General features: G+C 38.2%; 1 protein-coding gene, 3 non-coding genes and 2 pseudogenes across 9 annotated transcripts; 3 read left to right on the plus strand and 3 right to left on the minus strand.

Moving 5' to 3' along the window:
- Positions 1-23,580: 23,580 nt before the first annotated feature.
- Reps2 (RALBP1 associated Eps domain containing 2) lies at positions 23,581-231,941 on the plus strand. Of its 6 annotated transcripts, none has more exons than XM_047535932.1 (18): positions 23,581-23,943; positions 80,724-80,847; positions 101,500-101,648; positions 104,113-104,239; positions 109,462-109,559; positions 133,179-133,317; positions 136,146-136,209; positions 138,294-138,436; positions 143,649-143,743; positions 149,563-149,632; positions 151,188-151,241; positions 155,928-155,973; positions 159,201-159,337; positions 182,639-182,700; positions 203,166-203,249; positions 204,378-204,523; positions 217,126-217,231; positions 226,674-231,941. In XM_047535932.1, exons 1-18 carry the CDS (start codon positions 23,710-23,712, stop codon positions 226,740-226,742), a joined length of 1,947 nt encoding a protein of 648 aa, XP_047391888.1. In that variant the 5' UTR covers positions 23,581-23,709; the 3' UTR covers positions 226,743-231,941. The 6 variants fall into 6 exon arrangements, with proteins under 6 accessions (XP_047391888.1, XP_047391889.1, XP_047391890.1 ...); XM_047535933.1 differs by having other exon boundaries at positions 104,116-104,239; XM_047535937.1 differs by lacking the exon at positions 23,581-23,943 and adding an exon at positions 49,753-49,875.
- Trnaa-agc (transfer RNA alanine (anticodon AGC)) lies at positions 59,214-59,286 on the plus strand. Its single transcript has one exon. It is a non-coding gene; the product is annotated as a tRNA-Ala (tRNA).
- Trnaa-cgc (transfer RNA alanine (anticodon CGC)) lies at positions 67,502-67,575 on the minus strand. The gene has a single exon. It is a non-coding gene; the product is annotated as a tRNA-Ala (tRNA).
- Positions 168,419-169,324, plus strand: LOC124971925 (40S ribosomal protein S2-like; annotated as a pseudogene).
- Trnat-agu (transfer RNA threonine (anticodon AGU)) lies at positions 228,871-228,942 on the minus strand. The gene has a single exon. It is a non-coding gene; the product is annotated as a tRNA-Thr (tRNA).
- Positions 231,942-267,178: 35,237 nt separating the features above from the next.
- On the minus strand, positions 267,179-267,924 carry LOC124972508 (60S ribosomal protein L7-like; annotated as a pseudogene).
- Between the last annotated feature and the right edge of the window lie 20,434 nt (positions 267,925-288,358).

Genomic DNA, 288,358 nt, shown 5'->3' on the forward strand with positions numbered 1-288,358 from the left:
AGGGTAATGTTGTTTGATTCATTCTGTTATTTTTTCCCTTCCCCCCACCCCTCCCACCCCTCTTTTCCCTCTATACAGTCCTTCCTTCCTCCATTCTTGCCCCCCTCCCTAACCCTAACTCTAACCCTAACATTAACCCCTCCCACCTGCATTATGTGTCATCATCCACTTATTAGCGATATCATTCATCCTTTGGTTTTTTGAGATTGGCTTATCTCACTTAGCATGATATTCTCCAATTTCATCCATTTGCCTACAAATGCCATAATTTTATCATTCTTTATGGCTGAGTAATATTCCATTGTGTATATATATATATATATATATATATATATATATATATCACAGTTTTTTTATCCATTCATCAATTGAAGGGCATCTAGGTTGGTTCCACAATCTGGCTATTGTGAATTGAGCAGCTATGAACATTGATGTGGCTGTATCGCTGTAGTATGCTGATTTTAAGTCCTTTGGGTATAGGCCAAGGAGTGGGATAGCTGGGTCAAATGGTGGTTCCATTCCAAGTTTTCTAAGGAATCTCCACACTGCTTTCCAGAGTGGCTGCACTAATTTGCAGCCCCACCAGCAATGTATGAGTGTACCTTTCTCCCCACATCCTCGCCAACACCTGTTGTTGCTTGTATTCTTGATAATCGCCATTCTAATTGGGGTGAGATGGAATCTTAGGGTGGTTTTGATTTGCATTTCTCTTATTAGTAGAGATGTTGAACATTTTTCCATATGTTTGTTGATTGCTTGTAGATCTTCTTCTGTGAAGTGTCTATTCATTTCCTTAGCCCATTTGTCGATTGGATTATTTGCATTCTTGGTGTAGAGTTTTTTGATTTCTTTACAGATTCTGGAGATTAGTGCTCTATCTGAAGTATGATTGGCAAAGATTTTCTCCCACTCTGTAGACTCTTTCTTCGCTTTGCTGATAGTTTCCTTTGCTGAGAGAAAGTTTTTTAGTTTGAATCTATCCCAGTTATTGATTCTTGCTTTTATTTCTTGTGCTATGGGAGTCCTGTTGAGGAAGTCTGGTCCTAAGCTGACATGTTGAAGATATGGACCTACTTTTTCTTCTATAATCTGCAGGGTCTCTGGTCTGATTCTGAGGTCTTTAATCCATTTTGAGTTTAGTTTCGTGCATGGTGAGAGATATGGGTTTAGTTTCATTCTGTTGCATATGGATTTCCAATTCTCCCAGCACCATTTGTTGAAGAGGCTATCTTTTCTCCATTGCATATTTTTGGCCCCTTTGTCTAGTATGAGAAAATTGTATTTATTTGGGTTTGTGTCCGTGTCCTCTATTCTGTACCATTGATCCACCTTTCTATTTTGGTACTAATACCATGCCGTTTTTGTTACTATTGCTTTGTAGTAGAGTTGAAGATCTGGTATTGCGATACCCACTGCTTCACTCTTTCTGCTAAGGATTGCTTTAGCTATTCCGGGTTTCTTATTCTTCCAGATGAATTTCATAATTGCTTGCTCTATTTCTGTAAGGTACATCATTGGGATTTTAATTAGAATTGCATTGAATCTGTATAGCACTTTAGGTAGTATGGCCATTTTGACAATATTAATTCTGCCTATCCAAGAACATGGGAGATCTTTCCATCTTCTAAGGTTTTCTTTAATTTCTTTCTTTAGTGTTCTGTAGTTCTCATTGTAGAGGTCTTTCACCTCTTTTGTGAGATTGATTCCCAAGTATTTTATTTTTTTCGAAGCTATTGTGAATGGGGTAGTTTTCCTAATTATTCTTTCCAAAGATTCATCACTTACGTATAAAAATGCATTATATTTATGAGCACTGATCTTGTAACCTGCTACTTTACTGAATTCACTTATGAGTTCTAAAAGTTTTCTGGTGGAATTTCCTGGTTCCTTTAAGTATATAATCATGTCATCAGCAAATAGGAATAGTTTGAGTTCTTCTTTTCCTATTCGTATCCCTTTAATTTCTTTGGTCTGTCTAATTGCTCTGGCTAGAGTTTCAAGGACGATATTGAATAGAAGTGGTGAAAGAGGGCATCCCTGCCTTGTTCCAGTTTTTAGGGGGAATGCTTTCAGTTTTTCTCCATTTAGAATGATATTAGCCATGGGCTTAGCGTAGATGGCCTTTACAATGTTAAGGAATGTTCCCACTATTCCTATTTTTTCTAGTGTTTTGAGCATGAAGGGGTGCTGTATTTTATCAAATGCTTTTTCCTCATCTATTGAAATAATCATGTGATTCTTGACTTTAAGTCTATTGATATGGTGAATGACATTTATTGATTTCCTGATGTTGAACCAACCTTGCATCCCTGGGATGAAACCCACTTGATCACGGTGCACTTTCTTTTTAATATGTTTTGGTATATGATTTGCTAAAATTTTGTTGAGAATTTTTGCGTCGATGTTCATTAAGGATATTGGTCTGAAATTTTCTTTCCTCGATGTGTCTCTGTCTGGTTTAGGTATCAGGGTAATATTGGCTTCATAGAACGAGTTTGGGAGAGTTCCCTCCTCTTCTATTTTCTGGAATACTTTGAGAAGTATTGGAATGAGCTCTTCTTTAAAGGTTTTGTAGAACTCGGCTGAGAACCCATCTGGTCCCGGACTTTTCTTTGTTGGTTGGCTTTTGATGACTTCTTCTATTTCATTACTTGAAATTGGTCTGTTTAAATTGTGTATGTCCTCCTCGTTCAGTTTAGGCAATTCATATGTCTCTAGAGACCTGTTGATGTCTTCGAAATTTTCTATTTTGTTGGAGTATAGATTTTCAAAATAGCTTCTAATTATGTTTTGTATTTCAGTCGTGTCTGTTGTGATATTTCCTTGTTCCTTCCGAATTTTAGTGATTTGGGTTTTCTCTCGTCTTCTCTTTGTTAGTGTGGCTAAAGGTTTATCAATTTTGTTTATTTTTTCGAAGAACCAACTATTTATTTTGTCAATTTTTTGTATTGTTTCTTTTGTTTCAATTTCATTGATTTCAGCTCTGAGTTTAACTATTTCCTGTCTTCTACTACTTTTGGTGTTGGTCTGTTCTTCTTTTTCTAGGGCTTTGAGCTGTATGTTAGGTTGTTTATTTGTTGAGTTTTACTTCTTTTATTGAATGCACTCCATGAAATAAATTTTCCTCTAAGTACTGCTTTCATAGTGTCCCAGAGAATTTGATATAATGTTTCTTTGTTCTCATTTACCTCTAAGAATTTTTTAATTTCCTTCCTAATATCTTCTGTTATCCATTCATCATATAATAGCATATTGTTTAATCTCCAGGTGTTGGAGTAGTTTCTGTTTTTTGCTCTCTCATTTATTTCTAACTTCAATCCATTATGATCTGATAGAATACAAGGTAGTGTCTCTATCTTGTATTTGCTAACATTAGCTTTGTGGCATAATATATGGTCTATTTTAGAGAAGGATCCATGTGCTGCTGAGAAGAAAGTGTATTCGCTCTTGGTTGGATGGTATATTCTATAAATGTCTGTTAAGTCTAAATTATTGATTGTGTTATTGAGATCTATGTTTTCCTTGTTCAATTTTTGTTTGGAAGATCTGTCCAGTGGTGAGAGAGGCGTGTTAAAATCACCTAGTATTATTGTGTTATGGTCTATTTGGTTTCTAAAATTGAGAAGGATTTGTTTAACATACATGGATGAGCCACTGTTTGGGGCATAGATGTTTATGATTGTTATATCTTGCTGATTTATGCTTCCCTTAAGCAGTATGAAATGTCCTTCTTTATCCCTTCTTACTAACTTTGGCTTGAAGTCCACATTATCTGAAATGAGGATGGATACTCCAGCTTTTTTGCTGAGTCCATGTGTATGGTATGTTTTTCCCCATCCTTTCACCTTTAATCTATGGGTATCTTTCTCTATGAGGTGAGTCTCTTGCAGGCAACATATTGTTGGATCTTTCTTTTTAATCCAATTTGCCTGTCTATGTCTTTTGATTGATGAATTCAGGCCATTAACATTCAGGGTCATTATTGAGATATGATTTGTATTTCCGGTCATTTGGTTCATGTTTAAAATTTTATTTATTTATTTATGGTTCCTCCTTCATTTGACAATTGCTTTATGATAATTCCTCCCTTTGCTGATTTGCTTCTTTGTTTTTCATCTCTTCCTCATGGAATATTTTGCTGAGAATGTTCTGTAATGCTGGCTTTCTTTTTGTAAATTCTTTTAGCTTTTGTTTATCATGGAATGATTTTATTTCATTGTCAAATTAGAAGGTAAGTTTTGCTGGGTATAAGATTCTTGGTTGGCATCCATTTTCTTTCAGAGCTTGAAAAATGTTGTTCCAGGCCCTTCTAGCTTTTAGGGTCTGGATTGAAAAATCTGCTGATATCCGTATTGGTTTTCCCCTGAATGTAATTTGGTTCTTTTCTCTCACAGCCTTTAAAATTCTGTCTTTATTTTGTATGTTAGGTATTTTCATTATAATGTGCCTTGGTGTGGGTCTGTTGTAATTTTGTGTATTTGGAGTCCTATAAGTCTCTTGAACTTGCTTTTCCATTTCATTCTTCAGATTTGGGAAATTTTCTGATATTATTTAATTGAATAGATTGTTCATTCCTTTGGTTTGTTTCTCTAAGCCTTCCTCAATCCCAATAATTCTCAAATTTGGCCTTTTCATGATATCCCATAGTTCTTGGAGATTCTGTTCATGATTTCTTACCATCTTCTCTGTTTGTTCAACTTTGTTTTCAAGGTTGAATATTTTGTCTTCAATATCTGAGGTTCTCTCTTCCAGGTGTTCTATCTTATTGGTTATGCTTTCTACGGAGTTCTTAATTTGGTTTATTGTTTCCTTCATTTCAAGGATTTCTGTTTGTTTTTTTCCAATATCTCTAACTCTTTATTGAAATGATCTTTTGCTTCCTGTATTTGCTCTTTTAACTGTCCATTGGTGAATCATTCAATGCCTGCATTTGCTCTTTCATCTCATCATTCAATGCCTGTATTTGCTCTTTCATCTCATCGTTTGCTTCCTTGATCATTTTAATTATGTACATTCTGAACTCCATTTCTGTCATTTCTTCTGCCATGCTGTCATTGGATTTTATTAATGTAACATCTAGATTTGTTTGGGGCATTTTCTTCCCTTGTTTTCTCATATTGTTCAGGAATCAGTGGGTCATTAAGATATTGCAGATTTCCTCTATTGACTTATAATGTCCCTGAAGATTTGTAGTATATCCCCTCTTAACCTTCAGTAGCCTGAAGTCTTGGAGGAAGTTGATAATGTGGTGCTCCACAAAGAAGTTGCCTCTCTAGGGTTGGTGGCCTTCAGGTGGGGTATATTCCCTGGTAGTGGGCAGAGGTGCCTCCACTTGTTGACCAATGGTCATCCAAAGGGGAACTGAGCTGCGGGCTGAGGCAAGGCCTGTTTGGGCCTGTGTCTCTGGTTTTACCGTCCTTGTGGGAAAACCTCGCCCGGCAGGGAAGAATCACCTGGTGGGGAGGTCTCGCTGGTCAGTTCCCCTCCTAAAGGTTCCCCTCAATCCCTAACTACTGCCTGGGCTGGGCTGCCTTCCTCTGCAACGTTCCCAGGGGCCCGGACCTACCTCCTGGGCCTGGGAGCCTCACCCTTTGCAGACGAGTCTCCTTAGGCTGCCTCTCCTCAGAGAATCTGACCACAGTCCTGGAACCTTCGCTCTGCCCCTAAGCGTGTCTCTGTGTGGCTCTTCCACCAAGAAGCCTCCTAGGTCCTGGGACCCTGCTCTGCACCTAATCATCTGGCTATGCAGCCCCTCCTCTGAGCAGCCACCTGAAGCCCCATACAGTCGCTCCGAGTCCCAGCGACCCGCTGCACACCTCTTCCTCTGGGCAGCTGCCTGGTGTTCTGGTGCGGTCGCTAGGAGTCCAAGCAACTCACTGTGCGCCTCCTCCTCCTGCCAACTGCCCGTAGCCCTGGGCAGTCACTCTGAGTTCAAGTGACCCGCTGTGCTCCTCCTCCTCCGGGCGGCCCCCCAGGTGTTCAGGAGCGGTTGCTTTGAGTCCAAACAATTCACCACACAGCTCCTCCTCTGGGCAGCTGCCCGGAGCTCTGGTGCAGTCACTCTGAGTCCAAGTGACCCGCCGTGCTCCTCCTCCTCTTCCGGGGAGCCTCCCGGTGTTCAGGAGCAGTTGCTCTGAGTCCAAACAGCTTGCTGCGCAGCTCCTCCTCTGGGCAGCCGCCCGTAACCCTGGTGCAGTCACTCCGAGTCAAAGCGACCCGCTGAGCTCCTCCTCCTCCTCTGGGCAGCACCCCCCGGTGTTCAGGAGCAGTCGCTCTGAGTCCAAACAACTCACCGTGGGCCTCCTCCTCTGGCAACCACCTGTAGCTCTGGTGCAGTTCCTCCAAGTCCAAGCGATCCGCTGCGCTCCTCCTCCTCCTCCGGTCAAGCCCCCCCCCCCGTGTTCAGGAGCGGTTTCTCTGAGTCCAAACAGCTTGCCGTGCAGCTCCTCAGGCAGCCGCCCGGAGCCCCAGTGGTTGCTCCGAGTCCAAGCGCTGTGCTGAGCGGCCTCCTCTACGATGCTCCCAGTTTTCCGAGTTCACTGCTCCAGTGGGGGGAGGGGTGTCTTGTTGGGCAACTCTACTTCACAAAGTTCCCTGCGTTCCGGGGCTACCGCCCCATCTGGGACGCCTCCCCAACAGGAGAGACTCACCCGGCAGCTTTGAGTTGGTCCCAAGTCTCTCAATATCTCCTCTTTTGAATCCTGAGTCCTGTAGGAACATGAAATGCAGCCACCCTCTAGTCCGCCATCTTGAAACCGCCTGCCATCTTGAAACCCCCTGTATTTCTTATTCTGTGAAGTGTCTGCCCATTTCCTTAGCCCATTTATTGATTGGGTTCTTTGTAATTTGGGTGTGAAGTTTTTTAAGTTCTTTATAAATTTTGGAGATGAGTGCTCTGTCTGAAGTGTATGTGGAAAAGATTTTCTCCCATTCTGTAGGCTCTCTTTTCACACTATTGATAGATTCCTTTGCTGAGGAAAAGTCTTTTAGTTTGAATCTATCCCATTTATAGATTCTTGCTTTTATTTCTTGTGCTATGGGGGTCTTGTTAAGGAAGTTTGGTCCTAAGTCAATGTGATGGAGATTCAGACCTACTTTTTCTTCTATTTGGTGGAGGGTCTCAGGTCTAATTTCTAGATTCTTGATCCATTTTGAGTTGAGTTTTTGCAGGGTGTGAAATAGGGGTTAATTTCATTTTGCTGCATATGGATTTCCAGTTTTGCCAGCACCATTTGTTGAAGAGGCTATCTTTTCTCCATTGTATATTTTTGGCACCTTTGTCTAGTATGAGGTAACTGTATTTATGTGGGATTGTCTCTGTGTCCTCTATTCTGTACCATTGGTCTACTTGTCTATTTTGGTACCATTACCATGCCATTTTTGTTACTGTTGCTCTGTAGTATAGTTGAAGGTCTGATATTGTGATACCTCCTGCTTCACACTTCCTGCTAGGGATTGTTTTGGCTATTCTGGGTCTCTTATTCTTCCAAATGAATTTCATGATAGCTTACTCTATTTCTATGAGCACTAATCTCCAGAATTTATAAAGAAATCAAAAAACTTTATACCAAAAGTACAAATAACCCAATCAATAAATGGGCTAAGGAACCAAGGAGACACTTCACAGAAGATATACAAGCGACCAACAGATATATGAAAAAATGTTCAACATCTCTAGTAATTAGAGAAATGTAAATCAAAACTACCCTAAGATTTCATCTCACCCCAGTTAGAATGGCTATCATCAAGAATACAAGTAATGATAAAATGTTGGAGAGGATGTGGGGAAAAAGGTACACTCATACATTGCTGGTGGGATTGCAAATTGGTGCAGCCACTCTGGAAAGTAGTATGGAGATTCCTCAAAAAACTTGGAATGGGACCATCCTTTAGCCCAACTATCCCACTCCTTAGTTTATACCCAAAGGAATTAAAGTCAGCATACTACAGTGATGCAACCACATCAATGTTTATAGCAGCTCAATTCACAATCGCTAGAGTATGGAACTAACCAAGATGCCCTTCAATAGATGAATGGATAAAGAAACTGTGGTATATGTACACAATGGAATTTTTTTTTTCCATTTTTAAATTTTAATTTTAGGTGCCCTCAATTTTGATACAGACAAAACATGACATCAGACAGCATGACATACAAATAACACAAAATCAAAGGCCTTGTAACTTTATAGGTGAATCTCCATTGCAATGTAACAGATGTTCAAAAACTCTAGTTGAATAAAAAAATAGAAATGATCAAAAAAGTCATGAGCTCAAAAAAAATGTAGAGGGAATTTCAAGATGGCAGACAAGAGGGTGTCTGCATTTCATGTTGCTTCAGGACTCAGTATACAAAAAAGGAGATATTGAGAGGCTTGGGACCAACTCAAAGCCGCCGGGTGAGTCTCTCCCGTTGGGGAGGCATCCCGGATGGGGCGGTAGCCCCGGAACGCAGGGAAATTTGTGAAGTAGAGTTGTCCAGCGAGACGCCCCTCCCCCCGCTAGAGTAGTGATCTCTGACAACTGGGAGCATCTTAGAGGAGGTCGATCAGCACAGTGCTTGGACTCGGAGCAACCACTGGGGCTCCGGGCGGCTGCCCAGAGGAGGAGCTGCACGGCGAGCTGTTTGAACTCAGAGCAACTGCTCCTGAACACCGGGGGGCTGCCTGTAGGTGGAGGAGGAGCGCGGCAGTTCACCTGGACTCAGAATGACTGCACCAGGGCTACGGGCGGCTCCCCAGAGGAGGAGCTGTGCGGTGAGCTGTTTGAACTCAGAGTGACCACTCCTGAACACCAGAGGGCTGCCTGGAGGAGGAGGAGGAGGAGTGCGGTGGGTCACTTGGACTCGGAGTGACAGCACCAGAGCTCCGGCGGCTGCCCAGAGGAGGAGGGGAGCGGTGAGTTGTTTGGACTCAGAGCGACTGCTCCTGAACACAGGGGTCTGCCTGGAGGAGGAGCGTGGTGGGTTGCTTGGTCTCGGAGCAGCTGCACCAGAGCACCGGTGGCTGCCCGGGGGGGGAGGCATGCGGCGGATCGTTGGGACTTGGAGCGACTGTATGGGGCTCCAGCTGGCAGCTCAGAGGAGGGGCCGCATAGCCAGGTGATTAGGTGCAGAGCAGGGTCCTAGGACCTAGGTGGCTTTTTGGTGGAAGAGCCACACAGAGACACACTTAGGGGTGGAGCAAAGGTTCCAGGACTGCGGGCAGTTACTCTGAGGAGAGGCAGCCTAAGGAGACTCGTCTGCGAAGGGTGAGGCTCCCAGGCCCAGGAGTCAGGTCCGGACCCCCACAGTCCAATTGGCCTGTTGGCAACTTCATCTTCCTCACACGGGGCACCAGTTGTTGCTCCTTGTCGGGCAACAAGGTCCCATGTACCTCCTCAGGGAAGCCAGAGGAGAATATGGGGCTGAGCAGGATGATGAGTGTCGGCGGCAAAGGAAACACACCAGAGCCGGGAGGTCTGTCAGAGCACGAGGCACAGCAGCAATCTCCCACAATGGAATTTTATTCAGCCATAAAGAAGAATAAAATTATGGCATTTGCAGATAAATGGATGGAGTTTGAGAATATCATGCTAAGTGAAATAGGCCAATCCGTGAAAACAAAGGCTGAATGTTTTCTCTGATAAGTGGGTGCTGGTACATAAGGTGGGGCTAAGGGAAGAATGGAGGAAAGTTGGATTGTGTAGAGGGAAATGAGGGTTGGGAAGGTGGCGGGGGGAAGGAAAGAAAATGGAATGAGACAAATATCATTACCCTATGTATGTAATAATGTATGATTACATGAATGATATGACTCTATGTAATGTACAGCCAGAGAAATGAAAAGTTGTACCCCATTTTTGTGCAATGAATCAAAAAAAATTTTTTTAAAAATGAACAACATCCTTTAATATCACGGAATACTCAGTCTATATTCACGTTTCCCTCATGTGATACACTTTGTTTTAATTTTTTTTTTGTTATGGAATCTTTAGACATACACAAAAGAGAACAATACATAAAGAGAACATGAAGTGAACATCCATGTAAGATAGGGATTTAGGATAAAGAGACATACTCAATCTTAAAGGAAACACCCACAGCCATTGAAATATAGAAAGTATAGTTGTAAATTTTGAGCAATACCCCCTTGGCCCATGCCCTTGTAAAATAAGGGAAATACTCAAGTGCAGGGAAAATTGGCCCAAAATTGTGCAGCTCCATCCTGGATTCACCTTCAGTCCGGCTCCTGAAACAGTCGTTCTATAAATATTGGACCCCCAGCCCATGTCAGCGCGGCTTCTCACTCCAGACAGCCTGCATTCTCCCTTAAATGTGCATCTACCTTCCTAAATACACCTCTGTCTATGCCGTTGTGTGGCTCATGCAAAAATTCTTTTCAATCATGTATGCCAAGAATCCTGCTGGTCCAGGGTTGAGTTCCCCCTCTCCTCTGGGAACTCCTTGGATCCTTCTCCTGAGACATCTCTTCTCCCATGACACACATACCTATTACCCTCCTTCAATAATTATCAACTCAAACTCATTGATCCATCTATAACCCAGGTGCTCCTCTCCTATACTCCTTATAGATCCCCACCCCCTTTTCTGGCTGTATTGGGGGTTGAACCTAGGTCCTAAAGCACTGAGTTTCACTCTAGCCCTTTTAATTTTTATTCTGTGATGGTCTCCCTATATTACTAGATTTGGTCTTGAACTTGAGATCTTCTTGACAGCCTATCCAGTACCAGATTAAAGACATGTACCACTGTGCCTGCCTAATGCCATTTATGTTTTCCTTTTTTTTCTTTTGGTACTGGGGATGGACCCCAGAAGTGCTCCACCACTGAGCAACATCCTCGGCCCTGTTTTTTTTTGGTCCCAGAGATTGAACTGAGGGGTGCTTAACCCCTGAACCACATCCATCCCCAGTCCTTTTTTGTATTTTATTTAGAGACAGGGTCCCCTGAGTTGCTTAGGGCCTTGCCAAATAGCTGAGGCTCGCTTTGATCTTGTGATACTCCTGCCTCAACCTCCTGAGCTGCTGGGATTACAGGCCACTGCACCCAGCAGATTTTTTTCCCTTTCAATTACATCATTTATTTTTATTTTAAAAATAACAGCCAGGCATGGAGGATTGCAAAATGGAGATCAACCTCAGTGATTTAGCAAGGCCTTAAGGACTTAGGGAGTCCCTGTTTTAAAATAAAACATAAGGGCTGCAGTTGTGCTCAGTGGTAGAGCGCTTGTCTAGCACATGTGGGGCGCTGGGTTCCATCATCAGTACCACATTAAAAAAATTTAAAAATAGAGGTATTATGTGCATGTACAACTAAAAAAATAAAAACAAAACAAAAAAGGGCTGGGGATGTGGCTCAGTGGTTAAGATACCCTGGGTTCAATTCCAGGTACAAAGAAAAAAATTGTGGTAACAGCAGGCATGGTTGCGGAAGCCTGTTATCCAGCAGCTCCCGAGGCTGAGGCAGGAGGATTGCAATTTTTAGCAAGCCCCGTAGCCCCTAAGCAGTTTAGTTAGACCTTGTTTGAAAAAAAAAAGGGGGCTGGAGATGTGGCTCAGTGGTTAAGCACCCCTGGGTTCAGTCTCAAGTACCCACCACCAAATTTTTTTGTTAATATTGGCATAGCATAAAATTCACCTTTTCCACTAGTTCATATAGCATTTATTAATCCACAATCTTGTGCAAACATCATTGATGGCAGCACATTTTCAGCATCCCGAAAAGAAACTTCATACTCATTGCCAAGTCATTAGTCCCTGTAGTTCCCCATCCTTCCCAGACCTACTAAATACCAACCTGCTTTCTATGAATCTGCCTATTCTAGATATTTCATAATGAAGACCCCTTAAAAATTTGAAGCAAATCTGAAACATCATGTAACAGTGAGTCCACCTCATGCTTTAAATATAGCCTTTGGGGCTCTGCCACTGAGACTTATTTTAAAAGGTACATGCTTTTTTTACCCTCATCTTTCTCCTCTTCCCTAACAGGATTAGGGAGGTAAGATGATTTTTCTTCCCCACCACAGGAAGGAGATGTGGCTGGAAGATTTAGGAATTGACTAACTCCCAAATTAGTAAGTGAATTTCAATACATCATCAGGTTGTACCTAGGACCCCTCCCCCACCCATAATCAGGGCACACCTGAAATGTAGCATTTGCATCTTCTGTAAGACATCCTGGGCTGGGGAGATAGCTCAGCTGGTAGAGTGCTTGCCTTGTAAAGCACAAGGCCCTGAGTTCGATCCCCAGTACCACACACACAAACACACAAATCCTCTTTTCTCTGTGATCTTAAAACTTTTTTTGTATATATTTTCCCTTTCCATCTCCTTTTCCCTGCTTGCAATTTGTTGAAGAAATCAAGTTGTCTTGTAGAGAATCCCGCTGTCTGGCTTTGACTGCTTCTCTGTAGTGATGTCCAACACATTCCTTTCCTATATTTTCTTCACTTTAATAGTTCTGGCTAGTGCCATTGAGCACCTGAGATGTGACTGGTCTAAATAGAGATGTGTTCTAAGCATAAAATACATACCAGATTTCAAAGACTTAGTATGAAGAAAGGTATACCATCTCATTAATAATTTTTATATTGAGTATGTTGATATAATAGGATTTGGGATATGTTAGTAAAGTAAATAAGTAGTAAAATTGTTTTCTCATTTCTTTTTATTTGCTTATTTATTTATTTATTTTGGTCCTGGGGATGCTTAACCACTGAGCCACATCTCCAGTCTTTTTTAAAAAAATTGTCTTTTTTGGGTGCTGAGGATCGAACCCAGGGCCTTGTGCTTATAAGCCAAGCACTCTACCGACTGAGCTATCTCCCCAGCCCCTTTAAAACATATTTTGTTTAGGGACAGGGTCTCCCTAAGTTGTTTAAGGTCTTGCTAAGTTGCTGAGGCTGGCTTTGAACTTGTGATCCTCCTACTCTGCTTCCTGAACACTGGGATTATAGGTGTGCACCAAACTACCCAGTTCTAATTGCTTTTAATTTAGCTACTAGATGGTTTCAAATTACATATGTAACTTGTAGTTTAGTTCTATTGGATAGTGCCAATATGGAGACTTGATGACATTCAGGCTTGCTCTTTTTTTTTTTGGCAATTGCACTTCACAGGTAGTGTTGGCGATGTCTGGCCAGAAGCATATAAGGAGTGGATTGCTTTGTGACGTTAGTAGCAATTGATGATTAATGTTTTAATCTAATTATTCATTAAGTCTTGCAAAATGGCAATATTTAAATTCTGTCTTTTCTTCTGTATTTATTTGCTACAACACTTCTATGAAGAGAGGCTCTCCTCATATGCCTTATCTATATTTGGTTCCCTGTGATTCAGATACATAGAGAAGGCAAGATCAATGTTTGATCTTTTCCCTTCATTTACCAGTTTTCAAAATTGGCAGTTGGTTCACAGGCCCTTGATAGACTTAAAAAATATTTAATAGTACTTATTTTTATATACACTTCAGAAAGATTTACAAAGCTAACATAGGAATGAAAACAAATGTTTGTAAGCTAATTGAATACTATCTGCTCCTAATCTGTGATAAATGATAATACTGTAATAAATGAGTTGTTTGTAGACTTCAAGAATTCAAGGTCATGAAAGTCAAGAAATAACAATAAAGTGATAAAGTACTCTATATTAAAAGAGACTAAGAGCTATGACAAATGTAATACATGATCCTGTATTTAATTCCTATTGAGGAATTTTTTTCATTTTTGACATTATTGGAACAATTTGTAAAAATTGTATAAAGCTTATATATTAATGATAGTTATTTTTCTGATTTTGATAGTCGTATGGTAGTTGTACAAGAGAAGATCCTTTTGTTTAGGAAATATATACTCCAGGAGTAAAGGGATACTATGTAATTTATTCTCTCTCTCTTTCTCTTTTTTTTTCCTGTGGTGCTAGTGATTGAACCCAGGGCCTCTTGCATACCAGGGAAGTGCTTTATTACTGAGCTACATTCCCAACCCCTGTAACTTATGTTCAAATGACTCAGAAATATACATGAAGAAAGAGCCAGAGGCTGAGAAACAGAGAATATGAGAAAGCATATGTGGCAACATTTGGGAATTCTGGGTTAAATATATTCAGGAATTCTTTATAATATTTTTGTAATTTTTTGGTTAAATTTTAAATTACTGCACAAAGTTAATAAAATAAAATAATGGGGATGGGGCATTTGCTTGGCACACATGAACCCTGGAGTTTGATTTCCAGCACTGCAAAAAAAAAAAAAAAAAAAAACACAAGAATTAAAAAAAAATCCTGCTCTCATTATGAAGTTATAAATAGATTGGCATCAATTTGAACTGGAAAACCATATTAGAAAGCACTTTGCAAAACTGAGAGGGATTCTGTAAAGAAGAATAAGTTAGGAACCAGTCATGTGAAGTCATGTGGTAGTTTAAAATGTGTCCATAAATTCCTTGACATTCCTTTCAAGAGACAGAGTTCAATTCCCTTCCCTTGAGTGTGAGTTGTACTTAGTTAATTTTAAAAAATAAAATATAGCAGAAGTGAGTTCTGAGGCTATGTCAGAAAAGACAGTATGCTTGCAGAAACACTGTCTCTTGGATCATTAGCTCTGGGTTCAGAAGCCAGCTACCATGTCATGAAGCTACTCAGGCAGTACTGTGGAGGGGCCCACATAAAAAGGAACTGCCAATAGCCATGTCAGTAAGCCATCTTGGAAATGGCTCCTCCAGCCCCAGTCAGGTCTTTAGATATGATAGCCTTAATCAACAGCTTGACTAAAGCATCGTAAGAGACACTGAGCCAGAATCACCCAGTTAAATCACTTGGATTCCTGACCTGCAGAAACTGTGAGATAATGAGTTTGTTGTTTAAGCTGCTATTATGCATGCAGCACTGGATCCCTAACGCAATTCCATATCTTGAGCACCTTGAAGTCAGGCTGCTAGGACAGCTGCCTAAATGTAAAACTGATCTTTTCCACCAAATTCTGATATAACCTGTAAATGAGAGTAGATGTATAGAGGAAAATTTCCAAGACCTAACCAAATCTACATTGTTATTTTGGAAACTATTACTCAGGAGATTATGGTACTTGCTCAGAAGTCATCAAGAGGCAGATAAACCAAAATTTAAGTTTTCAGTGACTGGCTGGAATTCCTAGAGAAGATAATAAAATAAATGGGTAAAAATGCAAAATAAGATATGAAGTTGAGTGAAATCATGTCTTGAAAAGTTTTTAGGTTTCAACTAGAAGGGGATTTCATGGTATAGGAAAACAGATACCTCTTCTGAGAGGAAATCATGGAAATCACTCTTTCTAGTACTTTCTATTCGGTTTCCTCCTTTGATTTAAGTCAACCGTCATTTATGGAGCATCAGATGAGGCTGAGACAGGAGGATCATGAGTTCAAAGCCAGCCTCAGCAAAAGCGAGGTGCTAAGCAACTCAGTGAGACCCTGTCTCTAAATAAAATACAAAATAGGGCTGGGGATGTGGCTCAGTGGTTGAGTGCCCCTGAGTTCAATCCACAGTACCCAACCCCCCAAAAAAAAGGAAAAAAAAGATATGCTACTTGCCCTTAAACACTACTTGGAAATATCTTTGACCTGAGAAAGGGTGTTTTGGTTTCATTGTCCTTATTTGGTTCCTTTATTTCTATTGATCTGTATTTAAGAAACAGATTTCTCATTTAAAATTCTTCTCCAGAGAGAACTTATGCACTGGGAAGAGGAATGTCATGTGAACAATAGTTATGGTTCACAGAGCAGGCGTCACTATTGATGTACATCAGTTAGCTGATATTGTGATTTATGTACCTGCACTCTTCTGTGGGTTGTGACACATCCAAAGAAGTGACAAATGCATTTCTGGCCTTGCAAGACTGAGAAACAAATCCTAGATGACCCAGCAAGTATATCAACTTGGTCAAAGAAGAAGGTAGGAAACAAAAATCAAGAACGGGGCCATAATCTATATTCACCATAAAAGGATTCTGTTTGCAGTGCTGGGGTAACAGTCTGTTTATTGAGTATAAGATTATCTAGACTTTACAGAGAGCACTTAAATATTTACAGATTGGTTTGGGCTACACACGCTTTTTTCCTGTGAGATGGGGTCATAGTACTCTCTGATGTAAACTCTTGGCTCTGTGGAGCAGAAAATGAGATGGGTTTTCTTTTGTTTGTTTTATGGGGAACCAGAGGATTGAACCCAGGGCCTGTGCTTGTGAGGCAAGCACTCTACCAGCTGAGCTATATCCCCAGCCCTATGAGATGGGGATTTCTGTGTGAGTGCTTAATAGGAGAGAGCTCTCAGAAAAAGGGGCAGGAAGGAAGCTGGATGGGACTGGAGAAAAGAACTAAGCAAAAGAAGTGGTCTCAACTGGAGATCTGCCTCAGTCTGATCCCAGTAGAGCATGATTGATACCATAGAGTCGGTCCCAGTTTAAAGCAAAGGGCTGACCTCTGAGCCCTTCATGGTAGTCATCACCTGTAGGTTCTTCCTGGGGAGATGGTTGTGGAGGTGTAACCTGGAAGCAGCTCCAGTTTGTCTGAGGTCAAGTATCCAAAGACAGGACCAGCTATGAGGCATTAGCATGCAACACTCAGTGAAGGGTGCATATCCTGATGAAGGGAAATCTTGCCAGTGAACTAACGGTGCCTACTATAAGTCTAAAATTTCCATTTTTTTTAGTATGGGGGATTGAACCCAGGGCAGCTTAACCACTGATCCACATCCCTGGCCCTTTTTTATTTGGAGATAGTCTTTCTAAGTTGCTTGGGGCCTCGATAAGTTGCTGGAATTATAGGCGTGTGCCACTCTGCCTGGCTAGGTCTGAAATTTTCTCATGGTAATTAGGGCAGAATCTGGTTGGAAAGTCTCCAAACTCATTTCTTCTTCTTGGGTATGCAGTTTGACTATATTTTCCAGCCTCCCATGCAGTTCACTATAGTCATATGACTTGTTTCTACCCAATGGAAAGTAGGGAAAATTGATTTGTGCCTTCTTAGGGTCTGGTTCATAAGTTATCCTGTGCAAAGTCTTCCACATCCTATCTTTCCTGCTCTACTGAGTTCATTCTTGCTTTCTGTTTCCAAAGGCTAGATGCAGAGGATCTAGTGAAGGACCCTGAGGTCCTAGGAGATGGAGGTACCAATAATGAATGACCCTGAAAAAATTCAAAGAGAAACACTTCTTCCCCAACCCCTTGTTGGACTATGACATGGACAAGAAAGAGTTATCGTGTTAATCCGCTGAGATTTTGGGGTTGTTTGCTATAGCAGTTAGCTTACCTGACTTATTCCATGAATGTCCTATTTTTCAGCTACGGGAACAGTTCCAGAAAACTCGATTTTCAGAATTCTGTCAATTTAATCTATCATAATCCTTGTTTGACTCTGCAATGACTGAAGTGCTGAATCATGGAGGTAAGAATTTTTCATATTTCTTTAAAAGATAGAAAAAATGATCTAAAACTAAAGCTCTGATGGTACATATGAGTATTACAGGTACTTGAAAAAAAAAGCACATTGAAACTGTATGGTTAGGATAATTATTATCCAAAATCCTGTAAAGGGAAATAAATCAGGAAGCACTTTCCAAGATTAGACAGCTTGCTATTGTTAACAAGCAAAGAGAACTGTTGGCTTCAGTTTGTCCGACATAACTAGGGGGCTTTACCAGAGCAAAGAAATGTTTTAGCACTTCTGCTCATTCATTCTTAGGGCCACCAAAGGCTTAATTCCACGGAGAGAGGTGAACTCTCTGATTCATAAGAGGGAAGCAGGACCACTGGGAACAACTGTTTGTTGCTTGAGAACAGCCACCTTTTCAATTTGCCAGGCTTTTGCTTCAGAGAATGGAGTTAGCATAGGAAGAAAAAGGGTACAAGGTCACACACATGCACACAGAGAGGTGGGTGTGCAGGATATAATTTCCTTGAAAGCTCTGAACTGGTTTTATTGGTATCTTTGTTCATTTTGTGTTGCTGTAGTATAACAAAATGCCTAAGGCTGGGAACTTTATACAGAAAAGAGAGGGTCCAGAATGTAGCTCAGTGGTGGAGTGATTGACTAGCCTGGATGAGAACTGGTTTTGATCACCAGCATCATAAAAACACAAAAGAAAACAGAAAAGAGATTTATTTAGCTTATAGTTTTGGAAGCTGAAAGTCCAAGACTGGGTGGACCCATCTGTTTGGCCTCTGGTGAGGGTTTTCTGGATACATCACAGACACAGGTCATGTGACAAGGCAGGACGCAAGAGAGGGGAGGGGCCAGGCCAGGAGTTGAACCCAGGGGTACACCACTGAGTCACAAACCCAGTCCTTTCCAATTTCTATTTTGAGACAGGGTCTCACTAAGTTGCATAGTTCCTGGCTAAGTTGTTTTTTTAATTTTTTTTAAATTTTAAATTCATTTTTATTATAAACAAATGGGATACATCTTGTTTCTCAGTTTGTACATGAAGTAGAGTCATACCATTTGTGTAATCATACATTCACATAGGGTAATGATATTTGATACATTCTGTTATTTTTTTCTCCCCCCCACCCCTCCCACCCCTCTTATCCCTCTATACAGTCCCTCCTTCCTCCATTCTTGCCCCCTTCCCCCCCCTATATGTGTCATCATCCACTTACCAGTGAGATCATTCGTCCTTTGGTTTTTTGAGATTGCCTTATCTCACTTAGCATGATATTCTCCAACTGCATCCATTTGCCTGAAAATGGCATAATTTTATTATTCATTATGACTGAGTAATATTCCATGGTATATATATACCACAGTTTCTTTATCCATTCATCAATTGAGGGTCATCTAGGTTGGTTCCACAATCTGGATATTGTGAATTGTGGCTAAGTTGTTGAGGCTAGCCATGAACTTGGGATCCTCCTGTCTCAGTCTCTACAAGTCACTAGGAGTACAGGTGTGAGACATTGCGCTTGGCCAGACTTGCTTTTTTTTTTTATAACAACTTGGTTTTGTGGGAATGAGTCAATTCCTGCAAGATAAATCCACTCTGGGACACTAGCATTAATCCATTCATGAGGGTGGAGCCTCCATGACCTAATTATATTCTAGTAGACTTCACCTATTAAAAGGTTTTACCACCCCAATACTGCCACACCAGGAACAAGACTTCTGCCACATTAGCATTTGAGGGAGAAACCATATCCAAATCATAACAACAGGAGATAGAAACTTATGATTTCATTGTCATTAGTAGTTTATAGGGCATATGGGAGTTCAAGAATTTCAACCCATCTTTTTCTCCGTGAGTTTAGAACTAATTGGAAGAGGTCCATGTGGACCACATCAACTCCATTGTTTCTTGAGTTGGGTTGGAGATGAAGTCTGGGTTTTTGGCCGTAATTAGGCTGCTTTTTTCTTTCCCTACCCACTGCCTCCCCATGTCAGAGACATTCTACAAAACAGAACCTTACCAGGCAAGCTGCAAGGAACATCATGCATGTGTGAACAGCCAGGGGCCCCAAATTATGTGTGCTTTCTATGTGGAATCAGGGGTAGAGCGAGAGGAATTTGAGTTGTTCCCTTTGAGGGCAGCAGAACTCAAGGGTGGTGGTAGGAAGGGAGAGAGAGAGAGAAAAAGAGAGAGTGTGCCATGAAAGATTAGTTTCTTCTCTTTTCCATCACTTCTTCCTTAGAAGTGAGAGGAGCTGAGAGAAGTGCCAATGTTACTAATGTTGCTTCATCAGTTAAAATAAAGAGGAAGCTTATCACGAAAAAATGTAGCAGCAAAAAAATGTAGCAGCCCGGCATGGTGGTGCATGCCTGTAGTCCCAGTGACTCAGGAGGCTGAGGCAGGAGGATCCTGAGTTCAAAACCAGCCTCAGCAATTTAGCAAAGCCCCAAGTAACTCAGCAAGACCCTGTCTCTAAATAAAATATGAAAAAGGGCTGGATTTGTGGCTCAGTGGTTAAGCACCACTGAATTCAATCCCTGGTACCAAAAAAAGAGAAGAAAAAATTGTAGCCATGGGATTTCCTCTCACACTGTCAAATATCTACCTTTCTCTCTTTTTTTTTTTCTTGACACTGGGGATTGAACCCAGGTGTGCTTTACCACTGAGCTGCATCCCCAGTCACCCCCCCCCCCTTTTTATTTTGAGACAGGGTCTTTTTGAGTTTTTAGGGCCTTGTTAATTTGCCGAGGCTGGTCTGGAAGTTCTAATGCTTCTGTCTCAGCCTCCTGAATGGCTGGAATACAGGCATGCGTCACCACACCCAACTACAATGACTACCTTTCTTCATTACTAGCAAAAAAAAAAAAACAAAAAAAAAGTTGAAACAGGTGATTACTCAGTATTTGTATGGGTCAGTCCCTTAATTTTCATCAACACTTGAGATATAATCTGTAGTGTTTTAATATCACTCTCAAAAATTCTGAAGTCCAGGCTGGGTGTGGTGGTGAACGACTGTAATCCCAGCATCTTGGGAGGCTGAGGCAGGAGGATTGCAAGTTCAAAGTCAACCTCAGCAATTTAGGGAGGGCCCAATTAACTCGGGGAGACCCTGTCTCTAAATAAAATATAAAAAGGGGCTGGGGATATGGCTCAGTGGTTAAATGCCCCTGGATTCAATCCCCAGTATCAAAACAAACAAGGAAACAAAAAAATCTGAAGCCTAGCCAGACATAGTGACTCACTCCTGTAATCCCAGTGGTTCTGGAGGCTGAGGCAGGAGGACCACAAGTTCCATATTTCCCTTAACAACTTAGTGAGACCCTAAGCAACTTATGAGACCCTAAGCAACTTACAAGCCTCTGTCTCAAAATAAAAAATAAAAAGGGCTGGGGATGTGACTCAGCGGTCAAGTACCCCTGGGATGAATCCCCAGTATGGAAAAAAACAAAAGCTTCTGTCGACTGTTCCTTAAAATATCTGCTTGTCTGGTCATGATGGAGCCCAAACAAGTGTGTAAACGCAGAACTGCAAAAAGTATACAAAAATTCTCTTCTAAAAAGTTCTTGTTTACTGTCAGCCTGAAAGGCTATGAGTGTTTCTAGTTTCTACATTCTTATCTGTGTTGATTTTCAAGTCTGATAATTATTTCTTCTATTTAGAAAACTGTTTTAGAAATGAAGAATAGTACTTGGCATTCCTTAGATATTAGAACATTTTTTTTTGTACAGGGGATTGAACCCAGGGGTGCAAAACCACTGGGCCACATCCCCAGTCCCTTTTATTTTTTTGTTTTGAGACAGAGTCTCACTAAGTTGCTTAGGACCTTGCCAAATTGCTGAGGCTAGCTTTGAATTTGGTATCCTTTTGCCTCAGCCTCCAAAGTCTCTGGGATTACAGGCATGCACCACTATACCTGGCCCTTGGTTTTCATTTTAATTGAGCATAATACTAAAATAGATTTGATGTCTTGTTTTCTGCTTTTATTAAAATACAACTATTTGGGGTGGAAGTTTTTTTAAATCTCTTTTTTCTTCTAAATATTTTTAGTTGTAGATGGACACAATAGACAATAGTTTATTTATTTTATTCTTTGTAGATTATTGAGTTTTTTTTTTTTTTTTCGGTGCTGGGGATTGAACCCAGGGCCTTGAGCTTGCAAGGCAAGCACTCTACTGACTGAGCTATCTCCCCAGCCCCTAATTTATTTTTTATTTAAAAAAAAGGTTTTTGGTACCAGGGATTGAACCTAGCCCGATTATTGAGTTTTTTAATGTGATGCTGGGAAAAAAAACCAGTGCCTCATGCGTGCTAGGCAGTGCTCTACCACTGAGCCACAACCCCAGCTCTTATATATCTCTTTATTAAACAAACATTATAGCATGTATTTTACATTAATACTTAACCCTGGACTGATTTTTTTTAATCCTTTGGGTTAGTGTTTATCACCAAGCTTGATGCATTTATTTGCGCAACTCTTCCCAGTAAAATGGCATTTAAAAGGATAACTTTTGGAAAAGAGATGTAAATAGGCCCACCTGATGCTTGAATTTCCAGTTTTGTAGAGGGCAGATGTTTTTCTTCTAATAGCTTCTTTATTGGACTTTGTCTTTTTAAAATTTTTCCATATTTTTAATTGGTGCATTATAGTAATAACTGGGATTTTTTACATATTCGTACATGCACAATGTAATTCAGCCAATAGCATTCCCCAGTATCCCCCCCCCCATCTCTTTTCTCATGAGGTTCCTCCACCTTTCTTTTCTCTTTTCCCCTCTAGTTTTCGCACGGGAAAGAAAATATATGACCCTAGTGGCTAAGGCAATAGCCATGTGGGAGAAAGTCCTTTTGAAAAATATAGTGTGCATTCTTTAGAATAAGGATGTGGGGATAGAGGAGGCACATGACCTGTGTAATGATTTGGGTTCTAGTGTTGACTTTTGGTGTGAACTTGGGTAAGTTTTGTAGTTAAAAAAAATTTTTTTTGAGGGCTGCATTTGTTGGTGCAGGCCTATAATCCCAAAGACAGAGATTATGAGGCTGAGGCAGGAGGATTAAAAATTCAAAGACAGCTTCAGCAATTTAATGAGGACCTAAGCAATTTAGTGAGACCCTGTCTTAAAGATAAAAGATGAAAAGGGCTGGGGATATGGCTCAGTGGCAAGTGCCCCTGGGTTCAATCCCCCATACCAAAAAAAAGAAAAAAAAAAATAAAATTGAGAGGGGTGTCTTGCTTGTCTAGATTGGACTCCAACACTACTCCTGGGCTCAAGTGATCCTACTGCTTCAGCCTCCCAAGTAGTTGGGACTATAGGTGAATGGCACAATGCTTCTGCTTTTTTTTTTTTTTTTTTTTTTTTTTAACATGCCCGTTTTCTTAATAAAAGAAATGCTTTTGGATGGTGAGGACTGAAGTCTGTATTTTCGGGCCTTAGCAGATAAATTTGCTCTATAGTAGATATTCAAGGAGTGCTGGATGAATGAAGGTGAGCACAATATAGTTTCCTCATCCGCAAAACCTGGGATTGGACTAAAGGATTTGCAGAAAGTGCCTTTTTCCTCCCATTACTCTACTATTTAAGAGTAACTGATGGTATTTCCTGTTAAGGCTCAATTTCAGGATTGAGCCACTTCGGAGAATGTGCCCTAACCCCATAGCCATCCTGAACGTTCTGGAGAGTTTCTGGGACCCAATTCATATGAACACCTTTGTCCTCCAACTTTTCAGGCAGTACTCTTATGGAAGAAGGGAAACCTAACGTCTCATGATTCCTCCCTTTTCTGGGAAGGGTACTTCGATGCATGAGCACCACACCTGTTCCAGCCTTTTGTGGAGAAAACACCATAGTTTTTCCCCCCTCCATGAAAAAGTCCTGTACTTCAGTGCTAGGTGCGCCCTTCCCACCCAGGGCACAGCGCCAAAGATGCCCCTCTGGGGAAGGGTGCGCTACAAGCAGCTTGGGAACCTAAACTCCCAGCCAGGCTTCGCCTGCAGAGCAGGTGACCGCAGCGGGAGGGCTGTGCACAGAGTTAGTTACCTGGCGTGGGGCGGGGCCTGGGTGTGATCCCAGGATGTGATTGGTCGGCGCCGCGCCTGTCTCCATGTGCCGCGCAGCGGAGGCACAACATTCAAGCCCGGGGGCGGGGCCGGCGCACGCCGGGAGGAAGCGGCCGCGCGGCAGCTGCGGGGCGTGGGGGCGGCGGCGGCCGAGGCCGAGGCGGCGGCGGTGGTGGTGGCAGTGGCAGCACCACCTCAGTTGGTGACAGTGCTCCGCCAGGTCCCCTTGAAGGCCCCATGGAGACGGCGGCAGGCGGAGGCTGCGGCTCTGGGCCGCCGCTGCTGCTGAGCGAGGGCGAGCAGCAGTGTTACTCCGAGCTTTTCGCCCGGTGCGCGGGCGCTGCGAGTGGGGGCGCGGGTCCCGGGCCCCCTGAGGCCGCCAGGGTCTCCCTCGGCGCGGCCACTGCGGCCGCTGGTCCAGTGGCCGACCTGTTTCGGGCATCGCAGCTCCCTGCCGAAACGCTGCACCAGGTAGGTCCCTGCGCCCCCTTTCTTTGCGGGTCTGTGGAATAGTGTCTGTGGGACGTTTTGCGTGACACGGTTGTCACCAGGGATCCGAGTCCTCGGCCAGGTGTCAGAGAGGGGACTCTAGCTGAGGATGGTGGCAACGCCCTTGTCCTCGGGGGGACACTAGCCTCCTCCATAGCTTAGCTGGGCCAATGCTGGGTCTGCTCCCGATCTTCTCTTGAGAACGTCTGACACTCCCTCCCCTCCCCCGGTCATTCTGGGGTTCTCCTGCCGCCCAAGCCCAAAGTTTGTCCTGTCCTGGAAGTGATGTTTGTTTTGGCTGGTGTCTGGTTTAACCTCTGTTCCCCGCTTCTGCCCCTCCCTCTCCCGAGTGGCCGCTCAGGGTGCCTTGCTGGGATTTGAACTTGAAGGGTGTGTTTTCTGTATGGCTCCCGGCCCAGGACTGCATGTTTTTCTCTTTCTATTGTGATACATATGTATATCTACTACATATGTATTTGTCCACCAGTGTATTTCTGAGTATTAGTATTAAATTGGAAAGGCTTAGTGACAAATTGCAGAGCAAGGGCTTAGGGTTGCAAGAGGACATGGTCAAGTCACAGCCAAGTTCCTCATTTGGGGCTAGAAGTGGATCACAGAAGTCCACCATGGTACACAGCTGTAGTTTCCCATCTTATCGTCATGTAGACTTGAAATAGAATTTGAAAGGAAGAGGTATCATAGATGTCTCCTTTTTGACTGCTCTATACCTGGAAAATGATGCCCTCATCCTCAGCAGGTGCTGTTTTTGATTTGTGCTTTCCTCTCACCTTGGGGAAAGACTACCTGATAAGCCCTTTGTCTGTCATTAAATATCACCAGCACTAAATGTTGGTAAGATGGTTATTGTTAAACCCCAAATAAGATATGAAGCTTGTCTTAGAAAGCAATCGTGTGAAACTGACTAACACCAATTGGATATTTAGAGTGGCTAGTGATACTGTAAAATCTAGTTCCAAAGGAATATTGAAGGTTTTATGGTTCACTTCTGGTATCATTGTGTTGTAGGGTTTTTTTTTTTTTTTGCCATTTAAGACTGTGTTTTATACTGCTGGAGCATGCATATAACCATATGTTTATGAGCATAACTTTAGCCACTCTAATCTTTCATCTTTTCAAGTTTTGGATTTCTGAAAATATAATTAGCATTCATAGAACTTAGCAGGGATTTGTCCCTATAGAAGTCCTTGATATGTAGACGGTTTCTGCCACGTCTGTTGAGCAGTTGAGTTAGACCAGGTAAAGAGAAAGTCCGTGTCTTAAATACAAACCATGACTATTACATGAGGCCCTCGGAATAGTCCAAGCATAATACATTATTAAAACAACAAAGCATAATACATTTATTAAAATGACAGGTGATACAACAGGATTATTTTGTTGTCAGTAACGTACTAAGTATGACAAGAGGAGATCTGAATATTAATTCTGAATATGTTAGTTGAGGCTTCCTCAGAAATTGGGAGGTGCTTTCCTTGTGTTATAATCCATGCTTCCTTGAGGTATATATGATTTTAAACAAAACCCCAGGGCACAGTGCCTTTGCATGAGTGAAATTATATTCTGTGGATGAAAACTGCTTGCAAAAGACTGCTTTAGATGCTGGTAAAAGGGAATGTTGCTAGAAGATTGCTTGGTGTAAATCTCAGACCTTTAATCTCCCTGATTCAGCCCAGCAATTAATTCAAAAACCAAACCAAACCAAACATCCTTCCCTTGAGACTAACAGAATTACATTAACCCAGTGTTCTTGGTACTGGTGAAATGAACATTAGGGGGCTGGGGTTGTGGCTCAGTGGTAGGACACTTGCCTAGCATGTGTAAGGCCCTGGGTTCTGTCCTCAGCACCACATAAAAATAAATTAAAAAATTAAATGAAGGTCCATTGACAACTAAAAAAAATAAATAAATAAAATAAAATGAACATTAAAGGCATCCTGAACAGGGAAAGGTAATCCTTACAGAGTGAAACAAAGTCAGCAACTGGAAGCCACCTCATTTTACACATCACTTTGGCAATGGTGGTAGTGGTGTGTGTGTATATTTGGTCCACCTTAATTTGCATCACCACATCAGTGTATTAGCCATTCTTTTAAACCCCCCTTCCCTGTTAAACAGGAACCTGTAAGTTTAGATTTAAGTGGCCCAACAGGTATAACTGCTCAAATCATGGAGGCACTAATCAGCCCTGGTAGTTTCTATGGTTACAGCCAGATTTTTTTTCCTCTTAAAGTATACAATTAAGATGACCTTGATGTACCAGAAAGGGAGAGAATGTCACCCTTTTACCAAGAGTAAATATTCTACAAAAATACCTAATTTTGCTGGGCATGGTGGTGCATGCCTGTAATCCCAGGGACTTGGGAGTCTGAAGCAGGAGGATTGAAAGTTTGAGGCCAGCCTCAGCAACTTAGTGAAACCTGTCTCAAAATAAAAAAATAAAAAGGGCTGGGATGTAGCTCAGTGATAAAGTGCCCCTGGGTTCAATCCCTGGGAACACCGCCCCCCCCACCCCAATTTTATCTCCTTGGAGTAAAAATAGTTCAGTACACCTGTACTTTGTTATAGAAGTTAGTCTACAAAGTTATCTTACAGTTTTTTCTCCTGTTTATATATAAATATAAACACATATATACTTACAAGTTATAAATACATATTTATATGTGCCTATATGTGTATATATATGTATATATAATATGTGTAGATATGTGTATATATATGTATATATTTATATATATATATATTAATATATACTGTGGTTTGGTAAATGTGTTAACCTTGATCCCAAGATGATACTATTGTGATGTTGTGATACCTTTAGGAGGTGGGACCTAGTGGGGCCTAGTGGGAGGTCCTTAGACCATTGGGGGCATCCTTGAAGGGGACTGTGGGATCCTGGCCTTTTTTTCCCCTTTTGCTTTCTGGCCATGAGGTGAGCAGTTTGGTCTGTTATGTGATCCTCACCATTGCCATCCAGCACCCTCAACAGAGCCCAAAGCAATGGGGCCAATAGATTATCATCCAGAACTATGAACCAAAACAAGCCCTTTCTCGTTATAAATTAATTATCTTTATAAATTAATATCTTGGGTATTCCATTATAGTGATTGAAAGCTAACACAGGATATATGTCTGTGTGTGTGTACATGTGTATATAATGTGTGTGTATATATAACTATATACACACATACCTACATGTAAGCATGTATATAGTGGTTCTGGAATAATTGCTCAGGGCCTTACCCCTGCTAGGTAAGTTCTTACCACTGAGCTACACGGTTAGCCCATACAACATATTTTTCCTTAGACTTTTTTTCAGAGCAATTTTAGGTTCACAGGAACATTGAGAACAGAATACAGAGAGTTTCCATATACCTTTTGCCCTACACATATATAGCCTCCCCACTATGAACATTACGCACCAGGGTGGTATATTTGTTACTTTTGATGAACTTACATTGACATTATTATTATTGCTCGAGTCATAGTTTACATTAGGTAACTCTTGATATTGTATATTCTATGGGTTTGCATACATGTACAATATATCCACCATTACAGTAACAATTGCAGATATATCGTAGTGCCTAAAAATCCTCTGTAGTCCACTGATGCATCCCTTCCTCCCAACTAACCCTTGGAAACCACTGATCTTTTCACTGTCTCTTGTTTTGTCTTTTCCAGAATATTATATATTTGGCTTTGTAAAGTAAATAGCCTTTTTCAGATTGGTTTCATTCACTTAGTAATATGCATTTAAGATTCCCCCATGTCTTTTCATGGTTTGATGGCTCATTCTTTTTAGCACTGAATAATAGTCCATTGTCTAGATGTACCAGTTTATTTAGTCATGTACCTGGTGAAAGGGCTCTTGGTTGCTTCTAAGTTTTGGCAGTTGTGGATAGAATGGTTATGAACTTTTCTGTGTAACTTTTTGTGTGGACAAAAGTTTTTAACTCATTTGGGTAAATAGCAAGGAGCATGATTGCTAGATCATACAATAAGAATATGTTTGATTATATAAGGAACTGTCAGTCTTTCAAAAGTGACTGTACCATTTTCCATTCCCACTAACAGTGAAAGAGTTCCTGATATTCTACCTCCTGTATTTAGTATTGTCAATGTTTTAGAATTTGGTCATTGTAATATATAAATATTAATCATATTAATATTACTATACTATGTTTATAGTAATATTTCATTTTTAAATTTGTCATTCCCTAATGACATTATCATTTTAGTAATTATTGCCATCTTCAGTTATGTTTGAATGCATCACAATAGCCTAATTAAAAAAATTTTTTTTTGGTCTCTTTATAAAGTGTGCTGATTTATTTTGTTTTATTTATTTTAGTACCAGGGAATGAACCCAGAGGTGTTTAAACACTGAGCCACATCCCCAGTCCTTTTTATTTTATTTTAAAATTTCAATACACTGTCTAAGTTGCTGAGACTGGATTTGAACTTGCTATCCTCCTACCCCAGCCTTTGGAGCCTCTGGGATTACAGGCATGTGCCACCACACCTGACCTGATTTATTTTAAAATCAGAATTCTGGAAGTAGGTGGAAAGTAGAATGAAATCACTTTGTGTATATATATATATACACATAAAAATTATTTTTTTAGTGTTGGTGGATATAATACCTTTATTTTATTTCATTTTTATGTGGTGCTGAGGATCAAACCCAGGGCCTCACCTTGCTAGGTGAGCACTCTACCACTGAGACCCAAATGAAAACACTTTTAAAGTAGAAAAAGAGTATATGAATGTCTAAGAATGGGCAAATGGTTCTTTTTTTAGTATTTTAAGACAGAGGGCTACAAATATTGGTGGTTGTTTACTGTATTGTGAAGTATTTCTTTTTTTCCCTTTTTTGGTACTCTGGATTGAACCCAGGGACGCTTATCCAGGAAGCTGCATCCCCAGACCCCCTACCCCCTTTTAATATATATTTTTTTTAGTTGTAGACAGACACAATACCTTTATTTTATTTTTTTATTTGGTTTTGAGAATTGAACCCAGCACCTCACATGTGCTAGGCAAGTGCTCTACCACTGAGGTACAACCCCAGCCTTCCAACCCTTTTTAATTTTGTTTTGAGACAAGCTCCCATAGGTTGCTTAGAGGCTCAACAAGGTGCTAAGGCTGCCCTTGAATTGTGATCCTCTTGCCTCAACCTCCTGAACTGCTGGGATTACAGTCATGTACCACTTTTGCTCAGCTGTGAAGTATTTCTTTGGCTTTTAAAAGTGGGCATTTTACTAGAAGGCATAGGGTGTGGTGGGAATCAGGTTCCTGGTTGATACACATTTAGTTAAGTTTCTGTTGAGTGACAGGCACTGTCCTGGGTGCTGATGTTACAACCCTGAATCAAAGAAACTCCTATCCTCATGGCGTTTACATTCCAATGCAAATGTTTTTGTACTTAAGAGTTTTTATTTGGGTAGGAAAAGATTGGACGCATGACATATAAAAATAAAATATCTTACTCAAAGTCAAAAATTTTAAATTTGACATAGTGAATTAACAAACTATATAGAAAGCTGGTGCACAGTGATACATGCCTATCATCCCAGCGACTCAGGAGGCTGAGGCACAATTTCGAGTTCCAAACCAGCCTCAGCATCTTAGTGAGACCCTAAGCAACTCAGTGAGACCCTGACTCCAAATTAAAATATAAGAAGGAACTGGGATTGTTGCTTAGTGCTTAAGTGTCCCTGGGTTTAATCCCCAGTACCCACCCTCAAACAAAAATAAACAAACAAACAAACAAAATATATAGAATGCTTTATAAGGTCTGTTTTTTTTTTTAGTGTTGGGAATTGGACCCAGGGCTTCATGCATACTGGCAAGCACTCTATCACTGAGCTATATCCACAGTCCATACATGTGTATTTTATAGGATGGTGTCTTAGTCTCTGGAATGCTATGCAGATTTCAAGTCACCATCATAATTGTTTTTCAAGTTTATGATTGATAATTCTTGGACATTAAGAAGAAGAGTTATAAACACTTTATTCTGTATGATCAGGGGAAATCATTGAATGGGGAAAACCTTTTGGTAATGTCTGTCTAGGCAACTTTGATAGAGGTAAAGAAATAAAACAAAGGTGGGAGATGTAGGGGATATTTAAAAATCACAACACACAGCCTTACCTTCGGGAAGAGGTCTTTTAAGTTTTCTTCTAAATCTTTGAAGCAATTATTTAACCATTAAGGAAACTATAGGTAAAAGACAAAATGCTTGTAAACTTTTTCTGGTTACTAATTTATTAGCCAGATCTATGTTTAAAAATGTAAATGAAGCAGTTTTGTATTTTTCCATTTTCAGATCATATCATTTTGTAACATGTATTTAGGGAGATAGAAGCCAGCATACTAAATGATAACTAGGAATATATGCTATTTGAGATAGACAGTGTTCTTTTCTCAAAGAGAAGAAATGCCAGCAGATATAAGAAGTACCAGAGAGGAGCCATTATTTGGTTGAAAGGGGGATGTTTGTATAATAGTTCTAATTGGATGTTCTTTTTTTAAATTTATTTTTATTTAAAAAAAAAGGTTTTTGGTACCAGGGATTGAACCCAAGTGTACTTAACCACTGAGTTACATCCCTAGCCCTTTTATTTTTATATATTTATTTTAAAAAAAATTAAAAATATCTTTATTTCATTAATTTATTTATATGTGGTGCTGAGGATCGAACCCAGTGTCCTACATGTGCCAGGTAAGTCATCACTGAGCTACAACCCCAGCTCTTATTTTTGATTTTGAAACAGGGCTTCACTAAGTTGCTGAACAGGGTTTCACTAAGTAGCTGAGGCTGGCTTTGAACTTGCAATCCTCCTGCCTCAGCTTCTAGAGCTGTGGGATTACAGGTGTTCCCCACCAGGCCCCTCTAATTGACTGTTTTTTTTTTTTTGAGGTGCTGGGGATAGAACCCGGTACCTCATGCATGCTAGGCAAGTATTCTACCACTGAACCACATCCCCAGCCCCATAATTTCCTGATCTATAATAAAATTTCAGGTGTGCAAAACTGGGGAGTCATCCAGCAAATAACTGTACTCACACTCAGTGCAAGAAGTATGACAGTCCAAACTACAATGAAAGCTTCCTGTGTCTCCTCTGGTCCCATTCCCCTTCTTCCCTACCCCAGAGAATACTATTGTCCTGAATTTGGTGTGCATAATTTTGGAAAATTTTCTACTTCTATCTCTTTCTCTATCTAGTTGTGTGTGTGTGTGTGTGTGTGTGTGTGTGTGTGTGTGTGCATATACATATATACAAATAACTAAAAGAATTCTGCATATCTTTTCAAATTAAAACAAGGAGTATTGCATTTGTGTAACCTGCAACTCATTTTTCCTCTCATTCTTATGCTTTTGGAATTCATCTTTGTTGACACATGTACCTTCAGTTCATTTATATTTTCTTTTAAAAAATCTTTATTATCTGTTCTTACAATGAGTCATCATTATGCTGATGTGCAGATCTTTATGCCAAAGGAAAGTAGGTGGCTTCCTGATTTGTATGGAATGTCACATGAGTAGGGACTGTTCAAAACACATGTATGAACTTTAAAATACCTTCAGAGATAGCAGAATGTACACTGATATTCTTTTTTCTTTTGTGGTGCTGAGGGTTGAATTTAGGGACTCATACATGCTAGGCATGTACTGTACTACTAAGCTATATCCATAGCCCTTTAAATTTTTTTTTTGAGATAAGGTCTTTTTGAGTTGCCCAGGATGGCCTCAAATGTGAGATTCTCCTGAGTACCTGGGATTATGGGAATGCACCCCAGCACCTAGCCCACACTGATATTCTTCTTTTTTTTTTTTGGTACTGGGGATTGAACTCAGGAGTGCTCTAACCCTGAGCTACATCTCCAACCCATTGTTTATTTTTGTAAATTTTGAGATAGAATTTCACTAAGTTACTGATGCTGACCTTAAACTCTCTCTCCTGCCTCAGTCTCCTCTGTTGCTGGGATTACAGGTGTGTGCCACCATGCCAGGTACACTAATGCTCCTTTTTTTTGTAAAAATTTTTAAGATATAATAGACATTTATTTATTCATTTATTAATATGTGATGTTGAGAATTGAACCCAGTGCCTCACACATGCTAGGCAAGTGCTCTACCACTGAGCCACAACCCCAACCCACTTTATTTTGTTGTTGTTGTTGTTTGGTACTGGACAGTGAACTGAGGGGTGCTTAACCATGAAGTCACACTACCAGTCATTTTTTAAATTTTTTTATTTTGAAACAGGGTCTCACACCATGTTGCTTAGGGTCTCACTAAGTTGCTGAGGCTGGCTTTGAACTTGCAATCCTCCCGCCCTCAGGTTCCCAAGTTGCTGGGATTACAGCACAGCTCACACTGATACTCTTGAGGCTGGTAGAGGATCTTTGTACAAAATAGTTGGACTTTCACAGACTCTTTTTTCTCATTGTTTGTTTTATTTTTTGATACTGAAGATTGAACCCAGAGGTGCTTTGCCACTGAACCACATCCCCAGCCCTTTTTGTTTTTATTTTGAGACAGGATCTCATTAAGTTGCTTAGGACCTTGCTAATCTCATCTTTTTTAAATGGAAGGTCTCAGACAAATGAGTAGGTAGAATAATGCATTAGATCCCACTGTACTTGCCACCCCAGCCTCAACAATTTTAGGGAATGGCCAATTCCATTTTTAATGTACATTCCTACCTCTGATCCCTTCCCCTTCTATTATATTGAAGCAGTCCTTAGGCACATAATTCATAGGGATTGTCTTTAAGGAAGGAATCTGGAGTGGGCAGAAGGAGGTGAGAATGTGCTGCAGTGGTTTAAGATGGGCAAAAAAAGTTACCTGTGACTTATAGTCCACTGGTTAAGACTGATGATAGTTCAACATGATCAAGCCCTTGTGAGTTATGGGATAAATGGTGCTTGAGAGAACTGATTTAGAATAGTTTGGGAAACCAATATGGAGATTGAGAAAGTAACCAACTGAAGATTAGGCATATAAGATGACTTTGAACATTGTCCTAATTTCACATTCTTAAGTAGGGACTGTCCTATTTTAAGGCATAGGAAATTTGGTTTTGATGAAATCTGGGCTCCTTCCTAATTTTAACTTTTCAAAGATAGTTTGGTTCATTTCTAGATTTTTTCCAGCTTTTTATTTGTTTCCTTGTCACCGCCCACGACAACAATTGTGCAGGTATTTATCGGAGGGCCTGGAAATAACTATTTTTCCTATATTCACTAATTTATAGAGGAAGAGAGACTTTGAGAGAAAGATAGGCTTGCTTAGAGGAAGAGAACTTTGCTTATCAGGAAGAGAGACTTTGCTTAGAGGAAGAGAAACTTTGCTTAGAAAGTTTTAGAGAAAGAGAGGCTTCTACGCTTATCAGAGATCTATTTCTTCTTAGTTCTGCTGCTTCTTTTAAAGGTGCGTCCTGCATCCTGTGAACGAAGGGTGCGTCTATCTGAGGTGCTTCTTAGTGATGCGTCCCGTGTATTGCGATCTGCCTATCTGTGATCTAGAGGTGTGTTCTCAATTCTCCGCTCTGCTATCTGCCTTCCACTGCTGCCCCTACTCACTGCTTCTATCTGCTTGCCGCTTCTTCTTCTTCCTTTCTGCTAATGGCTTCTCCGCTTCTTTCTGCTAGCTGCTACTCTTACTCTCCCACCCCTGCCCACTGCCCGCTTATATTCCCTCCAGGAGGCGGAGGGTGGGGCCATGCCAGTTGCGATCAGTTGAGAAGCCAGCTGCCTCATCACGGCAAGGGTTAAAATGAGCAGGCCCAAGCAGGCATGCTGGGGAGCACCTGTGCACGTGTTGTACGCGTGGACTAACTGAATACGACCAGTGATAAATCACCTGAGTGTGCTTATGTCAATTAACCTCCCCACTGCTGATGTGATCAGGTGCCATTCTGGCTGGCACAGCCCCCAACATTTCCTAAAGGCAAAGATCTTATATTGCCTATTCAGGGTATTCTATTCTTCATGTACATCTATTAGTGGGCAGCCAATCAGCCTGGGTTGCTCAGGACTGATGGTTTTCCTGGAGTATGGACCTTTCAGTTTTCATACAGTCTCTGGCAAACTGGGATGGTTGGTCACCTCTATTGGCTACTGCAATATTTATCTATTGCTGTATGACAATTACCACAAATTTAGCAGCTTAATACAGCCCACATTACTGTCTTCCTCTTTCAGTGGGTTGAGAATGTGGACAGGATTTAGCTGGGTCCTGTTTAGGGTTTCATAAGTATATAGTCAAGGTGTCAGCAGGATTGAATTCCTTTCTGGAGTTTAGTGGCCTCTTCTAACTTCATGTAGTTGTTGGTAGAATGCACTTGCTTGTGATTTTAAAAATAAATTTTGGTGATGCTAGGGATTGATCCTAGGGCCATGTTAGTGCTAGGCAAATGCTCTGCCACTGGGCTATCTCCCATTCTGCTTGTGATTTTAGAATTGAGGTCCTAAGTTCTCAAGGCCACTGTCAGTTTCCTGCCTCTTGGCCTTCTCTGTAGGCAGTTCACATGTTTCTTCAGGGCCAGCAGGAGAGTGTCTTATTTAGTCACCTAAGACAAGTGACTTCTCATCACTTTTGCTATATTCTATTGCTTAGAAGCAAGACATGTGTTCTGTCTTTACTCAAGGGGAGTATATCAAAGCAGTCACACTGAGAAGTGAGTATTGGGGAGAATCCTTGGGTTCTTTCTACCATACCTGCTTTTCTGTTTTTATCTGAAGCAGAAACTTATTCTGATTAATTTTTTGAGGCCATAAAATATAATATATATATATTTAAATGCACATATATTGCTCCATTTCTGATTTTAATTTCTTTATCTTTTAAAGAAACATTTTTATGCATAATTCATTTTCCTATCCCAAATAGAACTGGCAAGTATATGTATTCTTAGGTATTTTCGGTTTTAGTCTTTTTTTTTTTTTTTTTTTTTTTTTAGTACTGGGGATTGAACCTAGGGATGCCTTACTGATGAGCTGCTTCTCCAGCCCTTTTTATTTTATGATAGAGTCTCACTAAGGTGCTTAGGGTGTTGCTAAGTTGCTGAGGCTGGTTTTGAACTTGCAATCCTCTTGCCTTAGCCTCCTTAGTTGATGGATTAGAGGTGTGCACCACCACACTTGGCTCAATTTTAGTCTTTAGGCAATTTGTTTTTCCTCTTAATTGGAAGGAGGCAGGATAAAAAGTAGGAAAAGCAGATGTTCTTGCCCTGTGTCACCACTCTGCCCAGAATACTTCCAAGCAGCCATAATCTGGGTCTTTTTCCTGAGTTTAGATGGCAGGAAAAAAAATCTTTGTTTTTGTTACCACCATCCCAATTTAAATTGAACATTTCATTTTATTATTCTTGAAGGCAACACACCACAATAGCATCGGCAATTTTCTTTGACTTTATCACTTATAGAAATAGGAATTTTTTTTTGTACCAGGGATTGAATCGCTTAACCACCGAGCCACATCCCCAGGGCCTCCTGAGTTGATTAGGGCCTCTCTAAGTTGCTGAGGCTGGCCTCGAACTTGTAATCCTTCTGCTACAGCCTCTCAAGTTGCTGGGACTATGGGTGTGTGTCTCAACACCCAACTTATTTGAAAGGTTTTATTGCATTTAAAAACATTATTGTCATAAGAGGTCCATACATCAGTCTGCCAAGGGGCCACAGCACGAAACAATTAAGTCCTGCTGTGAAGATCTGTGAGGTGTCAGGACCAGAAGTATGTTTTTAATGTTTTATTGTTGTAAATGGACACAATACCTTTATATTTTTTATTTATTTATGTGGTGCAGAGGATTGAACCCAGGGCCTCACATGTGCTAGGCAAGTGCTCTACCACTGAACCACAACCCCAGCCCAAAATATTTGTTTTTCATAGATCATTGTTTTCAAAGTCAAAAGGCAAGCCTGGGGTCAAAATTCTGTAAGTCTGCTGTGGTCCCTCCTTTTTCCAGTCCATCCTGCAGGAAGCCCAGAGCAAATGGATACTCAGCTGCTTCCTCAAATACACCCCCCTAAAGGTCCTTACAGTCTGACTCTGAGCTCTGCTCTTGACCTTTTTTATCTGGCTCTGTCAGCTAGGCTTCACTGTTAAGGGTGAAGGACAAAAGAGGAAGGACAAGCTTTGTTTTGGGATAGTCCCTTTGGAGCAAATGTCAGCTACTTATTTGGCCTATTTAATGTACTCTGTTATCTCTCATTCAGAGACTTTGATTCAAAGGTAGAATTGTAATTCAGGACCAGGAAGGGCTATAGCAGTAGGCTAGTGTGAAATGTTTGCTTTGACTTAATTATTTGTAGCACTTTGCCATTATTTTTCAAAAAATAACTTGGTTCAGTCTCCTGAGGGCAAAGTGTTTCACCTGTGTTAACTTCCTGAGTAATTGAAGTAAATCCTATAAATGCCAGCAATTAAGAACTGTTTTTTTAAAGACTGTCTTTCTGAAGTATTTAATGTTTGCCCCTGATTTTTTTCCAAATACTATATCTAATCCAATAATCTCTTTGTCTCTCCCTTAGCTCAGGATCAGCCTTGTGAAAAAACAGATAATACATCAGCAGGTTTTTTTTTTGCCCCTGGAGGTGTTGGTTTGCTCTGGCTGGGGTTTTTAAAAAGTTTTTTTTTTTTCCCTTTTAGGATCTCTTTGAAATTATTTAAAAGGTTTTAATTCATCTTCTTTGCATACTTTCTGATACCTTTGTAGTCTAGTATGAGAGATGGCAGTGGGAATAAAGCATGTAAAATTTAGCATGTGGATGTTTTAGTTTCTTTGAAATTCTTCTTTGTTCAAGATCAAGGTTTTTTTTTTTTTTTTTTTTTTTTTTTTTTTTTTTTTTTTTTTTTTTTTTTTACCTTCAGTACTACTAACACTTTGGGCAACATAATTCTTTGTTGTTTGTGTGTAGGGGGCTGTCTGTGTAGTGTAGGTTGTCTGGCAGCATCCTTTGTATCTACCCACTAGATGCCAGCAGCTGTCCCTTTCCCAGTTGTGACAACAACAACAAAAAAATGTTTCCAGACATTGTCAAACATCCCCTGGAGGCAAAATTTACTCTAGTTCTACATATATGGTGTAACAATCATGGTAGAACCTAACATTTGTTTACTTTGACCATGTTCTTGGCTTTTGTCCTATAACTTATAAAATGTTCATCTTGTTTTATTCCAGAACCAAACCATGACATAGCTATTATCATCCTTATTTTGAAGTAAACAAAACAGGCACAGAGGTTCAGTTACTTGCCTAAGGTCACATAGGTAAATGACTTTGGCAATATTTTTAATAATATATTTAGGTTGAAATTCAGTCTTTTACTGAGAACACAGACTAAAAAAGGATTTTAAAGGGCAGGGAGTTTTTTTGGTGATGTCTTAGTGGAGAGTATATTATATTCACAGCAATTCTGTGTAAAGGTTGGATTTCTTGCTGAAAGGTGTGATGACATGGGTGTGTCTCAGTAAAATGACATGGATCATTTTTAAGGAGCTTCTTTGTCATGAAGCAGAATGTGATACAGACTAGGGTCAAGGATGACTAATCAAACTTTGAAACCAAGGAAGACACTGGAAATTAGAGTAAGCTGGGTGCAGTGGCACATGCCTGTAATACCTGTAATCCCAGCAACTCAGGAGACTGAGGCATGAGGATAACAAGTTCAGAGCCAGCCTCAGCAACTTATGAAGGCCCTAAGCAACTCATGGAGACCCTGTCTAAATAAAAGTATTAAAAAGGGCTGGGGATGTGGCTCAGTGGTTAAGCGCCCCAGAGTTCAATCCCTGGTACCAAACAAACAAACCAAAAAATAGGGCAAGGCTGTGAATCATTCAGGGTCTCACAAGCAATAGCATGTTCAAAGTATTTTAGTGACAACAGAAACAGGGGAGGCATGAAGGGACTAGCAGTAGCAGGAAGTCATTACTGTCCCTAGACCCAAAAGAACAAGGGGAGGGAATGGAACTTGTTGCTGTAACTGGGAGAGGTGAGTTTCTCTGTAGGAACAATAGTCTAGAAGAATATAACCTTTGCCAGAACTGTGGCTAGGGACTGGGGAGGGAATGGAGTAACTTATTGCTATCTCTGACCCTGTGATTTGCTGCAGCACTTCCCATTGTCGTAGCCCAAGTAAAACTCAGAGGCAAGGGAGCCTAGACAGTGAAGCTTGAAGAAGTTAGCCTCCTGGGCTGAGTGATTGAAGAAGGGCTGAGAGTGGTTCTGGAGGACACATGAAAGAAAAGTCGGCATAGACTATAAGCAGGAATGAAAAACGCTGTCCTGGATCCTTGGCACAATGGGGAATGACTACTGATGGGAGCAGGAGAAGACCTTTTGTGCCAAGCAGGACTTAGAAGTATAGACAGAAGAGAAGGCTGAATAGGAGCAACTGGTTCATGGGAGGTTCTTTTTCCACATTCTTCAGGGAGGTCTTGAGGAATGTGGAGGTGTGTGTGTGTATGTGTGTGTGTGTGTGTGTGTGTGTGTGTGTTGTCCCTCTTGACCAGAGTGGGGCCTTTCCATGGGTTGGAGTGTTTGTCCTTGTTCATATCACTGGGAAACATATAACAATAGAATGACTTTGTTTTGGAAATTCTTCTGGGGGTGGCTGCATAGGAAGGGAAAGGTTGCCCTGGGATCAGAGATCTGATTCAGAGATGGAGAAAGAGTATTATAATGTTTGGTATGACCAAACATGAGTTTGGCTTTTTTCCTCACCTGAAAGACAGGGTTCCTATAGGAATTCTTCCTCACATAAAAATAGTTCCCAAAAAAGAAATGCCTAGGACCAGATGGCTTCATGACTGAATACTACCAAACATTCAACGAACAATTAGTACTAATCCTTTTTAAGCTCTTCCAAAAAAATAGAAGTAGAAGTAGCTTTCAAGTTCATCTTATGAGGTCAGTATCACCCTGATACCAAAGTCAGATGAAGGTACGACAAGAAAAGAAAACTACAAGTCATTATCTCTTATGAACATTTGTTACGGTTTTGTTATGAGGTGTTCCTCAAAATCCTGTGTTAATCGAAGAGGTGGAATGACTAGATTATGACAGCTGTAACCCAAACAGTGGATTAATATAATAAAGGCCAGGTACTGTGGCAAATGCCTGTAATCCCAGTGACTTGGGAGGCTGAGGCAGGATGATTGCGGGTTCAAAGCTAGTCTTAGCAACTTAGTGAGGCGGTAAGCAACCTTGTGAGACCCTGTCTCAAAATAAAATAAAAATAAAAGGGTTTGGGGGGTTGGGAGTTGGGGATGAAGCTCAGTGGTTAAGCGCCACTGGCTTCAATTCCTGGTACAAAAAAAAAAAAAAAGGGAAAGGACTACTGTACTGGGTAGTAACTGTAGGCACGTGGGATGTGGCCGGAGGTAGTAGGTCACAGAGGCCATACCTTTGGGGTTTACTTTTAGCCCCTGGCCCCACCCCGCTTTTCTCTCTTTCTCTCTGTCTGCTTCCTGACAACCACAAGGTGAACAGCTTTTCTTTGCCACACCCTTTTGCCTTGATGTTCTACCTCACCTCAGGCCCAAAGTGATGGAGTTAGCGTACCATGAATTGAACCTCTGCAACAGGGAACTCATACTTTTCTTCCTCTAAGTTGTTCTGGTCAAGTATTTTGTTCAACAGTGAAAACTCTATTAATACAGCATTCATGCAACAATCTTCAATAAATTTTTTTCGTTTGTGTGTGGTTTTTTTTGGGGGGACGGGTATCAGGGACTGAACTCAGGGGCACTTAACCACCAGGCCACATCCCCAGCCATTTTTTGTATTTTATTTAGACACGGTCTCACTGAATTGCTTAGGACTCACTGAGTTGCTTAGGGCCTTGCTAAGTTGCTGAGGCTGACTTTGAACTCCTGATCCTCCTGCCTCAGCTTCCCAATCTGCTGGGATTACAGGTGTGCACCACTGTGCCCAGCCTTTTCAATAAAATACTTGCAAGCCAAATTCAAGAACACATCAAAATGATCATACAGAGCTGGGTGCAGTGGTGCACACCTATAATCCCAGTGGATTGGGAGACCGAGGCAGTAGGATCACGAGTTCAAAGCCAGTCTCAGCAATTTAGTGAGGCCCTGAGCAACTGCTTAGTGAGACCTGTCTCTAACTAAAATATAAAAAGAACTGGGGATGTGACTCAGTAGTTAAGTACCTCTAGGTTCAATGTCAGGTGCCCCTCAAAAAAAAATCACACATCATTACCAAGTGTCCCTAGGATGTAGGATCGGTTTAATAGACACAGAACAATCAATGTGATACACTCTATTTTAATAGAATGAAAGATAAAAACCACATGGTAACTCAAAATACACATGATAGAGTAAAAGCATTTGACAATGTTCAACATCCTTTCATGATAAAATTATCAACAAAATAAGTAAAGAAAGAAATTTCTTCAATATAATAGCAATCATCTATGTAAAGCCCACAGTTAATGTAATCAATGGGGAAGAAAACTTAAAACTTTTATGATCTAGTACAAGGCAGGAATGCTCACTCTCAGCACTTCTATTTAACATGGTGCTGGAAGTACTATCAAGAACAATCAGGCGAAAAAATAAAATGCATCAAAATTAGAAAGGAAGAAGTACAGTTATTCCAGTTTGCAGATGATATGATCCTATAAGTCGAAAACACTAAAACTTCCAAAAAATTTGTTAAAATTATGAATCTCTTAAGTTGCAGGATACAAAATTAACATAAAAATCAGTCATATTTCTTTTTTTGTGTGTGGTGCTGGGGATTGAACCCAGGACCTTGTGCATGCGAGGCAAGTATTCTACCAGCTGACCTATATCCCCAACCCCCCAAATCAGTCATATTTCTTTACACCAGTAATGATTTATCTTAAAAATAAACCAAGAATACAATCCCACTTACGATAGCATGAAAAGAATAAAATATGGCTGGGAGTGGTGGCACATGCCTGTAATCCCAGTGGCTCTGATGGCTGAGGTAGGATGATTGCATGGTCAAATCCACTTCAGCAAAAGTGAGGCACTAAGCAACTGAGACCCTGTTTTTAAATAAAATGCAAAATATTTGACTGGGGCTGGAGATGTGGCTCAGTGGTTGAGTGCCCCCGAGTTCAATGCCCAGTACCCCCCCCACACACACACTGAAAAAAGAATAAATCCGTAGGATTAAATTTAGACAAGGAGAGCTGGGGATATAACTCAGTCGGTAGAGTGCTTGCCTCACAAGCATGAGGCCCTGGGTTCAATCCCCAGCGCTGCAAAAGAAAAAAAAAAAAACATAAATAAATTTAGACAAGGAACTGAAGATCTGTATTCTGAAAACTATGAAACATTGATGAAAGAATTTGAAGAGAGAAGACAGATGCAGTAGTATGCTCTTGCAGTCCTAGCTACACTGGAGGATGAGGAGGATCACAAGTTCGAGGTCAGCATTGGCAATTCAGTAAGATCCAGTTTCAAAATAAATAAAAAAGGACTTCAGATGTAACTTAGTGATAGACTGCCTTTAGTTTCAATACCCAGTACCATAAAAACTCCAAACAAACAAACAACAAACAAAAACACTGAAGAATACATGGAAAGATATTCTTTTTGTGGATTGAAAGAATTATTGTTGAAATGTCTGTATGATCCAATGTGATCTACAGAGTCAATACAATATCAAAATTGCAATGACAGTTTTCACAGAAACAGCAAAAACAATTCTAAAATTCATGATATCAAAAAAGACTCAGAATAGCTGAAGCATCACACTTCCAGATTTCAAATTATACTACAAAGAAATAATAATCAAAAGGGTATGGTATTAGCATAAAAAACACATCTAAGCCACTGAAAAAGAATAGAGAGTCTAGAAATGAACCCAACTAATTTATTGGGGGTAGGGTACTGAGGATTGAACTCAGGGACACTCAACCACTGAGCCACATCCCTAGCCCTATTTTGTATTTTACTTAGAGACAGGGTCTCACTGAGTTGCTTAGCGATCCTCCTGCCATAGCCTCCCTAGCCCCTGGGATTACAGGCATGTGCAACTGTGCCCCGTCCAAGGCCACAAAAGAGACACAAGGGGAAAAGAATAGTTTTTTTCAATAAATGATATTGGGAGAACTGGATATTACATGCAAAAGAACGAAACTGTAACCTTATCTAATACCATATAAAAATTCAAAATGCATTTTTTACCATGTACAAAAATACCTGAAAGTGGATAAAACCCCTGAATGTAAGACTTGAAACTGAAACTCCTAGAAGGGAGAAAGGCTACTTGATATTGACTTTGACAGGGATTCTTTTGGATAATATAACAAAAGTGCTGTCAACAAAAGCAAAAATAAATAAGCAGGACTCATAAACCTGAAGAAACTTCTGCACAGCAAAAGAAACTATGAAATTAATAGGAAACCTATGGAATGGGAGAAAATATTTATGAACCAAATATGATAAGGCATTAATAGAAGAAATATAAGGAATTCATCCAAGTCAATATTAAGAAAACAAATAAACCAATTAATTGAAAAAGAACCTGAATACACATCTTTCCAGAGATCACATACAAATGACAAACAGATGTATGAAAAGGTTGCAACATCACTAATCATCAGAGAAATTGCAAATCATAACCATTATGAGATACCACCTCACACCATTTAGGAATACCATTCTCAAAAAGATAGACAAATACTGACAAGAGTGTGGAGAAAAGGAAACCTTGGTAGTATATTGTTGCTGGGAAAGTAGATTAGTATAGTCATTGTGGAAAACAATAGGGAGGTTCTTCCAAAAATAAAAAAATGTAACTACCATATGATGTGGAGAAATCTCTCTTCTTCTAGGTATGTACCCAAAGGAAATGAAATCAATATATCTAAGAGATAATCTTCATTGCAGAACTTTCATGGTAGCCAAGATACAGAAATGTGTCAAAGATGAGTGGATAAAGAAAATGTAGGGTGTATGTATACACCCACATATACATACTCATATATACATACAGCAGATATTATTCAGTCTTAAAAATAGATACTGCCATTTCGTAACAACATGGATGAACCTGAAAGACATTATGCTAATTGTAGTAAGCCAGACACCGAAATACAAATATGATCTCATTTACATGGGAAATCTGGGGAAAGAAGTTGAGTGTATAGACACAGAGAATGGAACCATGGTTACCAGAGGCAGGGAGGGGAAGGAAATAGGGGAAATGTAGGTCAGAGACAGGAATATGCAGTTATGTCAGATAAATAAGAGGTCTAGTATATAGCAGGATAATATTAAAAATTTGTCAAGAGAATAGATTTTAACTGCTTTTACCTCCCCACTCTCATGATAACATGGAAGATGATGAATATGTCAAATTGCTTTCCTCTAGTTATAAGTTCAGTGTAGATATATATGTCAGAATATCATCTTGTATGGCTTAAATTTATATAATAAAATAGCTATTGGTGTATTTGCATATACTGAGGGTTTCTTTGTATTTTACTCAAACCCACTAAGGAGCTATTATTGAGCTACCTAAGGCCTTAAAAAACTTAGAATCCTCCTCATATACTTTAAAGGCAAATGCAAAGAAATAGCTTTGTTCCTTTTTGCATTCTTCTTGGATTAACATATCTTCTGGAAAACTTGTTGCCATGGCAATGGGATATTATCTATCTCTGTAGTGTACTGCATAAAATAGCCCTTTGTGTTCAAGAATGATGTTAGTGACAGGTGGCTGGGTGAATGTATAGCAGGCTGCTTTGTCAGGAGCAGTTTCCCAACATTCCATTGTTTAAAGTTGTGAAATCAAAATGAGCATTGTTTTTTTCTCTCTCAAAATGTTATTTTATCTAGAAAAAGCAGTACTGGTGCTCTGTTTAATTATGAATTACAAGCAGTTCTTGCAGGTCATGTCAATACAATGATTGAATCCATCTCTCATGGTAATAAGTAAAAGGCTTCACTCCTGTTTCTGTTGGTGCTACAGGGTGTGGGGCACCAGGTTGACATAGGGGGCCAATGGGGGTAATTTCTCACTCCTGAACACATGGTTCTACCTTATATGCCTTGTGCTTATAAACCAAGAAGTAGAGAGCAGTCAGGTTGAATAGATGAACTCTGAGGTGTTGATCAAATAACACCTTCTTGTAGGTTTTTAAATGGAACAGTTCCTTGGTAAAGGTCAGATCTGCCTGCTGGTTGCAGAATGTAGCCAAGGACAGTTTCTGACCCTAAACTTAATTTTTCCTTTGGAATATCATTTGGACAATTTCTTAGAGCAGTAACTCTCAAGCTTTGTGTCATACTCTCATCTTTCTTCTAGAAATTTATATGTAAATAATAGCTTCCTGTATTTAAATAAAATTTATTATAGTTTTGAGAATTTTAAGAGAGAAATACCATGGCTTGGAATATTAAACGTAAAAACACTAGCTCTAATTCTGATATGCATTGTATTACTGCAGGAATGGAATCATTGCCTTTGCCTTGTCTGTTGGAGTCAGTATGAATTTTTTGTTGCTGATAATATTAGAAAAAAATTTATGAGTTGCTTTATGTGTATCCAGTACTACTCTTAGAACTTTTTGTGTATTAACTCATAAAATATTTCTATAAATGTTCCTCAATGTTTTTGTCACTATTTCCCAGAGTTGGCATACTGATTAGTAGACCTTGCAGTTTCTGGTAATTTTGTGCTGTGTAGGACTTGGTTGGTCCTTTTTGCTTACCGGTATGTTGAAATGTTTGTTATACTGAATGCATTCTTCTAATCAAGGATTGGCAAAAAATAGCCTGTGGGTCAAATTCATACGGTCAACTATGTTTTGTATACTTTATGAACTAAGAATGGTTTTTACATTTTTAAATGATTGGAAAACACTAAAAGGAAGAATAATTTGTGACACATGGAAATTGTATGAAATTTAAATTTCAGTTTCTATACACAAAACTTTATTAAAATACAACCACACTCATTTGTTTACATATTGTTTATGGCTGCTTTTATACTACAAGAAGAGTTGAATAGTTGTAACAAACTGTCTAGCCTCTAGAACGTGAAGTGTTTAGTGAAAAAGGCTGCTGCCCCTACTCTATAACCTACATCTCGAATGGGAGATTGTGCCGAATAATAAAACAGATCACATAAACATTCATATGTGTATGACTTCTCTTTTGGTATGCATTTTATTTTCCTTTGTCCTACTAAGTGTGTTTATTTCACAAGCTAGATTTCATGCACTGTGGCCTATCTCATATATACTTGATTTTAGCTCTTTTTCTATACCCATACTATTTTTTGTCTAACAAAAATATTCATGGCCCTCTCCCAGGTGAGGGAGTGAAATGAATTTTATCATTTTACTAGTTACCATGTTTTCTTTGCTAGGTCAGTAATTATAATCCCCCAGCTGTTTATTTCTAACCATATCGCTTTCTACTTTTGGGCTTTCAGCCAGCATATAAACATTGACAGTTTAATAATCTGAACCAAACCACCTGGACTGATTGTGCTATTTTAATTTAATAAATCCTGCATATGATTAAGATGACATGCTATCCATTCCCCAAGTTGGATTTAATATACTTAACACAATCAAGGTTGAAGCATTCATGCAATTATTTTTGAAAATATAATTTCTCTTTTGTCTCTTGTTTTCTGACTTTTAAAATAATGCCTTGAGATATAATTCACATACCACACAACTCACCCATTTTAAGTGTACATACAATTCAGTGGTCTAGTATATTTCATAGTTTTATGACTCACCACTATTGAATTCCAGAATATTATCATCACCCCACAAAAATGTCCCCATACTTGCTAGCAGTTATCCCCAACCCTACCATTCCTAGGCAACCAGGAATTCTACTTCCTATCTTTGTAGATTTACCTATTGTGGGCATTTCATAGAAATGAAATCTTATGTGGTCATTTGTGGCTGATTTCACTTAGCATAATATTTACTTTTTTTTTCTACCAGGGATTAAACCACCCAGGGATGCTTAACCACTGAGCCTCATCCCCAGACCATTAATTATTTTTATTGGTACCAGGGATTGAACCACTGAACCACATCCCCAGCCCTTTTTTATTTTGAGACAGGGTCTTGCTAAGTTCCTGACATTGGCTCCGAACTTGAGATCCTCCTGCCTCAGGCCCCTGAGTAGCTGGAGTTATGGGTGTGCGCCATTACATCCAGCACTATATATGTCTGTATTTATATATTGCTATATACTCAACATTTTGACATTAGGTTGCCATATATCATGCTCTTTTATGCCATAACAGTTTAAAGTTAATACTTAATATTTTTACCTATTTGTCTAATTCTAATGTATATACAGTTTCAGAGTCCCTAACCCATAACTGTGTGAGAAACTATATTATAGCATTTACATACAATTTTTTTGTCTTAAGCTTTATAATATCTAGTCAAGATAAAGTTTTCCAGTTGTCCATTGATGCATTTGAAAACTGTACATAAACATACACTGCTATTCAAATTGAGAAAATGTAATATCAATAGAATAATTTAGCATGCAGTCTGTATGCCAGTTTCATCAGTCATCCCCCAAATGTTCTTTGCTGGAATATTTTTTCTCCTGATAAAGAATCAAATCCAGGATCACATTGAATTTATTGTCATGACTCTTTTGTCTCCCTTGATCTGGAGTAGTTCTTATAAGCTTTTTTTTTTTGTCTTTTCATCACATTGACATTTTAAACAATGACATTTCATGACACTATTTCATACACTGTATCAAATTTAGATTTAGTTGATACCTCTTCTTGTTTAGATTATGTATTTTTTGGTCTGGAGTACTGTATCAATGACATTCTTCTAATGTAATGCATCAGGAGGCATATGATGTTATTTGCTTTACATTGGCGATTGTAATTTTGATCGTTTGGTTAAAGTATCATTTGTCTGAAGTAATTTTAGATATGACATATCAGAATAATCAATATTGTGAAACTTCATACAGAAGTGTCTAGATTGAAAAATCATGATTGAAAGGGTTTCTAAAACTGTTCAGATTGAATGTACCTAACAAGAAACCCAAACTGTTTTAACTTTTCTTTTGAGTCATTTTCTATCATTGAAATGTGAATGTATGATTTAACCATTTTTGACTTTCATTTCTTCATGCAAGTATTTATCTTAAAATTTGTATGGTTTTGGGCTGGGTTTGTAGCTCAGTGATAGAGCACTCACCTACTGCATGTGAGGCACTGGGTTCAATCCTCAGCACCATATAAAAATAAATAAATAAAATTAAAAGTATTTTAATACTTTTATTAAAAAGTATTAAAGTTGTGTCCACCTACAACTAAAAAGTATTTAAAAATTTTTATGGTTATAAAATACATAAAATCAACCATTTTAACCCCTTTAAAGTGTGCAGTTCAGTGGCATTAAGTACATTCACAATGTTATGCAACCTTCACTGACATCTGTTTCCCGGATTTTTCTTATCATCCCATACAGAAATGGTACCCTCCAAGCAACTGCATTTCTACTTTTTTTTGCCCAGCCCCTGGTAATCTTATTTTATATGCTACCACAATATTGTAGAATAAACACCAGTTTTCTGTATTATCTGGTCTGTGACTTGACTTTGGCTCACATATCAGAAGTATGATAAAAAAAATTATTTGCCATTGAATAATAAGGCAATTTCTGGATTTTGGCATGAGTTACAATATACTTCAATTTCTGGTAAGGAAAACAGTTTTATTCTGGAAGTTAACAGAAATAATCATTACTTTGATAATGATCTCTGGGTATTTTGGAGAAGATAAATACCAAGAGGTCAAATTATTCCTCTGGGGTGGCAGACGAAAGTTTAAGTTGCCTCTTATGTCTGCCTGTTGGATATAGCCACTCACATTAGCTGTGCTTTTGTACATGGCTCAATAGATATAGATACAGATCAACTGGAATAAATTTTAGCAGTGTTAGAGGCCCATGGCTCATAAAGCACTTTCATGCTGTAGTCTATATATTCTTATTTTCTGGTCTGTAAAGTGAGAGTAAAATTAAATTCTCTCCAAAGGGTGCTTTGGGATAGGATTGTATAATACTTTGCAGAGTAGAAAGCACTCCTTATTTTTAGTGACATTCTTTAGTGTTCTTCAAGGACTTACAACTGTGTTAGGATTATTTATCAGAACTAATTTTTTAAAAAAACATTTTTAGTTATAGACGGACATAACACCTTTATTTATTTCATGTGGTCCTGGGGATCGAACCCAGTGCCTCACCGTGCTAGGCAAATGCTCTACCACTGAGCTACAGCCCCAACCCCCAGAACTAATTTTAATAGCACCATAATCTATAGATAGTGTGGCCTTATGCCCTGGTTTGGTTGGAGCTGAAGAAATAACTATAGTTTAAAAAATACTCAATAAAATCACCCAGGTGACCCACTTAGTCCTTTGCTGTGTGGTGTTGGGTGACTCACTTCCTTGACAAAATTGACAAGTCCCCTGGACTGTTAGCAGATCCCTGGTTTTAGGTGGGCTCTAAAAGAGAGACAGATAGACAGACATACCAGGAGTAGCCTGTGAGTCTCTTGCTCTTGAAAATAGCACACAGATAGATTGCATGCCCATAACAGCTTGTATGATTTCTCTGGTGTTCATGAACCTGAGAAGGATTCCTTGAGGCAGGAGGCTTTTTACCTGAAGATTCAGCAGGTCTGTTAGTTTCTTACTCCAGGCTTCCTGCTCTTGGAGATCTTAACTTCAGTGAGTGCCATTAGTGCCTATAATGCCTTAATGGTTCCTATTAGGATGGCCAGAAGTAAGACTCTCCATTTCTCATTGAAACTCACTTCTGCCTGATGATTAAGGACATGTGACTTTGAGGTCCTGAGACAGATGGAAGGAACTTTCTAGTCTTATCTGAAGAATACTCATGCTATCTTACTGTTATTTCTTTGGTGTCAAAGGGCATTCAAAATTTGATGGTTGTCTGTTTTATTTCTGCCTAAAAGCTTATCCCAGAGCTCAGTGGTTTACAATAACCATTCCCACGGTTTTGTTGGTGAGGGGTTGGGGAAAGTCTGGACTAGGTTGTTCATTTCTGCTCTACATGGTGTTGGTTGGGCAGATGGGGCCGGAGGTTCCACTTTCAGGGTGGTTTCTTCACTCTTATTGATGGCTCCTCAGTGCATGTGACCAGTTTCTCTCATGTGGTATATCATTCTTCAGTCTTTCCATATGGCTTAGGCTGCCTGCATCGTGGTGGTCCCTGGGTAGTTGCCCTTTTTTATAGGGCAGTGATGAAATGAAAGTTTCTATTTCAAATTCAGTTCAACATTGGCAACAAATGTAATATTGGGATTGTGATATTTATCATTTTCTTTTGTTGTAATTATGATCCACTTAGGATAAAAACCTGAAGGAAAGAAGGAACACTTCATTTTCTTTGCTGTTTGTGTGGGTGATGGGTTGTCCAAATAGCAGGAGGTTCAACTTTTGGCTTGTTTTGGATTACTGAGCACCATCCTGAAATCATTTCCTAATGTTCTTTTGGCCATCTGGAGTGAGCACAGAAGACCTTTTACTCAATAAAAGTAAGCTAATAATAATAACACGCTGAAACATCTTGATAATAATATATTTGTACAGCTTTTCAAATCCTAGGTTATTGAAATTCTGTCAGCTTTGGCTGGTTTCCATGCTCCTTCTGTGCCCTTGTGTTTTCTTTTTCTTTTTTTTTCCTTGAGCCACTCCTGCTGACTTCAAAAGGATGCTCTGAGCTCTGACAGGAGGATCGGCATTGCTGCGAAGCTGAAGTGGTGAGGCTAAGGTTGGATTCAATTACAGTAATCCTCATAAGTTCTTGGTAGAAGAGGGGCATGCCAGCCTAACCTCCATTTTACAGGTAAGGAAGGACAGGTATAAAAAGATAAAATGTCTTTTTTAAAGGTCAGCATCTGATTCTCTACCTTCCTCCCCTGGTAAGGATTGATAACACAAAACAGATGTTCCTTGGATAAGAGAGCTGGATCTTTTATGATCCTGTATTTATTTTGTAGCACTGGATCTTTAAAATAGGAGAAGTAATGTTGATTCTATCTAGAAAGTGTGAGGCATTTAAACATGAGGCAAAATTATGAGGAAAGGTTAGAGGCCAAGTAGCTCCCAGCTTCTAATACCTTATCTTATATGGTGTAAGTTAATAAATAATTAGTTTTTAATGCAATGAAAGTCAAATTTGGCATGCTGTTCATATTAGACAAAATGCTAAATTAATCAAGTGTTGTAAATGTATCCTAGGTCAGGGATTTCAGTGCCTAAAACAATTCTCTAGAATTATTTTGAATGTTCAGATTAGAGGTTTTCTGACATACCATATACTGTATTACCTCACGCTGTGAGATTCTTTATAGGGTCAAATATGTGGGAGGATTTAAATGAATTCTCTTAAATACTTCATGGGATAAGATGATCCAATGGGAACTGAATGTTTTCAATTAGGACGTTTCCATGGATACCATTAAACATGCCAAAATTTGTAGCCACAAGAGATTTTTTTCTTGCTTCAATATTGATTAAGAAATCTGAGAACAATCTCAAGAAGTGTAAGATGCAGGTGGAGGATAATCATTCTGTGGGTAGTATAAATTTGCTTTCCTCTCCCATGGTTAAAGGCTAGTCCAGAAAAATTCTAGGAAGTCAGCCAAGTCTATCAGCAGGATTTATGTCAAAAAAAAAAGTCCAGAAGGAAAGTGCATAGGGGTATTTCTTTTATCCCAGGTTTGTTTATTTATTAACATTTATTTAATATTTATTATTTATGTTAATTAACTTACATTTGTTTCTTATGTTATGGTTTCAGGCAATCACAGCATGGAAAAAAAGAACCATTCTTTTGTATCTGTCATTATGAGGAAAACATACTAAATAGTATTTGTAGACATCTTCGAATTGGTATCCCTCTGGAATGATTTACCTCAAATAGTACTCATTTTCTTTTTTAGTACAGGGTTCTTTACCAGGGTTCTCAGATCTCTAAGGATCTCTGGAATAGAATTCAAGGACTCTTAATCTCAGATAGAGAAAAAGTACACCTTCACTTTGATATTTAGCAGTTTTTTCTATTAATAAATGCAATGACATACAGTACTGTTATCCCTACCTGTGACTTTGTCTTCAGTAAATCACAGATATTTCATATTGTATCACAGCTGTTGCAGATATCTTGAAATATCATTTATGCTAATCACTACTTCAAAATTTTGGTAGTGTTAGTTACTGATAGTTCTTGATTTTTAATACCATAAATATATATATACATATTACTGTATCACAAATTAGCATTTTAATATTTTAATAGCTTTGAGAAAATGGCTTCCCTTGTTATCCTCTTTTATTTTGTACTTAAAAATAATATTCCTAAAAGGCATCCAGAAGGCTTTACATACTACCAAAGGGTCCCTGCAAAAAAAAAAAATTAACAACTCTTTCTCGAATGGAGTGCAGATTATAAGAGGTATCATAGGTTAATTTTGTGACTACAGTTTAGGAAACCAGTTTCCTACTTAAGTGCTTTTCACAGAAAATCTTTACAAATAACCCTGAAGGACTGGGAATGTGGCTCAGTGATAGAGCGCTTACCTATCATGTGAAAGGCCCCAGTTTCAATCCCCAGCATCCACAAAGCAAAAACAAAACAAAAGAAAAAAACCTGAAGATTGCAAGGGAATGCTTTCCTGCTGGCTTATGTACGGGGCCCTACAAAGAACTTTGCAGTTTCTTTTGACTTTTGTATAAGAATTTGATTTCAGGTGGAATGTTAAGGAATTTAAGAAGAAATGACATTTGAGCGTTGTGATGGGCTGCATTCATGTAGAACATTGTTAAATCCATGGGAAGGGAGAAAAGTCCCATTTGTTTTCTTATGAATTGTGGTAGAGATCAGTAATACTCTCAGAGAAGTTTCCCCAGACATTGTGACATGACCTCCTCCTTTTCCCATGCCATAATACTCTGTAGAGCAGATGTGGGGATTTGGCTGTCTCCTGGGAATTGGAACTCTGACACTTTCTTGTGGAGCTGTTCTCTGGCTTATCCGGTGGGAACTGACCTGAGATTTAGCAGTGAAACTGGGTCAGTCATGGCTGGGACCCAGAATGTGGAGGAAAATAGGCAAAATGATTGCAGGGTGGTTTAAATGAAACATCCTATCTGGCTTTCCCCCAGCATATTATTTTGGAAAATGTGGTAAGGAATTTGCTATGATGTGAGAGCATCGTTTTCATCTGTTATTTGATTGTGGGTAGTCTCTTTAATCACTAAAGTAGTTTTAGTAACCTTTTAATTTTCTCTAACAGAATGCTGAAAGAATACACAAAAGGAGAGGTAGTTGGTATTTGGTTCTGTGATAGGCATTATCTTGCAAAACTGCCAAACACTTTTTGTGAATCTTCAAATTCATTTTCACCTCCTTACCACGTTTGTGAATGTGGGTTGTCCACCGTCTTTTGTTTCCAATTACATTTTCTCCTTTTTCCCCTGTGGGAAAAGCAGTTCTTCAAAATATGATCAAGCACTGTACCCTGACATTATTGATTATCTTTATCTGTAGGCAAAAATTGCATTGCACATTTACTTTACAGTGATCTGGAAAAAAAAGGTATGACAACCTTTACAAAGGTAAACAAACACTTTATGTCTGTTCTGACAACTTTTTTTGGTAATAATGTTATTTAGCACAGAAGTCATGTACCATATAAGTTACCCTATTTAAAGTGTATAATTTGGTGGTTTTTCAGTATAATTTATAGAACTGTGTTGTTAATATTAGAACATTGTTGTAGTTTACATTTTCATCACCACTAACAAATAACTTCCAAATCCTTAAGTAGTTACTCCCCAATTTGCCCATCAGTTCCTTAACCTTAAGTCCTCTGCAGTTACTAATATACTTTCTGTGTCTAGGGATTTGATGATTCTGGCAATTTCATACAAATAGAATAGTGTAGTATGTGGTCTGTTGTTTCTCCCACTTAGCTTGCTAGGCAAGTGATCTGCCATAGCACATCCCAAGCCCTCCACTTTTTTTTTTTTTTTTTTGTATTGGTGATGGAACCCAGGGACACTTAACCACTGAGCCACATCCTCAGCCCTTTTTTATATTTATTTTGAAGGTGGGGTCTTGCTAAATTGCTGAGACTGGCTTTGAACTCATGATTCTCCTGCCTCAGTCTCCCGAGGCACTGGGATTACAGGTGTGCACCTGCCCCGATCCTTTTTGTTTTTTTAATTTTTTTTTGGACAGGGTCTTGCTAACTTGCCTAGACTGGCCTTGAACTTGTGATCCTCTGGGCTCAGCCTCCCAAGTAGCTGGGATTACAGATGTGAATGACCACACCTGGCTTTTACATATGTTAAATAGTTATTATTATATTATTATTATTATTATTATTATTGGATATTACAGATTGAACCCAGGGACACTTTACCACTGAGTTACATCCCCAGTGCTTCTTTAAAAATTTTATTTTTTATGTGTTATTTTTAGATATACATGACAGTAGGGTGTATTTTGACATATTATACATAGATGGAGTGCAACCCATTCCAATTTTGATCCCATTCCTGTGGCTGTACATGATGAGATGGGGTCTCACTAATTTGCTAGGGCCTTGCTAAGTCACTGAGGCTGACTTTGAACTTTTGATCCTCCTGCCTCAGGCTCCTGAGCTGCTGGGATTACAGATGTGCACCACTATGCCTGGCTGAGCCATCCATATTATAACATTTATCCATACTTCATTCCTTTTTATGGCCAAATAATAGTCCACTTTTTGGATATGCCACATTTTGTGTATTCCCCTGTTGATGGACATTTAGGTTGTTTCTACCTTCAACTGTTATGAATAATGTTGCTGTGAACATTCATGTACATGGTTTTATGTGGACATGTTTTTCTACTTTCTTGAGTATATGCCTGGAAGTCAGAGAGCTGAGATATAATTTGAATTAAATGTGGCAGAACCCCTCAAGCATTTTTAGAAACTATTTACTTCTGTAGAACACAGTTTGCAACCAGTGTTAAAGTGCAGAGTATTCTTTTTGTTTGTTGGGGAGTTATGGTTTGAATCTTGGTTTTATTGGCAGTGGTGTGAGTTTTATTAGTCACCTGTTCACAGATGTTCACATCTTTCTTTGTATTTAACATATTAGTTCCTCTAGAGGTTTTAGGAATTGATAGACTGTATTGTTGCTTAAAAAATTTCACTGTGTTTCTTGATATTAACTTTGGCCATGGATTTGCTTGTGCTAGTGGCCATAAGAGGAAGTGATGCATGCCTTCTTCTAAGCAAAAGCTTTAAGAGCTAACAAGTGGTTTGCCTTGTCTCTTTTCCTTCTATTATGATGGGTGATGTTCCAAGTACACACAGCTCCATCAACCTGGATACAGAATGAAAATGCTGTTAGGCAGAACCCCAATAGATTTTGTAGTATAAACAAGGAAAAAGTCATTTTAAGGCCTTAAAATTTGGTGACTATTTGATACATTAGTATGGTAGCCCTCAAGCAGAGATAATGTAGCACTCCAGCCCTGAGACATCTGCAGTGTCTGGAGAGGTTTTTTGATGATCCCAATTGGGGAGGGATTGTTGGTATCTGGTGGGTACAGTGTTCAGGACAGCCCTTACAACACTGAATTGTCTGGCCCCAGATGTCAGTAGTGTTAAGGCTAAGGAAACCCTACAGCTGGGCGCAATGGTGCATACCTGCAATCCTAGTGGCTCAGAAGGTTGAGGCAGGAGGATCACGAGTTCAAAGCCAGTCTCAGCAAAAGCGAGGTGCTAAGCAACTCAGTGAGACCCTGTCTCTAAATAAAACACAAAATAGGGCTGGGGATGTGACTCAGTGGTTGAGTGCCCCTGAGTTCAATCCGTGGTACCAGAAAAAAAAAGGAAACCCTGTGAAATAGTATAACTTTGTTTATCCTTATTAATGTAGGGGTGTTGAGAAGATTAAATGGAATAAATTATATAAAAACCTTAGCATAGAGGATGGCATTTTATTTTATAACCATTTGGCTGAGCCTGGCAGTAGTTGTGAGGTCTTTCCTTGCATCCATGGGAAACAAGGTCTTTTTGAACTTCCGTAGGATTCAACATTCAGTTTAATTGTAGTTGTGTTTATAAATCAAGGGTCATTTTTTAAAAAATTTGGCACCAAGCTCTTTTTATATATTTTGATTTTAAATAAGTATTATATATTGCCTTTACTCCATGTACAAACAGAGAAACAACATGTATCCCATTTGTTTACAATAAAAAAATAAGTATTATATGAAGTTGATACTCCTATACCATCTTGTTTTTGATAATGAAATTGAGGCTAAAATTAAGTAATTTGACCAAGATCATCAGTTTGTGGGAAGTGGGCCTCAAATTTGAAGTATATCTGTTTGCTTCCAGAATACTTTTCTTGCCATGTGTCTTACTACCTCTCTGGCATTAGTTTCAACATAAGAAGTAAAAGCAATTCCAGATTTATAGCATTTATATGTTGTATTAGTTAACTGTTGCTGTGTAACAGGTTACTCAAAGTTTAGTACTTTTCAAATAACAAATAGTTATTTTCTCACATAGTTTCTGAGAACCAGGGGTACAGGAGAAGACTCAGGTTCACCCTTGAGTTGCTATCAAGTTGTCATTCAGACTATAGCAATCTGAAGGTCTGATTTCAGCCAGGAGCATTTACTTCCATGATGGTGTGCTCATATGGTTGTGGACAAGAGGCTTTAAGTTGCTCTCGTGGGCCTCTCTTTAGGACTGCTTGAGTGCCTACATAACATGGAAGCTGGCCTCCCTCAGAGATCCAAGAGAGACAGCAAGGCAGAAACCACAATATTTCTTATGATGTAATCTCAAAAGGTCATATCTTATCACTTCTGCCTTATACTGTTGATCACACAGACAACACTGATACAATGGGAACAAGACGATACAAGGATGTCATGAATATTATAAGGTCCAGATCATTGGGGATATTTAAAGAAAATTTTTTTTAGTTGTAGATGGACAACTTTATTTATTTATTTATTTATTTATTTTTATGTGGTGCCAAGGATTGAACCCAGGACCTCACTTGTGCTAGGCAAGCGCTCTGCCACTGTGCCACAGCCTGAGCCCCATTGAGGGTAATTTTAGAGACTGGTTATCATATGTGTAGGATCCTCACTTCACATAGTTGCAAAATTATAAATTATACTTGCTTTTCATATTACAAAATTCTAAACACTTATTTCATACTTTAAAATTTTCAAATCACTTAACAATGGGAATGAAATATAAATTTACTTTTCTAAATATTGTGCAAAATAAAATATTTTGTAACATAAAAATAATATAAAATCCATAATATAAATACTTCATTTAGGGTAGTAAATATTTTAAAAATTTCAATTGACATATAATTGTGCATTTATCAGATGTGTGTGATATTTCAGTACATTTATACAGATTAGTTTAATTGGCATAACCATCACCTCAAATATTTATCATTTCCTAATTTTTAGCTAGGAATATTCAAAATACTCTCTGTAGCTATTTTGAAATAATTCTTGTAATTCTAGTTATCTTTCTGTGCTACAAAGCATTAGAAGTTATTCATCCTATCTGTGCTCCTCTACCTGCTAGTCATTCTGTCTGCTTTGAAGTATTTTTTTGGCAGTGCTAAAGATTAAACCCAGGACCTCATGCATTCTAGGCAGGTAAACTACCACCAATTTTTTGGGGGGACGTGGGGGTACTGGGAATTTAACCCAAGGACAATTTACCACTGAACTATGTTTAAACACTTAATTAATTTTATTTTGAGACAGGGTTTTGGTGAGTTTCTGAGACTGGCCTCAAACTTGTGATCCCCCTGACTCAGACTCCTGAGTCTCTGGGATTACAGGCGTGTGCCAGTGTGCCTCAGTGATTTGGTTTTTAAGATGGACTAGCCTTCTTTTTTTCCTGGACAGTCTTCCTGTATCAAACACTGAATTCTTAAATTTTCCTAAGTCCCTTCAATTTTCTTTATTTTTATTGCTCATTTGATATTTGAATGCCAGCCAAAGCATAAGGTATTTAAGGACTGGGTAGTCTCCATGGACACTTCTTGTAGGAGCCCTTCCTTTTTTTTTTTTTTGGGGGGGGGACATTATAATTTTACATGATTGCAAGCTTCATTTCAACAATTTCCTAAATCCATGTAACATAGTTTTTGCTCTATTTCAATTCCAGTACTACCTCTTTCTCTTCCCTCCTCCCTCCTGATCTCCTTCCTCTGCTCTGTTGATCTTCTTTATTATTGATTAATCAAATTATTTATTTATTTATTTTTGGTAGTGGGGATTGAACCCAGGGCGCTCAACCACTGAGTCACATCTTCAGCCCTTTTTATTTTTATTTCGAGACAGAGTCTCACTGTTGCTCAGGGTCTTGCTAAGTTGCTGAGGCTGACTTTTGATCCTCCTGCCTCAGCCTCCCAAGCTGCTGGGTTTACAGGCACCTGCCACAGCCCCCGGCATTAAATTGTTTTTAAAATTGGTAATGTTACTTAAATATAAAAGTGGAATTCATTGTAACATTCATACATGCACATAGCATAATTCTGTTAGTTTCATTCTGCAGTTCTTCCTCTTTCCTGTCCTTCCTTCTATACCCTTCATCTTGTTCTTCCATTCCAGTGTCTTTTTGATTTTCATGAAATCCCTCCCTGTTTTGAATTGTTTATTTCTCTGTAGTTTCTGTGTGAGAGAAAACATTTGATTCTCGACTTTCTGAGTCTCAGTTCACCTAGCATGATGTTCCCCAGTTACATTCACTTACCAGTAAATGACAATTTCATTCTTCTCTATAACTGGGTGTAGATAGCTCCATTGTATAAATATATACCATATTTTATTTATCCATTCATCTGTTGAGGGACACTAAGTTGGTTCCATAATACGGCTATTGTGAATTGTGCTGCTATAAACATGGGGTATGTGTGTATCACTTTAGTATGCTGATTTTACTCCTCTTGGATAAATACCAAAGGGTGGGGTAGCTTGATCAAATGGTGGGTCCTTTCCTAGTTTTTTCTTTTTTCCTTCCTAGTCTTTTGAGGAATCTTCATACTGCTTTCCAGAGTAGTTGTACTAATTTACTTTCCCATTGACAATGCCTGAGTGTACCTCCCCCCACATCCTCATCAGCATTTATTGTTATTTATATTTATTTATATTCTTGTTATTTATATTTATTTATATTCTTGATGATTGCCAGTCTAACTGGAGTGAGATAAAATCTCAGTGTAGTTTTGATTTGCATTTCCCTGATGGCTAAGGATGTTGATCATTTTGTTGATGTTGATCATTTTTGTTGGATATTGCATTTCTACTTTTGACAAATGTCTCCTTAGTTCATTTGCCCATTTATTGATTGGGTTATTATTATTTTTTGGTATTACATTTTTTGAATTCTTTAGATATTGTAGATATTAATCTCCTGTTGGAGGAGTTGCTCATAAAGATTTCCCATCATCCTGTAGGCTCTCTCTTCATGCTCTTATTTCCTTTGCTGTGCAGAAGCTTTTAACTTGATGGCATCCTACTTACTGATTCTTGGCTTTATTTCTTGAACTTTAAATGTTCTAAAGGAAGTTGGTGCCTGTACCAGTATGTTGGAGTGGTCACCCTATGTTTTCTTCTAGTAGTTTCATATTTCTGATTCAATTCCTAGGTCTTTGAATGACTTTGAGTTGACTGTTGTGCAGGGTAAGTGATAGGGATCAAACTTCATTCTTCTACATATGGATATCTACTTTTCTTAGCACTATTTGTTAAAAGGCTATCTTAATTGTATGTTTTTGGTCAGATGATTGTATTTATATGGATGTGTCTCTGTGTATTCTATTATATTCCATTGATCTTCATGTTTGTTTTTATGCCAATACCATGTTTTCTTTTTAATAGCTCTGTACTATAGTTTGAGATCAGGTGTTGTGATACCTCTAGCCTTGTCCTTCATGCTTAGTTTTGCTCTGAGTATTTGGGTCTTTTATTCTTCCATATGAATTTTAGGACTTTTTTTTTCTAGTTCTGTGAAGAATGTCATTGGTACTTTGATGGGCACTGTATTGAATCTTTGCTTGTCACTTTTGGTAGTATGACCATTTTGACAATTTTAATTTTGCCTATTCAAGAACATGGGAGGTTTGGGGACTGGGGATATAGCTCAGTTGGTAGAGTGCTGGCCTAGCATGCACAAGGCCCTGGGTTCAATCCCCAGCACCCCCGCCCCCCAAGAAAAAGAGCTTGGGAGATCTTTTCATCTTCTAAGGTCTTCTTCAACGTTTAATAGTTTTCACTGTAAAGGTCTTTCACCTCCTGAATTATATTTCCCAAGTGGTTTTGTTTTGAAGTTACTATGAACAGAATAGTTTTCCTGATTTCTTTCTCTGCAGATTCATTGGAGTATATTGTATATTGATCTTGTATCCTACTACTTTGACTTTGTTTATCAGCTCAACAATTCTCTTGTGGAGTTCTTTGGGTCCTTAAGATAAAGGATCATATCGTTAGCAAACATGATTTGACTTCCTGATTGTGTCCCTTTAATTTCCTTCTCTTACCTGATTGCTCTGGCTAGAGTTTTAAGAACTATATTGAATAGGAGTAGTGAGAGTGGATATCCTTTTCTTGTTCCTGATTTTAGAAGAAATTCTTCCAGTTTTTTTTCCTTTCAGTGTGATTTTGGCTTTGTGTTTGTAATATATAACCTTTATAATGTTAAGGTAAGTTTTTTCTATACCTAGTTTCTTCAGGGTTTTTTAACATTAATGGGTGTTAAATTTTTCTGTATCTATTGAGATGGTCATATAATTCTTGTCCTTAATTCTATTTATGTGGTGAATTACATTCATTGATTTTCATATGTTGAATCAACATTGTATCACTGGAATGATACACATTTGGACATAGTGTACAATATTATTAAGCTCTTTCTGAATGTGGATTGCTGATATTAAGAATTTTTGCATATGTGTTCATCAAGGATATTGGCCTGTAGTTTTCTTTCCTTGGTGTGTATCTGGTGTTGGTATCAGGGTGATACTGGTTTTATAGAATGAAGTTGGGAGTGTTCCTTCCTTTTGATTTCATGGAATAATTTGAGGAATATTGGCACTTGTTCATCTTTAAAGGTGTGATAGAACTTGGCTGAGACTCTGGTTCTGGGCTTTTATTTTTGGAAGGCTTTTAATTGTTGCTTCAATCTCATTGCTTGATATTGCTCTAAAGAAGTTTTCTATGTCCTCTTGGTTCAATTTGGGTAGGTCTTATGTGTCTAGAAATTCATCAATATCTTGTATATTTTCCAGTTTATTACAGTGTAAAGTTTCAAAATTCGTTCCTAATGATCCTCTGAATTTTAGAAGTGTCTCCTTTTTCATCTCTAGTTTTATTGATTTGGGTCTTCTCTGTCTTTTGGTTAGTTTTACTAAGGGTTTCTTTTCAAAGAACCCACTGTGTTGTAGATCCTTTGTACTTCTATTTTCAATTTCATTAATTTCAGCTGTGATCTTTAGTATTTCCTATCTTCTGATTTTGGAATTAATTTGTTCTTGCATTTGTAGGGCTTTGATGGATAACATTAGATTATTTATTTGGGATCTTTCTGTTTTTACTTTTGTAACTCAGTGCTACAAATGTTCCTCTTAGAACTGCCTTGATACTGTCCCAGTGATTTTGATGTCCTGTCTCTGTTCTCACTTGTTTTTTCAGAATTTTTGATTTCTTTTCATTCAAAAGTATATCATTCAATCTTTCCATGTTAAATGGTTTATTTTTTTTTTATCTTGTTAGGGATTTTAATTTTGGGGGAGGTACCAGGGATTGAACTTAGGGGCACTCGACCACTGAGTCACATCCCAGCCCTATTTTGTATTTTATTTAGAGACAGGGTCTCACTAAGTTGCTTAACACCTTACTTTTTGCTGAGCCTGGCTTTGAACTCATGATCCTCCATAAGTTTATTCCTTTATGATCTGACAGGATGTAAGGAATTATCTTTATTTTTTGTATTTGCTAATACTTGCTTTGTGTCCTAAAATGTGGTCTGTTTTAGAGAAGGTTTCATGTATAGCTGAAAAGAACATGATTTCAGTGATGATGGGAAATATTCTATAGATGTCTGTTAGGCCCATTTGATTAATAGTTCTGAGGCGTCTTTACTTAGTTTATGCCTGGAAGACCTCTCTTGGTGAGAGAGTTGTGTTGAAGTCACCTAGTATTGTATTGTGTTCTTTATATTGAGTAGGGTTTGTTTTAGGTACATGGATGCACTGACATTTGTGGCACACATATTTACAATCATTTTAACTTTTTGTTGGATGAATCCCTTAGCCATATAAAGTGATCAGCTTTGTCTCTTTTTATTCATTTTGACTTCCAAGTGTATTCTGTCAAATATGAGAGTAATCTTCTCCTGTTTGCTTTCAGTCTTCATTTGCATGGTATATATTTTTCCAGCCTTTTACTTTTAGCCTGTGAATGGTAGATGTCTTTGCCTCTGAGTCTTTATAGACAACAAATGATTGGCTCTTTTTTTTTTTTTAATACCAGGGATTTAAACCAAGGGCACTTAACCACTGAGCCACATCCCCAGTCCTTTATATTTTTATTTTGAGACGGGATTTAACTAAGTGGCCAAGTCTCTCCTTAAACTTGTTATTCTCCTATGTGCCCTCCCAAGCTGGGATTACAGGTCTGTGCCACCATGCCGGTCTTTTTTTTTTTTTTTTTTTCTTTTAATTCCCTCTGCTAATCTATGTCTTTTGGTCGAATAGCTTAGGTTATTTATGTTCAGTGTTATTATATAGAGATGATTTTATTCCCTGCCATTTTGATTATTTCTAATACTTAATTCAGACTTGATTCTCCTTTTATTCATCTTCTTCTAGTGAGATTTCAACCATATGTGGACTCTCACTTTATTTTTCATTCTGTTATTTATACTATTTCATTAAGTATGTTTTTGTAGTGTTGGTTCATGGTTATGAACTCATTTAGTTTCTTTTAGCATGGTTAAGTTTTTATTTCATCTTTAATTCTGAGGGATAACTTTACTGATTGTAGCAATTTTGGTTGACACCTGTTATCTTTTCCACATTTGGTAAATATTATTCAAGCCATCCTGGTTTTTAGAATCCAGGCTTAGAGATAATAGAAAGCCTAGTTTGTTTACCTCTAAAATGTGACCTGCCTTTTTTCTCTTGCAGCTTTTAATATTTTATCCTTGTTCGGTATATTAAACATTTTAATTATAATGTGCCTCAGAGAGGATTTTTTTTCTTTTGGGTATTAGGGACTTAACCCAATGATGCTTTACCCCTGAGTTACATAGTTACATCCCCAGTCCTTTTTTTTTTTTCTTTTGAGACAGGGTCTTAGTAAGTTGCTTAGGGCCTCACTAAGTTGCTGAGGCTGGTCTCAAACTTGTGATCTTTCTACTTCAGCTGCTCAAGTTGGGGACTACAGGTGTGCGCCACCAATACCCTATGTGAATTTCTATCTTGGATTGCACCCAGAGACACAGTACTACATCCTCTTCCCCACCCCCTTTTTGAGACTTGGTCTCACTAAGCTTTTAAGACTGGTCTTGAACTTGCAATTTTCTTGCCTCAGCCTATTGAGTAGCTGGGATTACAGGTGTGTGCTCAGGTAGCCTTTCCTTTTTTACATTAAGTTCTGCTGAGAGGTAGCTCCTTGCCGTTAATGTGTGGTGTCATCAGTTTGGCTTTTGGGAAGGGGCTTTGCCTAAACGAATCAGAACTAAGTTTTTTTCTAGCTATCTTGGAGGTTAGGTTAAGTTTTCCTGAAACTTGATAATGTTAACTGGTTCTCTTCTTAAAGAAGTTCAACTACGCTTTTGTTCATTACACTTGGTTTTGTACTTTGAGGCATAAAAGGGCCCTGATGGACTACTGAAGTATATGGATTTACTGTGTGTAATCGTGCAACCATGAAATCAAAAATGTTTCCACCTCAGGAATCAACCTATCACTTTTAACCACATTTGATTGCATTGGCTTAGAGCTTTTTCCTCTCTTCAAGTATTTTCCTTTTTCTTTCCAAAGTGTTTAGTTAGATGTGACCAATTCTACACGGAGGCTGACTCACTCACATTCTTGATTCCTGTTGTCCCAGTGTCATGCTTCATTTATACAGTGATAGTTTTTCTTTACTTTATCTGTTGACTTGATGCCATGTGCATCATATTTTTTCTTTGACATAGGAAAGATTGAAAAGAAATCCATGATTTGAAGAAAACTTGTAAAAGTTAAAAACTTTGTCAAAGGGGGCTGGGGTTGTGGCTCAGTGGTAGAGCAATTGCCTAGCATGTGCGAGGCACTGAGTTCGATTCTCAGCACCGCATATAAGCAAATAAATAAAAATAAATAAAGGTCCATCGACAACTAAAAATATTAAAAAAAAAAACACTTTGTCAAAGAGGCAGCTTTAATTTTCACTGTAGCCAGAATAAGTAAACCCTGATGGGAAGACTTGCTTTCTCATGTCACACTGCCCAGTGTAGGTGCCCAGAGCAATCAAGGTCAAGCTGGTCACTAGTACTGCTTTTGCTCTTACGTATAGAAGGGTACAGTTTTTTCTTACCAAAATTAATAGATGTTATAATAAAAACAAGGCAGTCACACAGTTGTCTATATGGATGGTGGAAAGGGGGGGTTGTTCCCTGTATTTGAATGTTAGGAAGCTGGATTTTTTTGTAATTCTAAGTTATTATTTATTTTAAGAATTTTTTTGTCATTATAAATGAATGATCAGTGCTATTTTCTGATCCTGAGGATTCGTGGACAGTCTTTTATTTTTCCTCTCTCTCTCTCTGGTGTTGGGGATTGAACTCAGGTCCTTATAGCTGCTAGGGAAGTGCTCTACCACTGAGCTGTATCCCCAACCATTTCTTTTTGAAATGGTCCAGAATGAGAATAAAAATTATTATTAAAATCAGTTTGAAAGACTGATATGCTATGTTCTATCAAGGAATCTTAATGCAATTTATATGTTGTGTTTTTACCTTAGGGAATAGCATTCTTAAGAGCTGACTTTTATTTTGAACTTTCTAATGTATGTCAGCTTATGTCAGCTCATGAGCGTATTTTCTTCTGTGCATCATGTTATATTGGGACTTGGATGGAATGTAAATCTTTTATTGGCCTAAATCTGAGTCTAATCCTCTCCATGGTTTTGGTAGAAAATCAATTTCCTCTGCTCTGTCAAGATTTTTCAGGTCAGTGCTCTTTGGAAGTTTTCCAATTCTCTTAGATTAAAATAGATTTTTTTCTGTACTACATACTGGTATCAGTTAGTAGGACACTGGAATCTAGAGACTGAGATAATAGAAGTTGATGAGATGTGTATATGCATGCTTTTATATCAGTCAACTTGTAGCACATTGCATCTTTGAGGAGTAGATGACTGTCCTCGCTTTCAAAGGTATCGTTTCAGGAAGAAGTGTTAGTGATACATGAAGGTGAGACTGTGCACTCAACTTTAATTAGTTCTGCTTGATGACCTGCTCACTGACTCACTAAAGTTACCTCCTCATTAGAGATGAATGGAAAGCAGAAACTACTTGTGTCCCACTCAGTCCATTTCACTAGTATGGGCCATTGGAACTTTCTTAGTTTTAGTATTGAATGTTGCACATCCCAGGACCCCCCTCAGTTTCAGGAAAATCAGGATTATTAGTCACCCTAGCAGTGAAAGCAAGGAGATGGATCGTTTGGAACTGGCATTTACCTTTGTAGATTTTTTTTTCTTTTTAGATATTTTAAGGAGGGTTTTAATGTAGACATGTGGCTCCTTGCTGCCCAGTGATGCTAGTAGGTTAATGATTCTACTTTGATTTAACTGAAAAAAATATAATGGAAAGAGAAGAGATAGATGTTTTTCTGTCTTTTGAACCTAAAGGATACAATTAGGGGATGTTTTGGTTAAAATTATTTTAATTAATTAAATTAATTACTTTTTTGCAATACTGGGGATGGAACTCAGGGATGCTCTATCACTGAGCTACATCCCCAGTGATGTTTATTTTTTAATTTTGAGTCAGGTTCTAACTATGTTGATCTGACTGGCTTTGAACTTGGCAATCTTCCTGCCTCAACCTCCCAAGTCACTGGCATTATGGGAGTGTGCCACTGTGCCCAGAAAAAAGGTTATTACATTAATGTTATTTTTATCTTTCTCCTGAATGATGCAAGGACCTTAACTCCACTTATCCTTGCTCCCAATTTCTGGTATTTTTACCATATGTTTTAGTACTATATATTAAACTTCACAAGACATTATTATTTATGCAGGTGTTGTTATTTAGGTCAGAGGTCAGCAAACATTTTTATTAAGGCCAGATGGTAAATATATTAGTCTCTGTAGGCCATATTGTCTCTGTCACAGCTGCTCAGGTTTGCTGCTCTGGTACCAAAGTGGCTGTAGACAATATGTATATTATTATGTTTGCCTGTATTTATTTATACAAACAGGCAGTAGCCCAGATTTGGTCTTTAGGCCAAGTCCCAATTTAGATTTGTTGACATAGTTATTATTTTATTGTCCTTTCATCCTTTTTTTACATCCTTGAGTTTCTATCTGGAATAATTTTGGTTTTGGTACTGGGGACTGAACCTGGGATTTGCACATGCTGAGTACATGTTCTATCACTGATTTATACTCTTAGCCCCTGGGATCATTTTTAAGGCAAGGATGTTTGCTCCCATCATTGTTTTTCAACACTGTTCTGGTAATTCTAGCCAGTGTAATAAGGCAAGAAAAAGAAATAAAAGGCACACAGATCAGAAGGGGATCCCCCCTCAAAAATACAAACTATCCCTATTTACAGATGGCACAATTATCTATACAGAAAATCCCAAGGAATCTACAAAATAATCCTGGAACTAATAAGTGAAATCAGCAAGGTCTAAGGATAAGAGAAAAATGTTCAGAAATGAATTGTATTTTTATATATAAGCCATGAACACATGGACACTGAAATAAAAAAATATAATACCTGGGTCAGAGTGTGGCTTGGAGTAGAGTGCTTGCCTTGTATGCACAAGGTCATCGATTCAGTCCCTATCACTAAGAAAAAAATGTGTGTGTGTGTGTGTGTGTGTGTGTGTGTGGTATGTGTATTCATATAACACAGGGAGGGAATGCCATTCACAGTCACTCAAAACTACTTGATTGTAAATCTAACCAACAATGCACAGAATTGTACACTGAAACACACATAATGCTGATGAAAGAAATCAAAGAAGCTCTAAATAGTTGGAGAGACCATAATATGTTCATGGATCAGAGGACAGTAAACATGTTAATTCCATGAAAATCAATATATGTTTAATGTAATTCCTATAAAAATTTTAGCAGGATTATTTTTGTAGATGTAGATAATATTTAAAATTTTATATGGAATGGCAAATGAACTATAATAGCTAAAATATTTTTTTAAATTAGGGAATTGAACCAAAGGGTGCTTAACTACTCAGCCACATCCTCTGTCCTTTTCACTTTTTATTTTGAGATAGGGTCTTGCTAAGTTGGTTAGGGCCTGGCTAAGTTGCTGAAGTTGGCTTTGAATTTGCAATTTTCCTGCCTTAGCCTCTGATCTGGTAGGATTATAGGTGTTGTGATCACTGTGCCTGGCTAAAATAATTTCGATAAGAATAAAACAGGAAGAATAAATCTGCCTGATTTTATGACTTACAATATAACTATAGTAGTCAAGACCATGTGATATTGGTGGAGGAATAGAAACATAGATCAATGGAATAGGTCAGTGAACTTAGACCCACAGAAATATGATCAAATGAAATCTCAATCTCTCTCTTCTCTCTCTTCTCTCTCTCTTCTCTCTCCTCTCTCTCTCTCTCTCTTTCTCTGTGGAGGTGAAGTGTTGCTTTATTGTCCAGGTCTTTAACTCCTGGGCTCAAGTGATTCTCCTGTCCTCACCTTCCTGAATGGCTGGAAACACAGGCACATACCACCATGTTGGACTTTTTTAAAATTTATTTTTTATTAGCACATTAATCCCAAATATTAATGAGGTTCAGTGATATTTTCGTGCATGCATGTGGCATGCATTATCAAATCCAACCACCCTCCCTCCAGTCTTTCCAGTCTCTAGCCATCAGTATTGTACTTTCATGCTGACTTCTTTTTGGGGGATTACTGGGGATTGAACCCAGGGTGTTTAACCACTGAACTACATTTCTAGCCCTTTTTATGTTTTATTAGAGACAGAGTCTTGCTGAATTGCTATGTGCCTTACTGAATTGCTGATACTGGCTTTAAACTCTCAGTCCTCCTGCCTCAGCCTCCTGAGCTGCTGGGATCACAAGCATGCGCCACTGCACCCAGCCATTTGTATTTCATTTTTTTGAGCAGTATCTATTCAGATCATTTGCTCATTTTTAAATTGGATTACTTTTTTTTGTGGTGCTGGGAATTGAACCCAGGGCCTTGTGCATGCGAGGCAAGCACTCTACCAACTGAGCTACAACCCCAGTCCCTACTTGTTTGTTTTTTAAACCTTCTTTGAGTTCCTTATGTATTCTGGATATTAGTCCTCTGTCAGATGAATAGTTGACAATATTTTCTCTCATTTTTTAAGATGTCTATTCCTGTTATTCACAGTGAAATAGAGAACAGAGTGAAGCTTTGATGTTTTTGACAAAAATTCTAAAGCAGTTAAACAGAAAAGGAAAGATAGGCTTTTCAACAAATGGTGCTAGAAAAATTGACCATCAATAGGCAAAAACAAATTCCTTGACCTAAACCTCATACCTTATACCAAAGACAGCTAAAAATGGATCACAAACTTAAATGCAAAAGTATAAAACTTATAAAAATACAAGAAATTCTTCAGGACCAAGAATTCTTAGATCTGACACTGAGGATGCAATCCATAATAGAAAGATTGATGAATTGGACCCTCATGAAAATTAAGAACTTTACTTGAGAAAGACCTCATAAAAGGATATAAAGACAAATTCCAGAGTGTGAGGAAATATTTGCAAATGACATGTCTTGATGTGCAATGATGTGGTGTGGAATTATTATGTTCAGCATCATTAGCCATTAGGCAAATGAGAAAACCACAGTGAGATATCACTTCATAACCTATCAGAATGACTAAAATGGTAAACAGGTGACATCATCAAATGCTGGCAGGAATGTAGAGAAACTGGATCATTGTACCTTGCTGAAGGTAATACAAAATGATACAGCCTCACTGTGCTTGACTTTTTCCTCAAGTACTTCTAATTTGGGATGCTCTTCACTCTTTGTCCTTTGAGTGTCTCTTGCCTCTGTTTTTTGTTAGGCATAAAATTAATTTCTTCATTTCAGTTCCAAGGTCTTTTCCAAGCATAGTTAATTTTTATGATCTCATTTTTGTAGTGGGTTTTTCACCAAAGGCAGGGTGTCTGTTTTTCCTGAGTGATTTTTCTCTTTGCCTCTGTGATTGAGAATTCTAGTTGCCCCCTGACTTTTATTACCTTCTTCTCCTTTGCAATAAAAACTCCAGTTTTGAGCTTGGCAAATGGTTGTCCAGAGTAAAGGTTGCACTGCCCAGATTTCACTATAGCTAGGTGTGGCTTTGTGGTAAGTATGATCCTTCCGTTTTGATTGAACCACAAAAGAAATGGAGCTATCAATTAGCTTAATAAACACATAGTGAATAGGCAAAATAAAATACTTGTTATATAGCTGTATGTTCTGCATTGAATTGTGTCTTCCCAAAAAGTTATGTTGATATCCTAACCCTTAGTACTGCAGAACATGACCTTATTTGGAAATAGGGTCTTGGAGATAAATCAAATCAAGATGAATCATTGCAGTAAGGTGGGACTGTAATCCAATATGATTAGTTTTGTTATAAGAAGACAGCCATGTGACGACACAGTCACACATGAAAGCCATTTGAAGACAAAGGTTAGAGTGATGATTTACAAGTCAAGGAACTTCTGAGACTATTAAGAAACTTAGGGTGAGGCATGGAACTGATTCTACCTCAGAGCCCCCAGAAGGAACCAAACCTGCTGACACCTTGAGATTGGATTTCAAGCCTCCAGAACTATAAGACAATAATATATGTCATTGTTTTAAGTCACTTTGTGGCTTTTTGTTACAGCAACCATAGGAAACCAATACACTTTTGTTTGCAGAATTCTTTTGGGAAGTTATATTCTGAATGTTTCTGTTCTCCTCAAATTCTTATGTTGAAGCCTAATCTCCAAAGTAATAGTATTAAGAGGGGGACCTTCAGGAGTCTATTAGTTCATGTGGGTAGGGCTGTCATCCATCTATGTCATAGATAACCTTCACCAGACTCTGAATCTGCTGGCACCTTGATCTTGGACTTCTCAGTCTGCAGAACTGTAAGAAATAAATTTCTATTGTGTATGAGTTACCCATGTAAGGTATTTTGTAGCAGCCCAATGGACTAAGACATGGGGTATTTTAAAAAATGTTTTGAACATTCAGAGACTTCTTAATTGTGAGTCTTGAGATGTTTGGACTGTGCCTTTTTTACTGGAAAAATCTCACTGTACCAAACATAGACATTCATCATTGCTCCAAAGCTAGCTTCCTTATATTTTTATTGCTGACTTGATCTTCTTGAATGCCAGCCAAAGTATAAGGTGAATGGAAGATGCAAGAACTGGGTGGTTTCCATGGAAACTTCTTGCAGAATCCTTTCCTTTCTCTTTTTAACAGTTGTCAGGGAAACATGTAGTTTCAATTGGTGGGGTCTGCCAATTTGAGTGGCTCTTGGAAAGGGGGGATTTAGTTAAACCTTTTCAAGATCTGAATAAACAAATTCAGAGCAGAGATTTAAAAGATTCCTTTAAAGTTATGTCAGGTTTTTCTGTAATTTAGGGCCATTAACCCGTTTTCTGTGTGAAGTGATCAAACTATCCATTTGTTCATATGCAGCAACTGTCCTTTGAGCTTTGAGGGAGGAAAAATTGAGCTTCAGAAACAGAGAACCAAAACCAGAGAGCTGATGTTCACATGCCATATGATTCTAGCCAGTGCTCTTTAGCATGCCCTACAGTATGAGAGATCCAAGGGACCTGACCTGTACAAACTGTTTACAGGCTGCTAAGTTTGCTGGCTCATCACTGTGTTATTGCTTCTAGTTAGCTGTTGTTGAATCAGTCACTGGAGTTGGTGGCTGTATATGGAAGTGGTGGTAAGAGCACAGATTCTAGGTATGAGCAGTCCTAATAAATGAGAATTCCCTAGGGTTCTATTGTACAGCTTCCCCATTGTGCTCTTTATCAAGCAGTCAGACATGGTAGATTGCAAAATGCCTACAATACTTTGCAACTCTTCCCATTAGAGGTGGAACTTGTTTCCCCTTCCCTAGGATCTTGTTTGGCCTTGTGATTTGGTTTAACCATAGAATATAGAAGTGACCTTGTGCAGGTTTTTAGCCTAGGTATGAGGAAGCATTTCAGTTTCTTACTGCTTTGGGAACTCTGCCAACATGTAAAAAATCCTAGATTGGGCTGGAGGAAGATACCATGTGGTGGAAAGTAGAGGCAACCTAAAGCCAACTGTAGAAGCAAAGTGAGTCCAGTGGCACCTGACCCAGATCATTATAGTTGCTTAGCTGAACTCAGCCCAATTGCTGAGTCCCAGAATTTTGAACCGAAAAATGTTGCTTTAAGGCATTTGGGTTTTGGGATGGGTTGTATGCAGTAGATAATGATATAGCCAAGTTTGGAAGCTCTGGAATGATGAAGGCTCACCTTTAATCTGCCCCCTGTAACATCCATGATTCTTAGTAACATAGCTCCATTAGCATCAGAAATTGCTTGTGGCTATTTAATCAGAAAAGGAGTTCTCTTTTTCTCCTGGAAAGCCTAGAGGAGAATTGAAAAATCCACAATTAGAAGGCAGCACTGCCAGATCATGCCACAGAATTGATCCAATGATGATGGTGATACTCTAACTATCTGAATATTATATGTCTCCCCTATACATCATTGCCTGCATTAGACGTTGAGTGTGGAGCTGCCCCTGGAACTGAGTATTGCTCCTTTTTTATGAGAAAACAACCATCTGCTATTCTTGTTGTTTTGCAGCACTTGATATTCATTAAAATGCCATGTGTCTGGCCAATCTTATGTCCTGTGTCCATACTCTGTTCCAGAAAAAACAGGAAAGTGAGTATCTGACAGTTTTGAGCTTATTTAGCTGAAAGCAGGAGGAGAATTTCATAAATACTGGCAAAGGATTCTGATACTTGGAAGCCAAAGGAGAAATGGGAAGTTTCATGTGTTTCTCTTCAATACTCTGGTCAGCTCAATTGGTTATCACACCAGTATGATGAAGCAAGCTTTGTGGTTTGTTCTCCAGTTTTTTTAAAAAAAATTTAGATGTTGATCGACCTTTATTTTATTCATTTATTTATATGCAGTGCTGAGAATCAAACCCAGTGCCTCACACATGCTAGGCAAGTGCTCTACCATTGAGCCACAACCCCAGCCTCTGTTCTCCAATTCTATTGAAAGAAAATGCTCAGTTCAGAGCTATACTCCTTGCACCTGCTCCCTCTCACAGGAGTGCTCTCATGATCATTTGGAAAGCCAAGAAATACCGAGCCTACCATGCACATATCTCTGGCTGCCAAAGTATAAAGAGTGTGTCTTTCACTTGGTAGATTCAAAGAGGCTTTGCCATAGTGTGCCACTTAAAGAACTGAATGAATGATATCTTAGTGCCTAAAAATTTAGCAAATTGCACAGTGAGTTTGGTTCATGTGACATTTCTAATATAAATTGTTGGGTAATAAGGTCTTCAAATTCAGATGATTTCTTATTTTTTAGAATCTAACTTCTCTATACTCTGAAGTTCCTACTTGCAAACCATTCATGTTGGATTAGATACTAGAAATAATACTCATGAAGGGAAAGTCACATTGTCTACTTGGTGCATAGTAGTGTTTGCTAAATGTTGATTATCTTTCACAAAATTCTTAGATATATACCCCAGTGAGATTATAAACCATTTGAGGACAGGGATTGTTCTTTCTGTGTCAAATATTTCTTAGTTTTGGAATCTCTAGGCATGGATTATGAGAGTGAACTGCACTTGGAATAGAACATCTTGGAAGCAATTAGGACCTGCATCTAAGCTCACCCATTGTGGTGGGTCATCAGTTTAGTGGAATGGGTGGATTGTATCATCTGGCAATGGAAAGTCTATCCAGGCAGATGAAATAGTATCTACAGATGATTCAGATAGGTGCAGAAGACTCACCAGGGCCCTAGGGATGTCCCTTCTGGCAAGCACAGCTAAGTGGTATGAGACCTAAGATCAGATTTTTAGGATTTGGTTATCAGGGAATTGTCAGCAACTAACACACAACAAGACAGATGAGAGCAAGATCAAGTCTAAAATGAAGAATTCTTAGAGAGGAAAGAGGATGACATGAATATTGAGACCCAGAAAGGGGACTCGGTCATGGAAAGAGGTCATTAGGTCAATATTATATGGCCATTAGGTCACAGTAGTAATAATATCAGTATTGTCTTGGTGCTTGGTTCTGTTTGGTTGGGCCAGAGCCTCTATAATGCATCTGGATTTGCCATAGTGATGCAGAAGTCCTGAGTGTGCTGGGTGTCATGGGACCTTGTTGTGAGGAGAACACTCAGGAACAGGAGGAAGGGGCCCTTCTCCAGCTTTATTGCCCTGGAGCAGCTTGCTTCAAATGGCATCAGGCTCCTGAACTGGGAGGCTGTTAGAATGACAGGGAAGTGAGAGATGGGGTTGTTATTTTAACAATTAGATAGGGTCCTTACTGAGAACTTGACAAATCAAATTAATGAATCAGATTGCTTATCCCACCCAAAATGGGTGTTTCTGGTATGAGTTTAGCTCTATGCTAGAGGCTTCAAATCTCTAGATTTGGGGTCAAGTGTGAAGAACTCCAGTGTGATCTAAGACTGAACTTCTATCCATTAGTCATTCCCTTAGCATGTTGAAGATGTTTGTGTAACACTGATGCTCCACTTACTTGAAATGTACAGGTTTACTCTATTCAATTTACTAAGGCACAAGTTTCTTTTAAAAGAGAAATTGTGTATGTGTGCCCATATGTGTGTGAGTGCTATAAAATATTCTAGATAAATATAGAATGGATTTAAATCACATCCTCATAAATTCCAAATAACCTGAGCCTATAATTTTACTTTGGAAAAGCTCTGAAAAATGTCAATAAATGAACTCTCTGCAAAGCTAATCTTTTGGCTGGTGAGATAAGTTTGAGTTGCCAGAACTAGTAAAAGCTTATATAATTCTGGAATGCATTTGTGTTTACCTGAGATTTCTCTGCCTCCAGCTGTACAAAAAATTCTATGACACACAGAGCCTCAAACCCGGGCCAGAAATCTGAGCTGTAATTGCATTTTAATTTGGTTCTAGAGTCAAGACTGCTTGTGTATATGTATGTGTTCCCTTCATCTCATTAAGTCCTGGCATGTATGTCAGTGCCTGGCACACAGTCTGTTCTCAGTAAATGTTAATTTTTATTGTGGAGTCTGCTATTCTTCTAAACTGATGGGAGGATGCTTCCTTTGTGCCTCAGTGGTTCACCCCCATCACATCTTCCCCTCTGTTCAACCTTGAGTTATCAGATCCTCATTTCTTCCTACGCAGATGCCAACCCTAAGGAACTCCTGACCCTGTGGCCATGTATGCCTGTATGTGTGCAGCCAGCTGGGCAGTTTGGAAAGTTGTGGCATTGGTTTGCCAAAGAAGGGCTAGTTTACAAAAATGTGAAAGACCATTGTCATCAAATTCCATCATTACCTATAATCTTCCTCGTTCCAAAAAACAATCTAGGTGCATAATAAAATCTGTAGAATCACTTGGTCAAACCTATTTATACAAATCCACTGTGCAAGAACCTGTATGCCCATTTCTGATTAATTTTACACTGTTTATCCCAGACTTTCTGCCAGCTCCCTAAAGGCAGAGGAGACACTGCACCGTGGAAGTCATGGGCATGACCAAAACAGCTAACCCTAGTAGAGAGTTTCTTTTTCAGAATTTTTTTCTTATCATTAAGAGTCATACTAGTCAGGGTGTGGTGGCACATGCCTGTGACACCAGTGACTCAGGAGGTTTGAGGCAGGAGGTTTGCAAGTTCAAAGCCACCCTGAGCAACTTAGTGAAACCCTGTCTCATAATAAAAAAAGGGCTGGGATATGGCTCGTGGCTAAGCACCCCTGGGTTTCAATTCCTAGTAAATAGCCCCCCAAAAGAACCACACTAATTTATATTTGATTCTTTTACTATATCTCTGTTTTAATATAAAACAAACTCCTACCAAGACTAAGTCAATTCAGTGTTCTGGGAGAATGGTTGCATTCCCCTTTGACCTACCTGGAATCAGGTGATTACAAAACGATTTACCTGATATTCTATTTCTAGTTATCCTGTGATCAGGCCAATGTCTCTGATCCTTTAGACTTTAACAGAGTATTTGGTTGAATAATTCACTATCTAACAGCACAAGATACCATACATAGGAGTTCTCTTTAAGCCATCAAGGGTTAAATCACAATAGGTATATCTTATTTACTCGGTGAGCCTTCCTTGTCAGAATCAACGGCAGAGGTGCTGTGAGGAATTCAAGATGTTTTAAACAATGCAGGACTTGCCCTCAAGAGACTTATGCTCTTCTAGGGGGGATATATTTGGTGTGTTGAGAACCACAATACAAAGTAGAAATGGTAAGTGACAGAGGGAGAGGTTGAAACCATAGTTTTAGATTTCACCCTTGAAATTCTTTTTCAGAGAGTATTTGGATCTCCTAAAAGCTGTGTATTCTGTCTAGTTTGCTTCATTCCAGTAGATGAGAAGGGAGACCAAAGGAGATCAAATGCTTTTTCCCACAGTCACCCAGCTAGACAGTGCTACCTTTGACAAAGATAATAGAGCAGAAAGAGCCCTATGTTCGTGAGTTAATCTAGGCTCAGTGAGTTGGGACCCTTGAAGTTTTGTCCAGTGGGGAACTTATTCTTAAATTGTACTTAGAGTAGATGAAATGGGAATGATTCTAGTGTACATTTATAACATTTCTTGCTGACATGATGTTAGAGTGTCTCTCTTACTCTTTACAACTTTTCTAAATTTATTTTAATAGATACTACATTTATATGATTCAAAATTCAAAGGTGTAAAATGATATGCAGTAAACTCTTTCCTCTTTCCTCCCCATGTGTCCTAGCCTCTCAGTTTTCTTCCCTGGAGGCAGCTGGAAGCCAATTTTGTTAGCTTCAACTTCCAGAATAGCTTATGAAAGTATCAATAAATGCATCTGTATTCAGCCTTCCTTTGAAAGAAATGTGTGGATATATCTGATTAATGGAGCTTAGGTGACATGTTTGCCTATTAGCTGCTAGGGAATGTGGGAATTTGATTCTCTGCTTTTAAGCCAGAAAGTGGGATTAGAATAAGCAATTTTTTGTCAAATAGAGAAGACTTTTTCAAAAAAAGATGGGCAGTCACAGATATGACAGATGTCCACAAAAGCTCCCTAGAATTCTGTGTGGATCAACCACAGTTGATTAATATCTTAGAAGTGAACTTTCAGCTGTTTTCTGATCTGTGTCTTAGATGATGCTACATTGAATGACCTTATACTTATGTCATTTTGCTTATGTAACATGGAATATTAATTTCAAATGGTCAAACTTGACTGTGAGTACCAATGCAGTATTTATGTGCCTCTCATGGTGTTTACTTCTCTCTATATCATAGTAACATCTGTGTGGTATTTTTGCCAGAAATGTTGAGTTGAATGTAATCATAAGAAAACAGATAATCCCAAATGTGGGACATTCTGAGGACAGCTGGCCTGGACTCTTGAAAGGATTTAATGTCATTAAGGACCAAGGGGGATTGTGCCAGATTAGGGGGAGACTAGAAACATAAGATAAAAAAATGCAGATCATGAACATTGATTAGATACTGGTTCAGGAAAAGAAAATCCAACCAATAGGCCATTTTGAGGATAATTGAGGAAATTGAGTGTGGATCACGTGTTCTATAATAACAATTGTGTTAACTTTGATTTCCTTGGGTGTGGTGATGCTGGTATGGTGGTGTGGGAGAATATCTCTGTTCCTAGGAGGTAAACAATAAAGTACTTAGGGGTGGTGGGCCATGAGGTATATCTGTAACCTACTTTTCAGATAGTTTGTTGAAGTGGGAGGGAAAGAGGGCGTGGATGTCTGTAGAATAGGTTGTTTTGGTCCATGCTGCTCATTCCCTAGCATACACAGTACTTTTGATGGTGAGTGGCCAATATATTTTTAAATTAATAAGTATTTAAGGTATTGATATAATCCTTTTGTCAGAAAATACAACTAAGTACTGTATGTATGCCCTCATTTTAGTGTGGTTTGGCTTAGGCATATATCACAGTACCTTATATTAGGCAGTAGGATACAGGGATTTGTGTTTTGTTTAGTGGTTCACCCAAGTCCCTCTGGACTACCAGTCTGTTGAATATTAGAAAGTATAAATGAGAGGGAAAGGAAAAGCCAGCCTATCATTAACCTGCCTCCTCATTGTTTCCTGAGAGGCTGAGGTACAACTTATAAGCATGTTCTTCAGAATATCTTCAGGATTTCTGTTGTTGAGTGTGCCCACTTGGGAGCTGACACCCTCTGGGGGTACCTGAGTCAAAGAGGCACCTCTCTGGAGTGCTTAGTGGCTGGGACACCACTGAGGGATTCTCCTGAGCTCTGAGGCTTATGGCCAGGATGAAGGAGTGTGGAGGCTTTGACCTTAACCTGGTACCCTCCTCCCTGAGCAGAAAGGGAACAGGGAAGTTAAAATTCTCTTACATTCCTGCCAGAACTCTTGGGTATATGGTGTGAGATGACTAAAGTCAATTTAGCAGTCACTTGTAAAAGTAATTACCAAATGAGAGAAAGAACTATTCTGCTGCTGCAGGCTGTGAAAACTAATTAATTCAGCATTCATTGAGCAACTGAGTATATAGCAGGTATTATAAGTACATATCCCTGGGAATACAAATGACAAAAACATAACTTCGCCTGTGTGACCACTTGGGATGGGGGAAGGTGTTGGGTACAGTCGAAACAGTTACCACAATACCGATTTAAGTGTATATAATGCTTGTAATGTGATAGTTGGTAAAACGTGACTTGAGAATGCAGAAAACATGCCATATGGAATTGCCTAAGGTTCAGAGGTAAGGTTGGTCTTGGGGTGACTTGAAGAATGAGCCTGGCAGGCAAGAAAGCAGGGAGACATTTGGCTTCCATGCAGAGGCTCAGCAGATGCCTATAGGCCCAAATGGATTTGGTGTTGAGAGACGGGTTGGAATCTGGTGTGGTTACAGCCTTAATTTGCTTCAGGGTGAGGGTTGTTGGCAGGGTAGTTTGGGCCAGACAGGAGGGACTCAAAAGCCACTCTGGAGTCTGAATTTTGCAGGAAGGGAATGAGGAGCCCTGGAAGCCCTTTGGAGTTGGAAGGTGTCCGGATTTTAAGAGACTAAGGAGGGAGTGTGGAGGCTGGTATGTGAGGGTGCACCTTCTAGGGAAGAACAAGGAGCATGGAAGCACAGCAAAGAATCTGGACTTTGCCAAGTGCAGCCCAGAGAGACCAGAAAATAGGGGTGCACTTGAAGAATTTTTCCAGCCCCTACTTCTAAGAGTTTTTAAATTTTAAAATCTAAGGAGGCCTTAAAAATACTTGAAAGAGAGAAACTTATTCAAACCTTTGAATAGTTCAGAAAATTTTATTATATTTCAGCTAGGAAAGAGTATTATTTCAGGGCAAAACTGGAACGTGCATGGACTGGTTATTCAGCACAGGTCACTTAATCTTACAGAATTAGGTAGGAGGGAAGCTATTTTAGTGGCCTTCAACCTCCTTCCAGAACTTTGTCCAGGTTCCACCCATATGGTTGGTGAATTTTTCTGATTTGTGTCCAGCATCCCAGCAGTTTAGTGTGCATCTGTAAGCTGTAAGGAAGTTGATTTCATCCATTACCTTTTTTTCCATTTCTTTGCCTTCCACCTGAAAAAACAAACCCTAGTCCATAGATCCTTATTCTGTTTTAGAAATTTGTACAACATGTAATCTCAGATGAATCCAGCTGAAAGTGTAACAGGTTTGGAGTTTAAACTAAAAAGTAAGCATAGAATCTTTTCATTTTTTCTTTGAGTAAATCTCAGCAACTTGGATTGTTTGAAGAAGAAATTCTGTAGAATACCTCCTGCTCATGGAGTATCTGGAATATATCACCACCTTTTTCCTTCATATGTCATCAAAACATTTCTACCCATAACTTAGAACTTTTCCATAGAGAATTTAAACTTAAAATACTTCGAATCTTGATGAACAAAAAAAAAATCTTATAAAATTAAACTGTTTTTTTGGATTAAGAAGTCCCAGACTATGAGACTCCATATGTAAGTTCCAAAGACTTATAATTATTTTCTCTTCCTTGAGAACTGAATATTTCAGAAAGTTCTTGGCATGCCTCTTAGATTTTTTATGTATAAAGAACAGGAAGAGTGACCTATGGGCTTACCTCACTTCAATGTGTATATTCTACTTTGTATACAAAGCAGTGATTCTAATGCTGTATGGGACCAAAGGACAGATTCCAAGGTAAACAAGGTGGTTTACTAATGTCAGATTAGAGCATGAGTCTTAAACTACCATAATAAATGTTTTACTAGTATTTTTAGTTACCTGTAGTAAAGAGATTCCAATTCAGTGTAGTAGCTATGGTAAAGGAATAACTGAAGGTTAACTTAATACTAAATTACCTTTAGAAATGTAGTTAAGTTTTTCACATACCAAGGATTGCAATTTCTTCTTTTTTGGTACCAGGGATTGAACCCAGGGGCGATTTACCACTGAGCCACATCCCCAGTCCTTATTTTATATTTTATATAGAGTCAAGGTCTCACTGAGTTGCTTAGGGCCTTGCTTAGTTGCTGAGGCTGGCTTCCAATTTATGATCCTCCTGCCTCAGCCTTTTGAGCCCTGGATTATGGGTATGTGTCACTGCTTCCCAGCAGATTACAATTCTTTATATTAGGAATTATTCTGAAAGACAACTGTCTTGATACTAGAACTACATGTACGCTGTTGGCATTTTTTTCCACATACAGGCTAGTCTTAACCATAAGATATACTACAAATCTCAGTTACATTTATTTTTGAGGAGTAAGGTTTCATCACTTGATTGAGAATTATTGACAATATTTTAGGTGTCCATACTTGTATTAGGCGATGAATGAGGACTTTCCCTCTGTCCTTGATGAGAAAACTTTTTGGAGATGGGAGTATTAGGGAATTGAACCCAGGACCTCACACATGCCCTACCACTGAGGTACATCCCTAGCCCTTTTTTAAATTTTTTTTTTTTAAATTTGATACAGGGTCTGGCTAAGTTACCCAGGCTGACTTCAACTTGCAACCCTCCAGCTTCATCCTCCCAAGTAGCTGCGATTATAGGCATGCACCACTGAGCCTGACTGGACAAGATATTGTAATGGGAGATGGACATTAATGGATAATAAAATGTGATAAGTGCTGAGATAGACACTACAAAAATGTGATATGGAGAACGAACACCCCCAAACCTATCACCTGACTTCAACAGTTATTAATTCTTGGTTATGCTTGTTTCACCCATGTGTCTACTTCCCTCTTCATGCTGAAGCACGTCTAAGACAATGTCATGTGGTGGACATTTATAACATTTGAATGGTGTGCTCTCAGAATACATTGGGAAATAAATTATACCCAGGACATTGGGAAGAACTTTAGAGAAAAAGTCTATTCAGGTGTTTATTCTATTTGAGCTCCATTCAGGTGTGGGGAAGGATGGGATGGGAATCACCAATTATTGCAGCATCTTAAAAATGTGTGTGTAGTACTTTTTTTTTTTTTTTTTTTTTTTTTTAGTACTAGTGATTTAGCCCAGGATTGCTTTACCACTGAGCTACATCCCCAGCCCTTTTCATTCTTTTATTTTAAGACAGGGTTTCACTAAGTTGCACAGACTGGCCTTCAGCTTGCCATCTTTCTGCCTCAGCCTTCCGAGTACCTGGAGTTACAGAGTGCACCCCCATGCCCCGCTGTTTAGTACTTTTTATTCCTCTGAAACAAGCACCCAGGATATAATTGCAATGATTAGGAAATAATTTCTCCTGGGAACTTTGTGATAATAATTTACTTTTAATTTTGATAAACTAGGAGAATCCACAAGTAGTGGTAATAACTAATCTGTTCTCTTTTCACCCCAGTGACTTTCTAGACTTTGTACATTAGAATCCACCCCCTGAAAAAGTCACTGTTCTTTGTAAGAAGAGTAACAGCCATCCTTTGTCACCTTTATTTTTATCTTTGAAAGAGGAGGAATAATCAGTTCCGAAACATCATGAGTAAGTAGAACTTAGTGATCTGAATTTAAAACCTCCCTGTAAACCGGAGGAGAAGGAAACCAACTGGCGTGGACATGTAGGTTCCAAGGGACTTTTGATTAGCTACACTGTGAAATTCTTCAAGTTTCATCATATATCTTGTCTCATATTCCTGTTATAAAATGAGGTTTTCAGCATTATTTTTCTTATCTGTTTCAGATCACAGAACTGTGTGGTGCAAAGCGGGTTGGTTATTTTGGTCCCACACAGTTTTATGTCGCCCTGAAATTAATTGCTGCAGCGCAGTCTGGCCTGCCTGTGCGGATAGAAAGTATTAAATGTGGTGAGTATCTCACATTTTATATTTTTTATTGTCTGTGACAGGTTTCTTGTTTATGAGGACAGTTTTTAGTGGGGTTAAGGCCTATTCTATAGGCTTTGTGGAATTTCTCCTCACTTCCTCCAACTTCTCTGTAAAATAAAATAAGAAAACTTAGCAGGTGGCTTAGTTCCTTTCTTTTTTAAATGGACAAAAAATTCAGAGAGTGACCTGAGATTAGTTCCATTTAACTGACTTGCAGTTAAAACAGATTTGTTATTTAGGATGAGACTGGGGCAGGACTTCTAGAGCCTGTGGCAAAATAATAATGTTCAGTTAATTTTCCACTTGAGGTACCTATAATGTCACTTAAGGTTCTCTTAGGGATTAGGGGTGGAGTAACGGGGAGAGTTGAGTGCAACTGTTCCTTTTTTCTCTCTTCCATTCCTTTTAGTCACATCAGATATGCTCATCCTTTACTTTCCAGTTCCGGAAGCACTTTACTAAAATTTTGGCAGAATGAATCTATCAGAGTTCTGATTTATTTTTCTCTTATCTTTCCATCCCTGTTCCCAGCCCAGTAATATGCTTGAGTTCTCTCCATAGCTCAAACAAAAGCAAAGCCCCCAACTATTAGCAGTATTTCTACTACCTTAGTAGAGTTTTAAAAAATCCATATGAAGAAGGTGATTATCAGAGGAATGCACTGAAGTTTTTGATAATTCATTCTGATACAAATTACTTTCATATATCCACGCAATTATGCAGGAACTTTTCTTCTTTTCTCCATTTTGAGATAAAGATTACTCAGCTGCTCACTCCTGTCCTTTGAGGGTTGTGGTAGACATCTAAGTGGGTTAAATATTTATGATTAGTCCTTAGAGACTCTGTGGACAATCCAAATATCTGAGAAGATTGCCATCACTGGCTGTGGGAGACAAAGCCCTTTGCACTAACCATCAGGGGGCTGCAATCATCCTGTTAATCTTTTTCAAGGGCTTAGGGTGCCAGGCACTGTCATATTTAATCCTCAGAGCATCTCACTAAATTAGGTGCAGTGCTTATTAGGTTTATGTTGCTTGGGATAAACTGCAGTAACACATGCCACCACAATCTCAGTGCCTTAACTAGACAAAAGTTCTTGTCCCACTTTGCAATGAGTCAGGGTGACCCTCCAGATCAGCTGCCCTCCATGTGGTGGCTCTGTGATCCTGTCTGCTTTACCTTATGGCATCTCCATCACAATACCTGTTCCCACAATTGCTACAACAAGGCAAGAGTTTCTCACCCTAACTGTTAAATTATTTTGGCCTGAATGTAACTCATATTATTATTGGTGCTCACAGCACATTGGCCAGAACTTTTCATGTGATTCTGTGTCACTGCAGAGCAAACTGGGGAAACACAATTCTCTCAGGTGCCTGTGAGGAGAGGAGAACTGGTTATGACGGAACACTAGGTCTCTACTGGGGTTCTTTTATTGCCCCAATCTTAGAGATTTGGAAATTGAAGTTTAGGGAGATTGAGCAACTTGTCTGCATACACCCAGGGTTAGTATATTTAGAATCAGGAGCTCTGCCTCGGTCCCTGTGCCGCACTGATATGCAAAATAGCTTCTTCTCCATTCCTCTTTCCTTTTAGTAAGGTACTAATTATAACCTGTAACCTTGGAATATTTTCCAAATGGGGGAAAATAATTGGACACAAAAGGCATGCCTTGGTTTTACAGAATTTGGTCCTTTGACATAGGTTTTATGATGTAGCATCATTTTATCAGCTGGTTTGGTGTCCATTTCTATAAGGCATTCTGCCACAAGACCACTGCTATGAGACTGCATTGACTACAAGACTGCATTGTGCATTGACTGCTGCAAGACCACTGCTACAAAGCAGTCATTGGCTTTGATAGTTCAGTTATATCATATTGAATTTGGACTTGTCATCATTTTTATACCATTGTAAATGGGTATTAAACTTTGTTGTAGTGTTGTCCAACTTTACCTCCCTGAAAAGTTAGAGCTAATTTGTTGTATACTAGAATAAACTTATAGTCCAGGCATGATGACGCATGCCTGTAATCCCAATGGCTTCAGAGGCTGAGGCAGGAGGATCAAGAGTTCAAAGCCAACCTCAGTCACTCAGTGAGACCCTGACTCTCGTTGAAATACAAAAAAGGGCTGAGGGTGTGGCTCAGTGGTTAAGTGTCTCTGAGTTCAATCCCCAGTACTGAAAAACAAAACAAAACAAAACAATAAATAAACTTGTGACACATTTGTTGTCTATTTTAAATTAGACCTAAATCCTTTACCTGATTCGTGCCCAGATCTATAGCTTAGTTTTCTAGGGGCTGTGAGAAGGATTGTCAAAGTTACCGTTTGTCTAAAGGATTAACACCTTCTCGCAAAAAATAAGGTTTTCTTATTTGTATTTTATAAACATTGATGTAGCCTTTTTTCTTTTTTTGTACTGGGAATTGAACCCAGTGGCATTTAATCATGGAACCACAACCCCAGCCCTTTAAAAATTTTTTTGTTTTGAAACAGGGTCTTGCTAAGTTACTCAGAGTCTCATTAAGTTGCTGAAGCTGGCTTTGAACTTGCAATATTCCTGCTTCAGCCTCCCAAGCTGCTGGGATTACAGGCATTTGCCACCATGCCCAGCTTGATGCTGTCTTTTACCTCTGGGCATTTAAGTATATTCAGAGTTAATTCTGAATTATCTTCCTTCATTTGAAGGTTTATTAAATAAAAGTTATTTGTAGTTAGCATATTTTGATTAAGAATAAGGCAAGATTGGACCAAACTTTGAGCTACCATTTAGAATTTTCTAGTTTGTTGCTTGCATCTTATTAGCTTAATGTTTGGTGACATAAACCTTGAAGGCCTCTGTGAGGACCTAAGCTGGAAGTCTGTGGTAGCCCTGTCATGTGCAGTCACACCCATCAAGTTGTGAATGCATTCCCTTATTTTGTGAATGGCACGCATATTTGTGTATGTATGTGATAACCTCTATCCCTTAGTTTTCCCCATTTTGGCAAATGACACCACCATCTCTAGATGTTCATGCCAGAGACCCAGAAGTCATCATGGATTCCTCCTTTTTTTCTCACTCCCAATGTAGTCATCAGTAATGCTGGCAGTATGGCTCTAGTGTCACTGCTATTGCCTCCATCTCTTTTGTCTCCACTAGACCAGGTCTCCTCCTACCATTTACCTGGATAACACAGGTCATTGTCATTGTTTTTTTAGCCTCCTCTCTTCTCTTCTCGTATCTCATTTACCACTTGAGAAGAGTGATCTTTCCAAATAGATGTATAAAATTTCATATTCTTCCTTCAAACTCTCCAGCAACTTGCTTATTGTGTGTAGTACAGAATTCAAAGTCCTGGCACTGATCTGTAAGGCTCTTCATACAATCTAGTCCCTGTTTACTGTTTCATTTTCATGTTGGAGCTCTCCCCGTCACTTGCATTTTGTTCCTTAGTCTCATGGCCTTCGAGCCATTTCTGGGCAGTCTCTTCTGCTGCAGGACATATTCCCATGCTATGTTGAAGTCTTATATTCCTAGGGGTCTCTTTTTCCCTTCTGAGTCTCATGGCTGGCTTGTTCTCATCCTTCAGGATTCAGAAACTGCTCCCACCATCCTGCCTAAAGTAGGTTTTGTCAGATTAATTTATTAATTATGGGAGTAGCATATGATAAAGCTGGTTTTAGAAAGTGTAGAGAGTCAGAGGTATTTATAGTCATAGAAGGAAAGGATGCTGGAATAGGATTGCTATATTACATATAAAACTGATTAATGCTCTACAGGGCAATAAAAAGTTGTATTTGGCTATTGTACTCTTTTCTCAGATGAAATTCATTTGCATTGCTATTAAATAGGAGTTACTTGTTAGCTAACAGTTTTCTACAATTTAATATCTACCCTTTCAGAATTACAAAATGCATCATCACGGATAAATAGTAGCTGGGTGCAGTGGTGCATAACTGTAGTCCCAGCAACTCAGGAGGCTGAGGCAGGAGGATCGTGAGTTTAAAGCCAGCCTTACAACTTAGTGAGGCTATAAGTCTTAGTGAGATCCTGTCTCTAAATAAAACATAAAAAAAAGGGCTGGGGATGTGGCTTAGTGGTTAAGCACCTCTGCATTAAAAAAAAAAAAAGTAAATAGTAAGTTGTAACAGAAGTCCATAAGCCTAGGGAGTTGGGTCTTTCTTGGATGGACCTGTTAGATAATTCTTTGCAGGGGTCCCCTTCCTACATTGTTTTCCTCTCAGGATCTGTTTCCTTATAGCATTTATCAGAGTTCCTAAATTACAGGTTTAACTAATATTTTGGTCTGTCTTCCTCACTGACCTATAAACTTGACAAAGGTGAAGGGAAGAGAATCTAATAGTGTCTGCATTGTGGGGCATTGTAGGTATTAATTGCATATTGGTTGAATGAATGGATGAATGAATGAAGAACTTAATACTTATGCATGGGAAGGTATCTTGTCTTCTGTCACTTTTTAAAATTGTAGTTATTAACATGTTAATGGTATAAATTAGTATGTTTCACTGCCATGTTTATGTACATGCATATATAGTGCCTTGATCATGTCCATCTTCCCATTTACCCTACCTTGCCTTTGACTCCCTCTCCTTTCCCTCTGCCCCCAGATCCCTCCCCTTTTCTTCTTTCAAGTCATCTTTTAAAAAGTTTATTTTAAGTTTTCATGTATTAGAGAAAATATGACTGGAGATGTAGCTCAGTGGGATAATGCTTTCCTAGCATGCAGTGATGCTCTGGGTTTGATCCCGAGCACCAGAAAAAAAAGGAAACAAACTTGAGAGAAAACATGTGATACTTACTTTTTGTGTCTGACTAACTCTGGGCTTATTTACTTCATACTTAACATGATATCCTCCAGTTCCATTCATTTTTTCCCCAAAAGACCTGATTTATTTATTTTTTTTATGGCTGAGTAATACTCCATTTTAACACACCTTATTTTCTTTATTCATTCCTCTGTTGTTGGACAACTGTGCAGATTCCATATCTTAGCTATTGTGAATGGTGCGACAGTAAAGAGGTGTATTCAGGTATCTCTTTGGTATGCTGATGTCGTTTCCTTTGAATGACCCAGAAGTGGGACATTTGGATCATATGTTCTGTTCTTAGTTTTTTTTTTTTTTTTTGCGAACCTCCATATAGTTTTCCATAGTGACTGTATTACTTTATATCACACCAACACTATATGAGGTTTCCTTTTTCTCTACATCCTGGCTAGCATTTTTAATTTTTAATTTTTTATAATGACCATTTTGACTAGGGTGAGGTGGAATCTCAATGTATTTGGTTTGTGTTTCCCTGATGGCTAAAGATATTGGCCATATATCTATTGGCCATTTGTATTTCTTCTTTTAAGATGCTTCTGTTCAGATCACTTGCTCATTGTTTGATTGGATTGTTCTTTTGCTAGCTATTTGTGTTCTTTATATATTCTGGTTATTAATCATTGATCAGACAAATCCCCGGCAAAATATTTTTTCCCATTTTGTAGGCTGCCTTTTCACTCCAGTGATTGTTTTCTTTGCTGTGCTGAAGCTTTTCTATTTTGATGCAATTCCATTTATTAGTTCTCACTTTCATTTCTTGAACTGTTGGAGTCCTATGCAGGAAATTGTTGCCTATGTCAGTATCTCCAGTGCTTCCCTTACATTTTCTTCTAGTACTTTTAATGCTGTCACTAAGGTCTTTGATTGACTTTGAGTGGTTTTTTGTTCAGCGTGAGAGATAGTTGTGCAATTTCAGTCTTCTGTATGTGATGACCAATTTCCCCAGCACTTTTTGTTTAGGAAGACTGTCTTTTTTCCAATGTATGTTTTTGGCACCTTTGTCAAGAATCTATTGTCTGTAGATATGTTGGCTTATTTCTGGGTATTCTATGCTGTTTTGATCTACATCTGTTTTTATGGAAATACCATGCTGTTTTTGCTACTGTGGCTCTGTAGTACATTTTGAAATCAGTTATTGTGATTATCTTCAGCATTACTCTTTTTGCTCAGCATTGCTTTGGTTATTCAGGATTGTCTCTGCTTCCATATGAAGTATAGGATTGTTTTTTTTAAGTTCTTGAAGAATCTTTGCCATTGGTACACTGAGTAGGATTGCATTGAATCTATACGTTGCTTTGGTAATATAACCATTTTAACATTCATTCTCCCAATCTAAAAACATGAGAGGTCTTTCCATTTTTTAGTGTCACATTCAGTTTCTTCAGTGTTTTGTAATTTTCACTGTAGAGTTCTTTCACCTCTAGTTAGGCTTATTCCTAGGTTTTTTTGAGGCTATTGTGAATGGGATTACTTTCCTGATTCTTTTTCAGTGAATTCATTATATATAGAAAATCAACTGATTTTTGTATGTCAATTTTCTATCCTGTTATGTTGCTGAATTTGTCAGTTCTAGGAGTCTTTTGGTGGAGTCTTTAGGGTTTCTTAAGTATAGAATCAGGGATAATTTCACTTCTTCCTTTTTTGTTTTTATCTATCTCTTACTTCTTTCTCTTTCCTAATTGCTCTGGCCAAAATTCCTAGTACTATATTGAAAAAGAATGATGAGAGTGGATACCCTTCTTTTTATCCTGATCTTAGAGGAAAAGATTTCAGTTTTCCCCAGTTCAGTATGAGGTTGGCTATGAGTTTATCACATATAACTCTTATTATGTTAAAGTATGATCCTTTTATACCTAATTTATTCAGGACTTTTATCATGAAGGAATTTTACCAAATGCTTTTTCTGGGTCAGGACTCCATGACCTCAAATTAAAAAAAAAAAAGAAAGAAAAGGGATGGGGATGTGGTTAAGTGCCCCTGGATTCCATTCCTGGCCACCAAAAAAGCAAAACAAAACAAAACAAAAACAAAAACAAAAAATAGTTTTTTTCTACATCTGTTGAGCTGATCATGTGATTTTTGTCCTTAATTCTATTTGTGTAATGTATTGTTTGTTGATTTTCATGTATTGAACCATCCTTGTATTCCTGTAATGAAATCAACTTCATTGTGGTGTATGATATCTTTAATGTGTTATTGAATTCAATTTACTCCTTTTTTTTGGTACCAGGGATTGAACTCAGGGGCACTCAACCATTGAGCCACATCCCCAGCCCTATTTTGTATTTTATTTAGAGACAGGGTCTCACTGAGTTGCTCAGCACCTTGCTTTTGCTGAGGCTGGCTTTGAACTTGGGATCCTCCTGCCTCAACCTCTCCAGCTGCTGGGATTATAGGCCCGGCTGCCCATTTTTTAAAAAGAATTTGCATCTATGCTCATCAAGGAAATTGATCTACAGTTTTTTGGTTTTTTTTTTTTTTTTTTGTGTGTGTGTGTGTGTATGTGCGCGTGCACGCGCGCGGGTGCGTGCACTCCAGTGTATATCCTTATCAGGTTTTGGCATCAGGGTAGTGCTGGCTACATAAAATGAGTTTGGAATAGTTCCTTCTCTTTTCTATTTTTGTTATAGGTTGAGGGCCATTTCTTTTAGTTTTTTGAAAGTCTGGTGAAGTTCAACCATAAATTCATTCAGACCTGGGCTTTTCATTATTGTGAGACTTTTTGATTAAAGTACTGCTCCAATCTCATTACATCCTGCTGTTCTATTTTGGTTTTTAGATACACTGTTCATTCAGTTTGGGTAGGTTTTATGTACCCAGAAATTTGTTCATTTCCTCTAGATTTTCCAATGTATTGGCATATAGTTTTCCAAATATTCCTAAATAATCCTTCCAACTTTAGTGGTATCTGTTGTATTGTATCCCTTTTTAATTCTTAATTTATTGGGTCTTTTCTCTCTCTTGGTTAGTAGCTAAAAAGTTGTCAATTTTGTTTATCTTTTCAAAGAACTAACTGTTTCGTTTGTCTTTTGTGTTGTTTTATTATTATTTATTATTTTTATTAATTTATTATTTTTATTATTTTATTTTTATTTATTTATTATTTATTTATCTTTCATTATTTATTATTTTTATCAGAGGCACTTTACCACTGAACCACATCCCCAGGAGTTTTTTATATTTTATTTATTTATTTATCTATCTATCTATCTACCTATTTATTTATTTATTTATTTCATACCAGGGATTGAACCCAGGGGTGAGTAACCACTGAGTTACATCCTCAACCTTTTTTATTTTTATGTATTCATCTATTTTCCTATTTATTTATTTGGTACCAGGGTTTGAACCCAGGGACACTTTACCACCATATCCCCAGTCCTTTTTATCGTTTTTTATTTAGAAACAGGGTCTTGCTGAGTTGCTTAGGGCCTTGCTAAATTGCTGAGGCTGGCTTTGAACTTGTGGTCCTCCTGCCTTAGACTCCCCAGCTGCTAGGATTATGGGGAGCAGCACCACCATGCCTGGCTTACCTTTTGTTTTGAGACAGGGCCTCAGTAAGTTTCCGAGGCTGGTCTAGAACTTGCAGTTCTCCTTCGCCTCACAAGTTCTGGGATGACAGGTGTGCACCATCACACCCAGCTGTGTTATTTTTTAGTCCCTATTTCACTTATTTCTGCTCTGATTTTTATTGTTTCTTCCTTCTACTGATTTTGGGTTTGTTTGTTTTTGTTTTCTAAGACCGTTAGATCATCATTATGCTGTTTGCAGGTGCCTTCTCTCCCTCTTAATGTAGACACTCATTGTTGTAAACTTTCCTCTTACTATTGCTTTTTCTGAATCACACAGGTTTTTTGGGTACCAGAGATTGAACTCAGGGGCAAGTCCAACCACTGAGTCACATCCTCAGCCCTATTTTGTATTTATTTAGAGACAGGGTCTCACTGAGTTGCTTAGTGCCTCGCTTTTGCTGAGGCTGGCTTTGAACTCACAATCCTCCTGCTTCAACCTCCTGAGCCACTGGGATTAGAGGTGTGTACCACCATGCTGAGCTTTGATTCTAGGAGTTTTTAATGCCTCCTTCTCCCTGGCCAATTTCTTCAGTGACCCACTGTTCAAATGTGAGTTGTTCAATTTCGATGCATATGTATAGTTTGTTTTGTTGTTTGTTAGTTTCATTCCATTATGATCTGATGAAATGTAAGAAACTATTTCAATTTTTCAACATTAACTCGTACATTATGGCCTAATATATAATCTCTTGGAAAAGGTTCCATGTGCTAATGAAAATAATTTGCATTATGCATCTGTTGGATGGAATATTCTATCAATGTCTGTTAAGTCCGTTTGATCTATAAGTGTTGTTTAAACTCTGATGTTTCTTTGTTGATTTTCTGTTTTGTCTGTATGATCTGTCCATTGGTGATAGTCGGGTACTGAAGTCACCCACTATTATTGTATCGAAGCCTATTTCTTCCTTTGGGTCTAGTACTGTTTGCTTTGTAATGTTGGGTGGTCTGATCTGCATGCATTTGTATTTATAATCACTATCTTCTTGGTAAATTGTTCCCTTGGTTAATATGTAATGACCTTCTTTGGCTACTCTAATTTTGGCTTAACATCTGTTTTTTTTTTTTAGTTGTCGATGGACCTTTATTTTATTTATTTATATGTGGTACTGAGAATCGAACCTCATACATGCCAGGCAAGCACTCTACCACTGAGCCACAACCCCAGTCCTCAACATCAGATATAAGTACAGCTACTTTTTGCCTTTGCAGTTCATTTGCTTGGAATATAATTTCCCTCCCTCCACTTTTATTCTGTTTATGTCTTTGCAAGTGTGGAGAGTTTATGGTGGTCACATATCATTGGGTCTTTTTTTTTTTTTTAATCTGCTTAACCAGCCTGTGTCTTTTAATTGGAGAATTAAGACCATTTACATTCAGGGTTATTATAAAAAGATACGTAGTTGTGCATATCATTTTGTTGATTTTTAAAGTTGTTTCGAATATTCTATATTTATTTCTTCCTGTCTTATTTATCTTTGACATTTTTTTTTGGGTGCTGGGGATTGAACCCAGGGCCTTGTGCTTACAAGGCAAGCACTCTACCGACTGAGCTATCTCCCCAGCCCCTATCTTTGACATTTGATATTTGATTCTTTCCTGATTTTCTTTTGTGTCTACTCTTCTAGTGAGATTTTTTCCTTCCCATGCTGTTGTGATTGTATTAATCTTTCTTTATGTTCTCAGTGTAGAAGTTCCATAAGTTTCTTCTGTAATGCTGGTCTATTGGTTATGAATTCCTTTAGTTTGTCCTTTTCTTGGAAGTTCGTTATTTCTTCTTTGATTCTGAAGGATAACCACGTCGAGTATAGTAATCTTGGTTAAAAGTAATTTTCTTTCAGGACATAAGGTACATCTTTTCATGCCCTCCTGGCCTTTTAGAGTTCCTACTGAGAAATCTGCTGTTATTCTGATGGAGTTTGCCTTTAAATGTGACTTGGTGCTTCTCTCTTGTAGGTTTTAATATTTGTTGTTCTGTACTTTTGGTGATTTAACCATAATATGTCATCAAGAGGTTCTTTTCTGGTTGTGTCGACTTGGCTTTCTAAATTCTTCCTGTACCTGGATATCCATGTCTTTCCCAAGATCTCGGAATTTTTGTGCTGTTATTACTCTGAATGTTTTCTATGCCCTCAGCATGTAGCTGAGGTATTCCAATTATTTGAACATTTGATCTTTTAATGGTATACCAGAGCAAAGCCTGGGCTTCACCACCCTCCTCTCCTTTCCTTTGTGGTGCTTGTTAGATGGCTAGTGGGAGTCATTTAGAATACCTCTTAGCTGTCTTGCTTGCTGGAACAAGCTACAGTGGAATGAAGAACTCTCCAGATAAAGATTCCCTCTGGGACTATTTGGATTGCACACTCAGAGTAGGGAATATGCCAGTGTCACAGCATGGTAAGAAGCTAGTGCAGTATGTGGAACTTCCTACAGATTCTCTGTGGAGGTTTTTGTGCTGTGTATTTGGAGGGCAGGTCAGTGATCACACTAACTCTGCAGTATGACACCTGTAGCCCCTGAGGGAGGAGAGAGATCATGGATTCTCAAGGATCAGTGCTGGGGGTATGGTGATTGGTTCTGTGTCATCCACTTCCCATGATTCTGGTGTTCCTAGTCCTGCCTCCTGCATGCAGTCACATACAAGTGCTCACTCTGCTAGACCCTGATAACTGGCTTGTCAAACTACTGATTTCAGAGGAAAGTGACTTTGTTCCCCTAAGCACTGAAATCCTGTCTTCCACTGCCTAGAACTCTCAGTGAATTTGTTTCAGAATCTTTTCCCAGGCCAAACTGACTCTCACACCTACTATCCACTGAGCCAGAGTAGTGACATTGTCATGGCATTCCAAAGAAAGAGAGATGCCTGGGCTTTGACTCCAAAAGCAGTAAACTCAGACAATAGGACCCTTCTCAAGATGGCTCCCAGTTACAGTTCAATGACGATATGCTGGGAATTGCAGAGAACTCCATAGCTAGTTCCCCATGCAAATCCCATGTCCCTTGACTGTGTATGCTGTATTTCTGCAGGTGTTGAATCCTGTGCCACTGGTCCTTACCGGGACTCTCCCTCTTTTACCTCTGCTCCTGCCACAGGGGAACTCCTGCTCCTTCTGCTATGCTTCCATGTTTTTTTTTTTTTTTTTTTTTGCGGTACTGGGGATCGAACTCAGGGCCTTGTGCTTGCGAGGCAAGCACTCTACCAGCTGAGCTATCTCCCCAGCCCACTCTGCTTCCATGTTATGGGTAGTGGGGCTTTTTACCCTCTGTTCCACTATTTAAAGTCTCTTGGTTTCCTCAAGTTTCCGACTTTGGCTATTGAACTCCAGCATTTTCCCACGGTCACTCATCTAAGTAAGCAGGTACATTCCAGTTATTTTAATTCTGTCTCATGCAGAAGTAGGGGAGGGCTGGGTGCTTCTAATCCACCATCTTGGGAAAATCTCATTTGTCACTCTTTAAGCTAGAGCAGTTGAAATTTTGTAGGGGATATTGCAGAAGTCCTTCCAGTGCTTGTCATATTTCTCAGGTCCTGGTTCCCAACATTGTCTGCCCTTGAGAATCACCTAGAAAGCATTAAATGCAAAATAAAAATACAGGTCCCTGGGTTCACATCCAGATCTTCTCATTAAATGAGCCTGGAATCCAGCCTGAGAGTACTTTTAAGATCTATTCAGGTGATTCTTATATGGAGCCAAGGTTGAGAATGACTTCTCATGTCAGTCATTTTCAAGAATTTTTCCTAAATTAAAGTATATATGATTACACTGGCATTCAGGGTGCATCACTTATTTTTTAATTTTTACTAAAAATTTTTTTTAGTTGTAGATGGACACGATACATTTATTTTATTTATTTATTTTTATGTGGTGCTGAAGATCTAACCCAGTGCCTCACACACGCTAAGCAAGTGCTCTGCCACTGAGCCACAACCCCAGCTCTCATGGTGCACCATTTAACAGGGCACATTCTCTTAGGGTTGTGTACCTGCTGATTCTACGTTTACATGACCCTGAGAGCAAATGTCCCCTCATATGTTGGCAATGACTAGCCTCATCCTAGTTGGAGCTGAGGTTAAACAGATGGTTAAATAGGTTACTTGGCGGGTGGAAGGAAGGTGGGTGAAAATTGAAGACCAGAAAGAATTTCTGATGAGGAAACCACATGGTAAACATTTGCCCTGGAAGCTGCTGTTACCTTTTTTCTTTTTGGGGACTTGACTTGAGCATGTGTGCAGAGTAAGAACGCATACAAAGGTACACAATTATAAAGGAACCCTATTGTTTTGATGTAACTACCAAGAGTTTAAAAGAAATTATTATATAACGATATACTGACTTTTTAATTAATGCATTAAGTAAAAGATCTAGCAATGTTCAAAGTCACTACCATACTTTCAGAGTAGTGAGTACAAATAATACATCAAGATGTCTATAACAATTTTCCAGGTGTGGTAACTTACATATGTAATCCCAGCTACTTATGAAGTTGAGGCAGGAGAACCACAAGTTTCCGGCCAACCTAGACAACTTAGTGAAAACTCTGTCTCAAAATACAAAACTAAAAAGTCTGGTAATGTAACTAAGCAGATGGTAGAGCACTTGCCTAGCATGTGCCAGGCCTGGGTTCATTCTCCATTATTGTAAAAACAAACAACCAAACAAAGACAGTATCTATCTATAACAACTGTAATATGGTATTAAAATACCAGATTTGGTGAGTAACAAAGTCACAGGTACTGCTAGTGATGTAGTGGTTTGTTGCCTACATTCATAACTGAAAGAAATGCTTAATTTCAATTAGGATAGGGTAAGTAAGGATTTTTTTTTACCTTATCCAAGGTGACAGACCCCTTGATTTCTTTTTGGAAATCCCTTTGGGGGTTTCATGTCTATTACAATGGTGTGACTCATGTGTTCTCTAGAACTGTTTTTCCCCAAACTGGTTCATAATCTGGTGGTAGTCTGGCATAGCTTGCAATGGAAGGAGAAAGAATTAGAACAAAAGAATGAGATTTTTTTAAAAAATAAAGTTTGTATCGTAAATTCTAAGATGATATTTTTTGCCCTATTGTTATGCATTCTTTTATGAAATTGATAATAGGTTATATAGTTCAGAATAAAATTCTTGGCCAAATAAAATGTTGGCAACTTTATGTTGGTCCTCTTCATTTTGGGGGGCTGTTGGGGAGTTTTTTACTGTTTTGCGAAATCCCCAAATTTGTGAACCACTGTTGGATTCACAAGTCTACCACCAAGAAGATCCCAAAGGTAAATCATATAACTCCTTTTGACTCCTTGCTTATCTGTAAAATAGTCATTCTCAACTCAGGTCATTTTTTTAAATCCCTTCTAGGGACATCTGACAATGTGTGGGAATATTTTTGTTTGTCAAACTGTGGAGAGGGTGCTATAGGCATCTAGTGGGTAGCGACCAGGAGTGCTGCTAAACAACTTACCTTGTATGGGAAAGGACCCTCTCTCCTTAACAACCAAAATTTATTCAGTCCAAAATGTGAGTAATGCTAAAACTGAGAAAGCCTTTTGTAAACTAAAGTCAAGACGTTTTAGGAATGGTAGGGACTCTAATCCTACTGCCTCACTTCTTTTGCCTGAGATTTTTTAGATCCTATGAGAGATAAGAAAGATTTTTGCAACAGTGAGTCCTGGTTTCCATAACTTCCTTTCCCAAACAAGAATTGTTTTATCCAAGGAACAACAAAAGCAGAGATTCTCTTAACTGAGTAGATTAATTGGTAAACCGGTCCGGTCTCTTAGGGCTAAGAGAGAAATCTTTCAAGTGTGACAAGTAGCTTGATGATTTATAGAAAAGACCACCCCTTAGTATAGACCAGAAAGATGTAATAAGCCCAGGAGGTAACGGTATAGCTGATTGTGGACTGGTGTGTGTGTGTGTGTATGTATGTATGAGAGAGAGAGCGAGGGGGCTGGGAGAGAGAGAGAGAGAGAGAGAGAGAGAGAGAGAGAGAGGGGGCGAGAGCACATGCATGCACATATGTTAATAAATCTAGAGAGATGGAATTTTGAATATTAAATACTATGTTGGGGTCTCCCATTCAGCTGAGGTCACTTGACTTTTTCGGATAATATTCATCTCAGTGTTCCTTTCCTTTTTTTCTTCAGGGGTTACTTTGGCAGTATCCTTCACACTGTCTCTCCTTCTCAACTATGCTCCAGGAACTCACCTGCTTTGGACATAGTTCACTTATGAACTTTAACCCCCACTATACAGCTGGCCATTTATGTTCTTTAGGGGTTCCTTTCCTCTACCCCATGCCCATAGTCTCAGCTCTTTTCTTGCTCTCTCCCTCTCCAAAGGTTTTCTTCAACCTTATGAACAGTGGTTTCCAACTTATTTGATTGTCAAAAGAATTCCATAACAATGATAATCTAGTAAAGATTCTGAATCTCACTGGGAAATACACATTGATGATAGGTAAAAAATGTTACCTTTAACTTCAAGGGTTTCTGGACCCCCACAACACACTCATGGACCCCTATGAGGAGCCCTTTCACAAGAGCAGTACAATATGTGGAATGAACACAGAGGATGTAAGTTGGAAGAGACCTAGAGATGATCTCATTTACATATGGGGAAATTTAGGCCCAAGGAGGTAAATAAGAGGGATATTGCTTGGTAGTAACAGAATCCAGTAAATTGTAAGTCTCCTAATTTACTCTTTGGTTCTACTCATGGTATGGCCAAAAAATGTAACTTACTCAGCATCTTCTGTCACAGAAATTTACAACATCACCCTTTCCACTCTGACCTCCACTGCTCCAACCTAGTTATCTAGCTGCCCATTTCCAAACTGACAAAGTGTTTTTCAAATTAATGAATGAAAAATAGAGTGACAGTTGGTACACTGGGTTGATAAGACTGGCCTGATGTTATTGTTGTTGTTTTTTCCATAGTAATTGTAGAAAAATGTGTGGGGAGGGATTCACTTTTTTCCCCTCTCAGGTATAGAACACTTTTGTCATAACTTTTGGTAAACTTGTAAGTAGCTGATATAATTCAATAGACAATGAAAAGTAGTAGGAAAGAAGGGAGGCAGGAGGCAGCAGTTATGTGGTCATCATAGCTCTGCTGTCATATTGCTGTGTGACTAAGACAAAGCAATGTGAATGTCTGAATGGGTTTTGCACTATATCATTTTCTGGTTCTGAAGTGCTACAGTTTAATGCTGAATGTTCACATCTTCAACAGAAAGAATTCTAATTTTCTGGATGGCAATGTAGCCTAATGAGCAAGAGTATGGGACCTAGTTGTAGACTACCTTATTTTAAATCTTTACTTTCTCTCTTTTTACTTATGCTACCTCTGACAGTTTCAAATTGCTCACCTGGGAGAAGGGGTGCCTTATAGTGTTGTTATAAGCACTTTTTTTTTTTTTTGGTACCGGGGATTGAACCCAGGGATGCTGAGTCACATTCCCAGACCTTTTTATTTTTATTTGGAGACAGGGTCTTGCTGAGTTGCTAAGTGCCTTACTATTCTGCTGAGGTTGGCTTTGAACTCGATTCTCCTGCCTTAGCCTCCCAAGTTGCTGGGATTACAGGTGTATGCCACCATACCCGGCTGTTGTAAGCACTTATACAATCAGGGAATCCCTTGCCAAACATTTTGGAAAAGCATCTGGAACTGTGTTATCTAATGTGGTAGCCACTAGACACATTGCTCGCTATTAAATACTTGAAATGTGACTAGTGTGACTGAGATTGAATTTTTAAACTGAATTATTCAAAATGTGAATAAAGGCTAGGAATTTAGCTCAGTGTTCCAGTGCTTGCTTGCCTAGGATGCACGAGGCCCTGGATTCAATCCCTAGCACCACAAAAAAAAGAAAAAAAATTAAATAAAACTGTGAAATATTTTTCTGTTAAATGCCCCTTTTTAATTTAGTAGGACTACATTTCACTTTAGCCTTTGCATTGTATAACACAGGGGTCAGCAGAGTTTTTCTGTAAAGGGCCAGATAATAATTTAGACTTTTGGACCCTGCGATCTTTGTCTCATCTACTCATCTTTTCTAGTATGAAAGTAGCTATGGACAATAAGTAAACAAAAGAGCATGGCTGCATTCCAGTTAAGCTTGATTTATGGACACTGAAATTTGAATCTTATAACTTTCACGTTATGAAGTATTATTTTTATTTTGATTTTTTTCAAACATTGTACTCATAATGTACAGAAATAGACAGCAGGCTAGATTTGGTTCTTAGGTACATCCTCAAGATAAATGAATTCATATCCATCAGAAAACTGAGAATGTTCATAGTGGCCCCAAAGTGGAGCAGTCTAAATATTCGTCACAGAATGGTGTATAAAATGTCAATATGTTAATAAAAAACAGATTTCTCCATAGCAATGAAAAAGAATGAACTATGTCTATGTACATTGCATTGGATGATTATCACAAAGTTTTGTAAAAGGAGATAGTCACAAGGATAAATATTGTATGGTTCCTTTGTATGAAGTTCTACAATGGCAAAGATAACCTGTGGGTATAGAAATCAGTACAGAAGTTGCTGGTGGGACATAGGAGATTAAAGGGAAAGGAATTTGATGGAAAATTCTTCATCTTAACATAGGTGTAAGTTTTATACCCATATTTGTCAACTTCAAATGGTACATTTAAGGATCTATATAAATTACCCCTCCATACAAAATATCCTTTACATAATTTAAAGACAAAGTAATTAGTTACATTTAACATTGTACTATAGTACAATACATATTTCTGACTGCAGTGACTCATGTTCCCCTCATAGCAACTATCAACTTCTGGTATGGTAGCCAATAACCATGTGTGGCTATTGAGCACTTAAAGTGTGCCTAGTATGAATTGAAGCATTCAGTGAGGGTAAAATGCATATGTGAGTTTGATACTTAGCATGAAAAATTGATGTAAAATCTTCCATTATTTTTTTTGCACTGCTGGGAATCCAATCTAGGACCTTTTGCATGCTAGGCTAGTGCCTTACCTCTGAACTATACCCCTGGACCTCATTAACAATTTTTTATGTTGATTCTATGTTGAAGTGGTATTGGGTTAAAATAGATTATTAAGATTAATTTCACCTTTTACAAACTTTAAAATTAAAGTTTTATTGTGATAAAATGCATATAATATAAAAAATTTCCATCTTACTCATTTTTAAGTGTACAGTTTAGTAACATTAGTATATTGACATTGTGGTGCATTCAGTTTCTAGAACTTTTTCACCTTGCCTTTCAAAAAGGAAGCTCTTTACTCACCTCCAGTCCCCTGGCAACCATCCTTCTATCTTTCTAATTCTGTTCCTTTGAATCTGATATCTGACTACTCTTTTTTTTTGGTTTGGTACATGGGCTTGAACCCAGGGCAGCTTAACCACTGAGCCACATCCTCAGCCCTTTTTGTTTTTTATTTGGAGAAACAGGGTCTTTCTAGGTTGCTTAGGGCCTCGCCAAGTTGCTGAGGCTGGCTTTGAAGTTGTGATCCCTCTATCTCAGACTTGTAAGTTGCCAGGTGTGTGCCATTGCACCTGGCTCTGAGTCTGACTATTCTCGATACCTCATATAAAGGGAATTGTATTGTATTTGTCTTTTTATGAGTGACTTATTTCATACTTTAAAAAAGCTTTTTAATATGACTTCTACAAAAATGCAGTTATGTATATGGCTAACCTTCTATTTCTAGTGAACAGAATTGAATGACCATAAACATGTTAGATGGAACATGGGCTCTCTGTCCAACTTTGACCACTCCCTGTTGTCTGTAAAATGAGGCCCAGTATCACTTGCCATTAGTATTGTATTTATGCTGCTTACATGTTTTCTAGTGAATCGAGGAAATTTAAAAAATATTTTTTTAAATCCATGTCTCCATCAAATATAGAAAAAGAAGATTTTCCCTTACTTTATAGAGGGCTCCATGTTTGAAAAACGGGAAGCATTGCTTCCCTTGTGGAAGGGAAAAACAGTCATTTAATATACAAAACATTTCTACGTTCAAAGAATATACCTAAGATACCACTAAGAAACAATTGTTGCTTTAGATGGTTACTCATTAAGTTTGGGAGACAAGATACTAATGAACTAGTATAAAAGGACCTTGTCCAATGATTTTTTTAACATACATCACTGTGTAGCATATACTTTATTGATTAATTTTCTAAATAAAGTTTCACTTTCAAATTTGGTGTGTGTATGACCAGGAAAAACATTTAGACTGGAAACTTATAGAGTTTTATCTTTTTATTTTTAAATAGCTTCTAGCAGCTTAAGGGAAATGGCACCTTCATGAGAATTTTCAGTGATAAAAATGTTATGTATGGTTACAATTCTGTTAAGTGATGATTGTTTAAAACCACACGACTAAAGAAAGTATATAGAAATTTAGCTATATTTTGTCGTTTGCTGTTTGATGGCCATCTGGGAGAGCGTGTTTATTTCTTAGGCGAACAGTTCTGGAGAAATGCCATAGCCAGAGTGGGAGAATGTTTGAAATGGCAGTGTCCTAAAGGGCATCTGGGACCCCTGTTTAAGTCCTAGTAACAGCACAGGTCGCATTGTTCCCTAGAGTGGTCTTTCGAATGCCAGTAAAACACTGTTCAGGGAGCTTATAAATCCTGAGTATCTCTTGCTTTTCTCTCTCAAGAAGTATTTGGAAGTAGAATCATTCTTTCATGGGCAGATCAGGATACAAAATATTTTATGTGATCTTTTTCCATCTTTTTAGATCGTTTTTGCAGAGTGTGCTGAAACACTTTTCTGAGAATAGAACATAGATTGGCTTATATTTGATTCACTAAGACTCTGCAAGACTTTTGAAATCCATTTCTCTTGCAAGACTTTTGAAATCCATTCCTGCCTTGAGTGCTGGAGAATTGCCCAAGGTTGGGAAACAATATAACATTAAAAATGGCGACTCTCCTCTCTTTAGAGGAGAGTCTTGGTTTAATTTTCCAGATTGGTTCCTCTAGTTATGTCTCTTGGGCCCTTGGCTGATTGATCACACAGGGATTTGTCATATTGCCTGCTTCTTTGAATCAAATGTGGACATAGCAACTAAAAATAAACATGATGTGGATATTGGAGAAACAGGGGCCTTCTTTGCCTGGGGAGCTGGGATACTTGCTGTTGCTAAGATGTTTTCTGGCTTTAGCACAGCATCAATCATTGGAAGTACAGCTGTGTTTTTGGAATGGAGGGCTGATGGAAGCTCAAAGCCAGTCTGATGAGTATTATACTGAACAATGGATACAGATGCAAATCATTATGCATAATCCATAATACTATCCTCATGTTTTATGGGTCTTTGTGCCATGTGATTGTGTGTGATTTGCAGTGCCCAGAAGTATAAGTATGCCAAAGTATCATTTCCATTTTCAAAATAGTTTTGTTAGAAATTTGAAAGATAAGTAAATATACCAGACTGGTGCAATTCAGTTCTTTGTAGCTTTGTGAGTGGCTAATGGTTTTGACATTAGAATATTGTTGAACTTTAGATTGATTGCTTGGACTTGATACCATTTTCCTTATTATGTTAAGTAAAGACAAACAGAGATTGAGTGTGAAAGTTCCTTAAAGAACTACATTAAGTGAAAAACTGTTCTACCCAGTAAGTTCGCCCAAGGAATGGGAGACCTTGATGAAAGGTCTTGCTTAAGGACAAACTTGCTTGGGTTCAAAACGTGGCTCATTCAAAGATGAAGCTCTGTGATCTTGTCAATATTATTGAGCTCCTTCATGCCAGTTTCCATATGTGTAAAGGGAGTTGGTAATGATGGTTTTTATCATCCAGAGTTGTTGTGAGGATTAAATGAGTTAATATTTGCAGTTCCTGAACACTGCATCTGGCATATTTAAGCATTGTGTAAGTTCTACTTGATACCATTTGTCACTTACTGTATTTTTACAATGTCAAATCCATTTTTCTTGGCACTGAACTACAGGAAAAAGTAGGAGGTCATTTTCAAACCTGAATTTGTCTTGCAGTGATTCAACAGCATTGAAAAGTGTTAAGCCAGAGCACCTTGGTTAAAACCATAGCATTTTTCCACCATGATATTATTCTGAATCCTCATTGTGCCTAATTTAATCTATATTTAGTGTTCTGAATTTTTTCCTCAAAAATGATTCATCTTTTGGCCATTGAGTTCCCCTTTTTTTTTGCAGTTTAAAATTAAAGCCTCACTTGAGCTTTTCTTATTCTGGTCCTAAAGAACTGCCTCTGCCTCGCTTTATGATGTCAAAGAACGATGGCGAGATACGATTTGGGAACCCAGCTGAGCTGCATGGGACTAAGGTTCAGATTCCATATTTAACCACGGAGAAAAATTCCTTCAAAAGAATGGACGATGAGGATAAACAGGTAAACAATCTGATTAGGTATGTTCATTTGATTCTGATCATGAAACTTCTCGTAGCAGGGCCTCATGTCTGTTGTTAAGCTTCCAGCAAGTCTCACCATCTGGAACACAATTATAGACTTGGAAGTGAGCCAGTAAAGTTTCCTTGTAGCAAAATAAAGAGAATGACGCATAGGAATTACCGTGAGTCACCCAGGGGCCCTTTAGAGCCTACTTAAGTGTAGAATTGTATCTAAAATAAGGCTACTGAATTAATACACTTATTTTGCTTTCTCTAGGTCATTGGTTTTCTTACTGGGTTCTTTGAAATGTAACTTTTAGGAGTTAATAGACCCTTTCTTCCAAAAAAGAAGTCTATAAAAAAGGTTTTGCTGGGTAAATATGTTTGGAGAATGCAGGTTCATATCTCACTTTTTTGGGGAAAGTTTTAAATCTCAGTCTTGGAAATTCATAGTTAATGTTGGCACAGTACAAGTCCTGAGGAGTCCTGCTGTGAAGAGACCTGGAGGTCTGTGTTTAATATGCTCCTTTCACCAGGGAATCCTTCCAAGGGAACATGTTTGGAATGCCATCTTGGGTAATGCTGCTATTACCCTTTTAGCAGGTTTGGAACCAGAATAGGGAGGATGGGCTTTTAAAATCAGGCCACTAATTGCAAGTCAGATGTTAATTGGTAGAGACAAAAATATGAAATCCCATAAGAATGGGCCTATTAAGAAGAGATAAATAGTCTACACATGAGTAAACCCAGAGGACATCAAGGCACAACTCATATTTCTGATAAGGAATCTGAACCACATAGAGAAGTCAAATTATAATTGACATAGTGTCTTCCACAAGTTAAAGAAATGTAGTTTATTTTAGGAAGACTTGAGTGAAAATGTTTTTAAATTCAATGGATATCAAAGGATTATATTGGAGAATTAACATATGGCTCACATTGCTGATGTTGAATATCTGAGGCATTGCTGCAGAAACTTTATATTTATAGTTAAGTGAGGTGTAGCACATTGTTAATTACATGTACTGTTGCTTTCATCATTCTGACACATTTTAAACTAGCTCTTCAGGGATATATTAAAAAGGGTGGTGCATGAATTTCTAGTTAATATTCTTTGTCATATTTCCCCACCAACATTTGGAGAGGAATGAAGATCCCCAATACCACAGTGGTTGATAGCAAGGGAAATTTCCAGGCCTGGTCCTGGGCTATGTGAATGAAGACCCATCCTTTCACTTGAGGCTGGGGTCATAACCATTCTCTGGGTATGAGTGTACACTTCAAAGCAAATATATTTTTCTTTTTTTAAAAAAACAGTATTTGATCAGTAGCTCAGATTACATATTTCTCTTTAGACTAAAGAAGCCAGTAGTCTCTGTATTTTGTAAAAAAAACAGTTTCCTTATTACTTGGATACCCCAAAGTTACTACTCTATTGGTAGTGTTTGAGAGAAAAAAATTAAAAAAAGAAGAGGAGGAAACCCACCAGCACAGGTGCATATTTGAATTGGGATTCAATTTATGACTTGTGAAGGCTTCATCTTAGTATTTAGGAGTAGGCTAGTCAGAGTAGTTTAGCAATAATGTATTGTTTTGTATTGTTTTGCAGTCACTTAGTGTAAAAGAAAGCAAAAATGCTAACATTTTACTTTGGTATAGCATTAAGGATTTAAAATATAAATTTAAAATAGAAGGGAGATCAGTGGAGTCAAGGAAGAGAATAGAAGGGGAGGGAGCAGGATGGGAAAAGGGAGGAACAGTTGAATGAAATTGATCAAGTTATGCTATGTACATATATGAATATGCCAATGTGAGTTTCACTTTTATGTATATCTATAAAGTACCAATTAAAAAATATAAATAAATAGAAGGAAGACCAGTAGTGTAGAGAAAGGGGAACAGGAGGAGGGAGGAGCAAAGGGAAAGAGGAAGGAACTACTCAAAACTGAGCTGGAGCAAATTATATTCCACACATGTGTGATTATGTCAAAATGAACCCCAGTAGTATGTATAACTATAATGTACTAAGTAAAAAAAAAAAATATATATATATATATATTTAATTACTCACATTTGATAAGTGTTAAGTCCAGGAAATAGAAGTCTTTGTTAATGAATGAACATTGAATCTATCCACAAAGAGATCACAGTTGGGGAGAATGAATATTATGTCATGTGGTCAGTATCTTTCATTTTTTAAAGGAAAATATTATTAGAATAACTGAAGGAGTTTCAGGCTTATTTCAATAATTTAGGTAACACCGGTAAGACTTTGTTCTCTACGAGACTTTTGAATCCTCAGACACTGCCTTTTAACCTTGCTGCATTTTATGAGGGAACATTCTCCCCACTTGTTAAATTAGCCAGGTCACTGGCTGTAGAGTTGTGTTATGCTTCCTAACTGTGACTCAGAATGCCAGGCTTCTCAAGTGGTTGCCTCTGAACTCTGCTCTGTTTCTTTGAAGCAGGAAGCACAGTCTCCCACGATGTCACCCCTCGCCTCCCCTCCTTCTTCCCCGCCTCATTATCAGAGGGTGCCCTTGAGCCATGGCTACAGCAAACTGCGGAGCGGCACAGAACAGATGCATCCAGGTAAGACGCGACCTGGGGGTCAGCAGTCCCAGGCAGTGTCTTAGAGGTTTTTTATAATCTACCAGGCAGCAATGCTACCAGCTGCTTAATTTCCTGATTTAATTACTCTTGTCTTTGGAAACATGGCTCAATTTAATTTTATATTTTCAAAAAGCAAGGTTTTTTAAAAAATGAAATTAAATATATTTCAGTAATGGTTCATTACCTGTCCTAGAAACTCATTCATCTTTAGATTTATAAACAACTATTTATATGATTTAATCTTTCATATACAGATTTTGTTAAATAGGAGCAGAGCTTGCTAAAGGTTTGCAGTTTGGGGGAATTGTTATTCCTTTTTGCAAACATAACAAACATTTTAATATAATAACTACCTTTATGAAATTTCTTTAAAGTATAGACTTGCAAAGCAAAGGAGTTGATCTACCCTTTAAAGACTGAGCACATAAATGAAAATATTTAGCTCTTGTGTTTTGGAATAAAGATAAGGGAAATGCTAGGGAAAGGATTTTACTGAGAAGCATGCAATGCACACCATTGTGGGGCTGCCTGCTTGCTCACACTTATGCTCCGCTGGCGATGTTAGTGGTAAAATATGTTAGTTGGTTCTGAGGATGACTTGCAGAGTTGGCTTCCTGGACTGCAATGTTTAAAGCTTCATAAATTCACCGCAACATCTTGTCCTTCTGGGGTTCAGGCTTCTAGTTTTATGATAGGACCAATTTACGGTTTTCTCGAATTGATGTCCTATAGCGCCCCTCCCTTTATTTTGTGGGTGGTGACTGAAAATGACCCAGTTTCTGCAGTTTTTTTTTTTTTTTTTTTTTTTTTTTTGCTGCATTGAAAATAGTAGGACTTCTAGAGGGGCACAGAAATAAAAATATGTGCTAGGCTGAACTAGAGAGAGACTATAATCTGGCAGAGAAGCGGGGATGACATGATGGAAAGAGTTTTGGATTGGAACCAGAAGGTCTGGGTTTCTGTGAGTAGCTTACATGACTTTGGGCAAGCCATTTAACTTCTCTGAACCATGGTTTTCTTGCCTCTTTTAAAAATACAGTCACAGTGTCCTTTAGGGATGTTATGGGTATTCAGTGAGAACTGAATCTGTATGAAATCTGTTGGGAAATGAAGTCCTGTGTAAATGCAAGATGACGTTGCTAATGGTTGGTAACAAAATAATCACTTTCCTGAAACTTGAATATCCCACTGGTGTTGAAAACTCAACAGGACTGAGAATTCTTCACTATCCTCTTATTGTTTTCCTTGCCTAATTTCTCTATTTTTAGAAGTAGGTCTTTTTTTTTGTTTCTAATATTATCAGAGGTTTGGAAGTTGGTTTTTAATTCATAGGACAATTTTATTTTCTTATACTAAGTCAGCCTGTCACTAAGTTCTACCTTCTACATTGTTTAAAAAACTTGTCTGTACTCTTATTTCTTATTCTATCCAAATTGGGCTTCGAAGTCCTCCAGTGCAAGCAAAGCAACCTGCTTCTCTCTATCTTTCTGGACTAATAGCAGCCTATGCCAAGACTATCCATGCTTCCATGCCTTTGTATACTTTTTTAAGTGAGGTGAAATTTACACATGATAAATGCACACTTTTTTTGTGGGGAGGGGATATGGAGGATTGAACCTAGGGGTTCTTAACCACTCAACCACATCACTAGTACTTTTTATTTTTTATTTTGTGGCAGTGTCTCGCTAATTTACTAAGGGCCTCACTAAGTTGCTGAGGCTGGCCTCAAACTTGGTATCCTCCTGCCCCAGCCACCTGAGTTGCTGGGATTACAGGCATGTACCACTCACTGTGCCTGGCAGAATGCACACATTTTAAATCATCAATTTTAACAAATAGATATGCCTGTGTAGCACCACTTAAATAAAAAATGCAACATTCCATTATGCCACAGATAACCTCTCCAGTCACGGCCTACTCCCCAATGCAAGCATGTTTTGATTTTCTGTCACTGTTTTGCCTCTTCCAGAATTTCATACAAATGGGAACATACAGAATGATTGTGTTTGCTGTCCTTCCCTCAGCATAATGGTTGAAATTCATTATTATTGTTGCATTGGTATTTCTTTCTGTGTTATTTTCAGTAGATTCCATAGTGCGAATATATCACAATTTGATGACCATTCTCTGAGTGGACATTTTACTTGTTTCTAATGTTTGGCTGTTATGAATAAGGATACTATGAACATTTTTGCATGAATATTTTTGTGACATCTGCTGTCATTTCTCTGACACATAAGAGTGGAATCTCTAGGTCTTAGTGTTGTAAATAAGAAACTACCAGAGTTCTGGATTTGGTACTAAACTTTGGAGTGATGAAATCTTAAGGTATTTTTTTTTAATATTCCTATCCTTGGAGAAGGATGGTAGTTCTATTTCCTTCCTAAACCTCCTGTAAAGTGATTGAAGAATTACTTTGTTTGCACTGAGTTGAATGTTTTGGATTTCATTTGAAAGCAAAGCAAGTCAGTACAATAAATAACATCTACCATTTAAGTTCGTGAGTTCAGGTCCAATTGAGAAATGATCCAGAAGTCAGATCGATGACAAACTGAATATCACCTTTCTTGATTATACAGCTGACTGGAGCATATGTCATAGATATGTGGCCTGATGGACTTCAGACACTCATTTTTTTTGTTTTTTTTTTTGCGGTGCTGGGGATTGAACCCAGGTCCTTGTGCTTGCCTTGCAAGCACTCTACCCACTGAGCTATCTCCCCAGCCCCAGACACTCATTTTTACAGTCATAGGCAGGGTTGGCAAACTCAGGCTTTCCATACAGTAGGAAGAGGACATCCACCTTCAGAATGACACCCTCTTTACCCCACCACATGCAAATGAGGCATCATCTAGGCCTTACTAATGAAATATCTCCCCCTCTCTCTCCCCTCACTTTGTTGTCTGTCTGTCCTGTCTGTCTGTCTCTCTCTCTCTCTCTCTCTCCCCCCTTCTTTCTCCCTGCCCCTTCCCTGTCTCTCTTCTCTCTCCCACCCTCCCTCCAAGGGAAGGCCTTGTTGGTGAGGGACTGGAGGTGAAGGCCAGATAATATTTTCCTCCCTCATATCTCCCCCTGGGAAATAGGAGCCTCTTCCTTCTTATGGGAAGCAGAGGCACGTGGAATTCATGGGCTTTGCCTCCCAGGTCAAGTTTATGACCACTACAATCCCAACCGTGCTGTGGTTAACTGTTTTAAATCTTTTGGCAGCTAGACCCCATGGTACATGCTTGCCATCCTAGTGACACACAAGTTTGAGGCCAGCTTTGGCAACTTAATGAGACCCTGTCTCAAAATAAAATAAATAAAGGGCTGGAGGTATAGCTCAGTGGTTCAATCCCTGGAACCATTAAAAAAATCTTTTGGCAGAGTGCAGTTGATATTAAGTGTTGAACTCAGTATTCAGTCAACATGGAATAACATTAAAAAATCCTACTTGTAAACAGACAATGCCTACCTACTTACTTTTCTTGATTTGAATTGTTTGCTCACTTACTTTTCATGATTTGAATTGTTTGCTCTCAATGTATGTTATTTTTTTGCAGTTTTTGTAGCCATTCCTTGTACATTCTGCAAATCTGCTTAATGGTTTGCCAGGCAATCATTTTGAGATTTTAATGTGTTATAATATTGTTCTCCAGTTGCTAGGAAGAAATGAAGAAAGCAGATGTGAGCTCAAGAGTGGTTTGTTCTTGATGTGCTATTGTTATACCTTCTTTATTTTAGAAAGATCAAACCATGATAAACTGATGCCATAAGAGACTGCTCAGTTCTCCATCTGATTTTATTTATAAGTAAACTACAGAAAGTATTATATGTATTTATATTCTGTCCAGAACTTGGGACTGTTAACCCACAGAGATGAGAAATGGTTTCAACCTGGGTGATAAATTTCTTTTTCTGTTGGAGCTGAATACTACCTGGTTATGTTGAACTGTCTTTCTACCACATTGACAAGGTTATTTTTAAGTGTTCTGGAAATAAAATAAGTAAAAAAATACATTCTTTTTTGGGCCTTAGAAACTTTTTTAAAGGTAGTGAAATCATTTTTAAAGTTTGGCTACTGAATAGTAGACTAGCATAAACATAAAATACATTTATTCATTTTTGTACTTGGTTTTGTCTTCTGTATAATAAGGAAGGCAGTGCCATATATTTTTTAGAAATAAATGATAATGTTCTTTAGTTTTTTGAGATTGGCTTATCTCACTTAGCATGATATTCTCCAATTTCATCCATTTGCCTGCAAATGCCATAATTTATCATTCTTCATGGCGGAGTATATTCCATTGTATATATATGCCACAGTTTCTTTATCCATTCATCAACTGAAGGGCATCTAGGTTGGTTCCCCAATTAGAATGGCGATTATCAAGAACACAAGCACAATAGGTGTTGGCGAGGATGTGGGGAGAAAGGTACACTCATACATGGTTGGTGGGGTTGCAAATTAGTGCAGCCACTCTGGAAAGCAGTATGGGGATTCCTCAGAAAGCTTGGAATGGAACGACCATTTGACCCAGCTATCCCACTCCTTGGCCTATACCCAAAGGACTTAAAATCAGCATACTACAGAGATACAGCCACATCAATGTTCATTGCTGCTCAATTCACCATAGCCAGTTGGGGAAATAACAGAATGAATCAAACAACATTGCCCTATGTAAATTTATGATTACACAAATGGTATGCCTTGACCCCATGTACAAATAGAGAAATAACATGTATCCCATTTGTTTACAATAATTAAAAAAAATGATGTTGATTTTTGTTGTTCAAAATGCATATTGATTTTCTTCTTTGGGGTTGGATGATGAATAGGAGACATTTAAAGGGGGGCATATATAGAATTTACCACATATCTAGAATGTGAACACTTATAACATGGTACTTATCTAGGTACTTTTTTTTTTTTAATCACAGTTGATGTTCTCACTGTTTCACTCTCACACTCTATTCCTTAATGGTTACCTGATGTAAATATTTTTATGCTGTAGTGTGAATTGATTGGATGTCTTTAGATTATTTAGTGAAATTGTGCCCAACAGCATCAGGATTCATCTGTCCTAGGTGACCCTGTGGGCCTGTGCTCTAATTTGCCAGGTCTTCCCCGAAAAGCAGATGCTGTATCAGTTTGAATGTACAGTCATCAGTTTTGGATGGAATTGTTATGTACCATCTAACTTTCTCTCCTGCTCTTTCAGCTCCTTATGAAGCTAGACAGCCACTTGTCCAGCCAGAGGGACCCTCGTCTGGGGGTCCAGGAGCCAAACCCCTTCGGCATCAGGCTTCCCTTATCCGGGTAAGTGATGATATAGACATGCCAGTGAAAGAGTAAAGAAAAAACTTGGAACTTTGGGGATGTGGCTTTTTGATGGGCCCTCTTTCATCACAGGGAAGATATGTAACTACCTTCTTGTACAAAGACTGCATTTCTTGTTCTGTTGCTTGTATGTATTCTATCATGTTTACGTCTACCCCTTTTCAATGTCTTTAGATAAACCAGGCTGGTTCTTGATTTTAGTTTTTGATCTTTAGCTCTAAAACATCCTTCCACCTTTATCTGCCCAATCATTAGGTAACTCCTTCAGGAGAACTTCACTTCTTCTAAAGCAGTTGGTCTTGTCTATACCTTTTCTTTGTTATGATTAATTCAGTACATACTTGTTTTCCATTTGTTTTGTGCTTTCAATTATGTGGCAAACTTTTGAAAGGCAGCAGTACTTCCATATTCTCTCACTACCTAGGACAGTGCCATTTGGAGAATAGTTATTTTACAAGTGGCAGAAACTACTGTTTTATATGTCATAGATACAAAGAACAGGTGATATCTCATTTTTTCCTGACCACATCACAACTTTAGACAATTTCAGTTTATCCTGTCTTTTCCAATAGATAAAGAGCTCTTACTTTTTTCTATGTCTACAGCTGTTGTCTTGTGTAGTTATCTCTGAGTCCCGTGGAAATGTCACATTTCAGAACAATGATGTGTGTGTGCTTGTGTGTGTGTCTGCTTGCAGAGGATAAATTACAAAAAGCTATGCTTATTATTTAACACTAAATATAAGAGGAAGTGGGGTGGTTTGTATAACATTTCAATTGTATGATTCAGGAAGAAGGATCATTTACTCACAGGAGAGTTCTACTTAAAACAGAAAGTGATATTGAGCACTGTCATAAGAAGTGGACTGCTAGACTAGAATGGAATAGACAACATCTGAGGAAGATCCTGGAGTTCACTGAATCCCTTCTGGGGATGGGATGCTGTGTTAGGCATGGTGCAGTACTTGATCTTCTAAAGTGGTACTCTGTGTCTAAAGAACTTTCTTAAAGATAATAATTTAGCCATGTGAGATGTATTTCATGCCTCCTATAACCATAAGCTCTAGGTACTGCTTTATTAGTTTAAATGAGTTGACTGTGGCTGAGGAGTTCAAGCAACTAGTCTAATGTTTTATTCATAGGTAGTGAGTGTCAGAGCCAGAATTTGAGTCAAGGCCAGTCCAGTGTCAAAACCTGCCCTTTGAAATAATTCGCCCAAGCGGGTGATTAGCTCGGCCTGTAGAGCGCTTGCTGAGTGTGTGCACGGGCCTGGGTTCGAATCCCCAGCACCTTGGAAGAAAGCCAAAAATGAAATAATTTGCCCATTAGAGTTCTATATTATAAGTCTAGGTTCTAGAGTTGCCTCATAAACAAACTTCGGGTATAGTAAAAAGTATCCTTTTAGTGTGCTTGTGTGGTGTTTTGTATGGAACCTACAGCCTCACACATGCTAGACAAATGCTTTACCACTGGGCTACATAACCAGCCTAAAAAGTATTCTTTTTTAAAAAAAATTTTGTAGCTGTAGATGGATAGCATGCCTTTATTTTATTTTTTAATTTTTATGTGGTGCTAAGAATCTAACCCAGTGCCTCACATGTGCTGGGCAAGCACTGTGCCACTGAACTAGAGTCCCAGTCCCTAAAAAGTATTCTTGAAAATCCCTTATTGGTACCACATTGGATAATTAAGATGCCATTCTCTCCCAAGGTCTACGCAGCTCAATTTTACCCCCAACTTGGAACAGATAGTTGTTTCTTCAGCTGAGCCCCAGATGTAGTAGTTGGCTGCATTTAGAGATCCTGTGGTACAAAAATATGTGCTTCTAAACATGAGGATCACATCCATTGTGGAGGCATATTTATGTTGGGGACGGCATTGGAGGCATTGGGATTCATCCCAAAACTCTCCAGGTTGTGATTGTGCAGGTTCCTGCAGAGTATGTTCTGGTTATATGGAGATTAAATCTTTAATGTTTAGGATGATGATCAAACAAGCAGTGAATTGTGAGCTTTGCAGTGGCAGGACAGGAGTTCCTGAATGCCTTCTACCAAGCCCCTGGAAGAGATGACCATGAGTGCTTACTTGGTTTGGTGCCTCTGACTTCTCTTCTGATCTTCAGGTACTCCATTCTGCTCATAAACATGCTCCTTGAGCTATTCACTCATAAGTGCTCTGTGTACTGTGTTGAGGATACAAAAATGAGGTCTAACACTAGCAGTCCCTGCCCTCATAGAGCTTACAGGCTATTGGAGGAAATGTTTATTAACCAAACCATCCCAAAGTGAATATACGATTATTGGTGGGCCAAAGCAAACTCCTTTTAATAATGGCCACATCTTTGGGCCCCTAGGTCAAAATTACAGCAGGATGAACCAACCAGCACCTGAAAAAGTGAAGTAGGGCAAAGAGACCCCAGCAACAGTTATGATATGTGATGTGAACAAAAATTATACTGTGCTTCTAGGATGAAAAATGGGGGTATGGGGGTGACATAGCTGGACAGACAGGTACTGATCAGCAGTGCTTCTGTGGGGGAATAGCATTATGAGTTGAACTTAGAAGAATACAGAGATATTAACCAGGTTGGTGTATGGGGGCAGGCAGGAGGACAGAATTGCCTATACAAAGACATTTTCCATGTGCTTAGCATTTTGTGCACATTCATTCTTTCAGTGTTACAACTATCTATATTTTGAGTTAATTACTGTTATCCAATTTTTAGGTAATAAAACCTGAGGTTTAAATACTTAAGGTTTGGGCCAGGGCTATAGCTCAGTTGGTAGAGTACTTGCCTTGCCTGCACAAGGACCTGGGTTCAATCCCCAGCAACACCAAAATAAATAAATAAATAAATAAGTAGGTAAGTAAGTAAGCAAAGAAAGAAAGAAATTTAGTTTGCGGAAGGTCACAGTTAGGAAGTTGTAGGATCAGAATTCAAATACATTCTCTTGACCAATTGCTGGTTTAGGAACTGGATGGATGATGATGTCATTTTGAACTAGGAAGCACGAGATGAAAAACTGGTGGTGGGAAAGAACCAGTGCATAGGTCAGTGTTGGATGTTAGGTACTGACTGAGCTTCTGAAAGCATGGAGGAAGTAACCAGGAGTTGGTAGGTTCAGTGAGATCTGGAGATTTGGTGAGAGCTGAAGCTGGACATATTATTTGACAGCAGTTGGCCATCCGAAGGTCTTGTGGTATACTGTAGAAAACTGCCCTGGGAGTCATGACAAATGACTCAGCATGGATTTAACAATGCATTGTAACAATCTACCACAGTCTGATTTTCTTAATGTTTGTTTGGCATCAGTAGAGATTCTCCTGCCACCTGTTTGAAGCATGGCCTTGTTCAAGGTGAGAGCAAGGAGCCTTTCTTATTCAGGATAGCAGTCAGTGGTTTTTGTGGCTGATGTATTTTTCTTTCTTCAGTTCTTAGGTTTCCTTCTTATGCCTGTTAACTTGGTTTGGCTGGACTCCATGTTCCAGAAAACGGAATGCCAACCTGAATTAGTCATGGAGATGAGGAGATTTGAAGTGAAGGTTGTTGGTGGTAGGGGATTAGTATTTATCAGGCATGGTACTAGGCTAGCTAGGTTGACTAATTCCTCTCACTTTGTCATATTCCTGTGCTGATGGCAACCCTCTCTCTTTCTTCTAGCTTCCTTTATGATCTGGTATGCAGATCCTTTCTGCCTGATTAGAAGGGTACATGGCCTCTAGGGTCCTAGGGGAGACCTTTAGGGACCCCTGACTAGTGCCATTATATATCATGGATGTGGCATTTTACAGGGGCTTATATGCCAAAATTAGTATCCAAACATCAGAATGATTAGTCTTTTTTTTTAAATTTGTAGTTATAGATGGACATCATGCCTTTATTTAATTTATTTTTTTAATGCAATGCTAAGGAATGAACCCAGTGCCTCACATGTGCTAGGCAAGTACTCTGCCACTGAGCTACAGCCCAGCACCATGATTAGTCTTTTTACTTAACATTTTATGAATTTCACTTTTTTTTTGGTTCAGATGTTAGATGATGTTACCTCTGACATTTCAGGTACAAAGCATAACCTATGTTGGTAGATGGTTGATAGTGGTTTGTAAAGAAATTAAGCCAGGAATGATGCTGTACACCTTTAATCCCAGACATGCTGAGGCAGGAGGATCACAAGTTCAAGGAGAGCCTCAAAAACAACTTAGTGAGACACAAAGGAGAAAGAGAGAGGGAGGGAGAGGAAGAGAAGGAGAGAGAGAGGGAGGGAAGGGAGAAGGGAGAAGAAGAGAGAGAGGAAAGAGAGAGAGAGAGAAAAAAAAAGAAAGAAAGAATAAATAAATCAAGTTCAGGACTAAAAAGAAGTTAGGAAGATATAACCAGGGAAGCAGGATGAAAACCAAGAGAGCGTGGCATGACAGACACATAATGATGAGAGCATTTTAAGAAGGTGGTCAATGCCAATAGGTGCCTAGAAGTCAAATAAGACAAGGACTTAACATAAGATAGTTTCTAGCAACCCAGGTAAACACAGAGGCTGGATATGGAGTGAAAGGAAAAGATACACTTCAAAATCCTCTGCCACGCCAGGCACAATGCCACATACCTGTAATCCCAGCGGCTAGGGAGGCTGAGACAGGAGGATCACAAGTTCGAAGCCAGCCTCGGCAAAAGTGAGGACTAAGCAACTCAGTGAGACCCTGTCTCTAAATAAAACATGGAAATGGCTGGAAATGTGGCTCAGTAGTTAAGCACCCCTGGGTTCAATCCCTTATTGAACCAAAATATAATTTTTTATGCCAAAAAATTATAAATTTCCTTTCCTGCTTCATCTCTTATCAGTTGTGTAGAGATCATTTTGGGATTTGTTTTTCACAAATTATACTAAAAATTAAGACCCTGTAGTCATTTGTAATTTTGCTGGCATAGGATTTTTTTTTTTTTGGAACCAGGGATTGAACTCAGGGGCACTTGGCCACTGAGCCACATCCCCAGCCCTATTTCGTATTTTATTTAGAGACAGTGTCTCACTGAGTTGCTTAGTCCTCACTTTTGCCGAGGCTGGCTTCGAACTTGTGATCCTCCTGCCTCAGCCTCCCTAGCCGCTGGGATTACAGGTATGTGGCATTGTGCCTGGCGTGGCAGAGGATTTTGAAGTGTATCTTTTCCTTTCACTCCATATCCCAGCCTCTGTGTTTACCTGGGTTGCTAGAAACTATCTTATGTTAAGTCCTTGTCTTATTTGACTTCTAGGCACCTATTGGCATTGACCACCTTCTTAAAATGCTCTCATCATTATGTGTCTGTCGTGCCACGCTCTCTTGGTTTTCATCCTGCTTCCCTGGTTACATCTTCCTAACTTCTTTTCAGTACTGAACTTTATTTGTTTGTTTACTTATTTATTTATTTATTTTCCCTCCCTCCCCCCAAGGAGGCTGATGACCATATATCAACAGCAGCCAGATATCCTCACTCAAATGTCTGTCTCATTGTCACTTTCAACTGAGATGTCTAACTCACAAAACCAACCCTCACTGTTCCTGTCTTGAAATCCTCAACCCCTTAGCACAGACCAAGCCAGGTGCAGTGGAACATGCCTGTGATCCCAGAAGCTTGGGAGGCTGAGGCAGGATGACCACAAGTTCAAAGCCAGTCTGAGAACTTAGTGATGTCCTAAAAGTAAATTAGTGAGACTCTGTCTCATGATAAAATATAAAAAAAGGACTGGGGATGTGGCTCAGTGGTTAAGTGACCCTGGTTTCAATACCCAGTACAAAAAGAAAATAACCATTAGTGTTACTGAAAACTTGGTCCTTGTCCCCAGTGTCAATCCAATAATGAGGACATATTTTTGAGAAAAAAGTAAAAAAGGTTTTATTGCTTTGCTAGCAAAGGAGAAGAATAGGGGAGTCCTGTCCCAGAGGCTGTGATTCTGCCCATCAGGGGAACAGAAGTTATTCAGAGGCTACATTACTCGTGTGTTCTGTGTTAGGAGTTGTAATTCACTTTTTTTTGGCGGGGGAGACAGTCATTTCTGAGATCTGGTACCATCCCCCAAGTCTGAATTACTTAGTTTCTGTGGAGGGTGTGTGCTCAGGGACAGATAACTCTGCCTAGGAAAGGGAAGAATGGTAATCCTGTTTCCCCTGAGACTAGGGAGGGGGAGAGATTAAGGAGAAGCAGGGAGAGAGGAAGAGAAAGAAACATGTCCATTTTAAAAATAAATTGTTTTTTTTCTTTTTTTTATTATTGTAAACAAATGGGATACATGTTGTTTCTCTGTACATGGAGTAAAGGCATACCATTTGTGTAATCATAAATTTACATAGGGTAATGTTGTTTGATTCATTCTGATATTTTTTCCCTTCCCCCCCTCCCCTCCCACCCCTCTTTTCCCTCTATACAGTCCTTCCTTCCTCCATTCTTGCCCCCCTCCCTAACCCTAACTCTAACCCTAACACTAACCCCTCCCACCCCCCATTATGTGTCATCATCCACTTATCAGCGAGATCATTCGTCCTTTGGTTTTTTGAGATTGGCTTATCTCACTTAGCATGATATTCTCCAATTTCATCCATTTGCCTGCAAATGCCATAATTTTATCATTCTTTATGGCTGAGTAATATTCCATTGTATATATATATATACCACATTTTCTTTATCCATTCATCAATTGAAGGACATCTAGGTTGGTTCCACAATCTGGCTATGGTGAATTGACAGCTATGAACATTGATGTGGCTGTATCTCTGTAGTATGCTGATTTTAAGTCCTTTGGGTATAGGCCAAGGAGTGGGATAGCTGGGTCAAATGGTGGTTCCATTCCAAGTTTTCTAAGGAGTCTCCACACTGCTTTCCAGAGTGGCTGCACTAATTTGCAGCCCCACCAGCAATGTAAGAGTGTACCTTTCTCCCCAAATCCTCGCCAACACCTGTTGTTGCTTGTATTCTTGATAATCGCCATTCTAATTGGGGTGAGATGGAATCTTAGGGTGGTTTTGATTTGCATTTCTCTTATTAGTAGAGATGTTGAACATTTTTCCATATGTTTGTTGATTGCTTGTAGATCTTCTTCTGTGAAGTGTCTATTTATTTCCTTAGCCCATTTGTCGATTGGATTATTTGCATTCTTGGTGTAGAGTTTTTTGAGTTAAAAAAATAAATAATTGTGCTAGTTGTGGTGGTGCACAGCTGTAATCCCAGTGACTTGGGAGGGTGAGGCAGGAGGAAAAAAAAAAAAAAACCACATTTAAAAAAAAGACCTGCGGATGTTACTCAGTGCTTAAGAGCCCCTTGATCCAATCCCTGGTACTAATAAATACATAAGTAAAAATAAAAATATAAATAAGTTGCAGTGACAAAGCAGCAAGAGCTCTATTCAAAGCATAAAATGGACCACTGCTATAGCTTGAAAAGATGTTTCTTTAACTTGGTTGTGTCCCTCCCTCTTTCATTTGCTCTTTCCCCCCTTCTCCTCCTCCCTCTTTTTGCAGTGCTGGGGATTAGTTATCTCTCTTCTTCCTCCCCAGTTTTACTCAGTCTCAGGTTCTTGCCATTTTCCTTCCTCTGGGCTTAATTTCAGGTACATAGGTCAGTCAGTGGATTCTCTCTGCTCCTTGCGTACTTGTGGAATGATTCTGAAGCAAAAAGCAAGTGGGGTAAAGGAAAGCAACAGAAACAAATACTCCAGAGTGTCTGTTGGAGTGCTGTTGGCATAAATCAGAAGAGTATTGCTGGTTACTCAAGGAAATTGTTTATTCTGAGTCTTTCTGAGAGGCTGACATTGCACTGAGAGAACTTTTTTGTGCTATGAAAATATTTTGTGAGTGGACTACAGCAGTATGCCGGCAGGATTAGGAGAACAGAGAATAGAGAATGGCTGAAAGACGAGGATGGGAATGAGTTGAGTCATGACAGTTAGTGCTATGAACTGGGAAGAGTAGAGAAGCAGGCCAACAAATGAGGCATTCTGGTACTGTCTTACCCAATCTGATTTTCTTACTTACTACTTAGCCAAGTAAGTGACCCACAAAGCAGCTGGGGACCGCCAGGGCTCCTTCAGACTTTAGGGAATTTGCTATTGAGGCACCAGCTGGCCTCAGTGTATGTGTGTGCATGTGCGCATGTGTTTTGAGTAGCGCCTTTGGCATTGTCTTTCTTATTTTTGAATCTTTACCCTCTCCCATTGCCTAAGAGCACTGATCTTGACTCTGTCACAGTATCCCTGTGGTTACTTCAGCATAATGTCACTTTCACATTTAGTTCTTGCACTTTATTTTTCATATCTTTTGGACATGCAGGCTAATGATGAGCCATTTGAAGAAATGTAGATGGATGTATTTGTGAGTGACTTCAGTTAACCCACTTGGTGAAGAACAAAACACCTCATGATGGTCTTTCTCCTTACAGAACCACAGGGAAAGAACTCTTAAGGGTTTGGTTGTTTCAGATTATGCAGTGAACAGCACAGATGTTATTATTTTTGGCTGTGAGTTGTAAGCTTTCAAAGATTCTTATTCTTCAGAGCAATTACTAGAGATTTAAATTTTTTTTTCACAAATTCTAAAGGGTACAGAGTGAAAAGTGTCTCTCCCACCCCCTTACCAACACTTACCCAGAAGTGATGAATATAACCTATTTCTTTTATATAGTTCTATACAAATATTTTTTATATATAAATTGTGTGAATCTTAGTGATATAGAAATATAATTATAGGTAATATGTACATAGAATTCAACCCTTTTATCCATTGGTAGCATACTATACATTTGTCATACACTTAGCATTTCTTACTTAAAAAACAAGTTTTACTAACATTCTGTAGTGGTACACAAATTGCTTGCTCATCTCTCTCTCTTTTTTTTTTTTTACATACACACAGTATTTTGTTGTACGCATCTTCCATAAATCATTTAACTAGCTCCTTTTGCTTGGAATTATAGCATTTTTTGCTGATATATAAGATTCGTTCCTAGAAATGGAATTATTGAGTGAAAAAGTGTTCATAGTTCTAATTTTTGTAGCAGTTTTCAAATTGGAGGCTGTACCAATTTGCAAAGTTGGTAACAATGTATGGAAATGTGTATTTCCAATACACTTGCAAATGCAATGTGCTAACAAAATTGTGGACCTTTGTTAATCTCCTAGGAGAAAAAAAAATCTTGGTATAGCTTAATTAGCATATCTCTTTATTACAGAAGTAGAAGATCTTAATGTTATGGTTCCCTTGTAAAATGTCCTTTTCTGTGAATTGACTTTTTTTTTGTATACAAATGGGATACATGTTGTTTCTCTGTTTGTACATGGCGTAAAGGCATACCATTTGTGTAATCATAAATTTACATAGGGTAATGTTGTTTGATTCATTCTGTTATTTTTTCCCTTCCCCCCCCACCCCTCCCACCCCTCTTTTCCCTCTATACAGTCCTTCCTTCCTCCATTCTTGCCCCCCTCCCTAACCCTAACTCTAACCCTAACACTAACACCTCTCACCCCCCATTATGTGTCATCATCCACTTATTAGCGATATCATTCGTCCTTTGTTTTTTTGAGATTGGCTTATCTCACTTAGCATGATATTCTCCAGTTTCATCCATTTGCCTGCAAATGCCATAATTTTATCATTCTTTATGGCTGAGTGATATTCCATTGTATATATATACCACATTTTCTTTATCCATTCATCAATTGAAGGACATCTAGGTTGGTTCCACAATCTGGCTATGTTGAATTGAGCAGCTATGAACATTGATGTGGCTGTATCTCTGTAGTATGCTGATTTTAAGTCCTTTGGGTATAGGCCAAGGAGTGGGATAGCTGGGTCAAATGGTGGTTCCATTCCAAGTTTTCTAAGGAGTCTCCACACTGCTTTCCAGAGTGGCTGCACTAATTTGCAGCCCCACCAGCAATGTAAGAGTGTACCTTTCTCCCCACATCCTCGCCAGCACCTGTTGTTGCTTGTATTCTTGATAATCGCCATTCTAATTGGGGTGAGATGGAATCTTAGGGTGGTTTTGATTTGCATTTCTCTTATTAGTAGAGATGTTGAACATTTTTCCATATGTTTGTTGATTGCTTGTAGATCTTCTTCTGTGAAGTGTCTATTGTGAATTGACTCTTTACACTGTTCTTTTTTCTTTTGAGTTATTTGCATTTTCTGACTGGTTTGCCATTCTTACTAGACTGAAACCAGATGCTAGTGTCTCTTTTCCTTTGGACCCAAGAAACATTGCATTGTGGATGGAAAATTGCTCCTTGAGCGTCCATGTGCACCTGAAGTGCTGGAAGGAAGATAGGAACTGGTGTCTTTCTTCAGTTCTGGAGAACCCCTTGCCTGCCTGCCTCCAATAGGAGTTTATGAGTGCAGATTAGGGCTTAAAAAATCCTTGGTTAGAAATGTTCTGTGTAAATACTGTGTGTGTGTGTGTGTGTGTGTGTGTGTGTGTGTGTGTTTATGTTTATGGGTCTTGTTCTCTTAATATTGCTTAGACAACTAAGTTTTCTTCCTGTGACTGAAATATAATGGAGGGAGAGAATTAAGTGTGTGTTTGCATGTAACAGGAAGAACTTGTTTGATACATTTTATAAGTATGTATGTGTTTTATTCTTGACTTTGGATATTGTGTATGAGATTCGTATCCATTTTATTTTAAACTCTAGCTGGAGTTTTATGTCATCTCCTACAGAGTAAGCAGTTTATGTACCCTGTGTGTATTCTACTTCACCATGTCTACTATAGGACCCACAGGTACCCAAATGGCAGTATTCCCACAGGAGGCCCTATTTTTCATAGCATTAAGCCTTCTGCCTGTCTTATTTCCTTTCCCTGTTTACAGATCTTTTTCTGATTTTGTAGCTATTGTTTTTGAGGAAGAAATCATTTTTATTCCAACAGATACTAAAGCCTGCTTTTCTCAGTCACATCTTTTTTACCTGTTCATTTCTGTATTCCTTAGGTGCTTACTATGTACTGTAATTCTTGAAAATTAAAAACAGTGTATATGCTTGGTTTGTTTTCTTGCAGGCATCTCTACATTAAAGGCAAATATATTTTGTTTATAAGTGAGAGTTCTAAAGGAATAGTGAGTCTCTGAAAGAGAGAATTCTGTCTGAGATAGAAATTAAAGAATGTTTATGGGGAAAGACATTTATTCAGAAATATTACTTTTGATTAGGGTGTTGCCTCAAAGCCTTGCAATATTTATTCTTAGATATAGTGAGGTATAGGAGGAGGCTACAATAGTAGGCATTGATTTAGTGGTGTTACAACTGTTGGGTGACTGCTAATGAATGCAAATAATCATATTCGATTTATGGTGTCAGTGTTGTTGCTTTTCCCCACCTGTGTGGGGCATTGCAATAATGGCTTATGGTAAACAGACCTTTCCTGGTAATATTGCCTAAATCAATTTGATAGACAGGAGCTCCCCTGATTTAGCCTCTCATATGTAGCTGAAAATACCTGATTAATTTCATGGTCTCAGTACTATTTGTTTGATTGTTTCTTGGTATTGTGAATTGAACCCAGGGGTACTTTACCTCTGCGCTACATCCCTAGTCGTTTTTTCATTGAGACAGTATCTCATGCTAAGTTGCTGAGGCTGACCTCGAACTTGTGATCCTCTTGTCTCAGCCTCCCGAGTTGCTGGTATTACAGGTTTGCACCACTATGCCCAGCTTGGACTATACTTTGTAAAAGTGGAAAGGAGAGTGGTTAGTTTTCTAGTATATACCCCAGAATCCCTGGGTCTCAATTATAGACTAGGTTATCAATATGTCACCATTTCAGCCTTTGAGTTCTTCAGTATACCTCTTCATGCCAGGTGAGCAGGTAGTGTTATGGTCCCAATTGCCTGTGCCAACAACAGTAGTGTTTACTAACTGACTGACTGTTTGGTCTCAGGGCTGGGCTAGCCCTTTTCAGTCCTTTCAATAGTCTTGTGTGGTAGGTATTATATCCTCCATTTGTTCATTGGGAAATACTAAGTGGCTTTTGTGGGCTAGCTACCATGTCAGGGATACACTGAAGGCTACAAGCTTGCTCTGAAGGTACTTGTAGTCAAGTAGGGGAGATGGATTAGAACCAAATGATCCCATCTATGCATGTAGAGTTGAAAACCAGCAATTGCTGCAATGACAAGGGAGTACTCTGGTAGCACATAATGGGGAAACCTGACCTCAGGCTGGAGAGTGGGGGAAGGCTTCCACAAAGAAATTACTCTAGAGCTGAGCTATGAAGAATGATTAGGACTTAAATAAGCAAGATAAGAATGGAGCAGGGAGGTGAGGAGTGTTTCAAATAGAGGCAAGAGCCTAGACAAAGAGCATGTGTTGGATTCTTTTTTTTTTGTTTTGTTTTGTTCTTTTTAGATATACATGATGGTAGAGTGTATTTTGACATATTGTACAAACATGGACTATAACTTATTCTAATTAGGATCCCATTCTTGTGGTTGTACATGATATGGGGTTCCCTGGTTGTGTATTCATATATGAACATAGGAAAATTATGTCCAATTCATTCTATTGTCTTTTAGGATTCTTAATTATGGACGACAGAATTTCCTTTGAATGGCTGAAGAAAATAGTGATTTATAATAGGGAGTGTGGATAGACTACCACATCTTTGGAAGAACTGAAGATAGAGACTCAGAATAGAGTTTGCAGGAACAATTTCCAAAACCCCACAGTTGAGCAGAGATGCTAAGCTAAGATAGTTTTGCCTCTGCCACAGTCATAAGGCTACAGAATTGGGAAACTGCTGCCATAACTTCATTTCCTGTTCCATGCCATGAGTGACCTCGGTGAGCCAAATGAAGGCTTCTTTTACCTTATATCTCAGTTCTTCTGAATTAAACTTCCATGGGTGTTATTTGTTTAGTGGAACCCAAGTTCCATCTGTAATTTTAGCAGCAAAAAAGTGTGTGGCAGTATAGTTTTTAGCTAGCCAGCCTGTGCAGTGCACAGTAATGTGAGAGGGGTGGAATGGATTTCGAATGAGCCAGTCTTCCACATATGGCATGTAGAACAGAAACATTTGAAGACCTGGAAGTAGGTTGGTATGGTAAGATCCTGGAGTGGGAGGGAGGTGAACCTGGAGTGGGAGGGAAGGCCCTGTGGGCCCTGGGAGTACTTTTGACATGAGAAGCTGATGGCTTGGAAGTTAACTTGTTAGTAAGTGATCATCCCAGATTTGATCCCAAGTCTGTTTACCTTCAGAACCTGTGTGTTATTTGTACCTCCAATCAGTGGTCTCATTCTCTAAAGTATTTCTTTTATTCAACCAGAGTTCTTGGTACATCTGTTTCCCACCTGACCTCAGGCTTCCTTGAGAACAAGAGGGAGAACATACTGCAGAAGAGATAGGCAGCCTTGACCTATCCAGCAATGATGGGTGTGGGAACATCATTACAGCATTTGTGGAGGTCCATGGCCTTGACAGTCTTCTTTTACTGCTGATTGCTTATTTTCTCCTGGCCTTTTCTAAGCAAATGGCATAATCCTGAAAATTTTGAAGGAAAAATCCCTAGGGGGCTGTAGTCTTTGGTTTTTGATGGAAGAATTGGAGATAATTATTGCCAAAAACATTTCTTATGTTAATCAATGGAGTGTTAGTGCCACATACCAAAAAAAAAAAAAAAAAACAGTAAAATGATTGAAGAGCTACATTGTAGACTGTCTGCAGGATTCTTTCATGATGTGAAAACATGCCAGATGCTGCTTACATGCAAAAATTATCTGAGGAAATAAGAAGTGCTCTGTCTGTATAATTTAATAGTCTACAATCCAATATCTCAAACTATACCAGATGATGGGGAGGAGGGTGAAAATATAGTAGAGTCATTCATATCTCAAAATCAGAGCATCAGTCTGCAAAATTGCTCCAATGATTTAGGCATTGCATAAGGTTCTTTCTGAAAAGGAAATGTTTTTCTAGGATGGATGGATAGATAGAACAATAACCATAGAGCTTGATCATCAAGAGTACATACTCGGGATTCAGTTCATATTCTCTTTTTCAGTTCTTTCATTTACCAAGTGTGTGGTCTTTATTACTTTCCTTACCTAATCTGCAGTTTCCTGTTCTACCAAACGGGAATAATGGGTCTTACCTTGCAGAGTTGTTGTGAAGATGAAAATAGATCATTGTGTATTGGGTACTTACAGTGCCTGACATTTAGCAAAATAGTGAATACATGTTACCTAACATTCTTTTTTAAAAATAGTTTTAGTTATAAATGGACCCAATACCTTTATTTTATTTTTTTTTTAATTTTTTATGTGGTCTTGAGGATTGAACCCAGTGCCTCACATGTGCTAGGCAAAGTGCTGAACCACTGAGTTACAACCCCAGCCCCTACCTAACAGTCTTTTATGTCTATGGTGATAGTTTTAAAAATTTAACTTCTCTCAACAAGCAGCAACTATGTTTTGCATGTTAGGCCCAGAGAGATTCCTACAATTTGACAATCAACCTTTTAGCCTGGTGAAATTAGAACACTAAATTAGTTTGGCAATATGGAGTTAAAGGCATCTTTGTGAGTTTATTTCCGTGAAAAAGACAGAAGTTATTTATTGTAACTTCCTGTGAATTTATAATTATTTAAAAAACATTTTTTTTAAAGTTCTCTAACTCCATAGGTATGTTGAAGACAGCCCAGTCTTTACAGTATTGGGTGATAGCGCTTGACAAATGCATATAGGTTCATCTTCAGTCATTTTAGGAGATCTCATCTTAACTTCTCTGTCTTAAGATTGGGATTGACAATTTATCCAATCATTTTTATTTGTTCATTTAGCAAATACTTATTGAGTGTTTCCTATGTGCTAGATACTTTTCCAAGAACAAGAGATATAGCGCTAATCAGAATAAATAAAATTTCCTTGTGATGGGGAGGGGTGAGAGAGCATAAACACATGTTATTGGATGTAATATAGAACAGTTTACCAATGAGACAGAATCACTGAGCTTTTCTAGCTCCATTTATTCATTCCTCATATAACTATTTTCTCTCCAAATCATCTTAGCTCTCTTTTCCTAAAAAGAACTTTTAGGAAAGTTTCCTTCCCTGGGAATCTCCTTCAAACTCATGAAAGATGGACCCATTTTAACCAAATAGAAAGACTTCTATAAAAATGAATCAGTATTCTGCTTCTACAGGTAGTGAGCCTGGACAATCAAATTATAATAGGAAAGTTATTTGGGCTCAGAATGGTCTGTCATTAGTTGGTCCAATTACAAAAGTAAGCCCCAGGCTTCTGTCTTCAGTGCAGGACTGGCTGTGCCAATTGAATGGGGTAGATCTTCATTTCCTTTTGACTTTGTTTAAAGAATAGATTAATTGGAGGAACGAGTGCTATAACAAATGTGCCCTGCATTTTAATGACTTACCACAGTAGATATATTTCTCACTCATATAACAGTTTGGCAGGTGACTTTCCTCCCCATGTTGATTCAGCAGACTTTTTTTTGTGTGTGTGTGTATGCTGGGGGTTGAACCCAGGAGCACTTTACCACTGAGTCACATCCCCAGCCCTTTTTTATTTTTAAATTTTGCAACAGGGCAAAGTCGCTAAGAGTGACCTCGAACTTTCGATCCTCGTGCCTCAGCCTCCTGAGTTGCTGGGATTATAGGCATGTACCACCACACTTGGCTTCACATGGTGATTCCAGTATCAGAACTCCTTCTATTCAGAGACTACCATTCTCCCTTCAGTGGGCAGATGGGGCCCAGAGAGGAGTGCCACAGGGTACTAATCCTGCCAAGGTCACTGGTGCTTACATTGCAATGAGTATGATTCAGTTAACGTGGTTGCATCTAACTGCAAAGGATGCAAGAAAATGTCATCTCTGGCTGAGTAGTCACTCAATGACACCTGTACACCAGGCATAGTTGGGAGTGAATTATCAGAGGATGTTAACCATAATCTCACATACCAGCACTGCTATTGTTTGTGTCTATGTTTTTTAGCCCCATGACTGACCAATTGCTATGATCTTCCTTTAGGCAGATTCATATTCACTTGGGCTATATATAGAGTTGTCTTACCAACCAGGCAGCCATTCTTTCTTTTGAAGGTAATTGAAGCTTCTGACATTTTTATGTATGAGATCACATTTTGATTAGTGATCATCCTATGGTAGTCTTATTTCCAAAGTATTTTTGGCAAGAGAAGTGTCCTCACATATTCATTGTGGCCTTGGTATGGGTTTTATTTCTCCAGAACATTTGATTTTGCTAACGTACCAAAAGGACACTGTTATAACTATACCTTCATAGGTGAAATGGCTGGACCCTGAGACAGCACATTTACTGGATGTCTCTGGGTTGGGTTTATATTCTAAGCAGAAATGTTTTATGGTTGAAACAACATACACACCCTTTTTATATTCTGCCTAACAGTACTTCCTTGCAATTCATATTATTGAACTTCACTTGATTTTTAAGATACTGTGTTGGTAAATGCCACCTTTTGGGATTTTATTAATAGTATTACTTTTTAATGAGTCTTTTGAAGTGTTTTTCATTATAAATAGCCAGTTTTCCCTAGAGATGATAACTTGTAGTGCCAAATATTTGCATTTCACTTGAAACAAAACCAAGGGATTGAATTTTTTAAATATAAGCAAATCTAATTCTCCTGTGTCTAGAGAAACTGTATAATGAACCATATGTATATGGCTTGAGCAGACAGATGTGGAAGATTTCTTTCTCTCTCCTCTTACTTTTTTTTCTTAAAACACTTGCAGAGCTCAAAATTGGCATCAAGTAGCACATATCTGTGCTTAGCTAGCAAAACCACTAGAGCTGGAGTTGAACTGGGGAGGCCTTTTAGGGTGTGTGCAAAAACAAAGCTTTTCCTTGTTCTGGTTTCTACTTGAATAGTGAAGGCTCCACAGAGCATTCACCCTCGTCTTTACCTTCAGTCTTTGTAACTAGCCCTTCTGTCTTAGGTGACTGACTTTTTAGATTTTTTTATCCAAAAAGTTGTGTTGACTGTTGTGCTTGATTTTGGGATTTGGTTAGAGGACATTGTTTCATGCTTGTGGGTCCTGTGGTGAAATGGTCCCTAGCTGCTGAGAAAAGATACTCAGCTGCCTGGAATAAGCCTCCTGCTATTTGAGGTCATGTGTTTTTTCCTTCTCCTTTTCCTGTCATAACCCTCTTTACCTCTGGGCCCCATTCACCTCTGGTCCAGGTTGCTGATATGGCCATAACTTGTCTTCCTGCCTTTTTAGTTTTCTGCTTCTTTCTCCTAGCTGAGGTGATCTTTCTGTGACTTGAATATGATTATTTGATTATCTCATTTCATACTTACCTATAGCTTTCTAGTGTCTTCAAGACATAACCCAAGCCTGTTAACTCTGGGCTTTGCTTTCTGTCTGTCTCTACCATCTTGAGGCAACTGCACTAATATCCACACTTTGCTGACAGCTTACTTGGTCTGTATTTAGCCCAAAGGAGCTACTTTCAAATGGCCATGTTCTTTCATGTTTTGCTGTCTTCCCAAATGCCATTTCCCTTCCTTGCCTTGTCATCCATATTTTATGGCATTGCTTTTCAAACTTTAGAGTACTTAGAATCACCTAGGTGTTTGCTTGCTCTATTTCTGTAAGGTACATCATTGGGATTTTAATTGGAATTGCATTGAATCTGTATAGCACTTTTGGTAGTATGGCCATTTTGACAATATTAATTCTGCCTATCCAAGAACATGGGAGATCTTTCCATCTTCTAAGGTCTTCCTCAATTTCTTTCAAGCAATCATGAAATTCATCTGGAAGAATAAGAAACCCAGAATAGCTAAAACAATCCTTAGCAGGAAGAATGAAGCAGGGGGTATCGCAATACCAGAATTTCAACTATACTACAAAGCAGTAGTAACAAACACAGCATGGTATTGGCACCAAAATAGACAGGTAGATCAATGGTACAGAATAGAGGACACGGACACAAACCCAAATAAATTCAATTTTCTCATACTAGACAAAGGTGCCAAAAATATGCAATGGAGAAAAGATAGCATCTTCAACAAATGGTGCTGGGAAAATTGGAAATCCACATGCAACAGAATGAAATTAAACCCCTATCTCTCACCCTGCACAAAAATCAACTCACAATGGATCAAGGACCTCGAAATCAGACCAGAGACCTTGCATCTTAGAGAAGAAAAAGTAGGTCCAAATCTTCACCTTGTTGGCTTAGGATCAGACTTCCTTAACAGGACTCCCATAGCACAAGAAATAAAAGCAAGAATCAACAACTGGGATAGATTCAAACTAAATAGCTTTCTCTCAGGAAAGGAAACTATCAGCAATGCGAAGAGAGAGCCTACTGAGTGGGAGAATATCTTTGCCACTCATACTTCAGATAGAGCGCTAATTTCCAGAATCTATAAAGAACTCAAAAAACTCTACACCAAGAATACAAATAACCCAACCAACAAATGGGCTAAGGATATGAACAGATGCTTCACAGAAGAAGATCTACAAGCAATCAACAAACATATGAAAAAATTTCACCATCTTTAGTAATAAGAGGAATGCAAATCAAAACTATACTAAGATTCCATCTCAACCCAATTAGAATGGTGATTATCAAGAATACAAGCAATAATAGGTGTTGGAGAGGATGTGGGGAAAAAGGTACACTCATACATTGCTGGTGGGGCTGCAAATTAGTGCAGCCACTCTAGAAAGCAGTGTGGAGATTCCTTAGAAAACTTGGAATGGACCCACCATTTGACCCAGCTATCCCACTCCTTGGCCTATACCCAAAGGACTTAAAATCAGCATACTACAGAGATACAGCCACATCAATGTTCATAGCTGCTCAATTCACAATAGCCAGATTGTGGAACCAACCTAGATGTCCTTCAGTTGATGAATGGATAAAGAAAATGTGGTATATATATACAATGGAATATTACTCAGCTATAAAGTATAATAAAATTATGGCATTTGTAGGCAAATGGGTGAAATTGGAGACTATCATGCTAAGTGAGATAAGCCAATCTCAAAAATCCAAAGGACAAATGATCTCACTGATAAGTGGATGATGACACATAATGGGGGGTGGGAGGGGGGCAAGAATGGAGGAAGGAGGGACTGTATAGAGGGAAAAAAGGGGTGGGAGGGGTGGGGGGAAGGAAAAAATAACAGAATGAGTCAAACACCATTACCCTGTGTAATGTATGATTACTCAAATGGTATGCTGTTACTCCATGTACAAACAGAAACAACATGTATCCCATTTGTTTATAATAAAAATAAATTTAAAAAAATTTAAAAAAAAGAATCACCTGGGTGGCTTGTTAATCAGTTCTAGATCCCCTCTCAGACTTTCTGATTTTCTAGATGTGGGGTGGAGTCTGAGCATCTGCATTTCTCAACAGGTCTTCTCCCATGGTGCTGATGCGAATGGGGACCGCACTTGGAGTAGCAAAGTTCTAGAATGTCTTATATTAAAGCATTTCTTACTGTTTTGAGGTTATCCGTGTGTCTTTCTCCTTCCCTGGACTTTAGATGTCCCAGGAAAAAGAATCTGTTTGCCCATCAGTGTATCCCTAGTGATTAAAGGTCTGGGATATGATTGCTATTCAGTATCTATGGAACGAATGAATATTCAAGTCAGTATTGATCCAGTCAAGTTTAAAGGAATTTACTTCTTGTAGTAGATCAGCTTTCTTTTGGCATATTTCAGCTTAATGGTATGTGGAATGTCGTGTACTCCTTCCATATGCCCTTATTTCATCCTTGAAATACTTAGTGGATATGGAACTTGAGTACCAGCATGAAGATTAGATGATTGCTGAAGTACACGAAGGTAGACGTGGTCTTATTTTAATAGATGCCAAACTTTAAAATATAAAATGGACTCAGAGGTTTTTTTTTCATTCAGAACAACATAGAGCAGTTTCCATATCTCTTGCAATGTATGACATACTCCTGAACTTAGTCAAGCCTGTCAATAAGTGGACCTCACATGCTTTTGAAATCTGTGATGTACCCACTAGGGACTATATGTGAATTAGAAGCGTATCTGAGGTGATTCTAGCCCTCTAAGCTGAAACCTATGTAAAGATACTTAAAAACAGTTGACATGTTCAAACTGTGTAGTACTCACTCACCATGATTATCAAAAAGATACATATTTTTTAAAGGATACACAAATGATTTTTTTAACCAATTTAAAATGTACATTTAGAAGCCAGGGGAAAAAGAGGGTGGTAGGTTAGCACACTTAGTGAACATGACTGAAGGATCACAATATGTATGGATTACACAGTATTCATATGCCCTCTCTCTTTGTCATATGCCTTTTCAGTTCTAGGGAGTAGGAGCTTTCCTTGCTAGCTTAAGTTTTCTTGAAAAGGAGGAGGATTTGGGATTCTCATGGGAACCACAACAAATGAGAGATAAGGAGTGACCCAGTGGTCCATAGAGGCAGTATTTTTGATTGTTCATGTTTGTTCTGCCATTATGAACCTTGCCTAGTTGCTTTGAGTTTGCCTTCCTGTCCTCTTACCTTTCAGCTGCCAACAACCTTCCTTGCCCCCTCCTCTTGTATTGATTGCTTCCTTACTTACCTCACAGGTTCTGCTGACCCTTGGTTTTCTAACCCCCTCATGAGACCCACCTGATCCCTTCTCCACATCATGTCCTACTCTTCATTTGTTCAGGTTCTTCTTTTACTACTTGTTAACCTTTATACTTCTTGTCTACATCTCTGAGAATGAGCATCTGTCCTAAGTCATTCTTGCAAGAGGAGAGCTTTCTGTGCCAGAGTACCTCAAAGACCAGTGCACTGTGTGCCCACCCACCCTTACCCTGACTCAGTCAGGTGAGACCAGGCATGAGGTGGATCATTTGGTCCATGTCTGGGTACTGACTCCACCTTTGTAGAAGGGCCAGGGAATGGGCAGTGCCCTGTGTTGTCTCTGCGGGCACAGGAAGTGCATGGAGAGCCTTTTGGGGCACTAGAGCTCACAGAATTTGAGAAGGCTTGGATCAGAGGAAGAGTATTCTGGGAAGAAGACTTAAATTTGACCTATAAATAGTGAGTACATGGGCAATCAGAAGCCTGCTGAGAGTGAGCAAGGGGGGAGTTTGGATTCTGAGGGTCCTGAAGGCCAGGTAGAGGAGGTAGATCGATAATCTGTTTGTAAGCAGACAATCACTCCGTCCTGTTCATTTCTGATTCTTGCTCTCAGAATAGCCTTGAGACCTACTAAGAGACCTCTGAGGCCCCCTCAAGTGTGAGGTGATATGGAGAAGAAAGGGAGAAGGTGGTCATGAGACTGGAAAAAGAGCAAACACTGGCTGACATTAACCACTGGGTAGGGTAGTTTCCTTACCAGGAGGGAAGGGGTGTATTTAGGGGAATAAGGAGCTTCCATTTTACAATCAGGGAATGTAGTGGGCCAACACTCAGCATGGAGACTTCTGTGCCTTCATTCCCTGGGAAGTATGGGAACTAAACTTCTGACCGGGGTCCTGTCTGCTTCATGAACTATCACTGCCCACTTCATTGTTCACTCCTAAGTGTTCATTTTTGTCTCTTCTGTCTATACCCTGCTGTTCAGGTTCCTTTGCTCTTGCTCTTTCTGTCAGAGGTGACTTGAAGGGCAGTACTCCTGTGAGTTCTCCATGTTATAATGTGATCTGTAATCCAGTTCAATTCCAGCTGGCATCCCTCCACCCTGCATTCTACCTCTGAACTCTGTTAAACATCTGGGTTCATTCAGAAAGTACTGCTAGGGCATAGCTTTGGAATTTGGTGGGAGCATTTTGGAAAGTTGTGGAGTCTGTTGATCACCCAGATTGACTTTTAATCTTTCTTTATATTGTTTGTTTATTGTTAGAATGATAGGGATTTCTGAAAAAAATTCAGATAGATGCAAACCAGTTCAAAACGTCCTGATGTGCAGAACCAGAGATTAAAAACAGACCATTATTTGCTGTGTGCAAGGGTTCACTAACACATGGGCAAGTTCCTTAAGCTCTCTCAGGAAAGGATAATAAATAATACTTGCTATGCCTACCTTTTAAAAATCTGGAGAGACTTAAAAAGAGGGGTGTGTGAAATTCTTTATAAATGTTAAAGCACTCTGTGAACCTAAGGTATTAACTTGTGAACAGCAACTTCCTGAGCATTTAAAAGTGGTTTGATTTACATTTGGTAGAAATTAATCTAGTATGAAAGTGACATAATGATTATTAATATCTAACAACCACGTATCTCCCATCTTCTTTATGTGACCTTCCTTGTGACTGTCCTAAAGGAACAGATGCTTTCTTTCAAGAGCAGCCCCTTTGCTAGGTGCATTCCTACTTAGCGCTTCTAGGAATATTCATTCTTCTGGTGGTGTTTCATCTCATTCTCCCAGCACTCTCAGAGCACCTTTAGTCCAAGGTTTCAGGTGTCCAAATGATATTTTACTTCAAAGTTGACATCACAAGGTTATATCACAGCTCAAAAATTTATGCATCCTCATTTCTTCTCCATACATTGTGGAGAGGGAGACAGGTGTTCCTGGGAAGCATTGATTTCTGGAATGTTGTGTGTTTGGGGGCTTGGGGTAAAGGAGATGGTTTGGTTTCTTTTCTGGGGATAGTGAGTAGAATACCTTCCCAATTATTAGTTCCTTGACAGTGTGTTCAGAAGTAGGCAACTGGATGACTGCTTAGTGTAATACCTCCCTTTCTATCCTAGTCTCTCTTTGTCCTAAAACTTACCCTTCTTGTGTTCACTTCTTGGTTCCATGAAAGTGGCCCTTGGCAAGTAGCACCTTAATTTTGGAGTGATGGGAAGGATTAAACAGAACCATTGCTATTTTTCCTCCCTATCATCGAATCACCATTTTTGTTTCTTTCCCCAAGACCTGCCATAGCTTGTTTTCTCCTGTGCTGCTCTGATTTTCTGGGCTCCTAAATCTTCAAATTTGACATGCCCGCCCTCTAGTGGCAGGTCTGATGCACCCCTTGTTACCCTGTTTATTGTGGTACCATGACAACTGTTTTCTTCACTCACCTCTATTAGTTTTGTCCCCAACTTACACGTGTGGAAAGACAGGGTCTATGATGTTGACTTGCCACTCATGTAGGACCTAGGGACACGGGATTTCAATTGGAGCTTTTCACTCCTGGATTTACACAGTATGAATGCAACAGAAAAAATGATCATGTGGTTATAGCTATATGGGTGGGTTTTGTTCCTGGTTTAAAAAGAATCCAGATTGTTTTATCCTCCACTCAGCTGATCTGAAAGGATCAGAGTGTGGTGAATAGTTGGAGATAAGAATGATTGACTTTTTAAAAAAATCCTTCCTTCATCACATTGAAAAATTTTCTTGTTATTCACCAGGAGTTCAGTATTTCATGTTCAGTCCTGTTAATAGCATTGAGGAAAACAAAATGTATAAAACTTGATGTCTACCTATAAATTTATGTTGTAGTCACATTATACTTATGAGGCAGTTAAATTTGTTCCCTTAGGGAAAAAATTAAATATAATGCCTTATAACTTTTTTTTTGTTGACGTACTTTACCTCATCTCACTAAGAGCAGGTTCTCTGAGCATTTCCTTTTTATTTTTTTAAAGTCCTTTTCAGTGGAGAGAGAACTGCAGGATAACAACAGTAATTACCCAGATGAACCCTGGAGGATAACAGAAGAACAGCGGGAGTACTATGTCAATCAGTTCCGATCCCTTCAGCCGGACCCAAGTTCCTTCATTTCAGGTGAGAACATGGAATCCTTGGACATTGTTCTCTTATGAATTACAGTAGGCATCTTGAGAAATAGTTCATTCAAAATGATTATGACAACCTTTTGTGATTTCAATTTGTTTTCCTCTGAGGTGGAATTTCTTATCAAGTATAAATCACACAGAAAGAAAGTTGGCAATAACTTTGGGAAAATTATTTTTCCATTTCAAAGAGGTTAGATGGGATTTTTGGGGGAAACTGGTCCAGACCCTGCACTTTATTAGCTGAAGCAGTACAATTTTTTTCTGGGTGCATATTAATTGTACATAATAATTATTGTCATTGTGGCATACTTGTACATGCATATAACAAATTTGATCAGTTTCACTCCCTAATAACTCCCTTTCCCTTCCTTCCTCCTCTGACCCCCTTTCTCTACCATTAATGGTCTTCCCCATCTACTTTCATGAGATCCCTTTTTTACCCCTGCAGCATTTCTTAAAATGGCAGATTGTAGCACCAAGGGGACACCTCAGACTGCTTATTCATTATTTTAGAGTCAGAGCAAGGACAAGAGTGTAGCCTTCTGAGGAGTCTCCTTATGTTTTATATACCCTTAGAAACTCAAATTCTTGCTTGTTTTCTTTAGCTTAAGTCTTTTGCCTCTGGTTTTTCTGAGAGAAATTAAAATATAGGAGGAAAATTGGCTAGCGTTTTCCCACATGTAGTTCTTCTTGTTTGTCTTCAGATGTATGTATTCCTGTTGAGTTCTTGTGTAAAATTCAACCTGAGAGGAATTGATTTAATTCCTGTGTGTTTATATTTTACAAGACTGAAAACTAAATAGTGACTAGTAGAATTTGGGAGAAAAATTCATAAACTGTCTTTTTATATGTCAATTTTGAAGAATAACAGTATGTTCTTATAATTGTAACCTGACATATTTAAATTTGGACTAAGATTAGTCTTCTATGAAATAAGATGTGTAATGGAGATACATTTGTGTAAATAAATGTAAACGTTACTTGCTGACTGGTGGTAATGGCTTTATTGAAGGTGGAATAATGTAGCTGTAACAAATTAATGTTATCATGATTTTAAAAAAGTAAGGAGAAACCCAGATTGTATGTATTGACCGTTTGCTAACCTTACCCCCTGCTCAGGTGATTTCCTTCACAATGTATGTAGACATTTAGCCAGATACAAATAGGTACTTGTTAGAAATGTTTTTATTTACTTTCAAATTTTACTTTTCAAAATTTCAAATGTAGATACAAGTAGACTGACTAGTACCCCTATGTACCTATCACACATTTTATCTGTATTCTGTCTTAGCCCAGATGATTTTCAAATGCAGTTATCATACCATTTCACTTAAAAATATTTCAGGATGTGTCTCTAAAGATAAGGTCTCTTTAAAAATACCATACTTCATTGGCGCATGTAAAAAAACCCCACACATTCCTTAATATCAAGTCTTCATTGTTCAGATTTCCCTGGTTATCTCATAAATGCCTTTAAAATGAAGTTTAATTACAGTTAAGAGATGTTAATACATTATGACTAGGTTATCTTTTAAAAAAACTTTATTGAGATATAATTCACATACCATAAGATTTATCACTCCAAGTGTGCAGGTCAGTGATTTTAGTATTTTCTCAGCCTATATTCACAATCTTAAGTTTAGAACATTTTCATCACCCACCAGTAAACCAGCTACTGGTTGGCAGTTATTCCCCATTCCTGCCCTCCCCACCTCCTAGTCCTAGATAACCACCAATCTACCTTCACTCTGTGTAGATTTACCTATTTTGGACAATTCAATTAAATGTAATCTCCTTTTGTGATGGTATGGTGGTGGGGCTTGGGTTTATATTTCTTATTAGGACAGAATCAAAGGCAGGAACTCTCAGGCTTTCTTCTCAGCTTCGTCCTTTACTGGTGGCAACCAGGGCACAGTTCAACTTCTTAGCTGTTTGTTTCCTTGTGCGTTCTACCTAACTTCTCTGGGACAGTATGGTTACCACTAACTCTCTACTGTCTGAAGGCCAGGCCAGGCCAGGTCTTTTAAAATTTTTAGTTGTGGATGGACACAATACCTTTATTTTATTTATTTTTATGTGGTACTGAGGATTGAACCCAGTGCCTCACTTGTGCCAGGCAAGCGCTCCACCATTGAGCTACAAGCCCAGTCCTCAGGCCACGTCTTGAGATGTGAATTTGAGTCTAGTGATGTTTTTGGTTTTTTGTTTTTTGTTTTTGTACTGTGGATTGAACCCAGGGGGCGCTCAACCATTGAGCAGCATCTCCAGCCCTTTTTATTTTTTATTTTGAGACAGAAAAATATTTTCCAAGATATCTATCTTTGTTTGGTGGGATTAATAGTGTTAATATTCTTATTTTTGCTTGATTTTTCTACCACAATTGTGTATTACTTTTTCACCCTTTATAAATAATTTTGAAATTTGTCTTTTGAATTTTTAGTAAAATTTTGTAGATTTTTGGTAATAATGAAGCTTGAAGAAATTATCTGATTTGCATCTGTCATGAGCATATCATTGCCGCTTTTACCTTTTCTAACTAGTATATTCTTTGAAAAGCTGTTCATATATTACATGCATCTATCTGTCTCTGTCTGTTCATCCATCCATCTGAAGGATTGAACCCAGGGCCTCACTTATGCTAAGCAAGACATATGTTGCTTTTAGTTCTGTGATTTGTAGTTGTTTTGAGGAACAAGTGTGTTTGTGGCTGTATGGTAGAGGTTGCTGAATGAAAAATGGTGATTCACTTGCATATAAATATAAAAGCTGCTCTTGATTAGTAATTAATGGTTTATTTAAACAATGACTCCTTGACAGGTTCTGTGGCCAAGAACTTCTTCACCAAATCAAAGCTTTCCATCCCAGAACTCTCTTATATATGGTAAGTACAGTTAATGCCAAAGTGTCATATTATCATACACGTTCACTCTTTAGCCTTTTTAGTCTTATTTTTTGAATTTTTTTTAACACAGAGTGAACAAAACTCAGATTTTTGTTGCTATGAAGATTAAGTTATCATATGAAAAGCACATGAACAGTATCTGCTACACACTCTGCACCTGAAGTGTTAACTGTTAACTTCCTAATCATTATCCCCATCTCAATTCCTTTTCATTCTAGGCAATTGTGGGCATATGAGACTTTCTTATATATTTTATTTTCAGATTTTTCTATTTGTTGTGAGACAGGTAACCAGAGGACCTTGAAAGACTATTAGTTATAATATTTTATGTGGCCAGGTGAATAGAAGGTCCAGGAACATTGTGGAATTAAGTTATATTTGACTATCCTAGCTGCTCTGAGCATTTTAAATTTGGCCAGTGTTTCTCAGCTGGGCCCTAATTCAGCCTTGCAGCTGCAGCATCCACTTACTTTGCTGCTGAAGCTGCTGCAGCTTTTGTTCCAGAAGGGCTCTTGCAGGGATGGTCCAGATGGCTCTGTTTGCATCTGTGAAAATGCATGGCACCATAAACTTCTAGCTGTGTGTGGGCTAGTTTTCCCCAAGATTGGGCAAGAGATCATGCTGGTATAAATATATAATTAAAACACTGGAATATTTATATAAAGTTTTTTTCATGAGGATTCATAAAAATTATGATAGGATTTATGATTGCATGTCATGTTTTGTTCATCTTATTGAAAATTTATTTCAATAATACACATGCATGCCAGTGTATCTGGGATTCTGAGCTGGATTTAGGTTTTTTGACAATATACACTGGCATTATTTTTTTTCCAAAAAGCCTTATATTAAGTTTTGAAGCAAGGGGAAAAGAAATTATCATTTTGAAAAGAATGCAGTCTATTTTGGCAGAATTCCCAGGCTTACAGTTATTGGTGTAAGGCTTCCATTTTGGGGGGGATGGGGGTGTCAGGACACATCCATGAAGTCCAAATAGCATTTTCTCCATCTAGCATTTGAAGAGTTCTCTGACTCCTCATCCTGGGGAACAATTGTTTCAGGGTTGGTACGTTTTATTGGAGGAGGAGGAGAAGGAGGAGGAGGAGGAGGAGGAGGAGGAGTATGTGAATGTCCAAAGGACGATTATGTAGCTTATCTTAGAATTTTTTTCTTTCCAACAGCAATACCTTTCTAGTACAATTTTGTATAAGTCTTTATCTCTATGCTTGTCCTAATGCAAGAATACGTGCCTCTGTACACCTAACAGATGCTAGAGCTTATGGGGTCTTAGTTCCTTTGGCAAAGAGATTTCTTTTGTGCTGAGTAAAAAGGTCTGTGCCTTTTAGTGGGAACTGTGACTGAAGCAAAAATAAGTCTTTTCAAGACTCTCCCTTTCTTCTTTTTTGTCTTATCTGGTTCCAGCCTTCCCTAGTTGCTAGTTTTATCTTAAAACATAATTCAGTCAATATTTATCGAGCATATTTGTATTTTCCCAAGAGGGAATTTTCAAGCAAAGAACAGTTTGTTACAAAAATTTACATGATTTAAGAAGTTCAAGGCTTTCCCTTAAAGCTGGAAAATGAAACACCTATTTCTGTGCTCTGGGTAAACTGAATAATGTCTGGGTATACCCTTCCTCTGCCTGTTTTGAGCAACAAGTCCAGGGCTCTTTATGCCATGCAGCCTGCATTTACTGAATGATTGTCATCTAAGTGTGGAATTCTAGGTATCACTTTTCTTTTTGTGCTGGAGTTTCTTGTGCCATGTTTACAGTGTTGTAAAACTGAACTGTCAGAGAACCAGAAGAATTTAAATTTTTATTTATAAAATGCAACAGATGCCAATGCTGTTGATTAGCTTTTTTCTTCCTCTGAGTGGCCCCAAGATTCAAATGAGTTGAGCCAGTTTGAGTCTCACCTGTGGTGGTATGGCAGTCATCAAATGGGTTTAGCCAGGAGGGCTTGGGAATCTTACAGGACTACCACCAGAGAGCCTGGGAGTTGTGTTTGCATGTTTGAGCCTGAAGCCTCACAGTAAGTATTTCTGACATCTGCTATATTTAGGGAACTTAGTGATGCTGACTGCGATGGAGCCCTGACTCTGCCTGAGTTCTGTGCTGCGTTTCATCTCATTGTGGCTCGAAAGAACGGCTACCCACTACCTGAGGGCCTGCCTCCAACTTTGCAACCCGAGTACCTGCAAGCAGGTAAGGCCTCATTGTACATCATAAACTTTAGGCACTTTCCATGGAGGCCTAATTAGAAACTTTTTATTTCTTGAACTCATGTCCAGACACTGGGGAGTCCTTGGTGTCTGTGGTTTTCTTTAACTTGTATTAGACTTTCATATCTTATAATATGAGTAATGGGGCTGAACTGCTTATTGGGGCTGAACTGCTTAAGTGTGAATCATCTGTTCTTCCCATGCTAGTACCCTATAGATTGGAACTGAAGTCACTTATCCTTTGTGTCAGTTGTGGAATTGACAAGTACTGCACCTCCCATCTGATATACAATGAAGAAGATCTTGTAGAGCCAAGTGGCAACTTGGCATCTTGAGACATGTCCTAGTATCTCTAAGTGGCCTTTGTTAATGGAATGGTGTAGAACTTTTATACCTAATTGAAAAGTTAAACAATGATACATAGTGAAATTAGAAAATGTACACTTAGTGAATTTTTATATATGTATACACCCATGTAATGATAAGCATGTGAATATATAGAGCATTCCAACACTTAGAAGGTTAGAATAGGACTCTGTTTTTATGCCTAATAAAATAGTCACCCCCAAACAACTGTTTTGAACACTTTGGATAGGAAAGAGTCAAGGTGAATCCAACATTTGTATCAGTTCCTTTAAGAGATTGAAAAAATAATGTGTCTCTTGCCCTTATCAAAGGCAGTGGGCACTGGTGTGATTTTCATTATTTAGAGAAGTATAGTTTCTTTTGAAAAGGTCTGGCTGTTTAGCTAGTGTATTCACCTTTCTTATTTTTTAGGGAAGCCCCTTTGAAAAACAAGAGCTTAGTCACAGGTGATTATTGGTAAGAGGGAGTGGTGTCTAAAGAAATTAACTACTCGTGACTAGAGTATTCTTTCATGAGTGGTTCTGGAAAAGGTCTTATATTGTGTTTCCTCTTCATGATGACACCAAATTCAAAGGGCAAATGTCTCATCTAAGTCAGTATTGGTATCTCTGACTCTTCAATAAAAACTCTGTTATTATCTGTATTAGGTAGTGGGTAGGGACTCAGTCAAAGGAAGGAAACTATGTATGTTTGTGGGTGCTAGTGATAGGTAAATATAATTGGTTGAGTGACCCATCCTGGAATTTTCTTCAAATGCCCCATAAAATGTATGAAAGGAAGAGATCAGAGAGTAAAAATAAGTACTGATTTCAGGATGGGGACTTTGCTAATAATGGCTGCTTTCTGCATTCTCTAGCCTGCTGCCCTTCCTTCAAGGAGGACCCTTATGGATCCCCAGGGGTTAGCTTTTAAGGGGGTGGTATAGTAAACTGCTCTTTGCTCTTTGGTTTCTCTGTCTCTCCTTTCTTTTTGATTGTGACCCAGAAACCCTGATATTCCTGAGGTGTGTTTGTCAGCTTCTCATTGCTATGGCCAAAAGTCCCCACATGAACAACTTAGAGGAGGAAAATTTTATTTTGGCTCATAGTTTCAGAGGTTCGGCCCATTGTGGGCCAGCTTCATAGCTTTGGGCCTGAGGTGAGACAGAACATCATTGTAGAAGGGCATGATGGAGGAAAATGGCTCAGTTTATGACAGCCAGGAAACTGAGAGAGCTTAGTTGAAGGATCCAGGGATGATGTAATCTCCAAGGGCACACCCCTTGTGACCTACTTCCTCCAGCCATACACCCTACTTGCCTACAGTTACCACCCATTAATCCACTCACATTATTAATCCATCAAATGGATAAATCCACTGATCAAGTTATAGCCCTCATAATATAATCATTTTACATTCCTGCATTGTCTCAAACATCAGCTTTGGGGGGATTCTTCATATCTAATCCATAACATGGGGCTGTCTTGGTAACTACATAGATCACATTATGAAGGAAGTACAGGGGTATCAGATATCTACTTCTCTTAGGAGTGGGGTCACCTGGAGCTTTTGCCTCTAATGGAGCTCAACAGCTGGCCAGAGGCCATGATCTGCTCCATGGTTATTTAGTTACATTTAGTACTTTCACAGTTTCCTCTTTTGATCCCTGGGAAGAGTCCTAGGGATCATCCTTACCCATGTTTTTTTTTAATTAATTTAAAAAATTTTTGAGGCAGGGTCTCATTAAGATACTCAGCTTTGCCTTGAACTCTCAATCCTCTTTCTTTAGCCTCCCAAGTAGCTGGGATTACAGTTGTGCAGCACTATGCTGAGCAGCTTTTCAGTGTATTGATTAATGCTGTTTTATTGTTCTGATGTCATGTGGCCATGGAACCTATGCCATATATGTCTCCTTGTTTGAAAAGTCACTTTGTAGGTGTCCCAGTATTTCATGGACTGTTTCAAAATTCACTGATATAATTTTTAGAAATCAGAAATCTTGAAGTTACAAGTTAACAGAAGATTCCTTTATTGCTGTAAATGGCATCTCATGACTTGCTTATTCAGTAGAGATGAGGCTATAAAAAAGAGTGCCATATTTGGGAGGCTGAGGGAGGAGAGTTGAAGGTTTGAGGCCAGCTTGGTAAGTTAGCAAGACCCTGTCTCAAAAAAGGGTTGAAGGTGTGCCTTAGTGGTAGAGCACCCCTGTTTTTTTTTTTTCTTTCTTTCTTTTTTTTTTTTTTGGTGGTGCTAGGTATTGAACTCAGGGCCTTGTGCATGCAAGGCAAGCACTCTACCAACTGAGCTATATCCCCAGTTATATCCCCAGTTATATCCCCAACCCCTGGGTTTAATCCCCTAGTATCTCAAAAAAAAAAAAAAGATTTGGAATGAAGTTCCTGGGTTTTTTTGTTGTTTCTTTAATGAAGTCTATCAGCATTAATTTATATAGAAACAATTGAAAAATTCATCACATAACCTCCATTTAAACAAAAATCATCCATTATTTCCAGGGATTTGGACTTAATGTTGAATAATTATAGTTCTAACAGAAAACATGAGAGATCTCATAAACCTCCATCATGCCCAGTAACAGTGTGTTTTAGGTAAGTTCTGAGGGTTTAGCAGTTAATTTTTAAACACTTTATAGTCATGTTTATCTTTGTATGAAGCTCAAGAAAAGTTCAGAAGCATTTAGGTATTCTTTGTGCTTTTAGACTCTGCAAATATGAGTGGTCCTGTTCATTATTTTGGAATCCCACTTAGGTTTTTTTGAAACTTAGTTCTTAACTCATTCTGACATTTTCCTGATTGATTTATATTCAATCTTTTAAAACATTAATCCAGTTTTTGACAAGGTTATTGAAAACTGTAAATGTGGTTGCTATTTTCATGCATTTGATGCTATATAAGCTCATTTTAAATGAATAATGAAACAGAAATTTTTCTGTCATTTTACTTGTAATTATGGAAAAATCCTATTTCTCTAACAGCAAAAATTAAAGGGCAGAATTAGAAGGATAAATTGAATTGTTTGGCAGATTACCCATGAGCTGTTTGATACTCATGTTTGGGTGATTGGGTGAATTCTGGTAGCAATTTTTTGCCATATAGTTTTTTAACAAAATATTGAACACTTATGTGAGTGGTACCCTGTTATTCTGTGTGATCTGAATGCTATATAAAAGAGTTCCTACCTGCATGGAATGTGTGGGCAGTTAGAAGATAGATGTTAAATAAACTCATAAACATGTCACTGGAACCAGAGATAAGTGCTGTGAAGGGGAAATACAATTATAGCCAGAGGATTGTAACTTTAGGGAAGATCTCCTTAAATGTTTGAGCTGAGATGTGAAGAATGAACTAGGGCTGCCTAGGCTAAGAAGGAGAAAGGGGCTCTGATAAGAGGGAACAGCAGGTATGCTGGAGAGGCACCGGCAGGTAGCTTAGAGCACAAGAGCAATGGAAATTGCAGGCCTCTAGCTGGAGTACCCAGAGGAATAGAGGCTAGGATGAAGCTGAAGAGGAAGATAGAGAACAAATTGTGGGCAATAATATTGACCTGTGTTTGGCAGGAAGGTAACAGAATCCGGTTTGAAATGATCCTGCTGGTTGTCCTCCAGAGAACAGGTTTTGAGGGGGTAAGGATGGAAACTAAGACCCAGGTAAGGTAGCAGTCCAGTCAGGAGCAGGAGGGGTCTTGTACTGGGGAGGTGACAGTGGAGATGGAGAGATGTAGACACATTGGAGAGAGATTTTGCAATTAAGTGTTGTCATTTATAGTTTTTGAAAATGTTAGTTTTCTGCATAAGACCTTTCATGATAAGGCATTGATCTTAGAGATCTAGTCAGAGGACTGATTGGTAGACTAGAAAGACAAATCTTGTGTTGTTTAAAGCTGTTCTTGGTGCTGGATTGAAGAATGGTGCTTTGAAAGGTGTTTTGTTGAGTTTTTATCAGGAAACAGACCACTAGCTATGGTCAAAAAAATCCTCAAGGCCCATGGTTTGCCCCGTTTGAAATTCAGTGACACTCAGAACAGAGTAAGCAAATGAACAAGTTAAAGTGCTTATATTCAACTTCCTGTGGTAACTGAGACCTGGGCTGGTCCTTTATTGCAGAGTGAAGTTTGCATTTCAGTCCCTAATGGTGCAGGAAGGTGGGTAAACATTAAAAACAAGGCTAATCCATTTGTCACATTTGATTTAAAAAAGTCTTTTTAAAATGTTGCATTAAAATTTGACTTCCTAGTAGCTTATCTTGACAAATTTGATTTGTAGCTTCTGTTTATTATCTACCCCAGTCTCTGCTTTTCCTCTTTAGGATATTGGCAAATTTTCTACCTGTTATCTATTTCCTAATTACTTTGTGACAAAGTGGCGAAGCAGATTCTGCTCCTGAGAAGTACCCTGGCTGTTAGGTAATTAGCTTACCCCAAGTAGCATGGTTTTCCCTGATGCTAATTAACTTGACTATCCAATTAACAGCCACTGTCACTGTTGTATGTTAGAACAAACCCATAATGTGATTCTTCTTTCCTCGTAAATCACCAAGAATTTATTTTATTTTTGTTGGTTCTGCTAAACAAAGAGATAAGTATTTCACAAATTTATCTTGAACTTGAGTAAGTCACTTCACTTCCCTGTTCATCAGTTTCATCATGTGTAAAGTGGGGATAATAGAAATTACTGGGTTGTATTTGTAAAGAACTTAAGATACTACTTCAACATGATTGTGCTATAGGTAGTACATAGGAGCTAACAGATTTTGTTGTTACACTTAACAAGTATAGAAACACGATAAGAAACACTACTCTGACTATAGTAAATGTTCTTTTTCTTTCTTCTCAGCTTTTCCTAAGCCCAAGTGGGACTGTGCATTATTTGAGTCTTATTCTGAATCAATGTCAGCAAACCAACAACCACGTGACTTGAATCGGATGGAGGTAAAAAGATCTTCTGATGTTAATAAATAAAGATGTGTATAGAATTAAATCATTAACCTATGTTCTTTATAAACTCTGGAAAATGAACTTTTATAACATTTTCTGTTCACACTTGTTAATTACTTTGAGAATTGGCCTTTCAAATCTAGAAACTGGCTCTTCTTCCTCTTCTTCTTCCCCTTCCCCTTCTCTTCTCTCTTTTTATTATTATTATTATTATTATTATTATTATTATTATTATTGATACCAGGGATTGATTTCAGGGGCATTCAACCACTGAGCCATATCCCTAGCCATTTTTTAAAATTTATTTTGAGACAGGTTCTCGCTAAGTCTCACTAAATTTCTGAGACTGGGTTTGAACTTACAGTCCTCCTGCCTCAGCCTCCTGAGTTGCTGGGATTACAGGCATGCACCACCATACCCGGTCCTATAATTATTCTTTTCTCCCTTAAATTGCATTTGGTGAAGTAAGCAGTATCTCTTGATCCTTTAGAGATGAAATTTAGATATAACCAAACTAAGCCAGAAAATGTTAGCCAAGTTATTTACTTTAACCTAGTAAATAATTTGTGTTTTTAGTAACTAAACATTATCAATGTGTAACGAACCAGGGTAGTTTGAACCAAGGCTTGAGATGTATGTTGGTCCCCAAATCACATTCAAACTCCCTCAGGGTTTTAAACTTTTGGATCAAATGAGCACTGATTTGGGTGATCCCCAGAGAAACTTGGGATTCCCACAATATTGAGCCATGAATGGAAGGACATAGCCACAAATTTAGTGATCTTTAGCTATAGATCAATAAATTGGAGTTGTTATTGTCAACATTACCAATATGTTATAATTATCATCATCATCATCACCACCACCACCACCATCACCATCACCATCACTATTACTATTGTGATTGCTATTTATGATACCTGTAGTTTCCTTTCTAACAAGTAGTCTGGAGATGGGGCTTAGGATGTAGCTCAGTGGTACAATACTAGAATAGTACACACAAAGCCTTGGGTTCAATCCCAACAACAACAATAATAATAATAAACCAAACAACAACAATAATAAAACAAAGCACAGGAGATGTTTCTTTAAAATTTTTAAAAATTTAATTGACACATAATAGTATACATATTTATGAAGTACAGTAAGATAATTCAGTGCATGTATACAATGTAATGATCAAATCAGAATATAAAGACATCTAAATAAATGAAGTTTATTTACAGATTCCCATTAGTCTTCTGATCCTAGTTGGAACCACTACAAGATGGTGTAAGTCAAAGCAGGACACAGGACATTTCTTTGATTTCTTATGACTGTGTGTGATTAGCTACTCTCTTATAGGGCTCTTGTGCATGTAAATGTATGTTATTGATTTCATCCTTTACTCCCTGTGAGCCAATCAAACATGCCTCTCCAGGCCCTCTGATGAACATCTCTTTTTGCTGCTCTGCTACACTTTCTTTGAGTTGTACCCTTCCTGGTGCTTTATTCAGTAGCCCCTCTTCTGTAAAATTATGGGATTGATTGATAGGTGATTTAAAAATTTTTTGTGCATAAGTATATTGTTCCAGCTTACCACGGTATTAGATGGTCTTTACCCTTCCAATAGAGACACTACTGTTTTTGGTAGAAATTATGCTGCTAACTCATGTTGATTTCCTCACGTAGTCACTTATCATTTGTCTAAAAGTAAAGAAGAACAAATATACACATGGCTATAAGGTCTGTTTCACACACATACACACTCATTCACACAGACACTCACATTCTGTCCTTCATGACATTATGTATATTTGTCTTTATGGATGTTATGTGCAGCTAGCTTCATATCTTTTTTGGTACTAGGGATTGAACTCTAGGGTGCTTAACTACTAAGAAATATCCCCAACCCTTTTTTGTATTTTATTTAGAAACAGGGTCTTGTTGAGTTGCTTAGGGCCTCACTAAGTTGCTGAGGCTGACTTTGAACTTGGGATCCTCCTGCTGTGGCCTCCTGAATCACTGGGATTACAGGCATGTTCCACTACACCCAACAAGTTTTGTATACTTTTATATAATTTATCTGTTCCCTTTGGGGAGAAGGGGTTAAAAACTTCCTAGTCTTTTTTTCTTTCCTTGTCCAAATAAGAAAGCAAAATGACAAAAGCCACCTTCCCCTTTTCAACCAAATTGTTATTTTTGAAGATGAGGTGTTTTTAAATAATGAATGTAGTAAATAGAGTTCAAAGATGAAGTAATAATGTTAATTGGTGGTTTGGCCACTCAAGAAGTATAGGTCAGATTTTAGAAGCTAATGATTAAATATTTTATGTTCTTCTAGACTGTTACTCATTGTTATTTCTACCAGTCTTTTAATCTACCATAAATGCATGGAGTTTAAATAGTTTTTGGTACCAGCCCCTGTGAGTGATGAGTCCAGTAAAGGTATTTGTGTTGTGAACAAATGCTGATCAAGGTCTCAGGTCATGAGAGGTTTTCTTACAGTACATCTTTCTCTAAGGACAGGATAGCTATACTTATTTTCAATTATAGATTTATACTGTGACCATCTATGAATATAGCATATTAAATCCTGCTCTCATATAATTATAATGCACTAATTAAAATAATAATAATGATAATTATAATATAATAATAACAGATCAGTAGAGAAGAGAAATTAGATCAGAGGGAGGTAGGAGGGGAAGGGAAGGTACTGGGAATGAGATTGACCAGATTATGATATGTGCATGTATGGATATGGCATAATGAATCTCACTGTTATATGTAATTATAATGCACCAACAAAAATAATTAAAGATTTAATTTCAAGGATATTCCTCCTTAGTAATATTTTTTAGATTACTCAATTTCTTTGTTTTTGAAAACAACTTTATTGCAAAATAATTCACAAACCATACCCATCTGAAGTATATAATTGAGTAGTTTTTAGTGTATTAACAGTTATTTACCCATCCTCTACTAACCACTAATGTAATTCCTGTTTCTGGATTTGCCTAGTCTGGACATTTCATATAAATGGAATCATATAGTATGTGGTGTTTTATGATTGGCTGTTTAACTTAGCAGTTTTTAAAGATTCACTCATGTCTTAGCATGTACCAGTACTTCATTCCTTTTTGTTGTTGAATAGTATTCATTATGTGGATATACCACATTTTCTTGTTTATTAAGTAGTTGGGGGACATTTGGATTGTTTCCTCTTCTGGCTAATATAAGTAATACTGCTATAAACGCATTTGTAAGTTTTCATGTGAACACATGTTTTCCTTTTCCTTTGGAGCACACCTGAGAGCAGAATTATTGGGTTGCACTATAACTCTGTTCTTGAGTAATTGTTAACCTGCTTTGCAAAACAGCTGTCCTATTTTATGTTCTTGCACCAACTGTGTGTGAGGGTTCCAATTCACCCCCATACTTGGTTTCATTTGTTACTGTCTTTTTTCGTTTTAGCCATCCTAATGGAATGAAGGGGCATCTCATTGTGGTTTTAATTTGATTTTCTAAATAACTAATGATGTTGAGCATCTCTTTATGTGCTTATTAGCCATTTGTGTCTCTTCGGTGAAATGTCTATTCAAATCCTTTATCCATTTTTAAATTAGTTTGTCTACTATTGATTTGTAAGTGTTCTTGTACTTCCATGTCTTGTCTAAATAATTATTGCCTAATTCAAGATTTTGAGGACTTAATACTATGTTTTCTTCTAAGCATTTTATAGTTTTAGGTTTTATGTTTAGGTCTGTGATCCATTTTGAGTTAATTTTTGTATAAGCTCTAAAGAAGAGGTCCAACTTCATTCTTTTGTGTATGGTATGGAGATGTCCCAGCACCATTTATTTAAAAGATAGTTTTCCCCATTGAATTGTTTTATACTCTGGTTGAAAATAAATTACCTGTAAATATATAGGTTTATTTTGGGATTCTCAGTTCTATTTAATTTATATCTGTATGTTTATGATTATGCCAGTACCACATTATCTTGATTTCTGTAATTTTGTGGTAAGTTTTGAAATCAAACGTGATATTTTTTCTTCTACTTCATGAATATTTTGGCATTCTGGCTCCCTCGTATTTCCTTATGAATTTCAAGACAAGCTTTTCAAATTCTGTCCCCCTGCAAAAAAACAAAACAAAACAGAACAAAAACACAGCAAACCAAAATCCTCCACAGTAAAACAATAAAAATTGCAATGAGTGTAGAACAGTTTGGAAGATACTGCCATTTAGTAGTAAGTCTTCTGATCAATGAACATGGGATGTCATTTAGTTTGTTTAGATTTTACATTTTCTAACCAACTTTATGGAATTTAAAAATCTGTATTGTCTCCTCACATATCATTTTGTTCTTCAAAGGTACCTGATTTATGATTCACATGGGAGCAGACAATAAAGAAGGCACTGTGAAGATACATTGTCTGTTCTCTTGGAGCTAGTTGACTTTGATTAGAAAATTTTATCTGGAGGCTTCATTGTAGTGCCAGGAATTACTTGACTGAGGATTATTCAAATCCTAGATCAGGTTACCACAAGTAGTACTGTAACCTCAATTTTTGGAATAGTTTAAAAGTAGATGCATTGCTTATCTCTCTGGGATTGCTCAAGTTTCGAGGGGTAAACAAGTTAACCTTTTTTTTTATAAAGGAAAAGGTTTCTTTTTTTAAAAAAAACATTTTATTCATTTATTTATTTTTATGTGGTGCTGAAGATCAAACCCAGTGCCTCACATGTGCTAGGCAAGCCTCTACCACTGAGCCACAACCCTAACCCCACCAGTTAACCGTTTCGAGCACCAGTTTCAAGAATTTAATTTCCTTCCCTTGAATTTTAAAATTTCTTTTTCATTTTCTTTTTAATGTGTTCAAAATGTAAAGAATACCACAAGCCGTTTATTGATGAGTCTCCCAATCATTCCTTTCCTGCTCCAGTGAGTTGTTAACCTTCCATTCTTAGTTATCTTTCCAGAATTTATATATAAAAATAAAGCAAATATTATTTAATTTTATCAGAGGTCTTAGAGTGCATATTTTTCTAGTCTTATTGAGATGTAATTGACAGAAATCATATATATTTACAATGTTTTGATAAAAACATGCTGAAATCATTGCCATAATCAAACTAATTAACATATCCATCACCTCACGAAGTTCTTTTATTTTGGGTGGTGACAAAAGATCTTCTCAGCAATTTTGAAGTATACTATGCATTATTATTAACTATAGTTAGTGTGCATGTTGAGAGTTTATAAGAAGAAAGTTTATCCTAAGTAGATTTCAAACAATTTAAAATTAATTTATACTTGATCAATTTAAGTAATCATCTTATAATTGAGAACTTCCCTCATATGTGAATTAGGAGAAAAATTTGATCTGTTCATCAATAAAGTAAACTAAGTGATGTAAAATTTTAATCAGGGTTGAACATCCTCTGCATGACATGTTGTGGGGCCACTTATCAGAACCTCTCTCTGCTTGTGAAAAAATACATAAAGGCCAGGTTCATGCTTAACTGACTGGACAAATGCTATTCAATTCTCTAGCTAAATCCCACTCTAGATTTGAATTTAATGTAGGATTCATACATGTGATCTGAATCATTCTTTCTTTCCTCTGTATATGAAAAAATTCAATAGAAATTATCTTATATCTCACTAGGAACCTAAAATAACCAAATAAATATATTAAATGTTATAGATTACTGAAGACAGAAGTTTTGGCAAAAAACATAGCTTTTCAAACATTTTCATCGTATGTGCACATCACTTAATTTCTGTTCCAACTTGTATAATTCACTTGCTTTTCTTTTCCAAGAAGACATCTGTTAAAGATGTGGCTGATTTTCCTGTTCCTACCCAAGATGTGACTGGTGATGACAAACAAGGTACGAAAAGAATGAGTTTTTTTTTTCTTTCAAGGACATTCTTCCTTTATTTCCTTATCTCCTTCTTTTGGAATGGTTGGCTTCTAAAGCACATGAGAACAGTTCTCAGCATGTAAACTCATTTGGATAGATGAAATAGTTCAAATTTTTTTCTTTCTTTTTTAAAATATGTTTTCAGTAGTTGATAGATCTTTATTTTATTCATTAATTTATATGTGGTGCCCACACATGCTAGGAAAGTGCTCTAGCACTGAGCTACAACCCCAGCCCCATGAAATTTTTTTTTTTAACAAAACTGTAGTTTTATAAAGCAAGAGCTTGAGGGTTTAGATCCCCTCATACCATTAACCCCTTCGTCACTGTTGATTTCAAGCTATTCTGACACTTTACGGTAGAATCTGTTCTTATGAATCAGAAAATGAAGTGGAAATAATAGAGAACTCAGTATCTGCGCTGGCAGATATGATCCTAGAAAATCAATGTAAATGTACATTTGTACACAGGTCTAATCCATGAGGAAGTTCTCTTTTGGACCAAGCCTCTGTGCCAGCACTTTATCTTTTTCTCAGTGACTCTTTTGGTCTGGAGGTCTGACATGGTGCTCAGCCACAATTTGCCTATCTCATTGAGCAGCTGAGAAGCCATGCAGCATAGTTCTCCATGTTAGAGCTACTATCAAACACAGGGATGAATTGGCTTGCAATATCTAGAAATGTAGGAAGGACCCTCCCCTCAAACCCCCATACTTTGTATAATGCTTTCATAATCTACCAGCACCTTCCTCATATAGTGTTTTATTTGGTTCTCACAAAATTGATATGTTCCATCACCTAAAATTTAGAGAAAAGTTAAATGAAGTTCATTTAGTGCATATTATTTACTTGTACAAAAAACAAAGAAATGGGGGCAAGAAGAAAGAATTTCTAAATCTCAAGCCAGCATGCCATCTGTTATCTGATAATGATTCACTACCTGTGATTGAGAAAGACTTATCTGAAGTGGAGCTATTTCAGGTTTTATTGTTGAGACTTGCCATTGAGTCAGTTTTTTATAGGGGCTAAACATGAATAATAAATTTTCCATTAAGCAACAATAATTTCATGCTTTTTATTTAAATATTTGCTTAGAAGAAGTAGACAAAATAGATGTAGCCCTGTGTGTTCTGATCACTCTCCTAACTGGCGGATCTTAACCTTGACTGCATAGTGGAATCACCACTGGGTAAGCTCTGAAAACACTGAAGCCTGGGTTTCACCCTCAGATAGTCTCATGTCATTGATCTGGCTGTCAGGAATGAAAGAGGGGAATTCCTTGGAATTCCTCATTCTTTCTAGTGTTACCCTGTGTATGAGGAGAGCTTATATCCATGCTCTAGGAGCTCTTTATTCTAATAAGTGCTGTAGCAACTTTTAGAGGTTTGGAAGACCTGTTTTTATAAGTGACAACTAGAGATTCTTTATTTTAACAGAATATACCTCAGAAATAAAATTTTATAGGCTTTTTGTTCTTTTCTTTTCCTTCTCTGTGTTCTTGAAAATGAAACAAACATCGCTAGCCTTGAAAAATACTATCAATGAAGACTTACCAAAGGACGTGTCTGAGGATTCAGGTAGGAGAAAACCATTTTAACATACTTTCTATATTATTTCTACTTAAAAAAATCAGTTGTGAGAAGATTGCTCTCTCTGCAATGGTATATCTGTTTCTATCTAAATATTTGTCTTGTGTTTATTATAAGGAGACCTTTTGGCCTTCTACCCTTTTCCTCTTTTTAGATATGAGAAGAGGTTGACTTGTTTTTAAGTGGTGAGTTTAGGTTTCATTGATAGGATAACTTACTTTGAATTTACGATTTTGCTAAAAAGTACAAAATTGAGAAGATTTGGGGTTGAGATAATTTCAACATGATGTTATACTTACTGTGTAGAGCAAGGAACTGTAAAATAGATCAAGTGGAGGCTCAGAGTTGGTATTTTCCATTTCTGAACCAAAAATCTCAAATATTTTCTGTATACTTCACCATCAGGAAGGCAAGTAAATGTACTTATACATGGAGTGAATTCCGAGGAGAAAATAAAATCCATGTTGTCCTTTCTTGAAAAGGTAGAACTGTGTTTGTGGAACCATGTAGAATGATTGGGCCTCTGTCCTCAGCTCTCTTCTGATGGAGCCATCATTGAACCAAGGTGAACCCAGTTTAAAACTGAGTGGCTACAGAAGGCATTAATAGTTGGAGATCTGGTTATGAGGACATGAAAGAACTTGCTGCTTTCTCTTTTACTAGTATTTCTCTTGCCTTTTTTAATAAGTAAATCATGTTTGTTGTGATTATCTGGCTATCTTCCCAGGCTTATTTGTTTAAATTTGGAATAGAGGAATCAATATAATATTGAGACTTAATGCTTTAATAAAATATTCCCAAACATTAAGTTCATTCAAGGTTTATAAAGGATAGTGGAAAGAAGAAAGAAGAAGTAGTAGGAGGTGGGATCAAGGGAGGAAGAGAGAGGGGTGTAGAGAAAGAGAGGGGGAGAAATAATATGAATGAGAATACATGTTTGATTTTAGTGATGAGGGCCTGAGAAATCTGTATTTTTAGTCAGCTCTGAGGTGATTCTAGTATGTAGCCTATTTGGAGAACCACTAACTCTAGAAAGTGATGTTACAAAATAGAAAATTAAGATTGTAGATCAGTCATGACTCTAGAAGTGGCGTGAATTCCCAAGCCTAATTTTGATTTTTGAAACTCATTTGGATTCTTTCATCGTAGGGGGAAAAGCCCTATTTGTATAGGCTAAATGCTTAAGGCCAATTCTTTCCAGCTCTAATTTCTGGTGCTTAAGTGGATGCTTCCCAATCTTTGTAAACTTCATGTCATGAAATTAGTAAAAGCTCTTTAAATTTAGATGGATGCTTTTCCAATAACCTTTGAGCATCCTGACTCTTCCTGTTTTTTCCCCCCAGGGATTTTAGCATGAGATCAAGTGCTCTCTGAGGGATAAGCTTTAGATCTCATTTTTAACGTTCCTTGGTTAGGACTTGGCATCACCAAGCAAAACCTAACAGGTGTGCCAGACTACATGAAGTGTATCTAAATTTGTTTCATATTGTGCCTGGGAACATGCTGTGTGTTTTCTGATTCATTCTAGCCACTGCAGCCCCTTTCTGGATATGATGGAATTCCTCATTTCAAACATACTTAATATCCCCTTTCCTTGGAAATGTTTGGTTTCTTCATGGGAGACACAAGAGTCTCAAGGTGGTAATTATAGTTGTGGTTATCAATCCATGTCTTGAAACAATTCACCTCAGTTCAGTTGCTGCCTTTTGGAGGGTTAATCTTTAGATTTCTCTGTCCTCCCATTCCCATTTCCTGGAAAGATGGTATTCCTGGAGTGTTCCAGGAAATTGTCATTTTTCCCTTTCTCCAGCTAAGTGAGAAACTGTGATTCATCCATTGACTTTTTGAATCCATAACACATTGTACCCTTACCATTTTTGCAGATATTCACATGCACTGAGTCAGACCTTCAGGAGCTTGGAGACTGATAGAAGAGCTAACTATAATAGAGTAGTCCAGCCTCTTCTAGTCTGAAACCTGGGGAGACTTACCACGACTTACCCTGGATATACTTTTGCAGGTGGATAGGGACACATCTCCCTGCTCTGCTCTTGATGATTTTGGTAATAATAATGATAATAAAGACAATGCAGGTGATGTGGTAGGTAATAGATGAGATGGTAGTGTGTTATCAGGGAGTAGGGGCATTCCTTGTTAATATTTTTCCATATTCCCTTACCCTTTTGATTGCTAAAAGTGTTTATATTTGTGGTGTCTTAAGAGATTTCTGTTCCAACACCCTGTTCCAACCTAATTCAACCAAGCACATTACACAGTGGCAGCCTTTGTCTTGATGTCTCTGGATCATGTTGAGGTGTTTTAGGCTGGTTTGCTTTCATAATGTGGCCTTCAGATTGCTTTTGGTGATTTTAGGGACTGCTCCATGGCCAGCAGTCACCCCATGGTCTTACTGCTGTAAAGCAGTTCTCTACTTCCTTTACCTGTACGAACTTTGTTGTTCTGGAAGGAACTAAATTTAGAAACTGGATTTCTAATATTGAAATATTAGGAAACTGTATTTCTATTTATGTATTCTATGACAGTAACAACTTGCAATTTTACAGTGCATTCAGGTTTTTTAATGCCTTTACCTTCTTATCTGTCCCTGTGAGAGAGGGGCTCCATTTTTATTGCCTTTGCTCCATAGGTGATGAAACTGAGGTTCAGGGAGGTTATAGCTAATTAGTATCATGGTAAGGAGGAGCACAAAGGTTTCAGGACTCCTAACCTGGACTCTGGTCCTGTCTCTGCATTGCTCATCCACACCCTCAGCCCGTGTGCCTGTCTTATCTTTTACTAGCGGGGCTCACTCCTACTTTCACACCCATCCCTGCACCAGCAAAAAGACAAAGATAATGACAGTTGACAAAGGAATTAACGGTTACCATGGTCTGGTTTAAGGAACAGTATTTTAACATGATCAGGATTTCTCTACCCAATTTCTCCTACCCATTGGGACCCAAGGGAAAAGAGAAATACAGAGCCAGTGGTAGTGAACCTGCTCAGAGGCTTGTTCCCAGCTATGTGGTGAGTCTGGCCACACGTTGGCTTCCCAGCCCCAGGCCTGGCTCTTTGACTGGGAGAAGGGCCCCTTTTATGTTGCCTTTGCTGCCTAAAGTTTGAAGGAGGGAACGAGGCATTTTTCCTTCTATATCCAGGTGTGGGTACGCAATATGGCAAGAAGGAACTCAAACTCCATAGGGTTTCCATACTTTTGGGGGCTGTTGTAGTGTTTCAGTTGTTTGAAACTGAAAAATGCCCGTGTTCTCACTACAGGAAGCCAAAATGCTTAAGTTGGAGAAACGTGTCTCTTCTGCAGCTGAGACATGTGTCTCGTCTAAGGGGAATATCTCTTGGTAGTTTGCTTTGTGCCTTGTTAGCATTTATGAGGACTTCCAACTCCCTTTTCTACCCTGCTTATTTAACTCAAGGATTTTAATGATCATCATCAATTCAGCAGGCTGCTTCAAACCAAGGAGGATTTTCATCTTTGGAGCAATGTAAAAGGATGGAATAATGCAGTGAGACATTTTCTTTTTTTAGAAAAATTTGTGAAAACAAAAGAGCAAATTATATTCTCCTTGTTCCTCATTAGTAGCACTCTTTGTATGAATTTTTATGACATCATACAATGAAAAATTTGCAATGTTTGCAAAACCTTAACATAGCTACTGGTTTCTGAAGTTGTCTTCCATAAAGGATGGAAAACAAAAAAAGAGTGATGTTTTTGTAAATGTTTCTAATTACTTCCATAACCTTTGATGGTACAGTAGGCTCTATTGGTGTTTAGTGAGCAAGTTAGCTTATGATTTAAATTTGATGAGGAAAAGTCATATAGTTGAAAAAATATTTCAGTGATTTTATTCCATAATGTTCTTTGTCTGATTTGTTCACAGAGACATGGGACATAAGACTATTTTCTTATGGGAAAAGCTGCATAGCTTCATTTAACTTACTTGTTGGGGCTTTGCTGCTGGATCATGTTGAGGTGTTTTAGGCTGGTTTGCTTTCATAATGTGGCCTTCAGATTGCTTTTGGTGATTTTAGGGACTGCTCCATGGCCAGCAGTCACCCCATGGTCTTACTGCTGTAAAGCAGTTCTCTACTTCCTTTACCTGTACGAACTTTGTTGTTCTGGAAGGAACTAAATTTAGAAACTGGATTTCTAATATTGAAATATTAGGAAACTGTATTTCTATTTATGGTTTATTGTGACCATGCTGCTCTGGTAGTATATTTTTAAAAAATGGGTACCTAGATAGGTTTCTTCCTAGTCCACAGGGGAGCCTAGTTCAAAATCTATTATTAGGCTATCATAATAGACCAAGAAGCCCTCAAATATGGACCAATCATATAAAAGATAACCCTTTGAAAGGGTTGTCTTTTTATCCTGGGATATTTTCATTAATCAACTTAGGTTTGAAGAATGGCTTCTCGGATAGTGTTCTGACAGAAGAAAAATTATACTGGTTTTTCTTTCCTTTTAGTTGTGCCTTTAGCTTTAAAATAAAATTGGTAATTGTGAAAATGTGGAAACCTTCAAGTTCTCTACATGGACTACTCTACCTCACATTTACCTGTTGATATGTTCTGTATGAGCCCAGGTGCTGCATATAACCCTGTTTACCTGCGGAAATGAAACCCATCCAAACAACAAATAATCTTTTGTTTCAGCAACTCCTAAGGATTCCAACAGTCTCAAAGCAAGACCAAGATCCAGGTAGTATTCATTTAATTTCTGCTTTAATGCCTTTTGTGCCCTGTCCCTGTCTAGCAATAAACCCCCCATACCCAAACACTCATCTCCTTTGCCTTTAGATTTGAAACTAGGGATATGGACCATTTCACTAGGTGTAAGTGACCTGGTTGGAACACAGAGTGTTGCTAGGGAACCTCTTATTTTCTGTGGTCTTTAGTGCTAGACAATAGTGACTGATCCTCTATAATCCCCTGAGAGGAAGTACATTGTGTGAGATGATCCAGTTGGGGCAAGATGATAAATAATAGGAGGAAGTGGTGTTGGAAAGAGGGGAATATGGTTAATGCGTAACTAACAACTGAAATTTGCTATCATGAGTAGGTGAATACCAAAAAGTGAGAAACGTCTGGAATAAAATATAGAATAGGGAAAAATGCTTTTGATGATTTCAAGAAGGTGTAAAACTTAAGGTAAGCAGTGCTTAATAGTCTTTTTGAAATTATCTTAGTGTCTCTTCTCGGCTTCATTTTTAAAATAGTCATTAGTGAAAGAGGGAGAACCAGTAGGGCAGAATTGTGGTTGATATCAGAATCAGAGGAATAGAAAAGAAATACAGAAACACTAAAAGCATTAATCCATCAAAGAGGAGGAATAGTATTGGGACTATTTCAGAGCAGTCGAACTGCTGAGAAAGAAGTATGACCTGTGTGAGAGAGACTACCATGTATGTTTTCTGAGTTTTACTTTGGTTCTTAGTGACTTGTTTTTCCTCCTTTGGCTATTAGACACATTCCTGAAATAGTGAGTTTAAGCCTATGGTAGTTAATATGCTTGAAATAAATGCCTGTATTTACAGAAATCTCATCTCATTGTAAAAGATTTTAGCCCTTAGTTTATCTTTTATGTCTACATTTTCCAAATTGAAGTTTTGCTTCCTTGTTTATAGAAAAGAGATAACTATATTCCTATATACCTATTTGTTACTTAAAAAAATAATTTATTTTAATAGGAAGAAAAGGTATAGTCAGTCTTTATCTCCAGTGTTAACACATTTACTTATTCTTTTTTATTTTTTAAGATTCTTTTTAGTTATATACAATACAAGGATATACCCTGACATTATCACAAAGGCATGGGACAAAACCCTCTCCAAATCAGTCCCCAGCATCCCCACTTCCCTCCCTCCACTCCATTGGTCCCTCTTTAATCAATTTACAGTTTAAGGATGAATGGATCTTTTAGAAAGTAGACTATACTAGCTTTGGGATATGGAAATAGTAATTTTTATCTGCTTTCCTAGTGGGAAAACCCACTATGAATTATAGAAATCTGCTTACATATTATGTGTTAACCATAAATTGAACTTCATAGTTTTAGCTTTTGCTGACAACTTCTGTTCCCCAAAGTCAGTGCAATTATAAAGTTTCTTAGGCACATACTCTGTTATTAATATGTATAGTAAATTTTTAATATTATTCTTTCAGAGATTGGCCTCCTGGTCTAATTTAGATGATTTTATTTTCACTATTTCAAACTGGATCTTTACTGTGAACAAGAGAATCAAATCATTTTTATTCTTCTTTTTACAGAAGTAAATCTTTGTAGAAATATAAGAGAAAGAGGGAAGATCATTCTAATGCCACTGTGTCTATTGTTTTGTCAGTTCCCTGTACATTTAAGTTTTAATTGGTTGCTGTCATGGTTATACAGTCTCACTTATTTGATATTTAGTACTTTCTAAATGAGCATATAAACACACACTGTTATATATGGACATGAAATGGAAATGAGGCTTGTGGTATGGGTTAGTGTTCATGGGTGTATACCTACAGGTGCACACACATTTTTTAATACACACACATTATTCTTTCTTTCTTGAGTGGAAGATGTTTCAAAAGCTGTATGTGACATAGAAAGTTCTTTTAGTTTTTACCTAGGGTTTGGAATTTCTTTGTTAGAGCATTCATCCTTCCTAGTTCCTGCCTGTCCTTGCCTTTCCTTACCTGTCCTGCCAATTATATTACAGGGACCACCCCAGAGCATATCAGATGTCATGGTGGCCTTATTAAAGATTACAACCTTGCAAGACAGATTAAACTCTTAACTACCACAAAGAAACCTTGAGAAACTCATTGAGGAAAATAAAAACTTGCTATGTCAAGAGCAACTCTGCTAAGAACTTAGGGGCCTAATAGTCATTGATAGATTCTAATTTTGTAAGTACTTCTCTAATAGCTAAGGCCAAAGAACAGTTTCCTGAGGTTAATTTGTCTCCAGGACACATCTCTGAATCAGAGGTAATTTTCTGCTTTGACATGAAGTTAGTGGGAAAACTGAGTAGAAGAGACTATGCACATCCACCTCCTGTATCCTTTTTGTGATCATCATGTTGGGAACCCATCCTTTGACCTATTCCTAAGCAATAGGTCAATGTATGCAGTTGAATTAATTTAGAAAATAAGTAGGTCTCCAATAAATATTCTAGCTGCTACTGCCTGGCTCATAGGTCATATAAAAACATTTCAAAAATGGAATTTTTAAGCAGAGATTGAAGTTTGAAAGAACTTATGTAACTCCTAGCTGTGTGACCTTTGGTAATGGTAAGTTATTCAGTTCCTTTTTCCTTAAATGTCATTATTAGAATTACAGTCTCAGAAGTTGCACCTTGCAGAACTTTAAGGAAGAGGGTTAAGTTGAAGCTTTTGCTTTGAATGTTTCCCTAAATGCCTTATTTCTTAGGACAAGACAATTTGAATCCCTCAGCTTATTGATATATGTTTTTTTCCTAAATTTCATTTATGGCATATTCCTTTGAATATTTGATTCTTGCTCTTCAATTCCATATGTGCCTGTTATCACACTTGCAAGTAAACTGTAAAACATTCTGCAATCAGTTAATACCAGGAAGCTCTTCTATTAAAACATGGAAAAACCTAAGCTGAAAGTCTTGTTACTATTATTAACAATTCTAATAGAAAGTTATTTGAATCTACACAAAGCTTTTGGGGGACAAAGTTAGGTATATGGTGTAATAAGAGCAAAGAGGTAAAAAAGACTCCAATCTACGGTTGTATTTGGACAATTATTATACATAGTGGCTTCTAAGAGATAATAGAATTTATGGCTACTTTTGGCAGCCTGTCAGCCCTTTGCAGTCACTTTGACTTTGGGGATATTTTCCATTTGAACCCAACTCTGGGAGTAAAGTTTTGCTATTTCCCTTCTGACCTGCCCTTATTTTGCTGCAGATCTTACTCTAGCACCTCCATAGAAGAGGCCATGAAAAGGGGCGAGGACCCTCCCACCCCGCCACCGCGGCCACAGAAAACCCATTCCAGAGCCTCCTCCTTGGATCTGAATAAAGTCTTCCAGCCCACTGTGCCAGGTGAAGTGCTCCTTTGCCCCTTGAGCTCTTTCCTTTCCTATTGGAACTAGTGGGTATGTCTCCCACAGAGGCCTTTGTGAGTTTGGGGAAAGAGCAGATCTGGCAGTTTCCCATCCCACAAAGGTCTTCATGTTGCTGTGGTATTTTTGGGCAGGAAAGCAATCCTAGACAGATATATAACACATGTGTCTGGAAGTTTGCCTACTTTCCTGTGGATAAAGCATTATGAAATTCTCTACCAAGAGGATAAAAATACTATAACTCCAGGGAGCCCACTATGTGCTTGGCTGGGGTCTTGTTCTCTGCATCATGGTAATTTGTAAACAAGATCACTGTCATTTCTTCTGACACTTGTGTGATTCTTCCGTGCAAGATCTTGGTGGTCTGTGTCTGGTTAGAACCTTCTGCAATTTATCCTTGTGGAGAAGATCCTGTGTATTGTAGGGTTTAATGCAAAGGGGGCTTTAAATTCTTCTGGTGGTTGGGTAGTTGATAGAGGGGATATAGAGCAAGGATCTCTTCAAGTAGGCTGCCCTGGGACTTCTGAGAATGGGACTTTCTTAACCTAATAGCTGTACTGTACAGTTGGGCCAGTAGTGGAGGAAGCCTGAGGGGCCTGTCTGCTCCTCTGGCTTCCTGTGAAGTGGAACATGAACTCCTAGGGAAGCTAAGGAATAGAAGGCGAGAGACATGCCTTTGCTTTCATGCAGATGATAGGATACAGCACAGTTCCAAGTATTATTATTATATTATTTGAATATTTGATTCTTCATCTCAATTTATCTGCTCAATTCCATATGTGCCTGTTATCACACTTGCAAATAAATTGCAAAATGTTCTGCAATCAGTTAATACCAGGAAGCAAGGGCCTTTCCACTGATTCATGCAGGCAAGCTATAAATACAGTGATTTCCTGAAACGTTTTCTACGTCTATGTGCATTTAAAATCAAGCCAGCCTCAGATGCTAGTGATTTGCAGATTATTATCTTTTCTACTAAAGCAAGAAAAGACACTCCTTGGCTCACACATTTGCATGACCTCTGTGTTTGGGCAGAACTCAGCATGTTTTATTTGTTCTAATAAAGTGCTCTCTTCACCGTAAAGTTATAGATTGTTTTTTAATATACTTGACTCTGAAACTCTATGAAATTTGATTCTCTCAATGAGTTCATCAGGCAAAAATTCCTCTTGAATTTCTCCCCATACTTTGATCTAAATTGTGGAATAATTTCATAGTAACTGGTATTTAGAGTGGGAGTAGCCAGGATGATGATGCTCTAAAAACTCACATGGCTGGTGGATTATGACCTAGGAGATTTTTCAGTGGATTTAAGAGGATTAAGACAATCTGGGTAGCTATCTTAATACCTTTCCCTTGCAAGGAGGGAGGCCAGAAATGTTTGTGCTTCTCTCAGGCCGTGTGACCAAGCAAGAGATGCCAACTATTTTTGAGAATTGACTTGCTGTGGCTTTTATCACATTGCATCATATAGTGGAAGATGCAGAACTGGATTTAGAACTCATCTCAGCTGATTTTTAACTGTTGAATTTTAGCAGCTGGCTTAATCTTTCTCTTCTACAACCCCGTTTTGCTCTTGTTTATATATAATATATATATATATATATATATATATAAATATTTAGTTGTAGGTGGACACAATACATTTATTTTATTTTTATGTGGTGCTGAGGGTCAAACCCAGCACCTCACACACACATTCCAGGCGAGTGCTGTACCACTGAACTACAACCCAGCCCTTGCTCTTGTTTTAAACGAGGCAGAGGTTATCAATGATTTCATATCCATATCTTTGTTTCCCTCTCTAATTTTTTTTCTTGCACTATTTTATCCTATATGTTGGAGTTGTGGGGTCAGAGGCTGTAGATATTGGAAGTATAGTTGTATATTGCCAAACAGTGGTAAAGAAAACCTATCTACTTACCCCATTGCTAACATTGTTTGAAAGTGTTTCCTCACACTTTTGCCATTACTGTTTCATGTTCATCTTTTTAATCATTATCTGTATGATAGGCACAAATTTGCATTTTCCTGATTTGTAGTAAGGATAAGCATCTTTTCATATCCTTATTGGTCATTTTCATATCCTTATTGGTCATTATTTCTTCTGTTTTGAGTCACTTGCTCACAAGGCTCAGCCAGCTTCTGTTGCTACATCTGTCTTCACCTAACCTCAGACACTACTTCTGGACTTCCCGTATCCAGGCATTTGGGAATGTGAGGGTGGCCTTGGGAAAGCTAACCTAACCTGTTGCTCTCTTGGGTCATTGTTCTTCCTGCCCCTCCTTCTGCCAACTTTATCATTTTAGACAACCTCTGCTTGGGCTACTCTGTTTATAACAACAAAGGAATGAGGGAAGGTAAGGGAAAGAGGGGAAGGTAATGTGAGTTGAGGCAAGATGTGGACTAGAGTTGAAAGGAAAAGACAGTGAATTCCATTTTTGAAAAAGTGGGACTGACAGGATGAATGAAGCTAAGGTTACTGAGACAGAGTGGCTTAAAGTGGAGTGATAGTGTGGAGAAGAAATTGGATGGATAGAACATGCAAAGAAGCAAGAAGAAGAAAATGAAGATAAAGATGGTATGGTTGTTAAACAAGAGTCATGATGTTTATACATATTAAGAAGCAACAAATAGCACCAAAGACTGTACAACCAGGGGAAAGAGTGTCCACAGACTCTTGGTGTGAGATTCAAGTAGAATTTAAAGGAATAACTTAGAAGTGGGTGGCAGTAATGTCTTCAAATTTATCAAAAGAGTTATCATGATTTGGGAAAGAAAAATAAAAGACTGATTTAAAATGTAAATCTATAAAAATGAATAAGGCCAACTTTGAAAATATGGGACAGTTGACTTCAACTATATCTGTAAAGCAAGTGTGGATGTGTGGTTTACAGGAGCCTGGACTATCCCAGGGTTCTAGGTATGAACATCAAACCTAGAACATGGAGTTTTCATTGGGAGAAGTTGATATAATCTGATCATTTATGTAATAAATAAGGAGATCACCATTTGTAATAGCTGTTCCAGGTCTTGGACCCCCTCACAGTACCACACAGATCCTGTATTTGAGAGATGACAAAAATGCACAAGGAAATCTTAAGTCAGGGACAATGACAGTCTACAAAACCTGGAGGTAATCAAACCTGGGACTTGCTCAGTGATGCTTAGGTTTTGTAACTATACTTTCTTTTTTTTTTCTTTCCACATTTTTTATTGGTGCTGTAACTATGCTTTCAACCATGAAACATTTTATATTACTGAAATTCTTATAAGAAAAATTATACTGTGAAGCCAATCCTTTCTAGGACCCAACCTCTTTTCCCTCATTAAAATAGTTTTCATAAGATGACGTTTTTTTCACCATAAAAGGGGAATTGGCTCGGAATTTCCCTCCTTCCACTCTTGACTCTGACCCACCTCTTCTAAAGCTGTGTCTAGTTTGCAGCCTGAGGTTTCTGTGGTGATGGTAAGAAGATTTAGGTCTGCCTCTGCCACAGCAGCCCTGTTCTCATCATTGAGTTTCTTGGCAGAAGGGACAGAGATTGTGTAGAGGAGACATGGCCAGTTATTTAAAGTTTCAGACCAGGAATTTTCATCTCTTCCACCATGTTCACTCAAATATAATGGGGAAACTTAGTCCCATGGATATATCCTGCTGTCATGCAGGGCAGGTATTTCCTAATGATACCCTTTTCCTTTAAAAGATGAGAGTGTATGTTGATGGACTGCTTTTTCTACCACACCCTAAATGGCCAGATACATTGAAATCTATATGTGAAAAACCATTGTGATGACTGAACAAACATCTATGGGTAGTGTCTGCCTAACGGTGGCTAATTTCCTATGTCTGTTTTAGACTTACTGAAAATAATAATTCATTCCATGATTAAGAAATGGTGGTACATCCATACCATGCAATCTTATGAAGATGTTCAAAAGAATAATGTATGTGCACTAAGTGGAATGTGAACTGAGGCAAATTACTGTAGAATATGTACGTTTGCAAATTTATACACAATTTCAGGAAGAATACTGAAGAAACGGTAATGATATTTGCTTCTGGGGAAAGAAACAATATGATGGGTCAGGCCTGGGAAACAGACCTACTTGTCATTTAATAACTATTTGTATTGTAAAATTTGGTCTCACAATACAGATATTACCTATTACAAAAACTTTCCTTTTCACCCTTTAACTGCAATGATGATATGCGAGAGTTCCAGACATGTTTTTCCTGGCTGAATTTATCTGTCTCAAACTTGCCTATAATTCTCTATCCAGGGTATCTTTATGACCATCTGCTACCACCTCCTGGAATGCAGTTGAAATGACAGAAGCATTCCAGAGTATTCTTTCAGGCTCTGATACGTTCTTTGGATTACTTTTCCGTGTCCTTACAACATTGAGGTATAGTTTTGATGGACTTCCCAAAGCCTCCATTGTGGAATGTACAGTTGGGTAAAGTGACATGGTAAGGGCTCTGGTATAACTTGGGAGTGTAGATGTGTTTATTGAGTGGTGAACTGAGATAAGTCTGTCCTGGGTTTTCTACAAATGAATATTATTTCTCTCTGTAACATGAGAAATAAGTAAACATCTTGGGAGTAAGAGATGGTCTCAAGACCAAACTTACTGTTCAAGTACTCTAAATGATGAGTTTGGCCACACAGCTCTGCATGATATATTCCTATGTATCATTCCTGTGAGAGCTACTTGTTTCTCCTTTTTAAAATCTATCAGGATTTAAAAATTTCATAGGATTATGGGATTCCTGCCCTACATCCAAACTTATGGATCCACAGTGCACATTCATTCAAAGGTTCAATTTGGCAGTCTGGGCAGTTTTATTTTATTTTTTAATGAAAGCTTTTTAGAGACATAATACATACACTATAAAAACTACCCTTTTAAAAAGTGTACAATTCAGTGGTTTTTAGTATAATCGTATGGACCGTTAACACTATCTAATTTCAGAACGTTTTCATCACTCCCCCAGAAATATCCTATATCTATTAGCAGTCATTCCCCATTCCCTGCTAGTCCTTGCAGTCATGAACCTACTTAATGTTACTGGGGATTTGCCAGTTCTGGGTAAAGTAATAGACTCATATAATGTGTGATTTTTTTCTGACTGGCTTCTTTCATTTAACATGATGTTTTCAAGGCTCATCCATGATGTAGAATGAATTAGTACTTCATTCCTTTTGTGACTGAATAGTCTCCCATTGAAAGGGTATACCATATTTTGTTTTACTTTTTATATGTTGTTAGATATTTGAGTTGTTTCCACTTTTTGACTATTTTAAATAATTCTGTGATGTACATTTGTGTCCAAGTTTTATGCAAACATATTCTCCTTTCTCTTGGGTATATGCACAGGAGCGGGATTTTTGCTTTATAGAGTAACTCTCTGTTGAACATTTTGAATATATACCAAACCATTTTCCAAAGCAGCTAGACCAATTTACCATCTCCTAGCAATATGTAAGGATTCCAGTTTCTTTACAACCTTGAAATATTATCTTTTTTATTTTTGTCATCTTGGTAGATATAAAATAGTATTGTTTTATGGTTTTGATTTGCATTTTCCAGTGATGTTGAACATCTTTTCATATGCTTCTTGGTCATATTTATGTCATCTTTTGAGAACTGTTTGTTCAAATCTTTACTCATTTAAATTGGGTTATTTGTCTGGTTATTGTTGATTTGTAAAGGTTTTTTGCATATTTTAAATGCAAATTCATTTTCATATATATGATTTACATATATTTTTTCTCATTCTGTAGGTTGTCCTTTTACCTTTTTGATGGTATCCTTTGAATCACAATATTTTACAATTTGATAAGCTCCAGTTAACATATTTTGTTTTTGTTTGTGCTTTTGGTGTCACAGGTACTAAATGATTGCCTAACACAAGGTTAGAAACGTTTATTCCTTTTTTCTTCTAAAAGTTTTACAGTTTTAGGTCTTACATTTAGATCTACAGTCCATTTTGAACTAAATTTCATATATGGTGTGAAGACAGGAGTCCATTTCTATTTCTCCCTGCATGTGGATATACAGTTGTGCCAGTAGAAAAGATTATTGATTCCCCACTTAATTTTCATGGCACTATTGTTGAAAGTCAATTGATTTTAAATAGGAGGGATATTTCTGGACTCTCAATTCTATGCCTTCTGACCTTATGTCAGTACCACAGGGTCTTGATAATTATAAATTTGTAGTAAATTTTGAAATCAGGAAGTATGAGTCCTTATACCTTATTATTTTAAAGATTATTTTGATTCTCTTTCATTTCCATATGAAATTTATGATCAGCTTGTCAATTTCTGCCAAAAAAAAAAATCCAGGTGGAATTTTGGTAGGGATTGCATTGAATCTGTAGATCAAGTTTGGTTAATATATATATATATTTTTTTTTTTGCAGTACCGGGGAATCAAACTCAGGGCCTTGTGATTGTGAGGCAAGCACTCTACCAACTGAGCTATCTCCCCAGCCAAATATTTCTGTTTTAATAATATTAAGCCTTTCAGTCACTGAACACAGAATGTCTTTTCGTTTTTAAATCTTATACTTTGTTTCTTACATTTATTCCTAGAAGTGTTATTTTTAAATTTTTTTTATTGTAAACAAATGGAGTACAACTTGTTTCTCTGTACATGAAGTAGAGGCATACCATTTGTGTAATCATACATTTACATAGGGTAATGGTGTTTGATTCATTCTGTTATTTTTTCCTTCTCCCCCACCCCTCCCACCCCTCTTTTCCCTCTATAAATTCCCTCCTTCCTCCATTCTTGCCTCCCTCCAAGCCCCCATTATGTATCATCATCCACTTATCAGCGAGATCATTCGTCTGAAGTGTTATTTTTTGATACCATTCTAAATGGATTTTTAAAAATAATTTTATTTTTGCAGTCTTCACTGCTAGTGTTTAGAAATAGTTGTCTTTTTTTTGCATACTGATCTTGTTTCCTGTAACCTTGCTTACCTTGTCTCTTTGTTGTCTGACACATCCTTAACTTAATCAAGTAGGGAGCATTGTCGTTATTGGATTCATAACAACTTCACCAATTCTTCAGGTACCCATGAATTAAGGAGGAAATCCCTTTTAGTGTTTGGAAGACATCAATAGAATCATTGTGGAATGCTTGCATCCAGTTTTACTTTTTTTGTCTTATATATGAAACCAATTAATCTTGACCCGTTTATGAAATAGTATACACTTTATCTATGAAATGTTTGCTCTGTCCTATATCAAGCTTCCAAGAGTTGCTTCTGAGCTTTCTACTTCATAAATACCTACCACTGGATATACCAGTGATTGTGGTGGTATGAATTTGAGTCTTACTTTGTACAGAGGACACATTTTAAAGTATTTTATGTGCATTATTATCAGTTCTCACAATAACCCTTTAAGATAGGTGCTTTTTCAGTCCTCATTTTACCCATTCAGAAACTAAGGTGCAAAAGTTATTTTGTCTATGGCCATGGAGCTAGTAGCTTCTGGAGCTAGAGTTTAAACTCATGCAGTCTGAAGCTAGAGCCCATAGTTTGCAACCTCAAAAAGAAGCAAGTATATCTCTATTCTCTACTTCACTTGCCTTTTCCAACTCATCTGTTCAATCAGACATTTAGGAGGCATATCTGTTTACCTGCCTTTACTTGTAGGCTTAGCTCTAAGGACAGAGAAGGAGGCATCATGCTGTTCTTCTCTGTCAGAGACCTTACCTTGTTTCACCAGCCTATTTGAGGGCCAAGACTTATCTTCAGATTTGTGGAATGGGCTGCCACTACAGTCACTTGTCTTTAAAGAGCCAAGGAGTACCTTCATGCTTTCCAGACCTGGATCCTTTATTTCAGGACTGATCTTGTTTGTGGGAGGACTAGAAGAAGCACAATCAGCATTCATATTTACATAGCTTTAAGATGTTCCTTTGAACTTCTCAGTGGTTGATGAATAGAAGGTATTGGCTGCAGTATAGTATTTCATTTGGCATGAAGTTTATTTAAACATAGAGAAGTATATTTGGACATTGGCTTAGATGAACATTTTCAGAGGTAAGAATATAGTCCTGGTTATTCCCAAGCCTGTCTGTGCTAGTATTCAGCATGAACATCTAAGTAAATAGCAGTCTCAGTCTTTGCAGGGGGTGACTGCAGTGTGCTTGTCTTCTTTTTGCCTTTTCCTGTTCCTTTCTCAATTTAAAGGGAGTTTTCTTTTCTAGAAAGTTCTGTGAAAGTTTCCTACTAATGAAGTGCTGTGGTTTGTTCCTGTAGAAGATAAAAGCCTGAAGAAAATTTACAAAGGCTTGGCAAGATGAAGATGCACCCAGTCCCTCTGTTGATCAGGGTGCTTTCCTTTTTTTAACATCATTTTAATTTTTAAATAATTTTTTAGTTGTAGATGGACACAACATCTTTATTTTATTTATTTATTTTTATGTGGTGCTGAGGATTGAACCTGGTGCCTCACATGTGCTAGGCAAGTGCTCCACTGCTGAGCCACAACCCCAGCCCTAGAGTGCTTTCTTTCATTTCCATCCTCTAGTTTTATAGTTGTTTCTGGCTAGGTGAGCACTTTAGGGAAGGAGTGTAAGGGAGGAATAGGACTAGAATCTCTGGAGGATGGAGTAAGGAATGTTATGATGACATTTCTTTTTTAAACATTTATAAAACTCATTAAGTAATATTCAGATACGTTCTTGTGTGTAAAATTCAAACATTTTAGATCTATTCCTTGAACATATCCCAACAAAGCCCACTGTTCTCCCCAGGGAGTGTCTCCTGTCATTTTCACTAGAAAATGACCTATGAATATATATATTTACCTGTGAAATCAGTTTCATGTTTTCTATCTAAAAAATAATTGGTACCACATTATGCGTATTTTCTCCATGATTTTTTCATACTACATTATTTCTTGGAGGTATATCCGTGTACTGATAATTTTTCTTTCTTTTTGTAAACTATACACTGGCTACTTTATTAAAAATTTTAACTTATGGAAAACTTTAGATATAGAGAATTCCTGCATCTTCTCTGGGAAAACACCAAATGGTGGATGATGCCGGTGCAGTGGGAGGTCCCAGAGGTCCCAGAGGTTCCTGGGGTCCTGGAATGGGTGACCTTGGTGACTTTAGCAGAGGCTTTGGCATCTGTCTCTAAGGCCACGTCCCTGTCTGTGGCTATAGTCAGGGCATGGCATTGGCTGTGACTGCTGGGCTTGTGGAGGCAAAGTCAAAGACAAGGAGTAGATCCCAGTCACCAAGCTGGGCCTCCTGGTCAAGGACATGAAGATCAAGTCCTAGGAGATCTATCCTTCTCTTTGCCTATCAAGGAATCTGAGGTCATCGACTTTTTCCTGGGAGTGTCACTCAAGGATAAGGTTTTGAAGACCACGCCTGTACAGAAGCAGACTCGTGCTGACCAGTGGAGCAGGTTCAAGACATTTGTAGCTATCAGGGACTACAATGGTCATGTTAGACTGGGAGTTAAGTGCTCCAAGGAGGTAGCCACTGCTATCCAACAGGCCGTCATCCTGGTCAATCTCTCCATTGTTCCTGTGCAGAGAGGTTACTGGGGGAACAAGACTGACAAGCCCCACACTGTCCCTTGCAAGGTGACTGGACGTTGTGGTTCTGTGCTGGTGCGGCTCATCCCTGCCCCCAGAGGTACTGGCATTGTCTCAGCCCCTGTGCCCAAGTAGCTGCTGCTGATGGCTGTGCTGATGACTGATGTACTGATGTACTGATGACTGCTACACTTCTGCCCACCTTGGGCAATTTCGCTAGGGCCACCTTTGATGCCATCGCCAAGACTTACAGTTATTTGACTCCCGATCTCTGGAAAGAGACTGTGTTCACCAAGTCTCCCCACCAGGAATTCACCGACCATCTTGTGAAAACCCATATCATAGTCTCTCTACAGATTACTCAGGCTCCAGCTGTGGCTACAACATAGGGTTTTTATACAAGAAAAATAAAGTGAATGAAACCGTTTTAAAAGAAAAAAAGAAAACTCCCTCTCCAGTTTATTTTTAAGCAAATTCTAGATATATAATTCAATATACAAATGCTTCATATATATCTGTAATAGACAAAGCTTAAAAAAACCCTTAACCACTATTCCTTTGTCATACATAATAAACTTAACAGTAGTTACCTAATATCATCTAATATTTAGCCAGTGTTCAGACTCCTTGATTTGTCTCAAGTGTATGTGTTTTTGTAATGGCTTGTTCAAATTAGAATTCAAACAAGGGCTATATGCTCACTGTACTTGTTTTGACATCTTGTCTCTTTTAATTAATAATTTCCTCTCTCAATCTTTTTTCTCCCTTTACATTCATTCATCCATCCATTTACTTATTCATTCATACTAATAAAATCATCCATCCTGTAATTTTTCTACTTTCTACGTTTGGTTGTTCTTCCATGTACTGTATTTCCTATAAATTAGTAGGTATGTCTAAGCCTGATTAGAATCAAATTAGATATTTGAGAATAATGCTTCTAATGATGCTGTGTACTTCCTGCTGATATTACATTATGAGATAGATTCCTGATGTTTTAGTGCTTTCTTTGGGAGTTGTTCACTTGATTAGCAAGCTCATGTAGTACTAGCCTAATCCATATGTTAGGATAAAGATCCCCAACAACATTTCAGATAATGGTTTTATCAGCTACTGATCATCATTGCCTATATCTAGTGATATGCTGGTAAATGTTTAACAATCAGGCATTTGCCATGATGTACCCACCAAGGCCTGGCACACTGGCTCAAGTCAGCACCCTAACTTGGAAATGACACAAAGGGAGAACTAACCTCTATTTTGTGCCAGATCTGGTAGCTCAGGAAAATTATGTCCAGAGAAATTAAATATTTTTGCAAATTGATGTAACTGATAAGGGCCATGCACAAAATCAAATTGACTCCAAACACTTTGCACTGTGCCACATTAGGTGTACATGTAAATATAAATGAAGCAAGTACAACAGATTACACATCTATGTGTATATATATACATGCTTTTAAAATAAAATTTGAACCTGTAGTAGAAAAAAACCCAATCAGCCACTTGCCAATGTTCATGTTGTAAATACTCCTGCCATGCTAATTTCACTCTTAGTGATATGTCACTGAATGTAGAACTGGGAACAGATACACACAGGTGGCTTTTACAAGGTGGTGCAAGCTGTTTCCAGCAAACTGCTGCTTAAATCCACTAGTTCAATGGTAGTTTCAAAATGGTGATACTCTATTTGTTTGACCTTTATTAATTGTGATCATGGTTCATTTAACTATTTTCCTGTTATTGGGCATTTAGCTGTGACTACTAGAAAACTTATGAAGTGACAGGGACCATAAAACAACATAATTCTCAGTATATCAGTGAATTCCTTATATTCATCTAAGTTTATAGAATTATATAAAAACTGAAATAGACTTCAGTGATGGTGATTAAGAAAGATGTGCTATCCATTCCACCAGTATTTAATGAGCATTTACCTGGTACTTGACACTATGGAGAAAGTCCAAGAGGAATATGGATATGGCTCCTCCATACTCAAAACTCTTTAAGACCTTCTACATAAATGCCAGATTCCTAGTGGGACTGAACCTGAAACCATGTGAATACATGAATTTAGTAAAGGACGTAGTACCATGGCCTGGCATGCCTGGGGAAGAATGTATTATAAAAAGAAAATGGAGGGCTGGAGATATAGCTCAGTTGGTAGAGTGCTGGCCTTGCAAGCACAAGGTCCTGGGTTCAATCCCCAGCACCACAAAAAAAAAAAAAAAAAAAGAAAAAAAGAAAATGGAGACCAGAAGATTCAACTCTGTTGACTGGTCAAGAAAAATGGAGACTGAAAGAGAGGCATTTATAAGGATTTAGGAAGTCTTAGGAGAATGTTCCCATAGGAGTGGTAGGGTTAATCCAGATCGCAAAGGTTGTAGAGTGAGCAAGGAACTTTGGTATGGAGTAGTTGTCATCACAAGCTCATTTTGAAATGTTTAAGACTTAGCAATTGGTTCAACTATATGTCATATTTTAAAAATTCCTAGTAGAAAAGACAGTTCCATGATGATAGAATATTTTTCCAGATTGCATTTCTCTCTTTTCCTTCCTCCTTCCCTCCCTCCCTCCATTACTCAACTATAATGAAAATGTCTCCTGGGTAAAAGATATGTTTACTTCTTTAAATTTTAGTTTGATCTTAAAATACACAGAGATGTACAACTAGTGATTTTAACCAGTTCTAGGAATTTAAGAGCAAAATGTTCAGAAGAAATGAATTTATGTAAATATAATATGAGAAATGAAACCAGAGACCTACCTTTGACCAAGATTAAATCTCGTGCATTTTTGTTGCTAAATTGTGCCTGTGTCTCCACCTGGGACCTAGTTAAGTCTTATTGTATATCCCATGGTACAGAAAGAGGGAGTTATTGGTAAATACCAGAAAATAAATTAGAGTGACAGTGCTAAAAGAGAATGTAAATGTTACTCGACCAACTCTCACTTATTATGGATTAGGAGATTTAGATACAGAAGATGTAATTGTTCTCTATCAGAGTCCTTTGAAGATGGGAAATCTTTCTTCAGATCTTTGTTGCAGCAGTTTTGGTACAATTTCTATTAATTTAATTTGAGGGACATACCTTATTATTTTTCCACAGGTAATAACCCTAATTTATATCTAAAGTAAAAAGATACATTAAAGAATAAATATGGTACCCTCCATGTATAAGAAACTCTGTAATATCTTTGTGATTTAAAAGGTTGGCAAATTTTCCTGAGGCATTTTAGGTAGATAGGTGTGTTAATCAACTTTTCCTTGCTGTAACCAGAATATGAACAAGAACATCTTAGAGGAGGAAAAGTTTATTTGGGCTCACGGTTTCAGAGGTTTCAGTCTTTGGTTAGCCTACTCCATTGCTCTGGGCCTGAGGTTAGTTGAAACAACATGGTGGAAGGGCATGGTGGAGGAAAAGCTGTTCAGCTCAAGACACCTGGGAAGCAGAGAGAGTGCAAAGTGCCAGCGACAAAAGTATGGACCCCCAAAGGCATTGCCCCACCACCATGACCTACTTCCTCTAACCATATCCCATCCACTTATAGTTATACCTACTTGGTTCATTCAAAATAGGATGAACCAATTTGGTCATAGCTCTCATAATGTAATCATTTTACCTCCTGCATTAACACAGGAGCTTTTTGGGGGATACCTCATCTAAACCACAACACTAGGAAAGCAAGTTTTGCCTTTATAAATACTTGGAACTCTTACAACTATATCTATTTCTTTTTTCTTTTTTAATTATCAAAAATTAAATTATAAAAATTTAAAATATAGGAGGACTATAAGGGGATAATACACTGAACTTCCATTTCAGTGTTTATCAATATGACTTTTCTTGTTTTGTGTGTATTCCCACCCCCCCATTATTATACTTTTTTCTACCCTTAGCTTATACTTTACTGAGGTATAATTTATAAATTAAAAAGTTTACCCATTTTTAGTATACAATTCAGTGATTTCTATTAAATTTATTAAATTGTACATCTGACTTCATAATCTAGCACCTCAGCAGTATCCCTCTTACTTGTTAGACCTCTAATCCATATTGGTTTAATTTACGCTGAGGTGTAAGGTAAGGGTCTTTTGTATGAGATATCCAGTTTTTCCCAGCACCACTTGTCAAAAAAAATACTCTCCTTTTCCTATTGAATTGTCATAGAAACATTGTTGAGAATCATTTGACTACATATATATATATATATATATATATATATATATATATATGGTTTATTTTTGATCTCTCCATTCTGTTCCATTAACCTTAGTTTATTTTTTAAGGTAGGGGAGTCATGCAGTCTTGTGAAGAGATGATCATATGACTCTGTGCCTAAATATTTGCTATAGTGGCATATTTTTTGAGTGTATTATTTAGTTGCATTTGTGATTTATAGTATATTTAGAAGCATCCTTTTAGTTCCTTGAAGTTTCAAGGCTTTCTTGCTTTGAGATCTTCTATAATGCTTGTTCATTGAATACAGATTCCCCCCTTTCTAGCTGTTTACCCCACCACCTGACTACACTTTTTGTCTCTTTACCACTACTGAACTGTAGGCTCAAAACATGAAACTGATTACTGCTCCATTGTAGCCTTATGACCTTAGTGATGCCATTTTGTTTCTCTAAGCATTAATTTTCCTGTCTGTAAAGTGAAAGAATTGAATTCACTTTGATTAATTTTTTAAATTCAGTCATTAATATTATCTTTATTGAACAAGGCATGTGTAAGTTCATCTTTTTCAACTGATGAAAAAAATTTGTTCTGTTCCATAGAGAATTTAGTAGGCTTGTGCTTTGGGTATGTGTGTGGAAGTGATCATCAGGGGACAGAGGTAGCTATGGTTGAAAAGGTACTCCTTTTAAAACTTCTGTTGAATACACACGTGTGTATGACATATGCATCGCTGCATATGACTGAGTGATCAGCAGTAGGTATAAGGTCATGCATACTTTTGTGATTAGAAATAAGAAAGAATGAATAATTTCTATTACAAGGGAATAGCTGTTTTTATGAACTTGCCAAGAAGAGGAATGATCCTTGCTGATGAAATCCTTGAAACTTTGCATATGACTAACTCTCTACTGGATTGATACTTAAAAATGTAGGTCGCACTGGCAGGCTCCTTTCAACATTTTCCATTTTTTGAATTTTTTTTCTTTGGCATTCAAATGATTTTAACTTATTCATAAAATACTCCCAGTTAGTGGGGTTAGGAGCCCCTTACCACAGCTGAAATTATTCCAAGTTTTACTCTCCTAAAGAATTGACTTTCTGTTCCTGAAGCTTTCCATTGCCAGATCTTTTGTCTTATTTGTACTCAGTAAGTTGGAACACGTTTTCATTTAGTCATTGATTTGAGACTTTGTAAAAATCTGAAGGAAATTAGTAAACAGTAATATCTATGAATAATATTTTGCCTGGAAATTTCTAAGCATAATGAAGTAAGAGAATAAAAAATGTTAAAGATTAGCGTTTTGGATGACGATACCAAGAAAGTTGAGATCCAGTGCATCAGTGCACATTTTTCAATAAGCTTGAGAAATTTTAAACACTGAGAATTATTACTGTGTCTTCTGAATCTAGTGTTAAATTGCAAATTCTTTACTGAACTTCTAAACTGGTGTTCAGAATTTGAGTATTTATTATTTTTCTCATGATTACATTTATAAAATTTTTTTGCCTTGACAAAGCCTTGCTGATATCTGGTGTCCTACCTTATTAACTGTAAGACTTATAGAAAAACCTGCAATTGCTTCCTGATTATAATACTATTTGTGTAGAAAGAGCATTTCCTCTCTTCTCTTATTTTCCCTTCCAGCTGTTACTATTAACAGGTACATTGGCATTTTTGTCATATATTATTCAGTCAAAATATTTGTTGATTCATTTTATGTGAAGGTGTACTTTTACTTTTGATTGAATAAAATATTTGAATTCAATTTTAAGTGAAGAATGGACTGAAAATATAAGATTTTCCCCCTAAATTCATTTCTAGTTGTTCAGCCACTGTGTGCATCCCTGCTAAATATGAGACAGTTGTTTAGGTGCTGTGGGAGAAAAAAAGATGAATTAGAAAAAAATGGTAGTGGGAAGGTTGGGTTAATATCTCCTACCATTAAAAGAAATGAACAGATAATCATAAACATTAGGAAGGGATTTTTCAGCAGCAACCAAAGAGGGAAAGGCACATGCTATTTTGCCTGTGAGGAAGAGTGACAACTGAGGGTGAATCAGAGGCTGTGGGCACAGTCCCCACTGTACTAGCTTCCCTGCAGAAGCCATGTGTGTGAATGAACAAATCTTGATATTTCTCACTCAGATCCCAGATCTGGAGTGAAGTGAAGTGAAGTAAAATGAGTGAATATTTTTGCTTTCTCTTGACTGATGGTTAGTGGTAATGATTTCTGGAAGGAGAGGGAAGAAGCTGGAAAAATAACCATAGCAAATATCCTGACATGGTAAAGGGAAGGCCCAGGGTTCCATGCTGAACTGAGAGGACAAACTGAAGTCTGAAGTTCCTCCATGACCATTGATATATCCCAAAGACTTAGAAGAGCATGCTCTACTGCAAGATTTTTTTGTTGATTATTTTGGTATTACCCTCATATTTTTAAATAATGTATTTGTATAACCTCTTACTGTCTTTTCAGTTTGTTATCATCCACTGTCTTCTCTCTGTTCCCCATTATAGCTATATCATATTAATATTTAAGTGTTTATATTATTATGGCTATATATATAAGCCATATAGTAAATTCTATTTCTTGTATAGGTTTTTATTTGTCCTGGAGTGAATAATAAACTTGTTTTATTTTTTTGTTTCAATGTATTTGCCCCTGATTTAACCACAGACTCTCCCAGTTTTCTAGAGCTTCTTTCATGAAATTCGAACACTTGGGTATTCTATCAGTTTCATTTTTTTAAAGAAACCTAAACTTACTATCTTCAATGTCTGGTACACAGTTTTCATCATGGGATATCTATACATTGACATCCAAGGATTCCCTCCTCTTTCAACCATTTTCCTTTTTTAAAAATTTTTATTTTGATTCATTCTGTACTGCTTACCTTACTCTTTCATGGTTTACTCTCTTGTTTTGGTAGAGTAAATAGTATAGTAGCTTCCTTGGAAATGATACATTCATGGAGTCTAATTTGAGACCTTGAAAATATCTAAAAATATCTTTAATTATTCTGTTATTCAAGGCTGGTAGTCTGGGCATATACTCATCAGTGAGAAATAATTTTTTTTCAGAAAATGTATTTTGGGGGTGCCAGGGATTGAACTCAACTGCACTTGGCCACTAAGCCACATCCCCAGTCATTTTTTGCATTTTATTTATAGATAGGTCTCACTGAGTTAGTTGCTTAGCACCTTGCTTTTGCTGAGACTGACTTTGAACTCACGATCCTCCTGCCTCAGACTCCTGAGCCTCTGGGATTATAGGCGTGTGCCACCATGCCCAACTTTTTTCAGAATTTTAATGGAGTGAATTCTAGCTTCTAGTAATGTATAAGAATTCTAAAACCATTTGAACTTTTAATCCTTTGGATGTGGCCTGCCTTCCTCTCTCATTCCTTACTGAAAACTTGTAAAATCTTCTAACCCCATTATTTTCATGATGATGTGCCTTGTAATGGGTCTGTTTTCTTCCATTGTCCTTGATACTCTTTTAACTTAGAAATTCATATTCTTTATTTCTGGGAAATTTCATTAAACCACTTAATTGATTTTTTTTTTGCTGTTTTCTAGCTCTCTTTGTGGATCTTTTATTTGGACATTACCCTATTTTCTAGCAAATCTCCTCAGATCATTTTTGAAACTTTTTATTGCATGTTCTCTTTATGCTATCATATTTTAAATTTCCAGTTGCTCTTTTTCATTTTCTGAATGCTTCAATATTTTCCTGTTATCTCATCTTTCTGAACAATGTCTTTTAACACTTTCTCTGATGACCCTTTAAAATTTCACCTCTTACCCTCACCTCATTATCTATCTTCTCAGTAGAATATACACTTCATAAAAATAGAGCTTTTTATCTGGTCCCCTTGCCCCATTTTCACATCACCTCAAACAGTGGCTGGTACATAGTTGTGTTCAGGTATTTCTGAAATAAACTGAATGATAATAAGCACTTTCAAGTTTTCTCTAGCATAAGTCTAGTCTATTTCTGGTTACTTTTTTCTATTTTTATTTATCTCTGCCTTAGGTTAGAACATTTTCTGTGATATCTGCTAATACTTAATCATTTGCTTATATTTAAGAATGGGAGGTAGCAGGCCAATTGGAGTATATGAACAAATGGGTGGTACTCGCCACATGTGGGTTTCATGGTAGAATGATGATGTGACTGGGACATTTTGTTGGAGATACCTTGATGTCAGTATCTTCAGATCTCTCTTGGCTGATCTGATTTCTTGGAATATATTCTTTCAATCTTTGGATGTAATAGCTTGGGGGCAGAAAGGAAGAGAGCTGGCAGAGTCTCAGCATCCTTAGTGCATACATTTACTGAATCCCTCTGTTTTCAGTGGGGCCTCTGTGGCTTCATCTGGGGCTGGTGTCCTCCCTGGAAAAGAAAATTAGATCTAGCATTTTATTGGAGTGGGAAACATGCCCAAACTGTGCAGAATGTGGAAGGAGATTTTAGGATCTAACTGCCTCTAAATTGCTTCAGTTGTTTTTTTTTTTTTTTATGAGATGAAATGTAGTCCTGTACCTCTTGTGAAAGTTCAAAAATGTTTGTTGTTTTCTGAGTTATCAGATTAAGCAGGGGTAGGGCATGACCACTTTGCTTTTCGTTACTTTCTTCATCTTATTCCTACTTCCAGAGGAGTTTGGCACTGATCCTTGAGAATTGGGAGACTTCTCTGGTATTTTTTGATTTTTGCAGAACTGCTCAGGCATCTATCCATCACTCATCTATGTTCTCAGTTCCAAATTTAAACAAGAGCACTCTCACATGCCCTTAGGGTTTATATTTTGTCCTTGATGAGTAGAGCTCTATCTCTCTTTCCTGGTTGACATGTCCTGAGTTGCTTTTCTCTATCCTTCCCTTCCTCCATGATGTCCACCTCATCTTGGGCCCAGGGCAATGGAATAGGTTGAGTGTGAACTGAACCTCTGAAAATGTGAGCTAAAACAAACTTTACCTTCTGTAAGTTGTTCATGCGAGGTCTTTTGGTCACAGGTGATGCAAAACTGACTAAAACAAGCACTTGAAAAAAATTCCTTAACTGTTATGTTAGTAAGAGTGCATTTAGTTTCATGTATTTGATCTATCTATGCTTAAAAGTCATAATATAGGACACTCCACACACTCACAAGTCAGATAGCAGAGGCTATGAATTCTACATGGTATCAATCCAAGATTTTAGTATAAAGTAATTTTAGGTTGTCTCTAATGTCAGGTTTCTGGAAGAAGCAAGAAAGAGCAGGGAATGCCTTTCCACCCAGACCTTAAGTATTGTTATAGGTAAAGTTCCAAGGAGTATGAATTAATTGTTAAAGGTTGCCAGTCACACTAGGAAGTGAACACAATGAGGAAGAGTCAGCAGAAGCAATAAATACAAAGCCCTTAGATACTGGGATTACATAAATGTTTAATATGTTAAAAGAAAAGGAGATGATGAAAATGATCAAGTTTTCATTTTAAAAATGAAACAACTATTTGAAAAAAAGACCAAATAGTCCTTCTAGAACAGAAAAAAAATGTAGTAGACACTCAAAGACTAAACTAACAGGATATTAAGTATACCTAAAGAGGAGTTTGATTAATTGGACAATATCATAGAATATTACCCAGAACACAGAATACTTAGACAAAGAACTCCTGAAGGAGAGGTGAGAGAAAATGGTAGAAAGACAATGTTCAAAGAGATACTAAGAACTTACTGAAGTTAATGGAGATGCCACATGATTCAGAAATTCCAAAGAAGCTCAAACAGGTGATGAAAAAAGAAGATGATGAAGTAGTGCTTGTACAGAAACATGATAAAGTTTAATATTTTAGAGTACCAAAACAAAGAGAAGATCTTAAAAGCAAATGGAAAGAAGACATTTACTAACAAAGAACACTAGGTTGAATGAAAGCTGACTTCTCAACAGCATTAATGGAAGTCAAAAAACTGAAATGCTGCCTTCAGTGTGCTGGGAGAAAGTAGTTATTTCAATAAATTTGGTACTAATAGACTCTCAATTTAAAAAAAAACCTTTAAAGGATATACTTAAGACAAAAGGTAATGTTAGAAAAGAAATTATAGTGGAAATTAGGAAGTTTTAGCACCAAATGATAATATCACATGTAAAATCTTACGAAATTTTAATAAAGAGGTACTTAAAATTTATAACCTTAAATGCTTGTACTAGAAAAGAAAAAAAGGTAGAAATTGATGAAGACAAGCCCAAAGGACATAAATGGGAAGATTAATGAAACAAAGCATGTATGCAATATAGAGGCTCAAAAAATTTTAAGTTGGGTTTTTAAAAAGAGTAACATAGCTGATACATGCCAGGAATGAAGGAAAAGTAGAATTATGACAGCTGGAAAAATATAATTACATATGCAAAGATTAATATCATAAGAAGGGGGTATGAAAACCATCATGATAATAAGTTTGAAAATTTAGGAACAATGAAAAATGTCCAGACAAGTATCATTTATCAGAATCGACTTAAAAACTAGAAAGTCTAAATAGTCCTATAACAGTCAAAGAAATGGAATTATTAACCAAAAATCTTATTTAAAGAAAATTTCATCCCAGATGACTTTATTGGCATGTTTTTACCTGGTATTCAGAAAAAAAGTTCCAATGTTATATAATATATTTCAGAGTACCAATAATGGGAATGCTTTCCAGCTGAGCCAAGCATAACTAAAGCCATATGAGAAAGGAAAATCATGATAGTCATTGTCACTCATGAATATAGTTGCAAAAATCCTAAACAAAATATTGTAACAATCCTACATCCAATAAATGTAGCTGATGTAAAAAGCCTGCACAATTTGAGATTATCCCAGGCCTACAAGAATGCTTGGATATTGGAAAATCCATAATGCAATTCACCATATTAACAAATTATAAGAAAAAAAAATCATACCATATTCACAAAGGATGGAGTTGCATCTTTGGTTAAAATTTAACGTGAAATTATCATGAAAAAAATCTCAAAATAAGAATAAATAGAAATTTTCATATTTTAAAGCATACCTACAATAAATCTATATAGCAAAAACTATAGTTTATGGTGAACTAGTGAATGTTTACTTTTGCAATCCAGCAAAGATAAGCATGCCCATTATTACCATTTTAATTTAGCTTAATAGTACATCTTCTAGGTAAGTATGTAAGATCAGAAAAAAGTGGTGAAGGTACCAAAAAGAGGAAACAAAGCTTTTGTTAATATTTGTGGTATAATATTTTGACGACACCCCCAATCCTCTTAGAACTTAATGAGGAAAATAATCACTGTTAACTCTTAAAAGATTCAGAATGAACAATGGACAACAGCCTGTGATACTGTTTTGTTTCTGAAACTTAGTGAGAAACTGAGACAGGGTTCCATTTTAAATGGTCTTAAATTGAGTTTTATCTTACCTTTCCTTTGTAGTTGGGGCAACTTTTTTTTTCCTTTTTGGTACTAGGAATTGAACTCAGTAGCACTTGACCATTGAGCCACATCCCTAGCTCTATTTTGTATTTTATTTAGAGACAGGGTCTCACTGAGTTTCTTAGAGCCTCACTTTTGCTGAGGCTGGCTTTGAACTCGCAATCCTCCTGCCTAAGCCTCCTGAGCCACTGGGACATAGTTGGGGCAATTTCTAATGAACCTAATAAATGGTGATTTGGTGATATGATTTTATCCAAAAGTGTATTCAGAAATAGACCCACACATCCTTTTTTAACAAAAAAAAATAGTAAAAAATTTTAAAAATTAATAGTAAAAAAGGAACATAATCAGATCTGAATCTGGATATAGGTCCTGTTTCTAGTAACTCTCAAGATAGTGGGCAGGGACAGTTACATGACTTACCTTGTTTGTTTCCTATCTCTCAGTGATTACCATCTTTGTTGCCTGATTTTCTGGTGTTTTGAAAATTCTTTTTGTATATGTTTTGTTCTAGTATCTTGAAAACTTTTTTCATATGGTTCTCTGTTTTTTTTGTTGTTTCAAATAGGTGAGTAAATCTGATCTATCTCCATCTTGGTTACAAGAAGAAGTCAATTTAACTAAATGACTTATTTCATGTTAGTCATTAATAAAATGTTGTTTTAACACACTTTATTCTTATGCAATTTTGTGGCCTTTCTCTTAGAAGCATGCATATTTTGCTTATTTATTTGTTTTGTTTTTGAAGTAACTGGTAATTTAAAAACCCAATCTGTGATAACTTTTAGAGTACAGACCCTGAGATGGATAATTCCTGAAGGCTTTCAGCATTCTCTTCTGCTGGTTACCTTGTTATTATTGGCTGTTCAACCTCTAGTGTTTTGACCTACTGATGTGTTTTATAAATTTTAATGAAAGACAGATTGAGAGAAGTTGTAGGAGCTCACATGGCTGTACCGTATTCATGCACTGGCTCAGAATGAGCAGCTCTGTAATATTACTCTGAGTTACGTTTGTGGAAAGCACCAAACTCCAACTTCTAGCTTGTCTGATCCAGCTAGGTCAAATCAATTGTTATTTTCAAAAAATTCATGTTCTTGGTATGTTGCTGTTATTTAATGTTTAAGGCACAGAAGCTTGTCCAAATATTAGTACACATATTATAGATTTTTGAATAAACTACATATAGTTATATATACATAGGGTTTTCTAAGGAGTTTGTAAAGAATATGGTTTTTAACTTGCCAGTATGTGATCCTAAACTTATTTCCTGTGTGTGATTATGAGCTTTATTTATAATTCTCTAGTAGCTATTTACTTGCATTATTAAGTTATACTTCAGATGTTCTTCACTTAACTCAAGTATTCTCTGTATCTCATAAAATTAAAAACATGCTATACTGCAACTTTCTTTTAAAATATCCTTCAAACGTGACCAGATTATTTTAGAAACAGACTTTGTTATTCCTGATAATAATGATCAGAGAGAGAAAGAAATTGAGATCTTTCAAATAAGCCTATCAGTCATTTCAGGTCATCACTTTTGGCTTCCCCCACTGCAGGCAGATCTGATCACAGGAACATATACGGGTTGGCAGAGGTGTCTGATTTGGGTTTCCTTTCCCTTCCTTTTGACAGCCCATGCATTGAGTTAAATAGCAGTAATGACTGATTTCTAGAGAGAAATATGGGAGAAGCCAAAAGAAGACTCTTTATGACTTTGGCCTGGATTATTTGAAACTAAATAATTAGCATCAGAATGATGAGGAATTAACCACCTTTCCCATGCTGAGTTCCAGGCTTTTGATCAAAAGGTGTTCTTTTCTTACCATTTTATAATGTCTTAGTCATAAAACAAACCCAAGTATTTACCTAACAACCTTTGCAAATATTTATATTTGGGGTAGGATGGAAATGAAAAAGGGATTAGAAATAGCATGCACTCTTTTTAAAAAATTAAGCCTTTAGAGGGATTTTAAATACAAATGCCATTGCTATTCCTAGTTGAATACAAGAGTTTTTTTTTTTTTATCTTTTTTTTAAATCAGATGGTCCTTAACAATATGTGTTTTTCTTTTCAGCTACTAAATCAGGATTGTTGCCCCCACCACCTGCACTCCCACCAAGGCCTTGTCCATCACAGGTAGGAAACAGATTTGGTTTCTGTAAACTGTTTCATTGTACACAACTTTCCTACTAGTGTGCTTCTTTGCAAGGGTTGATCACCACAGAACTGGTCTATCAGATTCCCAGGAAAATATCTGGATGAAGAGAGCAGGGTGGTTTAATTTGTTTTCATCTGGTCAGCCCAACCTCACGTGGAACAGGGAAAGTTTCTTCAATAAGCCAGCAAGCAAATGTGTACTAGTTAATTCATGGCTATTGAGAGTTGCATATGGTTTTCATAGAGAGTAGAAGGGGTGTCTCTCCAACTGGAGGTGGAGGATGTGGTTGTTTTGTATAGTATGTGCAGTCTGGGTGATTATATTTTCATCAGCATTTTAGGAGTTATGTTTATTCTGCATACACTAAAAATAAATGATCATCAACCCAAGGTCTGTGCTATGGTTTTGGCCCACAGTGCTTTCTTTAGTATGGTATTTTCCTTCAGAACAATAAGCTGAAATGGTAGGAGTGGGAGAATGTGTCAACAAAATCTCTTTCACCTGTAAATTAATTCTGCTTTATTTCCATGTGCCACTATGGCTTTATTCATCAACACTTTCTGTGGAGTTGAAAGTGAGATGCAAGCAGCAAATCCATGGAGTGTGGTATACTGTGCTATAGATCTTTCCTTTTGCTAATTGCTGCTGAAGACACTTTCTATCTTTAATGACCCTTTCCTACTTTTGGCAGAAAATGTTAGGAAATTTCTCTGCAGACAGTCCCAGTTTCTACTTCACTGGTCTGGGTGGTGGCTCAGAGCATACCATTGCATATAGTGCTTCTTAGGACTTGAGTCACTGAAACCACTTTGAACATTTACCATTCCTTTAGACAATTAGATGGTTTTGAGCATCCAACCAACCACAGGATGCAAATTCCGTGAGGTATTGACTTCCTGCTTCAGTTTGAAGGGTAATAAAAAGCCCAGTTCTTCTTGACTTGCATATAAACAAGCAAGAACTCCTTTTTCAGAATGCAGTACTGGATTTAAGAGGTACTGATCAGTTAACAAGTAGTTATCAAGTCTGCTGTTTTTCTAGTGCCAAATCTTAGTTCTACCCTAAGGCTTTTCTTGGTCATAATTTTTGCTCATTCAAAATTACTAGTTATGTTAATTGAGCATCTATTACAGACCAGGCATTATACTAACTACTTTCAATGTATAATTTAATCTTCACAAAAACCTTATGAAAGTAGGTACTAATATCCCTTTTCTTTTAAACAAATGAGGGAATGGGAGCACATAGGAGTTAAACAAATCACCAAGGTGGAGTGGCTAGTAAATAGTAGAGCCAGTTCCCAAACTGAAGTCTTTAGGTCCTTCCTTTCTCCATCAGTCGAGTCTGGTATCTTTGTCTACAGCAACACAGCAGAACCATTATTCTTGTAACTGTGGCTTTCACCACATCCTCCATGAAAGACCTAGATGAGTTGAGGTTTTTGCTTTGCACCAACAGCAAACTTAGACTGGATCACAACAAAATTAACAGGCATTCTGGGAGTGTTCATCTACTTGTTTCCAACCTAGACTTGAGGGCCACCTGGATGAATGTGTGGAAGACCCATCCAAAAATGCTTTTGTAACAAACTTCCCTGTTGCACGAATGACAATAGTGGCCTGAACTGTGCTGCTGCTATTGAAAGTGCTCATCTGAGCAGCCTGAAGTGGGCTTCCTTTCTGCTTTTGGGCATGGTGACTGAGGATCTGATAGGGGGACTGGGAATTCTCAAGTCCCTGTCAATGGATGAGTTGCTTCTTTGTCCACCAGATTGCCCAGCACTCAACCCAGGTCTCTAGCTCAACTGCCTAAGTATGGAGATTTCAGACTATAGGAACAGGTGTGTAAGAAATGGAGGCAGAAAATCTCTAGGCCATTTCCCTTGTCCCATTGCCCCCTTTCATTCACTGTAAGTGGGACAAATATATTCGGTACATGAAGTCCTAGATAATAAGAACATGATTGTATTTAGTCTTTTTGCCATGTCAAATTCCTAATATTGACCCTAGAAGAATCTCACCACCTGTGTGGAATATCGTAGTCTTTCCCAAAGTTCTTGTGATGCAGCAGTCTCTGGAAGATAGTAGGGTTCTGTGGTAAGACAAATTTGTACGCTGCTGCCTATATCCTCCAATTTGGGAGATTCACAGTGCATACAAGCCCACTAAAGGTTTTGAAGTTCCGTGGCAAAAACAAAGAAAAAACAACAACAAAACCAACAAAAAACTGTTCTATTTTGATAAAGCAATTTTGTAGCTTGTGTGGCCATTCATCATTATATTTATAAAATACCTATCACTATCCTGAGGGCTTAGGGGTTAGGAAACACTACTAGAACTCCAGCCTTAAGGTGTTGCTAAGAGCATTTCCACTTCATTCTCATCGGTCACCTGATTTCTGTATTATGTGATTAAAGTTAAGTTTTATGTTATACCAACAGTCTTCTCTAGAAGGGTTAAACATTAAAGTTTACTGCACATTAGCTTGGGATTTCAAATTGTCCAGGTTTTCAGTGTGTTCCCTTTCTTTCATTGCTTTTCCATTCCTTCTCTCTCACTCTCTAATGAGGTCACTTTTGCCATCTCACAGCAAATTTTATTATAGAGAATTTAAACACTCTGAATTCTTCTTTTGCTCTGTTAAATATTTTGAATACTTGCTATATTCAAACCATCAACTTGACTTTGGAAATATACCTATATTATCTCTATCTACAGAGACATTTTCATGGGGCTTAGACTGTAGTACCATTACCTGGAGACTTAGGGGAGAAACCAAGAAGCCTGGTATAACTAAAATTATTATATTTATCAGTAGTTGTGGAAGAGGTTAAACAAAAGTTTATGTATTATTTTTTGGATTTAAATATTTCATATTACATAACTTGATAAATGGGCAAGACTAGTTTGCAATAATGAAAAAATATTCTGTTTCCTACAGAGAACACGATTTTAAAAGCTATGTGGGGAGGCTGGGGTTGTGGCCCAGTGGTAGGGCACTTGCCTAGCACATGTGTGGCACTGGGTTCGATTCTCAGCACATATAAATAAATTAAATAAAGGTCCATCAACAACTGAAAAATACTTTTAATAAAAAGTTATGTGGCTAATCAATCATGATATACTTCCAGTATCCAAGTATGTTAGATAAATGAGTTTGTACATTTGCATATATATCTGCATATAACAGAAACATATCTACTTTTATCAAGTGAGGGAGATGAAGTATAGGTTTTCAGCATAAATTGCAGTTTAGATGGATTCTGCTTATACCAAGTACCACTATGATATGAACATCTGGATTAAGTTATACAAACGGGACTCCAGAGTTAGGGAAAGGAATAAATTAAAAAAAAAACAGATCTTTTATTTTTCACGCTATTAGGTAAAAGCAAGAAGGACCAAGTGAATAAAGAATCAAGCATTTTTTGTTCCACACTTTCCTGTGGAATGACTAGAAACCAGAGCATGGTCTTTTGGCTCAGTTCAGAAGTGTTTTTTTTAAAGACCAATTCATAGCATAAAAAACCAAAAAGTAATTAAAGCAAACTTTCATATGGAGCAGTGTTAAAGTGAGAGTTAGACTAATCAGCTTACTGTTTGTGTATAAAGTAAAATGCCATTTACAGAGTTTGTGCTTGTCCTGTAGGTCAGTTCTCTGCTAAGAGACAATTTGGTACTTCCATAGCTAAATCCCTTTAATAGCATTGATCTCATGCCAAATTTCTTATGGCAATTGTGATAGAACCATGGCTTCAGTGTAATTATGTTTAATAAAGAAAAGATTTGGGGGATACAAAGTATTAACTTTTAAGTTTTATATTGGCACCGCATCTGATGAATTAGGGCTTCCTCTCAACTAATATGCTCAGAATTTTCCTGTTTATGCCATTCATAGCAAGTACTCCTCACTAGCAATGTTATGAATACTAAGATAATAGACACTGTGGAAGAAGCATCGTATTAATACTGTTACACTTAGAGAGACCAAGAAGGCTCATGGGGTGGGTGAGGTAATCAATGAAATGACTTTTAAAGAAACAAGAGACTCTTTTTTTTTTCCATTTAGATGGCTGAGGGATACAGAGATTTCCTGTATGGTAAAAAATCAAATGCATTGAAACAGATATGCATGAGGTCTTGGTGTGTTTGAGGAAGTACCAGAGATTTGGAAAGCCTAATTTGAGGGAATATATTGAGTGTTCTGGAGGTGGCAGTGAGGAGCAGGCCACCTCCTCTAGTCCCAGTGGTGCCAGAACTGTGGGAAAGAAATAGTCTCCCAATAAGAAAGTCATGAGTGTACTATCATGAAAGAAGGAACCCAGATGGCCTTGAAAGGAAACTAGATCCACTGTGATCCACTCAGCTAATTTCTCATCTAACTTTTCCTTCTGGCTAGAATCAGAGCTAAAGGCCATGGAGAACCCAGTAGGAATATGCTGGTCATGCTATTCTTTTTCAAAGCCAAACTTCTTAGATGCAACTTTTTATTAGATGCTAACTCGTTATATTTGGAAGGAAAGATCATATCTTACTTAAACTCAAATGGCAGTTGTGAGGCTCTGAACTTGTGAAATTTTTGCCAGACGTGCTAATGCACATTTGTAATCCCAGCCACTCAGGAGGCTGAGGCAGGAGATGGCAAGTTCAAGGCTAGCCTCAGCAAATCAGCAAGACCTTGTCTCAAAATAAAAATAGAAAGGATGGGATGTAGCTCACTAATAAAGGGCCACTGACTTCAATTCCCTCTAACTCCTCCATCCCCTGCCCAAGATCTTATTTTAAATATAGATGAAAAAAATCATAAAACACAATCAAGGGAAAAGATGCTTAGATCAGTTTTCAGTTCTCACTCATACTCAGTACAACTGAAACCCTGGAGATGCTATAACAGAAAGAGAGCTACTGTCTACCACCAAATAATTGGCAGAAGTTCAGCTGTTTGGGCATGGAAACGATGCAGATTTTCTTTTAAGAATATCCTCTTACAGTTAAGGATTAGAAAAAAGTGCCCTGTGATATTATAAGAATAAAAAAGTTATTTGAAGCTTCATCAGAATAAAATGATCTTTGGAAGCTACTTTTCGAGAAAATGTTCTCAGAAATTGGGATAAGACATATATAACAGCATATAGTAACATAGTTATGATGACTCTAGCAATTGTGAGATTCAGATAAATATGTCATATAGTAATTGTTTTTCATCCATGTTCTCTGGATGGTAAACTCTGTTGCCCTCCCTCTTAAATGGTAATTTTGTAGCCTGGTGCAGTGTCAACCACCTACAATCCCAGCAAACTCAGGAAGCTGAGTTAGGAGGATCATAGTTTGAGGCCAGCCTCAGCAATTCTGTCTCAAATAATAGATAAAATGGGCTGGGGATGTAGCTCAGTGGTAAAGCCCCTCTGGGTTCAATTCCCAGTACCCAAAACAACAGGAAGGTAATTTTGCTTTGTACCAACTTTTAGACTAAAAGTTAATTTCCCTCAGCATTTTGAATGTATCAAACCTCCTCCTCTTCTGACATTTATTACTACTGCTACTGCTGCTGCTGCTGCTGAGGAGTCTACTGTCAATCTATTTGGTTCATTTGGAGTGATTCTGTTTTTTTTTTTCTCTACAGGGGCTTTTAATACTTTATTTTTTATGTTCTGTTTATGTCACTGTGATGTGTCTAGGCATAGATTTAAGTTTATTTATTCCAGGTGACACTTGGTATACATTTCCCATCTGGAAAATCATGTTTAATTTTAGAGCACTCTCAGTCATGTCTCTATGGGTTTGATTTCTCTACTAATTTCTTCTCTTTTCTTCTTGAACTGCAATTGGCTGTGTATTTCTATGTCTGTCAACACATCTTTTACTTGTAATGGTTCTTTCATTTTTTAGTGTTCTGATCATTCTGTGCTAGCCCTGGATGAAATCTTCATCTTCCAAGTGATTCTCTGTATAACTGTGTTTAGCCAAAATTTTTCTGTCTTGTTTTAAAATCTTTATCACTATTCTTTGATTCTAGGTTTTATAATCAATTATTTTTTGAGTCAATCTTTTTCTTTCATGTTGCCCCATTTTTGTTTCATGTTTCATCCCCTACATTTAACGTTGAGGATTATAAACATACTTAATGTATTTTGATATTATTTTCAACTTGTTCTATTTTCATTTTTATTGGGAGTGAATTTTTAGGATTTTTTCCTTAGTGTTAGGTTTTGTCTTCCATGCCTTGGGAAGTTTGTATTGCAGGCTTATGATCTTTGAGTTGGGGTTTAAATTGTATTCTCATTTCTCTGGACTTTTCCCTATCTAGCAGTTCAGTGGCTGTCTCTGCCAGCTGTACTCCATAGCCCCACACCCCTACACCCCATGCCCTTTAGTCTAGAACCATTTCTTATCCTTGAGGTCCAATACTTCAATCTGGTGTGGATGTCAGAGTTCTCAAAGATGGCATCAGATGCTGGCTTAGTCCAGGACCAGGCTGTGATGTTATACAGATGCTCCTTGACTTAAGAGGTTATGTCCCAGTAGACCCACTGGAGACTGAAAACACTGTAAGCTGAAAATGCATTTAATACACTTAACCTGCTGAACATCAGCGCTTAGCCTCGCCTACCTTAAACACGTTCAGAGTACTTACGTCAGCCTATAGTTGGCAAAATCATCTAACACGAAGCTTATTTTATCATAAGTGATGAATATGTCATGTAATTTATTGAATATTCAAAGTGAAAAAAGAATGGGTGTTGGCTATGTCTTCGAAGTTGAACCCTTGTAAGTCAGGGACTGCCTGTTTATACTTTCTGTTCTTTTCCTAAGTAGGCACCTCTGAGCACTGTCACAGGCTTCATTCTGCCTTTTCAGCTTTACAGGTAGTGAAGCACCACCTTAGCCTTTGGCTTCAGGGGATGAGCTTGGTACCAGTCCCCCACCTCATATGGGGCATCTTAATCCCTGTTGTTTTGCTGCATGTGAACTCCCAGCTGCCTCTGCATGCTTCAGAACCCCCAGCCTGGCCTATACTTTGTGTTTTGACCCCCGACAAACCTTTATCTGGCTTCTGAGTATCTAAAACTTCTAAATTTTGATGCTTGTGTGCTCATGCTTTCACATCTGTCATTGCATGTCATTTTTTATTAGTGCATTATATTTATGCAATATTGTGGTTCATTTTGACATAATTATACAAGCATGGAATATAGTTTGCTCCAATTCAGTCCTAGTACTTCCCATTTCCCTCCCTACATTCCCTTTCCTCTATTCTACTCATCTCTCTTCTATTTATTTGTACTTTTTTAAAAATTAGTGCATTATAGATATATAAAGGTGAAATTCACTGTGTAATATTCTTAAGGAAGAGGAAGTTGAGTTTGGAGAATGGAAACGAACTGCTTGGACTCTCATAGCTAGTAAGTTACCCAGCCTGCTCTTGTAGAAGAGGTGATCTGGAAAAGGTTTCTGGGGAAGTGCTAGAAAATGAATGATATAGAGAAGGGAGGGCAAGGGAGAGAAACCATCCACTGCATGTCACAAAAAATTAGCTATAGATCTGCTAAGCAAAAGTTGATGAGAATTTCCAGTCTCTGTGCTTACCAGTTATTTTCTAAATGTGAAATCTTTTCTATATCAATCTAAAATATTAATTTTTGTGTACTGGGGATTGAACCCAGGTGCACTTTTAACACCGAGCTACATCCCCAGCCCTTTTGTTTTTTTATTTTGAGACAGGGTCTTGCTAAATTGCTTAGTCTAACCTCCAATTTGTGATCCTCCAGACTCAGCTTCCTGAGTCACTGGGATTACAGTTGTGCACTGCACCCAGCTAAAATGCTTATTTTAAAGTGCCATCCCCAGTGTGGACTAAGTCCAAAAGAGCCTGTTTGTCTTAGTTCCATGTTTGTTGTAGTAAAAGGTCAAGTATCACCCTTATCCTGCCTTCTGAACTGGAAGAAGACAGAACTTTTGCATAGTAAATAATTATTTTTATTCATTTAAAAATTGATTTTAAAAGTATATAAGCTATAGAGGTTCTGTGATTTTTAATTCACTCATGAAGCACTTTTAGCTTGCTGTTTGCCAGATGCTCTTCTAAGTGCTTTACAAATACTAACTCATTTAGTCTTCATAACAGTCCTGTGTGATAAATTCTATTGCTCGCATCATTTTGCAGATAAGTAAACTAAGACACGGAGAACTTTAGGAACTTTCCCAGTGCTACACACGGCAAGGAAAGGCTGTGAGTCCAACCCTGCTGTCTAACCCAAGGACCGGCTTTTACTATGATGCTATTCTATAAATCCATGTCTCAGAATTATTTTCCCAACAACCAAGCTGACATATTATCTTTTTTAGGGATACATCTTATCTTATGAAACCTCTTAATGAGTTAGCTTTACTCCACTACTAGTGACTTGTTTTCTTTCTTAGATTTCCTAATTTTTATTACATTATGCTTGTGATTTTTGTCTTGTGTAAAGCTCACATTGCTGGCATCATTCCTCTGGACAGTGCCATCAGTTCACCTAATTGGTTCATCAGGTGTTAATGGAATGTGCTTACTATACACCCACACCTTGCTAAAAACTATGAGAGTACAAAGATTGTGATATGATCCTTAACTTGTAACTCCTTTATATTCCCTCACTCTCTGAAGACAGTCATGCCTAGCACCATCCATTCTGTAGTCTCTCATGGCACTTACATATAACTATCATTTTCCATGTGTCTTGTTAAACCTATTTTCTTATACTTTATTGGTAAAGGCTGTAGGCAGTAGCTGGCCACCATGTTTCTCATAAGTAACAAGATAGCTCAGTTTCTCCCACAAGGGTTAGTTGTACTTGGTTTCTCTCTCTCTTTCTTTTTTTTTAATTTTTAAGATGTTGCTAGACCTTTATTTTATTCATTTATTTATATGTGGTGCTGAGAATCTAACCCAGTGCCACACACATGCTAGGCAAGCGCTCTACCACTGAGCCACAATCCCAGCTCTTTTTTTAAATTTACTTTTTTTCTTTTTTGGTGGTACTGGGTATTAAACCCAGGGCCTTATGCATGCTAGGCAAGCACTGTACCACTAAACCACGTCCTCAGCCCTTTGTATTTTTTATTTTGAGACAGGGTCTCGCTAAGTTGCTGGGGCTGGCTTTGAACTTGGGATCCTCCTGCCTCAGTCTCCTAAGGTGCTGGGATTACAGGTGTGCACCACTGTACCTGGCTAGTTGTGCTTGGTTTCAAGATAACTGAACAATGGAGTCCTTATTCTCTTCTCAGTCCCTCACCCCTACCACACAGTCACAGAGAACAGAAAGCACTCTTGAGGGTCAGGGGAGAAGTATATAAGTAGGGAAGGATAGGCAGGCAATTATAGTGCTATGGTGTTAATGGGAAAGGACAGTGGAGGAAAGCAGGAGTTGAGCTCAGGGAGACAACCTGACGGTGGAGTCAAGAGGATCAGCTTGAGATTCAAATCCTATTACTACCTTTTATTGACTTTGTGACTTTGGGCAAATTACTTAGTCTCTCTGTCTCAATTTCATCATCTGCAAAATGGGGATAGTGTTAGTGTTCATTTTCATAGGGTTGTCTTGAGAATTAAATGAGATAAGATCTGTAGAGTACTTAGAACGGTGCCTAGCACATAGCCCCCCTCAACAACAGTAAGCTGCTACAATTATCACCACAAGCCCAGTGAAACAAAAGCAGGATCCAGTTTGAAAATGAAAAAGACCCAGGATATCCAGAAATTGGTAGTCATAAGCCCAGAATAAATGCTAGAGTACTTACTCTGAACTACTTTTAGTAGAATCCTTTTTTAAAAAATTAACCACTTCTATGATATTTTGTGGATCGACTCTCTGCCTACATCAGGAATTGACAAACTGTAGTCTTATAGGCCCAACCCAGATCATCACTGGTATCCATAAACAATGGGAATTTGAAAGAGAAGAACCAGTTGGCAAGAGGTATGCATAGGACATCTTTTTTCAACCTTCTCTCATGGGGAACACGAGTCTCAAGAGAATTCTTCCATCAGTCAAAATAATAGAAATGAGAACAAGAATCAGTGGGAAGAAGGATAGACTTTCCCTGTCAGCCTTTCAACCCACAATCTCCTAAACAATGTCGGTGTCTGTGATTTGTCATTTTTCCTTAAAGACCTTTGTCTGACCAAGATGCACTGTCTTTCAGACTTGATTAGCAAAACTCAGAGCAAATATCCTTTATTCAACTGGCAGCTTCAAAGACTTGCTGTGGGTGGGCCTTTCCAATTGTTTCTCAAGCATAATTAAAACAAACCAGGCTCGGCCTCACCACAGCAGTGTACTGTGGAGATGAGGAAATAGGAACATGGCTGCCCAGAGAAGTCAAGAGTAAAGGAATTTATCTTTCCAACACCCTCCTAAATACTCTACTCTGCCCAGAAAATTTTGAAGATGTTGCCTGGTAGTATGTTGGTAAAACCTTTCTCTGAAGAATGGAAGGTAAACCTCAGTTTGTAGCCCGTCTTGTAGACATTCCCATCATGCTGATTCCAAGCAGAGTTGGGAAGAGATATACACCGTGAGCACACTAGTACCAGCTAGCTCTGTAGTAGACAGCTTTACTTGCCTCACAATCCTTCTGTTGGGATTCTGTGTGCCTGGTAATGGCATCTCCTTCCTTCTTCCCTCCCTTCCTCCTTTCCTTGAGGTGAAACTTTTTTCTTGTTTACTTTAACTTGTACCACTAGGTGGCACTTTAAGGACATTACAGGAAATTGTCTCTGGGATTTATTTTTTTTTAAACTTTTTATTGAACTATATGAATGTGCAACTCAGTGAATTTCTACAATCTGAACACACATGTAATCTGCACCCAAATCAAGAAACAGAATATAGTTAGCACTCCAGAACTGCCCCTCTGACCTCATGCTATTTTCCCTATCTCCTGTGTTCAGGGTTAGCACTATTCTGACTCCTAACAGTATAGATTGGTTTTACCTATTTCCTACTTTATGTAAGTGGAATCATGCAGCATGTGTTCTTGTATCTGCTTTTGTTTGAATGATGTTTGTGTGATTCATCTATATTTATGTATGTAGATCATTGCTGTATAGTATTCCATTGTATGTGCACATATATCACTATTTTCTACTGTTGATGGATATTTGGGTAATTTTCAGATTTTGGCAATGATGAATTGTGCTGCTATGGGCGTTCCTGTCCAAACTCTTGAGTGGATGTGTGTTTTCATTTTTCTTGGGCATATGCCTGAGACTTTAAAAAATTTTTTTTAGTTGTCAATGGACCTTTATTTTATTTATTTATATATGGTGCTGAGAATTGAACCCAGTGCCTCACACATAACCATGCAAGTGCTCTACCATTGAGCCACAATCCCAGCCCCATGCCTTAGACTTTTATGGGTCATAGGGAAGGTATTTATTCAGCCTTAGCAGATGCTGCCCAACAGTTTTACAAAGTGTTTGTACTGATACAGTCAGTCCAGCTCCACATCCTTATCAGTGCTGAATTTATTTTATAGCTGCTTCATAACTCTTACATAATTTTATAGTTCCCTCTCTAGCAAGCTATTTCTAATTGAATTTTTAAATGCCATATTCCCCTGATGGACATAACTCATGCAGCAGGAAGGACTGTGTCAACCTAAAAGGAGACATTTCTCACAGTCTAGGTGTGAACATCAGTAGTTGGAAAGAATGTTATTCTAACACTCCATCCCTAATACAGAGTGATGGAATGTAGGCGGGAATTCAGTTTGTTTTTTGGTGGTACTGGGATTAAATTCAGGGTATTACACATACTAGCTCAGTGCTACATCCCAGCCCCTATGGAGGGAATTCAAATGATGAGTGTGGTAAAATATTGCATGAGGCTAGGACTTTGAGGCGTTTTAAAATGTATGTATACTTTTATTATTGCTAGACAGATTTATCTATATTTATATCTATATCTATATCTATATCTATATCTATATCTATATCTATATCTATATCTCAATCTCAGTGGTGGGGGACCAGCAAGGAAAATTTCTAAAGTCCTAGTTGTGAGATGCTGTTGCCTAGTGATAGTGGTAGGTGCCTATTTGGTTGGGCAGGAGACACACATGGGGCGTTTTTCTTCATCTTATTCATAGGGCATACAGATCTCAAGAGAATCCTCCCATAGGTCACATTACCTGTGAGGACCATGTTGTTGACTCTGCAGATGAGAGTGTAATGTGGCTATAAGGCTTAAAATATGAGGTATAGAGAGTGGGGCTCAGACACAGCTCAGATCTTTGTTGTATTAATAGAAATTGGAAGTAGAAGAACGAAACCCTGGTCATGGTCAAAACACTTGTATTTTACACCAAAATTAAACTTTCGGAGTCCTTTAGTTATAATAGCAAATATGTTGCATGGATATTATCCAGTAATCAAGCAGGTTTTGGGAATCCCTAGGAAATTCTGTCATGTGACTGCTGAATCCAGGGACTACTTCTCCATTACAGTTGCTGATTACCTATTCCCACCAAAGTTCTTCCTGAGCTCCTCTTTCAGTGTTTTCTTGGGTGTTTCAAATATTGGATTGGTTTCCCATTGGGCTGGGGAGAAGTGGATGGTGGTACCAGAGATGTTCAGTGCAAACTGCCTGTCTGTACTGAGGTAGCCTTGAAATCTGAAAGCCTGAAAGGGCTTTTATTTTTTAAAATTCTCCCCTCCAATATTGATAGCAGTAATATCCAGGGACCCAGATTTGAATTGTGAATCATCTGCTTTGGGGCTTGTAATCTGAATCGGAGCCAGCATTTTCTCAGGCTAGGTTTCCATCTATTTGTCAAGGGGAAAAAGTCCGTTACACTGAATTGGCTGCTGCCTTCACTAGCAGAAACTGCCTGGGAAATCAGTCACACTTTTTATCACAATAGCTGCTACCATTATTGAACAATTATTATGTAGTTGTGCTTTGCACTCTAGACAGATATTTTGCTTAATTCTCACAGCGCTCTGAATGAGGTGGATTATCCCCATTTTTCAGATGAAGAAATTATAGCTCAGCAAGGTCAAGTATGTGGCCAGCTTATACACTGAGCAAGGGCGAAGCTTGGATTTTGTTCTAAAATCAGCGCCCTGTAACTGCTATGCCTGTGGCTCTAGGTACCATGGGATGAGTTCTTAATCTCTTTTCAATGGAGCACAAAACAGTGTTGGATTCATTGCTGGCTCATTCTACATGTTGAGTAGAGGACCTGCTGTTTGTTGGTGTTCAGTTTAGGCACTGGGAAAATGATAGCAAAGCAACACACAGATCCTGCCTTCTAGATGCTTACAATTCAGCTCCATTTCTGTCTTTCACAGGTGACTTGGGTCATGGATTTTGGTAAACAGTCTTTTAGTGAATTGAGTCTTTTGGACCCTCTTGAGGCTGGTTGTGGAATGATGGGGTTTGCTGTAGCCAGTATGGTACTGACTATTGTTTCTGCATCATACATGCGTAGGTTTGACCACATGGCTTTCTGGTGTACCCATGCCTAGCAGAGATGAGGGTCAGATGAAAATCAGGCACCAAATGACATTTAGTATCCTGATAAGATGCTGGAAAACTCTAGCAGGATTGTCTGATTATCTCCTTAAATTTTAGCCACTGCCTCTGTGATCCCTGGTTTTGGGATCCATCCTGACTCTTTGGTATTAAACAAAGGTCAAATTTAGTTTTATAATTTGTCAATAGCATGAATATTGCTAAATTTAGATGTGTCACCAGTTACCCACACCTTGGCAAAGTAATGTAATTAAACTTTAGTTTTTTTAAATGAGATTTGGCTTCTTTGTGAAAAATGATTTTTTAACAAAATTTTGTTACTTTGTTACTGAAAATTTTGTCCTGCTGCAAATATTTATATATGAAACCTTTGGGGCATATACCCAATTCCGCCCATGATAAATGGATGAGCAAATAGTTTTAAGAAGCCCAGTTAGTTATTGCAGGAACACTTGTGGTCTTGTCCAGACTAAGGTCCCTAGAGACTTGGTTTACTCATCTTTTAAGTGAAGAATTTGGACCATCAGTGGTCCCCAGTTGGTCTGGGCTGGCTATGTAAAAATTACCCAGGGATCTAGTTAAAGTACAAGCTTCTCATGCTCCATTCCTAGGAGATTTTGATGAGGGAACTCTGGGGTGCTGTCTAAAAATCTGCAATTTATAAATATCTCCCAGATAATTCTACTGAGCTAGCTATATGCCAGCTATATTTGGGAACCACTGGGGTAGAAGGTTTAGAACAGTTGATTTGGGAAGAAACTTTTTATGAGTTTGAAGATTTAGGGAATACTTAGGTATCTGGAGTAGGCTCCAGATGGATGAACTAACCCTGTTATATTGCAGTCATAAATTGGAACCAGGTGGTGGAAGAACTTTAACTGGCTGAGGGGTTGTGTTGTGTGCCATAGGCCTTGGGGACACACTAAAGGCTTTGAGATAAAAGAGTTTCCATGAGATGGTGCTTTACAAGATTATTTCTCAGTGGTGTGCTCAGTGGGTCAACCTCAGTGGGCAAGAAACTGAAGGCTGGAAAAACACCTGCTGAAGTTTTTGTAGGGCCCCAGGTGGGACGTGTGATGAGAACTTGAACTCAAATGGGGTGGGGAGCAGTAGGTCCTCTTGGTAAGACTAGGCTACCTCAATAAAACTGTAATCTGAGACACATTGTTTTAAACTGTTTAAAAATGCATAATTTATTGTTATGTCCATCTGCCTTGAATATTATCATGAATGATTTCTTTTGTGTTTTTGTCCAGGAAGTTGTTTTGTTTTGTTTTTTTTTGAGACTGGAATTTTTTTGGTACCCAGAGGTACTTTATCTTTGAGCTACATTCCCAGCATTTTTTACTTTTTATTTTTAAACAGGGTCTCACTAATTTGCTGAGGGTCTTGTTAAGTTGCCCAGGCTGGCCTTGAACTCGTAATCCTCCTGCCTCAGCCTCCAGAGTTGGGATTACAGGCGTGTCCCACCACACCTGTCCAGCAGGTTTTAAAGGAACCCATGAAACAAATTCATACAGAAAAGTAGTAGCAGCAAGAAGAACTGTTACTGTAGCAAAGAAAGGAAGAAGAGAAGCAGGAAGGGAGCCCTTTCTTGACTGACAGCAACCCCATCCACACGCTGCCTCCATACTCCTGGCCAAATAAGAAGGGGAAGGGTGTGCAGCAGGGGCCCCTAGAGTTGGACCTGCCAAGCATTGTGGAGATTGCTCCTCTCCTAGGATTGGGTGTGGACCTTTGTATTTGGCAGGAATGTTCTTTCTTTGTTCATCTAAAACCCAGCCTGTAGTCAGCATTTCCTATAGTGTGTCTCACGGAACATTATTTCTGCTGAATATTAATAGGAGTTACATGAGAATAAATAATTGAAGTCAAAGAAGTCTTAGAACTTATGCCTTAACAAGCAAAGGCAAGTGACTTCCATTACCCTCCAGACTTTCAGAACTATGTGCTCAGTGAATCACCAAGAGGAAGATGGACAAGTCAGTGCTTCCTAAGGTTATCCAGAGATTATTTTCCCTTCTGGGCAGTGACTGGCAAATTATGGCCCATAGGCCAAATGTATACCATCCATCTGTTTTTGCAAATAGAATTTCTTGGAACACAGCCCATTCGTTGTATTGTCTATGGCTGCTGTAGCACAACAGTTGAGTTGCAGAGTTGCCACAGAGACTGCATGGCCCTCAAAACCTAAAAGTTTACTGCTGTCTCTTTATAGAAAACACTTGCCAATCCCTGTTCAAGATAGTTTATAGAACTGGTGTTCTCTGATACCACCATTTGAGACTGCCTTAAGGAAATATAAGTGAATTGTTCAAGCACTGCTTTATGATGAATTTGCTTAATTTTATTCAGTTTCTGTATGGCCATAATTCTTTCCTCTTGCTTTAAACCACTTTTTTTTGCTCTCAACCATTTATCCAAGATCAGAACCTGAGTTCCATGTGTCTTCATTCTTTTTCTTTCACTTCCCATATTCCATCAATCACCAATGATGTATCCAGTTTCCAGGTTAAATAGCTCTCAAACATACCTGTTCCAATTCCTACCAACCTAGTTTAAATGACCACCATCTCTTTTTTTTTTCCTTCAAAAGTATTCTAATTGGATTACTTTCCCCCAGTGTGGGTTGGCTCCAGTCCTTTCTACTCACGGGATCTAGAATAATCTTTCTAAAATATAAAGCAAGACAGACCACTTTTCTTCTTTGAGTCTATCAGTGGCCCCTCTGGCCCTCAGGATATGCTCTGAATATGCAACATGGCTGTGTTATCTGGTTGGGAAGGCAGAATCTACTGTGTGGTATTTCATAGTAGAAGACATTTAATTCAAGGGAATTAGATGCTTACAGAAAGGACTAGACATTGCCAGGCTTCTGTCTGCCACAGTGTAGAGAAAAGCATAGAAGTGGGAAATGTGCTGAACAGTCTACAGACAGCCCTGTTCTGCAAAGCCATGTATGGTCTACCCTCCTGCCCATCTCCAGTTCCAGCCTGTCTCCCTGTTTTTCTTCCCACACCTTAACCTCACTCTACCTGACTAGATCCCTAACTCTACACACATTATAGTACCTTTTAAAAATGAAAATAGAACGATTAACATGTAGTATCTCTCTGGATCAGGAATTTGGGAGTGGTTTGGCTGGGTGGTTCTGGTCCAGGGTCTCATGAAGCCGCTGTCAAGATGTCATCCAGGAATGCGATCATGTGAAGGCTCACCTGGGGCTGGAGGATCCAATAGTAGGTGACTTGTCAGGAGGCCTCACTTCCTTGCTATATAGACCCCTTGTTAGGACTGGGTGGATTTCCTCACAGTAAGGCAGTTGGCTTCTCCCAGAATAAACAGTATATGAGAGACAGCAAAGTACACACAGAAGCAGAGACAGAAAGACCAAGGGAAAGCATATTAGAATGTTTTTTAAATCCCCTCTTCTGGTACCATGTTGTGTAGTGTCTTGGTCAGGTTCCCTAAAAGTGGTAGGGAAGGGGAAAGGGCCAAGGAATAATGGAGTCTCAGGTAAAGCCTGACCTGGCCTGATCCACATAGGGAGTAATCTGGTACATAAGTTACATCACAGAGTTATCCCCCTTTGAGTTAGAGGACTGGCCTTTTATATCCTTTTACACATCAGTTATTGTCTGTGGCCTGCTGGGGGAAGGGTTGGGAGGTGGGCTCCCTTCAGTCGAGGATTATTCTCTAGAGAAAGAGCAGCTGTGAGTCTTTAGTAGCCAAACCTCAGAACAGCTGGGGGATGGATGTGTCAGCCAGGTAAGGGTGATCTGAGTGGGGGCACTATAGCATCTTTGACTGCTGCTTCTTCCTGCTTAAGTTTGAAGTATCTACCAAGGAACCTGACTCATCAGAGGTACAAAATAAATCTCTCTTAATTGAATAAAAACAAATGAACAAAAGTGCTTAGCCTTTCTGGGCCTGTGTCCATTTTTGGAAAGCCAACTGAGGAGGGGTTGTGTTGTTCCATCTACCATGGAAACGGGCAAAACCACAGGACAGTTCTCTGCATCCCGAGTGGCAGCACCTTCTACTACTATGTGACCTATCCAGGATTCTCTTTGCAAAATTAGAATGAAAATGGCTTCCATTTGCAGTTAGGGAAGTACTGATGTGTGTGTGTGTGTGTGTGTGTGTGTGTGTGTGTGTGTGTCTATATATCTCTATCTGTATTAATATCTGTATCTGTGTCTATCCAGGTCCTTGCATATGATTTCAGGAAGGTACTTTTGTAAATGAAAAAATTCAGACACATCTTTCCATTGCTTCCTCATCTTTCCCAGCCTTACCTGACTGTTGCTTGTGTTTTTAGAGATGTTTAAGGCAAAAGGTGGTGGAACAAAGACATTCTACTCCCTTTCTGTGTTCAGAATCGTCATTTCTGTTGAGAAGAAGGTCAATATGTCACCGCCTTCATGTTTTCCATGAGAAGACTTCACTCACCTCTGCAAGGAAGGGAGTTGTAGAACACACACTTCTCTGTTTGCCTGAGGAGAAGTGACCAATAAACAGGCAGAGTGCCTGGGTCTGTCACTCCTCTTCTCTCTGCCTTCCTGGTGGGATATGTCACTGCACACCTGTGGTCCCTGCAGGGGGCTGCATGCACAGACTTGGAGTCTGAACAGATGCTTTCAAAGTAATAGATTTGTGGGTGGAAGGAAAGAAGGGGCCTCAGGTCCTATTTGCATTCTTCACCATTGTTCACTGGAATCTCTGTACTCAAGCAGTTATTGGGCCCTCACTCAGCTATTAATTAAGTTGACATTTGACTCTCAGATCTTGGAGTATGACTCCCATTTGTCATAACCCCCAAGGAAAGTGAAGAGAGCACTGCGTTTTCTGTACTCCTGACCATGAAAGCTCCTGGGGAGCTTTGGTTGGGTATTTCCCAGGCACTTCAAACTCTCTATGCCTAAGAGTGGGCTCCCCTCACTGCCGCTTGTCCTGTGCTTCCTATCTTGGGAATTGGCCTCCATATTCTTGTGGTGTCCCAGGCTGATGTTGTAGGTCTCAGAGCATATAGACCCTTTGTGAGTTTATTTTTGGAGCCTCCTTTCCTACCATCCCCACACATTGCTCCTGTAGTTGGCTGCATCCTGCTTGTCACTCAGGCCTCAGCTGAGTCTTTGCTGCTGTACATGGCTGGGTGCTTCTGTAGTCCCCACACACACTTCTTCCAACCACAGTCTCATGGAGCATGATTGCTTGGCCATTTCTGTCTCAAACTGCTTATAAGCAAGGCCTGTACCTTGCTCATCCTTGGATAACAGCACAAGACCCACCTGCAGTAGCAGTTTAATAAACATTTCCTCAAATGAATAACTCTTAGGCTTAAGAGGGCCTGAGGCTGTATAGCATTGTGGCCTAACTTTGGAACTTGAGGCCTGGATTTAGGTCTTGCTATTTGTGTGATCTTAGGTGAGTTCCTTAACTTCTTTATCTTCAATTTCTTCACCAAGAAGATTGGGAATAATGACTACTTCCTAGGACTATGATGATGGAATGCAGTAAATAACCCTTGTAAAACACTTTGAGCAATGTATGACAGATAGCTCATGTTCAGTGTGTCATAGTATCTAACAATAGTAACAAAAAAAATAATAAAATAGTTATCCTCGAAGGAAGGGAGAAGGCCGTAAAAAGTACTCGGAACTAGAAATCAGGTGTGTTGAGTGCCTGCATAATGGGTTTAGAAGAGATGGAGTGTTTGGGATAAAAGATAGAAGCAGATGGGAAAGAATGAATAGGGAGAGAAAAATGGGATGGGGGAACTAAAGACAGTGCCTTGAGAAACCCTATATTTGAGGGATAAGAAAAGACAAAAAATGATTACAAGTAGGAGATTGTAGCTTCTTAGGTGCCAAGGACAGGAGTTTGAAAAAAAAAGCAGTCAAGGGTGCCATGTTAGGCAGAAGGGGAAGGAGAAGATTAGATGAGGCAGCCAGAATCTGCTGAATGAGAAAATGTTAGTGCCCTGGGTACCACCCCTTTCAGTAGAGTCAGAGGAAGAAACCTCACTCTGTAAGTGGTTAGAGAAGGCTGGATTAGGGACCCAGTGGGCACATCAAGCCAGTTGGTTGTGCTACAGTGTGTTGTTGTAGTATGAATTAGTTTGTGAGTAAATGGAGAACTGTCAGTAAAATGTAGAAGTCACTTATTTCCTGTGTGGATTTTTTTTCCTCAGCATGTTAACATTTTGCATCAATGGCTAATAGCAGCTGAAAGCAGAGTACTCTAACAGTCAAAAGAAGCAAGCCTCTGGGAAATAGGGGGCCACATGTGACACCCAGTTACCCTGTGTTCTGACTGCTGTGTATTGAAGGGCTTGGGGGCATTCCTTGCCAATCTTTGTGCATTTTAGTCATTGATTCCATACCACTTAGCAGCCTCAACCCATCTGACTCCTACCACACGCCTCCTTCCTTTTTAAATGCAAAAAGCCAAATTTACTAGAGTGTTTCTTTATTAGGTATTTAACACTTAAAAAAATTCAGTGTTCTTAAAATGATAATGATTGTTTTTCTTAGCACTCCAGTTAAGATCTTAAGTTCTTTTCCCTCCATCGGCCCTGTTATTTTTGGAATTTGATTTTGTAAAGTATTAGTTTTTAAACAATACGTATGTCAGTTATAGTAGAAATTCCCATGATTCCTTTTCCTATGTTGAATAATACCAGAAGGAGAAGTGGAAGGGAATAATGGTCTGTGGAGTTTCCCCCAAGGATCACCAGACTTAACCATGCGTGGCTGCAACTTGGTCTAAATCAGTTTCTCTAAGTGACTATTTTCCTAAGTACTCTGTTATGTATTTAGGTGGTGGGATTGCTTCTTGGCCTTTTGGCTAAGATCAAATGTAGTTTACATTTAGGTGGTTGTAGTTTTGCATTTATATCATCTCTCTGATCTCTTGCTACAGTCTGAACAAGTATCCGAGACTGAGTTACTCCCACAGCTGAACAGAGTCCCTTCCCAGGCTGCAGAATGTAGTCCAGCAAAGAAGGTAAGGCCAGCATGAGGATGCTGTTATGGTGGCATTCTGAGGACCACTCCTGGGCTCCTTGCTTCTGTTATCAGATCTACTGCTTTAACGTTTCCATGTTCTGAAATGAATGCAAATGATGCACTTTCCCTAAAATGTGGGTTCTTTGTGAAGATAAGGCTCTTGAAGCTTTCTGGACTTGACCCTTGATGTTACTGAGAGTTCATATTCCCCTCCTCAACCTCCCAACTAAAAGATGGTGGCCTTGCTTTTGGCAAATCAAATGGCATGGGGAGGAATATAGGTATTTATTGAAACCCCACACACCTGCTAAGCCTGAATGAACATTTCTTGGAGGTGGAATAGTCTTCCCTCTTGGCCTTTGTACAATATTTCATCTTGCATTTCACTATCTTCACCTCTGCCCAGCCACACCACTGAGTTCCCTGTCATTTGCTCAGTTAGTACCATCTACTTACCATGTTTGTTCTCCATTTGTCTTATCTTTCTCTTCTTGTTCTTCCCCATTCTTTCTTGGGCCCTTCTCCCAGTGAAGAGAATGAGCCTTGGGCTTGGGAACACAGATGATGCAGGGTCCTCCAAGGAAACAGACCAGCTGTCTCCTTCCAGAATACACTGTGGCTTCTTTGCCTAACTTCATGTGGGCATTGGGAGTAGGAAAATTATAAGCATATGACTAAGACCTTTACAGACTTCAAAACTTTTGTTACAAAAGGCTCCAACGTCAGACAGAGCGAATTTTGTCTTCAGTTGGAAAAAAGTTTCTATGGTGTTAGATACACAGGATCTACGTGAGTTTAAATGACAAAACGTAATAGATTGCTTACAAGGAAAGGCCACTAGAATCTGATTCCTATGTCCTTCCAGATGACAAAAGACTTACAATAGACTGGAAGCATTTAAAAGAAAAAGAGAAAAAGGCAGACAGGCAAGTTGACTGGTTAGCTGCTGGAATCTGACACCTGTATCTTTCCTGTTCTTGCAGAGCTAGGAGTCAGCCACTTATCTTTGGTTATGAAGTTTGAATAGCGTCATCTTCTGATCTTGGGGACAGAGCTAGCATGTTGGTGGCAGGTGGGGGCATTTGTTTTTAACTTTTTGGTTTTTCGTTTTGCTTTTAATTCACAGGATGTATCATATTCTCAGCCCCCATCAAAGCCCATTCGTCGGAAATTCAGACCTGAAAATCAATCTACAGAAAACCAAGAGCCTTCTACTGCTGCAGGTGGGCCAACTTCTGTAGCAACTGTGAAACCCCATCCAACAGTCCAAAAGTAAGTAGAACTGACCAGAGCAAGGTGAGACTCTCTTTTACAGTTTACACTCACATATGTATGTTTACATTTACACTAACATCCCTGGAATGGTCTTACGATTGGCTTATTCACCTCCATGATGGGATTGAGGTCTCCCAGTCATATAGAAGGCTTTTAAACTATAGAATTGAACTTGACCCAAAGGGGCAGGTGAATCCTAGGCTGTGGTGGTTTGGTTTTCTGCCCTTTGTCTCTCTTTGCCTCCCTACTGTTCTTTATTGTGCTGACCTAGATTTTCCTAGGAAGAAGACAATACTATAGGCAATTTTCCCACTTTTCCTGTCTTATCTCAGTCCTTCAGGGTATGTAGCTAGCTCCATGACCATACATCTTTCAACAGAAGTGGAATGTGGTTTCTTAAAATCTCCATAAAGAGTCATCAGTCATTCCAGCACCAAGTGGGCACAGTCAGAACATCTATATTATTTATCTCTCCAGCTAAAACTGATATTGGAGAGAGCATGGAGGCATTTGTGGACATGGTCAGAGACTGAGACAACAAAATTATGGACAAATAATCCTTCTGTAGAAGACTTTGGCTTTGAGAAGAGCCTTCACTTGCCCCATTTTTTTGTAGTTACATTGGGTGAGGTGTCAAAGGCAGAAGCCTGCTGTTCTCACTTGATTTTATATGAGCCCGACTGGTCATGAATGTGGGGGCTCGATAACTATCATGGCACATCTGTAAAGACCTTGTAGGTCCCTGGCGCTGCTGTGGATTTTATTCCACTTACAGTGTTGTGGAAAGAAAAGCAACAAGTTTTGTGGGTGGTATCAGCAACTTGCCTTGTTTTTCTTTTTTTTTTTTTGGGTATTGGGGATTCAACTCAGGGGTACTCAACCACTGAGCCATATCCCCAGCCCTATTCTGGATTTTATTTAGAGACAGGGTCTCACTGAGTTGCTTAGTACCTCCCTTTTGCTGAGACTGGCTTTGAACTCACAATTTTCCTGTCTCAGCCTCCCAAGCTGCTGGGATTACAGGTGTGCACCATCATGCTGGCAGCAACTGGCCTTTGTAGCTGAAGTCCCATTCTGAATTTCTGCATTTCTCTTCTTCAGATGATCCCCTCATCCCCCAAAGGGAAAATTCCCTGGTAGTATCAGTCCATAAAAGAAGTGTATTTGGTCCATCATGTTCACTGAGATCTTTGACCATCTTTCAATCTTAAGGGTTGGATCCCTATCAGGGATAAAGATGCCTAACTTTTCTCCTGTCTTCTGTCCCAGCATTTTATTTTAATGTCAGCTTTATGTGAATTCTAGTTAGTTGTTGATGGCTACAGTATTATCCAAAGGTGATGGCAGGCCATCTATTGAAGCTCACTCAGAGATATCTTTTTTCTCTTTTTCTTTTTTATCAATTTCAGTTTTATTGAAATAAGATTTACATACAGTTCCTCTTTTAAATCTACAATCCATTAGCTTTTAGTATATGCACAAAGTCATCCAGCTATCACTACCATCTAATTTTAGAATGTTCTTGTCATCCCCCAAAGAATCTCAGTGCTCTTTGACCACTATTCCCCAGTGTCCCCTCTGCACCCAGCCCCTGGCAATCACTAATCTACTTTGTTTCTATTTTGCTAATTTTCCCATTTCATATAAATGGAATCATGCAACATGTGGTCCTTTGTGTGTGGCTTCTTATTGTGGTGTTTTCAGGGTTCATCCATGCTGTAGCATGAATCAGAACTTAATTTCCTGTTGCCAAATCATAACCCATTGTGTGATATACCACATTTTTTTCAACCTTTCATCAACTGATGGACTTTTAGGTTTTTGCTTTTTGGCTATTAGAAATAATGCTGCCACACTATTTGTGCACCTGGTTTCTATGTGGGACCTATGTTTTCACTTTTCTTGAGTATATACCTAAGCACAGAAATCCTGGGTTATGTGATCTCTGTACATTTAACATTTTGATGAACTATCAAAATGTTTTTCATAATGATTTTAACATTTTATGTTCTCATTAATGTGTGAGGGTTCCAGTTTTTCTACTTCTTCATCAACATTTCCCTGTTTTTATTATTATTATTTTTATTTTTATTATTATTATAGCCAACTGAGTGAGTGTGAAGTGGTATCTCATTGTGGTTTTGATTTGTGTTTCTTTAATGACTAATGAGGTTGAGAATCTTTTCATGTGCTTATCTGCCATTTGTATATATTCTTTGAATAAATATCTATTCACATCCTTTGCCTTATGTGTATGTGTGTGTGGTACTGGGGATTAGACCTAGGGGTGCTCTGTCACTGAGCTACATTCCCAGCCCTTTTTATTTTTATTTTGAGGCAGGGTCTCACTAAGTTGCCCAGGCTGGCCTCAAGCTTGTGATCTTCCTGCCTCCACCTCCTGAGTCATTGGGATTAGAGGCGTGCACCACTGTGCCTGGCCTTTACCCACATTTGATTGTTTTTAATCTTTCTTTCTTTTCTTTTTTCCTTTTTATTTTTATTTTTTTGGTACTAGAGATTGAACCCAAGGGTGTTTAACCACTGAGACATATCCCCAGTCATTTTTATTTTTTATTTTGAGACAGGAGTTTGCTAAATTGCTTAGGGCCTCGCTAAGTTGCTAAAGCTGGTCCTCCTGCCTTAGCCTCCTAAGCCTCTGGGATTACAGACATGGGCCACCACGCCTAGCTAATCTTTCTATATTGAGTTATGAGTTCTTTATATATTTTGGGTACAATCCCCTTGTCAGATATATTATTTTCAGATACTTTCTCAAATTCTCTGGGTTGTCTTTTCACTTTCTTGATGGTATTATTTACAGAACAAAAGTTTTTAATTTTGACGTAGTCCAGTTTATTTTCTTTTCTGCATCTTATGTTTTTGTCTAAGAAACTATTGCCAACTCCAAGTTCATGAAGATTGGCTCCTGTGTTTGCTTCTAAAAGTTTTAGGTTTTATACCAATGCCTGTGGTCTATTTTGAATTTATTTTGTGTATGGTATGAGGATGGGGTCCAACTCTATTCTTTTTGTATGTGGATAGCCAGTAGTCCTAGCACCATCTATTTAAAGGAGATTTTTTTTATCTTCCTGTTTAAGGAGTATCCCTCACCATGATTTTCTCTTGCTAAGTGAGGTGATCATGTGATATCTAGCTGAGACAGACAACTGCAAAGTGGTCATAAATATACTCCATTTATGTATGATGTGTCAAAATGCATTCTAGCAGCACATTTCATAGTATAAATAGCAGGGACTTAGGAAGCTGAGGCTTTGAGGTCAGGATATTTTACATAACTTCTTATTTTAGTTCCCAGACTAGTTTATTTTGGAGTGATAAGAGGTAACTTGAAACAGATAATATTCATAATTTTTTTGTACTGGGATTGAATCCAGGGGCACTTAACCACTGAGCCACATCCCCAATCCTTTTTCTTTTTTTTTGTTTTGAGACTGGGTCTATCTGAGTTGCTTAGCACCTCGCTAAATTCTTGAGGCTGGTTTGAACTTGGCGATCCTCCTGCCTCAGCTTCCTGAGGCACTGGGATTATAGGTGTGCACCACCACACTGGGCTCAATATTCATAATTTTTTAAACTCTGAAGAAAGAGCAGACACATGATGGTCAGCTTATAGTCCTTTCTCAGCCAGGGTTTTGCGAGAGAATTAAGCTCTGATGCCCTTAATCATCTATTGTATATAGTAAGCTAATCTCTCTCTTATGCATCTAGAGTAGTAGATGCTATGTATTATCTTTGGGAAAATTGAGACAAGACTCCCAAATCATTTTCTTTAGTGCTTACTGCTATAATAGAACACTGAGAATGGCTTAAAAAAGTAGATCAACTGCAAAGTGGTCATCAGCATTTTGAGAAATTAACGTCAGAATTGAACCACTAGGATTAGGTAGAGGGGAGTGAAGAGAGGGGAGGGAGCATAGGGGTAGGAAGGGCAGTAGAATGAATCAGACATTATTATCCTATGTGCATATATGATTACACAACCAGTGTGATTCTACATCATGTACAGCCAGAAGAATGAAAAGTTTACTCCATTTATGTATGATGTGTCAAAATGCATTCTACTGTCAGGTATAACTAATTAGATCAAAAAAATAAAAAGATTCAGTTTTAGGCATTACCATTGTCTACTCTATTTAGCACAAAGAAACTAATAAAATTTTGTCTCCAAGTGAATTGCTGAGTTCAGGTTATAAGTAATAAGCTGATTTCACACTGTATCTTCATTAATAAGGACAAAAGTAGATTTTTCTTAGAAACAATTTGGCTTGGTTGGTTTTATCCTACATCTTGTGTATCTGCTAAGGGTGGGCTTTTGGAAAATAGAATTATTTGAGCAGGTTGGAGATGGAGGATGTCCTATGCCTGTACCATGACTGGCCTGAATCTCTCTTCATAGCCTCTGTTCTTTGTAACCCCAGGAGGTGTCCTAGACAACCGTGGGACATTCTGGTGGTAGTGTTTGCTTGCCTGCATGATAATAGTTTAAGGATGGAGGGACATCCAGTTCTCAGTGTGGTTGCAATTCTTTTTTCCTTCCCTCCTCATGCTTGCTGTTATTGGGTTGTTCTTGGGATTCACAATTGACATCTATGATGAAAACCTCCCATTTTAAAGTAGAGAAAGACAATAAAAGTTTGGTTCTTAGAAACTGTAACCAGAATTTCTTTAGGAGAAAGCAGGGTTCAGGGTGAACACTAAGTAGATTTTTCTTATTCATATTCTTTAAAATATTAGTTCAGGTGCTTGAAGAGAAAAGAGGTAACAGTGGCTCAAAGAACATGGAAGTTAACTTCTTTCTTATGCAGAAGTCTGAGTTGGTGAGTAGTCCAGAATAGTAGAGTAGTTCTGATCACAAATCCACGTGCCTTTTGTTTTCCTGTTCTAGATTCCCTTGAGGGTTGCCTTTATCCTTTGTGGTTGAAAATACCTCACCACCAACATGTTCACATTCTAGGCCACAGGAAGGGAAAAAGAAGAAATGGAGGAAACCAGGCACACATCACTTCTCTCTGAGCCATTGCCCCCAAATTTAGTCATATGGTCACACTCACCTGCTATGGAGATAGAAAGTTAGCTTCTTGTTGGGTGACCATGTGTCCAGCTCAATCTGAAAGTTATATGTTACTTAAAACAAACAGTCATAAGAACAGGTTATGAGAGATACTCTGCCATAAAACCTTGCATGGACAGTGCCTCATGGTGCTGCAGTACTAAATCAATAGATAGCATGACATGAATGGAACTGGGCAAATTACGTGTTTTAACTTTTACTCTCCCATTTTTCTCCTTGGAAACCAGGACAGTTATAGCCTAGCCTGAAACACTGAAGAAAAAGTTAGAAAAACCTATATGGGCAGGCTCTAGAAGCTTTTTTTTTTTTTTTTTTTTTTGTAATGGGGATTGAACCCAGGGGTGTTTAACCATTGTGCTACATCACCAGGCCCTTTTATTTCTATTTAGAGACAGGGCCTTGCTAAGTTGCTGAAGTTGGCCTTTAACTTGTGATGCTCCATCCTCAGCCTCCCAAGTCATTAGGATTGTAGGTGTGTGCTTCCATACCCACTGCAGAAACAATTCTTGAAAGGCAAATTAATGCCTTGAAAGGTGTTCTGGGCCTGAAACTGATGTCTGATTTGGGGCCTCACCCTCTCTTTGCATTATTTGGGACTCCTTCAGTAGCAAGTAATAAAAGGCAACTTGAATTAGCAAAACTGTATTCTTTCTAAGGATATAGGGGTAGTTTGTGGTAAACAGAAATGGATTAAAAGAGAGGACTGCAAAACCTTTCAGGCTCCTTCTGATTTTTCTTTATTCTCTTAGAATGTATTTGTCATTTTTCTCTGTGAAGAATTCTACCACCTTCAGCTCCAGAGTAATTACATTCTTGCTGTGTAGGGTTTAAGCTGAACTGAACTCTTAACTATAACCCACATCCCTGGGAGAGAGAATCTAGTTAGCTCAGCATGGGCAAGCATCCATCCAAGTGTGAAAATGGTGATGAGGTTTCAGGAAACAAACAGGACTGCCAGGAGCCCATCCCTGTAGAGGTGGGGGAAAGGAATGGAGAAGGGGTGACTTAAAAACTAGCATAGTAATGGTTTGAGGGTAGTGGAGTATCCATTTCAGATCTATATCTTTTTAAAAACGTATTATTTTGAAATGATTATAGATTGACAGAAAGTTACAAAAATAGTACATAGAGGTCTTGTGTATCTTTTACCTCATTTCCCCCAGCGATTGCATTTTACCTAATTATCATACAGTATCAGAACCAGGATAGTTCTGTTTTGTAACATTTTATCATATGTGTCGATTCTTGTAACCACCATTGTGGGCAAGATAACTGAAGTCACACCTGTCTCCTTCTTCCCACCATTTTTAACTCCTGGCAACCACTAATCAGTTTTCCATTTCTATAATTTTGTCATTTTGAGAATGTTATAATAAATGGAATCACACAGTATATCACTTTTTGAGTTCTACCTATGTTACTCAGCATAATGCCCTTGACATCCATCCAGGTGGTTATGTATACCAGTCAATACTGTTAAGCAGTAATTTGTAGCATGGATATACCAGCATTTAGCCATTCATCTGTTGAGAGATATTTGGGCTGTGTCTAGTTACTGGGTATTAGAAATAAAGCTGCTACAATCATCTGTGCATGGTTGGTTCTATATACACAAGTTTTCCTTTCTCTGGGACACTTGTCCAGAACTGTGATTATTGGGTTGCAAGTTATATGTATGTTTAGTTTGTAACAACACTGCTAAGCTATTTTCCAGAATAGCTGTACCATGTCACATCCCCGCCAGCAATGTATAAAGATACAGTTTCTCTACATCCTTGCCAACATTTGGTAATATTGCTTTTTAAACTTAACTGTTCTAATAGGTATATAGTGCTATCACATTGTGTTCTTAATTTGTATTTCCCTCAAAGTTAGTGATGTTAAACATCTTTTCTTGTGTGTATTTGGCATCATATATCCTCTACAGTAACATGTCTCTGCCTATCTCTGGCTGGTTTTCTAACTTAATTGATTTTTTAACTGTTGAGTTTCAAGTGTTCTTTCTATACGTCAAACACATATCCACTGTTAGATATGTTGTTTTCACATATTTTCTTTTACTCTTTAACTTGTCTTTTCACCTTCTTAGCAGGGTATTAGAACAAAAGTTTTTAAATCTTCGATCAAGTCAAATTTATTGATTGCTTTTTCTTTTGTGGATTGTGCTTTTGGTGTCATATCTAAAAACGTCACCTTGTCCCAAAGATTTTCTCTTATCTTTTCTTCTAAACATTTCATAATTTTATACTTTCCATTTAATTCCATAATCCATTTTGTATTGAGTTTTGTACAAGGTGGAGACTTAGGGTTTTCTCTCTCTCTCTTTCTCTCTCTCTCTCTCTCTCTCTCTCTCTCTCTCTCTCTCTCAGTATTCACTTGCTTCAGAATCATTAGTTGAAAAGCCTATTCTTTCTCCATGGACTTGTTTTTTGTACCTCTGTCAAAAATAGTTTGGTTTTACATGTCTTATTTCTGGGTTCACTGTTCTGTTCCATTGAGCAATGTGTGTCTCCTCCACAAATACCACAGGGCTTCATACATGTTAGGCAAATGCTCTATTACTGAGCTACATCCCCAGTCCCTTGATGGCTATCTCCATTACAGGATTACTTGATACTGTAAGGGTATAATATGTTAAATTTCCCCCACTTTTATAAGTATTTTTCAAAATTCTTTTAGTTATTCCAATGCCTTTAACTTTCCATATAAATTTTTAGATAATTTTGTCTTGAACTACAAAAAACATTACTGGGATTTTGATAGAAATTGCATTAAGCCTGTGTATCAATTTGGGGAGCTTTAATATCCTTACTGTGTTGAATGTTACAATCTATAAGCATATGTTAGATCCCATTTCATTTCTTTCATCAGTATTATATGGGTAGTTTTTAACATGCAAGTTCTATACATGTTTTGTAATATTTATATGTAAGCATTTCATTTGGCATCTTTGGAAATGATAGTCATTTTATGAAATTTGATTTCCAAGCATTCATTGTTAGAATACAGAAGCGCTCTTGAATTTCGTATGCTAATCTTCTATCTTGCAAACATACTTCTATCCTTACTGAAATCACTTATTTGTTTCAGTAGTTTTTTGTAGATTCCTTGCAATTTTCTGCGTACAACATTATGTTTTTTGCAAATAGGGACTGTTTCCTTTCTTTCTTTCCAAATACATACCTTTTATTTCCTTTTCTTTACTCACTATGCTGGTCAGGACTTCTAGCACTATGTTGAAAAATAGTGATAAGTGCAGATATCTTTGCTTTGTTCCCAATATTAGAGGGAAAACAGTTTTTTTAAAAAATTAAATATGGTATCAGCTGTGATTTTGATGCAAATATTCTTTATCAAGTTGAGGAAGTTCACATCTCTTCATCATTTTCCAAGAGTTTCTATTATGAATGGATGTTGAATTTTATCAAGTGCTTTTTTTTTTTGCATCAGTTGATATGGTCATTTTTCTTTTTTTAGCTTAAGATGGAGGATTACAACACATTGTGTATATGTGTTGAAACATCACATGGTACCCCATAAATATGTACAATTTTTATGTTTTCATTTATTAGTTAAAAATAAAATGGTGGGTTATATAATATTTTTGAATATTGGATCATTCTTGCATTCCTGGAATGAACTTCATTTGGTCCTGGTGTATACTTCTTTTTATATATTGCTGAATTATTTTTGCTAATAAATTGTTTACATTTTTTGCATCTATGTTCATCAGGATATTGTGTTTAATTTCCTTATTGCCTTTTTGTACTGTCTTTGCCTACTTTTGGTATTAGTGATATTAACCTCAAAAAATGAACTAGGAAATGTTCTCTTCTATGGTTAAGATTATAGAGAATTGGTATTACTTCTTTTTCTTTTTTTGAAATTTGGCACAATTCTCCAGTGAAAATTTCAGGACTTAGAGATTTATTTTGGGGAGTTTTAAAAATACATTTTTAAATGAAATTTGAAAATTTCAAACAATTTTCAAAAGCAACACAGAATAATGGGTGACTTTTGGTAATTTGTGCTTTTGAAGCAATTGATGGGTTTCATTTAAGTTTTCAAATTATAGAAAACTCAAAAGGGGAAGGGAAAGTTTTATTATATTTACCATTTTGTTATTTCTTCCTTCCTTATGTTCTAAGATTCCTACATCCCTTTTTTGTTTCAGAAATTTCTTTTAGTCATTCTTTTAGCATATATTTACTGGCAATATGTTTATTCTCCTTTATCTAAAAATGTCTCAGTTTTCTTTTAATTCCTAAGTTATTTTTACTGGATCTAGAGTTCTAGGTTGATAATTCTTTTCTTTTGAACTTGAAAAATGTATTATTTCCTTCTGGCCATCATGGGGTCTGATTAGAAATCTGCTGTCATTTGAGTTGTACCCCTATAGATAAGTTAATCATTTCTCATTGCTTTCAAGAATTTTTTCTTTTTAAATTTGTTCTTATTAGTTGTATGTGACAGTAGAATGCATATATGCACTTTGATATATCATACAGAAATTGGGTGTTATTTCTCTTTCTGATTGTACATGTAGAATCACATCAGTCATGCAGTCATATATGTACATAAGGTAATAATGTCTGTTTCATTCTACTATCGTTCCTATCCAGTTTGATTATAATTTAAGCTATTTGGGTTTTTCAGTTTCTTGAATTTATAGGCTATGTCATTTGCCAAATTTTGAGAAATTTTCAATTATTATTTCTTCAGATGCTTTTTCACCTTTTTCCCTTCTCTCCTGGAAGTTCAATGAGGAAAATACTAGATCTTATTCTCTTATAGGTCCTTGAGGCTCTGTTCAGTTTTCGTTCCAGTCTATTTTCTCTGTTCAGTTTGGATAATTTCTATCTTCAAATTCACTGACTTTGTCTTCTCTATTCAGTAGTTGAGTCCATCAATTGAGGTTTTAATTTTAGTCATTGTATTTTTCAGTGATAATGTACCCCTCCATTCCCAACGGTGTAAATGGAGGTAAAATATGGAAACTGGATTTCATCCGCATCTGGAAAAAACAAGATGGCAATACTCTTCCCTCCCTAGTATAATGTCAAAGGAAGCATTCATTGTATTTTTCTTTTTTTCTTTTTTTTTTTTTGATTGGTATCAGGGATTGAACCTAGGGGCAATTTACCACTGAGGTGAATTCCTAGCCTTTTTAAAATTTTGAGACAAGATCTTGTTAAATTGCTATGAATCTTGCTGAGTTTCTGAGACTGGCCTTGAATTTGTAATCTTTCTACCTCACCCTCCCCAGTTGCTGGGATTATGGGCATATACCACCATGCCTGGCTGGTTCTTCTTTATATCTTCTATTCATTTTCTGAAATTTTCTATTTTTTAATTTGTTTTAGATGCGCTTAATCTTAATTAGATAATTCCACAGTTGCATCATCTAGGTGTTGGCATCTGTTGTCTTTTCTAATTCACATCATGATTTTCTGTTTCTTCATTTGATAAAGTTTTTTATTGTATCCTAGACATTTTGGGTATTATGTTATGAAACTCTGAATCTTATTAAAATCTTCTGTTTAATCGTGCTTTCCTACTTGACTTCCTTTTACACCCTTGGGATGGAGGGGTGCATTGTTACTGCTGAATGTGGGTGGTACTTCAGGCTTCCCACTAGACTTCCACTGATACCACCCTGACTGGGAAGAGGAGAGGTGTTTGGTTATTGCTCCTCATGTGGCCTCTACAGTGAAAATAGGGTTCTTTTCCATGAGAAAGTAGTGAAGGTCCTTTACTTCCTACTCGACATTTTCTGACACTGCCTTGGTGGGAGGGGGAGGCCTCATTAGGGGTGCCCAGAGGAGGAAGTCTAGTCTTCCCACTTGTCCTTGACTGATGAAGATGGGATTTGGGGGTCATAATGTTTTTTTGTGGTGTTTGGTTGTATTAGAGTAGTTATTGACTAGAAGTTTTCTATATTACTTGGCTACCCCTTTCCAGTTCCTTTGGCTAGAGAAAACAGAATTTTGGGGAGAGGATTCTTTTTTTCTGATCTCACTGGTATTTATGGATTACTGATTTCTACAGTATCCAGTCTGGGATATATGATGCAAAAGAAAACCCAGAGAATTCACTATTGTGTGTTTCCTTGGATATTAAGTTCTCTTTTTGGTTTACCTCTTTACTCCATCTTTTACAGTTGTCTTATGTTTATCTTTATACATTGTCCATATATTTCACTGTACTTAGCAGAAGAGTAGAGAGAAATGTGTCTACTATATCTTGTTCTGGAGCCAGAAATCTAATCTAGAAATATATTTTTTCTCACTCTCATAGAAGTAGAGAGTAGAAAAATGGTTACCTTACTTCCTTACATTGAATTTTATTGGTTCTTTTTAGTTAAACATGACAATAGAATCCATTTTGATATAATTATACAAGCATGGAATATATCTTTTTCTAATTAGGACCCCAGTACCTCTCCTTCCCTCTCCCTTTTCCCATTCCGTTCCCTTTCTTTTGTCTATATTTTTAAAAAGCAGATTGGAAGCTTCTGCCTGCCACTCTATGGATGAGAAAGTAATCTTTAATTCTGAACTTACTGAGAACAGGATTATGTCTTCTACAGATAAGCAGAGTGGCTAGCATACTGTATATCCTCAGTAAATATTAATTTTATCTATATAGTGGTCACAGACCATTCTAGTTTAGTTGCTCCAGCCTAGAATCCTTCTCCCAGTAATTGCAAAATTGTTGTTTTTCTAGGGAAATATAAATCACCCTTTTGTTCTAAAAAATTTGTAATTTTTGCTATGGAATAAAATTTTGTAGGTTATGCCTGTGATGACCGTGTTGATTTATCATCCTAACCATGGGCAGTTTTGAGAGGTAAAGCAGGTAGTAAGAAGAGTTATGACCAAACAGTTTAGGCAGACACTGTAATGAGCAAAGTAGAACACATAGCCACCCAGTTACACCTGTTCTCTGAATTTACAATTGAGTTAACTCAGGAATATTAAAATATTTTTTTTCAATTGCCACAGATCCATGCTGGTGCATGCACATGGACACCCCCAACACACCCACACACATACATACACATATATACACACTATATGTTAAAAAAGAAATAAGGGAGAGTTAGACAGCTAAAGAGAATATTCTTCTATTATTTTCCTTCAGACTTGTCCAAAGAGGCCAAGTGCTATTAATGCTTGCACAAAAGGACATTCCAATAAATAAGATTTTTTAGAAGAAATGCTTATTAAAATGTCCAGAATAAATGGAACACTAATGTTTGTAAAGACCCAATGCACAGCTTTTATTCAAGTTATAAAATGGGAATGATTTCAGGTGTAAATAATGCATCCTGACGAATTTGTTTCATTGGGTGCATATCTGCCTACCTATGAATATGGGGTTTTATTTTTGGAGCCCTGTGATGTTAGCCCTTGTTAGTTTAGCACCTCTCATAAATTAGAGTTCTGACTTGCAAGGGTCCAGACCTCTAGGCTCTTTTCACCAAAATGTTTGTACTTTTCTATAGGCAGTCTTCCAAACAGAAGAAGGCCATTCAAACAGCTATCCGCAAAAATAAGGAGGCCAATGCAGTACTGGCTCGGTTGAACAGTGAACTCCAACAGCAGCTTAAGGTAAGGAATGCTTCCAAGATTTGGATTACTAGGCTCTTCCATTACTTTTTAATTTTGCTTTTTATTGACCATTGGCTGCCCATCCCTGTTGGAAAAAGTTGCCTCTGTTCTTTCATGCTTGGAGGGACCAGCAACTCTTCTATGTAGGCTGCGTATTATGTGTGTTAAAAGGAAAGATAAATCTATCACAAAGTCTGTTTGAAGCATTTGTTGTCCAAAGCTTCTGAGTTAGTGCCTAATTGTTAAAATCCTCTCTGAAAGGTGATGCATTGATTTCTTTCAAAGGAAGTGACGTGGGTACTATCAAAGGGCAACCTCTCTCCTGGTACCATGAAAATGGTTCCATCTCACCTTCTCAAGGACATCAGTGCAATCCTTATCACCTGTTTCTCTTAATCATTAATCTCCTCTGCATTAGTTTCCCATAACTATGTGCTACAAATTCAGTGGCTTAAAACTGTAGCAATTTCTTTTCTCACAGATCTGGAGGCTAGAAGTCTGAGTGTTGGCAGAGTCACATTTTTTTTTTGAAGGCTCCAGGAGAGAATTCTTCATTTCCTCATCCCAGCTTCTGGTAGTTTCTGGCAATCCTTGGCATTCCTTGGCCAATAGCCACAACACTCCCAATCTCTGCCTCCACTGTCAAATGGAATTCTTCCTGGATCTCCCTGTATCATTGTCCAAATTCCTCTTCTTATTGTATCCTTCTTGTAAGGACACTGTTCATTGGATTAGGGCCCATCGTAATATAGTATGACCTCATTTTGACTTGATTCCATCTGCAAAGATCCTATTTGCAAATAAGGTCACATTTACAGGTACTGGGGGGTTAGTACTTGAATTTATCTTTGGGCGAGACAAGATTCTCTTCTGGATCATTTCCTGTTCATCCATAAACATGCTCCAGTATTGTCCACTGCCCTTGACCAATTACCGCTCCATTTCTTTGGTCCCCTTCACCACAAAATTTCTTAGCAATTGTTTCCGTTCACTGTCTTATTTCCTCACCAATGGTTTTCTCTCCCCTTTTCAGTATGGCTTTGTTTTGCTCCACTCACAACACTCTTATGGCCAAACCCAACAGGCTTGTTCTCATATTATTTGCATTTTCAGGAGAATATACACAACAAACCATTTCCTCCTCAGAAATCACTTTTCTAACTGGGTTTTGGAATACCACACTTTTCTGGTTTTCCTTCTCCTCCATTGGTGCTTCCTCCTTCCTCCTTTACTGTCTCTTCCTTCCCTGACTTCTCTTTTATATGCTCCCCTTGCCAAAATATTTTGCTATGAAAATTTTCAAATGTGTAGGAAAGTTGAGAGAGTCCTATAATGCATATTCACATAGCTACTACTTTACTTCTACCACTTTTTATTATGGTCTATATACATCTCTAGCCATTTATCTCTCTCTTCTATCCATTAATCCATATTATTTTTAACATATATTTTTGATACATTTCATACATCTAAGTACTTCTAAATATTTTAGCACACATATCATTAGCTAGTGTTCAATATTTTTACAGGTTTTTAAAATTTATCTTTTAATTTTTCACAGACTGTGTTTTGATTCATTGTATACAAATGGGGTACATTATTTCATTTCTATGGTTGTACATGATGTAGATTCATACCATTCATGTAATCATACATGTACATAGGGCAATGATGTCTGTCTCAGTCCACCATTTTTTATACCGCCCTCCCTCTCATTTCCTTCTACATAGTCTAAAGTTTCCCCATTCTTCTCTCCCTCCCCACCCCCCAACCCCATTATATATCATTCTCCACTTATCAGGGAAAACATTTGACCTTTTTTTTGGGATTGGCTTATTTCACTTAGCATGATATTCTCCAATTCCATCCATTTATTTGCAAATGCCATAATATTATTCTTTTTTATGGCTGAATAATATTCCATTGTGTATATATACCACAGTTTCTTTATCCATTCATCTGTTGAATGGCATCTTGGTTGGTTCCACAATCTAGCTATTGTGAACTGAGCTGCTGTAAACATTGATGTGGCTGTGTTACTGTAGTATGCTGATTTTAAGTCCTTTGGGTATAAACCAAGGAGTGGGATAACTGGCTCAAAAGGTTGGTCCATTCCAAGTTTTCTAAGGATTCTTCATACTGCTTTCCAGAGTGGCTGCACCAATTTGCAACTCCACCAGCAATGTAAAAGTGTGCCTTTTCCCCCACATCCATGCCAACATCTATTATTGTTTGTGTTCTTGATAATAGCCTTTCTAAATGGAGTAAGATGAAATCTTAGAGTTGTTTTAATTTGCATTTCTCTAATTACTAGAGATGTTGAATACTTTTTCATATATTTATTAATTGCCTGTATGTCTTCTTCTGTAAAGTGTATGTCCAGTTCCTTGGCCCATTTATTGATTAGGTTCTCAGGTTTTTCTTATGATATAAAATTTGCATACAGTGAATGTACCAATCTGAGGTGTTACATTTATTGAGTTTGTAATAAATATATATACTTTTGGAACCAAACCCCTGTCAAGTTAGAGAACATTACCACCACTCTAAGACATTTTCTTGTGTCCTTCCCAGTTCCTAGCCCAGCCACACACAGGCAACCTCTATTCTGAAATTTTTATACATAGTTTTGCCAGTTCTATAACTTTATGTAAATGGTAACCTGTAACATACTTTGGTGCAAAGCTTCTTTCACTTGATATTGTTTTTGAGATTCATGTACTCTGTGTATATCAGTAATTTTTTTCCTTTTTATTGCTGAATAGTATTCCATTGATTGAATATGCCACAATTTGGTTGTCAGCTCTATTCATGGGCATTTTGAAACTGTTGCCAAGCATGGTGGCACACATCTGTAATCCCAGGAGGCTGAGGCAGAAGAATCCCAAGTTCAAAGCCAACCTCAGCAAGTTAGTGAGGTCCTAAGCAACTTGGTGAGACCCTGTGTCAAAATAAAAAAATAAAAAGGGCTGGGGATGTGGCTCAGTGTTTGAGCGTCCCTGGGTTCAGAAAAAGAAAAAAGATGAAGCTGTTTCCTTAGGACAATTTTCAACAAAAATGCATTTTAAACAAGTTTTTCTGTGGAAATATTTTTTCCTTTCTCTTGGGTAAATACCTAGGTTTATGATTCGTTGCTTTTTTCCAACATGGTTGTAGCATTTGACATTCCCATCACTACTATATAAAAGTTCCAGCTGTTCCACATTTTTTACCAGCATTTAGTGTTACTCTTTTTAATTTTAGCAAGTCAGTAGTGATGTAGTTTTGTCATCATTTCCTTGATGACTAATTATGTAGATCACTTTCCTGTGTGGTTATTTATCTTTTGTATTTTATGAAGTATCTTTTGGCCAGTTTTTTAATTGAGCTTTTGGCCTTGTTTTGGTGTTGAGTTGTATGGAGAAGTTTACATATGTTGATTACCTGTCATTTGTCAGATACAAATTTTGTGAATATTTTCTTCTAGTCTTTGTTTTGCCGATTCATTTTCTTAACTATGTTTTCATGAGCATAAGTTTTAAATTTTGATAAAGTATAAATTGACCATTTTTATAGTTATTACTTTCTTCCTATAGTAGGAAACTTTGTCTATTCCAAATTATAAAGATATTCTCCTGTTTTCTTTTAACAGCTTTGTTGTTTTACCTTTTACATTTAGGATTTTGATCCATCTTGATTTAAATTTTGTATATGATTAATGTTAGGGTCAAGGTTCATTTTTTTCCCCATTTTAACATTTAATCCAGCACAATTTGTTGAAAAGACTTTCCCCTTTGGATTACTTTAGTGCCTTTGTAAAAAATCTAATGCCCTTATACATGTAGGTTCATTTCTGAGTTCTTACTCTGTCCCATTCATCTATTTTTTTGATCCTTATGCCAATACCACACATTCTTTATTACTGTTGTCTTATTCGAATTCTTGAACCCAGGTAATTTTCTTTTTTCAACCTGTTCTTTTTCAAGATTCCATTGGATATTTTAAGCCACTTGTTTCATAGAAATTTTTGAATTGGTGTGTCCATTTCTACAAATTCAAAACTATTAGGATTCTGATTGGATTTGCATTGAATCTCTACACCAATTTAGGGAGACCTGACATCTAAATAATGTTGAGTTTGCTAATCTGTAAGCAGAGTATCTCCACAATTATTTAGGTCTTCTAAAATTCCTTTGAGGGGTTCTCAGTTTTGAGTGTGTAAGTCTTACATATTTCTTGTCAATTTTATTTTCAAGATTTTGTGACATGATTGCAAATAGAATTTTTTAAAAAATTTTCATTTGCTAGTTGATTTTATAAAGGTCACAGAGTGTAAGACCAGCACCCCTCCAAATCAGTAATATTCCTGTGTATAGGCCATGAACAATTGATAATAGAAATTTTAAAAAGTATCATTGCATAATAGCTTGCCTCCTCCCCAAAGTAAAATACTTTGGTGCAAATCTATCAAGGACTTGTATGTTAAAAACTACAAAATGCTGCTCAAGGAAATATAAGAAAACTTAAATAAATATAGAGACATACTTTACTTGTGGATTTGGAAGATACAACATAGTTGAGATTTCATTTTTCTCTCAAGTGATCTTTAGATTCATTGCAATATCAATTAAGATCCCAGCAGGATTTTTTGTGAGCATACATAACCTGATCCAAAAGCTGTTAAGGGCCAAGGCACTGGAATTGCTAAAACAAATTTTTAAAGGAAGAACAAAATTAGAGGAATCACTTACCATCAAAGTTCATTAAGGAAGGTGGCGTGGTGGAAGGATTGGTGCATAGATCAATGGAACAGGATAGGGTCCTGAAATAGACCACGTGCATACAGCCATTTGATCTTTGACAAAGATGCAAAATAAACTCAAGGAGAAAGACTAGTTTTTCATCAAAATGTTTTGTAGCAATTAGTTATTCATATGTAAAAAAGTGAACCTTGATCTAAACCTTACACCTTAACAAAGATTAACTTAAAATGGATCAAAGATGTAAATGCTGAACATAAAGCTGTAAAACTTTTAGAAGAATATATAGGAAAAAAGTCTTTATGACCTGAGGTGAGAAATGACACCAAAAGCATAATCTATAAGAAAACAACCCAATAAATAGGCCTTCATCAAAATTAAGCACTTCTCTGCCAAAGACACTGTCAAGAGAATTAAGAGGCAAACTACAGACTGGGAGAAAATATTTACAAACCACATATTTGACAAACAACTTGTATCCTGATTATATAAAGAACTCTTAAGAGATCAGTGAAGTAGAGGAAGGGAATTGAGGAGACAGGTGGAGGGAGAAATGGTAGAATGAAATCGACCCAACTAGCCTATGTACATATGTGAATATATCACAGTGAATTGTACATTTTCCTTTATTTAATAACCAAACATTCATTTTTTGTTCTCTGTTTATTTTTCATTACTACGAAAACATTTTTTTGCAGTGCTGGTAATTGAACCCAGGGCTTCACACATGCTAGGCAAGCATTCTACCACTGAGCTGAGTTTCTAGCCCAGTTAAGATGTATTCTTGTAATGGTAGTTTTTTGTCTTCCTGAATAGGTGGGGTTCTGTTGTTGTTGTTTTATTGTATGTATTTCCTCCTAGGTGTTTTCCTTCAGTATCTGATGACCCTTCTTTTCTCATAGTTAAGAGGAATTTGAAAGCATTGACTGGAAATGCATAGCACATTGGGGGCTTGTCAACTTTGTATTTTTCAGTGACCTGGTTAGGTCATATAGTTGGGGAACCTGCAAAGGCAGTTTCATTGGCTCCTTCTTGGTCTGATGAGAGACTCTAGAGAGGACAATCTTTTGGTCTCCTATGTGAATGGAAAGACCTGGTTCATTGGAGCAGGAGGACTGTAGTTACCAATATCCAGGATAATTATTTACTCTCCAGTATCTTTTGTCCTCACCTGTGCCTGTTTCTCACTTATCCAGATATTCCGTTTTACCATTTCAGTCAATAATCTCCAGTGTTCTTCTCTCCTGGCAGGAATGATGTGGAGGTCTAATTGCTTATGAAACAGACTTCCAGTTGACACTATAGACAGTCCTCCTTCCCTCGTTCACTCTCACTTTCATAGGTATCTGGTGCTGCCAGTTGGAGTCCTTCAGGGACTCTTCTGTGCAAAATCAGATTGGTTCTTATGTTTTCACCATGCTTAGCTTGTGATTCAGCTTTCTTTATTTGATCTATATGTGTAGCAAAAGTTCTAGGTCTAGTGAACAGATGTTTGGAGAATCACCAAAGCAGAGCTCTAGTCATAGCCCTTTAGTCAGTTCCTTGACTAAGCTAATTTACAAATCCAAATGCTCCTTGAACAAATGACCATTGTGAGTTTCCTTAATGAAGGGCTCCCCTATGCTGCCAAAACTTTAAACTATTAATCTTCTAGCATTTCCCAGAAGGACCTGTGGCCATTTACCAGGGTGACTGTGTATTATGGGAATAACTGGGCACTGCCTCTGAACTGGCACTAGTTTTAGGAGACCAAGGGTTACTGTGACCCACCAATCAGAATAGGGGCTTATGGAGGTCAGGTCCATCTCACAGTGGGTGCAGTGCATTCACAAACCCACACTGTGGCTATTTCCTCAACCCTAGAATGTATACTCGGAATAGATGTACTTAGCAGCTGGCAGAATTCCCACATCTCCTCACCCCACCCCACATTTGCTAAGTCATTTACCATTTATCTGTTTGCCTTTCAGCTTATATATTTCATTGCTATCATTTCTTCTTCTCTTTTGTTTTTCCTGTCTTGTGACTCTATGATTTTAAAAAAGTTCCTATGTTGCTTTAGTGGAGTTCCAGGAGTGTGTAAGTGAGGACCTAGTATAGCATAGCCTTCCACCTTTATGTGAAAATCTCTATCCTGTTTTCTAGGATGATATTATACCATCCCAAGGCTTTTGAGATCTTCCATAAGCTAGTGACAGGCAAATGCTTATGTTTCAATCCTGCTTCTTTTTCCTCTAATCTCTAAATATGCATATATAATTCCTCACTCAGCTTTTTCTTTCTAGATACATAATATACATCTGAGATAATTAATTTCTAAGCCTCTTCTTGAAATGCCTATTCTTATCAAGTCTTCCTACCACCAGCTATCAACTTAACCTAAAACCACAGTCATCCTTAAATTTTCCCTCACTCCTATTTCTTTTTTTTTAATTGTAAACAAATGGGATACATGTTGTTTCTCTGTTTATACATGGAGTCAAGGCATACCATTTGTGTAATCATACATTTACACAGGGTAATGTTGTTTGATTCATTCTGTTATTTTCTTTCCCTTCCCCCCCACCCCTCCCACCCCTCTTTTCCCTCTATACAGTCCTTCCTTCCTCCATTCTTACCACCCTCCTTATCCCTAACCCTAAACCTAACCCTAACCCTAATGCTAACCCCTCCCACCCCGCATTATATGTCCTCATCCGCTTATCAGCAAGATCATTTGTCCTTTAGTTTTTTGAAATTGGCTTATCTCACTTAGCGTGATATTCTCCAATTTCATCCATTTGCCTGCAAATGCCATAATTTTGTCATTCTTCATGGTGGAGTAATATTCCATTGTATATATATGCCACAGTTTCTTTATCCATTCATCAATTGAAGGACATCTAGGTTGGTTCCACAATCTGGCTATGGTGAATTGAGCAGCAATGAACATTGATGTGGCTGTATCTCTGTAATATGCTGATTTTAAGTCCTTTGGGTATAGGCCAAGGAGTGGGATAGCTGGGTCAAATGGTGGTTCCATTCCAAGCTTTCTGAGGAATCTCCACACTGCTTTCCAGAGTGGCTGCACTAATTTGCAACCCCACCAACAATGTATGAGTGTTCCTTTTTCACCACATCCTCGCCAACACCTGTTGTTGCTTGTGTTCTTGATAATCGCCATTCTAATTGGGGTAAGATGGAATCTTAGGGTCCCTCACTCCTATTTCAACTTCACCAGCAAATCTTGTCATTTCTAGATTCCAGATATATCTAGAATTCACCTACTCTTCTTTATCTTTATGACTACTACTCCGATTGAAGCCATTTTCATTTCTCCAGCTGGGTTCATGTAGTACCCTCATTATTGCTCCCCTGCATGCACACTTGCACTGTTGTAATACATTGTCTACACAGTAACCAGAGTGAGAATTTTGAATTATAAATTGAGTCATGTCTTCTCCTTGATTAGAAGTCCTTGATTCCATCCCCCAGTAGTTTAAATGCAGTCCACACTCCTCCTTCCACACACAAGGCCCTATAGAATATGGTTCTACCTGGATCTCTAACTTCATCTCTTGCTGCCATCTTCCTTGTTCCCTCTGCTCTAGTCAAATAGATCTTTTTGTTCGTTAAACTCATCAAACTTGTTTCCTCCCTTGGGGCCTTTGCAGTTGTCCTTTGACCTCCTGCATATCCTTTCCCTATATCTGCATATGGCTCAGTCTTCATGGCACTCAAATCTCTACTTGAATAGCATCATCTCTGAGATGCCTTCCCTGGTCACCCTCTCTGCTTTCTCCCAGATTCTCTTCTGTTACAACATCTTATTCATTTCCTCCTGCAAGTATCTTGTTAGTTTATTTTACTGTCTTTCTCTAGGTGTTTGAATATAAGCTGTGTAAGGGCATTGGTTTGCTCTGTCTTATTCTTTGCTGATACCATCACGACTGAAACAGTATCTGGCCTGTAGTAGGTAGATAGTAAAAGACTTTTTTGGTTGAGTGGAAAAGAGGGTGGGTGAATAAACACTTGTACTCTGTACTAATTATTAGTGTGTTGGTTTCTCTGAAACATCTAAGAATTGAGCCTTTATGGAGAATTCTTTACCACCTTACTAATTTGACTTAAGAATGCCTGTGTGTGCTCCCTTTCTCTCTTTCAAAAAATTTGTTTTATGCCTGAAAGTTTGATTTCCCAAACAGCAGATTGCTGATCCTCTCTTCTGCCTTTTACCAAGAAGTCACACATTAAGCATATTTTGTGCAGGAGCCTGGTGAAAACTTTGGTAGAGGGACAATGAGTGTTCTTTTTCATTCCTCAGACCTGACTATGTTCCTGGATTAGAAGCCAGAGATTGCAACTAGAAATTTAGCTCTGATGGTTTACCTCTCAGTATTAGGAACTTGCTTTTGCTTTGTGGTCTCTCTGAATCAGCCTTTTAAGTTTTAATATCATTCTTTGCTACCTGCTTATAAGACTAAGGTGGGGGAAGTGGAAGAAGGTTCATGAGTTTCGTTTCATCATCTTCAGAAAGGAGTGGAGAAATTAGAAATTGTGAATCTTCCTTTGTGTAATCATCAGCTTTAAATTGGATCCCTTCCAACACTTAAGAATTTGTGGATGTAGTTATAAGTTTCCTTTGAATATCTGATAAAGTAGAGATAAACCCAGGAAATAACCTCTTTCCTTTTTGTTTTTCTTCTCCGTTTTGTACAACTCAGGAGGTTCATCAGGAACGAATTGCATTGGAAAACCAATTGGAACAACTTCGTCCAGTCACTGTGTTGTGACCTCCATGTTTCAAGTGACAGTGGGTGACCTTGTCTGCCAAGATCTTTCTTTTGAATGTTTGAGCCTAACTACTTGTCATAGATATCTGACTGTGTCAAAAGGTGTGAGCAGCAGAATATAATCCATATGACCTTTTCTCTTGCACTTCACTTGTGTATTTTACTGTGGTGGAAAAAATACTTCAACTGATTATCACACTTGAAATTGTAATTATCAGTGAAATTTATTTCCCATTCTTAAGTAATTTGTCAAGTTATTAGATGCTGCTACTTACCAAAAATCAGTCTTTTAGCAAATAATTTAGAGCATTATTTATTTAAAGAATTTATGATTTGTATAAACCTTATAACCAAGTACCTTCATGATGCCTGTTTTATTTTTATATGTATATCACATGCAGTAGGTTGGTTTCCTGAATAATTGGGATTCCAAGTGGATACTCTTTGGCATGATGATAATAAAAACAAAAGCTAAGATAAAACAAAAGCATCAGATTTAGACTGGCGCTATGCCCTCCACCACTATATGCCAAAAATTGCTTGTCTAGTGCCATTTTGATGTTATATCTAGCTATAAATAATACATGACTATTGTTCTCTATTGAATGTCAAAGACTTATTGGGTCTTTACACCTCTGTGAAGTGGAGATTTTGGCAATGAGCTATTTAACTTGGCCGATCTGGGCTGTCAACTCAGATAACTCAGTCCTTTCATGTAAATTCTGGGCAAGAGCAATCTACTTTAACTGCCTCGCCCTATCAAATTAAATAAATAGTTGCCAGATCTCTACTTTTATCCTGCATGGGACAGCATATCTGTAAATGCATGAGTTTGGAAACCACCCATCAAGTATGAAAAGCCAGATTGATAAACATTTGTTGTTTGAACCCAGGTATCCAGACTGGGGAGGAAAGAAAAAGGTTACCAATAACCCAGTAATCTCTGGTAGTTATTTTTGTATTTATTTGAACCTGGATCATGAAAGTATTGGATATGAAGAAGTAATGAAAGAAAGTAGTCCTCACACTGGCTATGACTATTTGGTTCTTTGTGAAGTGTACCCTTGAAAAGTAATTGGTTTATATTCAGTTAAGAGGAGCTCATTTGACTCCAGGGTAGGTGGTATGTGTAAATAGAAGCTCAAATTGCAGAAGCCAGTATGCTAGAGAAAGTTAGGTAGCTACTAGTTCTTCTAAAAGGCCAAGTTGACAGTGGGGATTGACCAACCCCTCAGGGTCCCAGACCCTCACAGGGTTTGCCAATTTCACCCACTTTGAGAGACTTATATAATAAGACATAATGTCTCTTGTGCATTTTGCTAATTTACTCAATTTTTGGATAGTGGGATAGGGTGTTCCTGGGATCCTTTTTGAAATGGTTTTGGATAGGTTTGCTACATTGGGATTAAGCCATTGATTTCAACAGAGCTGAGAACTTTTAGAAAAAGTAGGCATTTATCTAATACTTCCTTGTTCCACTGGCAAGCTTTATCAATAGCTTAACAGCAGAAGAGAAATGCTCAAACAGATGATGTTTTTCCAAAGAAAAAGAAATTGTTGAATCTATTCCATGCATATTTAAGGATTTTGAAGTGATTCAATTTTGAAAGTCCTGAAACTTGAACTCTTTCTCTATTTCCTTTTTTTCCTTTTGGCTGCCTTTTTGGTTCTTGTGGGGAAGGGTTGGAAGTGAGTTTAAATCCTTCCTAAGATTATGAATGGGTCAGTGCAAATTTTTGGTAACTTGTTTCTCCATGTGTGGAGATCTGGGGGCTGCAGCAAATTTTATCAACAGTGTTCTTATTGCACATGTTTCATAGCACGTTTGGCTTTTGGTACATTCAATCCAGGAAAGACTAGCATATGCACTTTATCTCATAATCTTCCAGTACATGTGCAGTCACTCAGGATAGCACTTCATATCCACCAACCAGACATATAAACTAAGGAATGTTAGTTTATACTATGCATTTAAAAAATATTGACATGCTGTTTCCCCCATGAAATCATTGACAAAGTGAGCCAGATTAGGAGGTTGGGGTTTTGTTTAGTTGGCTTGGTTTTCATTAACGGAAAAATCTTGCACTGTACAATCAAAGTCCTCCAAGTTTCTCTCATATATAAAATTTGGGTGTACTGGGGATCAAACCCAGGGCCTCATGCATACTAGGCATGTGCTCTACCACTGAGCCACATCCCCAGCCCATCACCAATATTTTAAGATAAGCATTGCATCAAAGCACACACCAGTGATGTCTATACCCTGTCTTCTTAGCTGGACTTAATTTTGGTCACAATTTTTAGTGCTTAGAAATGAATTTTTTAAAAAGAATTAAATATTTGTGTGTGTATATACACACACACACACACACACACACACACACACTACTATTATCACCTAACTAGTGCTTATCCTCTATTTCTCTGTTTTCTTAGGATGCACACTTTTAATTTAGGGTTATAATTCCTGATAATGTTTCTGTGAGCTTTATGTGATTTTTAGAAAGTCTGACTTATTGAAACCACCATTATACCTCTTGTATACAACTGCCCCCAAATTAGTCTAGCTTATTGGGTAGAACTCTACAGACAGAAGGTTAATGTTGCCCTCATTTATGGGGGCTTAATTACCTTGTTGTTCAGTGGTCTTCCCCAGCAGGATCCTCCAGTCTCACAGATTAAAGCACAGTAGGAGCTGGTAGTGGACTTGTTGGGTCCCTCAGCATATCTTGTATGTGGCATAGTGCTTTTGCCACCTCTCTACGAGGCAGACCTGAAGCCAAACCAAACGGTAGCTATCTGGAACAGATGTGTATGTTGTAAATCAAGGCAGATATTTGCCTTAGTAACTTCTTTACAAATATTACATAAGTGCTTGGGCCTAATTGTGAGAGGAGTCAGCTTAGGTGGAAGCTGTGCCCACCTGTTTGTCACTGGAGAATAGGATGTCAGATCTGGGCAGGACTGGTGCTCATCTCTTGTGGTTTGCATGTGGGGAAACCAAAGTCCTACAAACCAGCAGTTCCTGGCCCAAGAATCCATAGAAAGAGGTAGCTAATGGTAGAGTTGGGATGCCAGCCCTTTTATGGATTCCAAGTTAGGTCCTCTATCCTCTGTCAATATTAAAAAAAAATTAGGTTTTTTCCTATTTACCATGTTGAATTTTATTGATTAATTAATCATTAAATATGAAAACATGTTTTCAATCTACAAATTTCTCTTGGATTGAAAAATAAAATCTGAAAGAAAAGAATATTATTGAACTGTTTGCTCTTCTGAACACCTCACCTTTCATGATGCAATAAGTTACTCTGAATTTCTTGGCAGAACTTTTGACAGCTGTTGATTTGAATGGATTCCATTCCCATATCCCTTCTGGGAGTTTGTTTTTTAAAATAGACTACTGTGATTGAAATGAACTCAATATGTAGTAAGTTATAGTTTTCTTCAATATATCTTTGGTTACTTGGGTCTAAAATGTTCAATTTTAGCATACTTCAGGGTGAGTGATCAAAACCATGGATTTTTCCTTTGATTTCTTACCAATGTCTGAACTATCATAAAACGTTTCTCTCTTTAGATGTGATTTGATTTTATAGTCTGTTTCTAAATAGTCGTCTGTTTCTTAAATGATTTCACAGCCACGGTAATAATAGATGTGTACTTAGATGATCAATAAGTTAATATCTGGAATTAATGTGTTTCTTGCAATTTAGTCAGGCATTCTTCTTCTAAGCAATAGTTGGAAAGATCTCAATTGCAGTATTAACACCTCAGAGCTCAAAGCATTTGTTCCATGCAAACTAGAATTGCACATTCTGACTAGAAATCATCAAGGAAATGTGATTTTAACAATATAAGAATGCAAATTTAACATCTCATAGCAACCACACCTTCCCATATTTTTGGCAAGTAGCCTCATTAGGTTGTGGTTTGAACATAATGAAAGCAAACAAAATGAATTAACAGTTAAGAGATCTTTTTTTCCCTCTAGTTAAATAGAACACAAGTAACTTTGGTTTCTCTTTCCAACTGGTTTACTCTGTTTCAAGTGTACTCTTTTAAAACACTGATTTCAAAGATCAGTTGAATTTTATCCTTTAGTTACGGGTGTTTTGTTATGGTTTTTGCAGCATGACTCAGTGTGGTTCAAGTTCCTAGTGAGAGGTGGGGATTTGGGTGTTTGAAATCCTCAGTCTGTCTATCTTGGTTATTCTTCAGCCCTGGCTAAGGGAGACTGCTCACCAACACCGACAGATCAGTCACTGGTGGCAGTTTGAATTACTCCATGGGCCACCTGCTTTGCTTGTTTGTGAGGAGAAATGCATCTAGTTATGTGACCCTCCCAAGAGTAACACAAAGAGCAGCAGGCAGAGAGAGACAGACTCTAAAAGCAATGCAAGCAGATTCTAAGAGCTGCTACCCACCCCAGAGTAGGCTTTCCGAGGCTGTCTTGAAAATATTCCCAAAAAAGCCAATGTGTTAGCATGAGCTAGACAGCATGGGTACATAGTTGCTTTTAGGTCTGCATAGTTATTTCACATGGATACTAACATATATGATGGTAAAGGAAACTTTTTGAAGAAGTACTGCAGGGTTTCAATTGCTAGGACTTGTTCTAGTTATAGAAGCCATGCTTTGCTGTCAACAATTGGGGAACGCTCATTTTTCATGTCTTATGAATTTTTCTATCTTATTTTAAGCAAATTTCATGGCTGAGAGAGGTTGGAGAAAGTGGGTTCATGATTCTGAAGACTAGAGGAGAGTAGATGTTAAAATGACGTAAACTGGAATTTAGGAACTACAGTAAGGAAACCTTGAGGTACTAGTTCCGTCCTAAAGCACTCTATTGAATAACAGGACTAGATCCTAAAGTTCCTTCAGGGAGCTCTGCCCTGGTACTGAATGTAATAACCCCATTGTATTTAGCCTGGATCAACTAAGTTGTTTTATTTTTGTTGTATGTTAACTTGTGCCAGTTTCAGCTGTACCCTTCTTGGGAACCAGGTATATTCTCTTCTTTAGCACTGCCATTCTTTTTGTCTTCAGCACAAATAAGATATTTAAGTGAGCCAGAGGCCAAAAGAGCCATTTTAGTTTTCATAGCTATTGGCAAAGAGAGAATGAGCTGATGGTCTATTTTAATCTCGAAAGTAAAAAAAAAAAAAAAAATGTATATTTTTTCACTTCAGGTACATTGATCAGTAAAAAGTATAACAGCAAAGTATATATTTGATGCCTTCTGTCTTTTCATGATAATGTGCTAACAAGTTGTGTTAATATTTCACTCAACCAGAGTTTCATTCATTTGCTAAGCATTGGGAACATTATGTATACTGACCTTAAATAAATCCCTGAGAGTGTCCTATATTTGGATTGTGACTTGTAGACTCCAGCTAACTTTTACTGCCTCTTTTTCACATTTGTTGAAAAATCTGTGAAGAACATAGTAAGTTAAGAATCTCCAACTTTGGAAAATGTACATGATGTGAAACTGGGGTGCTATGTTAAAAATAAATGTATGATAACTAAGTGGCTCTTATAGAGTCTTGGTGTCAATATTTTGTGATTTCCATTTGGTCTCATGTGCTCTTAATGCAAGTGATGTAACAAGGAGGTGGTAGTCTTCCCAATGAAATCAAAACCTGAGATGTGATTATTTTCATCTGATGATCTGAGACAGGTCCTTCAATGTTTGCACACAGTAAACACTTGGCAGTCACGGAGTGTCATGGCTGACTCGCAGTACATTTTAAAGGTCCATTGAACTGAAAACATGGCTTAGTGTGGGGTCAGTTTATTCACTTTATCTTTTCAATGTTTTTTTTTGTTGTTGTTGTTCAAGAATCTTTCTATCATAGTATACTTAGCTGGAATGGTGGTGATAAGGAAAGATCAGGAAGTGTTAACTCAAAATCCTGACCTCTTGCTTGCACCCCAGTTGCAGTTTCTTACCTGTGAAATTTGAATAATTTTAGGAGGAACCAGTCTCCTATTGAGTGGATTTCCTGCTCCTTTGCTGCATCCATCCTTGAGACAGAACCCTTTTCTGAAGAAGCCCACAGCCCAGTGGGGCAGAGGCCTACAAACGAGTGGCAGTGCAGAGTGGGATAGGTGCTGCAAGGTGATTAGGACAGGCTCACTGATGAAATGAACAACACCAAGAGTTCAGTGAGTGTCACTCACCTGACCATCCAGGGTTGATGTTCATAGCTGGGTCATTTTCCTTGTGGTTATTCAGAGACTGAGACTCCTTCCGTTTGTGACTTCATTGCCCTCTTAAGATTGGGGAATGTTCTCCTAACCAGTGGGTGGTAAAAAGACAAAATGTGGAGAAGATACATTTTCTCTCCACAGAAGTGACACACATAACTTCTGTGCATATTTCACTCCCTGGAACTTGACCACATAAGAGTGGTTAACCATAAGAGAGACTAGGAAATGTAGTCTAACTGAAAGTTTAGGAATATACAAGAAGGGCATCTAAACCAGGCTGTGGGGATCTGGGAAGTCTTTGTAGAAGAAGAATCTTTTTTTTTTTGTACTGGGGATTGAGCCCAGGGGTGCTTAACCACTGAGCCACATCCCTTTTTTGTAGTTTAGTTAGAGACAGGGTCTCACTGAGTTGCTTAGTGCCTCACTAAGTTGCTGAGACTGTCTTTGAACTTGTGATCCTCCTGCCTCAGCCTCCTGAGCTGCTGGGATTACAGGCACATGCCATCTCGCCTTGCTGGAAGAAGAATCTTAAAGAGAGAAAAGCATACCCTAGGAAGAAGAATGTGTTCCCAGTAGAGGGAGTTTCATGTGCTAAAGCAACGTAGGGTGAGAGTACAGTGTATTCTGGGAAATGCAAAGAGATTCTACTGTGGATGGGATGGATGGACATGGAATGTGGAGGAGAGGAGGTGACAAAGATTGGGCACAAAGCCAAATGGGGAAGTCTTCCAATGGGAAGACATAAATGACACTGAGATTAAAGTTACTTTCAAGATTTAAGAGCAAATGAATTAGCACACACCTGTTATCCCAGTGGCTTGGGAGGCTGAAGCAGGAGGATTGCCAGTTTAGAGCCAGCCTCAGCAGCTTAGCAAGGCCCTAAGGAACTTAGTGAGACCCTGTCTTAAAATAAAAAACGGCTGGGACTGTGACTCATTGGTTAAGTGCTCTTGGGTCTATCTAATCCCTGGTACCAAAAAGAAAAAAGAAAACAAAAAAAGAATAAATGCATGTAGTTGTTTACATCATTAGTATTCAAGGAGTGATTCATATTCTTCCATTTTTCCCATTCCCTAGAATATTGTAAACTAGTGTTTCTAACATAGACCAAATCTGTTAGTTTGAGTTGTTATACATATCGTGGTGTGTTTTGGGACAAAGGACCAAAGCACAGAACACAAGAGACTAAACATTTGTAGACAGGAGTTCTATGTGAAGATGAGACTTTTCCCTTTTTGAAAAAGGGGCCATGAGATGATTGAGAGGTGCTATCAAAACACCTCTTGTCAGGAAGGCTATCAGTGTGCAGAAATGAAGAGTTTGGAAATGAAGGTAAAATATGAAATTCCCCCCTTTTTATGGTTTTCATCAGTACATTATAATAGTGGGATTTCTTGTGACATATTTGTACATGCACATAACATCATTGATTACTCTCATTCCCCACTTCCTCCTCTTTTCTCCCCTCCCCTCTTTCCCTGATCCCTTTCCTCTACTGGTTCCCCTTCTATTATTATTTTTAATTAGTGCATTTAGAATTTTATATAAAATGGGATTCATTGTGGTATATGCATACATGAACTTAGCATAATTTGGTCAATTTCATTCCCCAGTACTTCCCCAAACACCCCTCCTGCCTCCTTCCCAATTCCCTTCTACTTTATTGGTCTCCCTTCTAAAGGAATGAAAAAGGGATTGCCATATCCTTTTGAACAACAGTGCTCAATGAGTTTATTTAATAGTTCTGAAAAATCATGAAGCCTAAAGGAGAAAAACTCCAAGTGGAACATCTCCACGGCAAACTGCAACTCCAAAGAGTCCTGTCATATTGTTTTTTAAATATGATATGTTTGGTAAGTGTGAACAGCAGTATTTGCAGGCATCTGAGTGGTGTTTCCCTCATTGTTTTTTTCTTTCAAACACAAAATGAAAAGAACCTGGTATTAGATTATAACCCAGATATACCTTCCTTCATTTGCCCTGAAATCCTCTTAACACACTTGGTAGAAGGAATTGGCACAGAAGCCGTGTAAAATTGTCAATATCCACATGTGAGAAAATCAGCATCATCAGAACGTATAAACTGTGTGTGTGTGTGCATGTGTTATATTTAAAACTCAGCAACAGCCACAGTAATTGTTTAGAACATAGAACAATAAAATATTTGGGGGGGAGAGCATTTTGTCATTGATGTTGTTTAGAATTCTTGGTGCATGGTGATAATAAAAACTGACTTTTACTCAGTTTTATTTTTAAATTTTGTAGGAAGAACGTACCTCCTATTCTTATACTGGGGTAGACTACTTCCATCCTTGGTAGCACTACAGAATGGGGTATATGCCTCCACCCCATATTAGAGTTAATCAAAACTATAAGACCAGGTTTGATGGCACACACCTGTAGTCCCAGCTACTCGGGAGGCTGAGGCAGGAGGATCACAAATTCAAGGCCAGCCTGGAAACTTAGACCTGGTCTCAAAATAAAATTTGAAATAAAGGGCTAGGATTGTACTCAGTGGTAGAGCACATGGCTAGCATGCTTGAGGTAATCCCCATTACTGCCCAACCCCCCAAAAAAGGTTGAAGGAAAGTCAAGGAAGAGAAAGATAATGCTTGGAGAAAGGAATTAAGGAGAGCAAAAAAAATTGAATACAGATACAGAGAATTGTATCTGGAGGTTCTTTGAAATTCAAATGAAATTGACTTGGACCTCACCCATGTGTTATGGGAGCCTACATCCTGGACTTTCTGGAGATTCTGAGAGGCAGAGGTAATGGTAGAGGGAGTGATGTTCTTATCCTCAATTACCTAGAGCAATTTAGCCACCTCCTCACTACTACCAGGGATACCCCTTCATGTGTCCAAAGCTTCATGAAAAAGGTCCGCTAAATTAGTTCATTAATCCAAATACCTCCAGGGCTCAGGCAGCAATATAAGTGAGGGAAGTGAGTCAAGAGTAAGATGAGGGCTGGGGAGATAGCTCAGCTGGTAGAGTGCTTGCCTTGAAATCACAAGGCTCTGAGTTTGATCCCCAGTACCAAAAAAAAAAAAAAAAGAGTAAGATGAAAAGTGGCACTGGCACATCTGCTTCAGTGACAGGAAATAGTAGGGAATGGTGGAGACTATGGCAAATTGGAGCCTGTCTACCTGCTTATAAAGGCAGCACTATATTACTGCCATGCAGACTCCTTTGTTGCTAGATTTTCAGTTCCTTGAGAGAGTCAATAACTCATCCCCCTCACCACCCCCGCAAGTCCTGTGTGTGTTTGTTGTTGTTGTTGTTGTTGAGTTGTAACATACATGCACAAATTTTAGGTGTTCAACCCAAAGAACTGTCCAGATAATTTTGAAGAACAAAATCAAAGGACTTAAGACTAGCAGATTTCAAGACTTACAAAGCTATGTTAATGAAGACAGTGCAGTATATATTGTTTGAAATGATAGATTAATGGTATAGAACAGAGAGCCCAGAAATGCATCCACATATATGCAATCCCTTGATTTATAATAAAAGCCATCATAATTCAGTGGTGGAAAACATGGTCTTTTCAATAAATGGCACTGAAGCAATTGGATATCCATATGGAAAAAAATGAACCTGGAATCCCTACCATGCACAAATATTAATTCAATATGTATCATACTTATGAATATGAAAGGTAAAACAAAGCTTCTAGAAGAACCATAGGCAAATATCTTCATGAATTTCATGTTTTTTTTTAAACCAGGGCACCCAAAGCACTAACCATAAAAGAAAGGATTGATAAATTGTATTTCATTAAAGTTCTTAACTTCTGTTTATCAGAATTCATGACTAAGAATTTTGGCAAGCTGCAGAACAGTAGAACTTATTTGCAATACATCTGTCATAGGATACTTGCTTATTTTTTTTCTATGTTGGCAACTATTTCCAATTTTAAACACTGAGGGAAAAGAAACTGCTGTGCAGGCTGACACTATGCAGGCCAAACAAAACAGGTCTGTGAGCCAGCTCAGGCCCACGCCTTGCCAGTTTGCGACCTCACCTTGAGCAGCACAGAAGAGTGTGGAAGCTTTAACATTTCTGTATTTTCTTTTTCTTTCCTTGACCAACCTTTTTGAGGGAAAGAAACAATATAAAGATCTATTTCTCAATATTTTCACTTAGATGGCAAAATGGTTGGTTATACTAAGTTTAGGTTTTAAATAGTACTGTCGTCCCTGCTGATAGACACAATAGTTAAAGAAAATATTTAAAAATATGATTCAATCAACTTTTTTTTTATTACTCCTCACTGTGTGTTCAGCATGGCTTAACTGTGAATACCACAGCTGATTCCCTTTTCACTTTGCTCTCTGACTCTAGAATTTCTCAGCATCCTTGGTTGATAGTCTAGAGATTTGGGAAGTCAGCTTTGAGCTGCAGTGAGACCAGAGACATGAGGAAACAGACTGAGTTTAAACATTTAGCAGTTAATGTCCAAATTTTACTTTCTGCCTCTTTCCCAAACTCTGGTTTTGGTCTTTCTCTTCTCTTATGGGTGCAGTTGGAGATAATGGGGTGGGGGGGAAACTTCCTCTTGTCAGCTCTCCTAACCCTATTAAATAAGAGGAGGTGTCCTGAAGGATGGCACTTTGCTAGCATAACATAATAGTTAAGAGTTGTGGGCTGGGGATATGGCTCAGTTGGTAGAGTGCCTGCCTCGCATGCACAAGGCCCTGGGTTCAATCCCAGCACTGCAAAAAAAAAAAAAAAAAAAAGAGTTGTGAGTTGTGAGATCTGGAGTTAGACTGTGTGAATTCTATCTAGATTCTGGCTCTAATCCTTAACAGCTTTGTAATCTTGAGCAAACTCCTTCTCTGTGCCTCACTCCTTCATCTACAAGTTACCAATTATAGTGTGTGTATTACTTAGGATAGTGCCAAATAATGGCTAGACATGTACTTGTTAAAAGAAAAGTTGACTGTTGACTGGTTGTCTGTCAGGCCTTGAAATTGTGCCAAGCACAATTGGGAACAAGAAGACAAAGGGGTCGCTGTCTCAGAGACCACCAGCCCACTCCTGATTTCAAGAGAAGCAAACAACTTGAGTCCTCCCCCTTCTTTGATCTGGCCAAAATGTGACCACTGGGTGGTTTAATGACATTCTTCTTCTTATGAAATCTGGTAATGGCTAAAATCTGAAGCCACTCAGAGAATGATTAAGATCATTCTGGAGTACCCCTAGAAATGGAAACTACAATTATCGTGCAGATGTGGAAGCCTTGAACCCTATGAAGTGACATTAACTTACAACATGCCAACATGATTGAAAAAAAGCCTAGATTTCCTTGAACAAACTATTAGTTGAAATATGGACATGGAGATTGTTGGTGAGGGCTCAGGAGGATTAAGAAGAATTACAGAGAAATCTTAGAGAAATCACTTCAGAGAATGCGTAAATAACATGAAGAGATTTAGTAGAAATCTGGACATGGAGAATATTGATGGTGAGGGCTTCTGAGGAAGTGAGGAATGTTTTTGGAAACTGGCATAAAGGGGATTGTTATGGTGGCAGAAAACTTAGCAGAATTGGTTCTGAAATTAGTAGAATTTGTGAAAAGATAAACTCGGATATTGAACTGAGAAGATTTCCCAGGAAAATATTGAAAGCACAGCTTGGTTTCTTCTTCCTGTATAGTAAAATGTGAGAGGAAAGAGATAAATGGAAGGAGGAATAATTAGACAAAAATGTGCTTGATGATTTGGGAAATTCTCAGCCTGTTCAGATTACAAAGGTCAAAGTATCAGTCACATAAAGGCTCTCTGAAGAGGTTAAAGGTGTGACTTACAGATCATTGCAACCAAACTAGAACCTCTGTGGAAAGCTTAAGGGCATGATACCTCAGCCATTTTAGCAAAAGCCAAAACAGGAAATAGACTATCTCAAAAAGGTTTATAGACCTGACTTCTTTCTAATGGAGTGAATTCCTATGACATTCACGGGAGATTTCATAAAGTTCTTGAGAATTTTACACTAATAGAAACATTATTGCCAGGGACCAAAAGGAACAGTGAAAGAAGAATACTGTAAGATTCACCCAATTCTGCTAGAAGGAAGCAAGCTGATACGAATACTCAGGTACAAGCACGTACAAGCTTTCATGAAAAAGGAAGCATGACTCAGAAAGGGAAACAGGAGTCCAGAAGGTGAAGCTGAGAGCCCAGAAGGTAAAATTGAGAGCCAACACAGGATTATTCTGAATCCTTGAAACTTAATGGAGTTTGGATTGAAAAATGTTTTGGAACAGTGATTGATTTTTAACATTCCATTTCCCCCATTTTTGAAGCATAACTTTATCCTATGTCTGTCTCATTATTTTATGTTGAAGGCAGATTTGTTTCTTTAGTTTCACACATACACAGATGGAGAGGGACTGTGCCCTAGAGTTGTGCTTAAGAGATTATACCCAAATCCTCATGTGTACCTAATATAAATGATATAAAAGATAAGATGTGGGACTTTTGAACTAATGAGATTAGATGAGATTTTTGGACTTTGAATTGATGCCATAGTGGGATGATATCTTTGGGGAGCTTGGAATGGAGTGATTGTATTTTACATGTGGAGTGGATGAGAACTGTGGGGTCTACCAGAAGGCAGACTGTGGTAAGCAGAATTTTGGCTCTCATAATCTCTGCCCTCTGGTATTACTCCTATGTTTATACTATGTTGTACAGCAAAGAGAACTTTGCAGATGTAATTAAAGTTAATAATCAGCTAACCTTAAAATATGGAGATTATCCTGGATTATCCAGCAAACCTAATGTAATCACATGAACCCTTAAATGCAGAAAGGATGCAGCAGAAGAGGAATTTAGATTCAAAGCATGAGGAGAACTTGAAGGTAGAGGGAGCAATGCAATGAGGGATGGAAGGAAGCCCTAAGGACCTGAGTCTCCTAGCTGACAACCAGCAAGGAAACAGGGACCTTAGCCCTATAGTCACCAGGAACTGAATTGTGTCAACAACCTGAATGTGCACAGAAGCAGATCCATCCCCAAAGCTTCCAGGAAGGATGATAGCCTTTCCAACACCTTGGTTTTGTTTTTGAGAAACTCTTAAACAGAAGACTCAGCTGAGTCACATTGTACTTGGACTTTTGACCTATGGTCCTATATGGTCCTGTAAGATAAATTTGTGTGGTTTTAAGCCTCTGTGTTTGTGGTAATTTGTTATGGTGGCAATAGGAAACTAATACAAAGTCCTTATTAAGTTTCCAACATTATGGTGTCCACCAGGAGTTTTCTGGGGTTGGAATAGGGAAGGGTAGGGGAAAGGCCAAAAGATAAAGGGCCCTTTATGAGCTCTGAGCATTTATACTTTTTATGAGACTGCCTTTTGGAAAACAAAGAGTGTCATAGAGGTACAGTGGGTGCTTCTGGTGGGTTTCTAGATATTCTGTTCTTGATATCAGTCCTGCAGGGCAATTATTTCCTTCCCAGTTCATGTACTTGGCCATGAAAGCAGTCTTTCTTAGAACAGTTGCGGAGAGAGGCTGTAATGATCAGGTTAAAAAAAGGAACATCAGACAGCCTGGACTTCAGGCATGGAGGTGGGATGGGGGACCTTCTAGAGGGAACTGTGAAGGCTAAGTACTGGTACCCGGGCTCCATATATCTGCAAGAGGACAAAAAGATAAAGAACCAAAGATATGAGGTGAGAAAGTCTGGACTACAGCCCTGGATGCTGCTTCTGGACTGTGACTGTGAAAATCACTCTTCCTAACTTCTCTTTGGCTTCCAATTATAAAGCATGGAACTTGAGGAACTGCAGCCCCAACTAAATAATATGATGCATTCTATCAGTTGAGCAGCATCAAGTAAATCCTAGTTGGGATTTGTTATACCTGACACCCAAGTCAAATCAATAGACATCAATTGAGCTCTTCATATAAAATGTCTTAGAGAATTCAAAGGAGACTCTGCCTTGGTTCCTCCTGAATATCAGGTATAGATGCCTGTTTTAGTCACCTTTTTTGCTGCTGTGACCAAAAGATCTGACAAGAGCAATTTTAGAGAAGGAAAAGTTTATTTTGGACTCGAGGTTTCAGAGGTATCAGTCCATATATGGCCAACTCCATCACTCTGGGAATGTTAGGCAGAACATCAGGGCAGAAGGGTATGGTGGAGGAAAGCAACTCAGGACATGACAATCAGGAAGCAGAGAGAGAAAGTGAACTCCCTTCACCACAGGACAAAATACAAACCCCAAAGGCACATCCCCAGTGATCTACCTCCTCCAGCCACACCCTGTAACTTGCTTATAGTTACCATTCATTTAATCCCTATCAGGGGATTAATGTGCTGATTAAGTTAACACTTTCATAGCCCAATCATTTCAGCTCTAAACTTTCTTGCATTGTTTCTTACATATGACCTTTTGGGGGACACTACATATCTAAACCATAACACTGTCATTGTGGGACTTCTACAGGCATGACTCCAGTATCCCTGAGGAGTCATAGCTCTAGCATGCTGCATAGGCAGGAACTGGCAATCTGCCTTTCTATCTCTTTTATACTTCCACAAAGGTAATTTTCTTGGGAAATGGAATGGAAGAGGCTGAGGTAGAACTGTATAGGGTTTTATGGCAATATGACTTTTGAATGATTAAAAAAATTTCTTCAGGAATATTCTATGAGGTGTGAACATTGTGTGTGTGTGTGTGTGTGTATATGTGTTTCCATGTACCTACATGTGGTGGGAATGGAAAGAGGCTCCCAACAGCATATAGGGAAACATTAAAATTAATTGAAGTGAGACTGGGACTAAACAGAGAGATATTCATTCTGTTGAACATCAGGTTCCTTCTGATTGTGGAATCTGAAGTGTCTGTGGATTGCAGATAAGATCTGGACAGAATGGAACTGTTTTCTCCAGTTCTGATCTCCATTTATGAAAGGTCTGGAATGGTTAGGCTCACAGGGCTTGACTTGTATAGCAGCAGGAATGGTGCATGTCTGCTTTCTGCAAGTAAATATGAGTGCTTTCGAAAGCTGTGGTGCCTCAAAATGATTATGGGAGTACCTGGAATCATTCAGGGAATTTTCAGAAGCCCAGCAGCTTCCCAGAAGCAAACATAAATAAAAGAGAAAAAAGAAAAGCATTTGGTTCCATCCCTGAGACTTCTTGATAAGAGAACTTATGATTTCACAAAATAAAAAGTCCCGGGATGGGGTGTAGTTCAGTAGTAGAGAACGTGCTTTAGTATGTGCAAGGACCTGGGTTCAATCCTCAGCACCAAATAGCAACAGCAACAACAATAATCCTATAAAGGAGTGGTTTGTATCATATTTTATTAAATGGCTTGATAACATATGCAGAACCCAGGTTCCTTCTACGTTTTAGCTCTGCCATCCTACAAGGTTGTTTGTTATTCCTCAGATTGTCTCTGATCACCAGGTGGCTGTAGTAGTTGCTACTGTTTTATTCTTCATAATGACATCTAAAGGTAGGAAAAGCTGTTTTTTTCCTGTAGTGTGGAAAATTGAATCCAATGGCACTCTGCCACTGAGCTACATCCCCAAACCTTTTCCTCTTTTGAGACAGGGTCTCACTAAGTTGTTGAGGCTGGTCTTGAAATGTGATCCTCCTACCTTAGCCTCCTGAGTAGGTGGGATTATGGGCATGAGCCATTGCACCTGCCCAGCTAATTTTTTAAAAGATTTTTTTTTAAATTTCAGAGTGATTCACATAAAACTAACCATTTTAAAGTGGTCAGTTCAATGGCACTTAGTACCTTCACATTGTTGTGCCACCACCACTTCTACTTATATACAAAACATTTTCATCACCCTGATCATATCCATGGAGTAATCACTTCTCATTCCCCTACCCTACCCAGTACCTAGTTCCTGGCAATCACTAACCTACTTTCTGTTTCTGTAGATTTGCCTAGATTTCAGATATTTTCTGCAGCAGCTGTACCATTTTACAGTCTCAACAGCAGTATGCAAAGGCTCCAATTTTTCCACGTCCTCCTCACCAACACGTGTTAGTTTCCTTGTTTGGGGAAAATCCTAGTGGTTGTGAAGTAGTACCTCATCATGGTTTTGATTTGTATTTCTCTAATGACTAATTATGTTGAGTATCTTTTATGTGCTTGTTGGTTATTTAATTATGTCTTCTGAATCTTTCCTTTTGTGTTAGTTGGCTTTCTATCACTGTGACAAAACACCTGAGAACATCAACTTAAAGAAGAAAAGGTTTTGGTTTTGGTGCATGGTCACTTGACTCCATTGTTTCTGTGCCTGTGGTGATGCAGAACATCATGGTGGGGAGGGCATGCTCCAGCAAAGCTGCTCAGCTCATGGCTGAGAAGCAAAAGCTATAAAGAGTAATAAAGGGTCAGGAACAAAATATGCCCTTTAAGGGCACACCCCCAGTGTTCCTCCAACTTAGTCCCACTTGCCAAAATTTCCACCACCTCCCAATAGCACATTGTTATTAATACACCAATGGACTTCTACATTGATAAAGTCAGAACCTTCATGATCCAATGACATCCCATCTCTGAATACTACTGCATTGGGGACCAAACCTTCAACATTTTAGATCCAAACCATAACACCTTTAGCACTTACAAGATTGTTGAATGCTAGGAAGATGGCAGAAGCAAACTAGGCAGTGGGTTCTGGTCTCCTCACATCACAGAAAGGAAGCAGCAAATAAAAGCAGAATTGAACCATGAGTGACAAAAGTAATGCTCTATGACTTGATACTGCATAGTCTGAGACCCGCAGAGAGTGGGAGGTAGGTTACCAGAGTAGAAAACAAATTCAATGCCCTGACCAGACCCATGGATGAGGGGTGGGGGAGGGCCCCCAGAGAGAAAGAAAGAGGGGGAGCAGGGGACATTCTCTTAAGCTCGTCCAATTAAAAACTGTTGAAAAGACAGACAAACTTTAAAACTCAGGAGTCTCCTTAAAATGGCACAAACCACTTAAAGCCAAGTCGTGAAAAGGACACTGAGCAGGGTTCCTGCAGTCATCTTGTGGAGCTTCAGCTGACCAGCCACCCTCTTCATCAGCAAGGCAGCTCCCCACACCCAGACGGCTGCAGGGAAGCCCCCTTCAGTGGGCCCTCTTACAGATCCAGTAGAAGGAACTTCTAGAAGGATCACACTACTAGTGTAAATCTCCTCAAACATCCACTCCTCTCCCCCTCCCCATGAACAAGAATGGACTGGAGGAGACCTGGGTCAAAGGAAGTGGTGCAGGTCTAGCCCCACTCAGCCTCTGTGACCCAGGCAAGAGCAAAGACCTCTGGACACTCTGAAAGCAGTTCTAAGAGGAAAGTTTGTAGCATGAGTTCATACATTAAAAGAATGGAAAGAAACCAAATAAATAACCTAACATTATACCTCAAGGTCCTAGATAAAGAAGAACAAACCAACACCAAAATCAGTAGAAGATGGGAAATAATTAAAATCAGAGCTGGAATAAATGAATGAAATTGAGATTTAAAAAATAATTCAAAAGATAAATGAGTTGCGCTGCTATAAACATTATGTGGCTGCATCATCACAGTATGCTGATTTTAAGTCCTTTGGGTATAAACCGAGGAGTGGGATAGTTGGGTCAAATGGTGGGTCCATTTCTAGTTTTCTGAGGAATCTCCATACTGCTTTCTATAAAGGTTACACCAATTTGCATTCCCACCAGCAATGTATGAGTGTACCTTTTCCCCCACATCCTTGCCAATATTTATTGTTGCTTCTATTGTTGATCATTGCCATTCTGATTGGAGTGCAATGAAATCTTAGAGTAGTTTTGATTTGCTTTTCTCTAATTGCTAGAGATGGTGAACATTTTTCATATATTTGTTGATTGTTTATAGCAGCTCAACTCACAATAGCTAAACTATGGAGCCAACCTAGGTGTCCTTCAACCGATGAATGGATAAGGAAAATGTGATACACACACACACACACACACACACACACACACACACATACATACATGATGGAATATTGCTCAGTTTTGAAGAAGAATGAAATTATGGCATTTGGTGGTAAATGATGGAGTTGGAGACTATCGAGCTAAGCGAAATAAGCCAAACCCCCCCAAAAACAAAGATCAAATGTTTTCCCTGATTTATGGATGCTAACTCACAATAAGGGGGCAGGGATAGGGAAGAATAGAGTTACTTTAGATTAGGTAGAGGGGAGTGAAGGGAGGGGAAGGGGTATGGGGGTAGGAAGGATGGTAGAGTGAAACAGACATTATTATCTCATGTACGTACATGACTGCATGATTGACGTGATCCTACAATATGTACAATCAGAAAAATAAGAAATTACACTTCATTTTGTATGATTTATCAAAATGCATAAATGTATTCTATCATGTACAACTAATTAGAACGAATTTTATTAAAAATTTTAAAAAAAGATCAGTGAAACAGTTGGGTTTTTTTTGAAAGAATAAGTAAAATTGATATGCCCTTAGTCAAACTAATTAAAAGAAGAAACAGGAAATATCACCACAGACGCTACTGAAGTCTAAAGGAACTATATTGAGAATTTATACTCCAATAAGCTAGAAAATCTTGAAGATATGGACAAATTCCTATATGACATATGACCTACTCAGATTGAACCAGGAGGATATAGAAAACTTAAACAGATCAATTTCTAGTAATAAAATTGAATCAACCAGCCGTGTGTGGTGGCACACACCTGTAATCCCAGTAATTGGGGAGGCCGATGCAGGAGGATCATGAATTCAAAGCCAGCCTCAGCAACTGTATCTAAATAAAAACATAAAAAGACCTGGAGTGTGGCTCAGTAGTAGAGTGCCTCTGGGTTAAATCTCCATTAAAAAGAAGAAGAAGGAGGGGGGAGGGGGAGGGGAAGAGGGAGAAGGAGAAGGAGAAGGAGAAGGAGGAGAAGGAGGAGAAGAAATTGAAGCAGTCATCAAAAGCCTTCTAACAAAGAAAAACCCAGGACCAGATAAGTTATACCAGACTGTTAAAGAAAAACTAATATGAATCTTCTTCAAAGTATTCCATGAAATAGCAAAGGAGGGAACTGTGCCACACTCATTCTATGAAGCCAGTATCACCCTGATACCAAAACTGGACAAAGACACATAAAGGAAAGAAAACTTCAGACCAATATCCTTGATGAACATAGATGCAAAAATTCTTTTTATTTCTTTCTTCTTTTTTTTGTGTGTGGTGCTGGTAATTGGACCCAGGACCTCTTGCAGACCAGGTAAGCACTCTACCACTGAACTACATTCCCCAGGCCTAATGCAAAAATTCTTAATAAAATATTGGCAAATTGCATGCAAAAATATGTGAAAAAGTTAGTGCACCATGATCAAGTGGGATTCATCCCAGGGATGCCAGTTTGGTTCAACATATGGAAATCAATTAATGTAATCCACATCATAAGTAGACTTTAAGGCAAGAATCATATGATTATCTCAATAGATCTAGGAAAATCATTTGACAAATTACAGCATCTATCCATTTCTAAAACACTACAAAATCTAGGGATAGAAGGAAAAAGACAAGGATGTTCATGTTCTCCACTCCTATTCAACATAGTCCTTGAAACTCTAGCCAGAGCAATCAGGCAAGAGAAGGAAATTAAAGAGATACGGATAGGAAAAGAAGAATTCAAATTATCTCTGGTTGCCAATGACATGATCCTATATTTAGGAAACCCAAAAAACTTCATCCAAAGACGTCTAGAGCTCATAAATTAGTTTAGCAAAGTAGCAGGATACAAAATCAACACCCATAAATCAATTGCATTCCTATACTCCAATGATGAATCTGCTGAACAAGAAATTAGGTAAACTATCCCATTCACAATAGTCTCAAAAAAAAAAATACTTGGGAATCAATCTAACAAAAGAGGTGAAGGACCTCTACAATGAAAACTATAGAACATTAAAGAAAGAAATTGAAGAAAATCTTGGAAGATGGAAAGATCTACCATGTTCTTGGATAGGCAGAATTAATATTGTCAAGATGGCCATACTACCAAAAGCACTATATAGATTCGATGCAATTCCCACTAAAATTCCAATGATGTTCTTCACAGAAATAGAAAAAGCAGCCATGAAATTCATTTGTAAAAATAAGAGACTCAGAATGGCCAAAATATTCTTTGGTGAGAAAAGTGAAGCAGGAGGCATTACAATATTGGCCTCAAATTATACTACAGAGTTATAGTAACAAAAACAGAATGGTACCAGCACCAAAACAGGCATGAAGGCCAGTGGAATAGAATTGAAGACACAGAGACAAACCCACATAAATACAGTTATCTCATGGTAGACAAAGGTGCCAAAAACATATTTTGCAGGAAAGATAGCCTCTTCAACAAATGGTGCTGGGAAAACTGGAAATCCACATGCAGCAAAATGAAATTTAACCCCTATCTCTCACCCTGCACAGAACTCAACTCAAAGTGGATCAAAGAACTAGGAATTAGACCAGAAACTCTGCACCTGCTAGAAGAAAATGTAGGTCCAACACTCCTACATGTTGACTCAGGAACTGACTTTCTTAAGATTTCTGTATTGCAAGAATTAAAATAAAAAATCAATAAATGGGATGGTATCAAATTAAAAAGCTTCTTCACAGAAAACGAAACAATCAAAATTATGAAGAGAGAGCCTACAGAATGGGAGAAAATCTGTGGCACCTGAACCTCAGAGAATTAATTTTCAGAATATATATGGAACTCAAAAAAACTTAACACCAAAAAACAAACAAAACAAAAGAACCCAATCTATAAATAAGCAAAGGAACTGCACAGACCCTTCACAGAAGAAATACAGTAAATCAACAAATATATGAAAAAATGTTCAACATCACTAGCAGTTAGAGAAATGCAAATCAAAACTACTCTAAGATTTCATTTCACTCCAGTCAGAATGGCAATGATCAAGAATACAAGCAACAGTAAATATTGGTGTGGATGTGGGGAAAAGGTACACTCACACATTGCTGGTGGGAATACAAATTGGTGCAGCCACTCTGGAAAGCATCATGGAGATTCCTCAGAAAACTTGGAATGGACCCACCTTTTGACCCAGCTATCCCACTCCTCGGTTTATACTCAAAGGACTTAAAATCATCCTACTACAGTGACACAGCCACATCAATATTTATAGCAGCTTAGTTCACAATACTTAAACTATGGAACCAACCTAGGTGCCCCTCAACAGATGAATGGATAAAGAAAATGTGATATACATACACATTGGAGTGTTCCTCAGCCATAAAGAAAAATGACTTTATGGGATTTGCTGGGAACTGGATGGATCTGGAGACTATTATGTTATGTGAAATAAGCCAATCTCCCCCCAAATCAAAGGTCTTATGTTTTTTCTGATATGCAGAAGCTAATACAATATAAGGGGGCATAAAAAGAAACAACAGAAATAAGATCAGAGGAATAAAGGGGAATGAAAGAAAGGGAGGAGGGATGGGATAGGGAAACACATATGGGATATGGGATAATGAAAGACTTTCCTATGTATATATATGAATATACCACAGTGAATCTCACCATCAAGTACATTCACAAGATACTAAATAAAAGAGCAATTAGTAATACCAGGAATATTAATGGAGTAGAGGGTAGGGAACAGGGCTAGGAAGAAGGTAAGGGGAAATACTGGGAACTGAAATAGAACAAATTTTATTCCATGCTTCTATAATTATGCCATAGTATATTCTATTGTCATGTATAACTAAGAAGAACCAATAAAAAATAGTGACAACAAAAAATGCTAGTGGTCTGCCTACGTTACCACAACTTGCGTGTATTTTTAAATTAAAATTTGATTTTAAGATAAATCTAAATGTGTATGCATTTTTATCCTCCCGTAACTCTTCCTGATATATAATGTGTTCAAATTTTTTTTGTCGAGTGTGTCAATGCATTAATTGATAGTATAAAGAAGAATCTACCCCAAATTCACTTCAGTTTCTGGTTATAATTGAGTAATTATTTTCTTAATCTGTCATTTATTATAATCCCAGGTACTGGGGACACTGAGGCAGAATGATGGCAGGTTTGGGGTCAGCCTGTGTAACTTGGTGAGATATTGCCTCAAAAATTATAGCTCAGTGGAACAGTAGCATTGGGTTCAATACACAGTATGGGTGGGGGTGGAGAGCAGAAGTAATCTGCCAGGAAGATACAGAAGAAACTTAAATCCATATTGCTTAGTGGAAAAGAAAATCTGAAAAGGCTACATATTTGTCAAAATTTATTAAATGTACAGCACAAAGTACCCTACTGTAAACTGTGGCCTTTAAGTGGCAATAATGAAACAATATTGATTCATTGATTATAACAAATGTATAACACTAATCCAAGATGTTAATAAAAGAAACTGGGATTGTATATTTAAAAAAAGAACTTACTAGACTGTCATGTTTTATTTCTCCAGGTCAAGGGGAAATTGTTTTCTTTCCATACATGTTATTTGTGGAGCTTTCATATCCAGTGCTATTATGGTTGCAGGTGCAAAATAAATGTTGAATGAATGAATAGACACACACACATACACAAGAAAATCACTGTCCATCCATCTCTCCTGTTATTCCTTGCTGCTAATGAAGCCCAATTTGGTTCAGCTAATGGGCAACCATGTCATTCAGGGGAACCTACACTATTCATACACTGGTTGGCACAGTACATAAACACTTCAGTGATAGACCCAGAGAAGAAAAGTGATGTCAATAACAGAGCCAATTTAGCTCAATATTAAAAAAAACAAAAATACTATTCATGCATTTTAACCTAATAATTGCACTTTGGAGCATATGTCATAAAGCAAATAACCAAAATGAGAGAAAAAGTTTGTGGAGAAAGCCTAGGGAGTAAAATTTTAATAATCCAGTTTTCCTTGCCTATGATTCATTTAGGGTGGACATATTACCAGTTCTAGTCAATGGGATATCAAGAGAGGTTTGTTAGAGACTTCTGGGAAATGTTTCCTCACAGTTCAAAAATATATACTTTTGGATGTCACCCTGCAGGGATTTGATGATTGGAACTGCTTCATCTATCTTGTGACCAAGTAGAGACAAGCCTGGGGAAAAGAACACTCTAAAGAATGGTAAGGAAAGGCTGGGGTTGTGACTCAGTGGTAGAGCACTTGCCTGGCATGTGTGAGGCACTGGGTTCGAGCCTCAGCACCACATGTAAATAAATAAAAGATTCATTGACAACTAAAAAATGGTAAGCAAAAAGATAAAAAGAACATGGATGCTAGGTGGAGTCATTGAGTCATTAATTAGCCTTCTATGAAACCACACTACCTTTTAATGTCTTATTGTGAGAGACAGTAAGTATCCCTATATGCAAGTCAGTTTGATTCACTTGCGGTCAAAAAACTTCCTGAGACACACAGCAGGAACTAGATGACTCCTCTCTAGTTTTCATCCAGAAATTTAAAGTTTAGGATATAACAACTGCTTCCTGATTTTCACCTAAGTTTTTACTTGTTCAAATAAGTGCCAAGGTACAATGGCTTTGTAATGTGTCACTTACCTAAGTTGGTACTACATTGCCCAAAGTTCTCTTCTCTATGTTTCTAGTTAGGGTTGGTCATAGGAGAAATTTGAAGGAGAATTGCAAAGAAGAGGTGAAGCCATACCAGTTTGCTTGCAGGTAAGTGTAGGTTAGATCCTGTTACAGCTTATGCACATTTTCACAGATTTTATTGGTAGACCATCAGACAGGTTTGAAGTTTCAGTTTATTCAGGATACTTTCCTTCCACTTCTCCAAATTCTAGGCCAACTGTGAATGTGACTTTATGGCAAGAGTACCACCTCCTGCAGGTCACCTGAGGCAGCAAAGTTGAAGACTTGGAGATGGGGAAAGGCAAACACCAGTTCCAACTTGTCCCTCTCAGGTTCTAGCTGCCCCTTTTCTTAACTTCTTCATGTTCACCTGACTTCAGGTTCAGCACCAGAAACAGAAGAAATAACCATATGGAGGCTCTGTAACCAACTGCTTTTACCAGTTCCTATAATTGTTTAAGGTCAAATCCCTATAGTAATTTTCTACCCTATCATTCTAGTGATTCTGTTCCTCTGACTGAACCCTGACTGATATACAGTCAAGTTTTCCTGACCCTAGTACTTACTTTTAGATTTTACATCCAATTTACAGCAGGGAAAAAGTTCAAATGAATAGAGGTAAACTGTCTAATATGTACTCAAAAGAGGACAAGAAATCCTGCCTTCACTGTTCCATTGGAACATATGTCTAGACTGAATGTGGATGGTAGGTCATCTGTTTGCAACTTTTGCTCTTGGTGTTTGTTTTTGAATGTCTCATTTCTCCAGATATTTGTAAGTTCTCAGATGACTTGCTGAATTTAGCCACTTTAATGTTAATTTTGGGCCTTATTGCCCCAGGAAAGGATATATCTAATTTTGTTATATTTAATTATTTATGTCTGCCAAAATGCTATGTAACCAAACCACTGCAAAACTCAATGGTTTGAAATATTAAATATAAGTTTAACTAATGTGTCTGTGGGGTAATGATTTAAGTTGGACTCAGCTGGGCAGTATACCTGACTTTGTCTGGGCTCAGTCACATATCTGGCAATTGACTGTCAGCTAGTTCAAGATATCCTTGGCTAAAAGGAGTAGGATTACTTGACTTTGTTCCATGTCTTTGATCCTCTAGAAGGCCATCCTGAACATGTTCTCATGGTAATGGCAGAGGGCAAGAGTGAGCTAGTCTAATCAGAGAAGCTCCATTCAACCTTCTACCTATTATCCTCTTTTACATCCTGTTGTCCTAAAGCATCCACATGACTGAGCCCAGAGGCAGCAGAAGGATACTGAAAAGTTACATGGCAAAGGAGTTATGGATACTGGGAAAAGTAAAAAATCAGGGGCAATTTTTCCAATGTATCACACTTACCAACACTCTTCACAGTGGTGATTAGTAATCAAGTCACTGTTGCTATTTTCAGAGCCATTTCATTTCCAATGTCTAGTTTTTTTAGGGTTTTTAATTGCCATGTTTATGTGACACAAATCATTCATTGACAACCTATTGTGTTCAAGTCTTGAGCTCAGCACCCTCACTCATTAGGATAAGTAATTGCCTTATAAAGCTGCAGTTTTGTGCTATGAGCTTGCCCTCCCCCTTTCTTCTCAGATAGCTTATGAAAACAAACAAGTAAGGGGTATAAATAACAAAAACCCTAGGGGAGAAGAGTTGCTAAACAGTGATAGGAAAAATATATACTTTGGGGCTGAGAATAAACTGAGTCATGGCTGAGATTGCCTGAGGTAACATCAGAAATGTTGAAAAGAAGATCAACTTCAAGTCAGTTGTACATATTATTGCTTATTTTTAATTCTTTTGGTTTTATAGCAGTAATTTTAAAGAATATATTTAGGATTGAATGGCAAGAGTTGGGCTGGAAATGTAGCTCAGTAGTATAGTGCTTGCCTAGCATTTGCGAGGCCTCAGGTTCAATCCCCAGGACAGCCAAAAAAATCTCAGTGTGTAGGTTCTTAGGTTCTCACAATTCATGGTGGTTTTCTATTTGAGGGGAGTGTGTTCCTTGGTAATTTTTTCTAAGAAACAATTAATTTATTCATTTAAATTGCCCACTATGTATTTGTCTTAGGGTTCCCCAGAAGTCAGTCCTGAGACAAGGAATCAAATTCAAGTAGTTTACTTGGAAGTAGAGGAAATATCAGTAAGGAAGTGAGAAAAGGATGGTAAGGCAGATAGTAAGGAGTATATAATCAATACAGTTAGCTCTGTGGGCAACTGGAGAGCATAATCCTGTTATAGAACTCTGGGAAACTGTAGAACATGTGTTCCCTAGTTACTACACCTAAGGCATGAAGAAACTGGGATATTTATACACCAGTCAACTCTCAGCAGTCACTTACTGAGGGTAGCTTCTCTGGGGCATTAGTTCCCTGGTACCTCTGGCCTGACAAACAGGCAGGCAAAGTGGGCTTCAACCAGACAATTCCCTCAGGCAAATGCAAATGCTAACTGTGGGAATTCAGGACAGTACCTGACCATGGTAAGGATGAGGGTGTAAGACTGTAAGACAAGAGCACAGACAGAACCTGCTATGGTTTCCTGGCATGAGCTCTGATACCTCAACTACAGGTATTAGAACATTTCTACCTACTTCACTAACCTCTATTGAGTGAAAATCCAAATTGTTATGTTTTCATTGGAGAATAAAGAGCAATATAATGCATACATTTTCAGCTTTATTAAGGTATAACCGATGTACAGTAAATTGCACATAATATAAAGAGTGCAATTTAATGAGTCTTGACATATGCATACACATCAGTGAATCTTGCCTGAAGCAGTTATTGCTGCATTGTTCTCAGGGTGACTTTTCTATTTCCCTCATTCTTTTTACATTTGTTAATAGGAATTCTTCTGTAAGGATATTTGTCTTTTCTTCCCCATTCATTTGCTCAATCATTTATTTATGTAAGTATGGATTCATAGATATTTATTTCATCCTTTAGATTATAAAACTACAGTTACTTCAAACTACAGTTACTTCACTTGTTACTCAAATTATTTTACCTTTGATGATTGGAAGCTCTTTCAGCTCTTTATCGTTAAGACTATAATTTTTTGAGTACCTCTACCTATTTCTTTTAATACAATATCTGCTGCATTCATTAGGAGTTATGAATACTTTTATATTGATTAGCATTAGGCTTGGCTGCATGTAACAAAAAACTCTTAAGTAGCATGTCTTAAAGAAGACTGTATTTTATTTTTCTCTCTTGATATACCATGTTCATGGACCAAACACTCAGTTTTGTTAGGTTGTCTGTTCTTCCCAAATTATCTGTAGATTCAAAGCAATCCCAGTCAAATATACCAGAATTTTGTTTTATCGAAACTGAAGGCTCTACAATTTATATGAGTCTAAAACTTATATGGAAAATTAAAGGAACTAAAATAAAATAGCCAAAACACTTTTTTAAAAAGGAGAAACTTGAGGGACTTTCACTCCATAGGTTTACTATAAAGCTATAATAATCAAGACAATATGGAATTTTCATAAGGATAGACACATAAACAAATGGGAGAAAACAGAGGGTCTATAGATTCATTCAGTTAATTTTTGATAAAGATGCAAATATTACTCAATATGGAATGGACAGTCTTTCAACCAGTGGTATGAAATGACTAAATAACCATACATGGAAAAGGTGAACTTCAGCCTTCATCTTGTACCATAATGTGCAAGGAGAGAAATCCTGAAGTAGGGTTGTGGTATAGTCTTCAGGGACATGCTGCTAAGACTCATGTTACTGTGAAGTACCTGTCTTCGGCCTAGAAAGAGCACTACAGGAAATGTCACTTGTCCTACTCAGCCTCCCTATCCAGAGAGCTACACTGCAGTGACCATGCCCTTCGGAGGAAAAGTAGCCACGAGAGTCATGCTACTTTTACTGGTTTCACAACTGGAGGCTCAATTTGGCTGCAGGTATGCCCACAGCTATGCCAGATAAGATGGCCTTGTAGGGGACAGATTGGGAGTCTGGTTGTGAGGAAAGTGACCATTCTGCCCTGAGTCAGCCAACGAACTATGCGGCAAACTTTAAGTACCTGAGTGTATGTATAACTTATTGGGTGGTCAAGCCTGGGAAAGTTGTTGGAATGAGTATGTGAATATGTGACTTCCTTTGAAATATTAAAATAAAGATTTTTGTATGGGAAAAAAAGGAAGGGTTAAATGAAAAATTCTGACACTATTAAGTGCTGATGAGGATGTAGAGCAATTGGAACTCATACACTATTGGTGGATGATACAGGTTGGGAAAATTCTTATAAAATTAAACATACATTTAAAACACCACCCATCAATCCCACTTGAGACATGAACAAAGTCTACACAAGGACTTGTACACAAATAGTTATAACAGCTTTATTCATAATTACCAACTCTGGATACAACCCAAATACCCACCAACTGGTGACTTCCTGTGAAAACATTATCAGTATTATTTGTTTTATAATCCTTAGTACATGGCTTAATTTCTCTAAGTTACATCATGGTCTAATATTGTGGTTTGGATCTCCAGTCATCCCTTTCATAGGTAAAAAAAAAGAGTGGCTATCACAAACTCAAAAAAATAAAATTGTGAATCTGCCATATGTTGCAGATGTCCAAGCAAATATTTGTACTTGGTTTACTCCTTGGTTCCCAAGAAAGTATGTTTCTCCTTCATTTAGAAAACCAGCACCTCTTTGATATAAGCCCCTTTTGAATGGGGTTATGTAAATAATACATGTCTTAAGATTGAGGAGAGAGAAATCAAACCATGAACTCCTGGATTTTAACTTTCATGTGTATATTTATTCAACAATTTATAGCAATACTCTTCTTTATGTCCAGAAAATAATTAACTGATTCTTCTATGCTTACAACAATCTTTAATATTCCAATGATCAATAAACAACCATCAAGCATGATTAACATCAGTAAATGAAGAGTTACCTACCGAAGGTTAAAAATTTAACTGAGCAAGAGACTGTAGTAAACAGATAAAGTGCCAGTAATTTTTTAAACAACCATAAGGTTTACCAAGTACCTTCACACCCTTTCTCCAACAGTCTATTATTCTTAGGACCAAGAACCTATAGGCAGTTGACCAAATTTTGACCAGAAAGATACTGAGCCTGGAAACATTTTCCCCTACAATAAAGTAAAAAAGGCAGGAAAGCGTGATCCCAAACTTCTCTGAAGGAAATACCTACTTTTCTGGAGGAAAATCTTTGAAATGAAAATTAGAGTTTCCATTACAGCTTTCCCTCTTTCAAACTATTTCCTCAGAAAGAGAATAGAACGTTTTTCTTTTGAAAAAAAAAAGTGGTCTTTTGATGTTGAGTTTGTGCTTTCTGTGGAACGATTTGTTGGATGCTTCCCTGAGAGGCGGAAATTGGCTTGAGTGTGTTTGACCTAATACATTGTTGCCTTTTGTACTAGATATTTATTCTATAACTGTTGAAAGTCTAAAATGGTAACTTAACCCACAGAAGAAAGAGCAGCAGTAGTACAAATTATTGTTAGATATATTCAAGGTCCAACTCATAGAATAGGCACTCTTAAGAATGTAATCAATGAATTTGTTGATCTATAATTAACATAATTACTAGTTTCAAGTCTAACATTTTTTTGCAGTACTGGGGATCGAACCCAGGGCCTTGTGCTTACAAGGCAAGCACTCTACCAACAGCTATCTCCCCAGCCCTAGCTGGATATATTTTCATGGCAATGGCAGAAACAAAAAAGATATGAGTGGAAACACCAGCTGCTTTAAGTTCCATGTTCAGAACTGACACACTAATTTTTCCACATTATAGATGACCAAAGAAAGTTACATGGCCAAGAAGCATGATCAGTGAATCAGGGAAATATATCCCACCTCTAAATGGAAGAATTGCAATGTTACAGAGCAAAGGGCATGGGGATAGAGGGAAGGATGGAAAATTTAAAATGATAATTCACTACCTACTGAGAAGGAACAGCCATGTTTATTTTCATACTATTAGCTAATCTATCTCCTGCCCAGGACTGTAGGTGCCAACTGTCTGAGGGTGGGGGTAATGTCATTGGGAATGTCAGAGAAAGAACTTCTTAAAATCCTTTTTTCCATAAAAGTAACAAGGACCCTGGAAAATATGGTCAAAATAAGCATTTTTAGACCCTTGTAAATTAACTGAAAGTTTATAGCAACCCGAAAAGCATTTATTTATTTATTTATTTATTTATTTATTTATTCATTTATTTATTTAAAAAAAAATCACTGGATCCCCTGAAGAATACTGAATTTTTTGGTATTATTTTATTATTCTTATCCTCCTCTCTCCAATTTTATGGTAGCCTTGAAATCTAACAGTCTGCAATTGCAGTGATAACCAGCAGCCTAGTAGCCACTGCGTGGGTCAGAATAGAGTTGGAGCTCTTGCAAAACCACATTCCTAGATTAGCAATAATATTTGACCTATTTTACAGTTCCTTAGAATATTCCACTCACAAGGATTGTCTTTATTTGACCTGACTCAGAGCTCATCCAGTGTGAAAACCCTTCTCCTCAAGGGCATTTGTCAGAAACAATCAGTAGCAATTGTTTAAAATCACAGCTGCCTGAGGCAATGGTAAAACTGGGACAAATAACAAGACAACTAAAACACTTATATGAAAAAAACTAGGGGATGAAATATTCATAGGGGCTTTGAAAGCTCTGGCATATTCCTGGAAATCTAGAAGGCTACCCACATGTATGAATCTGAGTTCCTGCCTGGGGCTGCATATATGCTTAAGAAAGAACTGAGAATGCCCTAAGCTCTCATGTCTGGCTGACCTAAAGTTTCTGCACAAGCATAATGTGAAGGTTAAGGCAGAGTTCTAAAGTAGTTCTTTAAATTAACCAATGGCTTGGAACAATTCAAGAAATGTGACTGAATATAGATAAGAACATTGAGAACTTCCAGACTGGATGAGTGTTAAAAGTGTGTCCCAGCATGCACAGAGAGCCCCTCAGGAAAGATTCAGAGAATTATTATTCATTCAAGGCACTTAAGTAGATGTGTGTACAAACATCAGCTCACCAGAAGTTAACCAAATAGAGACTTCAGTGGCTCTATGGGACAAAGAATACAAACTTTAATCAGTTCAGGAATGCCGCTAAACAAAGAGCCACTACAATGAATGGCAACAACAACAACTATAAAAAAATCATTTTTAAAAATTACAAGACATGCAAGAGACAAGAAAGTATTGCCCATATAAGAAAATAAAAATGATCAATAGAAACTGTTATTGAGAAAGCCCAAATATTATGTTTACTAAACAAATAATTTATATCAGTTATTTTGCATATATTCAACCTGCTAAAGGAAACCATGTCTTAAAAACTAAGTGGTATGCCTTGACTCCATGTACAAACAGAGAAACAACATGTATCCCATCTGTTTACAATAAAAAAAAACTAAAGGAAAACATGAGAATGATGTCTCACCAAATAGCGAATAACAATATTGAGGGAGTAATTATAAAAAGTGAGTAAATGCAAATTCAGAGTTAAAAAGTATTAGAAGGGGAAAACAATAGATTTGACCAGATTGAAGAAAGAGTTGGTAGTCTCAAAAATGGGTGAATTAAGTTTGTCCATTCTTAGGATGAAAAGAAAAAAGAATGAAGAAAAATGAACTGAGCTTCAGAGACCTATAGTACATCACCAAGCATTCCAATATACAATGAGAGTCCCAGAAAAAGGAAGAGATAAAGGGCCAGAATAATGGCCAAAATATTCCCAAATTTGATGACAAACATTAATCTACAATGCCAAGAAACTCAATGAACTCCAAGTAGGAGAAACTCAAAAGAAAGTAATTCTTAGACATCTCACCACCAACCTATTTGAAAGTCAAAAATAATCCTGAAAGAAGTAAGAGAAAACCAATTTACTGAGGGGTACTCAATAAGATTAAGAGATTATTTCTCACCTAAAACCACTGAAGCCAGAAAATAGTGGAACTATGTATTTAAAGAGCTGAAAGAAAGACTATCAATGGAAACTTATATATTCATTGACACTGTCATTCAAAAATGAAAGAAAAATCAAGATATTCTCAAATAAACAAAAATTGACTTTGTTCCTGACAGACCTATATTGTAAAAAATACTAAGTACTACAATTAAAGAGTACTAGATGGTAAGTTGAATCCACATGGAGAAATAGAGCACCAGTAAAAAAAATATTTTATAATTATTGGATAAAGCAATAATTGTAAATCTGTGCAGATGAACACATAATGAATAACATGTAATTCGTATGACAATGACAGCAAAAAAGAGGGAAAATGGAATGGAATTATGTAGGAGAAAATTTCTTAAATATTATTGAAATTGAGTTGATATTCATCCAAAGTGGATTTTTATAAGTTGTTGATTATAATACCCAAGGTGAGCACTAAAATGTGACTCAAAAATATAGTACAAGAAAAAGTATGGTACATTAAATACATATAACACAAAAAAGTCAGTAATGAAGAAATATAGGAACAAAAATAAGACATAGCAAAAGCAGATTTGAAATGAGAAACACAAAACCTAGAGAACACAGTTAAAGCAGTGGTTCCAGGGAAATTTATAAACTCTAACTGCCTATATTAAAAGGAAGAAAGATTCTGATCAATAACCTATCCTTATACTTTAAGAAACTTAGGAAAACAATGGTAAACTAACCCACAGAAAGAAAGTTAGGAAATTAAGAAAGATTAGAGTAGAAATTAATGAAATAGGAAATCAGAAAGCAGTAGAGAAATATCAATGAAACCAAAAGCTGGGTCTTTGAAAAGATCAACAAAATTAACCAACCTTTTTGGGATCAGTTCTATGGTGTGTTTTTTACAGTTGATTATGTGTTGTCCTGAGCTTTTGTTCTTCATTTTCTATAGAGGTTATTTCTAACCTTTTCTATTTTCCTCAGTATTGCACCACCTCCAGCACATGCAAACACATTCTTACACCCATGTCATATGCACTAAATTTATAGGAAATGAATGCATCATGATTTTTATAGAGAAAATAGAAGCCATCAGGTGGGAAATTCTTTAATTTCTCACCACAAAACTTATTAAGAAGCCCTGTTTCATTCCATGGATTTGGTGAAACAGTCAGACTGAGAGAAACCCTTGGTGATGACTTTTGAAACAAAATTCTGCACATTTAAATGAGTGATGGACAAACCAGTTTGGATAAACTAAGAGGACCTGGACTTTTGCCCATTTCCACCAATGAAACCAGGATGGATTCTGGCTAAATTACTTGATGATTTCAGCAATGAAGTGCCTATGTGTTTGCTGGTTAGAAATTGTTCTCAGTGCCTTCTTTCCTTGGGAAATTTCTCCCCTTGGGAATTTAAAGTGGGTCCAATATTTTCACATGATTTCCCCCCAATTCTGTTTTAAGAGATATGTTGCTCTCTTTATGTTCTATCTGTGAGGAATCTGGTTGTGAACCAATTTGTACCCTGTTTATTTGTGTGAGGGAGGTGCAGAATGCTTTTGAACAGATTCTGCTTTTGAAATTACTTGGAGTCTGCTTTTTGCAATGCCCTGGACTAAAGTTGAAGTATCATACCAGGGAGATTGTTATTCATCACTCATTTATTTCTAAGCTTGGGAAGTGGGAGTACTACAAAGGGAGGAGAGGTTGGGTGGAGGAAAAGAAAGAGAACAGCATGTGTAGTTGTGTGCTCATGGTAGTGAAAATGTTATGGCCTGTTCTTATTCTTGAAGAAAAATTAGGCCTAGGTTTATACAAGTAAACTGATCCCTCCCCACAAAAGTGTGTTCAGGCACTGAGTTATATGTGAGAAGAAAAGAGATGTTCTTGTATTTACAGAAAGAGAGGAGAGAGAGAGAGGGAGGAGAAAGAGAGAGCGAGGCAGCGGGAAGGGAAAGAGAAAAGAAAGCAAGCTATGGTTCTTTCTAAAGCTCTGTTTCTAAAATTCTTTTAAGCCTTCATGATTACTATACATAATTTTTATAAGACTTTCTTGGGTTCCAGCACAAGAGGGGGTTAAATAATTCCAAAGCTTTCTTTTGATGCTTTGATTTTCTAGAACCTGGCATGGGTAATAATGACAGTGGAGGGGTTCGCAAGAGAGGTGAGGAAAGTGTGGATTTTGTTGCTCCCCATAGAGGCCCTGAATATATTTCTCCTCTCATGACAGAGGGTTTGTGTTGTCAGTTAAACCCAGAAGATAGATAATCATAGCAGCTAAGACACAGAGAGAATGGATTTATCTGTGACTCCAGTGACCATGGACTGCTCCCCAGGAAGTACAGTTGTTTCACTGCTGCTAATCCACAGCCTGCTGTAAAGGGGGAAAATAATAAATGAACCCAGAATGTTATGTTAGGTTTTAGCTCATTGACTTAAAAGGCTGAGGTATAATTTCCCTGAGATTTTTACAGTCATGAACATCTGCTCACAGGAGCCTGCAACATCTGCAGCTCTTGTAGTCATTCTTTGCAAAAGACCATAAAGTTTATAGAAAAATGAGTCCACCCAGACACAGAGGAGACCTGGCAGAACCACCTTCCTGGCTGAGAAGTTTGTTGTTTTATATTTCAACATGAGCTATGGAACACTGTGTGCCTATACTTGAGGATATTAGGAGAAAATAGAGCTGGAATTTCTTCTCTGCCCTTCTCTACACACAAATGCACACCCTATTCCTGCTGTATACCGGGTGTTCTCTGATTTATGTTTTCTTCTTTAACCCTCACCCAGCAGCCCTGTTTGTAACCATTTGCTCTTTCCACAATAACGTATGCTTATGTAGACAGTTTTAAGTGAATGTGTTGAATTGGGGATTTTTAAGCTGCAAACATAAGTTTCTGAAGGCTGGATTCACAATAATATGGCAAGAAAGGATTGCTAACTAGAGGCAACATCATATCATAGACTGGATTGGGACTGGGAGATCTCCATTCTGGTCTCAATTCTTATATATCACTTGATTTCTTTGGGAATTTCACCTTTCATTTATATAGTGAGGAAGTTGACTTCAATTTTCTGTCTCTTCTAGTTCTTATGATACATCAACTAGGAATCAACATCCAATATGACTTCAACCCTGTAACATAAGTGAACAGGGCTGAAGGGGGGAGAAAGCAAGGAATAATTATTCTAAAATATTTTCAGAGGTGGTAGGATTTTAAGGCAGCACTAACTTTATTTTTGTTCCTTTTGATATCTTCTAAATTTTCCATAATGTGTGTATATCTTTTTTGTGTGTAGATCTTACTTATCATATAAATCATGCAAAAATAGTGACCTATTTGGGGGAAGATGGCACCATCTTTTTATTGCATTATCTCCTTCAAGTAGGCTCATTATGGCAGCCAGACCAGCACCTCCACTGAGTGTTCCCTACTTAAACATTGTCCTCCCAAATCGCTTCCAGGACACTGCCTTAGCTGTGCTTACTTGTTGCTTTGGGTGTATTAGACTTTTTGGTGTCTATGTGTGGTTTATAAACTCAACTGGATTAAAGACTTCTGAAGATTGGGGAGTGTGTATCTTCTCTTTTATCATTTTGAAACTGCTTTGGCACTGCACATTATAGGCATTTACAGTTACTTGTTGATGGAGTGAATGAATAAAATATGACATTCCAATGTCTTGAATCTAGGTGTTTCTTTTCTTAGTCAAAAAGACTGATAAGGCTTTGCACAAGGGGCCAAGTTAGAGTTCTAAAAAGTTCTATTGATGTGACTTCTGTCCTCCAAAAATCCCAAGGAGATTATACACATCTGTGAGTGTCTGCAATGAACAGTTTTATGATGGGTACCCATAGGAGTGATGGAAACTTCAGAGTACAGGATTTCTAGGATGGAGAATTTGTTTTCAACAAGACATCAGGGAAATTATACCTGACATTTTTGGTACCTTAAAGAACATTCCTTGTTCTTCCTCTGATTTTGTACATACCTGCAATGTCTCACCTCCAGTTGGCACATGTGTTTTTTTGCCTCAGGATTTTCTGTAATGCTGTGGGAACTGGGTTGATTCATATACAAGAGCAGCCTAAAAATGCAGGAAATATACTATCCTCTGGATTAACTTACAACCAATAGAAGATAGGAACTGGTAGATTAAGTCTCCAGCCTCCAGTTCTTTGAAGGATGGACAGTTCTGAGAGGATCCCTGTGGAATCAATCTCTCATTGCCTATATCAGTGATCTCAGTAAACCACCTTATACTGGATTTCCCCCATCTGTGTTTTACTCTTTCCACTTCTTTACTCAATATCTGTACTCAAGTCCTTGTTTCAGGCTCTGTTTTTGTAAGGAATCAAATTAAGGCAGAAGCCATTATGGTTATGATGGATTTGAACCAGGCCTTGTCCACAGGCAAAGACAAGGTAAAGTGGGGGGTTAGGTAGTGGCACATTGTAAGGAAGGCATTGAGAGCTCAATATATACCTGGTGTAGTAGTTTTGAAGTTCCTTCTATAAAGATGAGGAATCTATTCCTCACTATTTGAATCCGAACTGACCTTTGGCTTGTTCTGTCCAATAAAATGCTGTAGAAGTGAAGTTGTATGACTTCTGAGCTTAGGCCTCAAGCATCTTGGCACAATGGTGCTCTATTCCTATAACTGTCATAACTGCCATGTTTACAACCAGGGCTAACCTGCTGGAGGATGGGAGGCCACATGAAGCACAAGCTTTTTCAGCTGACGACCCCTCTAGATACTCTAGTCACTCCAGAAGGTGACCACAGACATATAGTGAGAAAAGCTGGACCAGAGAGTTCAAGGCAAATCACCAACTGGAAGAACCGTAGGCTAAAAAATGGTTGTTGTTTTAAGCCACTAAGTTCTGGAATGATTTTCTAAGCAATGAAAATTAACCGATATATCAGGAGAAACTGGGTCATCCTGATTAGCCAGAAGATGGCATCCATGACTTAGATTAAGGCTAGACTGAGGGAGGTTTTGAATGCCATCCTACAGGTTGTAAGTGCTTCATTCAGTAGGTAAGGAGGCAGTGGAGGAAATGGCTGACTGATTACCAAAGATTGGGCTCCCTATTCTATAGTGTACAGTTATTGCTGTGAAGGAACTGGGGCCCCAGCTAGGGACTGTATTTCCCCACCTCTTTTTGCATATGACTAGTTCTCTCCAAAGGGATATAAGTGGCAGGGATATGTGTAACCTTTAGGCTGAGATGGTTAGGTATTGGTATGGGATTCTCCATGTTCTCCCTCTGCCTCTTCTGGCAGTCAGAAGATACTCAGACAACCTTGAATCCACAGAGTGGTAGAACCACAAGATGAATGCAACCTGCATTCTTGAGTCTCTCCTTAGAGATTTAATTGAAGAGACAATGACCTGGATATGGGCTTGGACATGACAGCAAAAAGGAAAGCACCAAAGTAGGAAATCCTTTTGTGGTAGTTACCTTCCTTCCAGGGGAGGAAACTGGTTAAATTGTGGATAGTTTCATTATTGAATAAGAAAATATTCATGCCTAAATTTGTTTCCACCTTTGTTTTTTGGTTGTGAATTAGAAAACTGGTCCCCCCCAACATTTCAGGATAGAATCCTGAGAGCCCAGTTCTCAAAAAACCTCTAAAGTTTCTTTTTAAAAGATAATAATGATGATGATGTTTATCTATGAGAAATGCCTGGTCCCCTCTCTTGAGTGTGGAACACCTTGCAGCTTTCTCCCAATGCTCTACTGAGATCCTAATCAAAACAAATGCTGCCATTTGGTTGCTTTATTTTTCTTTGTGAATGTGAACACAGATCCTCCTGAGGAAACAGGAAGGTTTTAAAGAATTTCCTTGGAAACAATTTAGATGGATTTCATTTCTGTTCACTGTGGGAGCAATTCTGGACTTGTATGTGGGAGTGTTTTAGAGCCACATGCTTCTGAAAGAGACTCATCTCTTAGAATTGCTCCTGGGGACAAAAACCATCCTTGGCATCTCATAACTGTGGCACTGCTACAAGTAGCTTGGCTTCCTTGCACCATTGGTTGGCTTGGCTGTGTCTCTTCCCACAACTCTCTGCCTGACTTCCAGGATTAGATCTGTCACAGGCAGTGAAAACTTCATAGGACATCCCTGAACCCAGCTGCCTGTCTGGTTGAGCCTTTGCCTGTTGCCACACCACCAGACACTCAGCCTATAGGTCCCCTGGCATTGGTACCTCCCTGGCTCCAGCCTGTTTGTCAAGTCTCCTTGACCTGTCCTACCCAAGCCAAGCTCAGATTTTGACACTATCCCAAGGGCATCTGTAGTTCTTCAGCTGTGCTTCACGGTGGCCTTGGAGTTCTTCCACCTCCCACCCAGCTCCCAGAGTCCCTGGAATGTTGAAAAGGAGCTTTGACCTAGACCTGGCTCACCTCACACCATAACTAATGAGTTTATTATAGCATGCAATAAACCTCAAACCAGCTTGACTCAGATTCTTAAAGGGCCAATTTCAAACATCCCATATCACCCTAAGCAGAGCATAGTGCTAATTTTATTAAATATCTCTTTCTAGTATTGTAGTGGGTAAAATGTGTGTTCAGTATCCCACAACATGCCACTTTAGGTGTTTTAAGGGATATGAGATTTCTTCTAATATCTGAAGTAAAATGCCATGATTACAATTCTTATGTTTTCCTTGTGTGCTTGTTTTAGGAGTTGAAACTAAGATTGACACCAAGACTGAAATACTGGCCACCCCTATAATGGGAAGTTGGCTAATGATAATAATGAAAGAGGTGATAATAACATGAATCAGCATTTACTGAGCACCTATCTCATGTCAGGCTCATTTAAAACTAAATTATATAGTATCTTATTGAGGCCCTATGATACCCTTGCCCTGTGAGGTAGATATTATCTCATTTTACAGATGAGGAAACAGAGGTACAAAAGTGAAATGATTCACCACATTTCATAAAATGCAACAATTGGGTAGCTGCAATGCATGCCATGTGTTTGTGCTGTTAGCTCTATGTTGTCTTGTATCTCATATGTGTGGCAGAAGGTCCCAGTTACCTGTGTTTCCCTCTTAATTAAATATGGGAGCAATGATGGTGGAATTTTTTTCAATAATTGAAAAAAACTATTGGGAGTTATCCTGTGTAATTATACCAGTCAGGGTCAGCTCTTCAAAGCAGGACAATTTAAATAACTTTCTAGATTTCTGGAATATAAAATTCAACCATATTTCACCATCCAGAGATAACCATTAATACTTGACTATTTTATTTAGTATTTTTATTTTCAGTGTTTTCAAATATTATATTAATAATAAAAGTAATTTTAGAAAGTACAAAGAATCATAAAGAAAGAAATAAAAGTCATCCCAAATTCTACTATATTATTAGCTTCTTAGAGTCTGTGTGTCTGTCTCTTTCTCTATGTTTGGAGCATACTGTTTTATAATCTAAGTTTTGTAATTTAACAATATTTTGTAAGTGTCTTTCATGACACTTCTATTAGTTTTTTTCTCCTCTTTTCTGATTTTGGTGCTGGGGATTAAATGTAGGGCTTCGTATATGCTAAGCATGTACTCTACCATGTTTTCTATTGTGAAAATTCAGTGGCTTAAAACAACACACATTTTGGGGCGGGTACCAGGGATTGAACTCAGGGGCACTCCACCCTTGAGCCACATCCCCAGTCCTATTTTGTATTTTATTTAGAGACAGGGGCTTATTGAGTTGCTTAGTGCCTCCCTTTTGCTGGGGCTGGTTTTGAACTCCAGATCTTCCTGCCTCAGTCTCCTGAGCCACTGGGATTACAGGTGTGTGGCACTGTACCTGGCAAAACAGCACACATTTATTATCTCATGGTTTCCATGGGTCAGGAGTCCAGGCTCAGCTTAACTTGATCCTCTGCTCAGGGTCTCACAAAGTTCTCATTGAGGTGTTAACCAGGATTCATTCTCATCCAAAGGTTTGATTAAGGCAGAATTAACATCCAAGCTCATCCAGGTTGTTGACAAAATTAATTTCCTTGAGGCTGTATGACTGAGGGCCTATATTCTTGCTATAGGCTGGAGGTGGAGCTCAGGCCACAGAAGCTGCCCACAGTTCATTGCCATGTGGTCCTCCCCATGGAGGTTCACAATATGGTGACTTGTTTCTTTAAGGTCTACAAGAATATATTCTCTCTCTCTCTCTCCCCTCCCCCTACCCCCTTTCTCTGGTATTGGAGATTGAACCCAGCGGTGCTTAACCACTAAACTGCATCCTCAGCCCTTTTTGATATTTTATTTAGAGATAGGGTCTCACTGAGTTGCGTAGGGCCTCACTAAATTGTTGAGGTTGGTTTTGAACTCAGGATCCTCCTGCCTCAGCCTCCTGAGCCATTGGAATTTCAGGCATGTACTACCACGTGGCAAATATTATATCTATCTCTATCATGATCTAACCACAGAAGTGGCATCCCATCACATTTGCTATTTTGTATTTGATAGAATCAAATGCTAGGTCTTTCCCTCACTCAAGGGAAGGAGATTATATAGGTAAGACCATAGGGATATTCTAGGGTCTGTTTGCCACACACTATTTAAAACTAAGTCATGCTATTTCAGATTTTTTTAAATTACTTTGAGAGAAGGTATTGTTTTATTAACTGACCAGATTACAAAAATCCCATGGTAGATACCTTAGTTCATCCTTCTAATAAGCCTGTTGATCTGGTCCTCCCCATTGCCAGCATCTCCACCTTGTACAAAATGGGTGGTCTTTTTCTTCATTCCACCCCTTGGAGAAGATAATTTGAAGGGCCATGGGAAGTTATTTGTTTTTTTCAAGTGTTTTCCAACAGTGTAGATCTCATGAATCAGATCCTCCATGTAGATGATGCCATATTTACCAAGAGATCAAGAAATCAAAGCATTATCTGAAGACAATTCATTTTTTACTGATTTTTCCATAGCCACACTTGTAGATTTGTTCTTTCACTAACTTCAGGTTTGGGTACCCCCATGCAATATATGGTTCTATGATCCTCAGCATGTTAATTGATGCCTTGTTGAGATTAATGAAGGTGCCATTCAAGATCGGTGAAGGCAAAGAAGCTTATGAATCTTATGAACCTTTGGGATCACACCATTGATACCTCTGATCCTGATGACAAATGCCAATTTGGATTCTGCAGGTACATAGAAGTTGCCAATTTTTCTTGCCATCCTAGCCATTTGAATCTCTGTTTTGTACATCTGCCTATATTCCTTGTGGTCATGATTGGCTTTTTCATAGAAAAACTTCCTTCCTTTTTCATAGAAAAGCATCTTTTAGACAAACTTCTTTCTCAGGCTCTTTACCTTCATCTCTGCAAAATTCCTTCCCTTTTTCTTAAGGGTTTTTGGCACAGCAGGAACTTCTTTTTCTTCTCTTCAGCACCCTCCATGGTTCCAACCAGTAAGAGGACTATTTCAGCTTTTTATATGCCATAATTTCTTTTTCTTTCTTTCTTTTTTCTTTCTTCTTTCTTTCTTTCTTTCTTTCTTTCTTTCTTTGTTTCTTTCTTTCTTTCTTTGTTTCTTTCTTTCTTTTCTTTCCTTCTTCTTTCTTTATTTCTTTTTTCTTTCTTTTTCTTTTTCTGTATCAGGGATTGATCCCACAAGTGCTTAACCCCTCATCCACATTCCTAGCCCTTTTAATATTTTGAGACAGGATCTTGCTGAGTTGCGTAGGGCCTCACTGTTGCTGAGGCTGGCTTTGAACTTGTGATCCTCCTGCCTCAGCCTCCCAAATCACTGGGATTACAGCATGCACCATGCCCAGCCATGCTATAATTTCTTTAATGAACACCTTATATTTGGACCTTAGTGTTTCTATGCTTTTTTGTCATTATAAATAAAACAGCAGTGATCATGTTATTATTAAGATTTCTGTCAATATAAAAATACCCAATATAATCAACTTGGAAAGAGAAAAGTTCTATTTTGGCTCACAGTTTTGGAGGTTTTAGTTCATGATTGGTCAGCCCTGTTGATTTGGGCCTGTGGTGAGGCAGTACATCATGGTGGGAGTACATGGTGGAGCAAAACTATTACCTCATAGCCAAGAAGCAAAAGAGAGAGAAGAAGGGGCTAGGGGCCCACAATCCCCTTCAATGGATGTCCCCCAATGACCTAAGGCCCAACTTCCTAAAGGTTCCACTACCTTCCAATAGCACCCCAAGCCTTTAACACATGGATCCTTGGGGGACATTCAATCCAACTATAGCAATTATCCTTGTGGTTAAATCTTTTCATAGGCCTTTAATTACATACTTTTCATGAATTATAGGAAATTGATTTTTCTGGGTCAAAAAGTTCATGCATTTTCAAGGCAATTAATAGTGTAGTGTATAGGGACAGGAGGCATTTTAATGAACTAATCTGGGTTAGTATTTATAAAGTGCTTGGATATTACTGGCCACACTGGAAGGACATATGCACATATTAAGTAAAATGAATAAAAGATAAAATTGAGTTATTTCATGCTCACATCAACACTATGAGGTAGGTACTAAAGCTATTTGCATTTTATAGAAGAGGAGGCTAGAGGATAAGGAGAAAGATTACCAAATTGAATACCAAGAGACCTGGGTCATGTCCCAGTTCCTCTACTCATCAAGCATATGACTACAAAATAACTATAAAAATAACTACAGTTATTTTTCCTAAGTTTACTATCTCCTCTTCCACCACTTGCTTGGGCAACTACTCAGAAACTATAGACTGATGATTCTTACCCTTGGCCACACTGTGGAATCACTTGTGGAGCTTTAAAAACTAGAATGCTTGAGTCCTGGCTTTGGAAATTCTGATGTAAGTGTTCTGGGCTGTGACCTGTGCATCAGAATTTTTTAAAGTTCCCTAGGTGAGTCTAATGTGCAGCCAGAGTTGAGGCCTACTACTAGAGCTGTGTATACTTGCAAAGGATTATTGAGGAAGTAACATTGAGTTCTTGCTTTTCTGTTCTTTCTACTATCAGGAATTGTCCCACTAGAGTCAGGCTGGATCAAACCTCAGTCTTAAACTCCAGTAAACCTGGTCTGCAAAGTTAGTTTGGGAAGCCATCAATTACCTGCTGTTTCGCCCTCCAGTGTGAGTCCCTGGGCAGTGGGGCATGAGCATCAGCCCTGCTAGCAGGGTTGCTTTCCAATGGAGCCTGCTGCTGTACTGCTGCTATTTTTCTAGGAGAAAAAGCAGATCCTCACATCAGAGCTTCAGCATCCTGCTGCTTGTCAGTCACAGCTGCATGACCGAGGCTGAGGGACCAGACGCCTGGCTGCCCGCCACTGGAGCTGGGTAGCAGATTTGCTGAGGTGTCTTTGGGGCCAGGCCAGCCTTCCAGCTCACCATGAAGACTGGGAATAAATTTCTTTAAGCAGCCAAATGCAGTTCAAAATGAACACGATCAATCAATGAAAGTAAAGCTTTGGTCAAGTTTCCCCAGCATGACAGAGAAGGTCTGCTCCAGTTCCTGTCTTTATCCTGCATCTGGTAAATTGGGAGAAGTATGTGTCTGCCATTTTGCTGAAGTCAGACACTACCCAGTGATTATGTGGGAAAATCGTGGTGTAGAGAAGTTTTCAGAGAAAGATAATGAAGAAAATAGAAAACACATACTTAAGGCAGGCCTACCGTACATCAGGCATTATGCTAAGTACATCATATGTGTAATCTCATTGAATCTGAGTATGACAACTGCAAGAACTAGATGTGGTTAACTCCATTTCACAGATGAAGAAATTGAGCCTTAGAGGTGAAGTATCCTTGTGAGGTCATATAACTAGCAAATGACAAAACCAGAATCCATACCTTGGTCTCTCAGCAAAGCACTTGTTGTTGGCACATGATTCTTCTCAAATAGGGAAGGGAAATTTTTGATTGAAGCAGTTATTTTTTTTGCTAACTTCCTTGCTTTCTCTTAGAATTATTGCCATCATGGCCTGTCTTTGGTCCAATTTTGAAACATTGAAGATTGCTTTTAATGATCCATCTTACCCACTGAATTAGTTTAGACAATGTTAAGTGCTATAATAGGCAAACCCCAAAATCTCAGAGACCTAACACAACAGACATTTAGTTCTTGATCATATAAATTCCAGCTGGTCATGGAGGGATGAAGGTTTTGTTCCATGTTATCACTTAGGGACTATTATGGTTTAGATGTGAAGTATCCCCTAAAAACTCATATGTGAGACAACACAAGAAGATTTAGAGGTGAAATGATTGGATTCTAAAAGTTTTGACCTAATCAGTACATTAATCCCCTGATAAGGATTAATTGGGTGGTAACTGTAGGCAGGTAGGGTGTGGCTGGAGGAGGTGGGCATTGGGGGACATGACTTTGGGGATATATATTTTTTATTTGGTGAGCAGAGCTCTCTCTCTGCTTCCTGTTGCCATGTCCTGAGCCACTGTCTTCCACCACATTCTTCCACCATGATGTCCTGCCTTGCTTCAGGCATTGAGGAATGAAGTTGGCCATCTATGGACTGAGACCTCTGAAACGAGTGCCCAAATAAACTTTTCCTCCTCTAAAATTTTTCTTGTCAGGTCTTTTGATCACAGAGACACAAAAACTGACCAAAACAGGAACCCAGGTTTCTTTCATCTAAGGTTCTACCCTCCCCAATGGTTTTGCATCTGCATTTTTTTATTCACTAGTGCCTCTGCATCTCCAAGGCAGGTGAAGGGAGTGTGGAGAATCCTGTAGGGTGTTCCACAGACCAGGTGAGGATACGATTTACCTCACTTTTGTCCACATTCCATTAACCAGAAGTCAGTCATATGTCAATACCTAATACAAGACAGACTGGAAAATGTCTTTAGCTGTGTGCTAATGGAGACAAGGACAATGACTTTTAGTGAATATATAGTAGTCCTGTTGACAATATGCCCCTGAAGTCCTGAGATCTCTTCATTCTTGAGTCTTTACTTTCTTGACCATATCCACACTCTCTTCAGAAATCTGTTTTGTGCTTCATTTCAGCTGTCCTCTGACAATGACCTTCTACCAAATTTCTACCCATTGTGTGTAAGTCAGGGCAGGAAAACCGAGGGTACTTGGCCATGCATTGCTAGGAGTCTTTATGGAGCTACCTTACACCAAAGTGGCACTGGGTCACAAACCATGGGCCTCTCAAAGATATCTGGCCCACCTTCTTCCAGCTCTTCAGAGCAGGGAATCACTGACTTAACTCTTCACTTGACTAATGTTGATGAATGTCAGCATGTCAGACTCTGAAAGCCCTGACTGTTTTGCTCTGTCTCTTTTTCCGTCTCTTTCTCTCTCTCTCTCTCTCTCTCTCTCTCTCTCTCTCTCTCTCTCTCTCTCTCTCTCTCTCTCTCTGTGTGTGTGTGTGCAGTTTTTTTTTTCCCAGCTCTGCTAGCTTCAGACCCCAGGGAGAAGATGAATTTTATAGTGATGGACGGCAGGGATTTTTCACACCTGCCAATTCTGCTAATGAGTCTGTTAAGCCCCTTCTTGATTATTAGTAGGATAAAAGTAAATGAATTGTGCAATCTGGCTTAAATGTAATAATTTGTGATAATATAAATGGATCTTTTAGAAGATATTGAAATTCTCATTTGGTGAAAATTTGTTTCTCAGCACTTCCCCAGCACCATGAGGAAAATAACACGCAGGTTCCTTAGCCTTCAGTGGATACCAGGCTGATGTCTTCACTTGGTGCAATTTGGGTGCCCCTTGGGATCTGACCTCTCTCTCCATGTGAATAAATTATGTGATGCTCCCAGGATGACCAGCCATTTCTTGGGCTCCTGAAGAATGCAGGCCTCTGGTGTCTGCTGAGGTCTCTGCCCACTGCAGGTTGACAATGTCCCATTGAGGTAGGTTTGTGGCAGAACCTCTGGCTCTTAACCTAAGCATCATATCCTACAGGGATTGAAGGCAGCTTGGAAAGACCAGGGACTGCTTTGCTCCATCCCACTGTGCCAACCAGTTGAGTTCAAGTTGACTGCTTCAGGTTTGTTGGAGGCTCTCTTGTCTCAGTGTGGCTACCATTCATCCAAGAAAGGAGACCTTAGGGCACATGTGTACTTCTGCTTCTTTGCCTCACACTATCCTACCTCCCACAAACTCATAGGAAGGAAAAGGGGTGGGCTTTTCTTTTACTTTTCCTTTGTCATAGTTCCTTCTTCCTGACTGCATGGGCCTAAACCCCTTGAATGAGGGAGGAATGGACATTTGGAACTCCATTAAGGGGTTTGCTGCCAAGCTGTCAGGATGGGGTGAAGTTGGAGGATGCAAGGTAGAGGTGGGAATTATTCTTTAGAGACAAACTATTCAAAGCTTAGTTAAGTACTAACCCCCTAAAATACATGCAGTCACAAAGCAATGGCATGGTTTATATTTGGGGTAAATAAATGAGGCATTTAAGTGGCAGAAATAACCAAGACCAACAACCCAAGGGCAATTTAAAAAATATAATATTCTGAATGCACTCATGGCCTCACTTTGCACAATAACACACTTAATGCTGGGGCTTCATCTGAGCACATAACCATGTTCATTTATGTGGTAGTTAGCTTTCCTGCCCAGCCAACCTTTTGTTTTTACACTCGCCTTATTTGAACTGCTCCTTTCTGTTCAAACAAAAAATGTGAAAAGAAGAAAAGTGTAGAGGAAAAAGCAGAATTGAGATGATTTAAATTTTTTGCTGATGATAATACTAATGTACTGAGGCTGAAGGATGACTCCTTTTAGGGATAGGTGGTCAATAATAAAAGGGAGCAGCAGTGCTAAACTGCTATCTTCTGGATGGAGGTTGGTTGCCATGGTATTTAGGAAGACACAGTGTCTCTGGCCCCCTTCTCTTTATCCTTGCAATGCTATGGGCAGAGAAGTATCTCACTGTAGACAGGGGCTCTTGAAGTGATTGGACAATCCTGGTATGTTGATTTCCATAAAGTTTAGTACATGGTTGGTTCTCCAATTCAGTCTTTCCTTGACTTGATTTGCATGCTCCAAATCCAGCACCCAGGAGATGACTCCACTCACATACTAGTGAAACAACATCATATTATGGAATGAAAAAAAAAAGACCAAGATTTAAGTCTTAGGTTTTTTATCACTTAGTAGCTATATGATCTTGGTATAGAAAGACTATATTTTCCAAAGGTAGCTGTAACAATATCTTTTATCCTGCATATTCTTCTAGAGCCTTGCCTGCCCCCATTAGAAGGCAGATTCTAGTTCCCCTCTTCTTGAATCTGAGATTATTTTCACAAACAGAATATGGAGGAGGTGATACTGTATGACTTTAGAGGTTAGTTTATAAAGAGATTATTCAACTTCTGCTTGGTCCTTTTCAGATACTCACTCATAGAACCCAGATCCATGTTGCAAGAAGCCCAAACAGCCTGAGTGGCCTAAGTGGAGAGGAACCAAGGCTACTGGTCTACAATCTGACAGAGCTCCCAGTCAATAGCTGGCACCAGCTTACTATTCATGTGGGAGAATCATCTTTTTTAAGCCACTAAGTTTTGCTTATTGCATGGTAATAGGTAATTGCAACATTTAGAACCCAAGAGTCCTCCCACATTTCAGAATATACTCTATAGATAAAAATAACCAGTACATAAGTAGATCTATAAGGGTGTCTTTGTGTGTTTGTTGGAGGGAAAAAAGAAACCCCAAAACTTGAAGCAATTATAATACCAGTTAGTAGAGAAATGGTTGCATAAATTGTATATCCCATCTATAGCACAGACTGAAGTTATTATAGAGTTAATCAGATCTATACTTAGTACCTTAGAAAGATGTCTGTGATATATATATATATATATTTTTATTGTAAACAAATGGGATACATGTTGTTTCTCTGTCTGTACATGGCGTAAAGGCATACCATTTGTGTAATCATAAATTTACATAGGGTAATGTTGTTTGATTCATTCTGCCATTTTTTCCCTTTCCCCCCTCCCCTCCCACCCTTCCCCTCCATCTATACAGTCCTTCCTTCCTCCATTCCTGCCCCCCTCCCTAAACCCAACTCCAACCCCAACACTAACCCTTCCCACCCCCCATTATGTGTCATCATCCACTTATTAGCGATATCATTCTTCCTTTTTTTTTTGAGATTGGCTTATCTCACTTAGCATGATATTCTCCAGTTTCATCCATTTGCCTGCAAATGCCATAATTTTATCGTTTTTTATGGCTGAGTAATATTTCATTGTATATATATACCACATTTTCTTTATCCATTCATCAATTGAAGGACATCTAGGTTGGTTCCACAATCTGGCTATTGTGAACTGAGCAGCTATGAACATTGATGTGGCTGTATCTCTGTAATATGCTGATTTTAAGTCCTTTGGGTATAGGCCAAGGAGTGGGATAGCTGGGTCAAATGGTGTTTCCATTCCAAGTTTTCTAAGGAATCTCCACACTGCTTTCCAGAGTGGCTGCACTAATTTGCAGCCCCACCAGCAATGTAAGAGTGTACCTTTCTCCCCACATCCTCGCCAACACCTGTTGTTGCTTGTATTCTTGATAATTGCCATTCTAATTGGGGTGAGATGGAATCTTAGGGTGGTTTTGATTTGCATTTCTCTTATTACTAGAGATGTTGAACATTTTCCCATATGTTTGTTGATTGCTTGTGTATCTTCTTCTGTGAAGTGTCTATTCATTTCCTTAGCCCATTTGTCAATTGGATTATTTACATTCTTGGTGTAGAGTTTTTTGAGTTCTTTATAGATTCTGGAGATTAGCGCTCTATCTGAAGTATGATTGGCAAAGATTTTCTCCCACTCTGTAGGCTCTTTCTTTGCATTGCTGATAGTTTCCTTTGCTGAGAGAAAGCTTTTTAGTTTGAATCTATCCCAGTTATTAATTCTTGCTTTTATTTCTTGTGCTATGGGAGTCCTGTTGAGGAAGTCTGGTCCTAAGCTGACATGTTGAAGCTCTGGACCTACTTTTTCTTCTATAAGATGCAAGGTCTCTGGTCTGATTCCGAGATCCTTAATCCATTTTGAGTTTAGTTTCATGCATGGTGAGAGATATGGGTTTAGTTTCATTCTGTTGCATATGGATTTCCAATTCTCCCAGCACCATTTGTTGAAGAGGCTATCTTTTCTCCATTGCATATTTTTGGCCCCTTTGTCTAGTATGAGAAAATTGTATTTATTTGGGTTTGTGTCCGTGTCCTCTATTCTGTACCATTGATCCACCTTTCTATTTTGGTACCAATACCATGCCGTTTTTGTTACTATTGCTTTGTAGTAGAGTTGAAGATCTGGTATTGCAATACCCCCTGCTTCACTCTTTCTGCCAAGGATTGCTTTAGCTATTCTGGGTTTTTTATTCTTCCAGATGAATTTCATAATTGCTTGCTCTATTTCTGTAAGGTACATCATTGGGATTTTAATTGGAATTGCATTGAATCTGTATAGCACTTTTGGTAGTATGGCCATTTTGACAATATTAATTCTGCCTATCCAAGAACATGGGAGATCTTTCCATCTTCTAAGGTTTTCTTGAATTTCTTTCTTTAGTGTTCTGTAGTTCTCATTGTAGAGGTCTTTCACCTCTTTTGTGAGATTGATTCCCAAATACTTTATTTTTTTCGAAGCTATTGTGAATGGGGTAGTTTTCCTAATTTCTCTTTCTGAAGATTCATCGCTTATATATAAAAATGCCTTCGATTTATGTGCATTGATCTTATATCCCGCTACTTTACTGAATTCACTTATGAGATCTAAAAGTTTTCTGGTGGAATTTCCTGGTTCCTCTAAGTATACCATTATATCATCAGCAAATAGCGATAGTTTGAGTTCTTCTTTTCCTATTCGTATCCCTTTAATTTCTTTGGTCTGTCTAATTGCTCTGGCTAGAGTTTCAAGGACGATATTGAACAGAAGTGGTGAAAGAGGGCATCCCTGCCTTGTTCCAGTTTTTAGAGGGAATGCTTTCAGTTTTTCACCATTTAGAATGATATTAGCAATGGGTTTAGCGTAGATGGCCTTTACAATGTTAAGGAATGTTCCCACTATCCCTATTTTTTCTAGTGTTTTGAGCATGAAGGGGTGCTGTATTTTATCAAATGCTTTTTCTGCATCTATCGAAATTATATTTTTAAGGTAGAAGAACCAGTTGCAGAGTAATTGATAATATTCAATTTGTGTAAAAATGAACAGTAGTTAACTCTACACATGTGTATTTATGTTTACAGGTGTTTGGAGAATTGTGTAGAAAGATATACACCATACTGATAATACTGAATAATTTAGTAATATGGGGGGTGGACAGGCAAGGCTCCTGGTCATAGTGTGTGACATTAAGGAAGGTCTTGGGCCAAGTGTGGTGGTGCTTACATGTAATCCCAGTGGCTGAGGAAGCTAAGGAAGGAGGACTGCAAGTTCAAAGCAACTTAGTGAGGCCCTCAGCTACTTAGCAAGACCCTGTTTCAAAATAAAAAAACATAAAAGGGGCTGGGGATGTGGCTTAGTGGTTGAGCATCCTTGGGGGCAATCCCTGGTAAAAAGGATAAAAGAAGATGACTTTATTAACATACATTTTTGGATTGTTTCACTCAGTACAGTGATCACGTCTTGCCTTTGAAACAAAGGAAATATAATAATGGAAATAACAACATTTTCCTATTAAATTTAAGAAAGGAAGGACATGGAACCTATAGTGAGACTGATATAGATTTGAATCCTGATCCATCACATATTAAGTGATGTTAATTAAGCAAGCTACCTGACTTTCTTGGGCTTTTGTTTCCTCACCTATAAAGGAAGAATATTACAGCAAAACCTAAAGTTACACATAATTTCTGTAATGGGAGTCATTGGAAGAAATTGATGTGATTATTTCCATTGCTACCCTAATATTGGTCCCTTTCCTGTAAATTAATTTTATTCATATTTTGTATACTCAATCTGGTCATAGGAAATAATTAAATGTATCTACATTTTAATAAGACCTTTAATTTTCATTCATATGTGATACTAATTTATAAAAGGAATTTAGCACAAATGTATTAAATAAATGAATTTTGAATACAAAAATGGAAGAATAACAGTGATTACCTTGCAGAATAATTGTGAGGATTAAATAAGAACCTCATTTTGCATGTGTAATCCCAATATAAGCCTTAGCTCCCCATGTCCAGTCTTGGTTAACATCTGGTCTGAAGAAATATAGTCAATAGACAAAAAAGAAATGAGTACTTCAGGCTTCTATATATTCAGTCATTCTTATTCTCTCTCTGTCTCTCTTTCTTCCCCCTCCCCTTGCCCTCTCCCTCTCCCTCTCCTTTCTTTCTCTTTTCCTCTCTCTCTCTTCTTCTCTCTGTCTCCATCTCCCTCTCCAAAATGGAATTGGGGGGAAAGTGAAGTGTTACCAAACCTTGTCAAAATTCTTTCTCCTACCTTTTTCCTTCTCAGTAACCTCCACATAGGTGATGGTGTTGGTAATAATGACAACAATGGTGATTCACTGAACCTTGATCATGTGCCAGAAACTTTCTGTGTTTTACATGTATTGTCACATCTCAGTGTCAAAAATAAGAAGCAGAATGCCAGGATTGCTACCAAGTTAGTCCTGCTGCAAAACCAGTCTTCTTAACCATACTGTTGAAACCCAGGGAAAACCTTGTTAAACCCTCTAGATTCTTTTGCTTCACCTACTCTTAGTTAACTTCCAATCGCATTTACCCCTGCCTCATTCCATAAATACTCACAAACCCTATTAACAGGGAGGGGTTTGTGAGACCTGCTTTTCCATCTCCATGCATTTGGCCACCTTGAGAATTAATTCTCTTTTTTGGTAAAACTTCTCCTTAAGTGATTTCCATACTGCACAGTGGGCAAAATAAACCTGGTTTAGTAGCACTGTCTCTCAGTGGCACCCCCAAATTCATTCTTTCTGTACCTCTCAGATTTCAATACCTCAAAATTTCCCATCACTCTTCTCCCATTCAGTTTTTCCTTGCCTCAAACTATACTGACTTTGTTCTAGATTGGATGTGGTACCTGCTCATGGACTATGAGGGACTGCTCTGGTAAGACTTAGAAGTTCTGGAGACTTCTTGCTCCTACTTCTCCCTTGCTTCCCCAGGGGAAGCATAGAGAGCTTTCAGTACGGTTCTTATCTACTTAGGACTCTTTTCTGTGAAAAATTACTGCAGACAAATGAATGAACAAAAGTTTAGTTCTTATGCTATGGTACTTTGAAATATGGTCAAACATTCCTCTCTTCCTTGTATTTGCTCTCTTGTCGTGTTTGTAAATCTAGTTTGGCCAGGCAATTTGATTAAGTCAGTGATACAATGGCAGTTGTGATGTAAGAAGAGACTTGAAGAGTTCCTGCTTAATGCAGTTTGTGCTCTTAGACCCCTCCACTATATGGAGGCTGGGCTAGTCTGCTGGAGGATGAGATGCCCTATGGAAGAGAACCAAGGTGCCTCACCTGTCAGCCAGCCTCTAGTTGAATGGGCAACCACTGATGCTGCTCAGTCAGCCCAGCAATCAGCTGAGCCTGATACAGATTAGAAAAAACTACAGTTAAATTCATTCAAATTGCCATCCCACTGAATCAGTGCTGAATAGTTGCTGATCTGTAGTTAACTTTGTGTAAAGTATTCAGGGCATAATGTGTGCTTGACAAATGTGAGTTTCCTTCTTCTCCTTTCTTTTGCCTCCATAATCATCCTATCCCTTAAACTGAATTAGGTAAATCCCACCAGGTCAAGTTACAAATTAAACCATTACCTATGATTTTTTTATTCACAAGGATATTATCTCCCTGGCCAGTTCAAGTCATGCTTTGACTGACTTGTTCTTTCCATTTGTGGCAGAGCTACAAAAAATGGCCATAATATTTCTGACCTCACTTGATCTTCCAGAACCTTGCCACAGCTCCATCAAGAGGTGGAGTCTATGTTGCTTCCCCTTGAATTTTGTGTGGGCCTTGTGATAACCTTAAGGAATAGAACACAATATTAATTGTGACTAATATGTGACTTCAGAGGCTAGGTCATAAAAGGAAATGCATCTTCTGTCTGATGTGTGTTTGTTCTCTCTCTCTGCTCCCCCATCCAACTTAGGACAAGCTCTATTGGACCCTGAGCTGCCATGTAAGAAGTCTGCCCACCCTGTGGCTTCCAAGTTGGAGAAGCCACATGGTGTGATCACACAGGTAGAGATCCATGAGGAGCCCAAGTTGTTCAGTTGACAGTTGTTTACATATTTCCACTAGACATATGACTGAATAAGGTGGCCAGATGACCTCGGCCTCAGTCCCTCTCTAACTGAAACCTCATGAGTAACTAGCACGTCATCACTTTTAGAGAAACATGCACCTTTTCCACCACAGTGTCTGACATAGTTTCCATGCAGTATGCAGTTGACATGTTTCTTTTCTTACATATACAACTCACAATTGAGAACACAAAGGTGGTGCTGGCCAAGGGGACACTTAACTTGAGAGCCAGTCAACAGTGGACAACAGAAGCAGTCAGAACTCACAGAGACAGAAAATTAGTAAGGAAATGTTGAATTAGTAAAAATCTGAAATATGATTTTTTGTTGATTTTTAAATGAAATGTGATTGTCCATCGTTCAGATAGTCCCATCAGAAAGACACGTAGCCCAGTGAGTGGTGTCCTAAGGGCATTTGGTGTTAAATAATAATAGCTGGTTCTGAGCACCTGCTGTGTACTATCAACTATACTGAGTGTTCAATCATCACACCACCATATGGGAGGTACTATTGTTGCCCGATTTTCATGAACATGCCAAAGATCACACAAGGAATAAATGGCAGAATCAAAATTTGGGCCTGGCAGACTGACGCCACAGTCCATGATTTTAATCACCAAGCTATACTGGTTCTTGATAATTGTTAAACAAATGTTTCCAAATGAATTTTTAGGAAAAACAACATTTTAAGTAAGTAGTTTTTAAGTAAATGTGGAGACTATAATAGGGATTCTGGTTTAAAATATTCAAAGGAGGAATTTCCTTAGAAAGAGTTTCTGTCTTCTGAGAAGTTACTAGGGAAAATTTTAATCCTGTTCATAAATTGTGAAATCAAGAATTCTTTCTATGTTCATACATGAATACATGACCAGTGAAACTCCACATCATGTACAACCACAAGAATGGGACCCTAATTAGAATAAATTATACTCCATGTATGTATAATATGTTGAAATACCCTCTAATGTCATGTATATCTAAAAAGAACAAATAAATAAAAAAGAATTCTGAACCAAATACTCTACAATATAATTAGATGCTGGATTTATGTTTTATCTACTTTTTTAAGAATAAGAAAAGTCTCATGCACCTATTGTACCCCACAGATATATACAATTATTGTTTGCCAATCAAAAATAAAATAAAACTTTTATAAACTCCTCAATAAAAATTTTGGAATAAGTATATAAATAGTAAAGCAATACTAATGATGTAAAGTTTGTTAGATACATGGATTAAATAACAAAAGTTGGGTTCAAGCCAGCTGCTGTAAAGATTTCCCTCTAAAATAATTCCAGCATCTTCTTGCTTCCACTCAGCCTTCTACAATCCGTCCTTCACCCTGCAGCCAGAATGACCTTCAAAGGTAGAAACCTGATGGTAGGTGTCTTTGGTTTAAAAACTTCTAGTGGTTTCTTATTGCACTTGACCCACCTCTCTGTCTTCCCCTGTGACCATGTTCTTCCTCTCTCACTGGGCTCAGCCACACTGGCCTTTTCTGCTTCTTGAAAACAAACCTTAGAGGTTTTGACTAGCAGTTTTCTTTGCCTTCAAGTCTCCACCTAATTGACTCCTCGTCCTCAACTGGATCTCAACAAAAATGTTGCCTTTTTAGAGAGGTCTTCTCTGACTCTCTTTTTCAAATTTGTCACCCACTGTCATTGTCCCTCACATCACATTATTTCCTTTAGCATACATGTCACAGTCTGAGTTATCTTGGTTATTCATTTGTTTTCTTCTTCACTTTCTGTCTCCCCCATATCAGTCTTGCCTTTATCAATTTTCTTATGTTCTGAACTACCTCAAAACTTAGAGGTCTAAATCATTATTTATTTAATTACTTACAATTTTGATTTTGTAGGTTGCCAGTTTGGCCTGTGCTCCACTGAGCAGTTCTAGACTGGTTGGATGGACCTGCTTATACATATGCTGTTAGCTGAAGGATCAGCTATGGCTGGCTGGGTTATAATGGCCTTCCCTGGGAAGACTGAAACACTGTGGCCTTTCTCTATATGTTCTCTCATTCTCTAGCAGATTAGCTCAGGCTTGTTCACGTGGCAGTTGTAGTGTTCCAAGAGATTGGGAATGGAAATATTAAGTCTTCTTGAGCTCTAAGCTGGGAATCACATAGTGCCATTCCATTGGTCAAATAAGTCACAAGACCAGTCCAGTTTCAAGGGATGCAGGGATAGACTCCACTTCTTCATGAAAGGAGCTGCAAAGTGTCAGTGGCCATTATTGCATTTTACCATACCCTTATTGGATTATAACTGCATGGAAACAGGGTCTTGGCTGGTGTTTGGAAACAACTGCTCCAAAGCCAAGACTGTGCTACATTCTGGTCAATCCCATATTCAGTCCCCACTTTGGTTTAAGTTATTCAAGATGTGGCAATTCTGCCTTTTACATTAACCAACTCTGGAATGCAACCACCAACTGAGAAACTGTCGCTTTAGAGAAAAATTACCCAAGCTGGAATGGCGGGAGGGGAGGGGGTAATATGAGAAACTTCAGATTAAAGAGTGAGGCCGAAAATCTGTCAAGTTCTGTAAGATAAAAATCTTCTCGAAAGGGCACATCTGCCAAGACTGCATTTTCACAGGCAGTCTTGACTGGAAACGAGGTCAGTATGAAGCTAGTGTCCTCCCTCCCAGTCAGGCCTGGGGAGAGAGCAGAGGGATTTTGATGAGAACTAAATTGGATTCCAAAATATGGAGCCCTGCATCCTATCTTTAAAAAAACTTCTCTTAAGTTGATAAGAGATGCTGGCAAGGACAATCTCATCCCTATTGTGGGCTTGAAATAAGTCTACATGGAGTGCTTCCTTTCTCTTACCTGAACTGTTTCAAAGAATACTCCATTGAAATGTATTCCATGTTTCAAAAATAAAGTCATTAAATTAGCCAGTCCATCCTTAAACACTTAGAGCTGACCTGCTATACTTGCAGTGTTGTGCTGAATATCTTGGGGATACCAAAAAGTGGGAGGTTCTGCCTCAGAGAACTTAAGAGGGACACACAGTCCCTGAAGACACTAACTATGAATGCTGTCTGCTGGCAGTGCTCCCTGAAGCTGCAGCCATGAATCTTTCCTTGAGGGAGGATTTGCGGGGTGCAGCTCCATGTCTATTACAACTATCCTTTATTGAGCAAGTCAAATATGCAGGCATTCTGCTCAGTGGTTATGTTGCCACACAATGGAATCTTTACAACAACTCCCTCTTGAGTATGTTACTATTAGAGTCACTGTTTCATCAGTGGAAACTGAATCCCAAAGTGATAGGACTAATTGGTGGCCAAAAAAGGATTTCAACTCATGTTTGTTTGTCTAACTCCAAGCAAGAACTCTGTCCTGGCCTTGCAGTTGATTATTAATAATAAACAATCAGTAGCATTAATTGTGTTCTTATCACATGCCAGGGCTTATGCATTATTTTATTTAATCCCCACCATTATCTTAGGAGATAGCTACAGTTATTATGTCCATTTCACATATGGGGACACTGAAGCATGGGGAGGTTAAGTTCTTGCCCAAGGTCACAAAGCAGGTCAGAGTGGCCCTGGATTTCCTTATAATTTCAGTAGCTGATGGTGACCCTCCTGTACCTACTTAATCTGGGTACCTACCTGGGTCAGTGGTAGGAGACCTGCCATGGTCCCATTCACCCATGAGTACATCTAAGACACATTCAAATGGGAACCATGGCTGTAAAAAAATCTTCCCAGTGACCTGACCCTATTCATAGTGGGCCTGTCATGAATTCCATTCCTCATGCTACCCTAATCCCCTCCCTGCTGGAATCCTGACAAGTCTTCTATTTTGTGCTTTCATTATAGAAGAACCAAGGAGGGCTCTGCAGAAACCCCTTCCTTCCCCCTTTGTCCTTCCTGATCTCCCCTCCCCAGTGAGCTTCGGGGCCCAGGGCATGCAGCCAAGGAAGGGGCCTTCCTTAGAAGCTCTTGAGAAAAGAGATCCTGAGCAGCTGACAGAGAGGAATGTGCCCTGAATCCAGCAGCCTCCTGTCGGCTTTATTTCAGGCAAATTAAAGCTGACTGCAGAAGAAGGGGGCCAAAGAGGCCCCACCCTTCACACTTTCTTGGACATAACACCCAGCTTCCATCTGAGAAGATTCCAGCTGGAAAGGCTCCAGAAATTACTACAATAAACACTCTGGTTTTACATAGGATAAGGCTGAATGAAACTCAGACAGGTTAGTGGCTGGTATAAGGTCATATTGCCCTTTAGTGACAAAGTCAGGCCTAGAGCACCCTTACCCAAGTCACTGTTCTTTCCAACCACTGTGCATCAGGGTCTCCAGTCTTCGATCCTTTGGGGACTGAATTTTTGCCATATCCATGTACCATCTGTGCCATTAATTACTTAAGATTTTCTTGACATTGACTAATGTTTTAGACAAAATTTATGGAAGAGGGAAGCTTCACAAATCACTAGTTTTCTATTTTTTCTAATAAACATATAAGATGCAAAATCATATTTTTTCGTTCCACTGGCAGTATACCTTCCACCTTTTTGGAAACAGAGCCTTAAAGATAACCATGATGAAGTAGAAAGAGCTTTGAGTTGCTAGCTACAATGTCATGGGCAAGCCTCTTCACCTTTCTGAGCCTCGGTTTTCTCAGCTGTAAAACTGAGTGAATACTAACTCTCATATCCTTATAGGGTTGTCATGAGAGCCTAACATGGTAATATACTTGAAGGAGCTTTGTTCATTCACACAAGCTAAACCAATGGGAGTTTTCTTTACTACTACTCTTATGACCTTTATTGTTTTCCCATTCACAGCAGAAATATTTCTTCAGTTGCTCATCTTTCAAGAGACATGGAGGTCTTTTGGTGCTGACCCCACCCTTTTGCTGAGAGAGTTTCTCTCAGAAAATCCCTCAGTTCCACATGTTTATCTGTTCTGTGGGATCTCTGTGTACTCAAAGACAAAGGCAGGCAATGAGTAAAGGGTTAGTTTTATGTAGCTCGGTGAACAGAATTTCCTAAACACAGTGTAAATCTCCAAAGCCAGAGAGAAAAATCTCCTTGGAAAGATTCATCTGGTACATCCAGCTTTGGTTAGTTCTGGAGAGGGAAGCAGAATACTGACTTATGGTTAAGAAATCTGATCTGAATTTGTAAAGTGAAAGAAGGAGCTTCAGCACTTCAGGGTCAAGGAAACGGTGAAAGGATAGCATTGTCAATTTGTAGACTTTGCTCACTGAACCAGGTGTAAATTTTACTAGAAACAACTCATTTTCTAGTCTTTTTCCTATCCAGTCTCTGCATTTAAAATTCTCAAGGAAAGGAGTTATTTGGATGTGTGCTTGTGTGTGTGTGCATTTTACCATTCATAGCATTTATGAGCCAGGTACTCTTCTAGAATTTTCCAAATGTTAACCCATTTAAACCTCTCACCAATCTATGAATCAGATACTATTAGTAACATTTTATTGATGAGGAATACACAGAGAAGTTAAGTGGCTTGCCAAAGGTCACACAGTTAGTGCTGGTCAGATCTGGGATTTGAACCTAAACAATCTGCCTCCAGAATCACTGCTCTTAACAACTATACTATATTATGAAATACAAACATATTCAACATCTAACTTCCACCATCTTTCAAGGTCCAATTTTGAAGGTTCCAGGCACTTAAGGCCTCCTCTGAGCTCAAACAAGGGAAACCTCTTAACTCCAATTTTACTTTTTCCTTATCTATCTAAAGTCACATACTACTTTATTTCTTGAATTGGAATGATGTTTAAATGTCTTATTTTCCCCAGTGTGTGTGTGTGTGTGTGTGTGTGTGTGTGTGTGTGTGTGTTCCTTAATAATCATTAGTATTCTTCACCAAATATTTATGGCTCTCCACTTTGAGACATATGGCAGACTTGCATTTCCTAGACCCTTTGTGGTGGGGTCATTGTGAGTTGTTCTGGTCAATGATTTGTGAGTAAAATACATGTGAGTCACTTTGGGGACTAATCATTGAATTGTCTGTGAAAAACCTCTAGAATTCTTTGCTCTGCTATAGTCACAGGCAATATTTAAGATAGTGGCTGGTCCATCTGCCTGGATCCCTGAGAGACTGTGATGGGCAACATTCATGATGGGCATGTACTATAAACAAGATATAAAAATTTTGGTTTTCTAAGACATTTGAGTTGTTGTGATATTGGGGCTATTTATTTATACAGAAAAACCTAACCTATACCGACTGATGTAGTCCTGTTGATCCCTAGTTTTAGTTATCAGTTTGTAATACAAAAGATGAGCAACATCTTAAGAACTGTGAAGTTTGAATTTTGGAAGGGAATTTTTTTTTTAACCAGGGATGGAGTTGAACTCAAAATGCATATGTGAAATGCATCCAGATTGGAAAGGAAAAATTATTTCTATTTATGGAAGATATAATTATTGACATAGAAAATCCCAAACTATCTGCAAGGAAGCTCCTTGAACTAATGTCAGTTTAACAATTTTCAGGACACAGGACAAATGTACAAAAATTTATTGCATTTCTATTTACTAGCAATGGAAAGACTGGAATTCAAATTTTACAAATAATAATATTTACAATGATACAGATGTGAAACATTTAAGTTCTAACAAGATGTGTGCAGAATCTTTATGCTAAAAGCTACAACACACTGAAGAAGTGAACTGAGGAAGATCTAAATAAATGGGGAGATATTCATCCACCAGAAAACTCAATATTTTTAAGTGTCAATTCTCTACAAATTGATCTATAGATTCAATACAATCTTAATAAAAACCCCAGCAGGATTTTTTTGAGGATAGACATTGATAAGTTGATTCTAAACTTTATATTTACATATCAAATGAACTAGAATAAATAAAACAACTTTGAAAATGAGCAAAATTAGAGAACTGACACTATTTGGTATTAATATTTACTTTAAATCCACATTAATTAAAATAGTGTGGTATTGGTGAAAGACTAGAAACATAGATCAATGAAATAGAATAGGGGTCCCGGAAGTTAACCCACTCAAACATAATCAATTGATTTTCATCAAAGTTGCAAAAGGCAATTCAATGGGGAAAGGGATAGTCTTTTCAATAAATGGTATTGAAACAATTTGACATCCATTTGCAAAAAGATAAACTTTGACCCACATTCACATAAACCAAAATTAACTCAAAATGGATGATAGTCATCATAGAGCAAAGCTACAAAGCTTCTAGAAAAAGAAACAGGAGTAAATCTTTGTGACCCAAGGAGTTAGATATGACACAAAAAGTTTGATCCATAAAGAAAAAAAGGTGATGAATTGAACTTTATTAAAAGTTTCTGCTCTTCAAAAGACACTGTGAAGAGAATGAAAAGCCACGTCATAGATCAGGATAAAATACTTGCAAATTACACTTCTTACAGAGCTAGGGTCCGGTTGGAAATGGTGGCGCAGGCCTGTAATCCCAGTGCCTTGGGAGGCTGAAGTGGGAAAATCTTAAGTTCAAAGCCAGTCTCAGCAACAGCGAGGCACTAAGCAACTCAGTGAGACCCTGTCTCTAAATAAAATACAGAAAATGTTTGGGGATGTGTCTCAGTGGTTGAGTGCCCCTGAGTTCAATCCCCAGTACCTTCTACCCCAAAAAAGAGCTAGTGTCCAGACAAAAGAACTCTCTGAATTTAGTAATAAGAAAATAAACCCTCCATTAAAAAATGGGCAAAAGATTTCAATAGATACATCATCAAGGAAGATAAATTGATGATAAATAAGCCCATGAAAAGGAAGTTTACCAGCATTAGTCATTAGGGAAATGAAAGTTAAAATCACAATAAGATGGCACTTCATTCTTATTATACAGTAGCTAAAATATTTAAAAAGCACTAATACCAAATGTTGGTGAAAATGTGGAACAATTGAAACACTCCTACACTGCTATGGAAAAGTACACTTTGGAAAACTTCTAGTGCCTTATAAAGGTAGACCTTCACTTATAAATCCTACTTGTTTATTTGTCCAAGAAATGAAAACATGTTCATACAAAAACCTATACATAAGTTTTTATAGCAACTTTATTCATAATTGCTGACAACTAGGAACAACCCAAGTGTCCTTCAACTGGTGAATGGTTAAACAAACTGCTACCTGTATAGCAGGGAATACTACGCAACAATAAAAAGAAATGAAATATGATACATATTATTACATTACATGGTTGATTCTTGAAGGCCTTATGTTAAGTGAAAGAAGCCAGACCTCAAAGGCTACATATTGTATGATTCAATTTATGTGACATTGTGGAAAAGGTAAAGCTATAGGAATGGAGAACAGATCAGCATTTATAAGGTTTAAAGGTAGGACAGGGAGGTGATTACAAAGGGGAATTTTGAGGGAGTGGTAGAACTGTTCTGTGTCTTGATTCCGGGTGATTATACAACTATATGCATTTGTTCAAGCTTATACAATTATACACTGGGAAGAGTGAATTTTACTGTATGCAAATTGGAAATTAGATAAGTAGAAATAATAAATACATATGTTATGTGAGCTTGGTACACCTGCTAATTTTTCTTAAATCTCTGTCTCTCATTTTGAGTATTTAAATTCCTTTGGAATCAGTGTCTGTCAGAGGTAG

Source organism: Sciurus carolinensis, chromosome X, assembly GCF_902686445.1.
Source record: "Sciurus carolinensis chromosome X, mSciCar1.2, whole genome shotgun sequence".
In the NCBI taxonomy this organism is placed as follows: domain Eukaryota; kingdom Metazoa; phylum Chordata; class Mammalia; order Rodentia; family Sciuridae; genus Sciurus; species Sciurus carolinensis.

Coding starts and splice junctions, on each gene's coding strand:
- Reps2 (XM_047535932.1), top strand. CDS start 23,710: ATGGAGACGGCGGCAGGCGGAGGCTGCGGCTCTGGGCCGCCGCTGCTG. Junction 136,210..138,293: donor CCAGAACTCTCTTATATATG/GTAAGTACAGTT, acceptor TGCTATATTTAG/GGAACTTAGTGATGCTGACT. Junction 203,250..204,377: donor AATGTAGTCCAGCAAAGAAG/GTAAGGCCAGCA, acceptor TTTAATTCACAG/GATGTATCATATTCTCAGCC.